The 288,358-nt window shown below is 40.1% G+C and overlaps 1 protein-coding gene across 1 annotated transcript; it reads left to right on the top strand.

Moving 5' to 3' along the window:
* Positions 1-19,394: 19,394 nt before the first annotated feature.
* Positions 19,395-225,866, top strand: NTRK2 (neurotrophic receptor tyrosine kinase 2; the record flags this gene model as incomplete). Its single annotated transcript, XM_080637065.1, has 18 exons — positions 19,395-19,603; positions 36,150-36,224; positions 36,486-36,557; positions 44,123-44,191; positions 47,958-48,112; positions 62,216-62,352; positions 65,305-65,437; positions 66,623-66,926; positions 71,791-71,819; positions 76,707-76,807; positions 78,407-78,506; positions 99,970-100,041; positions 136,881-137,069; positions 171,319-171,449; positions 177,710-177,882; positions 181,463-181,697; positions 224,675-224,833; positions 225,681-225,866. 18 exons carry the CDS (start codon positions 19,395-19,397, stop codon positions 225,864-225,866), a joined length of 2,529 nt encoding a protein of 842 aa, XP_080493191.1.
* Between the last annotated feature and the right edge of the window lie 62,492 nt (positions 225,867-288,358).

Consider the following 288,358-nt stretch of genomic DNA (forward strand, 5'->3'; position numbering starts at 1 on the left):
GAGATCACCCTAGATTACTGTATGTGGTTTGATCTGCAACCATTTGCAAAATCCACATATCAGCATTTTATTTTTATGAATTGAATTTGCTAGGGCCCTGCTTCTGTTTTCTAGCTTGTTACTCACTGATCTGAAGATCCTGGGATTGCTTCATTGTTGCCCTCTGAAAATATACAAATGTGAAACAAGGTATGCATAATACAGCTACTATTAAGTGTGAATAAGGTAGACACTGGAGTCCTTGTGATGCTCAGCATCCAGTCTTCCATAGCTCCTGTATTTCAAATACACAGCCCACAGGCTCACTCCAAGGTTTATCCATCATTCCTTGTAGACAGCATCAAGAAGTGAGTCTCCAAAGAAGCATCTGAGTCTGCCTCTGAGAACCGAAGTCACAAGACTTTTTGCTGTCTTTTATCCCATGGCTGGATCCTGGAGCTTGTCCTTCTTTCCAGCTCTGTGTTTTTATGTGGCTCTCAATACTGAGAGCCGATATTGAGATGAAGCCCATGCTGCAGCAGACACCAGAGCAGTGAGGGCTGGCTGCACTGAACGGCAAGGTGAGCCAGCAGTGGGACATGACAGCACAGCTGGCAGAGGTAGCCACTAAGGCTCAGTCTTATGTGCTGTGACTGCTTAACCCCAGGGCCGGTGTAAGTGGCTGTGACTATGTGAAATAAAGTGGAGAGGAAGGGTTTTTAGAACAATCTCTCCTTCCCTGGCTCTGTACAGTGTTTAGCCTGTGCAAATTAGACAGATTGTGCTGAAGCAGAAGATAAGGCTGTTATGGAAAGTCCACTGGACATAAAGTCTTCCTCTGATCTAGGAAAGATTAAGAGGTCCTAAACATACTTGAGGGGGAAGAGGTTTTTTTTTTGGTTTTTTAAGGAGGGTACTTGGCTCATGACTGAGCTTTGCATCTTTCTTCAGCTCATGCTTCTGCCGTAAACATGATATCAAATGTGAAAGCAAAGGAGGAGCCAATTTACGACTGGCTTCTAGTCTGAGTATTTTCACTGTAAAACATGGTCTGCCCTGGGTCAGCTGGAGACTGTCCAATAGTTTTAGGACTATGTGCTTAGTTCCTATTGCTCTTTAAAGCTATTACAAGGGAGGCAGGGTATAAATCTATGTTCATTAAGGCAGTATCTCTGTGTGTTACACTTCTATAGGCCTGAGGCGGTGTGTTACTACAAACATGATTAGTAATTTCACTTAAGCCCTGAAAAAAAATCTTGGTTGTAAGAGTTACCTGAAGACCTGAAAAGCATTCAACCGAAGGCTCATTTAATGTATACTTGCATCTATAACTTGAGAAGTAGGAACCTCTGTAACTTAAGAAGCAACTTAGATCTCCATGACTGAGATAGACGCAACCTCTTTTAGAAAGGAAAGTATTGATATTTTGGCTTTATTTCCTCTAATTGCTGAGGATAATTTTTTCCTTCAGCATGTGTAATAAGCTTTATAGGCATTTGAGTACAGAAGTCCTGTGCTTATGCTTGATAAACCTGTATTACTGGCAACAGCAAATAGAGCAAATAGGTCTGTAAAAATCTGAACAAAGCGCAGACATCTACAGATGTAATGATAGATATCATGTATGCTAAATTAATAATTTTTAAAAGTTAGGTGTCAGTTTCAGGTATACAAAAAGAAGAGCTATCAATAATGCCAGATTTTTTTTTTTAGAGTGGTCGTGCATTTGCTGATGATGCATCCTTACATGTACTCCTGAAGTAACACGTTCATGTGTGCTATTGGCAAGGCTGGGTGTTACAAGATTGGTAGTACAGGCACTGAAAATATGGAAATAGTCACTGTATCCTGTTCAAATCTAGTATAGGATTTTCATGAAGTTTTAATATCTTAGAGCACCTTTGCTATATGTAAGGAAGCTGGTAAGAAGAGGCATACAGGAGGTGTTCCTAAGTATTACTATTGGCTCTAAAGCTGTTTCTAAAAAAATCTTAGTTATATCCTGATTCTGGAGTAAATGCAGTTCTGTGGCTATGCCTGAGAATGCTACTGTTTGATGGGCTGTGCCAAGATGGCCCCACTGCATGTTGGTATTCAGATCCTGGACTACGAGGGATGAAGCCTCACTTTTGGAAACATTCTTGCTGCTAAAACTCTCAGGGATTGACAGTCACATCTTCTCTTTCCTCTGCCACAACTGTCTGATAGCAAAAACACTCTGACCAGCTCAGATGCTATTGTTTGATCCTCCATGGGTGGCTATTTCATACTTGCATCTCAATGTTCCTTAGAAATAAATTATGACCTGAATAACTGATTTCAGGAGTTAAATCAAAGACCAAAGTAACATCTGCTTCTCTAAAAAAAAAAAAAAAAAATAAAAAATTATCACATAAACAGGATACTCAAGCCTTGTTTTTTAGGGAAAAGTTAGAATCTTCCACCCAAAGCTCCACTCTTAAGCTTGACTGAAGCACACAAATTCTCAGCCAGGTCTGCTACATGGAAAGCAAAGTAGACTGAGATTGCCTGGATATTAAGCTTTCTTTAAAGCATCTAGTATATTATTAATATACTTTTAATACCATCTCTCCAGTTGTTTTACAGAATGACAAAAACAATAGTTAATGCTGAGACAATAAAAGCTTGCCTTTTAAATTTTTAACAAGAATAAAAATATACAGAGAGCACGGACTTTGCTGAATGATCTGGATCTGATATGAAAATAAGCTAATACTATTTCACACTTTGGTTTAAATATTTTATTGGAAGTCACAGATGCTTCTGATTTGTATTTTTGGGACTGCTGTTCCCTAAGTACTCTAAATACCAGTTAAGTAACATTTCAGAGGCTTCCAAAATACTGTGACCAACTTTTGACCTCAGCAAAAGATATTGGGAAAATGAAAGGTGGAAATTAGTTCATTTACATTGTAGTTAATCTCTCCCCTCCACCAAAAAAAAAAAAAAAAAAAAACCCAAACCAAAATCCAACAACAAACAACCCAAACCCGACAGCCAACTGATCAACCAAGCTTAACAAAAAACCACCCAAAACAAAATCACAAACCCCACAACAAACTGATAAAGAGAAATGGAAGTAGAAGACAGAAAAGCAAAATAGTCTGCATAGCTTGAAATACTGTCTTTCTTCCCTTGTATCTTGCAGAAAGCTGTAATGAACCAGCGGACTAAAAACTGTCAAGAAATTCTGATTGGATTATTAGCAGTTTGAGATCTCTTTGCATTTTTGACAACTCATCACCTGGCTGTGACTTCAATGCAGAAGTGGAAAGCTGGTTACCTGGTAGTGTGACTTTCAGCTGTTTTATACTGTGTACTGTGTGTTTTTTTTTCTCCTGTTTGAACTTTATCTGTTAAGTCCCACAGGTGCAAGGAATCTGGCATGCAGAGCAGTAACTTTGATTCTCAAGTCAACCACAGAGTCAAAGTCTGCTTTGAAAATGTTAATCTCGTAAAACATTGTACATGCCAGGTATACACTTTAGTTTATGAAACTTTCTTTTGCCAAGCTTCTGTCAAGTAAGTAGCAATGATTTTATATATTTTTCTGGGTGTTTTTAAGAAAATGATGCACAGCTTCTCTTTTCCCTTTTTGAGCAACTGTAGAACTCTAGAGCTTTAAGAATATGAGATCATGTTGGTAATGTCTGATCGTACCTTCCTTCCTTTTCAGGTCATTCTCCTCATCCTGAACTGATTCACACAACTGCAGGAGCTACAGGGGACCTCAGAAAATACAGAGAGGTCTAACATCACACGCTGGAAGGACTGGACTGCCTCTCAGGTGCCATTAGGATTTGAGCGAAAATGTTCTCTGTCACTCCAGATCTCATAGCTGAATCTGGAGGACCACAACTGCCCAGATTTGAGACTTTCTGGGATGAACTGCCTTAGGTTTCCTTTACAGACACCAGAACCACAAGGCAGGACAGGACATGGCTGGCACTCTCCAGTGAACTAGGAAGTGTGTCTCAAGTTCCTGACCTCAAGGTGATGGCTCAAGGGGTCAATTATTCCTGTAAAGGGGTGCACCAAAGACCATGTGTAAGTCATAGAAGCTTCTAATCAGCCAATATGTAATGCAGAAGTACTATTTATCCTTTTCTATACCACTGAAGAAAAGCTACAAATTTACCCATCTTTGACGTGCTCCTATACTCATATGACCCACTCTTATGATTACACATACAAGGCAGTGCTACACCTTACATGTTAACAAAATTATTGACTAGGGAAAGATGGTGAGCAAAACCTAAATATTCTGTGTTTTGACAACCAAATTTTTCTCTGCATGCTAAGTAGAACACAAGGTAGATCCAAGAAAATTAAACAAGTCATTTAATGAGCTGCTTTAGTTAGTTTATCCCCTAACAACTAACGAAATAGGTTTATTCCCTTCAGAAATTAGAATTTATATCCAGCTCAGGACATAGGATTATTTTCTTTGGAAAAATCCCCCGAACAACCAAACAACAAACAAACAGAAAATGAAGTATGGCAGAGAAATAATACTTCTGACTTGAAGTGAAAGCACACTTATTAATGGAAGTGAGCTTGCTTTTCTTTTCTTTCCTCTTTCCAGTCTGGCTGTTAGATGCAGTGTTCAGAGATCATGGGTTGTGTTACACTACTGATGAATCAAGCCAAAATAGGAGAGCTTCTGCGCTGGGACCAGCAGCAGCTTCCAAGTGTGAGTCACGGTCACTGGGGTGTTCATTCTCTGTATCGTCTGGGAATAAGAAAGTCAAGAAAGCTTGTCACAGACAACAGCCCTACCGGGAAGCCCTGATCTAAACCAAGAAATGACAGAGATCAGGGAATGATCAACCAACATGAGTGCAGACAGCTGCAAAAGTAACTGAGCTTGAGCTGTGAATACTGAGCTGAGAAGAGATTGCAAATATTGTTCACCCTTTTGCTATCACTGTTGAAAGAAATGGCTAGAAATGTAAAATAAAGGAATCAATAGGAACACGTCAACTGTGCTCAGCCTCATCCTGAGAAACAAATGAATGAATATATCATGTTACAGAAGAGTGGAGATATGAGAGGAGTGAGAATACTTTAGGGGACACACTAAAGGCTTTTTGCCTTCCTATTTCTGGTGAGGCATTAGTGGCAGCTACTACCTCTTACCTTAGTCTGGTGCAATCTGATGGAGTTTACACCTTGACACCAAGTACCCACTTACATAGCCTCTTACTTTTCATCCTTGAAGACTGAATAATTGTGGGCTTATTTGTTTGTTTTTTATACTACACTAGGAATCCCAATAGCATTCTTGCACTTTCCCTTAATGATGAGAGCTTGTGTCTGTGCCAAGCAATTTGTGATACCACTTGTAGGAGTGGATGCTATCCAGAATGTGCTACGCTAATGCCTCATTTCAAGTATTACAGTGACTTTCTTTCAATTAATTATGATGTCAGCTTCATGCAGGAGGCCAGCTCACAGCTTGTGAGCCAAACCTCTGGGTTTCTGATCCAGGAATGAGAATCACACCATGCACAGGCAAGCAGTATTTGATATAGTTATACACATTTCCATGGATTTGCTCTCTCGAAATAGAAACCTGATCAACACTTATGGGAACTTTATTTCTTACTATCACGAGAACTGGTCTGTGTAGGAAAATAGGAATGCTGTGCACACAAAGCATGGGAATGTGTCATTAGAAAACCCATTCTGGTGAATAACATTAAATTGTCACAAATTATAACTAAGTATTGAAGGTGAACAGAGTGTGGAGGATCGACAAAAAGTTTAACAAAGTGTTTGGAAATGGTGCTCATTTCTCATAGTTTAGGTGCATCCTGTAAAAAAGATCTAAAAAAATTTAGAAATAGAGCCCAAGACCCCACCTGAAATTTGCAGGAGAATCTCACCGGCTTTGTGCTGGTCCTGTGTGACTGAAGTTCAATTCTGATTTTGCAAAAGTTGATGAAAATTTCCTCACTGGTTTCCAAACAGTCAGAATTTCCTCAAGCATAATGAGTGATATTGATTCTGTGGCTTCATATGCTGCAAACCACACCACTCTTTAGTCTGCTGGGAGGACTTGAATGAATGTTTTTATTTGGATATAGAGGCTTCATTCATGGGACAAAATTATGCTTTTAAAAAATTCATTTATTTGCAAAATGGAGTAAAAATTAAACAAACAATCAAACAAGTGGCCAACAAACAAGCTCATGCATATGAGTACAGCAACCCAGCTGGGTCTGCGTTTGTTACCTGGCCTATTCTTTATTGGCAACTATTCTTTATTGGCAAGTTACTCTGCATTTCATTTTGGTGTCCTGATGACTACTTTGAATGTGGGAACTAGGTCCTCTGTGCCTCTGGGTTCCACTAGGGAATGCTTTCTCTGACAATTCATTCCAGCAGGATGAACCCCATGGGCCCCACCAGTTTTGCTCCAGACCCCCACCATTCAGCATCACAGCTAAAGGTTATACAGGTGAACCCTCCACAGTGCCTGGAACTTAGCACCTTAAGTAATGGCTTTTAATTGCAGAGCATGATAATCCCTACTGTATTTCTTCAATCTCACAGAAAATATAATTAAATGGCTAACACTTTAGCCTATTTTTTCCAATATCTGTGTCTGATTGTCATCTCAGAACTCCTCTCTGGTATGAGATAATACATACCCAGGGCCTTTCAGGTAAAAAATTGAACGATTTACGAAGTCTAGGGTTATTCCAGGGCATGTATTTTGTATTCACATTCATCCTTGCCTACAGGTCTTCAAATGGCATTTAGGCAAGCTCTTCTTTCAGCAATCCAGCAACAATACTTGTTCCCATTTTCAGATACAACTTTTCTTCAGAAATTGCCTCCATTTTATGACAGAAGTAAAAATTCTTCTGCCAGCATCACTTGCTTTCATACAGAATCTCCCTCAAATTACACCCTATCTTCTTTTGCTTGTATGCTAAGAAAAATATTTTGAAGACTGTGTGTATTGATGGTCCCTGATGACAACTGCCATGAAAACATCATTAAGATGGACAGGATATCATTCTGGTGGTTTGCTATATAACATTTATAATATAATGTAGTTTAGAAAATATATTATATGGAATATTTGGTGGTGTTCTATTTCAGCAAAATAAGGTGTTTTCGCTACACAAAACTGGCAAGCAGATATCTTTGCCTTGAGCTGAGGTAGATTAGCATCTCTTTTTCCCCAGCTACGTCTTATTGCCTGTGCTTGTTTTTAGAGGAGATACCATGACACAAAAGTAGGGTAATTCATTGTTGAGTCAGGCCCTTTGTCTTACTGCATCTATTGTGACAGCACGGTTTTTAGTGCCATTATTGCCAGACCAAGAGATATTGACACTGTCGATAAAGATAGCTTTGCAGGCTCAGCACAACCTGACTTTGGTGCCCCAGGCTTCTATTACAAATGCTCCAGTGTTACTCTTCTGTTTACAGCTGGCATACTACTGTTATAATTTGCTTTTTTTCCTTTAAGCATTGGCCGAAACGCTGCTGTATTTTCTTGTAATTTTGCATTTCTCAGTGTTGTCATACTCTGCAGTCAAAAAGCATGCAAAACCTCAAAAGAATCCACCTCCTTCCAAAAACTTCTTATTTAGCGAAAGGGCAAGCAACCCAGGAGCCAACTCTGTATTTATGTAAACATGGAAATGTCTTGAAAAAGAAGTGTTAGGTCACAGGTTTGGAAATTAGGACATCAGATATTATGATTTTGTGCACCAGTAGGGTACAAGATTAGGATATTAGCATGCCAGTGAAAGTCTGTTCCTTACAGTAGAGTTTCTAGTACTTTATTTAATGTGATTTTAAATGTGCCAAGTATTGTGCTTCCAGCAATTTTCCCCCGGGAGACCATCCTATAGCCTAATAATTATCACTCTGAGGCAAACGATCTCTTTGCTCCTCCCTCCTCTTGTGAGCTGAATGCTGTCTAGTAATGCACTTCAGCCAACCCTGTGTTCTGTGTCCAGGTCTCTTTGTAAGTCATCAGAGATGCTTTTAATTTTTTTTGTAGTCCTTTTGTGTTTAGGCTCAAGGAGGAGGCATTTCCAATACTTTTTTTTTTCTTTCCCCAGCATATGCTCTGTTCAACATTTTCCAAGTCTTCCTTAGTGGCAGTTGTACAGCCTGCTTACTTTAACTGAATCACCAGCAAGGATAATGCTCAGGATGTGCAGACGATTGTCTTAATGCACATGGTGATGCCACAAAACCATTGTACCTTAGGAAGTGGAAAAAATCCTATCCATTTTAATAAGAGACAGCCTGCTTTTTTCACTTTTGTGCATATTTTTAATCAAGACATTGTTCTTCATATTCCCCTGTGAAGTCTCAGGAATCATCCTGGATATTCAAGAACAGGAACTTAATTCAAAAGCAAGAACAGTCAAAAAACATTTTCATGGATGCTGCTTTGCTTGCAGAAGCGTATGATTTCTGTTTTGTCAACTGTAAAGCGTTTCAATTCTTGTGCTTGTGGTCTGCATTTCTAGGTTGACAGAAATAACACACTTCATGAGTTAATCTTAGATAATTTTTACAAAATACTGGCAGGACCAATGTCTGCTGGGATAGCGCTGCCATACTATTTATCTCTGTCATAAATCTATTATATAGGCTTCTTAGACTACAAAGATTTATATGCTTTATAAATTTATATATTTATAATCTAATGAGTATATCTCACGGTAAACAAATATTTTTTACATATTTATCATAACAATAATCTGTCAATAATTGAATCACAAACTCATTTTGTTATACCATCATTTATATATCATCTTTGCTACCACTGTTTACATTTACTTCTTACATCTCCTGCCTTTAAAATTAAATACCTTTTTTATACAACTGAGTAAGCAGGGCAAACAACTTCTCTTAACATCAGGTCAAAAAGAGAACCGCAAACATCAGGCAATCCTACAAGATTTTAAACACTTACGTGATTTGCTTATCACCTTAATGTTGATGTTAAGTATTGCCTATCATTTTACTGATTATACTCTCAGTATTTCCTTTCTTGCTTTTCAGAATGGTGACACTGTTTTGCACAAGTGGCTAAGTTTATTTTGTCTTGCCAAGTCAAATGAGCTCCTGAAGTAATAACGATTTTTTTTTTTTTGCATTCAGCTATGCCATACATCTTGTGCAAACTCAACACCAGATTTTCGTTAGTTCTCTCACCAGACTGAAAGTTACACTTGAAGCTGCAATGAACTTTCATGTGCCCTGATTTATCAAACCACAGTAATTACCACCCAAGTACTTCAGTTGTTTAGCCCGCACTCTGTGGTCAATTAATAAATTGACAATCTGTTAGGCTGTTTCACACTGGGATTGAGTAAGGATGACAAGGAGAAGGCCCTATATCAGTGGTTTCCTTTCAAAGTACACTTAAATACCATCAAATCCACAATCAATGGAAACGCACACACGTGTTTAACAAAGCTTTTAACCTTTTAACCATCAGGCCATCTGTCTTTCAAGAAATATTGCTCTCGGTTCAAACAGCAAAGCAAGGCATTCTATGTGTCCTACAGACTCTTATGACTGGAATATGTGTGTGAGTGAAGCCCTGGGAATCTCTTCAACTCTCTGTTCCATCTCAGGGAAAAAGAACCCAAACAACTGTAGGTACTAATCTGCAGAAGCCATTCTATGAAACATATCTAGTCAAGACATAATAAATAATAATGGCAAGGAAGACTAAACTGGATCTCAGTGACTTTTCCTGAGCCTCCCCAGAAGAGTTAATGTGGGTATATGCAACGCAAAATAGGACATGAGACCCTTTTCCTTAAAGATACAATGGAAAAAAATCACTGCTGTTTTTGAACATAAGCACCTTAGCCTCCAAACCTTGTTATATGAGCAGCAGTGACAAAGCCAGAGATATCTGTCCTGGACTTGGTGGAAGCCCTGTAGCTGCAGCAGGATCTAGACTGGCTCAGCAACTGGGGATGCCAAAAGTGAGAGTACATCCAAATGTGAGTAACCTGTATCTGCATTAAAAGGCAAAACCAGGACATAAACTAGCTCTGGCCATGTGTGAACCATGACTATAGAAAGTTATTGTTAGCTTCAAAATACTTGAGGAATCTCTGGCTGACGTGGCTGCACAAAATTCTAATGAGCCACAGTCGTGCTGGGAAGAAGAACGGTGTACACGAGGTGTCTCATCCTGACTATAGGTGCTATAACAAAATGCTGTACCACAAGAATTGTGGGATTTTTAACACTGGTCAGGACTGTGCATGAGAAGGAAGGATTATTACAGTAGGTAAATTAATCAAACAGGAGTGGGTGAGCTTTACATGATCCTAGACATGAATTTCAGAACTGGCTTTGCTTCTTGCGGGTATACAATGCCATTGCTTAGGAGAGGGTGAAGGATTTGAGTAGCTGAGATTCAGCAGGAAAAGTCCAATCAATTACCCTGATGATTACAAAATCATCAGAGCCCCCAGGGGCAGATCCCAAAGGCAAAACCTGGTCTGAATTAAAGGGGTGTGTATGTGTCTTGAACAGCTACACAGTGGGCAAAATAGTTCCACTACATGTAGACATACTGAAGAAACAATCATCTGCTTGAATAAAGATGAAAACCACGTATCACTGGGTATTAGTCAATGAAATTAACCGTGTAGATGTACAAGCTGTATTGGAATATGACAAACGTAAACTGAGGGGGATTTTGTTCACTGTTTTTCTGGAGAATGCTATTCCAAGCCTTTTGTACTTCACTGACAGAAATAAAAGATGGCCAAGGCATGTAATCAAGAAATATCTTTATGCAGGGCAGTATGACCGAGTCAAGGTAATTTTGTCTGTAGCACTTGTACTCTCCAAATATGTACAGGAACATCAGCAGATTTCCTCGATGGATCTTTCAAAGGCAGAAATCCCTCCAGGCTCAGTGTCCACTTAAATATACATATCTGGAATGAAAACTTCTACATCACCTTGAAGTCAGTGGAGAAACAGGGGCTTTCAGAACATGACCTATCCAAACTATTCTGATATTACTGTAGGACAATATATGTCAGGGATTGTCCATTTCTCCCTACTAAATGCAAAAGGAATATAAGAGTTATACTGTGAATGTCTGTATGTAATCAGATGAATCCTGCCCCTACAGCTTTTCTCTGTTGCTAAGGAAAATATATCTCATTCAGAAGATGATCATTCTCCAGGACAGGTCTTCAAAACCGATTAAAAGAGGCATAGTCTGGGATTGATATCAACAGGTTTATAACTTCTGGCTTGCTTTCAGCTTCTTTTCTAAGTGCAGGACCAAATTTCTAACAAAATCAGAGAATTCTTGACGCATAGGCAAGGCAAAGAGGAGCATCTAGTGGCACTTTCAGGTAATAAGTTAAATCTATGTAATGCAGAGTTAATCTCTTATGTGTGCATGCACAGTAGGTGTTCCCCCTTCCCTGTCACAGGGTGAGTTCATCTCCTGTTATTTCATCTGGTTGTTTCTTCAGTGGGGATAGACTGAAATCCCTGATAACTGGACAGATAAAATATTTGGTGAACACCTGAGAGATGCTGATGATGTGCCACTGGTGTTGGCCGTTGCTCCACCCATACATCTGTATTTACCTAAAAAGTTTAAGAGAAGTCCTATGAGTTGTGGGATATGACAATAGAGGCCCAGAAGAAAGAGAAGAGGTTTCATTCCATTTTTTCTGACAGGAACAAATCCCAACAAGCATTGCCTATGTAAATGACAAGTCAATGCACCAGAGTCAGAAGAGAGAAGTTACCCTTCAGGTAGCATGAGTAATGAAACTGCAAATGATGGAGCAAAACCAAATCTAAATGCTTTATATTGGTACGCTCAATAGAAGGACCTTAATTTCCTCTGCAATTTGCCACTTGTAGAAAGATTACTAAAATCTGCCTACTCCATTTGGAATGAGTGAAACATCCTAAGATGCAAGGATCCAGCCAAAGAGCTGGAGCAGCTGAGTCATTAAGTGGAAAGCAGTGCTTGGAAGGGCAACTGGGGCTGGCTCATGGCGGGGTCTCAGAAATCTGCCTAGTTAAATCTGCTAGTGAGCAGAGAAAGACTGAGCAATCACTCTTGGCTTATATGAAATTACATTCTAAGCCAAAGACCAATGGACTCAGGGACGCATTGATGGTGTACGGATGGACATCATGCCCTTACAAAAAAATAATGCAGCTAACTGGAATTCAGATTTTGGTTTTAGGTTTTGAAAGTGTTAGAAAAAAATACAGCAAAACCCTCAAACCTTAATCTTCAATTTGCATTGACAGAGGTGAGTAAGAAATAACCATCCCTTTCTTTCCCTCTCTCCTTTTCTGTGCTGTAATTCTTGCAAGAAATGTTCAAGTGAAAAATATATTTAGTGAAAGCTCAGGCATCAACATGCAATATGGAAAAAAATAAAAGCAACATGGGAAGAGCACATAATGAAGTATTTTGGGCATGAATGCAGCACATTAATGAGAATTTTCATACATCTGAAAACTCAAGGAAATTCCACTGAAAGTAGGTATAACTTTTGCTGCATTATCAGTTCAGGTTAACAGATGGAACATAGGGTCAAGGCAAAGAAGTACAACTCAAACAACATTTAACTGCCAAGGACTAAGCTGTGCAGGATAGATATGGTTCAGTTAAGGCAGTAGGAATCCTTCTTTCACTGACTTCAGCTTCAGAACCTAAGCTGTAAGGTGAATTCAATTTAAATGAATGTGAATACTGTTAACAGGCAGCAGACACTGCTTCCTGAGCTGAATTGCACGTAATGTCTGTTTGAGTGAGGCAGCTGGGCACTGCCTTAGAGGTTTGGCGAAGGTACCAAAAATACTGAGATTAGTTTATGCTAACATGTTGCAAACCCAAATGTTCTCAGACTGTGAACTTGTATGACATTCTTTGATCCAGATATCAAGCCGCAAAGCAAGTTGCTTGTTTGAACTTCAGAAAACTGACACCAAATGACATCTCTGACTTAGCTGGACATGACAATATGAAGAACCAATGTTATCTGAATCTTGTGACAAGGATTAGTAACTGATGATGATGGTAGAGCTTAAAATGTCTCCTGCTCCATGTGGTTGCTGTGGGAAACAGAGTGGAAGTATCATAGAAACCTACAGAATATTATATAAGAGAATCCCTCCTGCCCTGTAACCAAATCTGAGTGTTGTCAGGAGGAAAAGGCTCCAGAGGATATGGGGAAAAGATCACAATGTCTTGATGGCCAGCAAAGGCTGTGGGAGACACAGAAAATAATCATCAAGGGAGTGGTTTCATCCATAGTTGGGGGATGTGTGGTGTGTGAGTGAGAGAGCGAGCAAGCAGGGTGGAAAAAGTATTAATCAAAGGGATCTGCATAGCTCCCACTCAAGACTAAATCCTGAAATTAAACTTGAACAGAAAAGCCTCTGGATGACAGCAGAGTGGCTTAGCAGCAAACTTGTCAATCTGTTTTCTCAGTCAAGCCAGAGGGTGGCAAGGAATTTTGTCAGCGTCAAGAGATGATTCATAAACAGGGCAAAAGACAGACATTTTCTGAGACTGTTTTGTAAAGAAGTTTGCAGGCCTTCTGTAACAATTCTCCTGTTTTCCTCTTGCTCAATATAAAAATAGTTAATGTCATGTAATGTCTTCTGTTGTACAGCTGTCCAGATGCCTGTAGATTATCAGTAGACACACTCAGTCAAAAAAGAAAGAGAAATTGCTAACAAGTACTACATGTATATAGTATCATCTTTAGGAAAAAAAAAAAAGAAAAAGAAAAAAAGAATGCTCCAATATACATGACTTTCAAATAGGAGGAGATTAGACTTACCAATCAGACTTATTCACTGTATATTATATGTAAGATAAGTGGAAGAATTGCCTGTACTTACAGCCGCAGTACTGACCACCAGGATCTCCCAGTCCTAAATCGATCAGTCAGAAACAATTAAGTTATTACTTTTTAGGTCTCTACCAGTTTGACTTCTTATTTCTGCTCATGGCTGTTATGGTGGTAAATGGTAGTTGCAGAATCAACAACAGTCCTGTTTGGCTGGCTGCAGGGAGACTTAAAAGAGCTGTAGACTAAATAGACTGAAGTAGGGGTAGGAGGGTGCAGTGACACAGAGAGAAGGTGGAGGAAATCATCCTTTTCAAGTCTTTGTTCTAGTTTTAGTACCTTCAGGATGATGTTTGCTCTCATAATATTACCAGAAAGCTACTTACAGAGTCCTGACAGCTGGAAAAAAACCCAACAGTGCTGCTTTGGATTACAGCAAAAAAAAGGGAGATTTGTGCTCCTTACAATTATTACTTGTACCACTCCCACAAAAAATGCTACTTCTTTTTATAAAAAAGGAGGGTCCTTCCTTCCACACTATGATATGATTGCTTATTGATGAAAACAAGCAGCACTGCTCTCACAGAAAACAATTGTGACCAAGGGCTAACAGGAGCTTTGTGATTAATACTTCCAGCCATGAGACACAGGCTATGGAACCTACGCTGGGTGGGTATGTTGCCATCATTAGATCATGAGGGCAGCCACAGCTTTGAAACCCCGGGGGGATATGAAAAGTAATACTTTGTGATGTGAACAGTGCCCCTAGAAGAGAGGTTGACCTTCTGAAAATGTCCCAGGTAGCCATCTCAGGCAATATCAAATAGGACGCAATCATTAAACCCTCCGGCACTCACTTAATTCCTTATTTATTAGAAACATGGTAGTAACAGTTAACTTTTCTTCCCCTTTCCTTCTCCATCCCTCCTTCCCAAAATAAAAGGTGTGCTAATTTTCTTGAGCACAAGGTGGCAGGATTCAACTTCATTTTAAAGGAAGTTGACGCCGAACTGTGCTTGAAAAAGATGGGTAAAAATGCCTCTATTATTCAGGAGTGCAAAATCAGCTATGATCAAGTAGCTAGATAAATCTGCAAATAGGTGGAACACTGGAAATAGCAAAACTCAGGCTAGGACATTTGGAGAGTGCCTCGTGTTCAGAGAAAGGTAGGACATTCAGAGAGTGCTTTGTGTTCAGAGGGAGCTAGGACATTAGGAAAGTGCCCCATGTTTGAAGGAAGTTCAGAAAAGAACTGTGTGTAGGCTGCTTTTTGTCATTGACGGAAAAGTTGTGGATGCTCAGGGAAGAGAGGCAAGTACGTATTGGAATAGCTACGAGCCCAGCAGATGCTGGAGATTAGAATTCATATGCTTGCTGTAGGTCATGGTGCAGCCGTGTGGTCTCTGATCATAGCTCTAGCTTGAATGTCAGAAAATCTTAATGTGTAAAGTTTCATGGCAATCAGGATATTTCTCTGTAAAACAAAATGTTTCTGATAAAATCAGGAGTTCCCATGAGCTGTCCAAGCTCTCCCTTGCATAACAGCTAAAATTCCCCAAACTATAAGCAAAATGCAAGCAGTTTATTTCTATGCAGTTTTGGTAAGACTGCTTTGTCTGTATGCACTTATTTGGATAAGGATAACCTAGTACACATGCAAATGACATGGCTTTTATCTTTTCCCAGACCCTCCAGTATAATGTCTTATTCCTCCACCTAAATAACAGTACTCTCAAGGGATTCTTTAAGGCTTCCATCTCTTTTCCAGAAACCCACATGTGCATCTTTTCAGATATTTGCTACAATCCCTATGCTATAATATAAAGACACTTTATGTATAGTGTGTGAGTTAAAGTTTCAGAGATATCAAACTCAATTTCAGGACAGTAATTTCAAAAAAAACTAAGTATTTCAGCATCTTGAGGTTTTGTTTCTAATATATTCAGATGAATGTGCTTTCATAACTGCCCATCAGTGAAAAAGTTGGGCAAATGAATGTGTACTGCAAGGGAACAGAATCTCTGGGAGGTCATTAATTTGTTTCCACCTGCCTAAGGTAAATCAGACTCTATGTCACCTGCTCTACAGGCTCACCTCACCTGCTCTACGAAGGCTCTGTTGCTCAAGATTCCAGTAGTCTCCAAGGTGATATATTTGTCATGCTTAAGTGTCCTTTCCGTACAAAGGTTTTCATGATGTCAAACATGAATCTTCCTCGCTGTAAATCAAGAACATTATTTATTGTCCTATCCCACAGACAAGGAAAGAAATTATTACCTGTCCCTTTTCGTACCCTTTTACATATTTCAGGAGTGTTATTGTACTTCCTTGAAGTCCTTCATCCACTGAAGAAAGAGCGGCCTTTGAATCTTAAGATTGAATTCATATTTTCTAGCCCTCTCATCACACTCTATAGCTTAGTCATAGTTCCATCATTGTTCTAGTTGTACCATCTTTAGCATGATGACTGCTCTTACAGCATTACCAGAAAGCTACTTGTCTCCAGTGGTTTAGTTGTGGCTCTCTTTTAAGTAATGGTTCATAGGAAGTATTTGAGTATTTGAAGTTGTTTTCTACTTTTGTTAATCTGTGAGAAGTACCATAGAAGAATGTTGTTACATTTATAAATAAAACTTATCTATGTAGAAACGAAGTCACAACTTACGACAGCAATTCTTTGAACAGCTATCCTTTTGTAAACCTAGAATTAAAACACACAGAGCATCTAGCTGTGCCTATTGAAAGAGCTGCTGTTTCCCCCAGTAGGCCAGAAATGGTATTTCTTGGTGGACTATTCCCTAGCTTTCATTTTGTCAACTCTGGTGATCAGCATACTACGCTTTCAGTTTGTCATCCTCCTACATTCTCCACCCAATCTATATTGATAAAATGTTGATTTAGGACATTCAACAGAATTTGGTATTTTACAAACATGTTTTCATACCTGGTCATTTTTGCACTGTCACAGAAAACCCATGTGGGTAAGTCCTAGCCCTTCTAAGACCTGATTACTGTACAACTCAGCAACACTCTTGTGAGAAATATATTTGAGTAGCAGAAAATGTAAACAGACTTTTGCCACAACAAGTGGTGACACCCCTTTCTGAGTGTGTGCTCTAGCGCTATTTAACACTTAACCCTGCAGTCCTTACAAGTTCAAGGTCACATATACAGAACTTTACTCGTCCCACACTACTGAAATATCTGATTAACCAAGTTGATCCAAGTGCATGGTTTTATCTGAAACTTCTTTGACAACCTCTCAGTTACCCAGAATCATAGAAAATAAAGACATAAGATGTATCTGCCTATATCTGATCAGACATCTGTGAGCTCATTGTCATGAAATCACTGGTAGAATTATGATGAGTATTTGTTGCCTTAAAGAGCTGATGTCTTTGTGTTCATCAGGTGGAGAGAGGGAAAATTAAGCATATTTTTCTAAGTTGTAAGCAGATGTGGCTGGAGGACAGTCATACAGGATTTGCAGCAACTTAACAAGGTTTTGCACTTCTGTCCTGCATCAAGGACTTTCTCAAGGTTTTTTGAAAGCGGAATATTATTGCAGTTTATGCAATTAATTTTTCTGTCTTTTTCTTTTAAACACTTTCCTGTAGAAAGTCATTCCATGAATTTTTTTTTATCTTGTTATCCTTCTATGAGTATTTCTATTTTGAGAAATATTTTAAAGCTATTAATGCCCTTTTTACCAATTTTGTATTACGTCCAGACAAAATGCCTTTCACTTGAACAGTATTTTTTATGGTACTTCCATTTTTTTATTCTGCTTTGTTATTCGTTAGGACTTCCTTGATTTTCCTTGAGTTTTATTTAGAAAGGACGAAGTGCTGAACTTTGTAAGGATGATATATATTCTGTGTTGAAGAAATGTATCTATGTAACAATTTTACTTATGTTTCCACTAAATTTTGTCCATGTCTGACACCATGAATGACAATATTTTCAATTATGTCTCTTTATCTAGTCTTCACTCATTGCCTGATAGTGTTCCAGCTAGGTACAGCTATGAGTTTCTTTCTTAATTCACCATGATTTACTCATTTCGAAGTACTCAGCTTGAGTAATTAGATAAGAAAGGACCACCACCGACTTTGGGTATAGTGGTATAGTGGCAACTGAACACTCTGCAAACACAAAGTCAGGACTGCCTGTCATTTATCAGGACAGAAACGGCAAAGGATGAACACTGTCACTAGGTCCAGTTCCCCAGATCTGCTGCTATTTTGCATCTGGGAATATGTGATAAACATCTGTCAGTCACGCTAGCCACAGGCTCACCGCAGGGAAACGGTGACTTCTTGCTCCTTCTCCGAGCCTCGGAGCAGGGCACTGGTCCATAGGGTCACAGGGAGCGCGGTGCACGGCGGCGGCGGGACGCGCGGTGGCGCCTGCGGAGCGCCCATCGCCCGACTCTGCGGCAGGCTCCGCGCACCAGCCTTGCTGCGGAAAGCCCGCACCCCGGGGGTGGCGGAGGGAAAGGCAACGTCCTCGACTGCGGAGCCGTGCCAGGAAGGGCAAGGCGATTCGAGGGGGGCCTTTCAGGGTCCACCGCCTCCCGGGGCTCTCGCAACACCCTCGTTATCCCGCGATGGGGAGGTCTCGCCCTGGCGGAGACGCCTGGGGTCCCTCGGCGAGGCGTCCCGGCGGGACTCCCAGCCCGCATCGGCGGCGGGGTGCGCGCGCGCGTGAGCGTGTGTGAGAGCGTCTGAAGGCTCAGGCGCAGAGTGCCTATTGGTATCTGCTCTCCGTCACCCTCCCTTCGCTCCCCCTCCCTCCGCCCGTGTTGCTTTTGTCTTTTTTTTTTTTTTCCCCTTCTCTCTCTCTCTTTTTTTTTTTTTTTTTTTTTTTTTTCGGTTTTCAGGCTCATTTTGTGGAGTTTCTGCCCCTCTCTGCGTCAGCCTCACGTCACTTTGCCGGCAGCTCCCTAGCTTGGGCTGGAGCAGGAGCCGGGGCTGCTTTATTATCAACTGGAAGGAGGAGGCGACGGTGCGTAAAGAGGCGAGCACGGCTCTCCGAGCCCCGCCGACGCTGCCGAGGGCTGTGCCTCCCTCTTTCTCTCCTTCCCTCCCTCCGGCGGGCAGCGGCTGCCCGAGCCCCCGCAGGTAGCAGCGCAGCCTCCGCCACCTGCCCCCGCCGCTCCGTGGGTTTTGCAGCATCATCGGGAGCCGCCAAGAGGACCAAGGCGGTGCCGCTGTTCGCCCGCCAGCCCGCGGGGCCAGGGGCAGGTGCCGCTTCGCGCCAGCGGCTCCCTCTACCCTCTCAGCCTCAGACCCGCCGCAGCGTCCGGCCCCAGCTCCCGCCGCCTCCCGGAGTCCTCGGGGCGGGCAGCGCCGCGGGGCGGCTGTGGCTGCGGCAGTGGCTGCGGCGCGCCCATGTGAGCCCCAGTCGCGGGGTGCCCGCCTGAGCCGCGGAAGGCTGTGCACCCTGCGGGCGTGCGCTCCGGCAACAGCGGCGGCGGCGGCGGCTGCAGCGGGAGCAGGAGGAGGCCGTCGGGGCAGCGCTGGAGTGAGCGGGGTCAGCATGGTGTCCTGGCGGCGGAGGCCGGGACCCGGCCTGGCGCGGCTGTGGGGCTTGTGCTGCCTGGTGCTGGGCTGCTGGCGGGGCGCGCTAGGCTGCCCCGCGTCCTGCCGCTGCAGCTCCTGGCGGATCTGGTGCGCGGAGCCGGTGCCGGGTATCGCCTCCTTCCCCGTGCCGCAGGGGAGCGCCGACGGCGACAATGTCACCGAGATGTGAGTACGGTCCGGCCCGAGAGCAGGGGCTGGCGGGACGGGGCGTCTGGGGGACGCTGCGGGAGGGAGCGGCAGGGAACTCAACCGTGCCGAAAGGCACTTGCTCCGCGGGCAGATGGGGTGGCAGGAAGCCTGACGGCCGGGTGTGATTTAATTTGAACGAGACTTCAGAGAGATTCCGCTGCCAGCCCACTGAAGGTGATGAATCCTAATGGCCCGCGATGCGGTTCACGGGGAGCGGGACGGGCGGTGCGGCGGCAGATCGGCGCGGGGATCCCGCGGGGCAGCCGGGGATCGGGACGGCGAGCCGTGGTCTGGCACTGGCCGTGCGGAGCGCATCGCCCAGATCTCACTCTGCGGCCGCAGCTGATCTGGAAGGGGGTGTGTGTGTGTGTGTGTGTGTTATTTTATTAATTCCTGTACTTTATCGCCCTGTGTTTATTCCTGCGAACCGAGAGTTTTGGAGGGTGGCTCTCTCCCGCCCTCCCTCCCTATCTCTCCTGTACGCTTTTTCTGTTAAAAAAATCCTCACGGTCAACCAACCAAAAATAAAGGATAGAAAGGGAGATGATGCGGCAGATTCTGGTGGAAGGGACAGCAAACTATCTTCCCCATAGGCATGCGAGCCTGCTTTGCCCTTCTCAGTGAGATGGCTGGAAGGAGAAATACTAAGCCTGCAGAGGAATGAGCATTGTGCTGTCTCCAGCAAATGCTAGAGGATTAGGAAACCCTTATTAATAGTGAGGAAGCTGCAGAAAGTTGTTGTTTGTTTGTTTGTTTGTTTGTTTGTTTTTTAATTTCTGCCTTACCCATGTGTTGCTTCCATCCTCGTTTGCTTGCATATGATATTCGGTGAGAGAGTTCTGTAGCTTTGCTTCTTAAATCCTGCATCGTTTCACAGCTGTCTGCTCTGTGGCATCCACAGATGCTGCCAGAGAAAAGCTGCAAAGGCTCTTGAGCAAAAAATTTGGGCACTGGACCTGCATATGATAGATCTGGGGAAGAAAACCTTCTCAAGCTGTTACGTCTATCTCCATATTTTCCAAACCCTATGGTTTCTGGATTGTTTTCCGTGACACTTAATGAAAAAGATATCAGAATACTTCCCCCCAGCTCTATACAGATTTACATTTACTGTTTGCATTCTCCATCCTTCTTCTCCTTTCCAATTTCCTTTAGAAATAATATACTGTGAAATAATGAATGATTTTAGATTAAACCATACCCTTTGGGCTACCTTTCTGCAGTTTGCTGAAGTCAATTTGCTGCATTCCCCCATGTGTGTTTGGAGACAGGAATTTCTACTTCTCATACATGGCTTACCTTTGGTAGACTTTTAGGACTTGTGGTAAAGAAACAGACTTGCTGTTACAACAGTTACTGTTTTAGATGTGTGTTTAATATTTGGTGGATTGCTACACTAGGAAAAGAAAAAATTGCTTTCAGCTATGCATCTCTGCTTATCTTCGTAGGCTTTGCTGGTGCTATTTTCCAGTATGTTCAATTTGGAGGTAAAAGAGCAATCCCCCTCTAGAATTTAACTCTGTTTAAAAGGCCAGGGGAGGAAACACACATGCAAATATGTATTCCAGCCATGATCAACTTAAAGAATGTCTAGTAATTTTGCTCTGATGCTTTTGGTGTTCATTTTCCTGTGTTTTTTGAGCATCACTGTATTTGCATTTCTTTTGAATTTTTACTGTATCATTCTGTGACATTGCACGTTGTTGTGTTTGGTGATCTAAAAATAATTTTGAGTCATGGATTTCTCAGGAGATGCTGTTGCACGTATTTAGGATGGTTTTTTCATGCGTACTTTCAACATAAAACACAGAGACTCTTTAATTAGTTTACAGGCATAAATTAAGAATCGGACGGCACTAGCTGCCACTTTATTTCACTGTGGGAGCTCAGTAAACAGTAAATATGCAGAGAAGCACTTATAATATGTAGATACAGACTGTGGAAATATACTAGCTAAGAAACAAGTTTAAGAGACCAGAACACTGTATTTTACTTGGGAAGCTTCAGGACTGATTTTTCATTATGTGGGTTGTAGATAAGAGGAGCACAGTTCCATTGGTCTCTGGTAGAATCATTCTTGGTACAAGTAAGAGAAGAGGAAAAGACACTTAATTTCTAGTAATTTATTCCCATGTATTTCCTGCGTTCTATTGAAAGCAATCCTTCATTTGCTGCTCACAACCTGCTCCTGACAGGAGTGGATCCTGCAGTCCCAGGCAAAACACTGACAAGCAAGCAGGGCATGTGGGCTGACTCTAGATCCTCACTGAGGCCTCGTGTACTGGAGTGTTAGGATAACTGCATGGTTAGGGAAGGCATGTGAAACCCACGGTGGTGCAGAGGCTTGGCTGTGGGCCAAGTGGATGGCACACAGCTTGCAGGATGTAAGCGGGCAGCGAGGGTTTCCCCTTTCCTTCGAGAGGTGGGAGAGAAAGCTGGGGTGGTGCTGGTCGGAGTAACAGAGCTGTGGTCCCACACATCGGGTAGCCTCCACCACTAGATATCTGGTGCTTCAGCTCTGTTTTGACCTGTAGGTAAATTGCAGCGTAGAGCTGAATAAACACTCGTCTCCCAGTCCAGCTATTTCTTGATTCCTGGATGCATCCAGCACCCAAATCTACCAACAGCAGTGGAAAGACACCCTGAGCACTTCTGCATCAGCCCTGTGACGGCCAGCTGATGAAACTTGGTGTGGGAGGGCATAAAAGTATTTATGCCTAGTGCTTTTCTTAGTCATCTTCCTTACCTTTTCCCTAACTAGTTGTTCTTGTGTAGTTTTCTATTAAGACAAATAAAAGACAGATTTTGAAAATTCTGTTCTAACAAGATTTTAGGTTCATACAATTGGCTTTCCTTATCTGGAAAGCATGTGCCATTGCTAAAATCACTTATCATAACAGAGCTGAATGGTAGTAATTGTTTGGTAGTTTTGATATTATTAGAGATAAATTGAACTCCAGAATGAGATCCTGCATTAAAATCATGGTATCAGTCATTCGAGCTCACATTGCGCTTGCATTAAGAGCCAAGGACCAAGAGTGGTGAGAGCAAAGGGAGTATGTAAGTATTGTTAAATTCATGCCTTGTAGGCACAATAGCAAACAAGTAGTCCTGGGTGAGCAAAAATACTAATCAATAGTAAATGAATACTGTTTAAAGTCATCAGGACTTCCTTTAAAAGGATGGGCCAATACTTTCTTATTATGTAAAATGTACTGTTAGTATATCACTCTTCAAAGACTTTGATTTCAGAGTGTCTTTCTGCAATGCAAGCATATTCCAGGCCTAGTTTCACAGTTCTGATATCAAGTCATTAATATGTTGACTTATGAGTATTCAGGTGAATGGGATTTGAAATTAATTGGTGTATTTCAGGAGGACCTGGTTGCCCACAAAATAGTGGGTGACTTTTAAGCTCTTGCCTATTAAAGGAGAGGTGATTGTGTATTGCGTACATTTCAAAACCACAAAATAAATTTCTATTGGAGCTATCTAAAGCACTCTAGAATTGTTAATAAGTAAGACAGGATAAGTAATTTATAGAGTAAATTATTTAACAAGTCATGTGAGCTTGTGCTAAAAAAAAAAAAGGCATGTTTAAATTCATACGAAGCTCAGAGCTGTTGTTATTTTGGGTCTTTTTCATTTTAGATTTCTAGGCTGTTGTAGATTTAATATAATATAAAACTGTCTACAAGGCTCCTCCAGCCCCCAGCCCCTTCTTCCTCAAAACAGCTTTTGGCTGTGCAGCATCGCATGGTTTGGCTGGATTGAAAAGTTATTTCTGGTGACTTGGGATTGTGTAATAAAACACGAGGCATCAGGCTACAAATATAAAAGGGGTTTTGGACAGTGGTGATATAATTGCTGCTTTTAGGAATTCATCTTTTTTATCTTCCTTTAAAGATGTGGGTAATTGGCTAAGGTGAGCTGAATATACACTTTAAAAGAGTCAGTTTTGTAATTTCTAGGGTCTAAAAATACTCCAAATATCACAAAGCATTGAGTTTTGTGTATAGTGGCATTATTTTTTCTATTTTTTTTTTCTCCCAGAAACATGGCTTATTTCAGTTGTTGACATTCCAGTTGATGAGGACTGATGGAGCTCCTTGGAGTCTCCACTGTGACTGACTCCACCAGGCTGAGGCAAAACAGCTTATGCTGAAGGAGGGTAGCATCCTTCAGAAGGTGCTCATGGCTAGGCTATCAAAACACTGCCCTCTCCCTCTATGTCTATGTCTCTGTTCTCAAGAGTTTTGAGAGAGGTTTGGGATTTATATGCTAAAATGAAAACTATTTGTATGAATTTAAGAATATGGTCTTGAAGACATTGTTTTCAAGAAACTTCTACTTCTTTCCATACTAATGAGAAAACAGAGGGCCCAGCAGGCCAGCCTGAGATATCTTTAGGCTGGCATTTTCCAGATTTCTCAGGTTCTATTTTTTCTTCATTATTTTTATGCTGACAGTGTAAGGGAGAAAGTAGCTTAGCAAGATTTTAGATCCCATATAACTGTAAAGCAAAAACTTGTACATAACTAAACAAAGCCCTTATTTTGAATTTCATTTTAAAGTAAGAGGGACCTCCCTCACTGAATTGCAGTTCCCTTTCTTCCATGTTTGTTATCTGTCACTGCATGAGTGTCTAACAGTATATTAATGAAGGTGGACATCCAAATACCCTTGCCCAAGCTTGGTGATTGTAGCAGGTAATGAAGAACAATAAAAGCTGAAAAATGGAGCAGAGAAGTCTAAAACCGTCTCAATGTTTTATTTATGTTAAATGTATATTAAGCTTGTTACATATGAAAAAACCTCTCTTTGAAAGCCGTCCTTTAAAAAATGAAGCACTCGTTGTATAAATCCATTGATTTACATATATTTCAAATGGAGAAATAAATTTGTAGAGGTTTGAAAGCCTGCTCTGCCTGGAATGGGAATATGCTCTTTTACTGGACACTTCACGTTTGCCAAGATCTCTTCATCCAGATGTATATAGGCACATAGCTGCTGTTAAAATAAAATATAATTGGGGTGCACTTTAATTCCTGTTTGATTGTCACCTATATTGTCAGAAAATGCAAAAAGCAAACTGAACTACTCCCTTTCCTGAAATATGCATAGGGAGATGCTGCTTTTTACATAGGTACTATTAACCGTAACATTGCACAGTCATAATGGACTTACGGGAAAGGAGCCATGCCAAGGAAATTCTGTTGTGAATCTGCTTTTTTTTTTTTTTTCTGTAAAAAAATTACCTGCACTGAATTGGATCATCAACAGACATTATAGCAGAAACAAAAATATATTATTACCAATTCAGCTATTCCTGTTTCTGGCTTGTGTCGTCATCGGTAGGATATACTCTTGAAGATCACATTTCGGATCAGTGCTCTTTGGTTCCTAGACAAGGCTTGAAGAAGTGGATTTTGTTTTTTTGCAGAAGTAACAGAAAGTGGAACAAAGCAGGCTAAAGGCTCGAGGCACTTTCAGAGGCACTTAAAGAGATTGTAATCTCTGAATGGTGTGACTTGAACCAGCCTTTTGCTAAAGCAGCTGGTCCTGATCCAACAAGGTACTTATGTGCCTTTTATTTCAGGGGGAAGCCGAGGGTGAGATTCTGGCCTTGTTAAAGGCAGTGACAAAACTGGCTGGAATTAGCGTTTCACCAGGGTAGAGTAGTTTAGAGGATGTCTGTGAAGGATGAAAAGAAGTTGATTCAAGCATTGTCTTGTTTTAAATTTGGAAGAGAATGGGCCTGTTGCTCTATTATTTGATGTGTTTTTGACTTGCATCTTGGCCTGGCACTCAAGTGTTTTCCTACTGTGTGAAGACTGAATATGTTGAGGCAAGAGGAAGTTGAGATCAAGTATTTTAGAGGGCTCTTTTACAAGGCTTTAAATGGTTCTGTATTGAAATGAACCTACATCTCTGTGTACAAAAATGTAGAAGCTGCAGCCATTACAGAAGTTTGTGCTGGTCCAATGAGGATATAAGTCTCACTGTATATAGTTGTCAGATGTGGGTAAAACTGTAATTAAAGTTAGTCCATTGCTGAAACAGAAAAGCAATGAAATGGCAATGTTTCAGAGGTCCTAATGGGAGAGTCTGACAATGAGCTGTACTTCGGGCTGGGCAAGTCACCTATATTTCCTCTTGGTTTGACAGTTGGGCCAAAAGACTTCCAGTTTCAGATTTAGATGAAATTATTCTTACCTTTTTTTTTAATCCTAACCGTATATGTAACAATAATTAAGGCTGTATTCAGCAGATATCTTGTGAAGCACGCATGTCCCACATTGCACAGTCAGATGTGGTGTTTCATATGAAGGACGTGACTTTTCTCATTCTTCTGCAACAACTGCCTGATTTTCTGAATGCCAGACAGCACAGTGAGCATATGTGTAGAAATCATGTGCCCATACTGGGCATGTCAGGCTTACCGGTCATGGACTGGGGGACTTTTCACAGCATGTGCTGTGGGTGTCATGCGCTGGACTTGATAAATCATGTCTGGGACTGTCCCAGGCCTCAGCATTTAAAATCTGGCAACTTCTCATGAACTATGTAACAAAGGTACTTAACTCAGCTGGCTACTCTCCTGCCAGCAATGGAAAGCTCACTTCTTCCAGGAAGTGATTCAGGAGGCTAAATTAGGTTCCTACTGCAAATTACCCGATGGAGACATTCCCTTCTCTCTCCACTGAGTGTAAGGAAACCTAGGGGAGTTTGTCCACTGGGAGTGGAAAAAGCAAGACCTTTGTTTTAGTGAGGAGGATCAAGTTGTGGAGTTAAGAGGTTTTTGTGGTCTCAGATGGACCATTTCAGCAGCGCATGTGATGAGCTGCTCCACTTCAAGTAGACCATGGGTCTAAACAAAGGTCTTGCATGTCAAATCTCAGCTACTGTCCTGTACGGTGTACACGTTTGGCCTTTGCCTTGATTCTTCCCATCTGAGTTGCCTTACTTGGCATGGAGTATTTAAATGTGCAGAACAGTCTATTTAGCTAAGCAACTGTGGCACTTATTTGTGTAGCAGGACACCTGGGTCCTGCTTCTGCTCCACTGAGTGTTCAATTACAGCAAAAATTAGAACAGCATGAACAGGTAAAGTTGAGACTACCCTCTCTCAGGTTGCTTTATAGTATGGTATCTTCTGAGACATGAGATCGCATTCCCTTAGAGAGAGGAAGGAATTGAATCTGGTACCCCTGGATGACACTGGAGCATTTTTTCAGCATTTTTTTTTCCAAATCTGTGGTCTTCTACTTCACATGGACACTTTTTTTTTTTTTTTTTTTTTTTTTTTTTTTTTTAGCAGGTGAATCTGTTTGGTGAATATGGGTCAAGTTCAGGAAGATAAAATTCTGCCCCCCCCACAGGTGTGTGAATTGTCTATTACATATTCATCTCCCTCTCACTCCCTCCCTCCAGTCTTGCTTTTTCCTAATATTTAGAAACAGGGTTTGGGCACATTATGCATACTGTGATCCTAACCTGATAAACACATACACCGTACTCTTCTGCTAAGGGCAGTTATGTTAAGCTCATGGGACTAAGCATATGCTGGAGTGTTTACTGTTTAGAGTGGTAACAATATAAGTATCTTTTGAACACTGTGTATTACACACATACACAAAAGTTTAAACTTTTCAGGTTAGATTCAAAGCAATTTACAGACATTTTGAATTGGCACAAATCCACATGACATCAAGGTACCTAAATAGAAAAATACTGATGCTGGGTATTCCTTCTGCCATAGACATCACTGAAGATCCCAGACCATGTTTGTGTGCAGTGACTGTCTTGTTGCCTGGAGCCTGTGCCATCTGGGGGACCTAGGTGGCACAGCTGCAGAAATAGATACCACTTGTCCTGGAGGTGGGTGTGTGTGGAGGAAAGACTGTCGATCCTTCCTGCCCTGAACGTTTCTCCCAGCCCTCCAGTGGCATTCAGGTCTGCATGGAGACAGGGTAGTTTTTCTTCTGTTTTCTTGGTCTGGTTGTACGCACAGCTGTAGAGCACTTCTGCATATTCTCACAACTTTTAATGGACAGCTTACTTTGAAGCAGTTTTGTTCTTCACAGGGGTTATCTGAAGTGTAAGGTTTACTGCTGACAGTTGGAGGTTGGTTTGCTTGATCTTGTATAATTGCAAGTGGAATCTTCATTCACTGTGCACATCCTGGAGTGGGGAGAATGCTGCAAAGGTGTGTAGGTTGGAGGAGTGCTGGAAGAAGGTGTGTGCAGTGCTGTGGTGTGTTCATGAAAACCACAGGGAGAAACAGGCTGGTGGATGAGCAAAATAGTACTCTACTCATAAGCAGTGATGGGAACAGTAGCTGTAAAGGTAAACGGAGAACTCTGTGGAAGTATTGGTGGATAAGGAGAAGGCAGCTTTGCAGAAATACTGAAAAAGTTTAAAGACTACTGTAGCAAAAGATGTCACCTTATGAATAGGTACATGCAGAGTAAGAGTTTAGTTTGAAGGGGAAATGGTAGAGAAGATGATCTAAGGCTTGAAATGATATTAAATTGGAAAACTAATGCATACAAAAGAGTGTATTTTCCTTAAGTGTAACAATAAAGACAACCACAAGTAGGTTTTTAAATAAAGTTGATCTCACTCTAGAAGAAGCAATACGTCTATGTCAGGCAGCAGAGCAAACAGTGATACAAAAAGAAACCTGAAAGACAGATATAGGATGCTAGTCTGCATGTGCCACTGCAAGGGAGAGTTTTCCTAATATCAAACTGACTAAGAACAAGAACATGGAAAGTTATGGAAACAGTGGCAGCAATGTGGCAGTCAGCACTAGTATTAGAGATACTCTGGATACTAACAAATGTGCAGGAAGTGTAATAAACACATCATTATGCTAATATATGCAGTGCAAGTGAGAAACTACTTATATTAAGTGAAGAACAGGATTCCTCAAGTGAAAAGAAAGTGGTTTTTTTAGAAATGCTAATAGAAGAAGCTATAAATTCAAAAGATTGGCCAATTAAAATGAGAAATGGACTATACAGGGTGGAAACTAGAATGGAAATAAATGTGGTAAAAGAAAGTGAAATTGAGAGCTGTGAAGGGCAAATAAACGTGGAAAAGTGAAGTGCCTTTGAAAGGCTTCAACAAAAAAACAATGTAATGCTGTTGAAATGCTCTCTGAAAAATGCATGGGTTAAATATAAATAGTAAGATTGGTGTTGACATACAGAAAGCATCAGCCTGTTGTGGGCTTAGAAAATTGAGATAGATGTCAATAGTGGCAGTATCATGGAAAGTCAAAAATACAGCCCATAGCCTTTTTGGAATGCTTCAGTAACAATGTGAAGTTGTATTCATGATGTTTTCCATTAAAAGCAAGATACATTTTGAAGAAGACACAGATATGTGGTCAAGGCTACATGAGATGCTTCACAGTTCTTAGGAAAGAGAATAGGAAATCAGTTGTGAACCATGGCAGCAGATGGTATCATTTGAGGACCAGCAAAGCATCTACCAATTGGGTTCTCTGTGCAATAATTGCAGAGAAAAAAGGTAGAGATTATGACCATATGGAGACTCTCAAGACTTAAATAAAAACATAAGAAGGAAAATTTTTGCTGGCTTATGGAAAAATAATTATTCTTTGAGATGTCAGGAGTAAAATTATGCAGATAATTTAATGCATTGACAGGCTATAGGTGGATTTTCTTGAATAGATATCTTTAAGTTTTGCAGTTTCACCCTGTCATATGGAAGTATTACGTTCTGATCTATTTGTCATAGGGTGTACTGCATGCAGTGAACAGGACAGTGGATAGTGGAGCAGGTACGGATATATGTCTTGATGTTCCAGTGAGTATCAGAGCAGATTGAACAGAGTATTTGATGTTCCTAGAGCCAGTAATTTTAAACTGAATATAGCCAGGAATTAATGTCAAGCAGTGGAAAGAATACGTGTCAGGTGAAGGCCATCCTGAGAGAATTTCAGAGGGAATTTCTTACATTGAATCAAAGAATCACATAATACTCAATATGTCAAAACCTGGAGCTAGGAAAAAGATTTAAAATGCTGTGAAGCATAATGTCAACAAGTGCTTATCTAACTCTGAAGGATGTGTAACTCACTTAAGATATCCCTTCCACACAGTCACTGCCTGAGCATGGGTAATTGTAAAGAATGCAATTCAAAGGTTTTGACATCAACCAAGATGCTTTAATGTTTTGATTCACTGGGGGACCCAAAAAGATTCACATAAAGGATGGTTAGGAGCAGTCTTACTGATGTTTTGTCATTCTCATTTACATCAAGGCTAGTGACAGCTACAAAGGTAACGGATGCAACTGGTGAAAAAGAGTGGTTGTGTTACTGGTCTTTGAAGAATCACCACACTGAGTGATTCTGTAGGAGAAAGAGATGTCACATATATTTGTTTGTATTTATTTATTCGTTTGAGGTGCTCTTTCTTTCTTGAAAGCCAAATAATAATAAAAAAGATTGGTCTTATCTCTGCTTTCTGTCAAGAACTGATAAAAAGCCACATTTACTACTCTCCTTTTGTATGTTATGTGATTTTTAATGTATATATTATAAAAGGACTGTACAGGAGTTTAAGCCTCTTCCTAACAATCTGCAGGGACGATTTCATACATAGTGAATAAAATGTGTGTTGTAGGTAAGTATAAGGTCAGTAATTAAGACATACCTTTTTGAATAAATAGGTTATTGTCTGGCCACTTGATACTTCTTTCTGTCTATATCAAGGAGTATCAACATTTCCAAAATATCACTGCTAAGGAAACACTAGACTGTAGCTGTCAGTTGTCCTCTGGAAAAATGTCAAAAGTTGATGTCTTGGTGAAATATCAGATGTATGAACTTCATGAAGCTTAAGGAGGAGGACAGGTTTCCAAAAGGAAAAAATACTTAAATAAGCTTTACATGCATTTTTGAAAAGTAATTCTGAAGGTGGAGCTCATCAAGGGCATGGATATTAAATCTGGAAAGCTTCATGAAATGTCTTGAGAGTTTGCTTGATTTGGTCGTCTGCTATTTGGAGAGAGCAGAACAAACACCTTGAGGCCAAACCAGAAATGTAAGTAGGCCCAGGGGTGCACTATGTTTTGTTTTCCCTGACTCTAAATATAGTAACTCTTTCCTTAAACTCTGCATTGCAGACATATTTATTTATTTTTACTTTTGCCTTCATGTTTGCATACTGTAAAGAGGGAACTAAGGTTGTTGGCTGGCATATTGTCGGCTTTCCATTTCCCAGGGATTTGCAGTCATAAGCAAGAGTGTGGATCTGCTCCTACAGTACCAAAGCAGGACTGGGATATCCACTGAATTCCTGCTTTCTCCTGCTTCAAGCTGGTGGGTTGGCACTAATTTTTCAGGGTGATGGTGTTGGAGAAGCAATTCGCAATGGCAACTGTGTACTACTAATTGGATAATCATAGCATGTTGACATGGAGCAGAATGTCTGAGCCCCACAGTCTCTTGGCAGTTGATGGAGCCGCACATCAAGAACAGGGAATTCTTGAAGGTAACTGTGATTTGTGACCTTGACCATTAGATGAGTTCCAGATTGCTCTGAATAGTGCATTATCTGAATGTGTAGTAAAGGGTTTGCTCAAAAAAATGGGTGTGCCTGTGGCTGTAAAGAAAGATCCCAGATTTAATTATGTCAGCTGCAGAACTGCTGTACTGCACGTGGAGAGCTACCTCCTGTAGTCTTCTGTGACTCATGCTTAAATACTCTAAATAGGAGGAAGAAAATACCCTGAAGGATGACTTAAGGAGCCTGTGATAGTGGCAATCAGTTTTTCACTCTTTGTGAAATACAGAGTGATTCACAGTTTAAAAAAAAACAATACCACCACAGCACTTGCTCAGAATTTGGCAGGAGACACCAGACATCCAAGGAGTCAAGTACCTGTCTGTAAAATTGCTGAACAATAGGTAAGTCCAGGATGGACAAACTTGACACACTGCCTCTTTCCTGAGTTATGACATGCTCTTTTAGGAGTAGAAGTTCAGTTTCTTGAGGTTGGCTGTATGAAATCTGGCACTGATGGTACCAGATGGAGACAGCAAAACAGAACAAAGTAATTGGAGTAAGCCATATATCTGCAGAGAACTTGTCATTACTAGATGTCTGTATCATGCTCGCTGCTTGCTGTTAATTTCCTTCATAGGGGGAGCTTGATCTAATGTAGAAAAATTTGTTGGTTGACTAGAGATTATGTCATTGATCCCTACATCTGTCTGAAGCCTGGCATTCCTGATATGCATCATTGTGCAGCTCTATGCTTCATTTTCAAACTATGGGAGTTCACACCCCTTGAGTAGTATTTTAAATTTAATTTCAGAGAGGCTGCAAATGAAACCAATTGAATCTGCTAAGTTTCATCAAGTATTTTGTAAAGCTTACAAGTTTTGCATGATTTTGATGCATAACCATAAATCAGCCCAGGTGTTTTAGGTGCCCCTAAGTTTTAGCATACTTTTTGATGAACTTGGTCTGACATTTGACTTTGTAAGAAAATACAGTTCTAGAGAACTTTGCAGTGTTTAATTGTCAATGGTACCATACAGCTCTCACAGGAGTCTAGACTAGGGACATACGTGACCTGTCGTTAAATGGTAATTCATCTACTGACAGTTCAATGTCTGGAGTGTGCTGCGTTTTTCCCTAAAGATTTAGTGAAAAAATAACTTGGAGTATAGTTTTCCCAAAGTTCAAAAGTTTCACCAGGGAATGTTTATTAATTTTAAAAACTTTTTTTCCCAACTGTGTGAATCAGATCTGGACATATAATTGATTTATTTTTTTGGAGTGTTAAGAAAATATGCTTCCCATAAAGGGACTTTTCTGGCAACAGAAATCCTTCTGGAGCTGAATTACAGTGTTATTTGCTTGCATCTATGTTGTTAAGACTAGTGTGTGCCAGTTTTCCAGCCTGTCCCAATAGCTCCAAATGGAGTAGTGTACCTTAACATACATGAATCCGGAGAAGATAGAGTAAATCAAAATAGTAAGGAAGGCATGCTTCTGCTGAGCAGTTTTTTTTCAGGTTAAGAAAAAGATTTGAAAGTTAGAGTGAAATCTTTATTTAAGCTACTGAGGCACAAAGTTACCTAACCTCGTTAAAGAGCAGAACTTGCCTTCTCATGCTCTTGTGGTTCAGGGGTTGCTTCACTATATCTGTAGTCTTTCATATGTATAATGATCAGGAGTGAAGACCATCCTCTTAAAGGAGAACTTATTTGGAGGAGTTAACTCTTTTACGATAGGATTTTAAAATATCCTTTTGAGAATGTTGCAGAAGTGGTGAAATATAAATGTGTGACATTATTCAATAGCTGCTGAAGTGTACTGAGATGAATGTGTTATAGTAGGTTGCAATGTGCAGTCAGCAGGTCTCTGATTCTGAATGCCTTTATTAGAAGTAATCAGTGGTTTACAAAAGGGAGATGAAATTAAAGGCCTGAAAACAAATATTGTTTACTGATGATTCATGAAGGAGATGCAGAATGGTGGTACTGCAGGCAACCAATGGCTTGGTTTAGAGGCAGGGGTATTTGTGAGCTGATATGTGTGATCCGACTGGGTACTATACTGACAGGTTTTTGTGGCGCTGCGCTTTACTGTAATGTTCAGTGGGAGCTTCCAAGTTCTTCACGTGACTTCAGCCAGCAGTGAGTCAGGATGTTATTCTTCTGTGCTACAATAAAAATGTTCAGTTAAAGACTAGGGTGGATATTCTTAAGGGCAGGCAGGCAAATTACATTTCCCAGTGTCGCCCACTGCAAGTCAGAGCTTTTAGAGTATTAATGTTTGATGATAAGTAACATCAAGGTACAGTAGTTGTGAAGAAGGTAAAAATAGACTTCAGTTATGGAGAAGTTTTATTTCAAACCTCCCTCAATTAAACAGAAGAGCAACTTCCTCTTACAGCGCACAGCTACATGCTGAACTCCTTTCTTTCTTGCTGCTATGAAATAGCTGCAGAGGCTTAACTTAAAACAGACTTGTTAAGCAAGTGAGGAAGTGTAAGAGGACGTGACCTGCTTATGGTAAATTACATTTGCCTATTCTTTCTTCAAGGATTTCCAACTGTGTGAAATTTGCTTTCCTGTCATATTCTGTCCTACGAGTATTTCTACAAATGCATTGCAGACCAGCTATTGTTTTGAGTTGGTTGCACTTAGCCAGAATTTCTTCTGGGTCTCAACTTCCTTCAAGAGAAGGAAAAGGGAAAAAAAGATTGGAAATTCATGCCTCTTCTTCCCAAATATCATCCTTTTGGTTTGTTCTCTAATGGACTAACACTGATCTTTTTATATAGATTGTGTGCTCATACTCAAATCTTCTGATGTAAATTATGGTAGCTTCATTGACTTCAGAGCTGAGCTGTTTTACACTGGCTGAGGCTTACCACAGGATGTAATATGCTAATATATTTCTGTGTAGCACTGTAAGTTACATCAAGTTCTGGAGCTTCTCACAGTGGGAGGTTCTAGTTAAATGTTTTTTGATTAAAATTGTAATGTCAGATTTGGATGGGTGATAAGTGTGTTTAAGTGATGGATCTGTGTTCCGGCAGTGTTTGTTAGAGTGAGGTTTTTTGATGGCTTAATCTTCAGCTGGCAAAACCAGTCACTTAGTTTCTTTTATTTTACTCTTCCGAGTCTCTTCTCCCTGTTTCTCTGTCCATCTTCTTCAGTTCCTGCTCTTCTGTTTTTTCCCTGTCTCTCTCTAGTCTTAACAGGGTTCTTGCTGGTTGGACACTGAGAGCAGAATGAGGAAGGTATCTTTGGTACTCTTGCATAGCTTTATTTTAGCATGATGAAGTCCAAGTGACAGTGAAGGTGGTAATTAAATCATGAGTTCTTCTTCAGGCCAGGTTCAGAGGAAGTATGATCATTCACTTGCAATACTCTCAGATTGAAGAATTTGTAGTTTTTTATAAACTACTTAATTTCTTTTATTTGGCAAAATACGTAAATTTACCAACCAACAAACAAAAAAACAGATTAATAAACCAAAGAGAATAAATCAGATTGTCTTAAAAAATAAGAGGAAGGAAACAAAATAAGGAGGACTCTATTATCTTTTAATGGGTACACTGTGTTGATCTTCTCCTAAAATGTCCTGCAGAGCAGTAAGTGTTGTATGATCCTGTAGTAATGTGTGTTGTCTAGTGTCATGCATTGTCTTTTTACTGCTCTTCTTTTTCCCAAGAGACATTGAATCCATTAGGGGAAACTTTTTGCTTTTCATGGTTCTTGGCAGGAGTGTAGCCCAAATCAGCTTTGCAGCATTGAAGGACAGCCCAACCCAACTTTTGTGATTCTCAAGCTTCTGCTGGGATTTGGGCACACAGTGGGTTTCTCCAACACAGCAGCTGAGATAGATGGGTTGCCTTTGTGAAAGCAATGTAAGTTCTTTCCGGTTCACCAGAATTCCCTTTAAATAAAAACTAAGTATTAAAATTAAGACAAGTTTTATTATAGCAAAAAAAGACTCTGTCTTTTTAGGAAAACCTCCATCTTTGGTTAGTCCTTGATATGCATGAAAATACAAGCCAATCTGTAAGTTTTTCTGGGACTGGGTGGTCTTTTGAAATGCATGGACTCATTAGCAAGGTATCTCTTACATCAGGCTTACTTTTCTGCCCATAATGTCAGCTGAATTGCAGTTTCCACCAATTTCTTCTTCGTAGACTGAATGGTTTGCACTGTGAGACTTTTTTTCAGATTATATTCATCCCATGCATTATCTGCAAAACATTTTAATTTCCAGTCTGTGGGATGTCGCTGGTTATTCATAGATCTCACATGATGATATTATAAAGGACCAGCTCGCATGCCCACATCCTTTTGGGGTTCAGGAGATATTCATGTTATGTGAGTGTATTCAGTGCTTTGGTATACTATGATGTTTTTTTCTTAATTTCTGTTTGTACATGTCACATCATGATGTATAGCATCCCTTTTCTCAGTTTTCCTACAGCAACACCTTGTAAATAAATAGAACTGAAGCTAACTTTGTAGCAGGGAGTAAATCAGTTTAAGAAGCGATGATGTAAACAGCATGATAAAAAATGCTAGGGCAGTTTGATCCCCCCTCAGTAAGTGGGAGTAACTCCACTGCCACCATTAAAATTGGCCTTTTTGCTGTGATGACATCTGTGAGGTAGGGAAGTATGTCCTGGAATTTGGTAGCACTGTAATGAAGCTTTATTTACTGTGCCTTCAGGGTAATTTGCTTCCTTGGTGAGCAAGTTTTCATTTCCCCTGTGTAAAACTCAACTGTTTCTCCTCCAGCCCTGTCCCAGAAAGTGCCATTTAAATGATGGGGATATATTTTAGGAGCACTTTCACTCTGAAGGTGCTCTAACAAGATCTTAATGTTAATTGCGTAGGTCAGCAATCACTGCTGACTTTCAGACATCAGTGCTTGATCTCTGAACAGTCAAAAGCCATGGAAGGATTCACTTTCCTAATTTTTCTGTCTTGCTTTTTCAACAGTTTCATCGCAAACCAGGAAAAATTAGAAAGTATCAATGACAATGAAGTTGGATTTTATGTTGGACTTAAAAATCTGTGAGTATTTGGGATACATACTTAATAAATTTGGTTTTTCTTTATTTCTTTTATAGAACCATATACTGACCTCTTCAGAGAGCAGGCCTGACTTTGTGTGTAATAGAGGACAGTTGTAGATCTTGCAGTTCAGCCTTGTTGAGACATGATCCACACTCTTATTTCAACCATTATTATCAATATGCTTTCCATTACATTTTAAATGAAATACTAATTTCATTTAATACATAACGTACATAACTGTTTTATGTATTTTCACAGGACCGTGGTGGATTCAGGCTTAAGATTTGTGTCCCATCAGGCATTTGCGAAAAACATCAACCTACAATACATGTAAGTAGGAACAGTGTCTGCCTTCTAAGTCAAAACTGCCCAAGTCATGTTAATTAATTGTTAATTTATTTCTCTCTTTTACCATTTCCTGCATAAAAAATATTCCAACAAGGCAGACTTATAACGATTTTCTGTCATTAATTGACCCTAAGAAAGAGAAGTGTGGTGAGGAACTGGCAGAACTTTGGAAATATGTGGTAAGGAACCTGCAGATCATGAGAACATAATGTGGGATGGTAAGAAGACTGTTCAGTTCATTTTCCTGTCTCTAACAATGGACTTTGGCTGTGGTTTTAGTTGTAAGTAGTAGCAATGAGGGTGCCTCTCTCAGCTGCGTGAGTTGGTGCTGAAGTTACACATCACACTGGGCGGCATGAGTTTGACTAACTATAGTCCGGCTCAACGGGCTGAAGGTGTTTTAGTCGCTACACTGTAGCAGGTGCTTGTGTAGAGCATATTTAATATAATTTGATCAGTGTGCATGCCCAGAGACTGTAATGTGGCAGTCCTGAACTTAGGTCCTGAGATGATCAAAAAATTCACTTTGGAAGCTCATGCAAGATCTGAACTAGTACACCCAAAGAAGAATATAAGAATGAGGTTATTTTCACACCCAGATGCAGTGTGTGCTTCGTGAATTTCAGGAAGCAGAGTTGATGCTTGTACAGCCTTTTAAGTGTGTTACTTTAGATTTAGCAAAGGCTGAACTGATCAAAGCTCTTTATAAAAGAGCAAAGTTCTTTATAAAAGTACAGAGAAAAATGCTCAGCTAATTGAAAGACTTTGTTTCTGTTTAGAGTAAGTACATGACCTTGGTGGAACAGACATGGAGTAGCTCACTTTGCTACTTACATGGAAAACTGTAGATCTAGTCCTACAAAGCATTGGGATCATGTGAGGGACTCAGTTCCTCACAGGTACCCTCTTCTAGCCAAGTATTCAAGTGTGTATTTCAGTCCATCCATCTTTGTTAGATATACTTAGCTCTTAACCACTTGCTTTTGTCAAAGTCCTAATGAGCCTGAGAAACATAGGGCCAAGCCTTGGCCTTGTAAAATAACTTCCTTGTAATAGGGAAGAACTGTTGAAGAGAGCAAAGGGCTGATTACTTTGCTAATGAAATGGAATCACTTTCTGCACCTCTATTTTCCAAAGAAGGGAAATTAATTCATGTAAGGAGTGGATGTGAGTGACCGTATCTGCCTAAACCATAATTGCTGTCCTTAATGCGGAACTGTCACTGGAGGAGTGTAAACCACATCTTGGCAGCCTAAGAGACTTACATATTACTTTATACAGTCATTAATAAAGATAATGAGTTGATGATATAAGGGCAGTATCTTCTAAAGTAAATTTGTGTTTACCTGCGTAACGCTTGCTCAGTGAATTATGGTTAAAGATTAAAGTTATGGTGAAAGTTATTGTAAAAGTTATGGTAAAAGATGAAATTCCATAAAGCCAAGTGCATATGCACTGGCTGTGGAAAATGTGCAATAAGAGCCTACTGCCTGAGAGGCACATTTGCACAGAAAGGTTTAGTGGCTGTGCTGGGACAGAATCTCAGCTTATTGTGGCAGAACAAAGCAAATTCAGTCTGGGATCAAAAGGAATTTTGTGTTAGATTTTTACATCTTTTCCCCATTACCTTAGCTTCTTGGAAGGCATCTATTGGAATGCTGTATATAGATTAGGACACTGAATCTACACATCTTGAAAGATTACAGAGAAGAGCAACAGAGCTATAAGGAGTTTGTAAAGCAAATAATTTAAGGAGGCTCAGAGTCTGAATACATTCTATCCAATAAAGAGAAGACGGAAAAAGAACATCTTCTCTTTAAACAAGAATAATTATTATGAGGAAAGCAATCAGTTCTCTCCACAACCATGACTACAGTGTGAAAAATAATGAGTTTAGTAACTCAAGGTAAGTAGGTGTTTGGAGGATGTTCCCAGTTGTACAGGGCAAGTAGACTGCAAAAGGTAACTTAGATAAGGATCCTCTTGATAGGCTTTTTTTTTCCTGTTTCCTTGGGGAAATGGGTTTCATGCAGTCACAAAGTGTCTCTGGTTGCTTCTAACCAATTGTTGCTTCTAAACAAGTAAAGCAAGTTTTCTGAAAACTGACCATTGGTCAGAACAGGGAGACCCCATTAGAGATCCCACTTAAGGGAAAAGTATTATTATGCCTATATGACCTCCTAGGCACTCTAGAACCCAAGTGAGCAAGATGTCTTTAAAACCCTTTAGTCACAGGAAGAGTGTCAGCTGGAGCACACACTCAAATGTGAAATACATACCAATTGGTTAGCAAGCTTTACTAAGTCTGTAGTTCATGAAGTTCCTTGTTAGAAACGAATCAGGCTGACTGACATCTGTTTGGCTGATGTACATGGAATACTTACATTATGAAGCAGGAGCTTATTCAGTCTCTTACTGTGTTTTCTGTTATTGGGGATTTAGTAATGTTAGCAGACACAAGATAAGCCAAGATAAGATGGAAAATCTTAAATGGCACCACCTGCTCTATATGCACATGACAAAGCAGTAAGTATGGAGGCATTTTTTGCAGAGGCTGATCTATTATCCCTGCAAGGAATGCATTTGTTTGTTTTCTCTGACAAGTCTTGATGCACACTAAAATGTTTCTGAAAGCCCCAGTGAATCACTGCTTCTTGTCAGCAGCAATAAAACTCCTGTTGACTGCACTGGGAATGCGCTGCCCCTCTTGTGGCTGGGACAGTGAAAACTATTAAGAGCTGAAATCATTTCACTTTCCCAAGGTAACCTCTGAGTACAGGTCTTTGAAAAGTCTTGCATTTTATTTTGAAACAGCAGTTTGTTCCTATCCATAAAGAAAAAAATCTCCAGACTTTTTCTGAAGACTGATGTAACTGTGTAAGTTTTAATTTTGCTACTGATACTATTACAGTTTTCTTCTGTGAAAAGTCTTTGTTGTAGTTAAAGAGCTTTATTATATGAACATAGTATTTATTTCATGAATCATAGAAGAATTATCAACTAATAAGGAACTTATTAACACACATTTCCTTATGCCCTTATTTTCTTGGCCAAACTTCGGTAGCCCAAATATCTGTCTAGAGTTATGTAGGATGAGAAAATCTGAATACTAACATAAATAGCAGGAAAATAAATGTTCTAATAAATATTACGTAAGAGTCATTAATAGCCTTGCTCATCTAATTCTGCTGTTCTCATTGACCTTAGACTCAAATTAGTCAACAGTTGCATTTAACTGTTAACCAGTCCTAGTTTAATAGTGCTGTAATTTTATAAGCTTATCTGCTACTAGCAGTATTTTTAATGGACCTGTATAATACATGTGCTTGGCATACTGTCAATACCTTTAAACATAAAAATACTTTTCATAGCAAGTGTGTATTTCCAAAAATATTTTAAAATAGCTATTATATGCCAGGATGTGTACGACTGTATTGCTGAATTGTAGATTTGTGAGTATAGTATATATATACAGTTCTAGGTATTAAGATGCATTTGTATCTCTACACTGTTCAGGTTCAAGTAAGGCAGCAAAATGAAGCCACTTGAGACCTTGCAGCAGATTTCCCCTTGCTTGCACACAGCCTTGCCCCAGCCAGCTATAGGCAGAGCAAGGAGTTGCCTGTGGAGGGAGACTGAGCGTAGCGAAACTAGCCCTTCACCTTTTCTCCCCAGTTCTCCTTAGATGTGTTTCCTCCTCTTCCTTTTTGTTCCATCTTGCCAAGAGCACTACAGTCAGTAGAGTTGTGCTTGTCTTGCTAGCTGTGTGAATATTTATGCAGCTTCTCAGGCTGCTTTTGCACTCCTCACATGCCACAGGTTTGCTTTTTAGCTGAATTAAGACTAGCAAGTTAACAGTGAGCTTGATATTCACATGTAAAATAGGGGCATGCTTTTGACTGAATTTGGGTCCTGTCCTTAGGTGTAGCTTTGAGCTTTGGAGCCGAGCTTTGGATCCAAGCTTTGTACTCCCGACTTTTAGACTTTTTTAGGGAAAAAAAAAAAAAAAGGCTTTATAACCCCATATGGATCTCAGGGTTGCTTAATGTGGTCTTTTTATGTGCAGTTGAATTAGGAAACTAATTTATATTCTCTCTCAATGGAAGTGGAAGTGTAGTCCTCAACTACTCTGTAGTAAGTCTGGTAGTGATTTTTTCACTTAACATGAATTAAAGAGACTGTAGCAGGCATCTCTATAATCAATATAAAGTGCTCAGTTTATGAGAAATATATAGAATCATAGAATGGTTTGGCTTGGAAGGGACCTTAAACATTATGTAGTTCCAACCCCTCTGCCATGGGCAGGGACACCTTCCACTAGGCCAGGTTGCTCAAAGCCCCATCCAACCTGGCCTTGACCACTGCCAGGGATGGGGCAGCAACAAATTTTAAAGGCAACATATGCCAGTGTCTCACTACCATCATAGTGAAGAACTTCTTTGTAATACGTAATCTAAATCTCCCCTCTGTCAGATTAAAGCCATTCCTCCTGTCCTGTCCCTACATGCCCTCGTCAAAAGTCCTTCTCCAGATATCTTTAGCTCTCCTTTAGGAAGCTGCTCTAAGGTCTCCTCTTCTCCAGAACCTTCTTTTCTCCAGGCTGAACAAGCCCAACTCTCTCAGCCTGTCTTCATGAGCCGTGTGCTCCAGCCCCCCGTCGTCTTCATGGCCCTCCTGTGTTGGGGGCCCCAGAGCTGAATGCAGTACTCCAGGCGTAGCAGCAAGAAGCTGAGATGGGAACTTGCCATGCTCCAGGAAAGTCCAGAAAGCTCTAGGAATATAACATTAAAATTACCTTCAAAGTATCACTTAAGGTGATAAATCTGTAAGAGTGGTCTGAAAAATTTGTGTTGAATTACTTGTCAACTTGAAAAAGCTTGAATTGCTAAACTGCATGAGACAAAAGGCTACAGTCTAGAAAGCACTAAATGTTTCAATCTATGATCAAGAATATAGGCACAGGAGCTTTTAATTTTTAATTTTTCTTACTATTCTTGCTTCCCTTTCCTGGTGCATATCAAGCACAACCAGTAAAAATACGAAATGAGAAAGCTATCAAGGTGCTTTTGTTTTTTTTTTAAACTGGAGTTATTAAAAACAAAATAATGACTCTTTATTCTTTTGATGATTTTACAAATTAGCAGTCCCTTTTTTTTTTTTTTTTTTTTTTCCAGTGGCTCATTTGGAGTCATTAATACCTGCACCAAGGGTTCAGAAAGTAGCATATCTGGTGACATTTGGGTGATGACTCTGGCTCATGAGTCCAAATAAGTAAAGGCTGTTCTGTCTAAAGGTTTGCAATAATCCTCCAAAGCAACGACTGTCCTGAGGCTAAATGACAACAAGATACAGCCATGGCACTGCCTAATTCTCACAGTCTGTTGTTTGATAGAGGTCATAGCTCTGAAGGAGACAGAGGTGAGATGGGTTAGATGACTATTGAGTAAGTTGAGCAAGGAAACATGTAAGCAGCCAAGAGGAAATCTTTAGGAAACATGGGACTGCAGTCCTGCCCATGAAGTAGGTGAGCTGTTATGTCCAGATTATACTAGATTATACTAGATTATACTAGATGACAAACAGCAAACCCTCTCCCTCTCCTGTGTTTTTAAGATAGTCTTCAAAATTTTATTTTTAAGGTGTTATTTTCTTTAAAGAAAAAAGGCAGAAATGCTATCACAAAGGATGGCTGGGGCTGTTCTGCAAGATGTTTGTGGCCTATTTTCAGATCTGTATTGTGAAACTTCAGTATTTAGAAGGTGTTGGTGGGACAGAGTTTCAAATCCCCTTTGATTTGCCTTAGTATGGGATCAGAGTTTGAGCCTGGCTGTCCCATTGGGGCGCCAGGGAAGAGCACACAAAGTGAAATGGCTTCAGATGGATAGAGAATTCCCCGAGGAATCCATCTTCTGATGATTAGGGAGTTCTCATGATAGGGAAGAGCAGGATCCTCTGCTGTGTGGAAACCAGATGACCTGAAAGACGTTGTCTGCCACCAGAGCAGTGAGTGGCATGGCCATCTGTCTGCAGGATAGCCCATGGTATTATCTTTTGGGAAAGACAGGGTTTAGTTGCTATCCAGGTAAGAGAAGCAGCTGTGTGCCTTGTTTGGTAATACCAAACACGTGCATCTGCAAATGTTGTTTGGCAGTGTCAGAACTGGAGGGGTTTTGCTGCATGGTGAGTGGAAAGTTGCCTGTGGAGGGATGGGTATTGGTGTGCTTCACATTACGTTGGTACTGGAGACAAAAGCGCAAGTCTGTATGAAGATTCATCTTCCTTCTCCCCAGATATGGCTTATACAGATTGGGGAAAAAATCATAGTGTCAGCTTTTACTTAAATGCAACTTCTGTCTTACATGCAAATTGTACTTTAATTTTGATGTATCAGCTCAAAGTCCATGAGACATTTCCACCAGCATCTGCTACAGGGCAATCCAGTTCACATGACTAATGAAATAGTAGCTCATCTGTTTAGGTCTCACACATTAGGACTGGTCAATTTATAAGCTTCAGGATGTTGTTTGTCAGAAGGAGTCAACAAGGAGATACAGTAAATAAAGTCTCTTTAAGTTTTGATTCTAAACATTTGTAGAAGATCCAACTTGTAAATTGTCTCAAAATTATCTTGTACTAAGAGATTAAGGGCTGAAAGTCTGAGAAGTAAACACTGTATTCTTTAGTCAGGAAGAAAAAAAAAGAGGTTTAATCCCTGGTTTTAAATGCAATGCAACTTTAACTATGAAGCCCCTATGGGGGGCTTCATAAAACTTTTACCACATAAAACTTTTGGCATTTTGGCTCGTAACACTGATTCGCACTGTACTGTTGGCAGTTATACAGTTTACTGCTCTCACTATCTTTAATTGGTAGATTGATAAGACTGTAGAAACCCAGCATTATTTTGCTTTGGGGTAGAGAAAGTGATTTTGTAAGCCTGGGAGAGGAGGAGTATTTCTGATTCAGATGAACGTTTCTTTGCTCTGCATAATGGGAGAGGACCTTTCACTTAATTACCACTGGAAACCGTAAATGCTTAATTGACATAAAAAAGCCCAGTGTAGGCATTTTAAAGTTTTCCTTTTGATCTTCCATATGGGTGCATATTGTACATGCAATTTGAAAAGAATAACTAAAAGGCTGTGATACGGATGTGTGCTCGCATGTGAGGAGGGCTTATGTGAGTACAGAGCTTGATGCAGCATCAAAGAAAGAGATACACCCATTTCACTTATGAATAAATTGAGCATGTAATTAACACCTGGACTTTACAAAATACTTTTGAAAGACAATTAAATCTGCTGCTTTTCTGCAATAAACAGAAGTGCTAAAAGTGAAAATATTGATCCTTGCTGAGTTTGATTTTGAATGCATTTGACTTCAAACCATAAAACGAGACTGAACACAATTTCTGTACAACTGAAGTAAAAGGAATAAAGGATTTTTAGAGCTGGTTTGAGTCCTTAATTTTTTTAGGAAACACAAACTGTATTTTCAGTGTAAGAAGAAGCAATTCTAATTAATGCAATCTTTCTCTTTTCCCATAGCAATTTGTCCAGAAACAAGCTCTCAAGTTTGTCCAAGAAGTCTTTTCACCATCTGGGTTTGTCTGATCTGTAAGTTGTCATTTCTTAAAATAAAGTTTATTTTTGGCTGGAATGGAAGAAAAAGACTTTAAAGTTTGTTCTGTTGAAGCTAGAGGTCCATCAGTGATTAGGAATGAAATTCTGATCCAAAGAAAGCATCAATGCTGGACACTGAAATACAGAGAGGTTTTCATTCCAGTGCTTCAAGAAGGTCAGCTGAATCTTTTAAAACAACATAGAGTTCAAAATAGCTTCTTCTTTTCAGCTTTAAAATACTTTATTGTGAGATAACTTCACACAAAAATACTGTTTGTATTAAATACTTTAGCTACTAAAAATACAGCCTTCTTCAAATGAAGCCTCTCTATCATATTCTTATATTGGCCCCACAGCTGCTATGCTGATGGTTGGCTATTGAATCATTTTCTTATTTTCTCAAATTCTTTGAGTTACATCCTGCTTTATATAATCATTTGGTAATGGAAGCTCTGGTAAACATACATTTGTTGATCGTTTCAATATTACATTTTAATCCTCTCTTCCATCAAGCAGAATTTCTGTACTGGTATACATTCTAAAATCTTGTTCATCTTGCGCATTGTTTGCTAATATGTGGGACTGCAGAGAGCCTGCTGGAGCTTTGGGAGGGCTGGGGTTGCCAAGAAGTGGGAGATTGCTCTCCTGGAGTTCAGAGCAGAGTCAGCAGACTGCCAAAGTGCCAATCCAAGTACTGCCAACACCAGCCTTGCAGTCCTCGACCGCTTCTGGTGGACTTCACTATGTGAGAAATGAAATGAGTAAATCCCAGTGCCACAAAAAGAGGCTATGCCCCCTAGGTATGTTTTGTTAAGTTGGTATAATCACTTCCTTTATAGCCCAGGGAACATTGCTCACTGGACTTTTCTTTCATAACTTGGCTATTGCCAAGCACTCTAATGAAGTACTCACATTGCTGCATGCCCTGCATAGGTCTGTTGGTTCTGGAGTCCCTGTTTCTTCATATGCCATATCTAGTCCCTGCCAGAAAGCCATTGTTTGTACATGGCTGTAGCTTCTTTGTTTTGTAGTTGTGACCTCAAAAAAATAGATACAGGACTCAAACTAGTGCACAATGTGAAGCTTGGACTTTTTGTGATTTTTCTGAACAATTAGTGGAGAAATGGAGTCACCTTTGCCCATCTCCTTGGGTTTCAGAAATATAAGAGTGGGTATGCTTTAGCTTAAGAAGCATGCAGAAAATGGAATGACTGCAATTCTGAAAGCATACTTTGCTCCCATTTTTTGGGGTTTGCTGCCAGAACCAAGTTTATTCTGAAGCACAAATTAAGCCACTCTTGACTCTTTCCATCTCAGGTGAAAAGGTTCTTTTAGGCTGTGTGTGGATTGAGTGCTTATGAAAATTGGAAGGAGAATAATGTCAATGCTGCTTGTCATTCTGAAGAAGTTGGTCTGCACCTGGTCAGAAAGAAGTCAAAAAGGATTTGGGACAGAGTGAGAAAATCAAATGTTACAAATATGTGATGGGGATTATGGAAATAAAGTTTAATGAGTCAGGGAAATAACACTTAGATGCAAAACAACTGGCTAATGTGCATTAGGAGTGAATATATTTGTGTTGTTAATACCAGAGTTAAACCGTAGCCATTCAGTGTCATGGTAGTAGAGGCAAGGTACTGGATACTGGGATGTACTGGCAGTGAGCCAGACATGGGAAAAATGGATGGGGTGAAGTTAAACTGAGTAGTATTTGACGTGTGGAGCCAGTATATGATGAGGGACAGGTTGAAAGAGGGAAGGGCTACAAATCTGAGGGAGGGTGTTGAGGGCTTGGGAAAGAGTGGAGTGTAGGGATAGAAGAGCTAAAGTTTAGCAAACAGAGATTGCAATGAAGTGAGATAAACAGGTATTGGGCAAGTAAGGGAAAGAAAATAGCCAGGGAAAAGCATACCCTGAAGGGAGGAAAACCAGTGATAAAATTAGTATCAGCTGAACAATTCTGTTGATAAGTGGCTAATACATAGGTGAAAAATCGGAAAAAGGAGAGAAAGAAGAGTATTGGAAGGGAAATCTGGGAAGAAAATCATATTGTAAATAGCTTCTGAGGAGCTTTGTCTAATGATAGGCAGGTGTCCTGTTAGCACTTCTGTAGATCAAAACATAAAGGGATGAACAGTTCAGGATAGTAGGAGTAGTAGTGAAATAGGAGATATTCACCAGGTATTGTAGAAGATGCCACTTTTAAAGGCTTCTTCTTTTAGAACAAACTGTAGCTACAGCTGTAAAATTATAGCAAACAAGATAAAGACATATTGATGATCTTAAGGTCCTTTCCAACCCTAACCTTTCTATGATTCCATGATTCAATGTAATTTGCTTTTGCTAGGTCAGATTCTTTCTTTCACCCAAGTGTATGTGGAGGTTCATCATGCCCCTCTCCATCTTATGATATGCCTAACCCCTTCACGGGTTTAATACAAAACAAAAAGCAGAAAAACAGGACTGCTCAGCCACTGGTGAAGGGAAATTTTTCTGTAACAGGGAAGTTACATGATGAAGCAGAAAATGGGATGTAAATCTTGCTGTTTTGAAAATGCATATTGTAGATTTTGACTTAAGGGATCCTAATGGTCATGCGCTGTCTTGCATAAGCAATTCTTGTCCATGCTTGTGGTGGTGTTGAAGTCCAGCAAATGACTCCTGTGAATGCAAATTGCTCCTTCAGAGACTTGCAAGAATGATTTCTGCAGCTGTTAATCTCAAACAACTGCAGATGGCTTTTGGGGAAACAGGTTACAGCTCGGATAAGATGAGTTTTTCATTATTTGCAGACTTCATGTCCTTAGGAGACATTTGTGAACATAGATTCCATGAGCAGCTTGAGTTTTGTTTCTGTACATCTAAAATACCCAAGAGATTTTGTTACGAACGATTGTTCTCCTATAATGAGATGTCATAAACAGTAACTTGAACATGCTTTATTTGATCTCATGAAAAAAATAACAGTGGATCATTTCTTATGTAGACGTTGAGCTGTTTCTGTTGATATTTTACTTGGGCATTGTTGCATTACATTGCTGTGTGGTTTTATTAAATTTTAAGCCTAGAATTTGGTACATTTGCTAACCTGTGGTTTCAATTCCATGCAGCATATCATATAGCTGGTGATACATTTTTGTTTCGGGGACATTTTTTTTTCAGTTATTTTTCTTTATCACATTACCTAAGGTTTTACTATGAGATTTTTTAGACTGTTGTAGTGAATCAATTTTGAAGGTTAGGCAAAATTCTTTTGTATGATTAGTTTGTTGGAGTTTGTCTATAATCCATGACTGCTTGACTCAATAATGAATTTACAACCTCACAGCAGTAAACCATTTCTGCATGAACTTTCTCAGGTAGCCGAGCAGAGAGTCAAGTGTAAAAGAGGAACTCTTATCTCTTCTTGACTTTTACGAAACAAAATGGAGCTTGATGGAATGCCCAGTTCTCTATGTGCTTCTGATTTATACCAGTGAATTGGAGATGGTAGTCTAGACCCCTGTGTGATCTCTCTGATCTATGACAGTCTGGATTCTTGGTACTAGAGGAGCTTCATTCTCTGCATGGAAACCATTATTGGCTTGCAGCTTGTGTTGCATTGAGGTTACTAAAGTTGCATTGCTTATCCTTGTTAACTAAAGGGCTCAATTTCTCCTTTTACCCAGCTGAGTGCTTGGAGTCTCCCTGTCCCTCATTTTTTTTTCTGTGTGCATGACACATTCTACATTCTAAATAAATTGGGGTTTTTTTGCTCTAGGATATTGGTGGACAATCCATTCAAGTGTTCCTGTGAAATTATGTGGATCAAGAAATTTCAAGAGACCAAGTTTTATACAGAAACTCAGGATTTATACTGCATAGATGACAATGACAAGAGGACATCATTGATGGATATGAAGATCCCAAACTGCGGTAATACCCTTTTAACATAAATTTACTGCTAAAGTATTGCAAGAGAGAAAAAACAAACATGCTTTTTTACAAGGTGCATTCTCAGGATAACAACAGCACTATTAAAGGAAAAGGTTTCAGTGGAGATACTAACCACTCAGTGGTCTTTCATCCCACATGGAATAATTCTGGGAGCTTCACACAGAACTCTTTTATTTTCTCTTTATCCTTTATAATGTATCACTATTCAAGTGCAGGAAACCAGAACAATTATAGGTAACACACAATTATATAAAATGCATGTGCATTTGTTAAACTCAATAGTAGTGCTTCCAAGCTCAATAGACATGAAAATTTACCTCCTTGATTTTTTTTTAGGTGTTTATAGTTGATGAAGTCTTTGTTTTCCTTCATAAATACAAACTCTGGAGCTAGGACTATAGGAAGAAAAATAGGAAGAATAGCATGCCAATAGAGATAAATCAGCAATAGTTATGCTCTTCACCCAGATAAAACTCTACTGAGTTAATTTCTAAAAGCTATGCAAAAGATAAAATCTTAGGTCTGTAGAATGTTGCAGCATAGTGTTTCCTGTTAGCATATATGGACCTGGAGATAGTGGAAAAAACAGTATTACAATAAGGCCATCCCCTTACTTATTTTGTATACAACTTTGCTGAGTGTGCATGATCCTAGGGCAGCAGGTAAAGAGTTTCACACGCTTGTTGAAAGAAATTTGTTCTCTTGTGTGTATGAGAGGCAGAGGATGGGTGTTTCTGATACAGTGTGAGACCTGCTGGAATCTGTAATTTTCTTTGCAGTGAGCGAGGATGCCCAGCAGCAGGCAGGAAGGAAAGAAGTAGCGGTAGTCTCATGGAGGACTGATTTGTACTGGTAAAGCTATAGCTGAGGATGAATAGAAGAAGAAACACAAAAATTATAACCCTTTCTATTTACACCTCTGGCTATTGAGTGTCCTTTTCTCCATTGCCTATATGGAGAGTGTGACACACTCTGATAGCAGCTCTCAGCAAGGAACAGCCATGGAGAGGACCTGCTGCAGACCCAAGATGCGGTGTTTAATGTCAGTACTGTGTTTTATGACCATGTATCTTGCTGTTGCTCATGTCCAGCTTTCTGCTGGTGTGGTGGTATATTCATGACAAAAATGATGCTAGTGCCTGGTGCAATCAATAAAACCCAAACCTGTCACAGGGGGTCTTGTGACCTGCAGAATCTGATTTACCTCAAGTGGGAGATGATACCGAGCTGAGCTAAATGGAGCCAGCTTTCTTCTCCAGCCAGATGGTGAATAAATCTCCTGGATATAGAAAGGTATTCTGGTGGACTGAGATCAATTAGTACTAACCAGGAACTCCAGCATAGTCTTCTCTAACATTTTTGGCTGGCACATATAGGAGCCACCAAGTAACTAGGGTTTTCCTTTGAAAACTTTTGATGTTAAATACCCAGAATTAGACCTATGAGACATTACTCCTTTCTCCTGAGTTCTTAACCATCTGCAGTCACAACAGACTTGTTTCTGACCTGGTGCATGTATGTGTACGCATGAATGCATCCTGTTGGCATATCTTGACTAAAATACTTGCTATGGCAAGGAAAGGTTGTACTTCCAACTACAGGAAGAAGAGGAGGAGAAAAGAGGAGTATATACAACATTCAGATTGGAATTTGCAACATGTGGAATTTCATATGGGAAACTTGTGCTGAAGATCTGTATGGATGTCAGCACATGCCTGCAAATTATTTATGTTATTTTTCAGGGTTCAGGTATCACTAAACTTTACATAATTGGTGAGTTTTGTTTTATTTTGTTTTGTTTTGTTTTCTCTTATGTGGGTCTTTCCGCTTAATTTAACTTTTTCAGAATGAGCCAATGTAGCTTTTAATAAAGGTGACAATACAGATTTTGCCTTGGCACAGAATAGAGAAGCCCAGGTGAAAAGGAATGACCATCTTGGTGAACACGGGCTGTGTTCTGGAAGATACCTGAAAGACCCAATGCATGCCTCTTGCCTTCAGCAGATATTTTTCTGTGTTTAAAAGGGCAAGACAATGAAAAAAACCCCAAACCCTCACTGATGAAGCTGATTTACTTCATTTCCAGGTCTTTCTGAGAGGCTAATAGGTAGACCTGAAATAAACAAAAATTTAGCTTTTGACATACATGAGCTTTCGATGTCAAGAGAAATTCCTGCATGTGCTGGCCTTTGCATTGTGTTAATAAAACATTTTCTAACTTTTTCTGCTAATGAAATGGCTTTATCCCATCTCTGGTTTGTTATTTTTCTTTTTTCCAATTCAGAAATTAAGCAAACATGCTCTCTTCTTTGTGTGCAGGTATTATTAATTACTTAATAATATCATAGTAAGTGGCCTGTACAGTATGTGGTAAATGTCTTGGTAACAGGACATCTCGCTACTGTATGCTGTTAATAAATCTTGTGCTGGGAAGTTGGAAGAGGCTACTGTGGTTTCGGGATCATAAGGCTTTGGTTTGTAGTTAATTGGTGTGAAAATTAACAAAGTTCTGTGGTACTTATTGTTTACATCATATAAGCGTTCATTAATGTGCTGATTAAAGGCTGGTTGCAATTTAAATGCGATCAACTTTGTGATTTCTTTGCTCGGGGCTTAAAGTCAGGTATGCTCACTATCTGGAAGATCCTTTCCAGCTGCAATACTACAAATGTCAGTCAATTATTATGATGTTTGCAGATTTCTTCAGCTGTAGTTGAAATACATTTATGTGTGATGATAATTTTCAGATTGTTTTAAGCTTTAAATACACACTGAATTACTATGTCAAAGGTTTTTAAGTTGCATCTACCACAGTAATATTAGAACAGCCTTCAGTGTAGAGGAATAGTGTTTAGTTTTCAGAGTATTTGCTGGTGGTCTGTACAACATGGACAGCATCACAACCTATGTCATCCTTTTGGATTTCCACCTGATAAATATCATTAGAAAATCAAGAAAGACAACTAAATAAGTAAACACGTTGTTCTTATTTGTACCTCTGTAAGATCTGGCAGTAACTGCCACTGGTGTATTATTCTTGGAAGCGGGCATGTCCTATGCCTGGGGTAGGGTCACTCAAAAGACCATCAGTCTGCAGATCACCTGGACCTCACTGAACACCAAGGAGGCAAGACCATGTCTTTGGGGCTGGTTGTTAAGGTGTCGGTTGCTCCCTCTGGTAGCCATTCAGTTTCTCTGTTGCTATTATAGAATCATAGAATCATAGAATAGTTAGGGTTGGGAAGGACCTTAATATCATCTAGTTCCAACCCCCCTGCCGTGGGCAGGGACACCTCACAGTAAACCATGCTACCTAAGGCCTCATCCAACCTGGTCTCACCAGAGACTGAATGGGTCATCCATTTTTCCCTTCTTAAAAATGGGGGTTATATTTCCCTTTTTCCAGTCATTGGGAACTTCACCTGACTGCCATGATTTGTTGAACTCACTGATACTGAAAGAAGTCTCTTCCTCATGTGGTGTTTCTGGAAGAGTCCTGGCTTCTACATCTGTCTCTGCCGTCCCATGTGGATTATTTGTTGCTCTTTATCTCAGTCTGGTGATGGCATTTTGCCTTACCTGGCCAATTTAGTTAGTCAGATTGTTTTTTATATGCTGGTGTGGTACTTGATCTGGCTTTCAGTTTTACTTACTGTCCTAGATTTGTATGCTTATTTATCGTACATTGTTTCTGTAGATGTTTTCTGTCATTGGTCATGCTAACAAAGTCTACTGAACAAAGTGGCAAATTAGTTCCATGTACTAATTTGTTGTACATGTAACAAAGGTATGTTGAGACTGGCTATTGTTTACATCTGCAGCCAGTCAGTGGAAAGGTTGACTGGTCTGAGACCTACAGGGTTTTATGGGTCTATTTTTTTGTCTGTCTGTTCTTTTGCACATGAAGTAACTGTGGCGTTGCTCTTATAGGTGCTTCTTGTATATGACTGACAAGATTTTAGAAGTCATTGTAATGTAGCATTGCAATCTAAGGAGGCGGGTTGCCCATTTCTTGCTCATGTTGGGATGCCGTGAATTTTTACAGGCAGTTGTTCAGATGACTACAGATAGACTTGACTGGGTTGGGCTCCATTTCTGTCCTAGAGGTAAATAAGTAAATGGTCTGGAGGCAGGTGGTTATAAATTGTAAGAGAGGAAAAAGGCAAACTGAAGGATTGACACATTTATTTCTTTGAATTTACAAAAAGGATTTCTAGTATTAACGAGTCAATAAAATAAGCATGAGATCATAGGCAATCACAGTACAATGTAGTCTAAAACTACAAGCAAAGGCATAATCCAGTGGGTGTTGACGTTTTTTTCCATTATCACCCAGACTTTACAGATAAGACTATCAGAAGGAGAACATTACAGGCAGAATGAAGTGAGTTTAAAAAAAGCCTTAAACGTTCTCCATGTTTACCTTTCAGAATATTCATGGGCTCTCTAGCTTGTGTTGTTTATTTTGGCTCCAGAACTGGATGTTATGCATGATTTATGGTGGCAAACTGTTCTTATTTTCTGTTCAAGAGTTTTATCTGTGCTCATGGGATGTATAAAATTTTTTTAATGAGAGTTTTGACACTAATGGACTTTCACTGTTGCTCCAAAGTTGAGTTAGAATTTTCCAAACTTAATTAAAACAATTTTCATTACTCCAGCTTTTAAGTGAATGTAGCCAATAATTTATGGATGTTTGAAAAGGCAACAGGAATCTCATTTTCAAAGACACATGCATAACTTCCTTGTAAGCATACACTTTTATCTGTTCATGAAGCAACTAGTAACTTTTATACAGATGTCTAGACATACAATATGTAAATCAGGGATTGTGAATGATGATAGTTGAGTGTATGTGATGTATGTGAAAAAAGCAGAATTGTGTTTTATAATTCTTAATCAATTTTTGCTTTAACTGGAACAAAGCAGGTTTATAATACAAAGCATGTTAGAAATAGAAGTAAGGTACTATCTAAGCGAGAGAAACACATCATGATCACTCTGGTATTGTTCTGAACTCAATGCTTGGTGCACATTTGCAGAGGTATTCTCTATGTCTGACTTGACGCATCTGTGTAAGTGTGGAGCTCTGATCTGCAGAGGGAGAATGGCTGACTGCATTTACGATGTAACTAGGTGGAGACTAACAACTAGATAGCTGTATTCTGAAGTCTAAAGAAAATACTTTTTTCAGTTTAAAAGTGGAGATATTTCATGAAGACATCCCTTCAGCCGTATACTTGGTATGCAGTATACTTGATATCAAGAGTGAAACCCATCATTTTACTCATTTATGTAGTTCCCTGAACATCTTCCTGTTTTGGGATCATATGTTTATCATGTTGCAGTATTTGACAGGTTGGCATTATTTTCAGTATTTACTGGACACACATGAAGTTCCCCAGGTAAAGATACAGGAATTGCAACTGCATTACATGCGCTTAGTGAATAATAAGCCAGTTTTTAGAAGTTTACATAAGCTAGTTTAGGCCTTATCAAGTTACATTACAAAGGCTGTTTAGCTCTTGCTTCATCTGTTAAGCTTTTGGGTCCTGTGTTCAGCCCAACTGTCCTGAATATATTTGGGCTTCTTTTGAAAGTTGTGGGTGGTCTGAAGCTTAAATATCAATTAAGTATAATTTTTCCAGATGTAAGTTAATTTTCTTAAGCATTTGGGGAATTTGAGAGAAAACATGGCTGGGCACCTTCAGGAGACTGCTAGCAAGGGAATTGTTGATAAGTTTAATAGCCTCTATAGTCTCAAAATTCTTGCAAACTTGATACTAATACTGGGAAAGAGGTCAATTAAATGATTTAAGTGCTGCAAGATCCTTTACTTTTTAGCATCTTTCTACTAGAACCCAGGTCAGGAGGCCTAGGGACCTTAAGAGAAAGGTTCATGAGCAGAAGTTAATGAGCTGATGTAAACCTTGGAAATGTAAGCCCTTCATCTGGCTTGAAGTATCATCATCAGCCTTCAAAGCTTCTATGCAGGGTGACTGTGGAGGACAGCTTGCTGTCCAAGTGAATTTATTCTGGTGCATGGCTGTTGGTGGTTTTTGCCTGCATGGCATTCATGACACATTTGAAGCCCTGGATGGGATGGCAGTTCTGCAGATGTAGCATTTGTTGCTGTAGTCATGAAGATGAGTTAGCAAGTACTGTGGTCTTTACTGTGGCACACACTGGCTCTACTTAAGTTTGCTACTAGTGATAATTTCAGTTAAGCAGTGACTAATAGAGTGTTTAAAGGCAAAGTAAGGGTGTATTGGCTCTGGGAAAGCATAATTTAAAGACTTATCATCTTCTCGTAGAGGCTGTAGTAGTTTAATTATTTTCTGTAAAAATTCCCAGCTGAATGTGACAATCAGGTGTGACATGATTGGAGGCAGATTTCTTTTAGTATTTCAAAATATCTGGGTGTCTCAGTTGGTGCCATACTCTGCCTCCCATAAAAAAAGATGTTCTTCCATATACTAACAAGGTGGGTGCTTTTTGGTTTGGTTTTTGTTTTGTTTTGTTTTTCAGATTTAAAGAAAAGTGGCTACAGGAGGAGATTTTGTCATCTCTCTCCGGTTTCAGGTTCAGTTCAGGAATCTAACCTACCACTTTGAGGTTAATGTCCTCACCACCAACCTGTAGAGTGTTTGAGGCTATTCTAGCTTAACCCTGTCAGACTTGTGCAAAATTCCATGGTCATTACGGAAAACACCCATCAAGATTTGCTGTGCAACATGGCAAGCACATCTCTGTTAAGTGGTTCTTTAGTGCTCTATTCAATGACCGTATATTCTCCTAAAGAGTTGAAGAGACTTTGATCTAGGAGAGTTTTCTTTAATTTACAGGAACACTCAGTGGGCAGAGTATGGAAATAAGTTGGGGAAAAGGATCATAATCTAAGATTCCTTTTCCTCTTTCCCCCTTGCACCATTCAGAATGGTGCCTTTACTTTCATTTTTGTCCAAGAGAAAATTCACGTTCTGTTATCCATGATGCCAAAGTTGCAGTAGGGAAATGGAGAACAGTGCCTGGTGTAATGAAAAGTTCCAGGCTTCTCTTCCCTATAGCTGGAGAGGAAGGTGATCTGTGATCTTTGGACTCCAGAAAAATGAAGATATATGTGAAATGATAATTTTTTAAAATATCCCTAATTTCTGCTAATTCAGTATTTTCTTTCCAAATGGCTTTTTGGTCTTGATTTATTTTATTTTATTTTATTTTATTTTATTTTATTTTATTTTGTTGTATTTATTTTATTTTTTTTTAATTTTCATTGAATATGTTTGTGGTTGTCACCTTATAATAACTATATATATTGAGTATGTTGATTCTGTGATTGTCAAACAACAGGAAATGGAAACAGTGATTTATGTTTCTTTAATTCATGGTTTGCGAGTAAACTTTTGAGGTATCCTGTTTATAGTGCTCTAAAGATGAAGCCAGGCTGATTTTTGGCCCCAGTGTTCTGCAGTCTTTAGTAGAAACGTGCCCACTTATTTAACCTGTGGCTGAAATCTGGCTCAGAGCTTGTTGGCTGCAGACAGTTGCTGAGTGAAACACAGAAGGTGAATCACGTATCCATCAGCTCCTCCTCTTTTATAGCTAGAATTACTAGAAAGTTTTTTGCAGTGTTTTTTAAACCCAAAACTTCCCATAAGAAAAGACCTTTGGAATTTTTAAACATTCCTGTATTTTCAAAGAAGGCACAATTCTTGTAGAATAATTTAAGAAAGCTGTTTTTCTTACATCTTACATTAATACAGCCTGTTCGAAGCTAGTCAGACATCTGAAATTTGCAGATCCCTGTGCACAGTTCTTAACAAATTGCATTGTTAACCATCCTGTTTTCAGGCTCCAGACAGTACTAGTAGTGGGTGTTACCAAGCTGTACTGTAGTGCTGTAATTAGTTGTATGCTTCCTCCCTAGAGAGAAAAATCAAAACCAAGGGGAGCTAAGAGTCTTGGAAACCTTATGTGAGGCAAGCAGACTGGATTTGAGCCACTGTATCTTCCTAATTGCTGGGGTTATTTTATAAATCGGCAGTTCTGGTAATCTGCCTTTACATGTTTTAGTGTGATAGATGATTGCTGGCTTAGTATTAATTTAATCATTCTGGGTCTGATATATTTATTAAGATATGATTAAGGATGTCAGGTAAGGATTGAAATGACCTTATTAAAATTCAAATGCAGTTGGTAGTTTCCAGAAAAAAATTGTCAGTTTTTTCTTGGTAACTGCTTGTTCTTGTCACAGAACAGGTTGACCTACAAAAATGTGCAAAGCAAAAAAGAGATGTCATAGACACACTGAAACCCATTGAGTGACACTGCATCATGTCTAGACCCCAGAGTGTTTGTCGATAAACCACTGAAAATCAGGGGCTTAGAGTGCAAAGGATGGCATAAATGAATACAATATTGGATTTTTGGTATTCTCTCAGGTGCTCATTTCTTCATCATCTCATTTCTTAGGTATTAGTGAGGCTAACTGACCATATTGAGAGGATTTCTTGATGATGATTTTTGAGCAGCAGAACAAGTCCCAGAACTGAAGAGATAAAAGTTGAAGCTGAAAAAATCAATCTGGAAAAAATTTTGTAAAAATTTTTGTAACTGTTAAGATAGTTACCAGTGAAACCACATCTTGTGTGTGATGGTGGATTTGTTTTTTCTTGCTGACCATCTCTTTCTTCTAAAAGTTACTGTAGTATATTGGATAGAGTGCTAGCTTGGTGCTGAGAGTTGAGTTGCAGACTAGAGAGTTTGTATTAATACTTACTTTTCCTTTGAAATACGATCATGGTCTGGCCCTGCAAAGGCCAGTGTAAATTTCCTATAGGAAGTAGTACATAGCAGCATGAAGATTTTGAAAGCCCTCTAGGAATTTAGGTGCATTCTTTTTATTAATTTCAATTGACAGCTGGGTAGCCAAATGCTGTAGTAACCTTCACCCAAAGTGTTTAGTTTTGTGATTGCTGAGGGTCCAGCTGTGCACAGTAAAGATATGAGTCGTTCCCTAGTGGTGCTTGACGGTTCCACTGTCTCATGGCCTCAGGCCTTGACTGGCACTAATGATGGTTTGTGAAGGTAAATAGCAACCCCCCTCCTGAAAGGAGGGTTTTTTCCTTCTAAAGCATGAGATAGTATTTGGAGACAATCAGCTGACATAAACGAGTTCCTCCTACTAGTCTCTGTCATGTCCACTTATCCTGGAGCGAAGGAAGTGACTGCTTTTTCTAACCGAGAGTTGTCTATGCCTAAGAATAAAATGTTATCAATTTGAATATTAGATCAGATATTCTGTATGCGGTGAAATAACATAGTTGTTATATACCCATACATAATGAAAAAATGGTTTTTAGTGTACGCGTTCATCTATGAATTGCATAACTCTCTACATTGTAGTTTAAACTTCAGTAGTAGGTTGTGTCCTGCCATTTCTGTAGAGATTGAAAAGCTTTGGACAGATTATTGAGAAGAAAGAGGAGAAAACAAAATAAACCAGAATAGTCTTCAAATGATCATTCAGAAGCTCTCTTTTGTCTGTCCTGACTGAAAGGAGAGCACTTAATGAATTTAGATGTCACAGATATACTTAAGAACAAATAAAAGGGAATGGCTCTTGTGTACAGCATGGACAGCATGCCTGTGAAGCTTATTGCTGCAGAAGGATAAGAATGTAGCAAGAACATGGGCCAAGAACATAGGAAACGTAAAAAAGAAAATGTAAAAAAGAAATTGGGTGGTAGCAGGGTTATTACAGATATCCAGAATTATAATGATTAATGCTATCAAAGTCTGAAGAAATACTGTGTTTCAAACTTTGGGGCACAGGGTAATCTCTGTCTGACAGATATCAAGATGAGACTTGTGGAAAGATGATGTCATGTCTACCTTGTATGGACTTTTATGCTACAGTCTAAATTTACTATTCTGGCAGTGTAAAAAAGGTATTTGAACCTGTTGTCTGATTGCTTGTATCAATTATTGTATGCAAAGTCCTTTAAAATGTACATCTGTATCAACAGAAGTGATAGTCATCTAAAACACTGTGTTTAACTAAATAAAGTCAGGGGTAAATGCAGCATGGCTGATGTCTTTGTAATTGTGTAGGTGTCAAAGTGGTGCTGACTTGTATAAATGGTCTCACACTACACTGAGCATATATACTGAGCATACCTGTCTGTTAGGGCACTTTGTGTATTTTTAAATGCAGTTATTTTTCACTACAGGTTTTGCTCCTTAGTGTCATTGCTTCGTTGGTAAGTCCAGTGTATTACATTTTCTAGTCACAAGGTCTTACACAACTGTCTGCTTTTTCCGAAGAGTTGCTTCTCAATTAGTGTGCGTTCTGCTGTGGTGCAGTCTGGGTGCCATTGGAAGTAAAAGCCAAAATAACCTTACATTTAAAGTCCATTAACTCAAGATATCCAATCAGAAAAAAAAAAATATCCTAAGACAGTTCTTGTATGTTTCCCATTCACTTCTGAGTGGGAAAGGGAGTAAAAGAGAACACACAGTAATGTGACTGTTCTGTTCTTACTTTCTTTCTGCAGTGTTTTCAGCTGGGTCTTGCAGCTGTTTTTTTAGTGTAACTTCAGGAATCTATAAACTTATAAGCACTATTATTTTATAACCTTCTGGCAGGATACAAGCTTGATGTAGCTGTTTGCCTTAGAGACATAACACCAATGTGACATGTGCAGACTTTTGCAAAAATCCAAGACTAGATCTGGTTCAGAAGCAGTACCAGGTTTAATGCTGGTTAGTACCAGAGCAAATTCAGTTGCCTATCCTGTAAATAAACATGCTGCAGGAAGGAGTTGTCTTAGAACTTAACAGCTATTAACAGAGGGCTCTAAGGGGCCAAACTTGTTTTTATTTTTGCTTACATGAGAGATTTCATGTGAAACAATGTGTTAGTAGGATCTGTGCTCGCTTGCGTAGTGAGACACTAATCTGTCATGTAGACCTTGTCCAAAGTGCTAGGGCCAGGAAGAAGTGGGAAGCTTTAATCTCTTCACACATTCAGGTCTGGCAGGAGCAGTTCGAATGATTTTCAGAGGTGGTGTGGAAGTGTAACTTTATAAAGCTAATGATCTCATTACTTCTCTCCTTGTTCCCTAACCAGCATAATTAATATCCAAATGTTCCCTAAGATTAGTTTTATTTCTTGCTCAGCTAGTTGACAGACACTTCTGAGATTTGAATTCACAGCAGGCGAGAGCAGATGGCTACCTTCGCTAACAGATTACTGCATCAAGGCGTACAAACTGTCCAGCTCTGTCTCAATAAACTTCAACATATGATTTATAAAGTGAACATAATAGAAGAAATCCATGATGCCTGTAATGGGAATCATATTACAGCACTACTTAAAGCACTGGGAGAATTGCCTAAGCAGTTATTGTATACTTGTGCTGATCTTCAAATCTTATTAGGCAAGAAAGCACTTCCTGGAAAATTATTTGTCTTCTTTTCTGTAGTACTTCCTCTCATTTAATTTTTATTGAACTAATTAAACTTAAAGGGAGATTTCCAATACATGTAGCTTCTGTTGAGGTTCTAGGAGACATACTGTGTTCATACTGATTTGATGGTTGTTCGTGTAGGACTTTTTACATAAGCAAAAAAGTCTCTGCTGAACTTCTATACCTGCAAGTCCATGATGAAAGCTAAAACCAAAGCAAAACAAAAAACAAAACAAAAGAGAACTGTTGTTTCAGAAGAAGTCATTGGGAGATCATGCATTCATATCCAGCACAGCAGATAAACTCAGTTATTTAAGATGATAGACTGCAGGTAAAACTTGCCTGGAACAGTTGATGAGACATACCTCAAAAAGGACGCCAAGGCTTTTTACAGAGTGTAGCAGCTCCAAATGATAGCACAGTATCTTTTAAAAAAGATACGATATTTCTAGCATGTTGCATAATTAGTTGCTATGTAAATAAGCGAGGTCCTCTGTGCCTGAAGTCTGTTGATATTGTTGCCATTGTTTTTGAAGAGGGTCAGTCTATAATTCTTCATGTTTTTGTAAGCATTCAGCATATGAATATACCCATGATGTACAGGGGCAGAGCAGTTGACATCATCTACCTGGACTTGTGCAAAGCGTTTGACACTGTCCTGCGTGACATCCTTGTCTCTAAATTGGACAGATATCAATTTGATGGGGGGACCACTCGGTGGATAAAGAACTGGCTGGATGGCCGCATGCAAAGAGTTGTGGTCAATGGCTCAATGCCCAGCTGAAGACCAGTAACGAGTGGTGTCCCTCAGGGATCAGTGTTGGGAACGGTCTTGTTCAACATCTTTGTTGGTGACATGGACAGTGGGTTTGAGTGCGCCCTCAGCAAGTTTGCTGATGACACCAAGCTGTGTGGTTCGGTTGATACGCTGGAGGGAAGGGATGCCATCCAGAGGGACCTTGACACGCTTGTGAGGTGGGCTGATGCCAACCTTATGGAGTTTAACCATGACAAGTGCAAGGTCCTACACCTGGGTTGGAGCCATCCCAGGCACAGCTACAGGTTGGGAAGAGGAGAGATTCAGAGCAGTCCTGCAGAGAAGGACTTGGGGGTGTTGGTCGATGAGAAAATGACCATGAACCAGCTTCAGTGTGCGCTCGCAGCCCAGAAAGCCAAACGTATCTTGGGCTGCATCAAAAGGAGCGTGACCAGCAGGTCGAAGGAGGTGATCCTGCCCCTCTACTCTACTCTTGTGAAACCTCACTTGGAGTATTGTGTGCAGTTCTGGTGTCCTCAACATAAAAAGGACGTGGAACTGTTTGAAGAACTCCAGAGGAGGGCCACGAGGATGATCAGGGGACTGGAGCACCTATTGTATGAAGAGAGGCTGAGAAATTTGGGGCTGTTGAGCCTGGAGAAGAGAAGGCTGCGTGGAGACCTCATAGCAGCCTTCCAGTATCTGAAGGGGGCATATAAGGATGCTGGGGAGGGACAATTCATCAGGAACTGTAGTGACAGGACAAGGGGTAACGGGTTCAAACTTAAACAGGGGAAGTTTAGATTGGATGTAAGGAAGAAATTCTTTACTGTTAGGGTGGTGAGGCACTGGAATGGGTTGCCCAAGGAAGTTGTGAATGCTCCATCCCTGGCGGTGTTCAAGGCCAGGTTGGATGAAGCCTTGGGTGACATGTGAGATGTCCCTGCCCATGGCATGGGAATTGGAACTAGATGATCTCAAGGTCCTTTCCAACCCTAACTTTCTATGATTGTGTGATTCTATATGCTTACTTTTTTGGGAAGCTCTCATTATTTTGGTGCTGAAGAATGAGATACAGAGTGAGATGTGAGATGGAGGGTGAATCCTGATTTTTGCAGTATCTGGGTTTGTTTCCTGATGAGTGGCACCATTTCACTCACTGCTTTTCTGCTTTCCTAAGTGAAGTCTACTGAGGTGCCTTGGATAGCAGTTCTGTACAATTCTTCACCTTCTCTTCTGTCATTTCTTTCTTCTGGTTTGATCTGGTCAGTGCTCTGTCCCTCACTTTGTACATAAAATCTGGCTTTTGCCCTGCTCTCTGTGAGCTGTGTCTGTATGAGAGAAGGGGCTGCAGTCTCTTGTGTGATACTGGGAGCTAATGGGATTCCCCTGTTAGTATTGTGGAGAACAGTGGGAATACCACAGTGTCAGTTTGTGAAAAATAGAGGTTTCTTTGTAGCTGTTAGAAAGCAACAGATTAAATTTTCTTTAAAGTGTAAGAGAATGTTGATTTCTTTTTACTGAAGTTAAAAAATGAAGTTAGGATAACTTCTGTTTGCCCACCTGAAACATTTCCGTAGATAATTAGCTTTATGTATTTCCAGATGTAGTAATGTTTTCTTGGGAAGTGAAGCAGAGGAGCTGCAGAAGAATGTTACATACCAGCTTAAAAATTCACATATTTCTAAAGATGCTGATTGTGCTCTCTGACTGAACAGAAACTGAGCACAACAAATATGTGGTTTAGCAGTGTTTTTGCTTGCATTTATACAGCCTGCTTAGAATTGGGTGGTGTCTATTTCTATCAAATACAAATGCATGTGGATTTTTTTGTTGTTGTTGTTTCTACTGTAGACTTGCCCTCAGCAAACCTAAGCAATTACAACATCACCGTAGTGGAAGGAAGGAGCATCACATTGTACTGCGATACTACTGGAGGGCCACCTCCTAATGTGTCCTGGGTGCTCACTAATCTTGTTTCAAACCATGAGGTAAGTTTCATATTCATATACGTGACAATTCAGAGACAGAGGATACCTGCTGAAGGATGGAATGAAGTTTTATGTCCACCTTTAGTTAAGTTTTTAATAAAAAGATGAAATAGAAAATTAATGTTTGGATTACATTTATTTTCCAGTTACTTTCAATCCAGGGTGACTGCCACAGGGCTTGTGGATAGTGGCAGACATTTGCTCCTTGAGACTGTGATTTACACTTTGGTTTTCGGATGTCCACTTGTAAATAAGAATATTGTAAATTTTGCGGAGTCATGTGATGAGTTGGGATGCTGAAACACGAAGGCTTTCTTATTGTCACTGATACCTGCATGTAGAGAAAGTCTCATCTACCTAATCATAAAAAAAAAGCTTTGTGTCTCTAAATCTATTACATTTTCATGCCAAAAGCTTGCTGTATTGGAATTTGATTGTAAAAATTTTGTGGCTTAGTTTCCTTCAACAAACAAAGCAATAACAGGAACCTTCAGAAATTGAAGGTTTTACTAAAAAGAATGGATTTTTTAAAAAAAATTAAGTATGAAGATGTTTTCTCAATGAGATCATCCAGGCAGGGGGAATTTTATTTTCTGAGACCTTTGTATTCTGTCTCCCTACTTTAGATTGTGTGCACAATGTAGGTAAAATGATTGTTTTCTCTGATGGAAGTATTGATAAGGAGAGGCATATAAGCAAATCTTCAAAATGCAGCTTCTGCCTTCTTAAATTGCCATTATTCACACAGTGGGCAAGACCCGCGGTTATTTACAATTTTATGTCATTGGCTTTCCTACATTCATGAGGGTGCAGATTGCCTAAAGTTTCCTAGTCTGTACAAAGTGTGGGATGTGTACTTCCAAAATTGTTCCTGCAGTATGGAAGAGGCAGGATCTTTGGGGTCTTATGATCTTTGTACTTTCTTCCTTGAGGTCATTATGTCAGGACTGTATAGAATGTGACTAGCCTGTCTTTCAGCTCTCGTAAAGAAAGAGTTCTACAGAGCTCTAGTTTTATTTTTAAAAATTTCTCTAATCTGTAAAAGTATCCAAAGGCATCAGTCATCATCATGAACAAGAAATTAAAACAGTTTAAGGAACCCATGCCAAGTTCTGCTTTCTTTTCCTTTCTTCTTCTTCTTTTTTTTTTTTTTTTAAGTTATAAGCCAAAACAAATGTGGGATGCTGTTCAGAAAGTGAGATCACCTGATTTTTTAACCCTCCTATCTGTGAAATGCCATGGTCAGTTTGCTTCAGGCTTTCCAGATATATTCCATCCTGGCATAACTTAATCTTGAGATTTCAGAGGCGCTCATAATGTAGGCTAGCTAAAAGGCGTAGACATGGGACACAGTAGTCTTTTCAGTAGCAGAAGAATGAATGCCTGTTAAACCTCATTATCCATTCACAACTGTCCTTCCCTTTTCTGTGACTATTGTTTCTGTTTTGCTTTCTCTCACTTCCATATCTCAATTTCTGCATCCCTTTTCTTCACCTCCTATGGTGCTTCTGCCTGTTTCCTGTCTCTTTCCTGTTCTACAGAAGACAATAACAAAAGTTAAAACTGAACTCTAGTCCTACAAAGCTAACTGTGCGCTCTCAGTTTCTGTGCTAATTCATAGTACAATTGATGTTGGTTAAATTTGTCTTGCTCTATATTCAGCCCTGAGCTGCAATTGAGCCCCTCTGCTTTCAGTCCAGTTTTGAACATGGCTCACCTCTGAGATTTGTGTTGTGCATAGATAAATGTGTAATGGGGTGTTTGATTTTCCAGTCACCTCCCTTGGTGTCACACTGAAATCAAAGAGAAGTTTAACTTAAGTGGAGTTAAGCTGTTACCTTGAGGTTCAAAATTCTGACCGCACAGGGCTATATGCAGGAGTGTTCCCACTGACTGCCACTGAAACCACTGTGGTTTTACAGATACAGTGTGCCATTTGTTTGTGTTCTTTGCAGCACCAACGTGTATGTGTACAGTAAAAAAACTACTCAGAAGTAGTTTTGAAAAAAATACCCTAATTATTGGGTTTTCTTTAATGCATTTTATTTCTTTCTTATTTAAGAAAATAGTCTTGCATTTTATGAAAAATTCAAGTATAAAATAGCAATTATTTGGTGTTCATATGAAGGGCCTGCTTTAAAAAGCAGTTTTGCTATATTTTGCTGTCTTTTTCTTCTTTTTTTAGTTCAGCTTTATTCAGTGTTGCATAGCTGTGTATTCAGTATGGCATTTAAGGCTGTAAATGGGACTGAGTTTTCTAAGAATTGTAAGAATCAAGATTTCTAAGAATCATCATTCTTACCATAAGTAGCCTGTGCTTAAACACGTACAATATTTGGACAGTACCTTAGGTAGTGGAAAGCATGTAATTTATCATGGAAGGTTTCATGAGAAGAAGAAGCTTTCAAGATAAATTTGGCTAAAGAGGGGACAGAAGACACGTTGTAGTCAAGGTACAATAGAGCTCAGAAGGCAGCAGTGGAGAGACGTCAAGTGTTAAAGGAAAGAGACAAAAGGTAAAGCAAGGATTGAACACAATATAGGAGGAGAAAAAAATTCAAGGCAGAGCAGATAGACCATAGAAGTCAGTCATGAAATGGAAAAGAGGGATAAGCAAGGGTATGGGTAGAGAAAAAAATACTTTTGCAGAGTCAGAGAAGTATTAAGAAGGGCAGAAACTGAAAGTGACAGGACAGAATAATGGTTAAGTGCAGAGTTTGTAGCAGGACTTCCGGATCTCTGAATCCACTTGCAATGATGGCTACATTTGATTCTGTAGGTGTTTTGTATTTGTTTGGATAAGACACTGAAGTAAGCCTTTGATTAATTGTGGACTAATGCAGTTAAAAGAAATGGGAAATGAAAAATGCCATTCAGGTCTGGCCAATGATTTCCTCCCTCTCCGTTGTTCTTTATGCTGCAGTTGACACACGTTTTTCTGATCACTTGTAGAGTGACACAAGTAAGAACCCTGCCTCGCTAACCATAAAGAATGTTTCATCCATGGACAGTGGACTGTGGATTTCCTGTGTAGCAGAGAACATTGTGGGAGAGGACCAAGCCTCTGCTGAGCTCACCGTATTCTGTACGTACACAGGCCTCCATACAGCTCCTGAGGCCAGACTGCATTGGCAGCAACTGTTTTGGGTATAAATATTTTTGGGGCATGCAGGTTGTTGAAACAAAAGCTCTTAAGGCATGTGAACTATCTAGTGCAGTTAATGCTGGGAAGTAGCCCAACCAGCAGATGTTAAATTTGTCTTTTTCAGCCCTGCGTTTAGCAAAAAATCTATTTCTAAATGTTTTATCTTCCAGTTAGAATTATCCATAAGTAAAGGTCTGAAGTGCAAAATACTCAATGCCACGATCAGTGTGAGAAGGTTTGTAATGGTGTGTGTGTACATAAACACTGTCTTAGGAATTAAGAAGTGTGAATGCATGAAAAGGCTTATAGAATTAATTATGACACTACAAATGTTTAAGTTTTTATTATCTAAAGCAATGACTGCAAAAAATAGCACACTTGCAACAACATTTGTGCTGCCAGATGTAAATTTATTTGTCATAGCTTTGAATAATATACTTATTTGTCAGCACCGAGGAAGGGGGAAGGGACATGTAGCATAGAGGCTTTAGCTTCTTAGATCTAAGCTCCAGCTTGAATTCATTTTATGTGAACTAAACAGCATGTTTTCACAAGTTGCAACCTTCTGTTTAATTGAAGATGGGAATGGAACGCTTTGTAGATGGCAAACTTTGTTCAGCATGTGCTCATGACAGAGTAAACTAGAAAAGTCACTGTGGATGTAGGTTTGTAGGTTGAAATTGGATATGTAATAGCTATGGGAAGAAATATAAGCTAGAGATGTTTGAACAGTGTAAATGAGATTCTGAGCTTGGCACTGTTATGAGTAATAAAAGGGAGTATAACTAGATGAAATTGAATTCAGTTAAGAATAAATATCAAGGAAAATTTCCCAATAGTGAAATAATGGGCAAGGTATTGGAATAATCTCCTGAGGGAAAGAGAACAAGTCTGTAAACTTGAGGCATTTAACAGGTTTAAGCAAAGAATGAGAAAATGCATAGTAGAAAATTGTCTTTCCCTGACAGAAGAATCCAGAGAATTAAGTCATCTGTTCTGGCTTTGATTCTGTGAGGAAAATAATACGAAGTTTGGATTCCTAGCTGAATATATTTCCAGTACTAAATGCCCTTGGCCAACTTTTCAGAGTATTCTGATGTTCCTCACTCTTTTTTTCCAATACAGTTGCACCAAATATCACATTTATTGAATCTCCAACCCCAGACCACCACTGGTGTATTCCATTCACTGTGAAAGGGAACCCTAAGCCCACACTGCAGTGGTTCTATGAAGGGGCTATACTGAATGAGTCTGAATACATCTGTACTAAAATACATGTTATCAATCAAAGTGAATACCATGGCTGCCTTCAGCTGGACAATCCTACCCACCTGAATAATGGTGCTTATACCTTACTAGCAAAGAATGAGTATGGAGAGGATGAAAAACGGGTTGATGCTCATTTCATGTCAGTGCCTGGAGACGGTGAGTAAAATTTTTTTTCCATGTTATCAGCTGCAGATCGATGAGACTGTGGACATAGGGCTTCTGGCCAGTTTAGCTATTTTGGAGGAAGCTTTTTATATGCTTTTTTTTTCTCTTTTCTGAATGACTGTCTTAAAGATTAGCTGCAAAATAATGTTTTGCTTGAGCATTTTCTTCTTGTTTATTGCTTCTCAAGGGAGGCCATGCTAATGCTCTGTAAATCTTCCCTATGAGCAGCCATCCTCAGCGCTAGCTATGGCTAAGAAATTTTGCTGTTTCTGAAGTGTTTTCTCAGTCCTCAGTTCTGATCATGAAAAGCACCGAGTGCCAATTCAGCCACTCTATGTGTTTTCTGCACTGCCTATGAATGGAAGTAGGCAGTGTATCCAAGGACATGAGCGATGCCCAGTTAGTGCCTTGTTGCAAAATCAATACTGCAATCCGGTGAGTTCATGATAGTATGTTGTTTAGGACACCAGAGGGAGCTGGGGAGAAAACAAGTAGCGCAGAGGCAGGATGGACAAGGTCTCAGGTCCTCACAGGCATTGCAACGTCCAATTCCCATTCATTTCAATAGAGGTTGGGCACCCACATGCCTAGGAATATTTATGTTCAATATGGTTACTGGTAAATATATGCATCTTCAATTGCTCAAAAGGCTCTGCCTCATGCCTCCTAAATTCTCTGAGAGCAGGCTCAAGGTGGATTAACTCATTGAACTGCAGGGATTGCTGTAAGTGATTGATGTTCACTGTGGTTTGATCTTTTCCCACATCTTTAAAACCATATGTGAAGTGACTGTAAGAACAAGAAAACATACATGTAAGCATATTGCTGTATGTGGAAAAAACCTCTGAGTAGACCTTGCACAGCTGGAGTGGAAATAAAGGCATGTTTCTGCACAAGTAATTGCACAGTCATATCTGAAAATATGAGCATCTGTGTACCTTTGGCTTTTTAGCCATGAGATATAAATAGCTGCCTTCTTTTTTGAAACAGCAGTGTGCAGTGCTGATGTTATCTAGTAGGAAAAAAGAAGTGAATTTAAATTCTCTCTCACACATTGCAGGCTACAGACAGTAAAAATATGATCTGAGTTTAACATTTTTCCCTATCAGCTCAGTCTACTGTAGAGAGAGATGGCAGGTCTTTTGCTCTCTCACCCCTAGAAGGAGAAGGTGAAGAACTCATATAACCAGGCTTTATTTACTGCTGCTGCCGTTAGTGCTCCTCTCCTCTTTTTAACTCTGGAATTCTTCCTTAAATAGACCCATTACAGAAATGTGCCACGGTTTTATCTATGCTTTCATCTGTTGGCATCCTGTAATACTGCATTATACTGGTTCTGTAAAACATTTCACCTCATGCATGTTCTGTGTACAGTGGAAGTTCTCTTACACCCTGATTATTTAATATGAACTTAGCTTCATTTTCTTAACAGAATACCAGTTCCTATAATACATTCAGGTGAATTTATAATTTTTTGTCTTTGATCCAAATCCCTTCTCCCCTATATACGGAAAATTTCCCAGTTGTGACCTTTTAAATCAGTAAATAGAATTGTAGGTATCCTCTAAATTAGAAAGATAGCATTATTTATTTATTTGTTTGTTTGTTTGTTCCATCCTCTTTACAGATGGGAATGTAAATCTCCTAAAATAATCTCTCACAAAAATGCTATACATGAAATTGGACTATGTACAGACAGGATGTAACTGCACTAGAAATCAGTTCATGCATAATGGATGACACCAAACGAGTCTTAAAAATTAACAGGGGAAATTGTTTATCTACTTAGCCTCCTTAATATTGTTGTTATTTTTTTCCCTATGAGATCATGGCACTGAACTTCAGAAAACATCACAACTTTGTTGTCTCCTCCACTGAAGCTGGCATAAAAGCAAATGTTAAGAAACCAGAATCCTCTGTGCATCGTATTACAATTTTTGTTTTAAACTATTACTATTTAAAGCACCGTCAGGCTTTTTCAAACCCTTAAAAGGCTTTTTCAGTGCTGTCGTTACTGTGTAGTTTCTTCTTTTGGCCCGCATATTGTACAATGAAGCATAAAGATTAAGGCCCACACCCTGGTATTATGTTCATTTCCATGCTTTCCTGGCTGAATTAAATACCAACCCTGATGTTTCATGGGGTGGGGTATACTCACTGAGCTTTAAACTGATTCTCTGGTTATTGCATCACTTACGGGCAAATGCTTGAAGGTAAAAACAAAAGGAATAGAAAAAAAAACCCACCTCGCCTATAATCCATATGTCTATCTAGATTAAATACAAGTAAGACTGAAGCATTTTCTGTCATCAGCAGTGTAATACTCCACTTTCAAAGTTGCATGAAACATGATGACATGATTTGTGCGAAGATGCTCTTAACTTCCAACATGCTACTTGCAGAACATTTTTCACTGGTCCAAGGATGCAGGCATAAATGAGAGGAAACCATATACCACAGTGAAATTTAGATTGAGTTACTGATAACACAATTAATGTTGTAAATTAAGACTTTCATTTAGATATGAAGGCCTGGAAGAATAAATTTTATATCCTATTAGCTAGATTTTTAACTAGTTCTAGTCGCTAAACTTCTTGGATTCCTGTAAAGTTCTTCTTGCTGAGGATGACTTGATTATTTTAGATTACACTGCCGCAAACAGTAAGCAAGAAATTCTGGAGGCTGTTCTCATAGTTGATCCAAAACAGCTAATAAATTGTGGGAGAGTTTTTTACCAATACTAAGTATTTTTAGCTAAGCTTATTAATCTTCCAGCTCTGTACTCTAAAATTCAGCTGAAGGAATCCCAGTCACATACATCTTGTCAAATTAAAAGAATATATTAAATATTCCTTTGAAGTAGCATCTTGCTTGTGCAGCATAACAACACGGGGCTGTTCTGCAGAAGTATGTTTTTGGATTGACTCTTCTGCTGCTGCTTTATTTCGAACGGTTAACTTTATGAAGAAAGAAGCGAGCAAACCCACTGTAGTTGATATAGCTTATAAAGATGAGTGAATAGGATAAGTCTCTTTATTCTCTATTTATGCAACAACCTGTTCTACCAGAGACCAAAACAACAATGCTGTTCTTTGTTTGCCTTGAAAACAATTGTGTGTAAATGTGCAAAATGACTGTGGTGAAGTTTAATGTTAGAGTAGCTTCAACAGATGTTTTGTTAATTTGAGTAGATACATCTCTATGAATGGAATACTGAATAGAAATCTGGTGTTTTTCCAGCATCCTATTTTTTGCAAATTTATTTGAAGTGGAGTATTTAGTTATATAAAAGATACTTGAATGGAGTTTATGACTTTCTAGTTTATATCCCTGGCAGGAGTTAGAGGGTTAAACTAATCTGATTACTTTATTGCTATTCCAGTAAATAGTAACAAAAATGTTGCCACTAACTCAGGAGTAGATGCCTGAGAATATTCTTGTTGTTCTTTTTTCCCTTCAGATTACAGAAGGTAATCTGTCTTTCAGCAGATGGATGTTTATACTGGAAAAACTGGATTCATGAACTTTTATGGACAGAAAACCCTGGTCATATGTTGCTTGAGGACAGCTATTACAAATTTTCTTCACTTGTTATTTATTTCTGCAAATTTACATAACAGTTCTCTTGGGGTCTATTAACCTGTGTCTCTGGATACTAGAATATCTTCAAATGCATTTTAAAATATACCTAATTATCTGCTGCTCTTCTGCAAATAGGTTGCAACTCTGTTCCGTATTTTAAGTACAGATTCTCACAGTGTTGACAGAAGCAGAAATAATGGTGTTCTGGTCATACTTCACAGTGGCTTCATGGCAGTTTAATGCCTGGATTTGCTGCTATCGATTCACTGTATAGTACTATAAACAATTAGACTTCTGAAGTTTGGTTAATCTTTAGAGATTTTAGCTGTTAGTTTTATTTCTAAACCAACAAAGAGTAACAATATGAAAGAGTTGATTAGGAGCCTACCACATAAGCTGTGCTATAAATACATTATAGACCAGAATGAACTGGTATGTTGAAATACAACACAAGTATCTTTCAAAGTTCATGTAGTGTAACAATGCACTAATTTCAGTGGGCGTTGTGTGCATTATACTCACATATGTGCTCAGCCTTACATATGTGCAGTAATTAGAAAAAGCTGCCAACTGGAACTCGTAAAATTTAGAAAAGTGTTGACTAAATGGGTATCCAATTGCTTGTGTAAAGGCTAGCTTCTGAAACATCTGACTCTTTTGGTAAGAGTTCTGACCATGTATCAGCTGTGCAGCTGGCTTTCAGAAACATCCTTTTACAAAGCAAATGAAATTGTGCTGCTTAGGTCATTGCTACCTCTAGCTCTTAACTTGCCAGCTCACAGCTAAACCGGTTTGCTCCCACACTGACTTAATAGCAAAATTTTTGGACCGGGTAAAAGTCAGTGATTGTTAATGCTCACTGAAATCTGCTTCCACCTACAGTCAGGAAGAATTTTACCATTGGTTTTTCAACAGTTATTCAATAGTAATTGTTGCACTTACTCCAGACACATGTTACTAGCAGAAAGCAAAATTTTGCCCATTTGGGGAATACGTCTGCCTTTGCCAGAGCTAGTGCCAGCAGCTGTTTTACATGGAGCAAAATAATAACCTTTGGAATAGCTCTAACATTGCTGTAAATGTTATTTGGTAAACAGATAATGTGATACGTTGATGTTGCTTTGTGTTTGGGTGGGTATCATTGCTATTGCAAATAACATGTCAACTCTGAGAACAGTTCCTGAAGAAACTCTTACTCTTCAGCATTTGCAATCTATTTACAAAGATTTTTCTTTTTTTTTTTTTTTTTTTTTTTTCTCTTCTCCATGTACAGGTAGTGGCCCAATTGTGGATCCAGACGTTTATGGTATATATTTGCTTTCCTTTTTCTTTTCTTTAATGATTGAAGTGAAGGAACTGAAACCATAAAAGATTGACTGTCAGGCTCAGTTAAATTGAAATAGCACATATTATAACACAGTTATGAAAGGTACTTTGTATTTTTGGTTCTTCTCCTGCCTTGTATTATTTAAGATACATGAGTGCAATATGACATTTTACTTACTCTGCTGCTTTTGATTCACATTAGGAGAAGCATAAATCCACTGCTACTAATGGTTGCAGTTGATCCCATAGGATGACAGCTGTCTGATGTATCTCACAGAAATGAGATTTCATGAACCCTTTGGAGGCATTTCTTGGAGGAAAGAGAGTTGGTGGTTTCTCCTTATATAACTTAATTTTTTCAGGGATGATTCCATACTTGTTTTGCCTACAAAAATGTGCCCCTAAATCCCACTTAAAAATGAGGTCAGCACAAGTAAGTTTTCCTGTAGGCAATTTATTTTGCTCTGTCCACTCATTTGTACCTTCCCTTAATCTCTCTTGCATAAACAGACCATCAACTCAGTGATATCTGGGTGTGTGCCAGAAGATTTGATGACACACTCTTCACATTAGTTTTTTTAGTTAGGCAAAATGTTTTGGTCTGTACCTAGTGAAAGCCAGTGTGCACTAGATAGAGGCTGCAGATTGAAAAGCATAATACTTCTGGTATATTTCTGGTGAGTAAGAAGGTCTGAACCAACATACCCCAAAACACTCTTTAACTTCCAATAGAAGCTGGATTCTGTTTGGTGTACTTTTTACGTGGATGAAATGGCCCATGACTCAAGTTTCCTTAAGCTGATCTAAATGTTATTGCTTTGATTCCATTCCATGTCATTAAACTTTAGCAAATGTGCAATTGAAGCATCAGTTTGGTTTTAAGTGCTTAGAAATACTAAAGGATAGCTTCCCCTCCTCCTTTTTCCAAATTCTTTTTTTTTCTGGGGGGAATGGAGGTGAGAAGGTGGCGACGGTTTACACAGTTTCTTGCATGTGTTTATTATAAGCTCTATGCATGAAGATTTTGATTCTGAGCTCTTTTCCAAGGTCCTGATGCCTGTGTGTGGTTTAAACCATGTGAGTGCTGTGTTTCAATTGACTTGGGTAGGTTTCTGCTAAGATGTGTACTTTGAGTTGTGCTAGCAGATCATAGTCTGCAAGACCTAGTCCTGATGAAGGCAGCCTTCCTTTTTTGTCTTGGCTTTTCTTTCTGCTGTTTGAAACTGCAGTCTTTGATTTTTGTTTCAGTGACTCAGTGCTTGCTTTGAGAAACACTTCGTCTTCCAGAGTGTTTCCCTGATTACTCCATATTCAAAAGTCCAGTTAGTGAGCTGAATGAATGAGGCTGGCTGGAAAGTATAGGAACTACTGCACTTTGGAGAACCACTGCCTGCATGGCTGTCAGTGGGACCCCTGGGATATCCTCCCCCTCCAGAAACTGAGTGGTTTTCAGACCACTCTGTGCTAACCTGTTTACTCACAACTTGGATCATGTAGGAAGGGGGATTTAAAGCACGCACACGCCCTGACCCCACCTTCCTTCTAAAAGGCATTTTCAGAGCCCCATGCTAATCATGTTGTGAATGTGCCTAGTGTAAAGGGTAAAGGCAGCAGCGGAGGGCTTGATTCTGCTGGGCCCTGGGACTAACTGTGTATCTATCAGTCTGTTGGCTAACAGTAAAGTTAATGGGAGCTGCAAGGTACTTCCCTGCAAGTGCTGGGGTGCCACAGGGCCGGGGCTCCCCATGGGGGTCCGTCACAGCAGGGCCTGGCAGCTGGGGCTGTCCCACCACCGCAGCCAGGAGCAGGGCAGCCAGGAGACACCAGGGCAGCCCCAGCCCCAGCACTGGGACCTGCCCTGGGGTGGAGGCCAGGCCACGGGCCTGCAAGTGGGGCATAGCTGGGCAGGGCCGGGCTTGAGGAGATGGAGACAAAGGCGATGGAGGGCCAGGAACGCCAGGCTCGAGTACTTGTTTGTGTGAAGCAAAATTTCATTAGCTGTGTACGGTCTGTCCCTTGGGAATTGACCATCAGAGTCCTGTACTCCTTGTAAGGTGAGAGTCCTGGCTGCACAGGGCATTGCCTGCTGCGATGCCGAGCACTTGCTAGTGCCTCCAGCTCACCTCTGCGGCACCTCTTGGACTAGGCAGAGAGGGAAGGCTGTCTTGGCCCCATCTGGGAGGCAACAGAGAAATGAAGTAACTCACGTGGGGCTGAGCAGGAAATCAGGTGCAAAGTCGGCTTCTTTATGTCTGAGTTCACATCTTTGTGCCATGCTGCTTCTTCTAATGTGATAGTGAACATGAGCTCTCTCATGTTCACCACATGCCCCATATCAGCCATCCCCACGGAGTAACCCCCCAGTGCTGCTGTGACTCTGCGCTTGTCTGTACCCCAGCCACCATGTGCCTTTTTGTGAAATGGCTGCCAAATACTGCACAGCCTCAGCTGCAATTCCTCACTGTTGGTATAGCCACAGGTAGTTGCATGAGGTATGCAGCACTGGAGAACCTGCCCCTGAAGCAATACTAGTCCCACACAGCATGAGTCAAGAGGCGTGACTGTCTGTATCAGAGTGCTCAGTGTCTATGTCAGGATTTCATAGTGAAATGAACAGGCATTTGTTTAACCCAGAATCGCTGGTTTCAGCTGAATAGCTGTTGCATATGTTTTCCTTGCCTGGCTCGCCCATTTCAAGAGGCTTTGAAGATCTGGCACTAGTTCAAATGCGAGCACTTCACAGTTATACAAAGGGGAATGGCAATGCACCAGTGTACCAGCGTGGCCTACTTTAGCTCTTGCCCATTTTGATTAAAAGTGCATTCAGAGGATTCACAGACCAGACATGAACCACTCTGCTTAGTTCTCATTAGTCTATCAGGCGTGATTTCCAGTATTTTAGTACAGACATGAGCATAAACAGAGTTGCAAATAGCATCGGCTTTTGCCCACCACTATATTTATGGGTAAAATGAAGAGCAAAAAGTTTCACTCTTTAAAGTTTGTATTACAGAGCCAGAGCAGTAAAGGTTCTAAATACTTGTTTTCTATAGTGATCTTTTAAATACGATATTATTATAAATACTATATTTGTGAGGCTTATCCCAGCTAATTGTAAAGGAAGCCAAATCTTGTAGGCTGAGGTACTTGTTATAAAGCAGGCTCTCCCTGCGAATGAATGAAGTCACTGCTGGGGCACAGCCTGCAGTCAGAGTGGTGGATGGTCTGCACAGCACCTTGTTCAAATGTCCAGGCTACTTATGTTGGTGACCCATTCAGGATGGGTTTGTTCTGCCCAGACTAAGGAGTGCTGTACATTTGCCTCTTGCTACTGTTACAGCTTTGCTGCATAGGGTGATACAGGCATACAGATGCAGTGCTGAGTCAAAGAATTGAAATGGTAAAAGACCAGGAAATTAAACTTGGTTTCTCATGAAACTTTTGTATACTTAATATGTATTTTGGCTTGAAAGAGTCCTGTCCTTCAGCAGGCATGGTATAAGGCCAAAATAAACTACCTGACTGTACTGACTGGAGCCAAAGGTAGCTGTGTAGCTTCTTCGTATACCAAAAAATCTGCAGTCTGCCAAGTGCTTTGCAGAAAGCAAATGTGTTCATGCATGCATGAAGATCAAAAGCCCAGTGCAACTTACTGCTAGCAATGCCAGCTGAGCTGTCCAAACTGGCCTAGGGAGCTAAAGAAGGTAAGCCCTCTGAGGTGTAGGCTCTCCCTGCCCTTGCTTAGCAGCAGCTCTGTGGTCGGAATAGTTCCTGCCTCTGTAGCTAGTAAGAGCTGTGCCTCAGCCTTTTTAGATTCATAGTTAAAATTTAAACTGTAGGCTTATGGCACTGATTTTAATTGTAAAGTGTAAAGAAATATGCAGTTAATTGCAAATATAAACTACAGTGCTGGAGGTGCATTTTACCATAGATGCAGTTATAGCCCCTGTTTATTACTTTCACCTGCATGCATTACAGTCGTAAAACTGGACCATTATGTATTTTTCCAGATGTAATCATAAAATATATGATTTTTTAATATTATTTTAATGCATGTTTCTCTAAGTTCATAGTATACTATTCAATTCTTTTTATCTCATATGAATAATTTTCACAGTAAATCATGGACTGTAGATATGTGTGTTTCATTTTTAAATAATGATAAATAATTAAGCGGTGTTCATTCTTTTTATAGAATAGTTCTGGATTCAACCCTGCAGATCTATCAGTGGAATTATTCTGATAAATCAAGTTAATCAAATTTCTTCATACTATCTCACTTAACTTTTTAAATGTTTACTTGTATGACGGTTTATGGTGCTCCTGTAATCTCTGTGCACACAACAGTATTTTTTATTTTTTAAATGAAGAAAACCAGATATTTTACATTTGATGGTAATAAAAGTAGCTACAAACCCATCTGCCAAGTTCTTCACAGCTAAACAAAAGTGCCCAAGCTAATTTCTAAGACTGTCCTATATTTGGCTGAATACAAGGCTGGAGAAGTTCAGTGTAGAGGGCTGTCTTTCGTTTTTAATGCAAAGTCAGAAGCGCATAAAAATAGCATCCATAAAAATGGATGGAGTTCTTATTTAACTCTAGTTTTTCCAGTAGAGATACAAATTATGGCATAGATGGCTTCTCTTTTCAAGTCTGTCAGTCACAACACATTTGTTTAATTATCTATCTGCCACAGGGATTCCCCCCAGAATGTTCCAGCTACATTAGCAATTATGTATTTTTTCCAAAGAGCTTAGAGCCCTGAAAGTTGTTAGTGGCCTTACCATCTTAGAGAGCAGAAATAATAGACAAACCTTTCCCCTCTAAGGTTACAAAATTATGAAAGCAACCTTTTTTCCTTCCTAAGAGTATGAAACCACGCCTAATGATCTCGGAGACACCACAAATAACAGTAATCAAATAACTTCTACGGATGTTTCCAACAAAGACAATGAAGATAGCATCACTGTAAGTATATACATTGTTTCCTGATCTGTAATCTTGGCAGACTTTCTGGCTATACAATTCACAAAACTGCGGAGATTGTAATAGGATCCTGAGCTACCAGAACACCACAGCTATTACTGTTCTGTGACCGAAACTCAGGAAAAAAAGGCAAAAAGAAAATCAATGCTCCCGCTCTTGTCCTCCCCATGTTTTTTGGAAGGGTGGATCACTTTTCAGTACAAGTAAAACTGCTAGTTATTTTGTGTCCTGCTTTTCAAAACAACTAACTGTAATTTTTTAGCCTAAGACTTCGAATTTTAGCCAAAAAGAAAAACTTTTTATTTACAAAACAAAGACATCCAAGGTAAATTTTAAGATCGCTGTTTGAATTCCATCCTGGAGTCAGCTTCTCCTTATAGAGAGGATGTGCTGCAAGGCACTTTCAAATTATAATTGTATGCTTTAAAGATACGATTTCATGCTGCGTGGAGACCTCATAGCAGCCTTTCAATATCTGAAGGGGGCCTATAAGTTTGCTGGGAAGGGACTCTTCATTAGAAACTGTGGTGATAGGACAAGTGGTAACGGGTTAAAACTTAAAGAGGAGAAGTTTAGATTGGATATAAGGAAGAAATTCTTTACTGTTAGGGTGGTGAGGCACTGAAATGGATTTCCCAGGGAAGTTGTGAATGCTCCATCCTTGGTTGTGTTCAAGGCTGAGTTGGAGAGAGCCTTGGGTGGCATGATTTAGTGTGAGGTGTCCCTGCGAATGGCAGGGGGGTTAGAACTTGATGATCTTAAGGTACTTTCCAACCCTAACTATTCTATGATTCTATGTAGGTTTTTCATCTAATAATTTGCATTAGATTTTCGTATAGGTAGCTGATTTGGTGGGCCTCTTCTTTGCATCCTTGCCTGTCATGCTCTCCAATACTGAATTGTTGAAAACCAGTAATGGGTGGCTAGCCTGGCTGATACTGCAGCATTCCTGCATCAGTGACTCTGTAAAGCAGCAGGCAATGGAACATGTGTGCATTTGTGAACCAGAGAGCAGACTTTGAGTTAGGACACTGCTAAAACTTTGGGAGGATCCCAGGCAATCTTTTCTCCTTGGATAATAGAATCGTTGCATGTCTGAGGTTGGAATGACCTCTGGAAATCCTCTGGTCCAGTGCCTTCTGCTTAAAACAGGTCCAACATGGTTGCTCAGGGCTGTGTGCACTCTGGCTTTGATATCTCCAGGGATGGAGACTCCACAGCCACTGTGGGCTGTGCTGGTGTTCAGCCACCCTCACATTAAATTTATTTTTTTCCTCAAGTGCTTTTGTTACATGCCAGTATGCTGGAAGGGAAAGGGGTGATGTGCACTTCCTTCCACCTGCTTTGAATGTGTAAGATGTTGAAAAAGTTGTTCTCAGAGGTGTTTGAATCTGTGCTCTCTGCAGGGTAGAAGGAACCTCAACAAGTGGCTGTTTTCTGCACTTTTTGATCTAAGTGCGAATGTTTTCCAGTTGAAACAAATCTCTTTACCTAACTGGGTTAATCTGACTGCATGCTGAATGTCTTTGAAGGTCGATCATGAAAACAAAACAAGCCAAATCTGTTTGTGCCCTCTTTTAGGTGTATGTCGTGGTGGGAATTGCAGCACTGGTGTGCACGGGCTTAGTAATAATGCTCATTATTCTGAAGTTTGGAAGACACTCTAAGTTTGGGATGAAAGGTAAGCAAGGTTCTTTTTATACCTTCCAGAATTGTTATGGGTTGTATGGGCTGATATTATAGGTTTCTGCACTAGAGAGCAGTCAAAATAACTAGATATGTGCCATTGTATTTAGTGTTTATTCATCAGGTAAGTAAGGGCAGAGGCATATGTAAGGCAGAGTGTAGAATTTTGGATCAAACTCTTCTACTTTGCTTTTTTTTATTATGACAAATCCCATTTCTCTCCCTTCTGCTGTAAAGCCTCCTGGTACACTTCCTGCAGCAAAACATTACTTGAATCAGTGTAGGTATGTAGGAAGATAAGAAATTAAGTCTATACTGATACGAGTTTGATTACAATAGTTTGATGAGAATCTGTGCTGCATGTAAGAGGTACTTCAGACCATACTACCATGTCACGTTAAGATTATAGATTCAAGGGGAAACGATGGCAGGAGCAGAAGGTGCAGTTGCAGTGGATCCTGTCATACTGGTGCTTTCTGACAGATGCATTTTCTGGAGCTTCTGTTTGTATCTTGGGAACTAGCAGTTGGAGAGAGTGGCAAATGCTCATGTTCCTGTCGCAGGAAGAAAACTAAGCCCTCCCATTTATTAATTTATCTATTTTACAGCCAGATGGAGGTATGTGTAACACAGAGTTACCTGCAACAACTCCATTACTGAATTATTTTAATGGTATTGTCAGTCTGAGTCTGGCAATGTGGGTAAAATTGTATTAAAAAAAAAAAAAAAAAAGGAACACCCCCCCCACTTTCTGTCTTTGTGGGAGGACTAGAAGGTTCTTTGCTGTGTGCTCAATGAGATAAGCTTTTGTTCTTAAGATGTGTCTGTGGGGAGTATGGTAAGTAAGCTTTTGGTAGGCTCCTGTTAGTGGCATGTCCTTCCTCTCAGCTGTCCTGATGACATAGTACCACATGTATGAATATTTTGGTAACCCTTACTTGCTCTTGACAAGTACTCTTTTCAGAGATGTCTGTTGTATATTTTGTATATTTTGTGTTTCTGTATTCTATGAAGAGAATAGATCCTGGAACAAATGAGATTTGAGCAGAGCAGAAATGCAGTTGGTGCAGATTAGCTTGCTGGGATGGTAAGCTTTCCTCCCACCTCCTTCTGGTATGACACAGTCTCTTCTCCTTGGGGTGGCATTGGAAGAGGACATTCATTGTAAAATATCCTAAATAGTAAAATGGACCCAGCAGGATAGATCTGCAGAATTTTGGCCAAAGACTAGAAAAAACTTTCTGCTACTGAACAGAAGTTCAGTGTAAATTCTGTGTCTGAAGTTTCCTGAATTGCATTTAGAGAGCTGAAGTAGGTGGAAGCTACATGAGATCAATGTTGAGAAATATCTGATGTTAGCTCTTTAAAGCTGAATGCTTGTTAGGTTTTTAAAAATTTGCATTAAATATTTCAATACAACATTATTGAAGGAACTAGGAAACATACTCTACCCTGAGGGAGAACGCGCAAAGTTACATTTTGTGTGGTAACATGTGAAGTTACCTTCGAGAAAGCTCCTTACATGGTGATTGTTTTTTAGTATCTTCAGGTATAACTTTTTCGCAAAAGTAATGCCCTTGCCTGATCCAGGGTGTTCAGCCTAGAGAAGATAAGGCTTCATGGAGACTTCATAGCAGCCTTCCAGTATCTGAAGGGGGCCTATAAGGATGCTGAGGAGGGGCTCTTCATTAGGGACTGTAGTGATAGGACAAGTGGTAACGGGTTAAAACTTAAACAAAGGAAGTTTAGATTGGATATAAGGAAGAAGTTCTTTAAGGGTCATGAAGCACTAAATGGGTTTCCTAGGGAAGTTGTGAATGCTCCATCCCTGGCGGTGTTCAAGGCCAGGTTAGAGAGAGCCTTGGGTGACATGATGTAGTGTGAGGTACCCCTGCTCATGTCAGGGGGGTTGGAACTAGATGATCTTAAGGTCCTTTCCAACCCTGACTATTCTATTCTATCAGTAAATTTGACCTCAGTAATTTTTTGCTGCAGAATTATCCATGCAGCAAGGACTACATGAAATTATGAAAAGGCAACAACCTTGTATATGTTATTTATTTAATTCTTCATATTCGACCTGTGATGGTTAGAAAGATCAGTAAAATGAGTTAATATTTCAGGTACACTCCTTCAAAAACTAATCAAAGGCATAGTGTGTGTGATATGATGAAATGTCTCTGTGAGCTACAAATAACTCTTGAAAGGACAGACCCTCAGTTTTCCCTGAAGTGACCCTCAAACTTCTCCAAAGTTTGCATTCATATCTGAGCTTCACAGTTTGGATCTATCCCAGAAACAATCTCTCTGTTTATCATCGTCAATATTACTGAATTTATATTAAAGCACTATTTAAAAGCCAGTGATTAGAACACCAGATCGATATGTAATACCCAGATTAATAATAAAATATTACCTGCTCTGAAAAGCTTGCAGCATAACTGCATGTTGAGAATTCATAAATTAAAATAAAAAACCTAGGGTATTTGAGCATGAAGAAAATAAAGCAAAGATGAAGAGAAGTTATTTTGCAGTCAGCATAGATCAGTACAATACATTTAAAATGTGTATCTTGGAAATTCTGAATCAAAGGATCAAGCCAGCTACCTGTGAACTCCATGAGTTGTTTGCCATTGAATTCAGTGACAGCAAAATTAGTCCCAAGTAAGCACACAGGTATTGTGTCATAGTTGGTTTAATAAACAGTCTTAGTAGGGACGTGGGAAGGAGTAAAATATCTAGATTGCCATTGAAAATATTTATAAAACAAGATGAAAACAATTTTCTTTTCAAATCTTCTCCAAAATACTGATGAATATTTTTCATTCATAAGAAGCTTCCTGAGTTACATCAGGCAGAAATGCACAAAAGGCTGTGCTTCACTTTTTTGTTACCTTGTGGAAACACTGCGCAGTCACCTGAGATGCCCTGTCATTAAACATCTCCCCACCCTTCTTCAGTGAGCAGTTTTGAAAAAAACCAAAATAGTGACTTGGTAACTGGAGCAGTCAAACTGGCACTCGATGGTATTTTCCATGTAAATCTGTATGTTTACATGTTCCACTGAAAGTCAGAAAAATAAATGTTTAAATAGGCAATCTGCACTGTGTGTCCTGTAGGAAATGTCTTTATATAAGTTATGAAATTTTCACCCCATTTGGGTTTACAGTAGGCATCTGCAGCTTCTTGAAGACATTGTTTTATATCTCATAGTTTTAAATGTTGTCTTATCCCATCTTTTCCATGGGCATTATCTTCCCCTCTTAGACTGTGTCTTTGCTGAGCCATTCTGTACTTGAGGAGCTTGAACATGGTTGAAGTGTGGGACTAACTGTGATAGTGTCCCCAGAAAGAGATGTGGAGTTTGCGTTTGTGTCTGAGCTATGCTGTGTCACAGTTGCCTGTACCGAGAGGCACTGCACATGCTGAAGAGCCGCAGAGAGTATCACAGAGCTCACAGCCCCGATTGTCTTCTTTTCATTACTGTACTGGACAGAAAAGAGTCCCGTTTATGGGATAGGGAGCACAAGGTCTTCGGAAGCTTCAAGTACTCTGGCAATACCAGTCAGTCTCTTACCAAGATCTGTTGAAGAATTGTATAAAAATAGCTTACTCTGTCTTGTTTTGGCTTCTCATTTTATTTTGTATATCTAAAATAAGGGAACAACTTGGGAAATGTTAATTTCACTCAGTTACCTTTCCAGATTGTAGTAATAGAGTGGTTTTGCGGGTAAGGAGGACAAGCAAAACACTCCTTCACTACCAGTAACAAAAAGAATGCATTTTGTAATGTTCTGGATTCTGGTTGAAGTTGTGTTGCGCTGTATGAGGCAATTGTTTTAATTTTTGCCTTGCTTCTTTTCACTGTCTTCTAGAGCTAGGGGAATTGGGTTCTGATGATTAAACTCAGGAACAGTATTAGCACAAACCGGTCTGTGATCTGTGCTAGAAGAGATTTAAAATAGGTTTAGTAAAAAAAACCAAAACAATACTGTTCTTTCTACTCTGTGCATAAACTCTCATGTTGTGCTAGACTTCCAGACTTCCATTGCAAAATTCATCAGAGTAACTGACAAATACTTCTATTTCTCTGCTTGTGTACTTGTTAAACACGTTCTCATACAGGGTCTGTTGGTAACAGCTTTGTGTGAAAAGCTGCATTTGGTTGCTTGAATCTAGAGGTGAGGTTTTTAGACCCTTGCAAGATGCTGCAGCATAAATGGTGAAAGCTTTTTTTAAGTTAATCTCTTAAATGTATTCATTAAGATTTGTGGGTTGTTCTTACAAAACACCTTGGCTTGCTTGCTTCCTGGGGGTTGTGAAAGTGCTTATGGTAGAAATTCACTGGCGGCTGCCAAGACAGCTGTTACCATTTTGTGTGTATTTCTGACTCCATCCAACCAGTTTATGAAACTAAAAAATAAAAAGGGAACTGAAGTAGAGGGGAAGGCTTGTGAGGATTTCTGGAAGAATAGTTCTAGTCCTGTTTTATTCTATATACCATGTTGAAAATAAATGTAAATAAACAACTAGTTGCAGCATAACCAACCCAATACGTAGTTCGCCAACGTTGCTATGGCAGCATGCCACTAAGCATGAATGTAAATATGGGGGAAACTGACGGAACATAAATGAGTGGATAAAGCTTGAAATAGTGTAATTCAATTAAAAGGATGAAAACATTTTTGTTGATTTGAACGGTAGTAAATTTTAGCACAGGGCGTCCTCATTTCATCAACAAGGCAATATCCTTGGTTCTCTTTGCTTGCTAGGAAAGCTCGAAGTGGATGGTTACGAACAAGAGTTTTATCACAGCTGCCTTATGGTAGAGATAAATGAAGTTTCTGCAGGTTTTGCCAGAACCATAAGAGACAGAGAACCCACTCTTGCGCAAAGCAGCCTGTCCTGTCTTTTAGAAAGTTAACAAATAGAATCTGACAGAAGTAGGGAGAAACATATGTGTACTTACTCCCTTTGGGGCAAGACGGGTTTTTTTGAATGCTTATATGAAGTCTCTGTCAGTGCTTTGAGCTTGCAGTGCTTACAGTAGTGCAAAGGTAAGGGAAGAAACAGTCTGAAATTCCCATTGTACTTAGGCAGTGTCAGCTATCTTCTTGTGCCTCTGGGCTTTGGTGTCATGCTTTGAAAGATGCTTCTCCCTCCTTGACTGCTCTCAGAACTACCTACCAGATCTGAACATAAGTCCTGACTACGAATGCTTCACCCCTTTCTTGGTCTTTCAAGTCTATGCTGTTTAGGGTACAGAATCGTGTCTTTCTCTGATCAGGTAATGAGATCATATGGGTTGATTTAATAAAGAAAACTGTTCCTTTTAGGACGGACACCCAAAATACTACCTTTCCTTCAAGACTTGCTAGCTGCTTGTCATCATTATTGAGTGTAAGTTTAAAATTTGAACTACCAGTCAGGATGCTGTGTTCTTTCACCAAGCTGATTAAAAATATTATGAACACATCCCTGGATTTTGCCTGCCAAAGTCAAAACAGGGTATTTTCTCCTGCTTCTTGATAGCTTTATCTGTCAAGTGATTTCTGTAACTTTTGTGCTGGGCTATGAACTTCTTTGAAATCTTTCTATTAACAGCATTGATTATCCCAACAGGAGCACACTGATAGTTGAGGAGTACTTTTTGTTCTCTGTGTGTCATTCACTATATTGTTTTTGCTTGTAAACTCTTGTTACATTTTGAGCTTTGGTCCAAAAGACAGTACTGGAAAGGGCAGCTTGGAACTTGTTTTCAGTTGCAGCATATTTCTCAGTTGTCTTACTGTATTTTAGTTTGGGCATGAAATACTGTGCAACTGCATGATATGCAGCCTCCTTATGAAGGAATATTGTCATTCTGATACAGCGCATCTGTGATAACTATGATTCTATGATTCTATGATTTATTTACTGATTAAATACAGTGCTGTCCAGCTAAGAGTGGAGTGCTTTACCATTCCGCCTGAATGTGACCATTTACTGAGGCTTTTGCACACTCTTTTTGATGTAACTTTAGGGCCAGCAGGAAAAATCTTTTCTGTCTTACTTGTCTGTAAGCTTATAGCAAATGATCATTGTATTCTCTGCTTTAATGCATTTTATTTGACTCCATGTTGTTGTGGGAGATAGGGTGATTGCAAGAGACTTCAAAACAAACCCTACTTCATTCACATTGGTGATTGAAGAGTCTAGATTTTGGACAGTTTAGAAGACGCTAAGCAAATGATTTGAGAGCTGTTGTCTTTATTAATAACTCCTGTGTTATGACATGTCTTTCTTTAGCAATTGGGTTGCTTACAGACTAGGAGAAGAATGAAATGCAGTGAGAATAGAAGAGTTTAGAATAGAGAAGCTTTTATTCCTTTTAATTCTAAACAAAATACAAAATAAAAACTTTGCATCTTCAGCAAAGACTTGCAGTTTGACAAGTATGATCTAATTTTCAAATTGGTCTGCAATAAGCTTGCAGCAAGGGCCTCCTGGACAATTTTACCTTGTTTGCCAAATAATTAAGAAGATCAGTTTATAGCTTGGGAACGTACTCACTACTTGACTTTCATCAAGTCACTGAAATCGTGAACTTTTTGAGTTTCCATTTGTACCTGTAGAAGTGATTTTGTGCTCTGTTGCACCTACCCAAATGCCGATTCTGTAGGCGTCAATACTTTAATGTCTTTAGAACATTTCATTATTTAGTCAATGAGCAGAATATAAAAGAGGGATTAATTCATGTGAGTCAGTGTTGTAAGGTAAGATGTAGAAAAAACTGAACATGCTCAAATCCACAGTATTTTTAGTGAGTAGACATGTAAAGGCAATGATGATATTGCTCATCTGAATTACACTCAAGAAGCTATTTTTATTGTTTGACAATGGCATTCTGGTCCCTGGAGACATGGGCAGATCACACAAATTGACGGTCTGAAGTGCATCACTTGTATAATAGGGGCAGTAATATTTACTTACAACATGAACATTTGGAAAATAGAGTTTTAATGCTTCTGAGTACCTCAATATGAATTAAATTGCCGTAAGTTCTTTAAGAATGAAAGTTCTTTTGAACTGATCCGTGAAAGTAATTTTGTGTAAAGGATTTCACAAAGACCTTAAAATATTTATGCCACCATTCTCTTGTGTTCTAATAAAGAAAATAAATACCTCTTAAAGCATTGTTCTGGGACCATCTCACCCTATCCGAACATACTCTTAGGCATTGCTAGCTTTACTCTTCTCCACTTGCCCCAAAAAATAGATGTATACAAGGTTGGATAAAAGAGTGTACATGCATGTGGCATGTGTGAAGTGAGAAGAACTGGAGAACTAGGGCGATGCTGGGTAGAGGACAGCTTAGAGACAAAACAGAAACATACTAAAAAGAAATGAGACTGATAATGGATACAGTGGAATTGAGGAGAGCAGAAAATCATAGTTGCTACAGCTCTACCTTGATATGGGCCAAGGCTCACACGAGTAGCATAGCTCCTAAATCAAGGTAGTGTCAGAACAGAAGAGTCAGTCTAAAACGTCTAAACTGCAGACACTAACTCTGTGTTGAGTCTACATCCACATTTGCTTCACAAGTCTTTCTTGTACAAAGCCCAGTTTTTCTCTTTTAGTTTCTTATGTGCAAAGAGTGATTTAGCTCATAGAATTTTAGAGACTAATGAGACTGGACATAGTAGGAAATATGAGTACAAAAGAATGGAAAGTGGGAGAGAAGGTGAACATAGTAATTAAATGTTTACCTGTATTCAGAGTGAGATCTCGCACAAAGATAGGTTAGAAGTATTCTGATGTGTGGAGTGAATGGGAAGAAAGAAAAGGAACAAAGAATATCAAAGCCAGCCTGTGTGTCTGTCTGTCTGTCTGTCTATCTATCTATCTATCTATCTGGCCTCTATCCATCTATCTATCTATCTATCTATCTATCTGTCTATCCGTCTGTCTGTCTGTCTGTCTGTCTGTCTTTTTTATTTATTTTTTTTTGTGTGGGCCCAATTGCCGATGCTTTAAGCAGCATTTACTGCAAAGTGCTTGGCTGTGGTCACCATTTGAGGAAATGCTAAAGCTAGATGCTGCTAGAAAACAAGATGCTAAAAATCAAGCAGTTCTTAAACACTGTAGGTGGGAAATGAATAATAGATAAATAGATGGTATCCCTGGTAGAGGTGAAGTCCATTGTATGGGTCTTTTCCAGCCTAGTTGGTTTTATGATCCTATGACCTTCAGCTAGGAAAAAGGCCAGTATGGAAGTGGTTGCCAGCAGAGGCGCTGTTAGAGACTGCTCCTGAAGGCTGGTCCAGCTTTTTCTGGCTTGCCACAGAACAACAGAGGCTGGCAGATGCTGTGAGTGTCTAGTCTGACCCCCTGCCTAAAGCAGGGCAAGCTACTGCAGGTTGCCCAGGGCTATGGCCTGCTGGGATTTAATATCTCCAAGGATGGAGACTCCACAACCTCTCTGGGCAATGTGTGCCAGTGTTCAATCACCTTTACAGTACCGCTGTTTTTTTTTTTCTTTTTCCCTATACTTAAAGTTTCTTCGTTTTCAGTTTGTGCCCTTGCTTCTTGTCCTGTCTCTGGGCATGTTGACTCACACTGCAGAGGAGCAAAAAAGGGGTATGTGAAAGCGTCATGTGAATGCTGACACTTTCTGAGCTGTGTGGCTTTTGAATACTAGCTTAATTGTGAGGACAGCGAAATGCTGAAAGATTACAGGAGACTGCATGCTATTTATAGTACAGGGACATCTTTTTCAGAGAAATTATTTGGCTCAGGTATGTGAATCTCAGTTGAATAGGACCACTGTGGATTACAAGGATCTGCTGCTTAGGACTTTTCTCCACTCCTTTTACAATACTTGTTGGATTTTATGTGTTTCCTTCCATTTGATTTCTGTTAATGGCTCCTTTTTTTTAATTTTTTTTTTTTTTTTTCTCCCCCTGAATTTGGGACAAACCCTGTGCTTGCCCTGAATGGTAGATAATACAATCACTGTGCTTCATAAATTTCTGTTTTTAAATTCCTGGCCATATTAACTACTTACCAATTCCATTACCAGATGCTGAGATCTTAATACAGTTGGAGTGCCCTTTTTTGTTTCATTGCTCTAAAAGCATTCAGTATGGGAAGATTAACCATGGGCTCAGTGCATAGCTGATACAGAGCACTGTGCTGTAGCTCTCCTCATAGCTGTTGTTCTGCTTCCCGCAGCAGAGCTGTGTCTTTTAAAGTAGTATGAATGGAATTACAAAAAATGAAGGCTTGTTTAACTATGTTCCAGACAAATGTGTGCATCTAAAAAAGTTCCACAAACAAAAACTGCTTGGAAATCGAATATGATTTTTAGAATTTTCTGATGCTTATTTTAATTTTCCCCATATCAGGCAAACTGCTTGTTCTTTCTTGCCCAATTTTGCAAAACCACACAGGAGTAACTTTTTTTCACAGCTTCCTTTAATGCATCCTAAGATGCCATTGTTTTCTTTGTCCTGTCTCATGGCATTACACTCCTTGGATCTGAATATTTGGAAAAAGTCTCTGGATTTTTTTGCCAGGTTCATGGTGTTTCTTCTTTCAGGATAAGAACTGCTGTAAAGCCATTGTTGTAGGAATGCTGTTGCTGCTTAGGGAGAACTGAGGAAGTACAAAAGTTCACAGGAATTAAGAAAAATTGAGACAAAAGGTAGCCAAGCTGCTTGGAAAAAAAAGGAACACTTTTTTTTTAAGTGTTTTATTTAAAGGGTTTTATTTAAGTTCTGGGCAAAAGTTCAAATACGATTGTTTTATTGGAATGAATGGGTCTTTTTTATCTCTTTTTCACACCTCCCCCTCCCCATGTATATAATCTGCCTGGATGTCTGTAACCCGGAGAAGCTTTGTATATTAGCTGTTGATGAAGCCGCACCGCTGCAGCCTGTGAATTCCCCAAGTTTTCCTTTGTGGGTAACTGAGCACACCTTTTCCAAGTGACTCATCGCTGTTCTCAATTGTTGGCTTCCTGGAGATCCCTCTCAGTGCTTCCTTCCTGATGGTTATACATGTGCTTCTGCCTCACAGTGACCACCGTTTTAGCCTTTCACGCTTATTTACTTCAAACATTAGGGCTATAGTCAGTCCGTAGGCTGGATGATAATTCAGTGTAAGGATAAGGATAATGTATTATAAATAATAGCTTTTTTGCCCATAAATGAGCGATGAAGTGAAATGGGAATGGTCTTCTCTGTTTCAGAGTAGCATTTTGTGCTGCCCTCAGAGCTTATTTTCTCCTAAAACCTGCTCTGTATTCTACACAAAAATCAGAATCGCCTTTTTAAACAAGTCTCTCATTCTGTCTGTTTTGTCCTCTGTCATTTTGTCCCATTTAACACTGTTCTCTTTGCCAGTGCCAGAAATTAGGAAGAACTGATGGCACTTCTATTACGGAAATGGGAAATCAGATCTAGCAAAATGAGATCAGTCTTTATTTCTTGGAGTTTATTTTGTGGGGTTTGTTTGTTGGTTGGTTGGTTTTTTTGTTTGTTTGTTTTTTATTAAGGCAGGATTGAGGATCTGTATCTTCTGTTTGAATTTTTGGAACTTCGTAAAAAAGGTGGTAGGGTGGGAACAATGTAACAGGGGCCTTTCTAAGGAATTAAAAAGGACAAACGGTTTGATAACTAATATTTGTTCTAGGTTGGCTTTTTCCTTAGTGTTACAAGATTAATGCCACTGTTTCTTCATCTGCCCAGTGTAGCTGAATGCTCTGGAGCACAAAGTGGAGTAATGTAAACACGCAAGAAATATTTCCAAAAAGTGTTTCATGTGTCCCTGATAGAAGACAAAAGTATTTGTTATGAAGCTTCACTTCCTCCTGGCAGCTAGGCCAACCAGTCTAACTGTGGTATTGCTTTGTCTACGGCCCCTTTCCTTCTTGCCTGCTCTGAGTGTTGATGGTATGATAATACGGAGCTGGCATGTCTGAGACCTCAGACCTTCTCCCTCAGATCCATTTTGGATTTTAAATGTATCAATCTCATGAAATAATAGGAAGCAAGAAGATAGCCTGTGATTGTGGCAGAATCTCTGCGCTGCCACAAGTCCCCTGCAAAGAGGATATGGAAGCATCCGCAGCTGGAGGAGTTCATTTGTAACCCTTGTGGGGAGTGTCTGTGTTCATGGATTTGCCTCCACATTTGACAGGGCCAGCCTCAACAAGCAGACATGCCCTGTATGGCCCTGTAAAGCAGGAGAAGTTTTAACTTTGTTCCTGGTCGGAAGATGGTCTCTCAAACTTGGAGAGAAACTCTCCTTAAAAAGCAGTGAATTGAATAACACTAACCCTTTGCTTCACCTGTGCTCATGCACAGGAGCTGGTGTCCACAGCTGAAACATTTGTTACTGAAGGGATTCCACGTTTGTGGGCTTTCAGAAAGTTGCATTTCTGTGATTCGTAGGAATAGGCTACAGCAGAAATGTATCGCAGAGAAATGTTCCTTTTCCTACGATAGTTTCTGGAACAGAATTTCTTGATGTCTTGTAATTTTTTTGGAGACTGCCATTGTAATGTTCCCTCCGACTGCCTCAAGGGCTGCACTATTATCTGTCCTTTCGCTATGGCATGAAGGGGATATATACTAAGAACAGCCATGTTCTAGGTCTTCAGCTGGCTCTGTTGCAGTTGCTCATTTGTTAAATGTCTCTCACACTCTAGTTGCTCAAGGATGAAATTAAAACCAGCAGTCAAATTCTGTTTGTGGCTGCCACCCAGTTAAATATGCCTGCCCATTGCCATCCTCCTGGAGGTTTCCTGTGAGCTCTCAGAATCCTCAGTTACTTCGGAGAGCAGTAGATAATCTCTGCAGCTAAATTTCTCTTCTGTGCTTCTAAGGGCCAGCTTGCCAGCTAAGCAGGTTTTGTAACTGGTTCTCATGATGCCTGAAGCTTCTGCATTGCAGCTGCTCATACAATGGCCTCTCCCTGCATGCTCCAGTACTGCAGATTTTCCTGCTGCCACCAGAAGAAGTCATGCATCTTAGTGGTGGCACAGTAAACCTCAGGTGCCTTGTGGGTTCAGGCTGTGGGCCAGGTGAATGGCACAAGGCCTGTTCCCTGCTCAGAGGCTGTGAGTTTAAGCGATAGTTATTAACGCAGCATGAAGGCATTACCTGTCACACATGAAATCTGAGCAGCAAAGGTATTCTGGGTAAGTGTGACTATGTGCTTGCTTTGTGTTTGCATGATCCTTCAGGCAGATACTTTTGGCAGATACTTTTGACCTCTGTCAGAGGCAGGGCAATAGATCTTAATTTGGTTGGACTAACGTGGCTGTTGTTGCATTCTACGCCTGCTGCACACAGAAAGACTGGTAAGGGAAAGTTTCCTTCTGTCTGTCTCTGAAGCATGTTGTTGCTTTGGTAACAAAAAAGGTTTAAAATAAGTACACATAGCTTTATTTTAATAAAGTAGTACTTTGGAATTTCTTGTAGCTGATACAGGGTGCAATCCACCAGTTCACCAGGTGATCTAGCATGAGTGCAGAGAAACCAGAGGAAATATTTTTCCTTTCACTCCTTGGCAAGGCAGCCTGTGCCTGGGTCTTTCACACGGAATATGCTACAAGCCACGTGGCACACACAAGAGGAGTGTGGTAACAAACCAACAGAGAAAGTGAGGAGCACTTATGCTTCCAGGCTGTTGGACCATACTGTCCTGAGGCCACAAGGAAACTTGGAGTCCCTGCATTTCCCTTTAGTGTGTTTGGCCAGTTCCTGAGCTCAGGTCACTGTGTGTTCCTGCAGGGACTGTGTCTGTCCGGTTGCATAGTTCAGGCCCAAATGTGCCAAATTTGAACTGTGAGGAGGTGGTATTCCTGGGAGAAGAATGAGATTGCCTTATTCTGCCTTCGTGTACCTTCCTTCTATAGCAGCAGTCCAGTGCTGGTTTTGCCTTTGGCAGCTCTGGGCTGACAGTTGTGCCCTTGTGGTGCCAAAGAGTGCTAAGAGAGTTCCTACTGTGCATTTGCAGTCTTTATGCAACTGACTGTGGCCTGTGTACTTCGAAAAGTGTTCATGCCACAATAGACATTCACTATTAGTCACAATGATGTTGCCTAGCAATTAAGTCTTTAGGTGCTGCAGTGATGATAACTTTTGTAAATTTTAACTTGCTCCCAGCAGCCAGGATGACATTTTTCATAAGTAAAAGCTATGATTTTACAAACAAGTGCTTTGATTGCATAACGTGTGAAGCTGAGCACTGTTCTCACTGACCATGACCTGTACAAAAGAATGTTTGTGTGAACAGCTGTGTACACCGTGGCCTTGGAACAACGATCTCTTTGCACTGAGTTCCCATACTTTGTGCACACTAAATTAATTGCTGTCATGTATGACTTGCTTTTTATGTACAAGACATAGAGCTTCTGAGAGTTTCCCAAGTGCCTATTCCAGATGTCCTAACTCCCAAGTTTACTTGAATTTAAGTTAGATACTTCATAGTTAACTAGTTAGATATCTCATCTTTTTCCAACTCATTGCATTGCAGCTGACTACTGATAGCCTTTGTCCTCTCTTACAGTCCTTGAAAATGCATTCCGGACAGTGAGCAATGCTATGGAAATGCTTTAACTGAAATGATTTCTTTCAGTTCTACAATTTGGTCACCAGTTTGTTTTGCTTCAGTGTGAGGAAAAAAAGAAGAACCTCAGCTACAGTGTTGACTTCAGAATTCAGTGTTCATTCCTGTTACCTTGTCAAACAGCTGCATTAATGTTTAAAACTGAGGTAGTGTCCTTGCTAAGTAGGAGGGGTTTGGAAAGGAGAGGAGGAAGTGGCCAGCATAAAATGGATCATTGATATCTAAAGATGTTGGTATGCTGATGGCATCCTTCATTTAAAAAAAAAGGTCAGTGAGCCTGACTTTTTTTACACAATGGCCCCTTTATACTACCCTGCCAGTAAATGAGTGTAGATGGGAGTTAGAGTCATTCAGATTGATGGGGGTTAGCATTTCTTCGGGAAGTGCAGCATTCAGAGGTCCTGCGGTTGGCTGTGTCAGCTTCCATGTATATCTAGAAAAGTGTCTTTATAGTAACATGGGAAACTAAATCCTCGCAAAGAATAGGTGGAACTTAATCTTGGCCCTTCGCTCCTCTATTAACCTTCACACTGTAACACACTGAGCTCTGGATGACAGAGGCATCTTAAAGTGGTTCTTAAATAGCTTCTTTAATAGCGGATGAAATATCAGTGTTTGCTGGAATACTGCTTCCAGCCAACATGGCAGGATTTAAAAACAGGTCACTGGAAAGAGCCCCAGCTAGTAAGGTCTCTCCTGAACTTGCTCTTGACAAGATACGGACCAGAAGCAATTCTCTTAGGTGAGTCTTAGCTGCAAAAAGGTTATGAAAAAAGGGAATTTAAGGAACTGAAATTTCAGAGGGTTCCCTTAGCTGCATTTCAGATGCACCTGACTGCATTGGCTGGTGTGTGTGGAAAGCGTAAAAGGTACAGCAAGAAGTATTTTGCTGATGCCAGTAAGAAAACTGAACTTATCTAGTGACAGATATGAGCACTGGTTGTAGTCTGAACTGATGAATACTTTTTACACAGACTGAGGGGTTCATGTTACGTTCATATTTGTGCTCATGTATGCTTACACGTTCCTGGTTTGGTATATAGCCCATCAGCTGTAGGCAGATAAATATCTTCCTAAATGTGACTCAAACCAGTTTTCTGCTTTGTTTAACAGAACTCTATAGTGGTTGAATATTTTTATTTGTCCAGTATAGTCATAGTTCAGTCACTTGAAAAAACAAGTATGTCAACTCTTAAAATACTTCATGGCTTTGCTGCTATGATTCACCTTTTGAAATGTGATTGTAGCTCTGACACATTTCTGCTGTTCAATTTCACTAAAAGACACTGCTAATCATGCAAAATAGGTCTATAATTTTAAAGTTGGAAAAATAAGAGAAGTGAATTTTGTATGATCTTGCATGATTCCTTCAGTCAGACTGAACAAATTCAGTTTTGTTTTCCTTCAAAATAATGTTTTGTTGTTCTTTGTGTAGGTTTTTGTCTGTCTTTAGCAGTAGTACAGTTGGCTAGAGATTTTTTGTGGTAGCACCATCTTGACTGCTACTTTGTGAATAAAAGTGCAATTTATTTTCTTCTTTCTGAAGCTGACTGTAAAGAATTCAAGGATCATTTTGTAAAGAAGCGTTAGAGTGTGGCAGTTTGGACAGAACAAATACTCTGAATCATGAGTCATATAAAACTAAGCACAGAAGGCTAATGATATGTTATGTAGGATGTAAAGGTAATAGGAAATATAGTCATGGGTCAGGATGACATTGGATGAATGTCATTGGATGCAGACCAGAGAAATCATAGCCAGAGGGCTGATATTCCAAGAAAAAGACCCAGTAAATTTCTTGCATTTCATTCAGTGAGCTCAATGAGAAATACAGGTAATAGTTTGAGAGACGGATGCTGTAATTTATTTTTTTTTTAAGGCAAGATCGAAGTCTGCCTTTATTGTGGGAGAAGTTGAGCTAAGTGAGAAGTGATAGAGGAGAAGAAGGGAGTGGTGAGAAAAAGAAGTAAGGGAAAATGAGAGGGCAGATCTCTCAGTCTAAGTAAGAAGACTGGAAGAGGTAAGCAGGTAAGCAGGTAGGGAATTTCTTAAACTGTGGTGGCATGTCATGGTTTAAACCCAGCTGGTAACCCAGAACCACGCAGCCACTCACTCACTTCCGCTCAACCCTTACACACACACACCCACACACACCCAAGGGATGGGGAAGAGAATTGAAAGAATGTAAATCCCACGGGTTGAGATAAGAACAGTCCAGTAACTAAGGTATAACACAAAACCACTACTGCTACCACCCATAATAATAATGATAAGGGAAATAACAAGGGGAGAGAATATAAAACTAAAAGGGGGAAGGGGAAAAAAACAATAAATACAAGTGATGCACAATACAATTGCTCACCACCTGCCGACTTATACCCAGCTCAACCTGAACAGCTATCTGCCTTTTTTCATGCCTCCCCCCAGTTTATATACTGGGCGTGATGTGCTGTGGTATGGAATACCCCTTAGGCTAGTTTGGGTCAGGTGTCCTGTCTCTGCTTCCTCCTGATTTCTTGTGCCCCTCCTCACTGGCAGAGTATGAGAGACTGAGAAGTCCTTGATTGGGGTAAGCATTACTTAGCAACAACTAAAAACATCAGCGTGTTATCAGCATTTTTCTCAGACTAAAGTCGAAAACACAGCACTGCACCAGCTACTGAGAAGGAGAAAAAATAGCTGTTACTGCTGAACCCAGAACATGGGGAAGAAAAGGTTGTAATAAAGGAAAACATTGATATATAACTAAGGAAAAGCAAGCTGAAAAGGCAAAAAAACCCCCACCCCTTACCAGTTTTGTACTGAGTAGAAAGGGAAGAGCAGGAAGGGATTAAGATGGGAGGCCAAAGTTTTGAAGAAGTTGCTGTGATTGAAGATGCAATAGTTAGTTATGATGAGGAAGGTAGGTCTAACTTCTGTAAGTTGGAACAATGACAGAAACAGGGGTAATGTGATTTCTCATCTGTCTTGGGGAGGTTTCAAGCTGACTTTGAAAGGGTGTTTCATGTCATGGAGAGAAGAAAAAAATCAGTGGGAAAGTGAATGAAGAATGGAATGAGTTGGTAATCCTACCCAATGGAAGTCAGAGAAGAGGCAGTGGGAGGGGAGGATTGAGAACTGTGGAGATTATCAGCTCGGACAAACTGATAAAGTGAGGTGATGTGTCCCAGAACAACAGTTTGTTCTAGGTCAGGCCATTATTGGGAATGCATCCTTGACAGGTACCTTGCAAAGGTTGCCAGACCTAGTCTAGTCATCATAGGCAGGGCCAGGAGCTGCTCTGAGCTCTGTAAGAGCAGCATGAAAACTTGGGAAACTGACTTTTCTGTCCTAACTGTTGCCAACCAGAAATCAAGCTTTTGAAGTCTGTGGAATGGTATAGTTGTGGGGCTGGTTTGTTAGTGTGGAATTTCATACCAAGAGGTATATATGTTTCAAAATAATATCATGGGATCAGAGAAAGGAATACATGCTTCTGTTATGAGAGATATCCTGCTCCTTAGCTAAGAACAGTGTCCTGCAGTCAGCTGTCTTTTGTGCTGCCCCTCACTGAGCCCACATAGTCATGAATTCCAGCACACCTTTCTAAAAACAAAACAAAACAAAACAAATAATAATAATAATAGTAAAATATTAAACTTCAGCTTGGGATGAACCAAGCCTAGACCAGTGATACTGAAAATCAGACAGTCAGGACCAAGAAATGTGTTTCTTGTGCTATAGCCACTACAAGACCAAAAAAGGTAGGAGGATGAGAAAGATTATTTTGCAAAGACCTGTACAGTAGCATTCGGACTGTCCCCTAGTGAACATCTTGTTTTTACAAGAAAGATGTAATCCAATCCTGTGGTTATGGCATTTTGATATTGTCCAGTTCATTGCACTGAAATACCTCATTGTTCATTATCTGTATCTTATGGAACACACAATGGTAGAGAGAAAATATAAAACTGAACTATAACATGAATGATTCTTCTCTTCCTGTATGGCAATGTTTGAGCATTGTCCTTCATACGTAGACGGGAACTGTAACGCACAGCTCATCTCTTTCTCTCTTACTTAAATGAATGTCCTTAGCATTGCCCAGCCTGCTTGTTCCTTGCTTTTGATCTTTTAATCTTATTTTGATGTTTTTTTTCTAGCATGCAAAAATGTAAATTTCTATAATGAACAGAAGCGTTAAATTTCCATTTGTGTGTGATTTTGCAGTATGGAATTTTTAATGCCCAGTATGCTTTGTGTAACATAATGAATAGCATTTTATTTTATGGCATTAATTCAGTAATCGTTAAGAATAGAAAAAGCACTGTTACTCTAGTGTTTTTTTATATTGTATTTTATGTACTATAGAAGGTGCCTGAATTTGATTCCAGAAGTAGTGGTTCTCGTCTTTGTCAATGTGACCATATTGCCCTTGTATTTCTGAGGAAGATTCCTAGTCCTTAGAGAGTACAAATATTGGCAATTAAATAGGCAGTTTAATCACATGGACGTTTTGAAAATAGCCAACTTCCAACACATGTGAGGTTACTGACTTTGACAGCACTGAGTACTCCTTTGTGCAGATATAGCCTATAGATTTCTGCCAGTGCCCTGCTGTGCGCCAGTGGGGACTGAAGTTTTTCACATTATTCTTTCCTGTGTTGGATCATAAACAGAATTTTTTTTTTTTTTTTTGTATTTGCACATTGTTGGTAGTCTTTTATTTGCTGAGCAGCATCTGTCTGAGAGGAAATGTCCATAGTCAATGCCCATTTGATCTTTTGGTTTGATCACATTTAAAACAAATCTCAGCTAAATAATTCTCCAATCTTGTAACATGGTTGCTTTGTCTAATAAAGGCATTTTGAAATCAGAAAATCAATTCTATAAACTAAATTATGACTTCACTGAAGAAATGCATTAATAGTTAGAGAATAATTTGCTGGATGAGCCAAGACCAGCGAAGGAGGCTTTCCTTGTGTTGCAGTAACAGTTGCAATAAATCGCAGTTATGAATACTAATAGCTCCAACTACTAGCAGCTATTGGAGACAATTTGTAGGAAAGGAGACTTTACAAGAAAAACTGAAGAATGTATTGAGGAGGAAAAACTCACTAAACAGGACGATGTAGTGAAATGTAAGATGAATAAGGAGAAAATTATCATAACACCTTCCTATGTCTCATCTAATTCCTGGCTTCCTTATCTCCACTTATTAGCACTAAATGCTAATCAATACAAAACAGCAGTTATTTGGATTTTTCCTTCCACAAAATCATAACTTCACATAATTTTATTTCTTTCCATTCTATGAAGAGCTTTTATTTTTTCTAAAAAACCAAACATAAAAAACCCCACAAACAAAAAACCAAAACCCCAACAAAAAAAAATCCCACCAGAATTCTCCTTTTTTTTAGAGTCAAATGGATATTCCTAATAGAAAGTATGCTCAAAGAGCTGTCAGTCCTAGAAAAGAGCCACAAACTTGAAAATCATATTCTTCATCAGTGGGTACTAATGAAAACCTAGGTGGTGGCGTGGGCAATCAATAGCATCTTCTAGTTGCTCACAGTAATGAATGTAATATGTGTAAACACACACGTACATATGTATATTTAAACATACATATAACAGACGTTGTTCTCTTTTACATAGTCCTAAGTACACAGGAAGTGACACCTTTGAGTTGTTGCCTAGAGGCACTTCATGTTGTCTTGACTGAATTTGCAGTTCCTTTCATGAGTAGTTTGTAAATGTGCTGGTATTGTGGAAGCCTAAAGAATTTACTTGGATATGTAAAAACCTGGAGTTAGGAGCATGCTGTGAGAGCTCATTAATGATTCAGGATAGTTGGTTTCAGTTTCCCCTCCTTCGTTTCAGAAGGCAAAATCCGATCAATACGTTTCTTTCAAGGTCATAACTGCTCCTTGGCCTCTGTCCTTCTCACAACCCTTGCCCAACCGTAGGAGTGTTTTGGAGGATTTAATTACTTGTTTAATTGGGGTTGTCATTAGTAGCTCTTAGCATAGTCAGTGTTGGACAGAAAGCCATATTACTACAGGAGAGAGCTCTGCCCTGATCCAAGAACAGGGGTGCTGTGCTCGTGCATGGTTTTGTGTCAGTTATGACAGAGGCTTTTCCCTCCCTTCCTATCCCAAATAATCCTGTGGTTGTATTATGGACAGGAAAGCTGTGAAACAGTGGTATAGCATATCTTAGATACTTGATTTTGCAAGATTTGTAAAACAGATTTGAGTTTGAGAAAGTCAAGTTTCTGACTTCATGAGAGATATTTCCACTGCATGGACAATGATACTTCTTAATACGTTTGACAATTTGTTTTCCAGTACTGTAAACATTTAAAGAAATATTTATAGGGGTTTTGTGTATTTTTTGGTACATTTTTGGTACTTTTTTGCCTTTATTTAGAAATCACTTCAGTGTAGGCTAAGTAAACTTGTTATGTACTCAATAACTAATCTCACTTCCTGAAGTTATATTATCAATTCAAAGGGGAGTACCAGATTCAGTATTTTAATTGCAGGAAAGGAAGCAATGTTCCTTTAATGTCCCTGTAAAATAGCTTTCCTGTTTTGAGAAATATCATACGCAGTCACTCAAAAATGCAGAATATCTTACTGCCTTAGTATCTTTTGCTTAATCCTGTAAGAGTACTGTCTCAGTGAAGCATTTTTATTTTCTTTCTTCCTGAAAAGCCTGATAAAATACAGGTTTGATGCTTTATCAAGAGGCAAGCAAGGCTGCCTATCCATACTAACATGCACCTAGACATCATATTGCTGAACAGCGTCTGCTTTTTGAAATTTGAATTCTATAGTTTAAAAGTGACATTTAAGATCAGTTAACTTGAACAGAATGAGCTGGATGTATTTGCAGGAGCTAAAAAAGTTGGTCCGGTATAATTTTTATGTTGGCTTAAAAATAACAAATAAAATTTAGGGCATCATCTCTTCCTTACATGAAAACTCCGGACAGAGAGGCTTGAATTTGCAGATCTTTTATGTTCATTGTGAAGCCTCATGCTGAACTACCTTGGATTAGTTCAGGAGTTGTGGAAACCTGTTGTTTTGCTACATTGGTACCTCCTGTCTTACAGGAAGCAGCAAGGGAACACCAGGGTCTCTGGCACAACAGACAGCTACTTGCAGAAGCTTTATGCATTGCAAGTTGATTAGAGATTAATTTCAGTACTGGGAATAAGGAATAGGGTCAGGTGCTGAACAAGCTATTTTGATGTTAGGTCTTCTGAGGATTCTTTGATGCAATGAAGTGATGAGCTGGCTGTTAATGAATTGGGTTTTTTGTCTGTATATGATCCCCTGCAAGAGCAAAAGCTCCAGACAAAAAAAAAACATAAACCCTGAGCAAAAAAGTCCTGTATGTGATATGACTAAATATTGACCCTTAACTTCTGTTCTTTAAGTTCATCTTTGCAAACCAAGGATATACACTAAGAAAAACTTGACCAGTGACTGAAGAATATTTTCTCACTGCTTATCTTAAAGCATGATATTGCAATTTTTTCATCAAAATTTTTAAGCTGTGCATACTTCTGTAGCTCTAAACCACATGTATAAGCTGTGTGTGGTAAAGTCCAGTCCTAAAAATACCAGTTAATAGTTACAGCCCTCCTCGTGGTATAGATTGTTAAACTGTGAAAAATGTGAACTGGGAACAATCTAGGAGTATCACAATGGATGCTTTCTCTCCTGCAGAGTAGGGTGGAAAATAAAACAACTGGTGAAGAAATATAGATATACAAAAAAAAAAGTAGAATTGGCAGTTGCAAAACAAACCCTTGACAATTGCATTAATGGTAATGCATTCCATTCCAGTTCATGGTGAAGTAAAAGGAGTTGGTCTGGTAGATCAAATATGGCTTTCATTGCAAGACTACGACAATGAAGGTGAGATGATACAGCTATTCAGACTCCTAACCTATAAAGAACAAAAACTGTGTGGTTTTTAAATATGCCTGGTGAATTTACAGAATTATTTATTCTTAGAACAGATGTCATTGTGAAACACTAAGTTTGTTTTCAGTTATATTTTGGGAATGTATCTATCTTGTTATGTCCATGTATACATAAATTTTTGGTCAAAAAATATATATGCAGTCCAAATTGTGAATAATTAATGATGCACGTTAGGTTCCCCTATGAATGTGGGAAATTCTTTTTGTGTAAATGTCACGGCTTTGAACAGGACTTGAAAGGGATTTTATTCTATTGAAATAGATGATATATTTGGATGGACTAAATAACAGTGTGAGAATATAACTTGCTGTCTTGTTTTGCTCATTACAAATACCTTGTGAAGCAGTTGGTAAGAATCCATCTGGTATAAGCAAACACAGCTGTATATCTAGGGAAAAGTCCCAAATATCATGTTCAGACTGGTATCTTCAGATGGATGGAGGTTTTTATTTGTTTGTTGGGGGGGGGCTGTAGTTTGTTGGTTTTGGTTTGTTGGGTTTTTTGGGGTGTGTGTGTTGTGTTTTGGTTTTTGGGGTTTTTTTCAAAAATTTGCTGTCTTATTTTCAATCATTGTCTTATTTTCCAGTCCAAACAAGAGTAAAATTACAAGAACTCTCAAGAACCTGTTAATACTTTTTTCAGACAGAATGTCAAAAATTGCTTTCTGTTCCATCAATATTGATTCATGGCACCAAGCCTAAATAATTAGAAGCAGCCAAATACCAGGTTTTGTGTCCTACATTAACAAAATTAGTACAATTATTTGCAGAGGAATTTAACCAGTTGCAATACTAGTATGCGTTTCACATTAGAGTCACCTCTTTCATTCTAATATCAGAAATAATTAAATTCTGTATTATCTGTTATGTGGTCTCCCTGGAGAGTGGGCACAGTGTGTGGTTTGCATGTATTGTATAATTTCACTCAGTTCTGGGGCAAAGCACAGAAGTGTTTGAGGCTACCAATATGCCATCAAAGAAAATGGGGCTAGGATATATTCTATGACCCTTAGGGGCAGGCATTGATTGTGTGCATATATTTAAAACTTCTATTTCATCCCTCAAATAAGGTGGCCTCTTAGATACTGTGTATTGTAAATAGTTCGTGAGTCATGCTCTCTCCTTTGAACCATACTGGGACATTGTCTGGGAAAGAGCTATTTATCTTAGACCAAAATGGTATCTTAATTTAATATAGATTAAATAATTGTGGATAAAAAAGAAGGTATGCCCTTGCTCAAGCCTGGACTGTGGCCTTTTTTTTTACTGACACAAATGTGCCCTAAGCCTATTTGTCTTTGAAGTCTTTAGCTTAGTAGGTGGGCCTGGAAGCAGCTAGTCTTGCACATCCAATTTACATTGAAGCGTTTTTGGCTTGTTAACTACTGTTCATATCTTGTGTGTCTGTTTCCCATCTAAATACACAAGTTTGCTCTGGTGGGGTGGAGTCATTCAGGCTCTACTTTGCAGCAGCTTTGCTCTAAGTAAGTCTGAGTTTATTTTCTGGAGCGAGTTGGATGAGGCGGAAACCCCTTCTCGTGAAAGGAAAGCCGGTCTAAGCCCTATTGCCAATTGCCAATTGTTTCTGCAGTGGTAGTAGCAGAAGTGGAGAGCACCACCTTGGCCAATGCTGGCAGCATTGTGGCCAAAGCTTTGCCTGATTCCAGGGGCTCTTAACCTGCGACTGTTGCAGGATGGGACCTGTTTGGTTTCTGGAGCCCAAAGGTAGGCAGCCATTCTGTTAGCCTGACCAAAGGAGAGCCAGGCATATTCGCTTGGCTATATATTGACTGAAAAGGTAAGGAGATCCAAGGACCTTGGATTTCTTAAACAGTGCCATTAGGGGGAATTGTCACCAAGTAAACATCAATCTCTCTTCTTTCAAAAGAAGTATCTCTTATTTCAAATGCATTTAATGCATTTTGTTAATTCTCTCTGTAGAAAGAGAGACATTCAGAAGGCACACTTTGGCAATGCTACAGAAATAACTGAGCGATAGCACCATTCCTTTTCTGGTTCTGTCCCTAACAGATTTATATGGTAGTAATATGTTTGGGAGTGGTTTACTTTGGTTGGGTAAGAGATTGGGACTTTGTTCCACATGCACAGAGAGGGGAAGGATATTTCCATTGCTGTTCAGTCAGCTTGGTAATTTCTCTTCCTAATGCCTCAGTGGCAGCAGACAATCAGGATTCAAATAACATGTATAGTACACTGTGTGTCAGTAGCTCCAGTCGCAGGAATACAGTTTCAAGTAAGAGAAGTCTTACTTACTCGCTAATAACCTAACCTGGGAGTTAGGGGAATAAGTAAACATTGTATCAATTATAGGCTCATGTCTAATTTATTTCATGCTAATTAAGTTTATAATTACATGGTATCATTTAGTAAAATTGTTTGCTTTTACCCATAAAGTCACTGAGTCTTCAGATGGGGCTTTTTGGCTGTAATTTAGGTGCAAGTAACCTTTTAAATATAGTATTTCTTCTGTTGAAAGGTGCTGTAAGAGGTAGTGTTCAGAAAGACAAAGACTGGTATCTTTCATTTTTCCTTTGACCATTTTCCTTCTCCATTCCTTGGTGTATCCTGTAAAGGGTGATCCTTTGAATGGAGATGCATTTTGTTCCCATGTACAACTGAGAACTGAGTGAAGGAAACCAAGGCCAGACTGGAGTAAGTGCACATCGTTTTCACTTTAGCTCCAAGCAGCTGTGATATAGGAGGCTCAACCTGCTTCATTTAGTACTGTGTTGTGCAGTATTTTTCCTTTAAAATACTCTCTATCTTCTGTGTTTGGGAGGAATCAGAGGGACATTCGCAGCCAAGCAGCGTTTTTAATGTGATTCCATCTTACTGAGGTATCTAGGAGAAAGAAAAGTCCCTGGAGTCTTGGAAGAGGTGTAGAACCTGAATGTATATATTTCAAGCTGTCTGAAAACTGTGTGCCAGAATTTTAGATGGCTTTTTAGGAGTATAAATCCAGGCTGGGAGGTTCATGAGGAAACACACCATACCTCACCCTTCTTTGCTAGTTCTTGTCAAAAGGCCATATATTGAAAATGTGAAATATCTATTGATCCTTGAAATTATGCAAACTAACATGATGGTGGAGTTTTCTTCAATATTTAGATAGAGACAGAATGGTTTCGAAGTTGACAGTGATCCTGTTTTTCAAAAGGGTAAGACTAGATTATGCTGTGTCCTTCGTGTGCTCTGATCTTTTTTGTGGCTGTAAACTGACACTTGTCAAAAGTATCTGTGTAGTAGCATTTCTGTATTTTACATGCATACCAATGAGTGTATTAAACACAAATGCTAGAGATATCATAAGGTAAACAGCCTTTTTTCCTAATAGCTTCGACTTTTCAAGTAGCGGCTGAAAGATTTGAGAAAGTGTTTCTTGATAAGTTGATTGATCTCTAAGGCATACAGTGTTTCATGCAAATGAAGTGTAAAATAACCTGCAGACATCCATGTTTTAAAATGGGTATGCAAATGGTAATTGCTATGTCCTTTTCTGTGAACTGGATTTCTATTAATGTCTGTTTACTGGGGTTTGTGGGGAACTGCTGTTACTGCAGAGTTCTGTTTCATAGTCTGAACAGTTGCTTAGTCACACTCTCTGTTTTTCACTTTAACCTGTCCCTGAATTAGAAGTTGTGCAAGATATATGCACTGACTAGGTTTGAGCACTGGTGGTTTGAGCTTCAGCTTTTAATGCCCTTGATTCTCACTAATCAATAGCAAGCAAAACAACTACAGCATCAGCAGTAGTACTGTAAAATGAAACCTCTGGTGGATATCATGGTGGAAGACATGAAGGTAATGACTCTCCTTGAGAAAGCTGCAATATTCTCTCCTTAAGAGTGCTGAAAACAAATGTTTAATTTTCTACTGCCTGCTTGGGAAATGAGAACATCTTCCAATGTATCATACTGGGAAGTAAAATAAAAACTCCAAATCAAACTAAGGAAAAACAGATTAATGTATTAAGTGATCCTGTAGTCAGTGTACAGAACTGTTAGCCCAAAATATTTTTTGCATCTAAAATGATGAATAGACAGATCAAGTTCTACTTTCTTGGTTCTACCTTATTTCACACTGAAAACAGCTTTATAGGGTTATATACTGAAGTACATATAATTCTGTTTGGCCCCCTTTCTCATTTTACGAACTTGTAGATCAATGAAACAAACCATTAAATACATTGAATGCTGCCTGCAACACTAATATTAATGGCTCCAGTTTTATTAAGCCCATTTGGAAATCTCGTATAGGTGGCAGCATCCATAAAATGACAAACTATATTTCCTCATCTGTGGAGCATAAATTTAAACATTAGAGGAAAAGCTAGTGATAGTGGAAAAGAAATCTTTCTGAGATCCTGCAGAATTTTGAAGAACTGTAAAGGAGAACAAAAACTCTGAAGTTTCGAGTTGCTATAAATATTACTGAGGTTAATATGATATTGTACCATGTACTGCCTTCCTGTTGTTGTAGGCAACTGGAGCACGTAAGAGGGTTAAGACTTTTCGTCTTGATGTAGAACTTCATGGAATTGACTGTTTAATCTCTTCTGGTCCTAGTTCTTCCAATTACTAAGTAAATTCAGTTATTGGAAAATCTGATCTGAAAAGAAAGATTAATGTGAAATTCAGATCCAGAATTTTTTGGGGATCCTTGACCTCTAATTAAGAGTTAAGTTAAGAGTGTGTCCAGGTCTTTGTGGTTTTAGGTCTTTGATTTTCACTTGTTTGTCTTTTATCCAAGCTTTTATCTTTAAGTATGAAAAGTAGTATTTACATATGCCATTAGAGCTCTTGACGACATGAATGAAAAATACTGTCGTAGTGCCTCATGGGCTAAAAGTAGTGTTTAGAAAGAAAAAGTTGTATTAAATGTTTGCTACTGTGCTCTGAAACACAAGGCAGTAGTGAGCTTGCTGCATGCAACATCTGGAAAATCCTTAAAAAAAGGTATGGATTTTTTCAGATAACTCAATCTTCTGCTGCTGTGAGGCAAGACATTCTTCTCTGTGCCACAACCATTCTCCAGAAACCAGGACCCTCTTTTTGCTTTTCAATAAAAATGAGGTGACATTTGGTCCTCAACTGGCCACAGCATTAGCCAGCACTGCTCTTTGGAACAGTGGCTCAGATCCAAGAAGCAAAAAAAACTAGGAATGAATTATCTCATTTAATTTTCTACTTGAAACCAGAAATTGACGAATATGCTACAAATACCTTTTTAGGTAATACATCTTTTTGCTTTTCTCCCTTCCACTTAGCAGTTTGAGCTTTCTCCATATACATCATTGTTAATTTAAAAAGACCACAGATACATGTTGTATTGTGCTTGATTTCTCCAAGCTGGAGAAAGTGAAAATGTTAATTGATCTTCATTTCAAAATACTCTGTTTAGATCAAGGCCCCAGGTAACATTCTGCTTAGGGTAAACCATATGTACTTGGTGAAGAGAGAAAGTGTAATGAGACTTAACGTCACAGAAACTTTTTGTTGCTCTTTTGCTTGTGTTTTCCCTTGAGTGCTTGTGTTTACATACATAAACTCCAAATTTATGCAAGTCATATGTAGAGAGTGGGATGTGAGTATATGAAACAGTTTTAAATTCAGCTAAGTCATCATTATGGGAAAATTTTATTTACTCTGGTAGAGTTTAGGTCAGGTTTGTAATGACCAAGAAAGTTTGACTGCAGACCTCCAACTCGTCGGAATACAGTATTTCAAATTCTGTTTGGTTGAAAAGGATTTCAAGCAGCTAAAATGTATCACCTTGCTTTGTGAAAAAGTTCAGAAGATGACTATGTCATAACATTTTCCTTCCTGAATGATTTAGGTGAAGGCTCGTAGGGAGTATAGCCAGTGAGAAGGCACATGATTGAGATTGTTTGGAACAGGTAGAAATTGAGCCCATGGATGTGTGACTATCTCCGTAACAATGATGTTCTCAAATATGGCAGTGCATTAGATGTTATGAAGCCATTAACTGCTCAGTTCTGTGTTGCATGCTGGGTAAAGGAGAGAAAAATTGGGCTTCATTACATGCAAAAAGGACTCTGTTTACGAAAAGCTCTTTTTTCAGAATGGATTCAGTATGTTAAAACATAGGGGTTTACTATTATACTTTCCTTTTTATGCTTTCTTCTCTAATGACAGAAAAGCTAAAAACTATTAAAGGTCTTAAAGGCATTTTATCCAGTTCCCAACGAGAGTAAACTCATTGGAAGTTATGGGTCACCCAGTGTCTGAGACACAGATCTGAAACCCTCATGAGATACTTCCAGAAAGCCAATTGTAGACTAAAAACAATCCTCACTGTTGGCTCAACTGGATCTACATTTATAGCATAATTCAAATTGCACTTGCTGTAGCACATTCTCTTTGTGGGAGAGCATTTGGACTTAAATTTGTTGTCCCTGAAATAGTGTATTGCAAAATCATTATAATGTTTAAGACTAATAATGGATACAGTGTTCAGTTCAGAACTCTCTGAACGAAGAGCTAATATTGGAAATAAAGTATCAGCAGGTTACATTTTAAAATACTTATAATTTTCTTTATTGTCTTGGACACATTTGCATCTCAGAGAGACAGATACATAATGTTCCCTTAAAAGATGAATGAAGTACTGTCATTCCTTGTACAGGGAAGATGGATAGTTTTTTCTCTCTCTTTCACTTTTATTTTGAGTCTTTTATTTTTATTCTTTAGTGTACTTTCCTCTGTAAGTCTGAGTGGCAGCTTACATAACAGCAATGGTTTTTTTAAAACTATATATTAAACTCAGAATCCGGTGCCCTGGCAGTAACTCAAGCCAAAATCAGGCTTTGCCTCAACCTGTCTTACTGACTTCTTTTGAACTCTGAGAAGTCAGATGAGAAGCTGGCAGTTAGGACATGAGAAATCGTCTTCTAAATATCCAGTGCCCATTATTTTTTGCCTCTGTTACCTCAGAGACTCCAAGTAGTCAGAGATGTAGTGTACAGATTAGTCCAGATTGCCTGCTGCTTAATGGGTTTGCAGCTTTTTCTGCTTTCCCTGGAACCATTTTTTCAAAGCATTTCTATTCAGTTTCTGCATCTTTATATTTCAATCCTTTTTTCTTGCTCCATTTCACCTGTGTCCTGTCAGAACCTTTGTATCCCCTCCACCGTTGCTCTGTATTTCTATGTCCTTTCCTTCTCTACATACTTTACCTGATTGCTTTCCATGTTTCAGCAAAGGAAGTCAATAGACTTCTATTTATTGTCTTTAAAACTTATATTTATTGGGATTAATTCTTTGCCTTCGAGTCCTGGACTTGCAGGACTCCCTCATGGGCTTTTTGACACCTTTAGACTATTTAGGTCCTTGGTCTGAGGCTTCTTCCGTACTGGTTGCTTTAGACATCACTGTTGACTACTAGTGTTACCAATATACATGCAGATGCAGCTAAGAATATAAACAGATCTATTGCCTACCTGTGTCTTACACACTACTGTACACTAAAAAGTAGTTCATCAATTAACAACTTCTTAAATGAAAATTCAGAGGTGACTTTAAACACAGGAATGTGATTTCACTGTGATTGAAGGAGATTGGGTAAGGAACAAAATAAAAGGCCAGAAAGCTTTCATTTGCAGTAATTTGCTTTAGCGCTAAAGTGTGTAGATCTGTGTTTTTATGTAAATACATCTCTCTGTCCTTTGAGTTAGTCTCCAAGCAATTATGGAATCTCACAAACTTAGGAGAACAAAGTCCCACAGAGGAGGTCTGAACAGCCTAGGAAATTCAGAAGGAAGGTAGCAACCATGCAGTAGCTTTTAATTCTAGACTACCAAAACCCTGATGGTACTTCTCATTTTCTATCTAACCTGTAATGTCCAAATGTCCTCAGAAAGTAACTTGAGAAATAATTATCAACCACAGTGACTCAGTAAAAATGCTGAAGAAAGTCCTGGAAAAGCCTGCAGAAAAGGATCCTCAGTCTTCCTGAAGCTCTGTTTTATGGAGTTTGCACATGCGTATACTGTCACAAAGGTCAACATATTTTACAGCTGTACGTTTTCTTGACATTACAGTAGGCTTTTAGGGCTGTGATGTTAATATTGCTTGATGAACTGAATTTTCAAGGGTACAGTTTTGATTTTTAATTCTCTTAAGTATTTTCATGGTATGGCAAAACAATATTAATTCACTTCAAGATGTTTTATCTATGTGGAAGGACCCAAATGATGTCAGATTCAGTAAGAGCACAAATTCCAACAATAATGTTGTGTTCCTTACAAGTTCTTAAGATACTTATCACTACCTGTGGATATGTCCATAAGAAACTCATTTTCTAAATGTGAGTCTAGTCTACAACCTTCCTCTCTAGTCAAAACAGCCCCCTTGAAGCCTAGCTGTTCTGAAATGATGCTCACTTCAACTGATACTCTATTTTTTCTGTGAATTACCCAGTTCCCTTTGTTTTTTCTTAACACCTTACACTAAACCTTATCAGTTATTTCAGAGAAAAGGAATTTTGCCACACCCTTTCGGAAATGTGTGGCAGCTTAAAGCTAGCATGTTCAGCTTCTGAGTGTGCCATTATCTACTTCCTGGGTAGAAGTGCTAAGAGTGCCTCAAGGTTCGAACAAGCAAGAAAATGCAATGTAAATGAATTAGTCATAGTTACTTAATTACTAACAGTCAAATTCAGCTTCTCTTGAAACTCATAATTTAAATCCCATTCATTGAAACAAATAAAGATTTGGCTCTGAATTGTTGTTTAAAGTGCTCTGGAGTACAGGTAATTGTTCACTCTTTATAAACATTGAGAACTTACTAAAGCAAGGTAAAAAAATAACCAAAACCAAACAAATAAAAATACTACTGATTTTTTTGATACAATTCTCACTTTTTTTTTTTCAAATGTCATTAGAACAAGTAATGGTGACTGTCAACAGTGATGTACATAATAACTCAACTGCATCAGATACCAGCAGACTTGGTAAGACAATGCTATTCTAGGAAGTGTTTATGCCATAGTTAGTTGGATTTCACACAAGACCAAACAATAGCCTTCTTCACAGTTCTTAGCCTGAGACAGTTATGTAACATTTGGGGGATGGGTTTCCCCTTCATCTCAAAAATAATTCTTGGGGATTTTTACATGTGTTTCCAAGTGCCATCATCATATTTAGTTGTTGATTTTTAAATTCCTGTTGAAATTTAGAAACAGTAAATTTTAAGGTAGTTAACTATTTCCACCAGCTCCACTTTCTTCTGCCATTACAAAGTAATTTAGCAATGTTAAGAGCTGGAGCCTATTTGGAGCAGGCAGAAAGAATGATGTGCCCAGAGGTAAGCGTGAAACAAAGGTTACAGAGGAACCTGGTGTTGTGCTTCCATGTGGTGTAGCAGGGTTCCTTTCACTTTGTTTGTGGACCAGACCTAGGACAGAGAATTTCATTGTGCACCCAGGCTTTTTCACTGTAAGCCTTTGCACAAGGCAGGACACTGGACTGGGATTTTTCTGACTCATGCGTAGTACAGTCCCTTGTTGGAGAATTCTAGATTTATTTCATTACATCTAGATAGGAATATTTTGATATGTTAAAGATGAATGACATGCCTTATGCATTTTTAGTTAATGAATAAAATCGTTGGCCACAAGATAGAGCTAATGTTGTCATTTTCATAAAGTCATATAATTTTTATTTAACATTATGTATGCTTTAAATGCATTTTATGTTTATGTGTTTGATTGTCAAGTATTCATTTGTGTTTGGACATTCTTATTAATTTGTCTTTTTTTAAAAAAAGCATGATTTCTCACATTTTATTTTGTTTCTTTTAGGTTTTGTTTTATTTCATAAGATCCCACTGGATGGGTAAATGAAATAAGGAAAAGATGAGAGAGGGGCTGTTGAGCTTGTGGAAGCTGTATGCTGCACATTAGGGAGTGGACAGTGTTCTTGCCCTGTGAAGTGCCACCACCCTTGGACTTCTCTTTTAGACATTGTTTGTGTTTGGAGAACTGTAGAAGTACATTCAAATCAGTAGCTGGCTTTGCAAGAACAGGGTGAAGCCAAGGCCTGAGGCAGCTATAAAACTCAAGAAAGTCCAGATATAAGCTATCATACTCTTTTCTATTGCCTTGTCCCCACTGTGTCTTCCAAAATGACATTGAGATCAAATTATATTATACTGTTTCCTCTGTCAATTTTTTTGTGATGAACTTAACTGGAAAGATATCGTTTATAAATAATATTTATCAAAGGTGAACTGCAAAGTTGCTTTTATTTTTTATTGCATTAGTGGCTCTGCAAAACTTCGAATGCCTAATTTGAGTGTGTGCATAAACTCACTGATTTCAGTGGGAATGCTCACATCCTGGGAGTTAAGTTCTTTTCGGGGTGTGGCCTTTAATCCTGAAGCAGTAAACTGCAGAGCTGGCCCTGCAAATCTTATTTATGTATGTGGTTCCCCTGACTTTACCAGGAAGATGGACAGTATGAGCTGTATACAGAAAGGTGGCAATACTGTTTGTTAGTGCGTTTGGGTATTGAACCAGTGCCATCACTTACAGATGCAGTTAGGTAGTGCTTATTCAATATACCCCATAAGTTTGTGTGAGTGTACAAATCTTTAGCAGGCTGGAATGCTGATTCTGAGCCAAGAGCAAGAATAACAATGCTATATGCTGAGTCCTTCAGACTGTATACTTAACAGACCTATTTAACTGTTCATGTTTAACTGTGAAGTATACTTCAGAATATGTTTCAGCATACTGCAGAGGAGAGGCTGTTCTCTTCTGAGGAGAGTTATTGTAACAAGTAAAGCTAAGCTAAGACAATTTTGCAAGGAGAAGGGACTGTATTTAGATATAGTGCTAGACATTCACTTTCATGCTATTTAATTATCAAACCTTGAGTTTGTACTTTGATCTTTTCAGGTTAGGGAATCACTGTAAGAAAGATAAAGTTTCTAGTGTTTTAACTGAGAGTTAACTACAAAGATGAGCAGCAAAAAACTGGGATAGATGGTTACATTCTATGCATTTTGATTATATTTATGAGCTATGTTTTGATTTTAATTCCATACAATTACAGTTAGTAAAAAAGGAAAGAAGTTTTTTCTCTTCTGTATGTGCTTTTCATTGGTTTCGCTTTTTAATGTCATCCATTTTCACTCTTCCATTGAAACACTGTTGTCTTTTCTTTCACTGTAGTCTTGTACAGCATACACCATCCCTCTTTCAAGATAATACTGTGTTGACTCTTGCTCTATCTCTGTGTGCTTGCTTGCTTTATGCCTTTTAAGACACTTAGTGCTTCAGCTTTTTCCTTGAGTTTTTTTCAGTCTCTTGCACCCAAGTTTCTTATTCCTTCTGTGCTCAAGTTTTGGAAATATCCTTATTAGTCAAGAAATATGTCTGTATTTGCATTCTTCTAGGCCTGTGTAGTGAGCTATTTTCTTTCTCTTGCCACTGGCTAGGGAAGAGGAGTTGCAATTGCTAAAGTGCTTTCTTACCTTCTGCCAAATCTGTCCCAAAGATGTGTTCTTGTCCCTACATTAAAGAAGAGGATGGAACACGGAACTGAAAGTCTATTGATGACCTAGAAATCATGGTGTTGCCCTGCACATACTGTGGTGATTTGGGGAGGGATGGCAGCAATTAAGGCTGTCCATCATAATTACTGTTTGATGTTAGACATCAACAAGTGTTGCGCTGGTCCTCAGAAAAAGTATTAGGAATGTCTGCCTTTTGTCCTTCTTAATTCTATGTGGATATGGTCTTGTCTTATTTTAGAGAGATACTAACTTTTTCTTCCGATTACTGTTTCTCTTTTAACTTTCCTTTAATTATTTTCTTCACATACTTCTTGCTTACACATGCATCTTTCCTTCTATTAAAATAAAGTCTCGTAACACTAAGCAGATTGTAAATCAATTGATAATTGTTTAGGTCAGCAATATTTGAACTGAAGTCAGTGGAGTTACATTAAATGTCAGTTGGATCACGAGCAGAGCTTGACCCAGTAGCCCAGATTCTAGTCTTCACTTTTGTTAGGACAACGTCAGGATATTTGTCGTGTATTCACAATTTATTGCCAAATAGATGAGGTGAGAATTTGAACCTTTTTTTTTTTTTCAGAAGGGAAAAGGCAAACTTGCAGAGCTGGAATTTGGCAGTTAATTTTTGAAATATTTAATTTAAAAAGTTAGTTCTTTCTGATTCATAATATTTATATGCATAAATGTGCACAGTTATTGATTGGGGATTTTACATAATTTTTTTTTTGTAATTTATTGTATAGCACTTTGCAGTTCATCTTTATGATATAGAGTAGGTTTGACCTTCAAATATTTCAGCATGTACTGACACAGTATTTTGGATTTTATGTAATCATGGAGATAACTTTAATAAACTACAACTGATTTATGCACCAGTGAAATATATATATATTTATATATATATAGTAGAATATCCTTCTTACATATTTTGTACTGTATCTTATATATTAGCCTCTCAGTGCACTATTACTTGACGCAGATATTCACAGAACTGTATAGATTACAGCATGTGATTTGTTGCTAATAATGTCTTAACGCAGATGTTTAATGCTTGGTGGAAAAAGACTATGTGTTTCTAAAATGGTTTATTTTCAGTATGTGGACAGAGCTGCTTGAAGCTAACGGAGCTAAAGTTTTAACATGGCAATTATAGTGCCCACCAGCTCCTGTCTTTCAGCTTGATTGTAAGTGACATTGCTTGTAACAGTAGAGATTCTGATCTGCCCAAATGGTACTGGTTTGCAAAGGGCTTCATTAATTACGTATTCTTGACCTCCTTAAAATAAAATGAGACTGAAACTAAGAATAATGCAGGAACCATTAACATGGTAAAAGTTGCTGGACATCCAGGATTTGACATTAAAAAGCTTCTATATTGTTTCACTAAGCAATAAAAAAGGCTATGAAATGTCTAAAGCCAGAGTTGCTGTTTTTTTCACTGAAAAAAATAAATACATGAAACTAAACTAAAAGCATATTTCTAATGTTCTGCTAGAAAGGGTTTATTTATCCTGGAATTTACTTTAAATTGACATTTAATATACTCAGAGAAGTATTGAGATAAGCTGTTGAGCAGTTTGATGGGCAAATTACTTGGGGGACTGAAGAGAAAGCAGTGCTTATGGTTTTATGGTTATGGTGTGAGGCAACGTGTACCATCCAGTCTGTTAAATAAACCTGTTCATGTTGAATTCCGTGGAAGTTTGACCAGTGGCCAGGTTTATGTTGCAAACAAGCGTATTATTCTGAGGCAGAACCCAGGGTCTGTGTTGTGCTTGCTGCAGCTGCCTGCATGCCAAGCAAGCTGGGGGCCCTTGTGAAGGCTATTCCTGCAGAAGGATGTTTGGGAAAATGTCTTTTTTTGATTGGAGTTGTGAGAGCTCATTGCCAGGGCAGATGGAGGCTGCTGTGACACATTTGCATGGCAAAATGTGTGTGTCTGAGTACCCTAACCTGTGCAAGGCAGTCCCCAAGCTTTCCCCTGCCTTTGACTACCAGCTGCATCTCTCCCAGGCAGCAGTGAGGAAAACCGTTCATTTCAGTGGGATCAAGATCCTTGGGGGCAGCAGACAGTGCCAGGAAGACCTGTGGACAGCTAGTTGGAAATAATTCTGCTTCAAATAGTTCTCTCAGGAATTGCTCTTTCTTTTTTGACTGCCAGCAGAAGCACTAGAAATCTGGTTTTTTCCTAGGGTGCAGCCAATTCATAAGCACGGTTTTTCAAAGATAAAAGACTTCTGGAAGTTTGCCATGTAGGAATGACCATTAAACTTCCTACTGGCTCTTTATGCAACAGAATTCATGCAAATGTCCAGTTTCTCAGTTTCTTCATCTGGCCATCCATGATAAATCCAAAATTGAATCATCAGCAAGAAGACCAGCACTTTTTTTGCAGCTGTTTGAATGCTTAAAACCTGCAAATGATTTGTAAAGTTGGAAGCCATTACCAGACAAGTAAAAAAAAATGGATCCTTTCCGATATCTTCTTAATTCAGCCCTCTTTTTTTGGTTACATATTGAACATTTGAAATAACTGGAAATTATTTTTAGTATTTTTTTTTCTTCTTCATCTTCTTCCTTCTTATTCTCTCTGGCTTCTTCTTTTCCTTCCAATTTTCAGTGGTCCTGTCTTCTCTTCTGTTCAAGGGAGAGCTTCATATCTTCCTTTGTGAGCTGTGGTAAGCTTTCTTCTCCATAGGGTACAAATATGCAGGATCTTTGAAAATCCTTTCCATCATTATCTGATGGTGCGAAATATTCCAGATTTTACTGTAGGCCCATGTTGTGCCAGATTTTGTCATCTGACCTCCAAAGCAAGAGTTTGTGGGTGTATTTGGAAGTATTTAAAGTTATGAATACAGCGTTATAGGGAGCACAGTACATTGGTACTGTTTATTTTACATGTTTCACAGCCCATTTCATTGTCCCACTTCCATGGGAATGTGTATTCCCAAACTTTTGAAGCAAGCTTCCATTTGTTCTGGGTTTTTTTTATACATACAATTAAATCTTCTGCGAAAATAGAAAATTATGTATTAATTAGAAATAAATACAGCTGTTTAGTTATAAACAAACTTGTAGTTACACAAGCATGTAGACTGAGTGACCTTGTAGAAGATGTTACTGTCTTTTAACAAAACCTAAAGGTTAAGTGGCTAACTTATGTTCATCAAAAAAAGGTAGATCAAAAGAGATACAGACATGATACAGACATGCCATATTCTTGTAATTTTAATAGCATCCTTCCATTATTAGCTATACTTTTGCGGCCTCATGGAGCGTGGTGGATAAGCGTGTGTGCCCTGGCCTGAAGTAGAGTTGCAGTCAGTGTAGATCCAACCTAGTTTCATTTTGAACAAGGCAATTCCCCTACAGCCCCTGGAGTCAGCAATTCACAGCAGTGTTACTAAGCAGATTATGACTTAATATAGGAGGAAAATCCCCTCATCGCATACACATTTTCACTGTAACTTTGTTCCTTGGCTGGAATGACAAGAACAACTATATAGGATTTCAGGGAACTATCTGGTATTCAAGCAAGTAGAGGGTGAAGTCAAGGCTTTGTTGTGATGACTCTGATTTTTTGTTGATGGTAAACAGTGTAGGGCTCATGCCTCAGGCATGTCCACAACACTGGAAAAAAAATCCTGATTTTTTTCCTGATTTTTTTTGGTTTGCTTTGGTTTGCTTTGCTTTTTAACACATCTATTTTAACTGATATTACTGGCTTTACTAGTGTGAGAGCATAATTGGGCTGCTGTGCTACTGCACAAACCTGAGACCAGAGTCTTTGGCAGATACATTTGAAACGTATTCTCTGTGTTCCTTGTTCTTTCTTGGATATCAGGTTCAACTTAAAAACAGGAAGAGAGTCATTATGTTGGTTTCAAAGTATAAAACGTATGCACTTTTTACTAAAATTTATTTTTCACATGTTCAGAAAAGTAGTATTCTAAATGATAGAAATGCCTCCTACCGTAACATAATCTCATTAAAAAAAAGTTTGCTGTGAATCTTTTATTTCTCTCTTCTAATTCTTCATGTTGAATCAGTTTTATATTTCCTGTAAATAACAGACAGTCATTGTTTTTGTTCCCAGGTAATAGTTTAGGCAATCTATATTTAAAAAAATGTACTTGATTGGTAAACTTACTTTTAACAGGCCAACAAAGTTTTATAATTCATTATCACTGCATTGTGTCTTTCACTCTCTGTAAATCGATTACATCTAGTATTTCATTAGTTATTGTGCAGTGTATTGGAAGATACGTGAATCTTGGAGCTCGTCACCTGTTATCTGCTGATATAAGTGTACTTATTGTTGCTTTTGTTTTCTGATAAACAGTGAGATTCAACTCCTTAATTATTTTTCAGCGCACCTTGAATGGTTACCCTATTTAAAAAATACCTTCCCCCAACTGCTTATAATAGTTTTATTTCTATTTAATTTAATTTAAATATATGTGTTTAGCATATACATTCAATTTAGAATTTAGATCAGATGTATTTAGATCAAATGACTAGATATACGGCTGTTTGCCATAAGCAAAACCAGCAAGTTTTATATGACAGGGCATGCTTCATCTACTCAGAACTTAAAATAGAAAAAGTTGGTTGGTTGAATACTCAAGTAAGCTGTGCTGATTTTCCAAACTATTTTGAGGAAACATCAGTGCTGTGATTTGAAGGGTGTGTTTGCTTTGCGACTTCTGTTTGTTTGCCTGGACCATCTGGATTTCTTGACAGACCTAATGAAACACTGCACAAAAAATGTTGGAATGGTTATGTTGCAGTTTAATTGCAAGTTTTTTGGGTTTTTTTGCTTTTTAGTAAGGCATGTCATATTTTCCCATAAATTTGATTGCTGTATTTGGACTATGGCAGATGTGGATATTGCGTTACATGTTTATTTTCTTGCTTCTGAAATGTTTGGTCACATTTTTCTCTTCTGGAAACTCAGCACATTTCCAAGCATGTACAAATCTGCTTTGTACGCCCACAGGGAATTTTGAATTTTCCACCTATTAGCAGAATTGCCATGTTATGTAGTGTATTTTATATGTATGCTTTTTTATCATCATCCTATAAAATATGCGTTTGGAACCAATTTGATGTATCCTCACTATTTAGAAGAAAGATTCTCTTTTTCTAAGAGGAGCTTTCAGTAAGACTTGCTATTATAGTCAATTTGTGATATTCTGTAAACTGGTAGATACAGTTATTATAAAGGAAATATTCAAACAATATAAAATATTAGATTCATTAAAGTTTTTTGCCAAGTAGAACATTTTTAAATTGTGATGTATTGGATATTTTTTTGAGTGGTAGCAAGCTTGCCATTGAAATACTCTAGTAAGGATTTGCAGCCTCAGCAGAGCAAGAAGTTATCTAGGAAGAACAGTCAAAAAACCAAAGTTAAATAAAGGCAAAAATGAAAATAGCTGTGTACACTGCGCAGAAAATTATGAAGTCAACAGGATAAGACGCAACATAAATTCTTCATGTTCTTGATAGTTCAAATCAGCGTAAAAACGCAAACAGTGGTTCATTTTTTAATAAGCACAAATTGTAACTTAACAGTGTTCTTGTAGATATCTTTATTTGGTTCTTTTAAATGAGATAAAAAATACAAAGAGCATGTATTGAATTTTTGTAACTTGAGAAATTGTTATTTCCATCGAATTTCTCCATTAATATACTGCAAGAATAAAAAGTTGCTTTCATAGGTTAGTTTATATTTCCATTACCATTTTAAAAGTAAAATTAATTTAAAGATCACCTTTCAGGTTTAGTAATTGGTGTTTCTTCCTATATTATGTTAATAATCAGTCTCTAAAGCACAAATGCAGAGCACATAGTAAGTAGATCTTTGTATATTGCAATTTCATGACAATGGTTGTGAAAAGTCACAAAATTCTGGTTTCTGATATTTAGATAATTCTATCAAAAGACCTCTCGGGCAATGTGTTTATCTATAAAAAGCAAATGCAACGTGTGCGTTTATAAAGTGATCTCTAGCTATCTTGTTGAAGGTGACAGATACTTTAGATTTAAGTGGGCCTGTTTTGTTTTGCTTCTATGTTGCTATCCAGAGCTCTAGGACTTTCATCATCAGCTCAGAGTTAACAATAAAGGAGCCAGATGTCATTAAGGTCTGTAAACAGAGAATGTGGTTTCAACTAAAATAATCCCCTCAAAAATATAGAACTGCAGTTCACAGTGTGTGATTAAAAAAAAAAAAAAGTGGGTAAAGAGAACAGGAAGGTGCATTTGAAACAGAGCTGAAAATTTATTTATTAAAGTTCTAGTTTGGTGCACAAGTTGAAACTGTGTTTAACATGAATGGCCTGCTCTTGTAGTTGAAACCCAGTAATTTAAAAACCACTTGTTTTATTTATGCAATTTGCTTTTCCACTGTGGTTTCCAAATTCAGTTTATTCCCATTGTGCCATTATTATGATGCCATTACTGTGTCTTCATTTTTCATTGTAGTAAACTTCAGATACATGCCAACTGTAATCACTAAAATCTCAAATAGCGTTTCAGAAGGAATTAGAATATGAACGTGACAATGTCTTTCATAACCCCATTTACTCTTGCTGCATAGAAGTGCTGTGCTGTTTGCACATCCAGAAGAAACAGTGTATTCAACTGCTGTTCTAGCCATGACACCTTCCCAAGAGAGCTGATATGCAAAATGAAAATATGCGAGTTTGTGTTGGGAACACATATTGATGACACCACAGATCATATTTCCTCAATGACTCTTAATAGCTAATATTAGGTATGAGAAGTTACCAGAACAAACACTGATGAAATCCTTTGTGGCCTGATGGGCAACTGGTTGTGCAGTTTCTTAATGATTAATGTGATCCCACAGAAGAGTTACCGTGATTTTCCCTGGGAAGGCTTTAGCAAAATTTCAGTGTCTACAGCATTGAAATGGATGGTGCCTCAGAAATAGAGGTGTCATCTGTGGCCCAGAGAACATGATCCAAGTAAACAGCTAATTGTATATAAACCTTTGAGTAATGGATGGGTTGTGTTTCTTGTCACTCCAGAAGACATCCCCGCATAGATCTTGCTGCCTAAACCAGAATTCCCCTTTCTTTTTCTAAAGATGAATCCCATAAAACCAATTCTAATGCTTCCTCAAGAGACTTAGCATGTTTAAGTCAGAGCTTGTAAGTTAGGTCACACTTTTCTGCCCCAGATTGTGCAGAGGGAAGGAGAGTCAATAGGGCTAGCAATGTCAGAGATTCCTGGTGCACTTGTACCTAATCAATGCATAGTCATAAGTTGGTTCACCTCTGTTGAATATCTTCAAATTCCTAGGAAAAATCCAAGGGCTGTATATACCTGTACTATTAGAGCAAAATATAGAGTCTCAGTAAGTCTAAGCTTTGTGGAAGAAAACATTTCCGTAAGACTCTCATTTTCATTCAGATTCAAAACAATCTATATTGTCTTAAACATGAGAGACATGTTTATACATGTCAGTATATCGGTGTTGGCTTCCTCATGGTAAACCCATCTTGTTGATTTTTCTGCTGATATCAAGTGATTAGATGAGAGACTTAGGTAGTTAGTTTCTCTCTTTTATCTTTTATAAACAAGAGTAATTTTTTGGTGGTCTGAGGTACTACCTCTGTGTTGTAATATAGCTGTCTCCCTGTCTTGGTGAAGCCTTGTCTTCTGGGTACCGAGTAGCCCAGTGATAGATAGCTCAGCCCCTGGTGGGTCTTGTGGAGGCTTCCGCCAACCAAGCAGTAACTCTTTGTTGTTACTAATTGCTCAGCTGTTTCATTTTTCAGTACATGTAATGTTTTCTAAATATGACTTAAATAAGCAACTTTGCATTTGTTTACTATGACATATGAATCAAAATCAGGTAGGTTCACTGTGAGTGGCCTGAGCATTTCCTTTCTCCAGTAACAACCAGGCATTTGAGGTACTGTTTTTGAAGCAGAATGTGAAGACATCAGCTTTACACTTGCTGCGTGGTATAACAGGTTACCTTTTTCTGTATGTCAGCACTGGTTTTCTTTTGGAATTTGGCATAATCTCTTTCCAGGTAAAGAGTCACACTTTATCACCCTGCATCATTGTGTTAAAAAAAGTGTGAAGGGCAACGTACCTCTTCAAGAGGAAGGCAAAGATTTATAACTGCGTTTCCTTTCTAAAGAGGATGCCAAGTTTCCATTCCCTGCTGCAACTTCACATTTTGTTGGAATCCAAATGTATATATAATCCTGTTGCTGTTGAACTCCACTACCCTGGAACGCAGGTGAAATTGTTAACCTGTGGTTAGGAGGTGATGGCATTGCCTCTAGGGGCAGTTATTCCTAACTGTGGGGCTCTAACATTTTTTGCTTCTGGGTTCTGGACTGAACTTTTCCCATGGTGAGAGTGGCTATAACCACTGATGATTTGTAGATGGCCTACATGATTGCAGTTTGATCAGTGGTTGCCAAGGGAAAGATACTTATGCCAGGAAGGGGCAACCTTTGGCAGACGAAGCAGAGCAGCTGAGGACTGATGACGGGGAGACTGTGTTATCCTGTCATCAGTCTAATTACAAAGGGTTTGGTCATCTTTAGGAGGGGAATGGAAATTCCAAAAAACTTCTGGTATTTTTTTTTCTCCATTTAGAGACATGCATATCTTGTTTTGGGTGCCATAAATTGGGCTACTGTGAGATTTATTAAATACAGAATATAAATGTGATTTTAATTTGCTGTGTTGATAAGGAATTCCATATGCATGTTGCAAGATGCAAAGAGTCTGTGCAGATGCTTGCCTGGTTACGCTAGAGTCCTGGCTCTGACCTGTGACTAAACACAGCATTGTATTCCCCTACAGAATAAATCAGGAGCATTTATTCGTTTGAGATTTTTGTCACCACTGCAGTTATGGACATAAGAAAATGTGCATATATGCTTCAAATCACAACCTTCTCTTACAAAATAATTTTATCTGCTTCAGCATTCTAGGGAGGACTGTTAGTGTACAACATTAAATTGTCCGAGTGATGTGTAACTGCTTTTTTTAGTATTCTGAAACTTTTTGTCATTGTCACCTACACATCACAATTACAAGTGCACAGCTTGTGCAGCCTGATTCTCCCATCTTTCCTTGCATTGAGTTTATGTTTATGCTGTGTGACTGTAAAATACTAACAGATCAGTCTGTCCAGCAGTGAATAATTCTGCAGGGAATGCAAACCCACAAGCTACTCAAAATCAGTAGAGACTGAGAAAGGTAGGAGCCAGATCCTTTAACTAATTCACATCAACTAAGAGACCAAATTAAATATTTGCCATTTGTAAGTACTACTACTATGTAAGAATGGTAAATTTTAAAGCTGGAAATTCATTGTCTGTGAATATTTGTAGGTCTTGCCAAGCATTTAACATAAAAAGGAAATGCCAGCAAAATGACGCAATGCAATTTTAATTCCAAAACGGTAAGGTTTTTGTGGTGCTTAATCCATAATAACCAGACTCCGTGCAGGATCTGTATTTATCTGTAGTTTCATTTTTTTCTATAAAATGATCTTTCAGGAGATCATGTAGGTGTAAAATAATGCTATATATTACAGTTTTAGTCATGTGTTACTATCAGAATGAATAGTATTGAATTAGCAATATTGAATGAGTTTATGTATGCTATATACTTTGAAACTTGCTTCAGAACCCAGATCAGAGAGTTTAATTCAACAGGGCTAGCTTATTTTAAATTCAGGACCCCAGTGTCTTTATGCTGGTGTTTGAATTATTAGTACTGTATTGGTCTGTATTTTGCAAGTCATGGTGGTCCCTAAACATACATTTTTTCATTAAGCATTATAAGAAATATCCCTGAGTGTGAATATTAGTTATTTTTTTGGCAATAATTACTTGGCAGTTTGATATTAAATTGGTGCCAGATGGTATTGCTAGTGATAGAAAATGTCAGAAATCTGTTGTAATCATACTCTTGAAAATAAAATTTCATTAAAAAAAATTACAACTGTAGTGAGATTCTATGTTATTCTTGCTTTCTTATAAAAATTTAAATGGGTGAGTAGCTCAGGACTTAATTTTTGCTTAGTTTTGCAGGCTGGTTAGATAACTTAGCTGTTTCCAGTTGTAGTATCTTCATTCCCTGGGTTTTATCACCACGTCATGAAAATATGGAGAAATTGGCTGGAAAAGTAAGAAAAGTTGTTACTGTCTTAACAAACCAAATTCTAATGCCTCTGTATTGGAGAACACTGTTCCAACCACTCAGCAAATTGTGCACAGCCAGGTACCCCCCTTGGGATAATGGGCTTCCCTGGTTACTGATGTGGTTCACCTGCCCCTGGCAGAAGCCCTATGAAGCTGTTACATGTTGGCTGCTTCCTGCCATCTTTTTGGTGAGGTGTCTTATCTCTGTGGCAGAGAGCCCAGCTTAAAGCCTCCCGAAAGGGGGGTGTGCTCAGGCATGCTCCCATTATTGGAATAGCACAGATACTGTAGATGGCTTCAGTGCTGCTTGTTAAGGATACAGGTTTGCTTCTTTGCTCCTTTCCTGCTTCTTCTTGGGCCTTAAAGAGAAGGAGGGAAGGGAGATACTGCAGGAGGGATTCACTTCTGTTGGCTGCCAGCCCAGCGTTAAGCACTCTCCAGCAAACTGACTTGTCCGCCTCGCATCTATCCCTCCTCTGCCAGTCCACGTGACTGCGTGAGTGAAAGATAAAAGACCAAATTCTTGCTAATTTTAACACTCCGAGCAGCACCATAATGAAAACCTAACTCCGTAGCTTTTACATTTCTGGTAGCATGCAGCAAATTGTACTGTCTTTAATCCTCTCCCTGGCAAAACTCCCACTGACTGCAGTGGGAGTTTTGTCTGAACATGACCAGAGTTGGAATTTCAGGTTTTGGTCCTATATTAATTTCTCAGCAAGAAAGAGAAATGGATTTTATAGATTTTCAGTTAAACATTAGGAAGACATGAAACTGTCATTCTCTATAATGTAGTGGTACAAATATGGCAATTACCTTTTGGCATTGCCTCTTGAGAATAATACAGATCTATTACTTTAACCCATTCCTAACATAATTCATGTGCAGCCATATATTACAGATGCTGCCTTTCAGTGACACAACTAAGTGCCACAGCAGCATGAGACTTCATTTGCCAAAAAGGTTGTCATTATTCTTAATACAAAGACAGCAGTCCTGATTCCAGTGGCGTTAAAAGGGATTTTGAACCGTTGTCATTTTAATAAATTACTCTCAGTTGATATTAAGATGAAGGGCATTAGACTCTGTATTGCTATTTCACTTTTTCTGTTTATAGGGTTTTATGTTTCATGTTTGGTTTCACTCTTTCACCCTGTCCCCAGATTTGTTTTTCTCTACATTTTTGCCAACTAGGCAGTTGGAGCTTGGCACATTATTTTAGGAAAAAAAAAAAAAAAAATAAAATCTACTGTGAAAATACAAAACTTTCAGGTTACTGAAATTAACGTATAAATGTGAGGACTCCAAAGAATGAAATACTAAGTGATTATGTTCCAGCACCGAAGTCCAATTCTTGGTTATTTAGTATTGGTGTGCTTGAAGCGAGAGTGTGCATTTTTCATGCACATAGGAAGTGCACATGTCTGCCTTTTGAAGTCTGGTCCTTTGAGACCTATTTGTATGTGACCATTGTGGACTCCAGTTTTCAATTTAGCCCAGTGCAAGAGACTTGTGGCTGTGTGCAGTTTGGGGCTTTTTGCAATCTCTGAAGGCAAGATTATTTTTGCAAATCAGTTCAAAGATACACTAATTAAGACAGTTAATATCATCTTCTATTTCAGTTGGTGCTAATGTTATACACATGTTCATTACTGTCATACAGAATTATAAACCTGTGTTATTCTGTTTTGTAGTATTTCTTCTAATGGTGCTCAGGAATAAGGCTATTTTATTTGCTTCCTTTAGCAGTTCATTTTTGAGAGTATTTAATGTCTATGCAAATCTGTTCTGATAAATCTGTTGCTAAGAAACAGCTATGACTGAATTTTTGGTAAAAGAGGAAGTTACGCTGAGAATAAATGAGTGTCAGCCTATAATACTTAAGTTTAGTAAGTACTAATGGTATTTAATTCTAACATAGAAATTACATCACTGGAGGCCATGTGGACAAATGGAAACTGAATATTACAAGGCAATGAAAAGATAGTTAACAAATCTAGTGATATGTTAGAAAAAGAGAGGATAGGAGAGCCAGATGATCAAGAGAGAATCAGTTAAGAAGAGAGAGGCAAAACTCTTCATAAAGAAAGAAGTGGGTAAATAAGCAGAGGAAGCACATCAGAAAAACAGCAGGGGAGGATACTTGGTAAAGTATTCAGAAGTTGAAGAAGAAGCAAAAGTAATGTATGGAAATATTATGTGCAGCATCCTGAAAAAAAAAATAACTTTTTTTTTTATTTAAAGCCCTGCAGAATAGAAACAGTGATGCTTTAAATATTTTAGCAAAACTTCATTGTGAGTTCGTGACCATTGTGGGTTAGTGACCAGTTTCACAATTAATACATCCATTTTTAAATCCACTGCAGCAAAAGTGCCAGAGCTTGGTTTGTAGTGTGGCCACCTCTAGGGTGGCTGAGCTAGCTGGTACAGTGCAAAGAGCTTAGAGTGGGGGCATTTTCCTGCTTGCCATGGAAGCAGTTTCAAGGAAAGCTGTCAGAAGAAAGGTGACTGGAAGGAGTTTCCAGCAGTTGAGGCATCATGTGGCAGTGAGGAGGAGCTATCTGTAAATGGCAGTAGAGGATCAACATCTGAAGGCAAGACAGTCAATTCGTGCAGCTAATCCTATAGCTTGTGAGTGATGCTGCAGGGACAGAATTTTGTCATGTTGCCTTTCGATCTGTGAGTGTCATCTGCTTCACTGCAGTAATTTTTAGATCTGCATTTTGAGTGTGTAAGGCTTCACTGTCTTTGGAATCATGCTTAGGGAAAGAAGGGTGTTATTTGGGGATAATTCTGAGCCTTTGATTTGAAGGTGTATTGGCAGAGATATTCCTCCAAACCTTCTATTCAGCTTCCTCCCATCTCTGAAGGTGAACTGGTTTTTAAATAATGTCCAAAAGATCTAATTGAGCATATTTCAGAAGTCTATACCTGTGGAAATGGAAAGTGATTAATTGAAAGCAGTTGTTTTTGTTTTCTTTGTTTTCACACACAAAACCACCAGCTGCTAGAACGAGTCTGTTTCTAAGATTATTCCACTTTGAAGAATATGGCAGATGCTTCACCTGGGTATCAGAAGAATTTCTAGTGACACGTGTTTGCAGAGAAAGTTCTGGCCAGTCTCTTGCCAGCCAGCAAAGGTTGTTGAACTCTATCTGAAGGCTAGGGAATTGTACACTTGCCAATTGCTTTAGGGATGGGGGCTATAGAGAAAGCCACTGAAATGGTTGCTGTGGCAGAGACACAAAAGGAATCTGTTTGACTGTTGCTAAGTAATGTAATATAAATAGGAATAAAATGTCAGGTGGAAAAGTAAGCTCTCTCTTGCTTTGTGTTCACTGGGGGCCAGTTTTGGATTGTGTCTTCTGTGTTTAAGCCTTCTGCCCTTCCAGCAGCCCTCTTTCTTCCAAGACCAGCTACTGCCTTCAGAGCATGTGGAAAGTTTGGGCCATGAAGACCCGAAGCCCATCCAGCCAAGGAGAGAATGAATTACTTGACAAGAAAGAGATGATAGAGTGTTAGTTCACCATCTTCCCATGCCATCCTTTTCAGGTGTAGGTAGGCTTTTGAATTTTGTTTATAAAACCTATTTTCAAGGATAGGGAATGTTTGAAGATGAAGAAAAGTCAGTTCAAGTCAGTACAAGTCCAAGAAAGCATTAGCTGGGCTGCAAGATTAGCACAGTGAGAGCTGAGTAAACAGCAAAACCAGATTCTACAGATGTTGTTTATAATTTGAGCATGATGTTTGGGTTGATTGTGTGTAATCATTCAGTTTTGCTTCTTTGCAGATTGTCACGTTTAAGGTTAGCCAGTGCAGCTGTAAGTGAAAAATGAATTGGAAGCTGTTGTGCTGGAATGGTTGTTGAGAACAAATTGAGAGGTATATTTCAATCTAGGACAGTGTTGACTTCATAATTCATGCAATTTTGGAGGCCTGTAAGAATCTCCTAACAGAAAGTGAGAAATGATAGAAGAATTTGTGTTACAGTGTCACATAGTTAACACTTCCTCTGATGAAAACTGTTCAGAAAGAATTAAAATGAATTGTACATAAAGAATGCAATTACATAATATGTGTTCTGATAGAGTAACCCACTGTAGACTATGGATTGCTACATCACTGGTGTGCTTCTCACCCTACTAAATGTATATTGATTTTGCAGCCTGGAAAAGTAACTGCTAATGCTGGGCATTTGTTGAGCTACAGATCTTATACAGTTCTGAATAGACAAAAATTAATATTTGAAGAACCCAAAGTGATCTTCATAAGACCACTCGAGGTGGTAAACCTGTATCAACTACACCTCTATATTTTCCAGCAGATACTTTCCTGATGTGGCTTCAAAATCTCCAGAAACAGAGATTTCTGAGTGTTGTACGAGCAATTGCAGTGCCTGAGGATGTTCTCCTAACATTTTACCTTCAGTTTTTCTTGATGCACTTCTGTCGTGCAACTTTCATTGCTATCCGTTATAGGCATGAAATAAAGATTGTTCCCTTCCATTGGAAGGCTATCCTTGTGTACCTTCTCAGATCTCTGTTGAGAATAAAAAAAACCTCCAGTTCTTCAGATTTAAATAGCTCTCATGAGTACTTACAGATTTTTCCTTATCATGTTCTCAGCTGATTTGCTTGGATTGAAGAGGTCTGTAGATAATATCTCTGTGTTCCCAAGAAATAATCAGGGAAGATTTAAAGAAGGGAAATAGTTACTAACGTGTTGCAACATAATACAAATCTAGTATGAAGGAACATTTCCCCACAATCTAGTGTACTGCCATATCATCTAACCATGTCCAGCTAAACAGAATTTGGAAAATTATTGACACTGGCTATTCCAAATAGCTTTGTTGTTCTCTCAGGTAAAGACTGACTGCCAAAACAGCATGGGGAAACTTATGTTGCTTCTGTACACGTTGCATTAATCTTCTAGACAACAGAGGACATCGTTCCCAGCACTAGGAATGGGAATGCTAACATTTAGCTTATCTTGAGAAGTGTGCAGAGAAGTGATTGTTAATTAATTAGTTTTTAATTAAATTAAAGGCAACAAAGATTTAATTTTGGGTGAATTTTTCTTTTTTTACTTGATGCCAACAAGTATATGCCAGCTGATCTTTTTTTCTTACTCTGGTGATTTTTCACTGTAGTGTTTGTGAAGAACTGTAATTCCCCCCATTTTTCTGAGATATCCAAACCTGCAGGTGGCTATAATGAATGATCTTGGTGATCTATATTAAAAAAGATAAATAATTTCTTCTTTCTTTCACATGTTCTGCTGCCTTGTATCCTTACTTCTCTGGCTCACGTATTTGTATGGATTAATATACTACATCACTGCTAGATTTTTGTCTTAGGTCTGTGTTTCATTTAAATACCAATAATGAGAGGTCATAAATTCCATGTGAGCTGCAGGTACTGCAAACATCTCCATGAAGTGGTGGCAGCTGTATAGCTACTGTTTCTCCTATAGCTGAAGGAGGGCTGTAAGTTCTGAAGGGCATCGTGATTTGACAGTCAGGGCTGGTAGTCCTTTGCATGGTCATGAGCACCTGCAGTGCTGGGCAGACCAAAGAGCCTTTCAGAACTCCTTCTGTTGCCTCCAAATGGGGAATAATAGTAGCACATACCTCACAGAGTATGAACTGTGAGGATTTATTGGTAATGGTGCTTAAGAATTTGAAGATGCATACCAGATTGTGTTTCTGAGATCTATTACACAAATGACCCCCATTCTGGCTGAAAGGAGAAAGAAATTGGCAACCTTCTTTGTCTCTGTCTACTCTGCTGGAGGCAGTCCTGAAGAGCCCTGTACTCCTGAGACCTCAGATGAAGTCAGGTCACTGAGCAGTTTGCCTTAGTCGATGAGGAATGGGTTAGAGACCAGTTGAGCAATCTGGACATCCATAAATCCATGGGTCCAGATGGGATGCACCCGCGGGTGCTGAGGCAACTGGCGGAAGTCATTGCTAGACCACTCTCCATCATCTTTACCAAGTCTTGGGAAACGGGAGAGGTGCCTGAGGACTGGAGGAAAGCAAATGTCACTCCAGTCTTCAAAAAGGGCAAGAAGGAGGACCCGGGTAACTATAGACCGGTCAGCCTCACCTCCATCCCTGGGAAAGTGAAGGAACACCTTATCCTTGATGCCATCTTAAGGCATGTCAAGGATAAGAGGGTTATGAGGGGCAGTCAACATGGCTTTACCAAGGGGAAGTCATGCTTGACCAACCTCATAGCCTTTTATGAGGAAATAACACAGTGGATGGATGATGGCAGAGCGGTGGATGTGGTCTACCTTGACTTCAGCAAAGCATTTGACGCAGTCTCCCACAGCATCCTCATAGCTAAACTGAGGAAGTGTGGTCTGGATGATCAGGTGGTGAGGTGGACCGCGAACTGGCTGAAGGAGAGAAGCCAGAGAGTTGTAGTCTATGGGGCGGAGTCCAGTTGGAGGCCTGTATCTAGTGGAGTGCCTCAAGGGTCAGTATTGGGACCAGTATTATTTAATATATTCATCAATGATTTAGATGAGGGAATTGAGTGTACTGTCAGCAAGTTTGCTGATGACACTAAGCTGGGAGGAGTGGCTGACACGCCAGAAGGCTGTGCTGCCATCCAGCGGGACCTGGACAGGCTGGAGAGTTGGGGAGGGAGTAACTTGATGAAATATAACAAGGGAAAATGTAGAGTCCTGCATCTGAGCAGGAGCAACCCCAGGTTCCAGTATAGGTTGGGGAATGACCTTTTAGAGAGCAGTGTAGGGGAGAGGGACCTGAGGGTCCTAGTGGACAGCAGGATGACCATGAGCCAACACTGTGCCCTTGTGGCCAAGAAGGCCAATGGCATCCTGGGGTGTATTAGAAGGGGGGTGGTCAGTAGGTCGAGAGAGGTCCTCCTTCCCCTCTACTCTGCCCTGGTGAGACCGCATCTGGAATATTGTGTCCAGTTCTGGGCCCCTCAGTTCAAGAAGGACAGGGACCTGCTGGAGAGAGTCCAGCGCAGGGCAACTAAGATGATTCAGGGAGTGGAGCATCTCCCTTATGAGGAAAGGCTGAGGGAGCTGGGTCTCTATAGTTTGGAGAAGAGGAGACTGAGGGGTGACCTTATTAGTGTATATAAATATATAAAGGGGGAGTGTCACGAGGATGGAGCCAGGCTCTTCTCAGTGGCAAACAATGATAGGACAAGGGGTAATGGGTACAAACTGGAACACAAGAGGTTCCACTTAAACTTGAGAAGAAACTTCTTCTCAGTGAGGGTGACGGAACACTGGAACAGGCTGCCCAGGGCGGTTGTGGAGCCTCCTTCTCTGGAGACATTCAAAACCCGCCTGGACACATTCCTGTGTAACCTTATCTAGGTGTTCCTGCTCTGGCAGGGGGATTGGACTAGATGATCTTTTGAGGTCCCTTCCAATCTCTAACATACTGTGATACTGTGATACCTTTGTATCACAGGCTGAGGCTCTGGTGATGGCATCCCTGGAGAGAGGTAGCTCTGGAGTGAGGCAGGGGCAGAGGGGAGTCATGTGCCTTCTGGTCTGTCAGACAGTACTAGCAAATCCAGTATGTATTAGAGAACTCATCCTTTTTCCTACAGGCTTTTGCAGTGCTGCAAAGGAGATTTCTTGGTTGAACTGTTCTGCCAGTCTGTCCCAGCCCTAGACACTTGTGTCTTATTCCCTGTGACCTGCAGGTTGCATGGCTGTTGGGGAGTGACGTGTTATGAAGGGATCCCTTAAGTTATCTTAGGGAGTCCTCCCTGTTTGGAAAACCTCCCTTACAGAAAATGTGACCTCTGGAATGCTCTAGGCTTGTATGCAAAGGGATGTGTGAATGTGTGCATACAGGGTAGTATATATGAGGTTGTGAGAGGAAAGGCAGCTGAAAGGAGCTGACTGGGATTCTTCCACAATCATACTCCAGAATAAAACTGAAGCAAACAAATATGCAGCTGTGACTCTTAGATTCAAAGCCACAATAAAAAAGGCTTGATGAAATACTTGAGTGCCTAAAATCTGTGCTCAGTCATTGCAATGGAAATTACTCAGGTCACGTGTTTGTTGCTCTCTAGAGGAGTTAGGTATTTGAAATAAATTTTCCCAGGAAAAGGAACATGCATTTCAGGGGAAAGGCATTTTGACACCTAGCAACACTGAAAAGTTGGTACTGTAAAGCTGAATAACATACCTATTATTTCATTAGACTCAAGGGTATGCATTACTTAAATTATTCTATGTAGGAAAGAAAATAATCTGCCACTATAAATTACTTGTTCTATATGAAAGTGATACAGTGATAACAACACAATTTACTGTTCTTGTGAAGCTGCAACAAATGAGGAAAGACAAACCATTGTTTTTTCATATGAAAACAAAAGCAGACCACCTTGGATTCTTGGACCCAAACATTACGTCAGAGTGATGTGGTTTTGTCATTATTTTCAAACAAATGTCTCCACTTTGCTTTGCAATGGTTGTAAATTAACAGACTTCTAAGGGCAGCTCCTTGAGTTAAACCTTTATTTTCAGCCACTCACTGCTGCAAGAGACCTCCAAGGAGTCCCCTTCCTTCTGTTACTGAGAAATTGTTAGATGTGTATGTTGACAGAGAACAGAGGCATTCATCTGCTGGGTTCAGGGAAGTTCTCCAGCTTCTGCTCTCCTTCCCTTGACTTCCTGGGAGCATGCTCTTGGATGGGAACTGAGCTTCTTGGGCAGTGTCAGAAAGTTTTTCTTATCTCATGTATCAAGAAGCAGCAGAGTACAAGCTTAAACAAGCACTGGTGGGTGCAAATCAGTTAAACAGATTAATGATACCTGTCAAAAGATGTGAAATTATTTATCCTCTAAACACCCAAGCCTGGCAAGTCTTAGTTTTCTGAGTCACAGACTTAATGTCTACAATGTGGTTTTTGGCTCAGTGTGCTGCACTGGTATAGAAGGACATGCACTGTTTGAGCTGTGTGCTTCAGCAGGATGGACTGTGGTATCATGTCGCTTGGAGTGATCTTATTCTTATGTTTTCTGCACCACAAACAAAGGAGGATTAACCCCATAATAAATCATTTCACAACTGAGCATGACAGTGACTGTTGAGATGATTTCACTGACACTAACGGCTGTTTCCTTGGGAAATGGCAGGGATGGGGATATGAGACAAGAAGGCCCAGTGAGCAGATGGAGAGAGGCAAGAAATGCCATTGCTCTGCACAACTGAACCGCTGGGAAAGCATAGGAACACCTTGCCTTGAACTTTCTCTCATTAAAAGCATCAGCAGCTGCAGAGCAAAGACCGTCATTTTAATAAGCTCACTCTACGTTTGCAGAATAATCTGACTTTAGTTTGAATAGCTCCACCAAGCAGAGTGAAATGAAACTCGTTTCTCTTTGGGAAGCTTATTCAGCCAGCTTTGAATTTTTTTCCTCTTGTTCTATTTGTGTCTTATAATTCAATTCCCTGTATTTAGCATGCAGCATTTTAAGAGACTAATAATATAAAATAATGTTTCCATAATTGCATTACTTTCTATTATGCTGGACTCTCTTATCCAGTCTAATAGAATTGCATAAACATTATTTGATATTACAGTTGCATACATTTGTTGAACTTAAGAGGGCAAAGGAATATTCAAAATTAAAGTTTATAGAACCTTAATTAGAAAAAGTGTATCAAGCCGTGATTAGTGAGTTGTCTTCTAGAGGGAGTGAAAGATAAGACAGCAATTCAGGAGTTAGGCTAAAAAAGATGTCTGTTCTGGTAAGAAAGCTCCATCTTAGCTCAGTAACAGGAAAGATTGAATATCTGCTCTTGCTGAAGCATAAAACTTACCTTTTAGTTATGCAGAAAAAAAGAATCTACAGCAAATATGGGAGTCTCATGGGAAGAGAAATCTTCTGTAACTACTTTTATAGAACGAGGTATTTAACTAGTGAAAAAATATACCCCTCCCAAAAGGAAAAAGACACAAGATTTAGTGTCAGAGGTGATGCTGACTGTGAGACATGTCCTGCTTTTGACTTGCTATGCTATTACTATGTCCCAGCACAGACTGCTCCCTGTTCCAAGAGGAAGTAAGAAAAGCCAGTGCTAGTATAAGGTCAGTTGAGAAATCTTGCTAGCAGGCAACATAATTTTTCATGGAAGAAGCAATAGTTGGTAAAACATCACAGCACAAAATCATCTCTATAAACAACCCCTTTTAGCTGAGCTGCCTCACAAGACTTGACTAAGCAGATGCATTGCTGTACCTACACATCTCCAACACAAACCTTAAATCAGCTGTTTTTTCTTATTACTTTTGTTGTCTCCCACTGGGCCTGAGCCATTAGTAGTGACTTCAGGGGTAACTGGAGTGATGTGTGACAAATGGAAGTGTGTTGCAGGGAGGACACAGGATATTGTAGCTTCCAGAAGATCTTGGTAGAGCTTGGAGAGCAAACATTCAGAGTAGATTGCTTATATCTTTTACACTGTAGGTGGAGGGAGAAGTAGATGGACACAGTGCTTGTCTGCCACCATCTAAACTGAAGTCTGAATATGTGCTTGCAAGGCCAAGCCAGGTTCAAACAAAAGCAATACGTTCTTTCTGATTCTGGATTTGAGAGCCTCTCTTTATTTTTTGCCTGAGCCTACTTACCTGAGTCATGCCAGTATTCACTTTGGGACTTTTTCTGTACTTTGGTATACAGGGAGGTCATGTGGATTATTCCAGTGGCAGCTGATATGTGTGTTGCCACAGCCAACTACCCACATATTAGCAGAAGTGTGAAATCTGTGCATGTTAAAACTGCAGTAACTGCAATGGCAATACAAGCAGCAGGAAAGTCTGTGTTTTATAATCATGAAACTCCTTCTCCTGGCCAGAAAGAGCAGCACACCTTGAAAACAGTTAGTTTTATTAAATTTTGCTTCTAAACCTAAGGAAACTCACATTTATTGGAACCACTGAGGTAAAGGACAGTGCAGACATGCAATGTTGAAGTGGTAGCACAGAAGTGAGTTATGTTTCAGGGAGGGATGCTGGCACTAGTGAAGGCAAACCATGATGCACCCTCAGCAGTGTTTGATTGTCTCCGATTTTCTGTGGGATGTGCAGTAAGGGAAGTTTGCTGTTCTGGCTTTCCCATACCACATGCTGAAGATAATTCACAACCTAGGTGTGGGAGGTATTTTGGCTTTATTGTACCTTGTCAGTTTCACATATAATTTGTTTTCTTACATGTCACCACTTTTTCAGAGGGCTGCTGGGATTTATACACAGAAGGAATTTTTCTTGGGCCTATATAGTGCAGAATGACACCACCTAGATGGCGGTGGGACAGGCTTTTAGCTCAACATCAAAGAGAAGAGAAATTTAGCCCTGCAGTGTATAGCTCTGTTTTTTCTCCAGGGCTTCCATCTCTCATGTGGCTCTCAATTCTATCCTTCTAATATAAGAAAGACAGTCTAAAAATGAAATCAAGTGGAGATGCTGGGTAGCACATTTGAAGGTGGAAAAGATCTCTGGAGTTTTCTTGAAAGCTCAATCTGACTGTGAGTCAGATATTGGCAATAGCTAATGGCTGTTGACAACCCATGATTTTCACTTCCACAGAAGATGTTTGTCTAAAATTTTCAGATTTCAGGCATGAAACGAGCAGCAGATTTTATAAAAACCAGACTCAGTGATAAGTGACTGAGGGTAATTATCATACTCATTTTGCCTTTGACAAGTAATTCAGTGACCCCATTTCATGTGGATGAAACTGTACTTTAAGGTGCTTTAAGAAATTACCCTTCATTTTGACCTCAGAGCATATGCAGAAAAGGACAGCTCTAGCTTCTTGTCAGACCAGGTGATGGCCTCATCTTGCATCCCAAAAGATGGTTTTGTACTATGAGAAAATCAGTCGTAGCTAGCCGCAGTGCTGGCCTGTGACTGTGATGTGGCTTAATGCATTCAAAAAATTGGAAGTAACTTTATGTTAAGTGGACAGTCTGGCAAATAAGCAAGTCGGGAAACAGTTTATGTACCAGTTTGCTTATGTTGACAAAAAGATTCCCAGCAAAAGGGAAGTTTGAAAGGATGTGAGCTCAACACAAAAATTTCCATCTGTTGAGTTCTCATTGTCTTAATTAGAGAAGAAATATACAGGAAATAGTATTTTAGAACCCAAACAATTACTTCCAAAGATGATTGCATGGGCTGATTACTTGTTAATAAGTGAGAAGGATCACTAAGTGACACAGAACAAGGTTTCCAGAGTTGAATTTTTCCTAAACTGTTTCATAGTGCCAGGAATTGCTTTGGAAATCACCTCGTTTTCCAGGTTTTCCTCACCTACATCAGGGAGCTAAATATACTTAGAGCCTGCTTCATACCACATGGAAGACTAGTTTTCACAAGTTAGCCTAATTGTGTAAATAGATTTACAGAACAATTGTCTACTTTTCACCTACAGCACTTTGTTGTTTATACTGATTGAAAAAATAGTCCACTGTGCAAAAGTGGGTCTTGGAGTAGTGCAGAAATGATTTGATGAACAGAATGAGTTTCTATTCATTATCCCACTCTAACGCCTTGAAATGGTAATGGTCACTACCCTGCCATCACTGCATGTGTGGTGGAAGCAAACAATGACAAAAAAATCTTCCTTCTTTGCAGCAGAGTGCAGCAGGGCTAAAAAGGACATTCCTCTGTTAAATTACAGAGCCATTTGCTCTAAGATGAGGGATTTAACCCTCATACGAAACCTATAGTATTATAAAAAGACTTTATTTTTGCAAGAAAATGTGTATTTATCAGCCTGCTTTTTGTATCCATTAGCTTGACAATCAGAAAGTTTAGAGGCGTAAAAATGATGTCTGTCAAAATAGAATGGAGTTTTAAATGGGTTTGCACTCTAATGCCTCTGAACACAATTCTCATGCACCTGAAAAATGTGTTGTCACTTCATGTAAGTATCTTGTGTGCCATCTGAGGGACCCTTTCTCACAGTTTATTAGGCTCTGCACTTCATTAGAGAAATCACCACCACCAACTCTTAATTCTGGCAGCTTTCCTAGTAGAATCAGTCATTTGAGGATCTGGGTGATCACTAATGGCAAAACCAGCCCTGGTATTAGCATTTCACTTTATAAATTGCAGAGATCTAGCCTTCACTTACATTTGTCAACAGTGAGTTTCCACTGAAGTGCAAGGTATTTGAAAAATTACCTCTAATGTTTCAGTCCAGGGAGGGAAGTACTTTTTCAAATTATGAGAACATTTCCCTCATGCACCATTAAAACAACTGGAGAGAAAGGAAAGGAGTGGGTGTACACTTGAGTCTCTAAGGTTGGATAGCCACATGCCAAATTATTTAAGTTTTATTCCTGTGAGCCATGCCATGTGATGATAAAGTTGTTTTTTTTTAATGATACAGTGAGCCACAAAAGAGTAAGAGTTTCTTTTCTTTAAAGCTGCCTTTTCTTGGCTGCTGTGTCTGGGACTGTCCTAGTACTCATCTTCTTCCTCAACTCTGTGTGTGCTATGGTGGATCCTGCCTATCTTCTCACAGGTCCTCAATGCTGTGTGTACAGGACCTGCTGCTGTTCCCCATTCTCATTCTCTCTCCCCTTCCCACCCCACATCTCGCAGCAGACACAGATGCTATCTACATGGGGAGTTGCTCAGCTCTGTCTTGCCTCTGCACTGTTCCTTCTGTCCAACCTAAAACTCAGCATGGGGGCTCCAACATTTTGCAGTGGGGTGACTGGTGACCCAGAGTAAACACAGCTTTTAGCCATCCCTTCTTTGAGGGGCAGCTGTCACTGCTGCCCACAGGCTAAACACAGGTATCATCTGAGCATACCATTCCAGAATAGGCACTTCCAGAGGGTGAATTTTGCCATCTGTTTCCAGTATTGTCTTTGGTTGTTATAGTTAGAAGATATGAATGCTACCCCAAACCCCCTGCTTAACATGGATGGCAAACAAAGTGAAATGTGATGTGTGAGCTCTGTTGGCTCTTCAGTGGGGAGATTAAGCAAAGTGTTGTTGCTGCTAAATGATGATTCTGGTTTTCTTTGAATACTGGATGTAAACTGGAAGATGTAATGCGGAATTTAAATGGCAGGGTTAGTTGGCAAGAGTGCAGATGTCATTTGTGCTGATCTTCTTGTCAGATCAAAGGCCCCTGCAGCTCACAGAAGTGGGACACTGCTAAACAAAATTTTTTTAGGAGGTTATTTTCTCTGTGGCACTTTCATTAAAAATATAAAGTGCACAGTGAAAACAAAACAAAAACTAACACTGAATTACTGATAAAAATACACCTGTTTCTGGAAGGTGAATAGGCTGAGGTGTGGATGGGGGAGATGGTGGGATGCTCTCCTAGGCTGGAAGAGCCCCTCTGCAGTGACCCCAGATTTTGCAGTGGGGTGGGATATGCCTTTCCCACTACTCTTCTCAGCATCAGCTCTGCACCTTATGTTCAAATTGTCCCTTGGATTTTGACTGTGTTGACTTTCAGAAATCCAGCTTCCTGCATCAGGATGAGCCTATTTCCCCTGTGTCTTGTCTTGTTACAAGGCCACCTCAAAAGGAGGGCAGGCATTCCCCAGATTTCTGGCAATTATTGCTTTGTGATCCAAGCAGGGTATACGGTAAAAAGTTAATGTGTGTATTTCAAAGCTTATTTCTGAGAATGACAGAAAGATTTCAACAAGTTTAGAGATCATTCCCGGTAACACACACAATACAGATCCTGATGTATTTAGCCTCAGTGATCTACCAGTACAAAAATTTGCTTCACATTCCAATGCTTAATAGAAAAAACCCATGGTTCTCCATCTGCATGCAGACATAAAATCCCTGAGGTAAGGTCAACAAGGCACACAAGATTGCTGTTGACTATGGGGATGGAGGACAAACTGGTCCAAGAAAACCTCCCAAAAAAAACAAAACAAGAAATTATCTGAGGGAAAGGAACCATGTGCTGAGTTACAGGAAAATCTTTGTTTCTAACTCTAGGTCCTTCTTCAGTTATCAGCAATGATGATGATTCAGCCAGTCCCCTCCACCACATCTCAAATGGCAGTAACACTCCTTCTTCTTCTGAGGGGGGTCCTGACGCAGTCATCATCGGGATGACGAAGATTCCGGTCATTGAAAATCCTCAGTATTTTGGAATTACCAACAATCAGCTCAAGACAGACACCTGTAAGTACAAGTAACTGTATGTGTTTCACTCATTTTACCTGTGTAAGTGCTGGGGCTTCTTAACAGAGCTAACAGAACAAAATGCTCTAAATTCCTGGAGTGGAAGGGTGGGGTTAAAATGCATGTGGTTTGTTAAAGGTACATCAGATGAACCGCTTTACATCTGTCAAATCCAAATTCAGCCCTTGTCAATGAAGTCAATAAACTCAGCAGTGTTACACTCAAAGCCCAGTCCATATTCCATCAAAGTCACTGGTGGCCTTTCCATTGATTTCAGTGGTCTTTGGACAGTCCCGTGCACTGAGCATGTTTTTGGGAGAAAAAAAATCCTGGGTCAGAAGGAGAAGTCAGTATTGTCATATATGTGCTGCTTTTAAATTCATCTTATTGGCAATGAACATAACCTAACTTTGAAATATGAGTATTTGTAAAGGTATAAGAATGATAAAGTTTAAAAATTCAATTCTTTTAATTTCATTGTATAATTCAACCTCTACAGCTGGAAAACATGTTGAACATTTAAAAGTAAAGCAGAAGGTTGCAGGATGGACAATATATGTCACATACAAGTTGTTTCACCCTCAATTAGAAGTTCATAGTGAATTGTGAAAAAATATTGAGTTAATCATAATTAACCATGAATAATTAAAAAAGAGTATCCCTAACTTCAGATGCTACTCTTCAAACCTAGCGACAGTTTTAGAACTGCGCATATGAAATGTTGATTTTGGAACCAGTATTTAGCATTGGAGTAGGCAACTGAAAAAATACCTAAAGAATATTGTAATTAATAGTAACTGCATTCTTTACTGTTTTTCATCAGGACATGAAGGTCTTTACTTGTTTCAGAGAAGGTTGTTCCTATCTCTTTTTCCTTATTTTATTTGTGTGTGAATGTACAAATGTTTCTGAATTGTCACTGGAAGTCTGAGTTATTTCTCTGGGAAGTCACTCTAGAGATTCCCAGTATAACCGGTGAGCACTGGGCTTGCAGCTAAGGGATACTACATGCCATCTGTATCCTACCCTGAATGATACTGCTTCAAATTGTACTGTAGGGGCTTACTGACAGGGTCTGAAGCCATTGCCTCCAAACTTTGCAAAAAGCTTAAATGCCATAATAGGAATCTTTCTCGATCTGTGCATGAGGTTATGTATGCATATGTGTATGCATGACTTCCAATTTTGCAAAGACTGATGCTGAACTATATACATATCTTGTGAATATTAATGCTGATTTACATCTAGATTGTTGCATGAAACACAATCCACTGGAGTTCCGGAGTTCCTGCAACTCAGTAACTCAACAGAAGGTCTTTTCCTGCCCTTTTATTGTACATCCCTGATATAGCCTTTTTTTTGTGGCACTATTCTGGGATTAGAAATGCTCCATCACCTCTTCTACCAAAGGGTATTTGAACAATCTGGCCTAACATATGCAGTAGTATGCGTAAAGTAATAACTGAATTGTAGATATTTGACCAACATAAGGAAAATGTTGTACGGATACATTCTAATTAAAACATTAATTCTTGGGAAGAATAGAAGCTGCTATGGAATCAGAAATGGGCGACATGCCCACCAGAGCTCTCTAATGCTATATAGAAGGACATGCTTTTAAATATGAGGCTACTGTACCTCCATTCCCAGCTGCATTAGACAACACAATAATTGCTTAAATAAACATCAGTGCAGAGAATTTAACTTTCATCATTAATGTTGAAACAATATACACGCTGTTCTGGGAAAAACCCAAACTGTACCAAAACACAGAATTCTCTCACATTTTGTAAGCTGCACATTAAGTACAGACGCATTAAATCACGCCTGACTAGTGCTAAGTAGGTCCTGATCCTAAAAATACGTAAGTCTGTGTTTGATTTTGTGTGCTGCAATGAAACCCACATGTTGTCAGGGAAATTAATCACAGTACATGAAGTTCAGTTTGTTCATAAATGTTTGCAGGATGTGGCTCGATGCTTTGCTATGGTGCTCTGGGGAGGTTTGTGGGTCCGATCCTCTGCATTTTGCCATATTGCCATGGTGGTCCCAGTCTGTGTGTTTTTACTGCCTTAGGAAAGAGAATCAGGTAAACATGTTAGTATATAAACCAAGACAGATTTCTCCTACCACATTGAGCATCTGCCCAATAAAAAAACTTAATTAAATTGTCTCAGATGAAAGTGGGTCTTCCCAGAAATTTCGCATACATTCTCTTTCTGTTTTTCTCACTCAATTATTATTACAGAGTTGCACTTGTCCTTTCTTAAGCTGCCAGCCTCCTCCTGCTGTGTCTATCTGATATTTATAAACCTCTAAGCTAAGTAGCTTTCATACCTTTTTCCTGTTTACAATAATGCTAGCTCCAGATGTCATCTGGTTTCTCATCCCCAGCAAGATAATTAACATTTATTTTTATTTCCTATCTGGTATAAGTTCCATTGTCTGCTAGTATTAAACATGACAATCACTGACAGTCATGCTAGGAAAGATTCTTACATATTTAGCCTATGTTGGTCTGTAGAAGGAGGTGAGACTTTGAACTAGGTGAAACTGTATGCAAATTACATTGCAGTTTTCACAGAAGTTGAAGAAGTATGTCTGCTGTCAGTTGCAAGCAGTTTTTTTTGTTACTAACTTAAGCCATATTTTGATGTGCCTACAGATAACCATTTCTGAATACAGTGTATCAAGCTCCATTGTGAAGTCTTAGAAGTATATGCGTTGAAAAGAAAATTAAAAAGTTGACTGTGATCAATTTAGTTGGAAATTCCATCAGTGTATCAGTAAACTGGTACTCTCATCTCACTACTGCGTAACTAAATCCTGAAGAGTGATGGCTTCTAAAGAGTCTCAGGCTAAAAGTTATAGAACCTCCTTCTCTTGAGAGACAGCTTTCAAGGTGGGAAAAGCAAACTGATGAAGACTTGAGGGTTCAGATTCTAGTCATTGCTCTGAAGGAGTGAATTTCTGTCCCAGGTTCCAGCACAAATGCTCTGTATCTCTAATTGAGGTGATGGTAGAAAATTACTTTTCATCTTCCAACTGGGATTGGCTGATATTTCCCACTCCAACTGCTCATCATTTTAACTACCCATTTTCCTCGCCAGCAAACCCACTGATGCTTCTTCAGCATTTTGCCAGCAGTTGATGTCTGTCTGATGCCCTATCCCAACACTCCTGGCTTTTACTTTCCCTACCATGTACCCTTGACTGCTGCTGGCTGGTAGGTTCATCTGCCATTGTAGTACCTTGAATGTTTCCACCTAGAAGATGTACAGTCTGTGGTGCACAGACATGTTTCAGACATGTACCAGACTTCTTGGTTCCTTTTAGTGTGAAATCAAAAGGCATTTTCTTTTTGACATTACTTGTCTAACAGTGACAACTTTGATTTCAGATGTGTGAGAAAGAGACTGTAGGCTGGACATGGTGAAACATTTTTTGCACATAAGTCATTATAAACTCTGTTGTGTTTGAGCATCAGCCTGCAAACTTCATGCCTGGGAATTACCAGCACTGTTCAGTTGTTGCTGTTGAAAACTGGGGCATAACTTTGTAGTGAAGTAACATTGCCAGATGCAGAAAACTTGCGTGGATGTTGAACTTTGCAAAGATTTTTATCCCCTGAAATCAACTGGATGATGTAGTATCTTGAGGGCATAGATGCTAACTATTGCTAGATGGTTAGCTTCACTAATCTGTGAGCTCTCACAGCACCTAAGCTATATGGTATTTTCATTAATACAATGATATTTCAAAAACTAGTCTTCTATATTTCTGCACAGAAATTGTAGTTGATAAAGTTGCCAACCGAGCCAACCAGACCTGTTCAAACAGGATGGAAAAAACAAAATAATTTTCCCCATGAATGGCTATGGACTTTCTTCATCACTTAGTTTGCAGCCTAGTGCTTGGAATATATCTGCCCATTACTATTACATTTCCATGGTTAATGATGGAAATGCAGTCAGTAAATAACATTGCTGCATTGGTGGCAATGTGAAAAGCAAAATCTGGGGAGAGGGCATGCATAAAACATTAGTGGAAGTACTCAAGTTGAGACTCTCAGGGCAGAAACTGGATGAGAAACTGCTTGCAGTCAGTTTTGGGATTTTGAGAATAAATTGTTCCCTGAATCTCACCTCAGCAGCCCCCACCCCAGCCCCACAAAGTCACCGTGGTTGTTTGGGTGGAGCTGAAAGGAAGGCTGGAGTTTTGCTCTTTCCTGTAGGGTTTGCAAGCTCCAGCTTTCAGGTCACCCAGGGCAGATAAACAGCAACATCACTGACATCAGTTTGCACTTCCCAGATAATTCATACTTGCAACTCACTTGATTTGATCCCTAAAGGTATTACTAAGGATGAAAAACAGCATTCTGGGCAGGCTTGTTGATTAGTCAGTGGTTTGTTTAGTGGCGTGATGTTTTCAGTGGCTGGCCATGCATACAGCCATTGCGTTATAGATTGCGTTACAGGATTGTGACTTTCAGATGGGAAATTAGGGTATTTTCATGAAATAGTCTTCATATTTAATCTATATTTCTGCAGTTTGGAAGTGTGACTATGCAGTTTAGATAATGATTATTGTACTGACAGTTGGCCTCTGTTAGGGAAGTCTGCAGCTGTTTACGAGTTAGAAATAATGTTTATAAATAATTTTGATTTATTTTGCTGATCTGTAAAAATGATCAGTAAAAAAATTTGCAGTTCCACAGTAAAATTGCTAACTACAAATGTGATGCTGATTTTGAAGACAGAAGATTTGAGATCCCTCTTCTATCCCATTTTGAACACTAATCTTTTTGATGTATTATTAGGGATTTTCATTTACATTTTAGGGATTGTTGCACAATTTAGTTAAGGTTGATCTCAGACTTTTTCTGGCTTTCTTTGTTCTTTAACTATAGATATCTTTTAAATATATACATAGCTAGACTTCGGTTGTCCCCATTAGGTGGGAATGCTGCAGAAATTATCTGCTTCAGCCCGTCACCTTCTTGAATGACTTTTAAGGGAGAAGAGGAATAGGACTATTATTTTTATCATCACAACTCCCACAGTACTGGACTTTTCTCTTTAAAGCCATGGGTCTTGGGAGTCTGGTGATGATGTCAGATTTCATTTTAGAATGAGAAGAATGTGAAGAAAAGCTTGAGAATGTGAGCCAGACCCCAGAAGGCTGAGGAAACAGGAAAAAAAAATAAATCTGGATTTGTTTTTCCTGTTTATTACATTGTGATTCTTTTTAAACAGTTTCCTGATTTTGGAGCATTAAGCATGGCAGCAGCAGATAGGGTGTAGAGCTGTCCCTGCTTTGCCAGACTGGGGAGAAAGCCCTGGCAAGGCCACCACAGAGAGCAACAGGGAGTAGCCAGATACCAGAACCCACCAAGCTGAATTTTTTTCTCCCTGGTTGGTTGCGGAAAGGTGCAGCTTCTTGTAGTTCAATATGCAGTTGTTTCTGTGGCTCTGACTACTCATACCCTGCGAGGCAGTCTGGTTTTGCTTTGTTTTGGAGTAGGCTGACAGCCTTCTCCCCAGCCCTTGGATCACTAGCAACATGTAATTTAATAAGAAAAAAGGAAGTAGTTGTCTATATTTCTAGGGTAGGTTCAACAGAAGGAGGAGACGTGGTGACCCACGTTCTGCTTCTTGGGCATCCTTGCCCCAGGAGTCCTACAAGCAAGCCTGGCCCCAGTGCACATTTCCTTGGTGAGTACATGAGCTTTCACTGCAGAGCAGGGATATGAGAGCCTGGTGATGCAAAAGCTGCAGGCAAAAAGGAAAATTCATGGAGAGAGCCTCTGCACTGTAGGGATCTGTCAGGCCTCTGACCTGGAGCAGCAGATTTGTTCCACGTGCTCCTTATCCTGCATGCATGGTGTCCTGTAGACAACAGCAATGCACAAGAAGCAGACTACCTGCCCAGACAACCTCATTGCATAGCATGGCTTCATTTAGGTTGGAAAGGACCTTTAAGATCTTTGAGCCCAGCCACTGCAGCTGTGCACAGGAATCAGGCAGGCATGGCAATGGAGTGGCACAGAGGGAGTGTGAGCATACAGGGAAGGAAATAGGGGAAATATCTCCATTTGACTTCATTTCCCATGTAACAAATTATAGCATGTTGCTGGTTGTACCTGTCACCCTACAGTTTCCTACAGTTTTGAAGAAAAGGAGTAATTTTTGACACACATTGCAAGATAAAAAATATACTGAGTTGGTCTCTGAGTACAGTAGAAAGGTCGCCCAAGAGAAACACTCTGTCAGCATTTCCATCCCTTTTGAAAGGCTTTTATATCTGAGTGACCACGGAAGAAAGGCTGCTGTAGTGGTTTCTCAACCAGCTAAGCCCTAAGCCTGGAGATATTCCATCAATCCCCAAAGTTGACAGAGCTAATAATATATAAGCAGCTCATTTTCCTATAAAATACACATGACCTCAACAGCCAGAATGCAGAGAAGAAAAATTGTTCAATCTTAGTGAAATCCAGGCTGAGAGGGAAAACCTGGCTATCAAGAACTGCCAGTCTTGACATTCATTGATAGCCAGTATGCAGAGATTGGGAGGCTTAACAAGGCACTCACTTCAGGACCTTCAGATGCTGAAAACCAAAAAGCTTTAGGTGCTGAAAGCCAAATATGAAGGAGGTTGAGATTACAGTGAGGATATACATATTATATTTACTGGTTGTCCTGATCCCATGATGTGCTTTACTGTGGAGACATTTTATTGGCTAGGTAAATGTATGAAAGAGATATTGCCTGAATAAAGGTGAAAAGAAATATGAATGTATATTTTATCATCTTGGCTAAATACTTTTGTAGCTTGATTGCATGTTTTAATCCCTTATTGCTCTCACCATTAAAAATCTGTGTCTGTGTAATTGTTTATTGTCATATGTGTCAGAAACGTAAGCTATATATATTGGTAGTCTATTTCATTAGTTGCATTTGAGTTTTGTTAATAAGATGATGTGTCTCCCAGACCATAACACTTAGAGTCTCAGATATTTTTCTCAATACGTGGTTACATATTTCCTTTGCCAACAAATAAAATGTAATAGGGAAAAAGTTCATGAGAAATTAGATTTTTTTAAATCCTGCTCCTCATTCTGAGACTCAGGAGACCTGCTTTTTTGTTTTATTTTTTTTTCCAACCAGATGGAAGAAATTCTCCCAAAGGTAGAAGCCTTGATCTTGAAAAGTCTGGGTTTCTACCTCAAAAATTAAGAATTGGAAAGAAAGCAATTATTTTTGTATTTAGTGTAGAGGTGAACTTTTAAGATCACTTTTTGCCCCAGAAGTTACTTGTTTTGCTGTCTCAATCTGTCCACGAAGCCCATTTACATCTAATAAAAAAAGGCAAGAAATCGTGCTTCCAGCAAAATACTTGCATTTCATCATACAGAATTTTGTTCTGTGACCTGAATTATTTGGTATATTACTTGCTCTAAGCATCTAAATGCTGGAAATGCAACTGCGAGAAAGAGCAGCTTGGGCTCTGGTCTTTAAGTTAGGAATAGCATGAGTGTTTTATCACCTGGAAATACAACATGTGAAACATGCTTCTGGCTAAACAGTGGATGTTATAGGAGATCTGAAGAACAAAGATCCAAAGTATGCACTTCTACTATAGAGACAGAGTTACAAGGCAAGACAGCATGAAACATATACTCTCAGGGAAGAATTCGGTGTCAAAATTTAGTTAGAGTGTGCTCTCTTATGTAAATTTGTCAGGAATGCACTGTCAACATCAAGGCCAACCACGGGCTTCATCTGAAGATCACACTTAAGGGCTTATGAAAAATGAAATTAAATTAAACATATGCACAAATATTCTCTGCAGTTAGGAAATTAGTAAGGTAAAAAAAACCCAACATTGTGCTTTTTTAGTAGGTGTGATCTCAGTGGAATCACTACATTCAGTTTGTCATTTGACAATACATCTGTATCAGAAATACATAACACTATTTTGGCACTGAAATATGTAGCTATATCAGTAATACATAAGTGACAAATAGTGCCATTTATGTTGTAATGATTAAATTATGCCTTTTAAGCTCTGGGCTGCGTACTAAGTTCTATGGATGTTATTTTAAATACAGAAACCTGCACATGTGTGTGAAAGCAAAATGGGAAAATAACATGACAGAGGTTAAATAGGTAGTACTTGTATTTAAGCTGAATGGGGGGGGGGAAAGTAATCCACTATGAAAACCTCCTCATTATAAACCTAAGCATGGAAGCAGGATTGGGCCTTGGATTTATTCCTTTTGTATCAGTGGGTGTTTTGTCTAAATAAAAAATACAGATCCCAAGGAAGCAAGGTAGTATCAGAGTTATCAAGAGTAAAATGATAAATTTTATGTCTAATAAATACTAAAATATGAGAAAATCAGAAGTAAATCAAATAACATTTTAGCCAAAATTGTCTCATAAATCCTACCTCTAATTTCCTTGAGTTCATCACCAGGCAAGTGCATCATTATTAAAAAGCATGAGTGCATAAAATACAGTTAGGCCTGAGCATAGACTCACCCAAAGACGAATTTTTGAGAAAATTACCAGGAATACAGTTGTGCACGATAAGCATTGGTTAAGACGGAATAGTATTTATCACCGCTGCAGTATGAGCTATGTTGTTTTTCAGCTATGTGTAACATCTCACCTCTTGCTGTCAGCTGTCTCTGAGGAATTAAGGCTGACAGGCTTTTGAGACTGACTTTTGAGAGTGGTTTAGCAGTTTGTGTCCTGCAGGAGACCGTGCTTGGCTTTGCAAGTCTTCAGATCTGCTCAGTGCAGACAGGCTGTGGATAGCAATGGGTTATGTTATGCCTGAAGCCAGCATAATGGCAGCAAGGTAGGCCAGCAGCAAGTGGAACCTGACAGACATTAAAAATGTTGTCAGAGATAAAAGTAACACAGTTGGTAATATTCTGAAATATTCTGTAATATTCTTCAAATAATTTTTTTCAACTTTGACTTGTTAATTAACAGTTTTCCGATTTTCCACAGTAGCAGTTGAGGAAAAATGATGAGGCTTTTCTATTCTCACTGGAAGGTGTTTAATTGATATACCCATTTTAGTTTAGACATATATTCTGCATAACAAAATATCTAAGCTCAAGATTTTTTACTCATTTAAAAAATGTGATTACTCGGGTTGACAATTCCAGGAACACACTTCTATCATTAATTAACAGAAGTAAAAACCCGACTGCTGAAACATATTTCTATGATCATCTTTTAAAGTTCCTCACTTTTCTTTAAGATGTTTTCTTTTATTTTGTTGTACAGAAGCAAAAGCCCCTTGCAGTACCAGCTGCTCTTTCAGCCAATAACACCGAAAGGAACCTCTGCTTAGTGGGACTATGACTGAGAGGCACAAGGAGAGACAGGCAGTGTGTGAGCTCCATAGTTCCCGGGCTGTGAGAGCTGGTATGAAGTTTGCAGCCTGTGGTAGAGCAGGACATTCCACAGAATACAGGTTATTGCTCTTCAACGGCCAGTATGTGGATTAAGCCGTGAGGCATACAGATCTGGTATAAGGTGAACAGTCAAACTGGTCATATCTCTAGAACATCGATGGCCATAATAATTGAAAACTATTATTTGCAGATTGTTGGGGAATCACTGTGATTGAAGTACAAAACCCCTGCAGGGGTAGAAAGTGTCAAATAACCTAAGTCAAGACCCTGCAACGAGGTCTAAGATTGTTAAAGTTCTGCTGATGAAAAGTTGTGCACTACCTCTGACTAGCAACTTGCTCATTGGCTTTTGGGGCAATTAACACATTGGCTTTTGGGGCAATTAACATTTAAATGGAAAACATACTGCATGAGGGTATTGTTTGCATTTAGAAAAAATTTGTGGTGTATGCCTACCAATTATCACCTGTTTCTCTAAACTACAGCCTATGTATACCTAATAATCTCTCTAGGGATTTTTTTGTTTTGCTTTGTTTTGTTTTGTTTTAGTTTTTGCATTTGGGGAACCTAAATTCCATTCTCTGATGTCAGCTAGGCACATGAAAGGAGCATCTCAAAGGCATTCAGGTGCTAAATCAGCAACTAACTGGTTTTCTATAAAGCCCCTGAACAGCTAGGAAGTGTAAAGTCTGGTCAATAGAAATCAGTGTTAGTCAGCTTAGTACTTTGGACAATTCCAGTAAATGAGTGCTTTGCCTTTAGCTACTTAAATACCTTTGAGGACTGTTTGCTGGAAACTCTGTTGAAAGTCAGTAATTATACAGGTCTCAGGGTGAAGGAAAAGGCTTTCATTCTCTAAGAAGATCACTTGAGCAGCACTGACTTGTATTGTAGGGTTGAAGTCAGATTTAAGGGAATGAGAAGTGAAGCCATCATCACAGCAGCACTTCCTTTCCCTCTTGCCTCCTCCCACCTTGGTTTGTTTCCCACAACACTGGAAAGAAAGAATGGAAAATGAGGTGGTTGTCTCTATCATGTTGTTATTTGTTCCCGAGTTTGGATAGTGAGAACCCAAATCAAACTTCAGACAATCTTCTGTTTATATAATTTTGAGGGAAATACTGATTTGGCAGAATTTGCAGTTGCCATTGTGAATACTTCTTTGAGCTGCAGTTTTAGTTAGAAACTTTCTGAAGTGAAGCCGTTCCCACACAGCTCCTCTCATTTCTAAGTGTTGCTTACATTTGTTTATATTTGGTTTCTTAGGCTGTCTTTCAAGGATGTGCTCTCATTTTCTGGTGCCCACAGCTTGGAAGGCCTGTGGCTGCCTTCACAGCAAAAAAGAATAGCTGAAAACAGATACCCATCAAGGGGAATATGTCCCACACAAAGCAGGGAGGAACAGAAAAAGGGAGAAACAAATGGAAAAGAAACAAAAGAACCTCAGTCTCAGCCTTTGGCAAAGAAAGAACAATACATGACTGATTTACTCCAACTGCTTGTGCAGGAGGACATGATTTGTCTTGTCCCTGTTTTATTCTCATCAGAAGAAAAGCAACTGTTTTGCAGCATTTGCAGTCTCTGTTCAAGAGGCTGTTGAGACTGGAATAGCAATGGGATTGCCTCCAAACATAAATGCATTGACCAGCACTGTGTGGGAAAGCTTGAAAAGCTCCTTCTTGGGTGGTAAAGCACAAGCAAAAGCTTATGGGCTCGTTCTTCATCCTCTGATTTGGAAGTGCAAGTACCCTGTTACACAGGGTTGCTCTTTCCAGGACTGTCTGTGTTCTCATGTGCTTGTGATGCTTCAGTCCATGAAGTTCACTTGTGCAGTGGGGAGTGCACACAGGTGCTGTATCATCATGTGAGAGTAAAATGATTTGTGTTAACTATTGTCCAGCAATGCCATTCCTGTCTATGTTGGTGATAAATTCTTACGCTTATTTTGCGTACCAAATCTGCTCAGCTCAGGAATGGACAAATTGCTACAGTGGGTCTCAGAGTGTTTTCTCATACCTAGAAATGGCTGGTACTGTACCTGTTAGAAACTCTTCATCAAATAAGTATCTAATAAACCTTAAGAAGTATATTCCTTCCAAGTCTTCTAAGATATAGAGGTTGACTTACGCTCTGTGAGATAAAGATCCATGTCCTTTTTTAAATATTAACCCTGTCTAACAAACCAGCAGATACTCATTGTATGGTATGTAGCAGCTTCCCTGATATTAACAGCAACATATCTATATCCCCCTGCTCCAAAACCCCCGATCAGGAGAAGAGGGATAGGAATCAGCTAAAATGCCAGAGGCTCACCGGCACACCTAGACATTGCAGCAGAGAGCTGATGCTCCTCTGCCCTGGCAGGCAATGACACGAAACTGTTAGCATCATCAGAGGTGCGTTAGTATCCTGCATTCAATGTAGTGATGGGGATGAGCTTTTGGCAGTGCCTCAAGGACCCTGAATCACCATTGCATTCACAGTGTGCCTGGACAAGGGACTGTTGCCCACCCCTCTGCAGCAAAGGAAGGGCGGAGGGATGTTCACTCTCACAGCCTATGGCTGACTGCAGTTGTAAACTGCCTTTGCCTTCAGGTCGCATCAATTCTCTGGCCACCACTGGAGAGGTTGGATTGGTGAGCCAGACCTCTTCAGCTGCTGCGGCCAGCCTCAGCAGGCATCAGACATGAAGTCCAAAAGCTCTGTGCTCAACTCAACCTTGCAGGAAGGCTCCTTTCAGTCTTGTGCCTAACCCTGAGAGGAGACATAAGGTGGTTTCAGTGGGGTGTGCTTTCAGACATAGTAAATCACAGCTCTTATCCTGAAGATGTGGTATAGGAGCACAGACCTAAACCTCAAATTCACACAGTCCTTCTTGGATAATGGATTTCTTTTTTGGCTTAGCTTTTGCTTCTGGAGAGGAAGACACAAGCCTATTGCTTTTCTTGCAGATGTGTTTAGTCGTCCTAAAAGTTAATCTGAATTCAGCTGTTTGCAATAATCCTTATTTTATTGAAAGGACTATTTTATTGACTATTTCTCAACTCATTGAATTATTTTGCATTATGCATTCTGATGCAGCATGTTTCCTTTCTAGAACTGGTTTCACACATTTGTCACAATGCTGTATTGCACTTTAAGGTTACAATCTTTTGCCTCTTTTAATGGCAGCATTTTAGAGAACCCTGAAATTCTACCATACTAAGGAATAAACACAGTGCAAAATAAACTGTATCTTTCAGAAATATCTTTTCAGAGGAAGAAGAGAGAAGTTCCGACTTTATTTTGCAGTGATAGCTGCCAAGTTTGGAATTGATTTCCCATTTTAATCAACATGAGTCTTTCCAGCCTATTGATCGATGTGTCTTTTGAGTTTGGCCTCAAAATCTGACATAAGACTTTGCTAAATGGCAACATTTACAAACTGGTAAGAGATTTATCTTGGACTGGTAAATTTTCTTGACTGCAAGGTATGATGGTTTCGAGGTAAACAGGTGTACATTGCTGCCATGGATGACAGCTTTGACATCTCAACTTTGCAGCTTGTGTTTATTGACAGAATACGTACACAGAAATATGTAGAACACTTTACATGGGAAAAGCACAGAAAAGCACTGTGGTGTTTTTCTTTATAATGGAGAGAAAGTGTACAGAGAAATCTTTGAATTTCATGTTTTGGTCTAGCCTTTGGATAGACTTTCTGCCTGATCCCGTAGTATTTATTTTTTATTATATGTAAGAGGTTATGCCCATCCAGAGTGAGTTCTTGGCCTCATCTGACCAGGTCATCCCATTTACATGTCCATAAAATATTTTAAAAAACATTTTGTTACCCTTTCCGTAACCTTTCTTTGTGAGTATGCTGTATGCAAGCATATATGTTGAAATCCATGCTACTCATTAGCTAAACTATCTCAGGAGCGGTCTTCCAGAGACTTCATTTCTTCCATGACTATAGCTGAAGGCTGTGCTGGGAGACATTTAAATGTCTGAGAGACCAGTCTCTGCCCTATGATAAAGAAGTATGGCAGCAGACTGCAGAAAAGTTGTGTCAGAATTGTTCCCTGAATTTCTCTCTACTTACAGAGAGCTCAGAAAGAGACAAATTCAGAGAAGTGCTAAGAACAAACCTGTTGCAGAAACATATCTTGATGCAGGAGTTTTAAATTTTAAGGAAGAAAGGCAATTATGTAAGTGGAAATGCAGCCTAAGGAAAGATAGCAATCCTGAGTTTAAATCTTTCCTATATCTCTTTGCTCTTACAATAGGAAAAGGAAATACTAGTTTACAAGCTCAGATATAAACCCTCTGTGGTCACAAGCTGCCAATTAATTCAATGAGCTGCTTTCTGCCAGCGGATTCTGAGAAGCCGTGTAAGTGCTGAGCTGGACTTGGAGCTTTGCATGGCATGCTAACTATCTGGGTAATCAGGCTAAGAAGCCCATTTGAACACATTTGAGTGAAAAGCAGTGAGTGCTGTTTTCTTTGTTTCTTTGTTTTCTTTGTATCTCAGATTCTGTGAACAACCTTTATCTAACCTCACCTGTGACAAACCTCATTGTCTTTCACAAGAGTATATTTGGAATTAGCTTTTGGGTTGTTGCTTTTAAGTAAACTAATGAGCCGTTTAATACAGTGCAAGCTAATAATTTCTGCATCCTGTTACACTTGAATTTGAGACTTTAAATCAAATCACACTTTTGAGCAGCTGGTGCTCACTCTGATCCACAGAAGGTGATAGCTTGATTCACAGGAGACTGAAGTTTCTTCTCCCCTCCTCTTCAGCCCAGTGAAAGGTGGGCTTTCATCAGGGAAAAATAGCATAAAAGCTTATGAAATGCACACTGTACCCATGAATGCAAAAATATGAAATATATTAATATATTCAGTCTTTTAATGTGGTACTCTCTTATAGCTAGATTACGGAACAAAGGAAATGCAGTGCACCCTTTTTAACATTTTACTTGGTACCTTTAACAGGCAGCTGCTCTGTATGGACAGAATTCACTGTATGTCCTCAGGCTTAGCTTCAGAGAATACCTCCTGTGTTGCAAACATTGAGAATATAATTCTTATCTCTAGATGTTGTTTAAGCCAGTATGTTGTTAAGGATGACACTGGTCTACACATGACATCATAAATATAAACTCTGGGGCACAATTGCTAACAGAATTCATTAGAAAGGGCAAAATTGAACCAACATCACAGGGATGGAAAGGTAAATCATGCTCAGACAATAGGGAAACTGCAGGGGAAAATACAAAACCTGCAACTTGCATGCATATAAGCAGTACAAGCAATAGCCTGAGAGGGCTCCAGTAAGCAGTGGAACCCTGCAAGATAGTGATGTGTACAAATCTCCCTATTCCAGATAAAGAGAAGGAAGAAGAGGGTGAGGAAGGAAGAAGGAAATAAAAGATAAGAAACATAAAAGAGTAGGCTTGTTGGTTATTTACTCCAGTTGAGCTGGTATTTTGCGCTGTTTATACTGTTCCAAAGTTCAAGCAACTGAAGTCACCACCTAGGTTTTGGCTTCTCTGATTTCAGGATTTGGATCTGGGAGACAAAAGGATTTGGGCAAATAAGACTTAGATTTTGATACATTACCTGACCTGTTAAAAGCAGAAATGCTTGATTAAGGATCTTTTTAATTACATTTCACTAGGCTGATGTATTCATCGAGCTTTCTCTCCTTCTTGCATTTCATTCCGACAGCCAACTAATTCAGTATCTGGGTTGGGCTGGGAAGGGAATTGTATCCACACTCCTCTGGAGCCTCAGTGAAAATAGCAGGGGGTTGGCATAGCAGGGCCTTGTATCTGCAGATTTAACCATTTGTTGATTTGGTTTTATAGCTTTTAAACTGATGTCTATTGCTTCTCTAGATGTTCAGGAGAAAAATCCTCTTGAATCCCTGATTTGTTATGATCATAATTATAAGACATCTTGGAACACTGGGCAGTGTGAAAGGATCAATAGAGTATGAACAGCTGAAGAGCAAAAAGTTCTTCTGGGTCACCATTTATGTCAGTACCCACCTGTGTTCCCCACTTCCAGACCCTGTCTGCTGCTTTTGCTGCTGGAGACATGAGGAGAAAGGTTATTAGCGTGCTGGGATAAGGGAAATGTAACAGCAGTCCTTGTGATTATCAAAGGTACTGGATATTCAAGAGATATGATTTGCATTGGTTGCTGAAAAGCAGAGGAGCCATTACACTGATTTTCTTTGTATTGGGAATATTAATGTAAGACCGCCAACCTTACTGAAGATGGTGTGGCCCATCATAAACCAAATGCTAGGTTCTAGCACAAAAATACTGCTGTATGCAAAACTTCAGCTCTTCCAAAGGATTTGTGTATGACAAGGATTGTCAGTAGCATTGGCATTAAATTACAGAATCCTTCCCTAATGATTATAGTTTTGCTCAGCCTGGGAGAGATATTCTGGGTACTTAAAGCATTCAGATCAGGATGTAAAGTTTCTCAAAAATCAGTGGTATTCAAATCTTGGGTTTGATTCAAACTTCTGTAACTTCATTAGAACTTGCTTGCAACTTAGCTATGCTTGAAGATGAGTTTTAACTTCCATTATCTGCATCCTTTTCATTTGCACATGATTTTTAATGGATAGGGCATCCAGTTCTTCATCTGGTGATAGCCTTGAAGAACGTGATTCCTCCACCATAATGCAAAGTGAGAGAGGAAGGTCCTAGTGCCTTTGCCACTTTATACAACCAGAATAATTCAGCCTTTACTGAATTATTCCAACTTCAGTACAACTCCTCCCCCCTTCAGAGTTTCAGGGTAATAGCTGAGATTTTAAATGCACAGAAGTAAAGCTGTTAAAAAATAGAATTTTCCTCCTGTGGGAAATTTCAGCATTTCAAAATTACTTTCTGCTTTGAAATCAGAATGGAGGTTAAGGTAGAGGGAAGGCACTTTAGTCAATTTTGTCTCAAGTTTTGAATTGAAATATTGAAATGGAAAAATAAACATTTTCAAGAAAATTTTTAAATAATTTGGTATTTTAAAATGAAAACTTATTTAGACAAATATTTCAAAATTATGAGCAAGATTTTTTTTTTTTTGATTTGGGGTTTTTTTTGTGTGTGGAGGTAGGGTGGAAGAAGCTTTTCCACTTTGGAGTGTTGAATATAATTCTTTTTCTTAGAAAACCAAAAAAGTAACTGAAAATCAACATTTTCCTGCTGCCAAATATTTGAAAGTTTATTTTACACTATTAAATTTTTCAGTCAGATTTTCAGCTGGCTTTATGCTGAAACCAGTGCTGTGGGAATCAAAATTTTCAATGTCCTGACTTGTGTTCAATTAATATTTGGCACATTTTCTTGCATTCCTACACCCATTACCATTAATTTTCCTGTTGGACTATCTGGGAAGGAGAGGCACTCTAAAAGACAAAAGTGGTTGTAAGTAACTGCAAGTGATACCAAACAAAATCCAAACATTCTAGGATTAAAGGGTGAAACTCCACTGAAGTCAATGGGGCTTTAAATATTGGCACCCATAGAAAGTCTGTTCCATGGAGTGCAACTGCATTGTCACATCTTGAATGCTTTTCATTCTCATGATAGACATTACTAAAGCAGTCACTTTTCAAGCACTTACGCATTTATTATTTTCAAAACCCATTTCCACAGAGAGGTCAAAAGCTCTTCTCATCAATGTAGGGTGCGCATGGGAATTTCAGTATTTTGAAGTACAGCAGGTATCCAACTGCATTAAAATGTTAATGCACTCCTTCCTTCCTCCCTTCATCACTCTCTCCCCTCCCTCACTCCCTTCCTCCCTCCTTTCCTTCCTTCCTTCATCCCTCCCTCCCTCCCTTCCTTCCTCCCTTCCTTCCTCCCTCCCTCCCTCCTTCCCTCCCTCCCTCCCTCCCTCCTTCTCTCCCTCCCTCAATCCCTCCCTCCTTTCCTCCCTCCCTCCTTCCCTCCCTCCCTTCCTCCCTCCCTCCCTCCCTCCCCCCTTCCTCCCTCCCTTCCCTCCTTCCTTCCTCCCTTCCTTCCTCCCTTCCTTCCTTCCTTCCTCCCTCCCTCCCTCCCTTCCTCCGTTCCTCCCTTCCTCCCTTCCTCCCTTCCTTCGTTCCTCCCTTCCTCCCTTCCTCCCTTCCTTCCTCCCTTCCTCCCTTCCACCCTCCCTCCCTCCCTCTTTCCCACCCTACCTCCCTCCCTTCTTCCCTTCCTTCCTTCCTTCCTTCCTTCCTTCCTTCCTTCCTTCCTTCCTTCCTCCCTCCCTCCCTCCCTCCCTCCCTCCCTCCCCCCTTCCTCCCTCCCTTCCCTCCTTCCTTCCTCCCTTCCTTCCTTCCTTCCTCCCTTCCTTCCTCCCTTCCTTCCTTCCTTCCTCCCTCAATCCCTTCCTCCGTTCCTCCCTTCCTCCCTTCCTTCGTTCCTCCCTTCCTCCCTTCCTCCCTTCCTTCCTCCCTTCCTCCCTTCCACCCTCCCTCCCTCCCTCCTTCCCACCCTCTCTCCTTCTCTCCCTTCTTCCGTCCCACCCTCCCTCCCTCCCTCCCTTCTTCCGTCCATCCCTTCCTTCCTTCCTTCCTTCCTTCCTTCCTTCCTTCCTTCCTTCCTTCCTTCCTCCCTCCCTCCCTCCCTCCCTTCCTTCCTTGCTTCCTTCCTCCCTCCTCCCTCCCTTCCTCCCTCCCTCCCTTCCTTCCTTCCTTCCTTCCTTCCTTCCTTCCTTCCTTCCTTCCTTCCTTCCTTCCTTCCTTCCTTCCTTCCTTCCTTCCTTCCTGTCTCTTTCTTTCTCTTTCTTTCTTTCTTTCTTTCTTTCTTTCTTTCTTTCTTTCTTTCTTTCTTTCTTTCTTTCTTTCTTTCTTTCTTTCTTTCTTTCTTTCTTTCTTTCTTTCTTTCTTCCTTCCTTCCTTCCTTCCTTCCTTCCTTCCTTCCTTCCTTCCTTCCTTCCTTCCTTCCTTCCTTCCTTCCTTCCTTCCTTCTTTCCTTCCTTTTTCTTTCTTTCTTTCTCTTTCTTTCTCTCTTTCTTTCTTTCCTTCTCTCTTTCTTTTTCTTTCTCTCTTTCTCTTCTTTTTGTCTCTTTCTTTCTCTTTTTTTTTTCTTTTTCTCTATCTTTCTCTCTTTCTGTCTTCTGTCTCTCTTTCTCTTCTTTATTTTTTTAACCATGCTTTGGTTTTGTCATGAATCTAAAGTGGTGTAATCTAATTATCTTTTGATTAGAAGGAAAAACATTCCAGTAGGAAAAATGTCATATTGAAATCAGATTACCTCAAACTAATCCATAAAAAGAATTCCCGTAGTGAGAAGGCCCTGTCCCTGATTGCTTTGTATCACTATTGTGATGCCATAATACTATTATTTATGCAGAAAACAGATTGCAGATATCATCTAAAAGCAAATGCTTTTTCCTGTTTGGCTATACAGTAAAGCTAGCATTTTCCCTCCTTGGTTATGTTGATATTTTTCCTTAAAAGTGGAGAACAGTGTAATTATTTATTAAAACTTTTGAAAGTTACTGTACAGCCCCATGGTCCAAACAAGACTTCAAAGTGCAAAGCATTGTGGGATTTCTTCTGCAAATAACCTCTGCCTGAAGAGCCATTGGGGTATGGCTCTGCTCCTGTAACATGGAGCTGATTGGTTTGTCTATGAGTAGGTTACACACCTGGGGCTTCACGCACAGGGTGAAGAAGGGGGAAGGGTGTTTCATTGTCCTGCCTGCCTGAGAAGAGAATCCCGGGGATTAAATTCCTTGCTCCAGCTCATGCAGGAAGTCTGGGGCAGACCCTGAAATGAAGCCAGATCTCCTGCGTGGCCCTCTCAGCACCTGACCCATCCATTCTTCCTCCATGGTGTCATGTTGGCCTCCAGCGCAGAAACTTCTACCAGAGGAATTTTCCATTAAGTTCTGCTGCTGATGAGTTTCTTTCTCACCAATAGGTGGAAACTGACAGCCCGGTTTCTCAGGTGACACAAGGAACGGTTCTGCCATCCCAAATGAGGCAGGAAAAACATCACACAGAACAAGGAATTTTCCATAAGAAACTGTACCGTAGCAACTGAAAAAGACATTGAAGCATATTACACTTTCTCTGCTTGTTGCAACCTGTGCTTTGATGCAACAGGACATCAGAAAAGTGAAGACTTGGGTTTTCTGGTTTTCTTTTCCTCACTTATTTCTCTGGCCAGGAAAGTGATTGCTTTAACTGGTGCTGCTTGACATAATGAATTTATTGCAAAATTGTGTAACCATTTCACATCCGTCTCCGAAGTCCATGCCAGAGCCTACGTTCTGGCATGCATTGTCGTGCTATAGCTGGGGAGGGTGAGGGAACTACATCCACAAACTTCCATAAGAGATCACATGCTCTTGAAATTGTAGGACAGCTAACCCAGTGGGATGCAGACTTACTTCCAACAGGCTGGCAGCTGTGCAACGTGTGGCATCAAAATAAAGTTGAGTCAGTGAGAAGTAGTGATAAATAAGCTAGGAAGAGTTTCTGTCTTTCTTTCAAGCACGCCCCAAATATGGTTGTCTAGTTTAACAGAAAAAAAAACATCACCATGCAGAAACAAGTGGCTGTGATGCTGGTTTGGATATGGGGAAATTCTTGCTGTACTAGGAATAGTATTTAATTAACATGTTGTAAAAAATCTTTAAGGGAAGTCCTTGCAGGGCGTATGCCTAGCTTGTACTTGAGCAATGTTTAGCTTGTACCTGAGCAGCTGTAACAGGCTGTTCAGGATGAAGAACCCTAAATTAATAGGACCTAAAATGCCTAAATAAGGAAACAGGAGAAAATCTGATTACCACTACCAATTGACTGAGGTCTGGAGTTTAGTTTTCTTTTGAACTTGTGCAGGTTAGTCATCTTTCTTTTCCCTTTTTTTTAGGGTTCATACTACACCCTGCCCATATTTAATCTCTCCCTTATGCCCAAGCCCATCAGCAGTTCAGTCTTGAGCTTCTCACTGGAGACAATAAACTCTATGGGGTGGATCATCCTTCTCTCCTTTATATCTGCAGATATGAATTACTGGGTGGAAAGCTGCAGCGCATAGCACATTTGCTATGTGTGTACTATCTTTTCATTTCAAACTCACAACCTGTCCAACTTCTGAGGTATTTCTGAGGCATTTCTGAGGCAAGATATACCTCTTTTCTGTGAAACTGCATGTTTTAGGTTTCCCTTGATGTAAGTGACAAGCCTGATTCAGGAAAGTTGTATCAGATTCCTGCAATGTTGAGCTTGAACTAAAAACTCTGTAGTGGAGCAGGAATCATCATGGCTGTCCTTACCTGTGGCTTTCAGCAAGGTCTGTATGTTAAAGCACAGTACTTGTTGAGCAGTAAGAGGGATAATACAGATTCTCTACCACTTGCTCCTAGCTATTGTAGCTAGCTTTCGACTTGGTTAATTATGAGCAAAAATCCCTTTTAAAATAGTCTTGACAAGCGATTTTTCCCGATGATGTTTTTCGGCTACTTAGCTGGAATAAACCTCATTAGGATGCTATTTACCATTTCCCCCATTTCCACAACAACTGGCATTTCTAATGCCTGCTTGGCACAATATGAAGGAAAATTATTGCAGTGCCTCCTGTTCAGAAATCTGTATTTGTTTACATTTATGAAGGTGTGGAAAGGGAGCTACAGAAAGTAGTTTTGAAGTGCTGGTTGTGGTATAGAAATCCCTGAGGGCCTGTTTATTTTTATGCAGGATGTTACATAAAAGGCTGTAAACTAACAACATACAGACTGAAGTAAGAAAAGAATTAGGACACTTAGCTAGGCAGTAGACTGCACATTTTCTTTTGTTCACGGCAAGTCTTTTTTTCTCCTTTTATTTATTTATTTATTATTTTTTTCCTTAAATTAGAGGATGCTGTGGGTTTCTTAATTGCTTTCTTCACCAGCTTCTCTTTGTGACTGTTAATCTAGGACTCCAGTGATCTTCCCAGTTTACATTTTGTGAGTGAGAGCAGGGCTAGTCTCATGGCATATAAGATAACACTGAAGGAAACACAAAAGAAGCAGTAGTGTTGTAAAATTGTTTTTCAAAATGTATTTTTTTCTTCCCAGTTGCATTCATTTTTGACTGTGTTGTAATGCACTTAAACTTTAAGGAGGCCAGAATCCATAAAAATGAAAGAAAGTATTCATTGCAGCCAAATCCATATCTAAGATCACTTGAGATTTTGAAACTAAGGAAGTGATGACAGCGAGGAGCTTGGGGTGTTGTTTTCAAAATATCGTAATTAAGAACTTTGATGGACATAAAACTTACACCTTACAGCTTTGTGACAGTGTCCGAATAGAAATTAATGAGAATTTTTAAAACCCCAGCTATTATGAAACAGCTAGATAAGCGTTTCTGGTCCTATTTTCTAGGTGGGGGAAAGAACGATAAAGTCATTAACTCAGCAGAAGCCTTGTAAGTGTTGTTTGCCAAAGTGCTGATGACAAATACCTTTTCACCTCTATGTGTGTGTCTAGGTTTCAGAAGCAAGCAATGTTGCCTCCTTATCCGTAAGGAAAAATGCAAATCAGTAATGGCTATTTTTTGCTGTTAGAGCTTGTTACATTCTTGGAATGTGGCTGAATTACCATTTTCCTATCAAAGAAAATGTTACAACAAGGGAAGAATAAATGTGACAGAAGCAATGCTGAAAGCAGCATACTAGCCTGTAAGTTAGTTGGGAGTTGTACATGGAAAACCACTGGGAAAAGTACCCAGTAAATCTTGAAATTGGTTTATAAATAATTACGTTAGCTTCTGACCCTTTCTCTTCTTGAACTTCTGACCAGAAGGACGGCCTAGAAACACAGAGTAGAAATTGCTTGAGAACCGTTCTGTGAATGTTGGACCACCAAAAGGCAAATTAGCCCTCCAACTCTGAAGCAGGCTTTGAACTAGTTCCTCCTAAAAGCAAGTCTGCACTTGCCCTTGTACTTGTACTTGCTGGCGGTGGTCTTGCAGGAGGCAGCAGTTAATCAGCACTGCTTGTAAAGTGGTGTGTTAATGTAGTGTGGTGACATCTTGTCTGTAGGGCTAACAATAATGCTTAATAATAATGCTACAAAACCTTGGTGTTTTATTCAAGCACAGACGGTGTGTGTATCGACAGACAACACCCATTTCCTTAGCTGCAAGTACCAGTTCTGAGCAACTTGAGTAAAAAATCCAGCTGTTTCACTGGTAAAAATAAAAATTATGGTAATTTTTTAGTATTTCCTTTACTGTTAAGCATGTGGGGTATTGCAGTTCAACAAATGTAGCAGCCCTTTGTGTTGGTTACCGCTGCTCAAAATGTTTTCTGAGTCCATGAGTATATGGGCAGCTGGTATTTATTGCTCTGGGAGAGAACTTGAACCAAAGATGGAAGGAGAGAAAAAACCTACATTTTGCCTGGTTTTGTGCAGATTGCAGTTGCTGTAAATATCATGGTGTACAGTAGTTGGAACAAAACAGTTATGTTTTTTTAAAAGCAACAGTCATACAGACACTAGGGGGGAAGTGAATTTCTGTGGTCCGTGCATTTTTGGTTTCTTGCAGAGACTGCCAGAATTACATTTGCATTCATTTCAGTCTACAACAAGTATGACAGAAGATTCAACTGTAAGTACTTTCCAAATATAAAGAGTGCAGGGGAGAAAGGTGACATCTATTAAGCTTTTACAGAATATCACGTGTGTAGTAGCTATCACCGTAAAATTAACTGATAATAATTGGTCAGAGCTGCCAACTCAGTCTGCCTACGAGTGTAACACTCTTCTTTAGGTCATGTTCACTATACTGACATCGTATGCCAGATCCTGAATAAAGTTCATTCAGTCATTTCTGCCTTTATTCTTCTTGTTTGCCCTGCTATGTGTGTGTACTGCCATTACTCAAAGTTCACATCTTGCCAAAGACTGGCTCTGTATGCTCTGGGAAATACGTGTCTCAGGTATCTGCCCAGTGGCCAATTCTCCAGCAACAGCGGGGCTGTGGGAGGGCTTCCTTTGATTGAATCACTGGTGTTTTCCTCTTTCTTGGAGACTGACTGGAACAAAATGTTTAAACCTCTTTCTTCCTACCTTTCCTCTTTTTTCCCCTCCCTCTTTCTGTCTTTCACTTCCATGCCTCAAAAGGCTATAACTGTGTTCACTATTGCGTGGTAAGTCAGCAGTAAACTTCTATGTATTTTGCTTCATTTGGGCAGCTCATGTTTCTAAGTGACAGCTGCTTGTCTCAGCACACTGTGATTATCAACTCAAAACCAAGATGCTTTTAGGTGCTGAAAGCATATTGGCAGAGACCAAACATGTCCTCGACCTTGTCATGGGCCACAGCTTTAAAAGATCCTGTTTAGTGGTTGGTTGGTTGGTTGCGTTGTCGCTTTTGGTACTGGGGCTCTGACAGTTCATTATTACAGAGGGTGCTGTGAGAAGCTGTTGTTATCCTAAAGGAGTACAGGTCTTTGGTTTTTATTAGCTGCTGACATATCATATATTTAACTTGATTAATGTATGTGTTCATTCTTCTTCTCTAAAATAAAGTTTTATTGATATGTGGGAGGGGATTTATACATGCTAGTGAATATTTATGAAACCATTCTTTAAACAGATGTCTGAAGGGAACATTGCTGAGAAACTGACCTGTTGGATTTGTTGTCTGTAGCGGAACCTAGGCAGTCTCTGCTCATGCTTTAAGCCTAACTCCGTTTGACTTGCTATCTGAACAGAGGGACTACACACTGAATAACTGGTTCCTAGCTGGTTTATAACCACAGAGGCATACAGATAGTGGAATTGCCTCTGATCTGCTAAAGGGCAAGTGGGCCTGGGCTGTATGTTGTGCAGACTGATTGCAAGGGGCTGTATGTAGCTGAGACTTTTACTCCCTCACCAAACTTCTTTCGGCAAAGAAGGATGTCTCCACCTTTTTTATATTAAAAGTAGAGAAACATTAATTTCAACTGACAGGAGCACAGTCCAGAGTGAGTGGAAGGAGATTTCTCATATCCTCTGCTAGATCTTTCAGCTGGATGCATTAGTTTTCATGATACATGAAAATAACATGCAGATCCAAGAGGAGAGAAGAGAAAATACCTTTTTTTCCCCAAGAGAAATTATTTGGAAAAGCCATGCTGTTCCCATTGTCAAGCCACAGATTTGCTTTTCTGACTGTATCCATAGGCCAGGTTGTGTTTGCTGTCAGGACAATTAGAATAGGTACCTATCCTGCTGCTATTAAAAAAGGTTTGAAGAGTTCTCAAATCCTGCTGAGCTATAGTTTAGTGGAATTTACAGAGCAATTCCAAGTAGGAGCATCACTGTTTGCTTAAGTAAAGCTCAGTGCAGGGGGAATGTCAGTCTTATTGCTCTGTAGGATTCGGGGAGGTTGTCAGACCCTTGAGAATTATGAGAACCCAAGCTGGAGAAACCTCATGACCTTCACACATGGAATAATTTGTGTTGCATAAGCATATAGTTTATGGTCTTGGTTCTTTGGAGGGTGCAGGATAGAAGAGCCAGGTCAGCAGAGGTGATAATATGTGGTCTATGATAAGCAGATCTTTTAAAGCCTGAAAAACGAGGCATGTGCAATGTTCATATGGAATCAGGAAGAATTTTTTCCAATGCACATGCAACAAGACAACAGAAAAGTCACCTTTTCTTTGCAGTTGTTGAGGACCTGATCCTGAAAAACCCGCAGCATGTTCAGTCTTGTGAAATCCTTTGTGACTGATTAGTTGGGTGACCTATTAGTGAGAACTTGTAGGGCTCTTGTTTGAAGCTATTACAATGTAATAATCTTTTGACTGCATTGTGGCCTCATTAGGAGTGTCTGGCATGGCCCATCAGTAACGAGGAGTTTTCTGGGTGTACCTTGCATGCGTATGTTGCCAGTTACAATAGCACTGGGATTCTGAAACTGTAACAGGGGCCAAGGGGGAAATGCCTTACCGGGACATAAGCCTCTGTAGATGATGCGCCATAGTGAAGAGGTATGCTAGCCTGTCACTGAAACAAAAGCAGAGCAACAAACGCCTCAGCATGGAAGAGCGCAGCAATGCTGAAGGACAGCGTATCTGTGAAAGTGAAGAGCCTCTTTTCCAGGTCTGTTTACCTTTTATGATGGTTTTGCTCATCTCTCCTGTTAATGGGGCTTCGGGGCAGTATATGGTTAGTGCTCACCCCTTGTAGGTGCCCAGAGGATAGAGGACAAACTGCGGTTCTTTCCTTTTCACTGCGTAGGAAGACTCAAGACTTGTTTTCTTTCCTTCCTGCTGATTTTGTTTCTCAGTGAAACAGGGATCTGATCAAAAGGTGATTAAGGTTTCTTCCTTTCTTTTTTTCCAATGCCCAATATCTTCACGTGTCTTTTGTGGGTCCTCCTCAGAGATAACCAAACCTGTAACTTTTCTCTGTGTTTAAGGGACACTTACGGCCAAAACCAGGAAAGGAGGAGGTACACACAGAATCATAAGGCCGACTAACCACATAGCAACAAAGCCTTAACTGTGCAGTTAAGGAAGCAGAGATTGAACCTTCCTCTGGGGTGGGAGTTTACCTCAGTTATCCCAAATAAAATAAAAAATGGGCATGCATAAGATTCAGCTTTTTCTTATGGAAAGCCATGCAGTGTGCTGCAGCCTGTTAGAACTGTAAAAGTTGCTCTGAAACACAACAAAAATTATTAGGAAAAGGCTAAATAATATGCATAAAAGTGATGTATAAAAGACTGGGTTCTGTCATGTTCCTCCGATGTTTCCTCTATTGTTCCCTTTTCCTTCCATGCAGAATTATCTGCAACAGAACAGACCTACCCATCTAGCATAACAGATCAGATGCTATGCCATCTTTTAGTAAAATATTTCAGCAAAAGGTAAAGATTAAGTATGTGCTTAACTTTTATGTAAGGGAATAGAATTTGGGGCTGTGATCTAAGCATGTGGTTTATTCCTTCACAGGCTTGAAAGCTCCATTTACTTTTCATAATTCCTTTTGAAAGGCCACCAGCAAAACAAAAGGCCACCAGCAAAACCCTTCTGTCCTCCCTGATATTGAGTTACAAAAATTTTTTTTTTTTTTTTTTTTTTTTTTTTTTGAAATAAGAAGAGAAAAAAGGAAAGCAAGAAGCCTACATCAAAAATAGGGCAACCTCCTTTAAATTTCACCTTCATACCCACTTAGGCCAAGCTCAGTCTTTGAATGTAAGATGTTTCTTTCAGATCCTGCTTCTCAGACTGGCATGCTGGGATGCATTTCAGATTATGCCTGTATCTCTGAAAACAGAGATAGAAAAGAGTTAACACTTTGAAGACAGTATGTTTATTAGTCCTCCTCTCCTCCAAGAGTCTATTATATGAGATATGCTTCATGGTACTTTCCCATCGTTTGTTGAGCACTTCTCTTTCTGCAGCACAGAAGATCCCTGAAAATTAGTGTCATGCTCAGGGAAAGGGTTTCCTGGCCTGAGCCAAGAAAAGAGTGGTGGTGGTGAGGTCATTGTCTCCACTTAACTTAAACATGGAAGCTGGACCAGATTTACCACAATAAAATAACACTAGCAGGGGTTTTATACAGCAACTTATGTACAATACCCTTTAAGTTTTACTATCATTAATCTTTTGGAAGAAATGCATTGAGATTGGCATTTAAAAATTAATTGTATGCACATCTGCAAAGATAATCTTTGGTCAAAATTCCAGCAGTTTTTTGCTTAAAGCTGATTACCGTGCTGAAAAGCTATTAGCAGGCTGAAAGCAGCATAGAGAGAGAAATGCAGAGCAATTAATATGTGATATTTATTCTGAACATCGAGCACCAAATTTAGTTTTCATTCTGATGTATCCCAATTGTTTTAGCACATAACAGATCAAATCCACATTTAATACATATTTATAAATTAAATAAAAAACAGTTTCAGGTTGCTAAGGCTTGAAGGGCTTGTGTACCTTAGTTTTTGAATGCAGGGGCAAATTAATGCCTGGAAAAACTGTCAACTTCATTATTCTTGTTTTTCTGAAGTGTGAATTTAGCTCATAAGGCTCATGCATTTAAAACAATGATAGCATTATTATTGTAATTCATTATTAGGGAGTTCTTATTTGACTATAAGTATCTAATCAAGTATGCCAATATGCCTATCTGTAGGCAAACTAAGAGGATCTTGGCTAAGTAAAACAAATCAATTACTCTAACAAAATAGTAAGATAAAATGCCTCACCAGAAATCAAGGATCAACCCCAAAAGACAGCGAATACTTGAATCTGAGCCAGAGAAGGGCCATGCAAGCTACAGCAAAATGAGTCTATAGTGGGCAAGAGCTGTCATGCCCCTTCCGGTGCAGGCAAATGGGGGAGGACTGTCACCCCACCAGGACCTGCAGCCCTGTGTCAAAAAGGGAAGTCTCATTCTCAGCCAAGACAATAGAAACTCTGGGGTTTAGAATATAGATCCTGTGAAGATTTAAGTTGTAAATGAAGCAACTGAAATGTTAAGCTGCAGCAATCACGGATTTATTTGGTTTATCATCAGATGTAGCTCTTGACAGCTGGGAATTCCCTGAGAATTATGCCATTCGTGTGAGTATTCAAAGGTTTGCCTTTCAGATATGTCTCCAGTTCTTCCAGGAAGACCACTGGCTGTTCGGCTTGCCCTCTAAATGTCTCCCCAAGGTTCATTTGGGGTCTGATGCGTGTGAAAAATCTGGCAGATCACTTGGTGGCCACACAGGGATAACTTTTTTACAACTGTTGAATTAAACTGTTCTTTTTCAAAGAAACAAAACAAAATTTAAAGTGATTCAGAAGCCATATTTGTACAGGTAGTGTGACAAGACCCAAGTGTCTTTCTGACCTACTTCTTCTGTGTAGGTCTTTCTGACCTAGTTCTTCTGTGAGTCCTCCATACTCAGTTTTCTATAGCCTGTATCAGCACCTTTCATTTAGAGCATGGTACCTGAGGACCAGGTTTTCTGTCGGCCTATTTTCCTTCTGTTAAAGAGGTGTGATTTGGATATCTGCTGTGGACTATACATATGAGCACATGCTGCTTGTTTGTTTGTGCCTACAACAGCTGGGCACTAGTCTTGTGTGAGAATTTGTTGCTGCTGTGTGGTAAAAATTAAACAACAGCACTACACAAAAATGCATAGAAAATAACCAGCACTGAATGTTGTATTGGATAAATACATCAAATAATCAGAAATATACCCTCAGGACTCAGCTGGCCTATTTCTGCATCCAGGCAATGCTGAGAGGTTAAAAGTAAAAAAACTAAGGTTGCTATTGTTGCCTTTTATTGCCTTGTTAGAGAGTAGATATTTCAATGTGCCAAAATTTCTACTCTGGCAATAGAATGCAGAAATGTAGAGATGCTGCTACTGCACGTCTTTTCTGCAGCTGCTTTTTCCTTATGCAACTGCAACTATGTCTGTAATACTACCTTGCCTGGTTACCTGCCATCTTTAAGATCCTCATTCTCTTCTCAGGGTCATGGCACAACACATTTCATCAGGACTGGTCCAAATGTATACTGCGAGCAAAATTTTCAGCGGTATCCTAGAAAGCAGCCTCAGCAGATGATTTAATCAGATGTGCTGTGGGTATGCAGCACAACAGGATCTTCTAGCGTTAGTTCAGTGAGCAGTGATTATGGAGCCTGTCTGCTGCCTCTCAGGCAGTGAGTCCATGTTGCAGCCCCTATGTAAGGACAGATCTCTCTTCTGCTTTCCTGTTCTCATAAGGCACATGGGAACACATCTGAAACTTAACAGCACTTGTGATATTGTAATTGGGTGAGGTGTTCAAGATGAGACAAACACATGCTTGCCACATAACTGTGTAATTTTTGTGCTCTTTAGGAAACCCAGCCTCAAAAGGACCAGTGCGATCTTTGGATGTGCAGAGATAGAGGACTGATTAAATGTTTTTTTCACAACCTTGTGGAGTGTGATACAAGAATGTGGCTTCCAGCTGGGAAAAACAACTGGAAACCTCTTCTTTTAAAAGGTTGTTGAAAATTTTTCTAGAGAAGAGCTGTGAAAATCGGTGAACTGGAGAAGCTCCTGGGAGGAGCTTCCATCTGTTTGCCTTATCAAGAAGAGCAAGAAGCTTGTTGATATAGATATTTAATACTAGACTTTAAATGGCCACTCAAGGTATTAAAGAAAGCCTCCTAACACCAAGGGAGGGAAATGCAAGCCAGAGAAGCTAAAAATGAAGAGACAATAAGGCATGCATTTTTATTAGCAATGAAAGTGATTACACATTAGGACAAGTGAATGGTTCAGACTTTCAAATCGAGACTGGCATAGCTACTTTCAGGAGGCAGTCTCCTGCCAAGCACAAGTCTATGATTTAACTCAATAATAGGATCAAGTCTATGATTTAACTCAGTAATATACGTAGAAGGCCACCAGTCTAGGTGGTGTCATGGTCACATGTGGTGGTAAATTATTCAGACTTACTGTTTGTGACAAAGAGGAAAACACTTTCACTCTGTCAGAGCATTTCACTTCTTATTTATGTACAGAAATATTTTAATAATCTGTACTGAGTGTCCTGCTGTCAGTGGCTTGAATCAATCACATCCAATTCAATGAATTCAATATGGTGAGGTGATCCTGAGTTGCCTGTTTTGCTGGGACCCATTCCAAAATGTGGCGTGACCCTCTCTTTTCAGCCTCACCATCAAAGGTAGGTTACCTGTGGAGTGAAATCCCATGCCTGCAGATAGTGTTTGCAGAATGAGGCTTTGATGCATCACGTCCAGTACGATGTGCTGTTGTCAGTAAGTGAATAACCCACAAGTCCAGCTCTGTTGGTGGGATTTCTCTGAGACCTCGAGATGAGAAGAGAGCCCTCTTCTGCAGTTGTGTTCCTTGTTGCCAGCCAATTCTCTGCAGTCATCTGTGGGAGCCCTGTCTTTTATGGGCACAGCTGTGTGGTTATTATTTAACACCATGGCCTGTTTTCAGCGTTTACCCTTGTTTAATTTGCTCAGTCTCACTTTGTATTTTATGTTTCATTTTTCTCTTTAGTGTTTGAACTGAATTTAGCTTTTGGCTTATTATAATGTATTTTTTACAGTAATCAGACAAGATCTTTTAAACCAGGGAATGTATGTTCTTAAAAGTACAAATGGCAGCTCAAAGGCAATCACAATTTGAGTGAAAAGGAGGAAAATACATAGATGCCCTTAGAATGTTTGTGTATCTTTTGCCTGTTAGACAATGTTATGAGACCGCTTCTTTAGTAATTCAGTTATGCCACCTCTCTGGCCAAATTCTGTTTTGTTTCTTCAACGTAAATCCAGGATATTCTCCTGGACTTCAACAGAGATAATTTGCTTTATTCTTATATTAGTTGAAAGCAGATTTTGACCTGAATTTTTCAGTGTATCTTCTGCTGAAATCTCCTTTCACTGAAGATTGTATCATTATGGCTGGGTCCCTGAATGTGCTGAACAGATTTTTTTCCTCAGCTTATATTTCCATCACAATGTATGTATTTGATTTACTTACATTGTTCTTGTATTTAATCTCTCTGCCCATTTAGTCTCATTTACTGTCATTTTTTATTTGTTTAGTAACTCGGTGCAGCTCAGAAAGGTAACACAGATAGACAGAACGTGACAAGCTGCAAATATATTCTGCACAGATCTCTTCTGTGGCTTTCTGTGTTTTGGTTTTGACAGTTTCGTTTATCAGATGGGTTGTTTATTCAAATGCTTGTTTTATATAAGAGCATTTAGCAGCAATGTAAGTGTACTACAGAGAAGTATTTGATATGTTTCTTATTTATCTTCACCATATTGTTTGTGAACTCCTCCAGGAACTTCACAAAAAACCTTCATACTGTAAGGCCAACACCAGGGTTCAAAATGGAGAGGACCCACACAAAATTCATAAAAAATTTGACTGTGTTCATCACCAGGTCTTTGGCAGCTGTGGAGAGGACCAAGTGAAGAGCTGCCTCTGCTGTAGTTTTGCTGCTGACACCAGCAGGACAGGATCTCAGCCCTAATCCCTGTCTATGGGTTTCGTGGGCATTTTTTAAGATAGTGGCAATGGCAATGTTGAGCTGAGCTTCTCTCTCTAGGAAACGAACAGAAGAATCCTGGTGATGCTGGTCAAGCAGAGAGAAAGAGAAGAGTTCCCCAAGAGGCAGGGTTGAATGGGAAATTTGGCAGGGGATAAGGGTTGTACTAACTTCTTAGTAAGCATTTTTTAAAGCACAGGTCATGAGCTGTGACACACTCGTGCTGAAGTGGCATGCCGGGGCAGCAGTCCTCCTCACGTTTGCCTTTTGACCAGTATTAGCAGAAGCAACAGATACCGGTAAACCTGCATCCATAAGGAAAATGTGTGTTTTGGTTCAGGCTTGTCTTGTGCTGACTGCATTTTGTGCTTTACTTGAAAAGCCAGTGATGAGGAGGAGACAAAAATACTGACTGCAGGGGAGCTTCTTGGGTAGCTGGCCAAACAAAGCATGTCCATATAAATGTGTCACCATAGAATCATAGAATAGTTAGGGTTGGAAAGGACCTTAAGATCATCTAGTTCCAACCGCCCTGCCATGGGCAGGGACACCTCACACTAAACCATGTCACCCAAGGCTCTGTTCAACCTGGCCTTGAACACCGCCAGGGATGAAGCATTCACAGCTTCCCTGGGCAGCCCATTCCAGTGCCTCACCACCCTCACAGTAAAGAACTTCCTCCTTACATCCAGTCTAAACTTCCCCTGTTTAAGTTTGAACCCATTACCCCTTGTCCTGTCACTACAGTCCCTAGTGAAGAGTCCCTCCCCAGCATCCTTGTAGGCCCCCTTCAGATACTGGAAGGCTGCTGTGAGGTCTCCACGCAGCCTTCTCTTCTCCAGGCTGAACAGCCCCAACTTTCTCAGCCTGGGAAGCCATCTGAAGTCTTTCTTAACAAGGAAATGTCATTATACAAAAAAGTGACATATGTCACCTGGAAGAAATAGAAACTTTGTCTTGATTTTCCTGCAAGGTCATTGTGCAGTGCCTTCCTACATTTGCAGTACTTTCTTCATATCTAACAGCAATTATACTTATGCTAGACCAGACTTTGACAAGATTAAAAATCATTGGTACCTTGCAGTCTCATTTCATGAGTACTTGACATGTGGCAATGCCCCCCTGCCTGCAGCCGCCAGCTGCAGGAACAGGAGCAGACTCTGGAGGGTCTGGTATGACATGGGGAAAAGCCAGCTTTCCTTACTTTTCTTCCAGAGTGTCGTGGTCCTGCTTGCATTTCTGGCTTGGGTAGGCTTGGGTTTCTGGCAGGTGCCAGCTGCATCTGATGGGGGTCTGCTCCTCAGGTGCACTGGAAGCCAGGGAGACTCATGATGGACATGCTTGGGGACATCTCTCACTCTCCTGGCTTGCTCCAGCACTGGGCTCTTCTCACATGCAAGCACACAGATGCGAAGAGCATTTATACATCATGCTCTTGGGTTATGCTGCCATAAGCTCAGGGTGTGGAACGCACCTATTTTTCTCTCATAGGCTGTGGGCCCTTTCTCCAAATGCTGGTGACGGCAATGGAGACAGGCTGCGCCATTCCTTCCCACTGCTGTTACCAGAAGTAGTCGGTTTTCCATCTTTCAGTAATACAGGCAAGGTGGTTTCTTTGTAAGTGATCAGCCAGTTAGGAACAGGCATGTGGCCAATCATGAAGGCAGGACATGGTCTGCACCTGAATATATCCTGAATTATGGTAGGGTTCAGCCCTGATCTCTGCAGTTAAGCAGCCAAGATGAGATTAATGCCTCTGCAGAAGCCAGCCTGATGCCTGTGCACCACTATTTACATCACTGCATTCAATATTTAAGTTACAAATAGAATTTGTCTAGGCAGGGTTAACTTTCAGTGTTTATAAAAGCAGCTAAATGCACTGAGATTAAATTCATCAGGAGATGCTGTCTGGTTTGTACAATTTCAGCAACACAAGCTGTCAACCCTCTTGAGCTGACCAGTTAAACTGCCCTTGAAGCTGCTTTATTTAGCTTGAATGTTGTAAATTGACAATGTATTCTAAAAAATTTGGTACAGTCTTTTAAATATTAAATCTTTTAATGGAAGCTTGTGCTGAAAGGAAAATGTAAAATCAGTTGAACAAAAATGCTCAAGGACTTTAATGTCTGAATCAATTCTGGGCAGCAACTCAACTAAAGCTCTGTCCACTATGCTGACTAAAACCTTTGTCCATCTTTTATTTCTTTTAATTCAAAGCAATACTCTAAATCATGTCTGTGAGAACAAAGTTTTACCTTACTGTAACTAACTGTAGTATAGCATAGGGAGGGAAAGCAGTTGAACAAGTGGTAAGAGTACCAGAGAGTAAGATGGATGTAGTTGAAGGAGGGCACATTTTGTCTTCTTGGATTAGGTTAATTTTAAAACTTTTTGGCTTTGGAAGAGAAAGTTCAGCTGTTATTAGAGGTACAAAAATAGAAGTAGTGTAAAAAAGGTTTGGTTTGCTTTCTGATTCTTCACCTTGATGTTTTAAAAAAGCAGCAGTGGCTGTTACCTGTGCTCTGTAGTGGTCATCCTAACACAATGATAAATAGCCTTTTCCTCGGTGATTCTTAATTCCATGTCTTCTTTTGCAGCAAATGCTTTTGCAACAAATTCTATAGCAGCTCTACTCTCCAAATATAAATATCTTAACTCGGTCTTTTTGAACAAGGCACTAATGAATGACACGAGATTCCTTCCATGACACGTGCAACTCTCTTCATGTGGCTGCAACCATGGACCCTGTCCCATCCTGGCCTTGCAGCTCACTTATGACCTCTGTTTTGTCTTCTCTTCACAGTTGTGCAACACATCAAGCGCCATAATATTGTTCTCAAAAGAGAACTGGGAGAAGGAGCCTTCGGGAAAGTATTTCTGGCGGAATGCTATAACCTCAGTCCAGAGCAGGACAAGATCTTGGTGGCAGTGAAGGTAAAAGAGTCTAGGGTTTCCATCATTAATTCATGGTTGCAACTAAAGCTATTTTATTTGTAAATAATCATGCTTGCCTATTCCGTAGCCCAATGCAACTGCTCTGATATATGTAGAAAGACTCACAAGGCTAATGGAGCATTAAGAGAATGTGATATTTAATCTTGCAGTGGATTATAAAATAAGAGCTGGATTTCATAAGGGAAACAGGGGAAGCAGACTGTGTCACAGAGGGGCAAAATCTTTGCAAAATATAATTAGTGAAAAATAATGTATAGGTCATTAAAAAATACTTGTGACATATGCGTGTCTAGAAAAATGATCAATTACTAGCTAAGGGAATAGGTTATGTGTATAATTGCTAGTCAAAGCCGGCCTTTCTTTTTTAGGCTTGTGCCATTATTTTAGTCAGCCACTGAAACTATCTGTGAGTAATTGCCATTAAATATACCTGCCGGGAATGTTATAACAAACTTGTGTATAATATCGTCATCTGCTGTTAAACACTGGCTGTATGGAAATCCAGAAATTGTGGTATGTCAGACCTGAAGAAGTGGTTCTTCATTATACAGCTCCAGTCAATTCTCTTTAAATACAGCCCAGAGGAGGAAGAAACTACACGAAAATAGCTGTAACCTTGAAGTTTCAAGTATACAGAATAATTTTCACATTTCTGAGAGGAGGAGGGAGAAAAAAAACCCAACCAAAAAAAAAAAAAATTATGGTATTTTTTTGCTTTTCCAAAAAAGCACAGATACATGGTGTGCTGGGAATCTAGCAAGGAGCAAGATTCCCAGCTTGGTCTCAGAGCTTGGACGCCAAGCCTGCTTCACCATACCTAACCTCTTTGTCCCTCAAAACGAAAGGGCTGAGGTTGGGTGTTGTCCTCAGCTATGGATGTATGCTAGAAAACAGTATTGGTGAAACTCCACTCTTAAAAGTCTCCCTGGCAACAATTTCATTTCCATCTGCAGAGTTCTGCCAAAAGCTGAACAAGGTGTCCAGTGTTTGAAATATCTCATTAAATGCAGGGAAATGCACATTTAGAATTTGGACTGTGCCTAGAGATTGGAAAATAATTTTATCTGAACAGTCACAATTAGGCAACCGTGCAGACATTTTTAATCAAACCATACAGTAAGAGAAATCGAGTAGATCATCTTTCTGAATTTGAGAACAAGAAATAGAGTTTTGGATTTGGCAATGAAAGAACACGAAAGAAGGATGGACTTGTAGACTGCTTTCCTACTCCATCAAAAATAACAGGTTTTGAGGGTTTGCGGAGGTTGCAAGCTTTTGATACTTGGGAGTTGTTTGGTCAAGTTGACTGATAAGAAAAAATTAGATCCTGAAGAGTTATATCATAGACTGCAGAAAGCAAAAGGTAGGAGATGACAAAACTAGATCTGAATGAAGTTTCCACTGTATTTTGGTGAAGCTAGAGTAAAAACTGCTTTTCCTCTGTCACTTCAGAGAACTGCTTGAAAGCAGAATAAAAGTCTTCCCATTCACTTGCTCCCTTTGAAAGTCCTGACCAAATGGAGCCTAGCACTTCTGCTGTTAAATGCTGTGCCACACTTACTCTCTGCTGCTCTTTCTCAGCATAATTCATATGGAAGAGCATGCAGCCTTTAAAAGAAGATATATCTGCATGGATTTGTATGACAAATTTATCAGTTTTCTGGACCAGTTGTCATACCATTTCTTTTTTTTTTTTTTTTTTTTTTTTTTTTTTTTACCCAAATCCACTCTTTGTAGTGTCTTTAATAAGGATCTTGCAGGCAGCTGTGGGAAGAATGACCTCTGGGAGCAGATAATTCCCATTTAATGTTTCTCACATTGACTCTTGAAGATGTGACTCTGGCTGCCTTCAAAGAGTGAATCTTCTGGTGAACTGTACCATTGGATTGATCCACATATAACTAAGGAGTTAGTTGCCTGGCATTTCTCTTTTTCACTGTGGTACCAACAATAGCTCATAAATATCTTCCAGCCACAGTGTAGATCAAAGTGTGGCACCTCACCAGTGCCTAGCCAGAGAACTGTGTCCAGACCTCAATGCCGAGCACAGGGTTTGACAGTGAAAATGTGTGATTTTGGTTTTTTTTCATCTTAGAGGAGCAGACCTGGATGCGAACAGCAGAGGGGTAGCTCCTCCTGGCACACAGCAGGGGCTTTAGAGAGCTTCACCCTTATGGGAAAACCACAGCACACCTGTCTCCATGAAACAGATTTGGTGAGCCCAGTAGGAATATGCGCTTGGTGAGGAGTATGTCAGTGCCAGGGGGATTTTGGCAGCAAGGAGACATGGTGTCACCTGCATGGGGTAGATCAGGGTAGCTGGTGGTCCACGACAGCTGCCTGCACCTGCTGGTTACTGGGCTGCTGCACGGTTCGTGCCTGGCCCTGGGCGTCACATCGTTTGACTCAACATGCATCCTTCTTTTTGACCAGCTGGTATCCAAAATGCTGATGTTGCTGCAGCAGCAAATTATTTAGGCGCTAAGAAGCCAAGAAAAATCTGTGAAAAATATAAAATCAGACTTGGCATAAACAACCCAAAGTGCTTGAGCTTATGCTCCTTGGAAAGGGAGAAAGAAAATCTGTTTCAATTTGTTTCAATCATGAGGCTTTTTGGGGGAAGTACTGAGTGTAAAAGCTTTCTGTGAGTCACGCCCTGTGAGTACAGCCTAACCACAGGTTAATCTGGTTGCATGGGCACTGTACTAGCCTTCCTCCTGTGTGAGTTAGCGCATATCAGAACACCATTTGCTGCAGGCATTTTCAGAGAACAGAGGGTGGAAGAAGGGAAAGTTACAATTTCTTTCCAAGCCATTTTACCACGCCGCAGTGGCTCTTCAGGCCTGGATCGGTACTGTCTCCTCATAGGGTGGATCCCCAGGCATAGTCCTGCACTCGTTTAACCTGTCCAGAGCTGGAGGTGAGGATGACTGTCAGGACACAGGTTAGCAGCTGCCTCTGGCTCTCCTGGGAGGCTGGAGGTTGGGATTCACCCTGTGCTGTTCTAGGAATGTGCTCTGCTTGCAGGCTGCTATGTGCATGAGGTGAAAAACATTTCCACAGTACATGCAGAGTAAAAACAAAGATTTCCAAATCTTTGGGTCTTCAGTTTAGAGAAGGTTCAAAACCACCCCTTCATTTCTTGAGGAAATATATCACTTAGCTCTTGTATGGTGATGGGGAGCAGTAGTAAGGATTTCCTGGTGGGCTGAAACAGCATAAAGGACAGCTGTCGTGAGAGTTTCATTACCAAGTGACACTGATGTTGGTGAGAGCCATCTCCCCCTGCTATTTCTCTGACTTGCCCGTGTGGTGTCAGGGTGGACTAAGGAGCTGGTGGTTTGTACTCGATACAGAGCATAGGTCTGCAGACACCAGATGGTACACTGACATGTGTAAAAGGAGTCTGAAGGAGAAATAAGCGTGGGATGGTGGTTTAACTGTTACAGGGATGAACTCAGTAGATGTGGAGCTCCTGTAACAGCCAGGGTGTCCCTCTGTTGCCCAAGGGAGCTTGTCTCTTCTCCTTAGCTTTTGGGCTGAGTGGTTGGAAAGAACATGTGGTTGTATCTCTTGGGAAAAACTCCTATTGACTGGTGAGAGTGCTTTGTATGCAGAGCATGGATGTACTTGTCAGTAATGATAAGAATAATGAATATGTCTTTTTCTCTCTTTGTGCTCTTACGGATTTATTTTTGTTTTATTTTTTTGCTTGCACTGAGAACAAGCTAAATGCATTAGTCAATGTCATTTCTGTGTAAATTCCATGTACTTTTTTTTTTCTTCACTTTCCAGTCCCCTCCTTGCCTGTGTCAGATATCTCTCATGCATTGTGTCTATTCTGTGCACTGCATGAAATAATGAGAAAGGGGTTCTGCAATGGTGGATGACAGAAATTCAAGTCACCCCTTTATAGTAGAAACCATGCCCAAGTTTTACCTGGGTTTTAGACCCTTCTGCATTTTGGTGTTTGACAGAAAATGTGTAATTGCCATGGCAACTGCTCTGTCATATGATAATTTTGCTGTTTCTGTAAGATAAAAAGTGTCTTCTGAAATATACAATATGCCATCCTCACAGGGCAGAGCATTTTTACAGTCTTTCCAGGGAAAGAGCCTCCTGGAAAGAGATTCAGCCCATGCTTCTCCCTGTCATTTTTTTCCCAGGTTGCTATTATTTAAAAATGTTTTCTATATTAATTTTCTAATTCTGTTGCTGTTGAGAAGAATTACAGTCCAATTGCTTTACACATTAAGCCACTAGAGGAAACTCTAGTGACAATAGAATTATTCAGGATGATTTTATTCTATACCATAGATTGGACTGTGGGTTGGTGTCTGTATAATGTTAAAGCATCATGCCAGAGCCCAGAAGTGTTGGAAGATGTTTTTGTTCCAGTCCTCACTCAGTTCAGTTGTGAATGTGTGAGGACCATAGTGGAGAGTCCATTTGGTATCCACCTTAGATGGTACCTCTGTGTACTTGTTAAGCTTTGATGATGTAATATCCTGGTTGCATCGTTATTTGTAAAAGTTGTGGAAGAAGGGTTCTGGGCCTTCTTAACATGCGAGATGCATGAGTGGGTCCCTCAGGAAAGGGACATCTGTGGCATGAGTGATTTCTGTTGCCTCTAGGATCCATAGAGCCCAAAATCCACAGGGAAAAGCCCCTAAACTTGATAGATGGCTATGCAGTCTGCCCTGCTCCTTGTCTCCCTATCTGAACCTTTCTATGGTAGTTCTTCATTTTTCTAGACCTGTGGTTTCAGTTTCACAGGTAAAGTGTTTTTTCCAACAGTCATTTTTTAGTCCCTTCTTCACACACGCAAAAATACAATACTAGAAAAGTGGACAGTGTCCCTGTTAAAGAAAGAGCTTGAACAAACTATGACTAGTGCAGCTAAAATCTGAGTATGTTGGCAGAATGATTGCACAGTATCAGTGTGTTCTGTGTCTGTTCTGATGAATAAGCTTGGTCCCATACTCTGTATATGAATTCGAGGTGGAAAATAGAGTGACTAGATGGTCAGGAAAAAGCATATTTAGGTGAAACAATACCACTACTTTTGTGTCTTCTTTTTGTATTTTAACTACTATTTAAAATCTTTGGCTTTTAACTACACAGGTACAGGGCCCAGGCATCAGTTTCTGTGAATACTAAATTGTGAACATTAGTAGCCTGGTATCTTTCTCTAAGTGTTTTAAAAATATTGTTTGAATTAGCATAGTGTAACCACGTTGCCTTTTGAAGGTAGAGCCTAGCAGTGGTTTACTGTCAATTATAATTATTCCTCATATAATTGGTGTCAGAACTTTGTTTTGGTTTGGTTTGGTTTTTTGTGCATGAAAGTGTTCTCTTGCTCAGGAAGTACAGCTCTTAAGAAGAGATCTGAAACTGTCTATGCATGGCAGTTATATTAGCATTATTTCATTATACAACATTTAAGCCTCCTGTTTAATCCAGTGTTGATGTATTTCCTTCAAAATGAAAATATGCAAGAGTTTAGAGCTGTATAAACAAAAGAGTGTGAGAAAAATTCACCCACCAGAATTCTGATCTGCATGTACTTCCTCTCTGTCTATCAATTTAGGATCAATCCTTCAGTTACTCATGCATATGTGTAGTCTTAGGCATGTGACTAGGTTTACCAAATTTCAAAGGAGTTTCTGGCTGAAGTCTCAGGTTGTAAGTTCTGGTCCAGGGGCATACCGTTGTATAAATCTACTTTATGTATAGCACACCACAGGGGCAAACATCAGCAACAGCGACATTAGTAATACATAATGCATCTATGTTCCTCCTAAGTATTTCAAGCAATGAGAGTTTTATTTTAAATTACTTACAAGAAAGGTGAATATCAAAAAGATGCTAGGGTTTGCCTGAGTTAAATGTTATAGGACATGAATCAGCTGTTTAATAATATATTTTTTTTATAAGATCAGTTTATTTGTTCTGTGTTTGGAAAACACTTGGCACAGTAAGATCATGAATATTCCTCATCCTCTCATAAGGAAAATTCTTGTTTGGGATGATGTGTGGCAGAAGAATTAAAAGTGTACTGCCATAGTTTTTATTGCATTTAAAGATCACATCTGCATTTCTAAAAGAGTTATTAAGTAAGTACTTTTTCCATTCTTCATGCAGTAGAGTGTCCTTATCTTACCCTTACAGCACCATCCCCCATGTTCAGTACCTTCTGCAAATACAACACCTTCCTTAAATTTCATCTTCTCTGACAGACACTGAAGGATGCCAGCGACAATGCCCGCAAGGACTTCCACCGTGAGGCAGAGCTGCTAACTAACCTGCAACATGAGCACATTGTCAAGTTCTATGGTGTTTGTGTTGAGGGTGATCCACTCATCATGGTCTTTGAGTATATGAAGCACGGAGATCTTAACAAATTTCTCAGGTAAATGCATGAACACATACTGCGCTGCTGAGCTAGAACTGGGTAGAGAAGGTAGGTGTTATTGGTATTTAATGTCTAATTAACTTTCATCACTGGAAAATGCTGACAACAATCTATGCAACTCTCATCTTGTGTACTGGGATGTGGTGCTCATTGTTAATAGCCTATTTGAAAGTACCATGAAGTCAAGCCTTATGCTTTGCACGAAACAAATGGGAACCAAAGAAATATTGTTTTAAATATATTTTGTGTATTCTGAAATGTTTACTTATAAATCTTACAGTAGGAATAATTTTCTTGCAGGCTTTCTGGTAGCACTTGGGAAGATCCTACTCAACACCTATCGCTATGTGTAGGCATCTAAAAGCTTTTGAAATCTAACCTCTTTTCTCTTCCCTCATCTCAGTATTTTGGAAAGACTTCCATTAATCTGAAGCAGAAAAGCTGAGCCATGGAAACTTCAATGCAATGGAAAATGCTGCATCTTGGGGTCTGGATTAGGACTTTATTTCAAAAAGCTGTTCAGGAATGTGTATTGGAAATTGAAACTTTGCAGCAAAGCAGTCATAAATAAATAGATGATACCTAAGGTTCACAATACCAGGTAACTCAGGAACCAGGAAGTTATGAACAGTGGCTCTGTGTATGTGCCATTTCCACTAGCCTGCACCCGTTGACATAAAACCAAGCAGTTAAGAAACAGCTTTTGCTCCTACGTAAAAAGATATTTGCACAAGGGACTGTTCTTTCAGGGTCTTCTATGCCATTTTCATCAAAGGATATCACAAGGGCCTTTCAATGTACTGAGATTTCTCCTACTGAAGATAACTAAGGGTACCACCATTTTGGTAAGGTATCTCTGGCAAAGCTCTAAAACAATCAGAACTGATGTTTCTTTAAATGGGTTCAGATTTAATATCTGATTGAAATAGCTAGTGACTGCTAGTGTCACCATTTATGCATTTTTGATCGCGTATGTGAAATAAGTTTGCTGTCTTTCTAATGTCTGCTTATCAAATAGCCACACCAAAGCAGATGGCATCAGCTAGCATCCTCCCCTCTTGGCAGGGCTGCCAGGTTTGGCAGGGAGACCAGGGCCTGAACTGGGGATGCAGAGCAAATGCTGCTACTTTTCCCAGATTGCTTATCTCTTTGGCAGAGGGTGTACTGTCAGAGCCATGTTAGGGCATTAACATTTGCCTGCTTGGACTTCTGCTGTGGATCAGAAGAGTACTGCAATCTTCTAAGATGCCATTGCAGTACTTCTTCAGTGCACTGAATTTCCATTAAAAGAAGCCAGATTTGCAGCTGATAAGAAATAATTTCTGATTTTGTAATAAATACTTACTCTCTGATTCTTTTGGCTTGGCACTTTCTTACCTCATAACCCTTATTTTGTATTATTGTACAGAAAGATAGTTTAGCAGACAGTATATTTCCTACCTTAGGTCTTCTCTTTTATTTTTATTTTTTTTTTTTTTAATAATTAATCAGCCTTTGTCTTTAGAACATAAAATGATTGTGCTGGGACAAGCTGTTAAACTGAAGCTCCAATTTGTCATTCCTCTCGCATTTGCTGCAGCTTGTGCTGCACATCAGAGGTTACTTCTACAAGGCTTTAAAAGCCTGTATTTCTTACCCTGCAGCGCTATCAAAAGCTGTTAGGGAAAAATGAATCCAAAATTTAACCCAAATGAGCCTTGCTGTCTGCATGCTGCTAAAGGGTGTTTGAGATCTAGGACTAAAGCTTCAAAGTCTTGTCTGTACTGTGCTTTTTCTGACTAGTGGAGGCTGATGCGGATCCAAAGAAATTTCTGTCAATGTTCCTTGCTTTTGAAGACACTGAGGAGCACCTCATTTACAGCCAGCACCAAGAGGACAAGTGAAGTGGGTGGAGTGTTAAGAATAATCCGAAAGTTTCATTAGATACAGCCCATGTCCTCAAGAAAGCTAGAGAAAGTTGAAGAGTTCTCTAATTTGGTGACTCAGATCTTTATGTGCAAAAGCAGTCATTAAAAAATTCAGGCAACGAAAAAGCACAGTGCGTTTCAATAGGAATTTGCCTGTGAGTCTTGGCTGAAGATTTCATATCCTCCTGTTTATTCCCCCCAACCTACTTCAGTCAAATAGCTGCCTGTATGTACCCTGTAGCAGAGCTCCTTTGCCTGGTACCAGAAGTAGTCCCAGCAATGCTACACACCCTCCTTCATTTCTTTCTCACATATGTCATTTTGCTCATGAGGTTCTTCCCTTGGGGCAATTTTAATATCATATTTCTAATAAGTAGTGTCAGATTTGATCTCATAGGTTTTGATTAATTTGCAACTCTTTCCCCAACTCCTGTGCCCTTCCCCTAGGGACAAATCAAGGCCTCAGCTCTATTGATTAGAAAGGTGATTCTCTGAAACTCCTCTATGTAGGAAAGGAGGACTTCTGAGAAAAAATAAAAATAAGTTCTATTTTAAAAAAAAATTAAGGAGGGAAGAGGAGAAATGGTCTCTTAGAAGGAATAGTCTTCAGTAATGGAATAGAAAAGGCTTCTGAAAGTACAGAATAATGGAATGGATGGAAAAGAATATTCAGAATATTCTAAAGTGTATCAAATAAGGAATGATTACAGATGACCTCAAGAATTGGATAAGTGTTAGCTAATAATGCTTACTAACAAAGTGCTGTGGGGGGGAATGTTTATATCTATATCTTCAGGATCTTAGGATGTTACATGTGTATACCAAAGCTAACATAGTTAGGATGGGTGAAGCACATGTGTTCCAGTACATTGCTGGGCTTTCCAAATGCAAAACATCTCTTCTTCTGCTGGATTGTATAGAACTTCCTTATTAGTGAGCTGATAATTGCATCTTAAGGACTTGCTAGATCTTGAAAAGCTTGAATTTCTGAAGCTGTTTGGTTGTTCCAGGTAGTGTGTGTTCTGTGTCCTCTTCCCATTGTAAAGAATTGCCATCTCAGGAAGGACTTGGTAATAAAATAAACAAAAATGACTTCCTGCTGGGCATTTAGATAGGAAGGGTATTAGAAGCATAAATCTAAAATTGCTGCCCTTGTTTCTTAGGTAGTGTCTCAGAAGGAAGCTAGCTTTCTTCTTTAAGAAAAGATGGAAGGGTCAGTGGCCTCTCTCCCTTGAGAAATCAAGGAATGCTAGTCACAGGAAAAGTGATACTGTGCATGCCACTTCATTGCCTTTCACTCTTACTGAGTGATAAGGTTTTCCTCAGTTACCAAACAGCTATATTTTGCCAGCCTGTCTCCAGAAAAGATTACTAAAATGGAACAGGAGAAAACCTTTAGTTTTGGACAAAGCGAACACATGAGCCTTATTTCTGTAATATATCACCTGTTGTGTAATGCTCTTCACACCACTTGTCTTTCACACAGCAAAGGAAAACAGTAAATGAAAAAAGACAGGATATAAGTTTTCTCCTATTTCAACAATGAATTCATAGCCATTTTAGTTGTTAGATTTGAACGAGTCATTTGTGTGAGTTTAGGCTCATTAATATGCTTCACCTCTCCAGCTTACAAGTGGCCTATCACTTAATCAGTTTGCATTTTGGTGCAGGGCACATGGACCAGATGCAGTACTAATGGCAGAAGGCAACCGTCCTGCTGAGCTGACCCAGTCCCAGATGCTTCACATTGCCCAGCAAATTGCAGCTGGTATGGTTTACCTGGCGTCACAGCACTTCGTGCATCGGGATCTTGCTACTCGCAATTGTCTGGTTGGTGAGAACCTGCTGGTGAAGATTGGGGATTTTGGGATGTCTAGAGATGTGTACAGCACGGACTACTATAGGGTAAGTGAACTGCTGTAATGGATAGTAATATAGACCTTGTTCAGTCATCTTACTACATTCATATGACTGATTCTGCTATGACACCTGACCATCTGCCTGTCGGGTAATTTACACGCTGGTACATGGAGAATGTCATTATGAGTTACAAAGTTTTGGTAAATGTCAGGAAATCTAATCAGAGTAAGACTGGCATGTCTTGTTGTGTTGACTTTACATACTAATAATAATCGCAGAAAGGTCTTTTTCTCTGGGTAGAAATTTTGCATGTTTGCTTACCTTTAGTGAAGAAGCAGCAGCAGCAGATAAAAAGGAAGAGTGGGCAATCAAATTTGGCGCAGCACTTGTTCTTATATGTTCTTATATATTGCTAAGACAAATGGAAGTTGTAACATTCAGGTATTTTGTGTTTCAGTTTACTAGATGTGTTAAGTACTGGACAGCAGCACTGGACCAGTTATTTTAATAAGTAAGAGACTTAGTGAGAAATTACTATATTGTCAGCACCTGAAAGGCTTTCAGTAAGTTTTACTTGCCTTAAGCCAAGTCCTTAGTCCTACTGCGCATGGTTGCAGAATTGTTTTGTTGTGGGTATAAGTAGACCATTGCACTTCTTCATTCCGGCCCAGGCCATTTTTCCTGAACTTGGCTGCCCTAAAATAATGTATGAACTTTGCAAAGGGCTTCTAGGATTGCTAGGATGACAGGAATGCGTGTGTTAGTTACTGTTGTTGGTGTTGTCTTTGTATGATGCGGCAAGTCATGTAGTTGAGAGCATTTGTTGTTTGCTGCCACCTTTGTATTTTCATAATTGGAACTGAAGTTATCAGGTGTTTATGACTTGGGGAAGGTAATCCATGACCAAAGTGTTTATACACCCCAGGGTTTATCCTGTAAGATCTTGTCTTACACTTGACATCTTTATGCATATTTTCTGTATCTGCCTCTCATGTGACCTGTTGCCAGTGAATTCTTTATTGCTAAAATGAAGGCTTCTTCCTTAGCCCCCCCAGTTTGGGCTGCTGTGTGCATACAGGAGAGTGTCACTTTGGTGTCAGTACTTGTAGGATGCCTGGAGAGAGATTGTCCAGCTGAGGCTGGACAAGGCAGAGTAAGCTGTACTCAAGAGTTATTTTTGAATGTTATTTCACTTAACAGCTGAGAAGTAACTTTCTGCTGTTCTTTGTCTTTTCTTTCAAAAGGCAAACCTAGTATTTAATAAGCATATGAGCCAGGTTCCTCTGACATTTTGTTTCTTTGGAAACTTGGCACTTCAAGCTATTTGGTCAATGTAAATCAAGCATGACTGCACTTCAGAACTTGGAAAAATATACAGAATAGTAATCACTGCCTCCCCTGTTTGTCTTTGCAAGGACACCAGTGAGCATCAATGGCCGGGGTTTCTTGATTTTGCAACCGAAGTATGAGCAATACTTATTGGGGCAGGTGGCGTGTTTCTTTTCTGTACTTCATTGAGAATGGATTTGTTTATGATATTTGTCATTACACTAAAGAATGAATATCTGTGCATAACAGTAAGTGTTTGCAAAGGTCTTGCAGTCAGTAGCAGCATTTTTAAACAATAAATGCTCTGCTTATTTTTGCCAAAAATTAGTAACTCCCTGCTGCAGGAAAAACTACCTGCAAAATGGGATGAAGCTAAGAAATCATATGGTCTTCCTGGGGACGACAGAGGCATGGCACAGGCATATCACAGTATACTGCCTTTGGCATCATCTTACCTGCTCGTGTACCTCTGGGTTTAATCCCTGAGTCTTAACACATGAGCACTGAAGCAAAGCTTCTACCCAGTGAAGCACAGATCTAGAATAAGACCCATAATCTGGAGAAAGCAGGGGTGCACCAAAGAAAATTTTGCGTAACCTAAGTAGTCTTGGGTACTTCTCAAAGGATGTAATTCAAAGGGTACTCTGCATTTCTCACTGCCTCTTGCGCAGAATCACTCTCTTCTTTCCTTCTGCTCTCTATCTTTTTTTATTTTTTTTTTTTTTTTTTTTTTAAGGCCAGGATAGTATCTGTGGGTGTAACAAAGGAGAAGAAAGAGGAAGTAGTGTGAAAAGGGAGATGTGGGAACAAATAAGGCGGGAAGGGCAAGTTTAGAGAGGTGTTAGTAAAAGACAAGCCTGGATGAAGGTAGAAAGAGGTTGACAAGAGCAAGAAGGGATGAATGAACATGTAAAGTAGCATGGGTCCATCCAAAACGTTGGTGTAAGCTTGCAGCATGATGGATAGGTATAAAGTTGGGTAGTCACTTACCCTGCACAGTAAGAAAAAGATGAAGGACCGTTTCTCTGGCCTCTTATGTTCAGGCTGGCTTCTAGCCAGTGCAGAGGAGGGACAGGGCCACAGCCTACTGTGATACTGTATTTCACAGTGATAAAAGTTGGAAGTTAACAGTTGAGCCTGTGAGGTTTTGGCCTGCCTTGCTTGGGCCATATGTGAGCTGATGAGAAGCTGGTCATGAAACAGTCAAGGCTATGATGACTTTCCAGGCAGTTGCCTGGAGAATTATATTCATGGTAGGCCTAAGTAATGAAACTGTCAACAATGACACTGGGATGGCACTGACCTACCATATCTAATTGTTTATCGCAAGCTAAGTCTTTTTAACTGCTCAGGCTTAATCACATACATAGAAGCAATCCTTCTCCAGCCTTGACAGCTTTATCTGATGCTTCTTGGAAAGATTTCCAGCACACAGTTCCAAAAAGCTCTGCAAGAAATGGTTCAGCATTTGTGTTTATTAATACTCTGGAATCAGCTTTTTGGGATCCTACCACCCTATCAGGATGTTAGATTTGCCCAGTATGATTATTTATAGCTAGCTTCTGTAATATAACCATGATCCCCAGTACTTGTTCACTGTTAGATTGTTAATAACATTCTGCATTGAATCAGCTCAGTTGTTAAGTGATGCCTCAGGGAAGAGGGGGAGAGAAATAACCCTTGGACTGGGAATACATGTGTTGTGTGGCCCTGATTTCACAAGCTTTCCTTTTACTCCTCCGTTCTTTTTTCCTTTCTTTTTAATCAGGCAGGAATCTTGTGGGTGGGGGGAGCCCTGTTGTACTTGTTAGTATTCCGTATAACAGCAATAATTTTCACTAGTTGGACTAGATAAGCATAGAGACATGAAGAATCTGCATGGCTTTTCTTACCCACCACTTCTGTCCACCTGAGGCGAAAGTAAAACAACTGTTGAGGAATTAGTTTGATCTGTGTGCCAAACAGCTTCAGCAACACTGCAGTTCTTGTAGCACAGTGGCTCATTTCACAAAGTTATTTACTTGCAGAGCTTAGGTCTCAGGTTCATTAAGGGCTTTTATTTGTTTTGTTGATGTCTGTTTTGTGCTGTTTGGAATCCCAACCCGCACAGGTCAGGGTTTCCCATCTTTCCCTCTCATACTCAAGTAGTGTGACTCAGCAGCAGCTTTTAATGGATTAAAGTATTAACACTGAATCAGGGGAACCACTGCTTTGCTAACATTTGTTCTTGCACTCAGAGATAGTATATTAATCCCTTTTTAGGGTTCCAGTTCAGGTTTGCAAGTAGTTGCTTAGTGCATGAACTTAACATACTTTTCTGCATTACTTTATCGTAAGCAAAAAGCTTAAAAGGAGAAAAGGAAAAAGAAAACTAACAAACAACCCTCCCTCAAAAAAATGAAGGTTATCTTATCCAAGTACTTGGAAAAACTTTACAGGGATCTGCTTTAAATATCCAGCCTGATCAGCCAGACACAGGGTTTGGCCAAGATTTTGAATGAAACTCTCATCTCACTGGAGTAAGCAAGAGCTTTGCCATTAACTTCATTAGGACCAGAATTTCACCCTTTATATTTATCCAGTGCAAGATAGAGACTCTGTTTCTGATTTAGATTTATGGAGCTTAGTTGTGTAATCCCTATTTAGCTATTGTATAACTTACTTGCCTTTATGCAACAGTACAAGGAACAGTGGAGAGAATAAGGACTCCTTTCCTCTCCTTGTACAAACCGTGCAAGAAACTGTCAAAAGACTAGGGCTGTTCATTAGGTTTCTATCTTCCTTTAGGCCCAACTCACCACAAAGAGACAGATTCATGTCATAAATCACTTTCCTCCACTTCTGGCACAGGTGCAGCAGCAGACGAAGAGGATATGTTTCATTATAAAATCCAGTGACACAGCTTCTTTATAAAATTTTGTACCATGTACATTTTGTACCATGTTTTGCTATTAAAATAAAGCATAGCATGTAGGATTGGAAGAAGCAACATAGGTTACTAAGCCCAAGCTTTGCAGGATGCCACACAGTAGGTTAAGAGTGGGAGGAGCTACAAGAACCTCAGACCTCCTCAATCTACATGGAAACCCCCAACACTCTTAATACTTTAGCACCTTCTATATAAAGCACCAAACCCCATAAAAACTCCATTCTGCCAGGAAAAAAGAGATGTCCAGTGTATCAAGTGTCCTAAGCCTCTAAAGAGAAATCGTGTTTGACAAAAATTCCTGAGAGATCTTAGGAAGTTGGTCACACTTGACACACAACAGGAGGTGACAGAAATCCCCATCAGTCCATCTTGGTGCGAATTACCTTCTGAGCTGGCAAACTTTATAATGGTTTGAGTGATTGAGCCAGCCTGTGGTATTACTGGTGTTTGGTGATGCCCCTCAGAGCACCTTTGGCCTTGTAACCTGTCCTCAGTGCCTCAGAGCAGTGTGGAAACTGAAGCTGACCAGAGCCAAATCATACAGCAAGAGAGGAAACAAGAACACAGATGATCAATACAAATTCTGAAGAAAGACTTTAGTTAGATAAATTAATACAGAGCAGCCTGCAAAATGATGACAGGCTTCTTCTCAGATGTCTCTCAGGTGTGCCACCAAAATGGATAGCAGTCTTGTGCCTCTGAAGCTTGAATTTCTAACTCCTGGATCACTCCTATCCTACCACACAGCCCCTTTCATCAGAGTGAGTGTTGAAAACAAGTAGGATGCTGCTGCCAGAGCTCTCCTCAGAAGGCTGCTCCATAAACTTGCAGTCCTAATGGCTGCAAATTTTCTCTTTTATCTGCAATCTGAGTTAACTCACTGGCCAATGTACACCTACCTGATCACATTATTATCCTCCCTTCCCAGCTTCTACCTCTCAAGTGTATTTAGAAAAAGTACTCTTCTCCCCTTCCAACTGTTTTGGAGGGTTAAAAGACACACTGTCAGAAGGAAAGGTTCTTCATTTCTTTTCTCCTCAATGGTAGCCTTCTCCCAGGACTTTTAAGTGTGTGAAACAGCAGTTTCAGTGTCTTTCTGGTACAGACATCAGTAGGACTGTGAGCTGTGTTTTCCAAATGAGATTTTGCCCACTGCTGGATCAGAGGTACCTCCCAGCCTCTAATGAAACATTCTGCATGGTACATCCTAGACTCATACAGCCTGTCACTGGCACACAGTCACTGTATTGTCCAACAGTGCCCTGGGCCACTCTTATCTTCTACTCCTTCCAAATGAAGAACATCCCCTTTTTTCTTGAAGTTTTTGGTTTCAATCACTAAGAGAATTATTTTGCAGTTCATACTGGCACATTTTGTACCTCTAGTGGTTAAAAACCACGGTTGTTTCTCTTATTTTTAGCTTCTTTGGGGGCTGAATTTTTTATTTTTTTATTAAAATTCAGGACTTGTCTAGTTTAGTGGTGAGTAAAGAACTGAAGAAATAGAATCATGGTTCCAAAAAGTAAACAACTGAGGGGGTGAGAAAGATTTGCAAGGAAGTTTCCTAGATTTTTGTGGCTTTGTTTCTTACCGTTTTGTTTCTTGATCACTTCTTTAATGTTGCCACTAAGTGAGTATTTTGGGAAAAAATCTTTTTAAAACATAGAATTCCCATGCACTTTCAGTTAAGATGTGAGAAGTTATTACACTTCTTAGCCTCCCAGGAAGACTTCCAAAAAACCTGAGGATTACACAATTCGCTATTCCAGGCCAATTTTAAAAATACTCAGCTATCAGACCTTCTTGCTCCATAAAAAGGCCACAATACTGTTTAAGAAACCGTTTTTACGCTTGGGAGTATTACAGTCCTCAGCAAACAGTCCTAACTCTGATCTCCATTGTTGCTTAACAAAGTCAGAGTAGCAGTTTGAACACAGTGAAATAACATTGGTATTGGAGTACTGGAGTGGCATAGCAGCTTGCCCTCTAGGCATAGTCCTTCCTTCATGTGTGAGCCTAATACTGGAGCATGCTGTATTTCTGGCAACTGCATTAATACACTTTTCTGGTGACTTTCATTTGCTAAAAGATAGTGCTAGTAAAATAATCAACAGAGAGTGATCTTGCTTAAGCTATTTCCAGTACTGAATGCCTATTTGCAAAGGGAATTAATGCATGACAGCAAGGAGCTAAAAAAAGAAAAGGCTGGTTTATTATTATTTGGGCTGTAACTAGCTGGGCAAGCATAGCGAAACAAATGTTTACAGTGCTGGAACAAGTGTCTGTCTATTCCAAAAGGGCAATAGCAGCAAACACCTGCAGGTCTCAGCTGTCACTACAGAGATGAATACCTGTGTGTGGGAGTTTGGAGGAGGTTGCACTAAAGAAAACAAGAAAGAGTTACTGAGAAGTCAAGCAGCTTGTCAAGGCATCCTCGTAGGTGTGTGTATTGAATTGTCACAGTTTGAAGGCGCAGTTTGAAGGCTTTTTATTAGCAGCTATTTTTGCATCCATTGCTCAAAAGGAAGTTATCTGCTTCCCTACATGGACTTCTCGGCTTTCCTCCTTCGTCAGAGGCTCATTGCATCATGTGTAGTGCTGGGGAGGACAGAGGGCTCCAGCAGCCCTGGGGATGTGCACAGATGATTTCATGCAACTGGAAACAATATGGGAAATAATGGGCCAGCTAGAGAGATCTGAATTAGCTGCCTTGAAGTCAGTGCACTAACTCTGAATTGAAAGTAACATTATCACATGCAGAATTAGGCCTAATGATTCTAGAGGGCTTTTAGGAGCTTCCTAAAGGTCAGAACAGTGTCAGCATTTAAAAACTTGTAGGCACTGGGACATGACATTATCCTGATGATGAAGGATTACCAACATGGCTTGATGCCCATTACTATTTGCCCTTGCCAGAGTATATTCTGTTGTGTGCAGGAATCATGCTCTTTCCTCAGCTCTTACTTAACACATCCCTGACTGCTGGTGTTTTGTCTGAAACTGCAGTTTTCTGACCTGCTCAGTTCTGCACAGAGACCAAATTCAGCTTTGTCTCAAGCTTCTACACCCCATCATTTTTAGCATGGCTATAGATGTAGTCACTTCCCAAGTGAAGTTTTCTTATCATGGAATCATAGAATGGTTAGGGTTGGAAAGGCCCTTAAAACAGAGTAGAATCATAGAATCATAGGGTTGAAAAGGACCGTAAGATCATCTAGTTCCAGCCCCCCTTCCATGGGCAAAGATACCAACGTCACTGCTTTTACTTATAGTTCTGTTTCCATCTGTTTTCACTGACACAGATCCTGTGAATCCAGGGGAACTCCAGGGGAGTCCAGGAAGGTTTTCCATGTTGGTGCTAGGAGAAGGAACATCAGATGTCCAGCATATGTAGTGTGCTGCTTTTAAAAGTGAGTTCTTACTAAACTCCATCTTGCAGGATTAATGACAAGATGGTAATACAGAAAATGAGATTTTCAGCCCCGAGGTTGTGACATACTTTGTTTTGCCAGACTTAATCCCCTTCTCACATGAAATGTGCAAACGGGAAGCTAGCTCCATTGCTTCCGGAGCACATTCTCCTTCAGTTGGTGAGATCAAAGAGTGTAGAGAGGGCAGAAACATAAAAACATACTGACTAGGTTGAAAAATGGAGCTGATTAAAATGGCAAACTAAAGCAGAGTGACCTTGCTTCTGTGACCGGTTACTTGATTACCTGTTGAATTTGTGTGTCTAATTATTCCTTTGTAAATCCACCCCACAAGTGTGATTCTCATGCAGGATATCAAGAAGTAGGTTCATCTTGAGAAAATAAGTTCAGCCAGGAAGCAACACTCAGAAACATATGCCAGGAAATGCAGAAATTGTGTTGAACTCCCTATAGCTAAGAGCTCTGAATGTCAATCAAAGACTTCATCGAAGTGTCTTTGGGAAATTTTAAATGGAAATTTTCCCTATGTTTCCTTCTATTGAAAGCTTTGAGAATTTACTGTTTGGTCCCGTTTTGGTTATAAAACAGATTATTACAGTTTTCAAATGGATAAAAATTTTGAAGATTTTGGGTTTCCAACCCCATTTTTAAAGCATTTTAACAGAATTGTTTCAGAGGGGTTATTCCTGCTGTATGCAGTCAGTAAGATCCTTGGGATCCATATTTACGCCTATAGAATAGCAGGAAGTTTACACAGTCAGCATCACCGGTGGCTGACACAAGCTTTTCTGTTGAGGGGCTCTTAGCACAGATGTTCATTAACTTAAAAAGTCCTTTTAAAATTATATATACAAAACTGAATCATTCTCAAAAATAACCACACATATGGATATAAATTGCAGGAAAGCAATGATTCACACATTGTAATTAGCTTTACGAGCTGCAATTTGGAGCACTTTGCAGAACTCTGATCGAAAGCAGCTCATTCCATTGGGTAGCAGCACAGCCCTTCAAAGCCATTTTTGCAGGTGGTGAAATGATTTGACCGCTGTCTAGATGTTCAGCACGTAAGAGAGCCATGTCCTCAATCCCAGCACTTTTTGCAATTTGCTGGACTGGAGTTGCTATATTGGTGGAGGCTTTTTCTGTTGATTTTACTAGAGCAAATGTTTTGTTTGGGGCTTTAGAAAATTAAAAGTTTACGGCCAACATTTTCTAGAGACCAGGAACAGAACAGCAAGAGAAATGATGAAGTGATTTCTGGAGTTTTTATTCCTAGGCCAGGTCATTGTGTGGGCCGTTAATACCATTTCGTAATTGTGGGGAGGAACCATGTGTAACTATCTGGAGCTCCCTCTGCACAGTAGTGCTACAGATTGTCACTTTCAGCAGGAAATCTGCAAATCAAGTGACACAACTCCAAAGGTTAGCAGCTGAAGCTGCTGACTTTGTAATGTGTATGCACACGGTGTGAGGAAAAGATGATGTGGGAACAAAATGAGAAAAGGATCCCTGAGAGCTCTGTGAGCACAGTCAGAAATGGGAGTGGCAGCTCCTGGCTGCTGCAGAGCCCTGGTGCACCTTATGCGACTGCACCGTTGCCCCCACTGATGGTGGGGACAGCATGGAAAGGCCACCCAGAGGGAGCAGGACTAAACAGGAGTTCTCCTTTGGGGACTGGTCACAGAATCAGCTCTCAGCAGAGTATTTTTGCAGGCTTCCAGCTGGAAGGTTTCTTATGCAAATGGCTTCTCTCCTTGCAATAAGGAAAGCAGTTGCTAGGCAGTTTTCCTAAATATGCATATTCTTTTTCCTAGGCCCAAAGAACAATGGGCAGTCTTTTGGCCCACACAACTCAGGAAGCATGGAAAGGAACAACTAGGCAATTAGACTATGAAATGCTATGAGTAACAGCATGGATCAAGTTGATGAGAGGCCAGCATCAGCTAGTATAGAGCAGAGCCTAGAAAGCTGGCACAGTAGGTTGGTGCATGCATAGCAAAAAGCTAGTGATGGTGAGTGGAAATGGGAAACAAGAGAAGCATTGTGCAATAGTGCAGGTCATTTAGATCTTCATTGCTTTGTGGGTCCTTCAGCTGTCTGTTGGAGCACCTGGCCAGCCAGGCAGCTTGTATGTTTGCATTCTAGTATGGAGGGGAAAGGAAGTCATTAGCAAAGACTCAGGTCAATCCAAGCCTGTTGGTATCACTGACATAGAACATGGACGTGCTTTAGGTTACCTATGTAGTTGTAATGCATATGCCTTTGTGAAGCCTTTTCAATATCAGACATCATGAACAGCACTGAAGTTTTTGACAAGTTGTCACGAGCAGCTCTCCAAGCTTCCCAAAAGGCGAGGATCCCAGGCCTGAGGTGATTTTGCAGACTCAGGAACTTTGTAATTAAACTTCAGAGATATCTTGACTTTGCATTAATCTAGTCTTACAAAAAATGGAGCCAAAAACTTATAAAATGCTGTCATATTTCTATCCATGTCCTGACTTTAGGAAGAAACGAAGGGCTGATTTCAGGTGAGTGAGGGAACATGCATCTGATATCAAGGACAGATTTAAAAAAAAAAACAATAAAAGACTGTGGTGACTCAAATGCTTCTGTATCCATCAGGAAGATAAACAAATCTGCAGGAGAAAAGCCACATGAGTGGGAAGTAACTTCAGTCTTCCCAGTGTTCTAAAATGCTTTCAAGAAACATAACTAGCTAATAGCCTTGAATTTACTCTCAGAAATTACTATTTATTTGTTCCTTAACAGTACCCTTGCAAAGCTGCTGTCCCACCCTTGACTGCTTGAATGCATTGCATTTGATGTACATTCGGTTCCTACCTCTCTTCTCCAGGTCACCTCATCCAGGGCTTGATATTGCAATACTGATGTCTCATGTCTTTGGTTGGGGAGCAGAATCAGACCCATTGAAATGCTTAGATAGAGGTACCAACCATAAGAGGTGATGCAAATGAAGTTTCAGAACTATTCCTTTTTATCTTTGCGTTGTTCTCCAGTGAAACATACAAGTTATCTTGTCTCCTGTCAAGCTATTCTCCACACATATTTATGTTGGTTGAAAGTTTAGTACACTGAATAGATGAGCCTTAGTTTAAAACCTATGGAAACCTAACTTGCTCAAGTTACATCTTCTCTTTTTGCTGATCAACATAGTTTTTAATTTGTATTTTAACTTTTGACTGGCATAATCATTCTTTTAATTTACTATGGCATTCTTTTCCTTTGTGACAATTATGATTTCTGCTTTTGTTCTCAGAACTACATTCCTGTATGCATTTTGTGACCAGGAACCCTGCAAAATTGGTTGAAACCCATCCAGATTGGTAGCAAAACAAATGAAATCAGAATTCTTTTTGAGATTTTACTTCTGAGGAGTTTGTCTAAACCACCTTATTAAGAATTGACTCATGAAGAACAGTTATGTGGTAGGCCCCAGGTTAGGGAGGCAACTAGTGAATGGTTAGCAAGGATTTTAAGAAATCTACATCTTTGCCGATGTAGGTGAGACCATCCCATTCTCAGCAATGTTACAGAAAATACACGTGCTGCCATTTTTTTCCCACACCAGGAATGCTACAACATTGCTAGGTCTAGTTATTAAATCATTAGTTTAATCACTTCCCTATGCACCAACTCAGAACAGCTTTAATTCTTAAACAAACAGATCTTGGATTCTGTAAAATAATATAATGGGGCAAGATGTGTATAATCAGGAGGCTAGAGAGCTATTCAAGCAAAAGGTCATTACTATTTAAGAAACAAATGCGTGTGCACTGGCATGATTGAGAGTGTAACTGACAATTTTGTCAGAAGTAACTCTGGAAAAGTGGGAGCAGAGCAAATCACAAAGAATCCCAGCTACTTTCAAGGTAGAGATGGATACACTTGGGAAGCAGATTAAAATGATAGTCACCTGTGGTACTTGGGGTTCATCAAATTCTACTTTACTCCTCTACTCCACATAGCTGTATTCAGGCTTTTCTCTACAGCTGTGAGTCCTGGAAGTGAATTAATTTTTAAATTAATTTCATTTCAATTATTCACATAATCACAAGCTTAGAAGCCAGGACTTTAAGGAAGACCTGTAGTGCAAGACTTTTGATAGTAGAGTAAAAGTCTTCAAATCTACATCTACAAAAAATAACAACAAGCCTTTGTAATAAAAGAGTACTTAGTGAAAATAAAGTAGGTTAAAAGCCATTTAGAGATACAGGAACCCTGAGAATGTGTTACCTTAGAGCACAAAATACTGGGTTTTTGTCATGAATATGATCTAAGTAGTTAGTTTTGCAGCCTGTACATTTTTTAGAGAAGACATAAAGACACTGGTACATATTCTTGTCTAGCCTCCAGAGCCATGAGCAAATGGGCATTGACATCACTGGGAATAGGATTTTTACCTTTATCCTTATTAATTTCAAATTTTTAATGGCTTTACGTATGTTTTCACTTCCATGTTCTCTGCTATATCTAAAGTGTGAAAAAAACCCAAACACATCAGCCTGTGATCCAATCCTTGCATGCCACACCATGAAGGAAACAAATATTTTGCTGGAAATGTAAGTTGTTTTCTTTTCAACTGATACATAAAACGTAAGGCAGTCTAAGCCTCACTCAGAAGATTACTTTATAATGTGATTTAGTCCATTCCAAGGTGTGCATGTAAAGGGAGTCTTTCAAATTATTTTATGACTTGCAAGATTATGTTTTTATAAATCTGGATTTAATGGTGTACACAGAAATAGAAAAATCTTATCAGGACAAAGAAGTCAGTAATTTTCTTTTTCACTTTCATTTTCTTTCTTTTTTTTTTTTTTTGGTAATAGAATTTTCGGAAGATAAAGAACTGCTCATTAAATATATTGTCAGATATTCTTTGATAACATATCAGCATTGGGAATGTTTTACTGACAGTATAAATAGAAAGGAGAGGAAAAAAAAAAGGCAACATGAATGGCAGACACGACGATTGCAAATCATTTGTCCTAATGTTTTTGTCATCCACCTTCCACATACAGCCTGAGCCCAATCCTACAAAATAAAAATGCAGTGTTATCTGGAGAATCAAGACTCTTTCCAGATTGATTTACCCGATGCCTGTCACCACCAAGTCACTTTGAAAGGCTAGCTGATAAGCTGAGCTCTTTGCAAGTTACTGCTCTGCATGCAGTCCTTTTGCAGCTGATTTTGCTGCCAATGTTATTTTCCGATGGTGAGATTTAGTGCGGCGTAGCTGGCTGGCAGTATCCTTGTAGGAGATTTTCCTTGCTTGTGAGCTAAGCAAAGGGCAGGGTCCTGCATTCTTGGCAGCCTGTCATATGCATGAGCTGTTTGTTTTTTTGGATTCAGCAAGCAGAGTTTTAAATCATCTTTAGCAAAACAAGGCACAGGGGAAAAAAGGGAGATCAAAATAGAGCTGAATATTTCATGTCAGAATTTTGGCAGCATGTCTCATCTTGTCTTCTACATTGAAAGCACCAAAGAAAAAGGGAATTTTGCAGTTTTCAGTCCAGTGACTTTTCCATGCTCCTTGAGTATCCTCACATATTCTAGGACTGGTCTCTCATGCCATATCAGCCATTTTTTTTTAGACAAAAGAATCTAGTGTTGAGTACTTGTGTGGGAAAAGCATAACAGCATTAAAATAAAGCTCAATGCCAATACACAGTGAGTGGAATGTACCCCTCAGGAGGAAGCCAATAGATACTATTTGGATCTGCAAAACAAAGCTTAGATATTATTTAAAATACACAGGCCCAATACTACCATTTTTTGCAGAGGGGAGTTATGTTGAAAGTAACCGAAATATCTGTCTTACACAGCTCCTACCTGTTTGCACAGACACACACAGTTGTGATTTTTTTACATCAATCCTGCTTGGAGGAACATACAGTTTTGACCAACAAATGTTTCCATGACAGTTTGGAGAAGGACTAAATGCTGTGTTTGGAACTAAGCCAGCTTGTATCTGCCTACGTATGATGCAATATTAACCTTCTTGTTTTCTGTCCTAATCAGCTCAGTTAGATGAATTAAACACTAGATAGAAAAGGAGGAAACTGAAGGCTGTGCTCAACTGCAAGCAGTAAAAAGCCCTTCAAATACACTTTTAAGCACAGCTAAAATGGCATAAACTAGGAAATACAAAAAAGTTTCATGAAGAGGTTTATACAGACCCACTGTACAACGTGAGATTGAAGGTCTATCTAGTTTACAGGCACTGCCAGCTCTAAAATTGTGGCATGAGCTTGATGCAGACTGCAAAGGTATTCAGAAGCAGAGTGAATGCTGCTTTTCTGGAGTGTACACTTCTTTCTCTGTGCTACTCACAAAGTCCAAGCCAGTTGCTTTAAAGGTAGCTTGTATTTATATGTTCTCCATCAGTTACGGAAAACAGCATTATGTTAACACAATCAGAAAAAATGCTTCTTTCCTAGTTATTCCTTTTAGTCTTACAGTATTTTACAACATCTTGGTAGATTTCTTTAAGATAAAAGCCAGCAAAAACACAAAACAAAAAAGGAGTAGATCTGGATCTGCTTAGCCTTCGAGTTACATCAAGTAGGCAATTACTCTGCACCTGTAGTTGCGTGATTTTCTACTGTAAGTAAGGCTTACAGGGATAGTGATGGACTTTAAAACAGCCTGGGATTCTCAGAACTCCTGGGTTTAGAATAATTGTGACCTCAAAATTTTGGGGAGTACCTGTTTCCTCACTGTCCTTCTACAGTTGTTTCAGAAGGTCAACTCTGAGAACTTAAAGAAACTAGTCATTAGGATCAGTGGAAAGGTGGATTTTATTTAAATAAGGCTGTAGAAAGTAGATGGAAATTATGCCCCTAAATCGCAGGAGAAGATGAGGGGCAAAAGGTTGCAGAACTATCTGTGATTTCACCTCATAAGTACTGGAAGTAAGCAAAAACACACAAGAGAGAAAGGCTAATGGAGAAAGAGGGATATAGTGAAAAGCGAAAAGCAAACCCAACATTTGAGATTGACTTTTAAAAGAATTTTGAAATAAACAAGAGACAGTCCATTGACTTTTTAAATGTAAAGAGAATGAGGAGGAAAGTGTTGCCACTACAGACATGATGGTGTGGGAAAGAGAGCTAGTTTGACATGGAAGCAAAATCAGTTTTTGACCTCAGATCTTGAAAGGACAGTGCTGAATATTAAGTTATAGGTAAATTAGTTAATAGAACTGGGAACATGAAGGCTAAACCTGGAACAGGGATAGAGGAGAGATCCTTGAACAACATGGGATATGGACAGCCTGTTTGATGATAGCAGACATTGAATGAACTCTTCAAGCAGATTAAGACATCCCTGCTGCCCAAAGAGAAGGTCCTGCTCTCTTGCTATCTCAACAACTAATTCCCATGTCATTCACTTTTCTGCACCAGCACAGGTGTTTCTGCAGCCACTGAACAAACTGTATTGATGAAACAATCAGACTGAAACCCAAGCATTTTTTTCCTGGTTACGAGGAGAACAGAATACTTCTCCAAACTGAAGTACAGTACCAGGGCATTCCTGCTTAAAATCTTTTGTTGAAGGAGAGTCTAAAAGAACTATATATGAGTGTGAGAAAAAGTTCTATTTAAACTAAAGGACGATGCTTGCATAAGAACAAATAAGTATAAGCCATCTGCGAAAGAATTTAAACAAGATACTAAAAAGGGGTTTCTAACCATCAGAGGAATGAGATTCTTTCACAGCCTGTGAACTGGGAAGAGAACTGTCTCATTTTAAGGTGTTATTGTGCAATTTATGAAGAGAATGATGTGATGCCGGCAAACTATGTGGTAGGGGTTCAGCAGATTGTCAACATGAGTAGCAGTTTTGAAGCACAGATACTTCCATTTTGTCTGGATCTGTTCATTCCATCTTTAGTTTGCACAGAATATTCCAAGAAGAGTTACTAGTATTTGTGAAAGGCAGCTGAAAGTGGCTGATTTTTCATGGCAAGGAAAGATTTTTGAAGATAAAAAGTTTCTTTTTTGTGAAAATACTTGCCTGTAGCTCTGCAAATTTTGCTTATAACTTCTTGGCTTCTCACTTAACTTCTCACAACAGAAAATCAGGCCTGACTTTGTATCCTATTTGTGACATTGGGGAAATCTGTTTTTTAATTCTATATGCAGTCTTCCCTCCCTTGACTTTGATTAGGTTTAATTAGGCTTTAACCCTCCACATTCAAGGCAGGTTCAGTTTTAGTTTTACAGATGCTTCTGTTTGACCATAGGCAGAGCGAATATTGCTTTGACCTTGTTTCCCAGTTTCCTCCCTGTGTTGTTAGGTAAAGTCAGAAGATTTTAAAGGTTAAAAACATGCAAGCAGTTTTTCTTCTGCTCCACCTATATCTCCTTTCTATTTTCTTCCCATTCTCATTTTTTTCAAGAGGGGTGACAATTTGAAATTATCTTTTCAGCCCCTGCCCATCTAAAAAGCATGAGTGGCTTTTATTTGTGACAAGGTTATTGCAATCCTTGCTGGTTACCCTTTCAGTTACTCCTTGCAGGAAATTGCCCCTTAGGTCAAAAAGCTACAGTGGTAGCAAAGTGGTAAAACCACAGGGGCCTCCATGATGGATTACGCCAGGTTCTCGACTTATAATGTGTAGCAGATTCTTTACATTAATTATTAGATATTATATGCCTAGCTCCAAATTTCTTTCACAGGGAGCATGAACCATTACCACCTTAGTCACTGTCTAGAGGTTTCAAGTTCCGGAGAGCTGTTCAAGTGCCCTGATATGATGATGAAGGGAGCAGCAGTCCAACATTGATCTGACAAACAGGACACCCATATGACACTGTTCCTGAGCCTTTCATGGTGGAAACGGGAAATGGACAAAGGCTAATTTTCCTGTTAGATATAATAGTAGATGTAGTAAAGCAAACCTATGCCTGTTATTCTCAAAAAGATGAGTTTTGTCTCACTACACCTTTCCCTACAACACCTAGAAAAAAAGAGAATTCTGTCAGAAAGGGACCAGTGAAAGTTGCCTAAAAGTTCACTTAATGGTTCATCATTTCTTCTCTTGATTAAGGTGGTACAAGGTTGAAGAGCACCAAGATCAGTTGCTTGATTTCCAGCAGGTATCTGGGTGCATTGTGCTGGTCTTGCTCTTCACTGCAAGCACTGAGAGCCTTGGGTAGCAGGAAGCACAAGTTCCAAGGTGGCAGTGGAGCTTTTGCTTCATATTGAAATCCATGAGAGTATCTGTCTGCAGCTGTAATTTTAATTATATAGGATGATCCTCTGCCTTTTGCAGAGCAACTACTCAGAATTTAAAAGGAGTCTGGAGACTTCAGTGGACAGGCAGGTTAAATTATAGTTATTACCAGGCAGCTATTTCAAGATTGCTACCCTCTGAATAGCAAATCCCCCACCCCCTTGAAACACAAACAAAACAAAAAGTTTATTTGTCCTTCCAGAATTGTTCTGTCATTCAGCTCACAACTTGCAATTTCCAGCCCTTCACCTCAACACTTTCTTTTGCTTTGGTGAAAGAATAATTATGGGGGTGGGTTGCTAAACAATTCCTAACATAAAAGGTCCTCATAGCCTTCTCTACTGCACAGTGTAAGGTTGTACTTGCATGACCACCCAAGCCACACCAGCACACTGCTGAGAAGGCCTTGGCTCCTGCATGAGTATCTGGAGAAACATGGGCTATGTCCTTCCTGCCACAGCTCTCCCATTGTACTCTGCCAGGCAGTGTATTCTTCTCCTGGGCATCCCAGAACTGGGAAGAGCATCTGTCCTTCTGAAAGTCAGCAAAGAGACAACAGGCTTGCTGTAACCACTGTGCTTGAGCTTGGTTCAGGTGCTGACCTATTTAATATAGCAGTTCAGAGACATTGTAGTTAGTCAGGTAGATCAGCAGGTGCGTCTGCTGCAATTTGAACCTTGCATGGTTAAAGCCCACTACTGACACATTTCGAGAGACTGTTCCATTTGCATAAAGTTGGATGTGGAAGGAGTTAGGCATCACTGACTGATGGGATTAAGAAGAAATATTTAACAGTTCCCTCATTTGCTGAGCACAGTCTAGCAAATGTGCAGAATTAAACAGGATTTTGTGGAAAAACATTATTAGATCCTGTAATTAAAATTGTTTTCCATAATGCATATTTAGATTGCTAGTGGAGCTGGAATCTTTCACTCCAGGACAACAACAACAAAAACAAAAAGAAAAAAAAAAACAAAAACAACAAACCAAAATGAAACAGATGCAAGGATGTGATCAGTTGCATTGATGAAGTACATTCACAAATCCCTCTGTCTTTATCTACTACCCACAAGCATGGTTGTCTGCTCAGAAACCCAACCCTCCAGGACTTGTGAAATGCTAAACATCTAACATTTCATTACATTTTAATTCAACATGCAAGGGAGATTTTTCATTTCCTTCCAAAATGGAAGGTTTAGACCAGCCCTCCTGCTGTCAAATGTATGTGATACATAACAATAAGCAGTAAAGTGAGGTGCAAACTGGTCCAGTCTTCAAAATTAGACATCTTGTAGATGCATGGCGCGCAGCATTCTGGCCTAATTCACTTTGACAAGGCAGATCACTACCCTGTCTGTCCTGACCTGCCCAAGTAAGATCAATATGCATGTGACTCTCCAGCCTTTGTAAGAAATGACTGAGCCTGTTCTTAAGTTTAAATCACTTTTGCTTGTAAGCTATCTGCTCTATCTCTGACCATTTCTTGTGGGCGTTTTCTTACGCTGTTCTGGAATTCAGAATCTATGGACGAGGTATGTTAGGATGCATTCCTGCCAGTTCACATTACTATCTGTTTATGAACCAGTTATTCATGGATTTGTCTAATCCTTGTTTGCACCTTCTGATACATATCTTCATATCTATCTTCATTCCCTCTTCATAACTGGCTGCAAATTCTAGAAGTTTAATACCCATTATGTAAAAAAATACTTATTGAACTTATTTCCTGCTAATTTCACTGAGTCTTCTCTTGCTACAGTATTTCAGACTTTGCTAATAACAGTTCTGCAGTTGTTGCTGGTTGACCTTACTTTATCCAGCACTTTAATGGTTTTCTAAGCCTCAACTTTAGCATTTTAGTTCTCCTTTTCTGTGCCTCCCCAATTACATTATATCCTCTTTGAGCTGAGAAGACCAGAATTGCAGAAAGCACTAAAGGCATGTAGGGGGCCCATGGCTGTGTAAAGTGGCAGAATTATGCCCTGTGACGTGTTCTTAGTACCTGTGCTAGTGATTCTCTATGTCCTGAGTTTTTCTGACAGCTGCTGCTCACTGAGCTGTTCATGTCAGAGATGGCTTCAAAACCTTCTTCCTGAGTTGTAGCTGCCAACGCTGGGTATAATCGTAGTGCTAGGTATAGAACTAGTAGGCTATTACACCTATTTGTCACACATGTAATTAATCACATTGAACATTGTCTGCTGCCGGCTCTCTTTGTTTTGTGAGATCCCACTCTCTAAAGCCTCTCCAAGAACTCAGTATTACTCCCACGCTTTGAGGAATTGGCAATGACCTCCAATCTCCAAGTTCGTAATGAAGATGTTGGATGTAGCTGGTCCTGACACTGACCTCTGGGAACTCTATTACTGTCTCCTTTCTATCCTGAGAAGTGATCTTGATGTCCTGCTTGCTGCTTCTTGTCCTTTAACGAGCCCTCAGTCCATAAAAAGGCTTTTCCTAAACCTTGCAGCAGCTTAGTGTTTTTAATAACCTTTGATTGGAGCAGATTCTCCTGGAAGGCATGCTAAGGCACATGAAAACAAGGGGGTGGTTGGTGACAGCCAGCATGGCTTCACTAAGGGGAATCCTGCCTGACCAATTTGGTGGCCTTCTATGATGGGGCTGCGGAACTGATGGACAGGGGCAGAGCAGTTGACGTCATCTACCTGCACTTGTGCAAAGCCTTAAACACTGTCCCACACAACATCCTTGTCTCTAAATTGGAGAGGCATCAATTTGATGGGTGGACCACTCCGTGGATAAAGAACTGGCTGGCTGACTGCATGCAAAGAGTTGTGGTCAATGGCTCGATGTCTGGCTGGAGACCGGTAACGAGTGGTGTCCCTCAGGGATCGGTATTGGGAACAGTCTTGTTCAACATCTTTGTCGGTGACATGGACAGTGGGATTGAGTGCGCCCTCAGCAAGTTTGCTGATGACACCAAGCTGTGTGGTTCGGTTGATACGCTGGAGGGAAGGGATGCCATCCAGAGGGACCTTGACACACTTGTGAGGTGGGCTGATGCCAACCTGATGAAGTTTAACCATGCCAAGTGCAAGGTCCTACACCTGGGTTGGAGCCATCCCAGGCACAGCTACAGGTTGGGAAGAGGAGAGATTCAGAGCAGCCCTGTGGAGAAGGACTTGGGAGTGTTGGTCAATGAGAAAATGAGCATGAGCCGGCTGCAGTGTGCGCTTGCAGCCCAGAAAGCCAACCATATCCTGGGCTGCATCAAGAGGAGCGTGACCAGCAGGTCAAAGGAGGTGATTCTGCCCCTCTACTCTGTTCTTGTGAGACCTCACTTGGAGTATTGTGTGCAGTTCTGGTGTCCTCAACATAAAAAGGACATGGAACTGTTGGAAGAAGTCCAGAGGAGGGCCATGAGAATGATCAGGGGACTGGAGCACTTCCCGTATGAAAATAGGGTGAGAAAGTTGGGTCTGTTCAGCCTGGGGAAGAGAAGGCTGCATGGAGACCTCATAGCCTCATGCCTTCCAGTATCTGAAGGGGGACTATAAGGATGCTGGGGAGGGACTCTTCATTAGGGACTGTAGTGATAGGACAAGGGGTAACGGGTTCAAACTTAAACAGGAGAAGTTTAGACTGGATGTAAGGAAGAAATTCTTTACTGTGAGGGTGGGGAGGCACTGGAATGGTTTGCCCAGGGAAGCTGTGAATGCTCCATCCCTGACAGTGTTCAAGGTCGGGTTGGACAGAGCCTTGGGTGGCACGGTTTAGCGTGAGGTGTCCCTGCCCATGGCAGGGGGGTTGGAACTAGATGATCTTAAGGTCCTTTCCAACCCTAATTATTCTATGATTCTATGACGTATAGCCTTAAAGATGTTTTGAAAATTCACATATGCTTTGCCTGCTAGATCATCTTTGTTCACATTCATCCCAACTCCCTGTGGGACACCACTGAACTGGTAGAGTGGGATCACTTCTTACAGAAGCTTTTGTTTCCCACTCTGCTCAGAAAGATTCAGACAGCCTGGTTTTGTCCGTGTTTTATCAGCTTTCTGGCATAGTTGCTCTTTTTAACGATAGTGATACACCTGTATGCCTTCAGACTTAGGTGAATGCCATTCCTAGTAACATGAACAACCTACTTCTATATGTGTGCTTTTTCCCTTCCTGGAATCCTCTAACATTTTCTGTTTCAAACTTCATTTCTAATTTAATAAAATCCCTCTCAGTTTTGTGAGAATGGAGGCTTACACAAATGCTGCAAACCCTGTAAACCAGATTTCTCTCTTAGGTTTGGCATTCTTGTAAGTGGCTTGCAAACACTCCTTCTGCGCTTCACCTTTTATGCACCAATTTGTGCTGTAGTAGCAGCTCATGTGACAGACCTAGTGCACTGAGGTTTATAATGGGGCATTCCTCTTCAAGTCAGTGGGAAATGTGCAAGAGCACATAAAGTCCCCAATAGAAAAAATCCAAGCAAACTTCAGCTTGTTCTCCAAAGTTTCCCTTTTTTAGCCAAACAGGAGTATCTCTGTCCTTAGTTGTTATGCTTAAGACCTGTCTAACGGCACTCCCCAGCCTGTGCTGCAGTAGACTCACCTGCCCCACAGGAATACCAATCAGGGCCTTTGCTGGGTGTCTTAGGTGCTTCTACTCCAAAACCTTGTACCACTTCATGGCACAGAGCACTCCGACTTGGATCTGAAGTAAAATTTCCAGCTTTAAGCTGGTAGTTCAAGTGGCTGGGACAGGTATGAGAATTGAAACATCTGGCACATCTCTTGTGTGAGAGAGTCTGCCTGGGACATAACCAGCTCCATTTAGTCTTCAGGTAAGTGCTGATCCAGTGGGTTTTTTTCATCCTTGCTTTGTTTGTTTGTGTATTTTTGTAAGCACGCCAGTTTTAATGACTTTCTGAGGGCTCCCTGCATGAATAAATCATGTCATTGAGAACTTTGCTTAGAAAAAAGACACCAAAGGAGATTCTCCATTACTGGCCTGAAAGCTTTCAAGGAGACTGGGTGTGAGTGATGGTGTCTGACAGTGAAATTTGGGTGCTCGCGCAGATTTAAGTGTATACTCACCCTCATTATATGCCCAGAAATCCCCAGGAGGCAGAACTGAGGGCAAAAGTGGAGTTCTCGTTTCTACACAGCCTGAAGCAGGGTCCAGAATATTTTTGAACACAGAGCTGGAGTTGGATAAGGTGCCTGCCCAAAAAAGGTATCAGAGCACACAGACAGTGCCACAAAGGCTACGTTTTCATGTGACTGCAGTCCTGGGAAAGGGAGGCAGGAATGAAAGGCTGGGCATGGGATCACAGCCTTATTGTCTAGGCAGGGGCTTGTCCTCTGCCAGCTTATGCTGTGAAGGGCCTGGGGCCCCCTTGAACCTTTTGCTCACCATAATCAGCACTTTTTCTGGCTACAAATAGTCCTTCTGGTGTGTGATTCATATTTGGGATTGTCAAAACCCCTTTGGTGAGATGGCCTGTGCATGCATTAGGGGTATTTGATCTAGATTGTAAGTGGGCGGGGGGGGGAGGGGGGGGCCGTTTAGAAGCGTTTGAAACATTTGGGAGAAAAATGCAGGTAATAGAAGGTTAATCCGGTTTTTCCCTTAATGTCTGCTTTGTTATGCCTAGTATATGCTCAGCTAGTGCAGTGCCTTGGCAGAACAGCCCAGATCCACTCAACCACAGTCAGCATTATCCCTTCCTACACCTCCTCCTTTACATACCCTCGGGCGTCCCCTTTTTTGAGCTTCACTACCAGAATCTTCTCCACAGGTTGGCAGGGCAGGTTCAGGGTGTTGGGAGGCTTTGTTTCCATGGCAGCGGGGCTTCTCTGCTCCCAGACTGCAGCTCAGGAGGAGACAGGAGGGGAGAGCAGGAGAAAGTCATTAAATGTGCCAATTAGTATGCAGGGCCATGTCTGCTGTGGCAGGCAGTGCTTGCAAAGACAGGCAGCAGTAGGGGTGCCCCTGCTGCACAGCGCACCAGGGGAAGATGGAGTTGCAGGCATTCGCCTACAGCAGGCAGGAGCTGAAGGGCAGATGCCCTTGGCTGGGGCTGAAAGGAGGCTACCACACCTGCCACATGCCTGCTGTCTTACAGATGAGCTCTCTGGCATCATTCGCACCCTGCAAGCTAAATGCCACAGAAATAGGGAAGTCCCTAATTTCCTATTGGGCATAAACAAGGGCAAGAGTTACATACACATTCTGTGCATATGAAACCAGTCAGATGCCATTCATCAGGAGAACTGTAGAGAAGGGAAAGAGAATGGGAACTTAACTCAGATGAAGATATGGTATTTTCTCTGCTACGACTTAACTTGTAGTGGGTGCCAGGACGGGACTTTTAGAAAAGATTCAGCTTGAAGACCAGGGTGCGTTTTTATGGGAACAGATGAAAGGGCTCTCCTAGATTCCGGTTGTGATGCCGAGAAACATGCTGCCCCCTCCTGTAGAGCATTTAGTTGCTGTTGGACAGTCTTTTTCTTCATTTCTAGGCCTAATCTTTTTTTGGCGTTTGGTGGGGCTTTTTTGCCTTTCTGTTTTCTTTGGTTGGTTGATTTTTTGGGGTTGGGTTTCTGGGGTATTTTTTGGTGGGTTTTTTTTTTGTGTGTGTGTGTTTTTTTTTTTTTTTTTTTTTTTTCTTTGTTTGTGTTTATTTATTTATTTATTTATCTGTTCTGTTAAATGGTTGCAATACTTTATCTTGGGCATCTTGCACAAACACCTGTGCATTCTCTGTAACGTGCCTTCTGTCAGTGCAGATCTTGAGTATCTAAGTTATACATGGAGCTGTTTTGAGCAGGGGAAGAATTCGTCCAGGAATTACTCCTGGAAGTGATAATTGAAATAATTTAGACAGTAGTGGTATTGCATTGAGCTGCTCATCATGGCCCTGCCAACCTGTCAGTGTGCCAAAGCACCCAGCGCCTGAAACACACTGGGAATCCCCTGAATGTTAGGCTTCCTCATACTCAAGGAGATGCCCCTGTCTGCAGCAAGTTGCCCTCTAAATGCATAATATTCCCTCCAGCCCTCCAGCAGCAGACACTGCTGAGATTTTTCTTAAGAGACCTCTGAAGATCTTTGTTTCACCTCAGAACCAGTTTGGAGAATGTGTAATACCAATAACCATGCTGTAGAATATGTGACCTAAATTGAGTCACAGTCACATTTTATTTTTAATTATCTGAGTACATTTTGGCCTAAGTTTCCATTCAAGCTTAAATCTTTTGGGAGCATCTGGCTGTTTTGTTTTGCTGGAAAACACCAATATTTTTCGTTTCGCAATTTCTTTCTCAAAACTGCTCCAAATATTTAATTCTGTGAAAATGTTCAGTACTTTTGCCTGATACAGAATCAAAAGCATTTCAAAATATCAATAATTGTCACAAAGAGCAGAACTGCCTTTTGACCACTGTTATTTTGTTGAATAGACTAACAAGGCTACTGTAGGTAGCCTAGGGAGATGTTCGCATAAATCAGTTTGGATTTCTTGGGTAAGAGAAGTTTAAAGGGAGGTGTTCTCAGGCCAGAAGTAAAACATGAACTTTTCTCCTGCCTTGTTGAGTTTTATTCTGTTTATCTCATCCTCACATTCTTCTGCTTCTGATACATCTGAATCACAATGTATTAACATGATAAAAAAGTCAAAAGTTATTGTGATTCTTCTATCAGTCTTTAGACTAAATACAACCATCTCTTCCTTTACAGAGATAATTATTCTCTCTTCTTTATATTGGCAATACAGAACAAAAAAATCTAGGGCTCAGTTCCATATGGACTACTTCTGGCTAGTATTGCACAATGTAATATTATCCATTTCTTTCAAATAGTACAAAACGGTTGAATTCTAGAACCTGCATTCCAGCTCATGCTTACAGATGCAGCTTTAGCTGTAATTTAAGTTAGTGCATTTTTCACTTTCTTGATTATTCTTATAATTAATGTTAATAGTAGTAGTATTTTATAGTATCATCATAGTATGTTATATATATTTTATAGTATTATCATAGTGATAGTATATTATAGTATGCATCAAATATTGCATTTTAATATCTTTAAATAATAAAAATAGGATAATATTAATGATAACAAGATTTTTTCCATTATTATATCATGCTAAAATTAGTTATGCTGGAGGTGAATTTGTGGCAAATACGTTATAGTGATTGGCATCCATCCCAGTGCTAATAATCAGCAGAAAGTGTATAGAAGGTCCTCCCTTGCCCTCCAGCTGAGAGCATCATGAGCAACTTCTACAGCATGACCTTGGCATGGCCCCACGGAGATTAATTTCACCCTTATGCTAAAGCATAATCATGGAATATAAGCCTTGAACAAAAATAATAAAGATATTTACAGGTGCTGAACTTGCCAGTTGTGTATTTCAATTTAGGCTTCTCACAGGACAAGGACTTGGACAGGAATGGTAAAGAATTGTTGGCCCAGTGTTAGAGGTTGAAGAAGAAATGTCTGGTGCAAATGCAGGATAACCAAAACCTGTACTCTCTTGCAAGACAGAACACAAATGCATCAACTGTTTTGGAGGGAACTCCTTGTGGTGGCAGACATAATCCCAAGGCCCCTTGAAATCTGGGGTCAGTCTGCATGCTGTAGGTCTTTCTCCAAACCTCTGCCTGAGTTTCACCTAAGGAGAGTCCGCAGGCTTGCCCAGAGAGACTGTGCTCCCTACCTCCAGGGAAAGCCCTATTTCTAGTGGTGACAGATGAAAAGCACAGTTTCATCAGGGCTTTCTGACAGCTGCTTACAACTTGTGAAATCCCCAGGAGTCAGTAGAAGTTGCCTTGTCTCCTACCAGTAAGGGCCTGTGGGGTCCTTCAGGGCAGCAGAAATTTGTCTCTCTGTTTTCTTAGAGAAGGTTCCATTTCTGCCTTACTCTTTCATTCCCTACCCATCTCTTACGGAGGAAAACCAAATCAGAAGGATGCAGCAGTTTTTGTGTCCTACATGCTGGAAAGGTGAAATAATGTTTATTATCTGAATATTCTGTTATTTTCAACAGTGTCATTTTGAATATTTCATTCTTTCCCTGAAGCAGGAAAGGGTTGAGATTGCTCATAACTTGGCAGTGTTTTGACCATAAGTCCCTTTATGCAGGAGATTGTTAATGTTACTGGGTATTTACCAAAATAACTGAAAGGCACATGAAAGACGGGCTGAAAGAGTCTTCTCAGGCTTCAGCCAGTCCATAAGGGGACTGAGTGCAGTAAGTAAGAGGGTTATGTAGGACATGTGCTCACATGGCTGCTCGTGTGCTTGCTTATTGGAGACTCAATAGATAGGAGGCTGACTGGTCATACGTTCCTGCATGCCCTGGTCTATGCTTGTGACTATTTTGATTTTCCTCAGCTCCTGTTCACTTTCTGTGCTCCTCCCAACCCCTCACCCTCTTTTCTCTTCTGTTGGTATTTGATTCCTTTCCCCATGTCACGGGGCTACACTGTTGTGTTGTTTTGTTTAGTAAATGCTTCTTCATTAAAGTGCTGCTGCTGGGCCTAAAGAGGTCCTTATTTGAATAATTGTCCATCAGGTGAAGTAACCCATATTCAGTTTGTTTAACAGGGAAAGTTTTCCCCTACTTTGTTTAAGGCCAAGACAGTCTTGGAGGCAATAACTTTCTTCTGCCATTATTGTGTCACACCTGTCACAGAGGACATGGATGTTGGGTAGCTGTCTGACCTTAAAGAGTGAGAAGTTGGATTGAATTTTTTTCAGGAATTGTCAGACTTAATTTCTGTCTGGTATAAGCATGAGCTCACATACAATATTCATAGTTACCTTTTCAAAACAGGCAGAGAAAGTAGATGTGGCATTATTTTTGGGTTTCAGATGACTGACTCCCATTTGACCATTTCCTTAGCTCAACAATTCTCACAGAAAACTGGAGGCACTTCTTGCTTTCCAGCCAAGGTATCATACTGGCCGTAACAGTGAGATCTCAGTACAACTTAAATAGAATCATAGAATAGTTAGGGTTGGAAAGGACCTTAAGATCATCTAGTTCCAAACCCCTGCCATGGGCAGGGACACCACACACTAGGGCATTTACTATCATGCTATAAATATTATTCTGTGTGACTAATGTAAGCAACATGTCAAAATTAAGTGGCACACATTTTGTGACAGTCTTCATGATCTTCTTTTAATCCTGTTTCTTCACTACCTAGTTTATGGTTCTCAGCAGTAGAATACCAAATCACTCGTACAGGGATAACTGTGCAAAGCCTTCAAAAGAATTGAAAAGCAAATTAAAGTGATCAAATACACTGTTCAGCAACATAGGGAACGTTAATTTAAAATGTCAGGATTCATATGGAATTGTCATGCCAGCAAGGCACTCTCTTTTGACAGTGTTAGCTAGCCATTCATAAGCCAACTGGTAAAATGAACATAAGACTTGTATAAACACTCACTTAAGACATTATGGAAGGCTGGGGCATTCACTGAGAATGGGTCTGTTGACCCATGTTGAATCATTGAGAATTAAGTGGTTTCTAAACTCAAAATCGTTATGGCAGGATGAAGTTCCTTTCAGGAGAAAACAGTCATGCATCTGGTTTTTGTTAACAAAAGCCTCTTAGCGAGGTTGATGACTGAAGTGTCTTGGAAGGGAACTCCTATCTAGTAGAGAGGAAAGGAAAATAAAATGGGACTGCAGCCTAAGTATAGGGTCAAAGCTAATGGGAAGGCAAGAACCACCCCCTTCCTGTGGGCCACGATGAACCATAAAATGAAACTATCCTAATGGATACAAGATCCAGGGATGTTTTCAATGTAAATAACCACGAAGGCCAGGATACAGGGTTAGGTGAAAGTGACAGCTTAATACACAGAAAGAATAATAGATTTGTCTGGCAAGAAAACAAAGATAACTGTATATTAAGGCCTGAAACACATAACATTTTAATAACAACATCAAGTGCATTTGAGAATACTCTGTGTGGATCACCCTGAACATGTCCAAAAGGTTTTGTAAACTGGCATAACTTTAAAAGGAAATGCAGACTTTATGGAACAATATTTCAAAAGTTTTCACCTGAAGCAGGTGGAAAACACTCTGAAATACAGAACAGTATTAGGGCTATAGAAACCCACTGTCATATAACCAAGGTAAAACGCATCTGTTATGATAAGCCCATTTGTAATTTCTTTCAAGTGGCTAAGAAAAACATTATTATTATGTATATATACTGCAAGGGTGTGTAGGAGCCTTGTGTAGATCAGGACTTCATTCACATAGGCATTATAGAAGCATAGGTCAAAAATCTACTGCCAGTCTAATTTATATGTGACTTGGTTTAGTACCAGATTTTCACAGAAATTGATGTGGACTCCTAGCCTGAAATATTCCTGAACTGTTCAAAACATCGGGCCTGTCAAAACCTCAGAACAAAACCCCCCCCAAAAAAAAAAAAGAAATATGTTGTCTTAACAATACAAGACATTAATTTCCCACTTGGCTTATTTTGGATGTCTCCAGGACCTCCTTGCATCTAGGCAACTTGGGAGTCTGGAAGTGCTGCATGTAAGATTTATATTGACAATCATACAGTTGACCTGTACTTTTGACAATAAGAGATCTCAAAAAAAAAATTACTGGCCTAACTTCTTGATGTAAATTTTCAACCTGCTTAAAAAACAAACGAAAAAAGGAGCATCTAACCTTTGAGTTCTCATTTTGTTGCAGATCCTGCTTTTGTTTGAGCAGTGAAACTAGAATTACCTTCATGCATTGATTTTGAGTTAATTATAGTGTTACAGCAGTGCAGCAAGTAGAGAATTCAATGTTCCATAGGTTTTTTATTCATCAAGACAAGAAGGTGAGCACGCAAGAGAAAGGAAGTACCTCAGAGCTGCATGGTTACAGTAAGGAGTAGCTTCATCCTAGGAGGAGGTAGAAGATGTTCCAGAATGCTCCCTTGGGGCACTGGAAAATATGTGCTAGAAATGCAGGGAGAGTAGGTGTAGTTGTGGGTTTCTTTCCCAGTTACCTCTTCTCCTTTGTCCACACACCACTAGCATTTGGTGAAGGATGTGAGGAGGATCTTGCACAGTCCATGGTGTGATATGGGAATCTGTATCTATTAAATCTTTGGAGACCCTTACCTGAAATGCAGCAGTGCTGATTCAGAATCCTAAATCCTTTCAAAGATTGCTGTGCTCTTCCTCTGTTCCCCCGGATCGCTCAGTAATGAGCATGTTCCACAGGCTTTATGTCAGAAAGCCAAACCACTACTCTGATGACATGCCATCAGGGAATAGATCCACCCAGGAAAATTTTAGGGGGCATTTCTTACTCGACTGACACTTTCTGTAAATGCTTGCATGTCAAGAGATTATCTGGCCTCATTTTAGAGGCAGAAGGAAAGATGCCTCAGCATCACAGGCATAATTTACAGCTCAGTGTTGGTATTAAACAAACGCAGTCGTGAATTCCAGGAACTCTAGCATACACAACACAGTGTAATGCTTCCAAATGGAAAATGACAGTGCTAAGGGGTAGAGACAGGCACTGAAAAGAAAGAAGAAAAAAACCCCAATATAAAACCTAAAACCAAATTTGTGGTTCCAAGCCCTCTGCTGGTGTAAATTCTCCCTTTACAACAGTGATGAAATTCAGCCAAGAGCTACACAATGATTTCATCATGGCTTGGGCCATACTTTGACTCTTGTGTCCAAGAACAATACGTTAATCATAGCTTCTTATCAAATTCTACATATGAATTTGATAAGAACAATTTAGTTTTTGCAAGCTGCAGGAATGGGTAATTTTTTTAATTTTTTCTTTCTGTGGCAATAGCAGTTACTGATATTTTTAATGATCATATTGTGTGTTGCTTGATGGTGCCACATTTCAAAACAAATACCTGTTTCAGCTCACAGAATGATGTCATGGTACAAGTAAGGAGACAGAACTAGAATTCATGGAAGTAAAACAACAGATTTTTTTTTCTGTTCTATTTTAGTGATTTTTTTCTCATGTTTTCTAGCTTATGTAAACAAATTACGGCCCAGAAAAAGTGAGAAGCAGAAAACATCACCAAGACTGCAGAAAAGAAGAAAATAAGCAAAGGACCTTGCCATTGCCTTGTTTATTGGCATCTGGGGGAGAAGGGGAGAGGCTATCTAACAAAATTCAAAGAACTGGAATATCTGAGACATTTCAACTAAAAATTGTGGTACTTACATGCCGTGTACTTTATAGATAAACTTTTGTGGCTCATAAGGGAGAAGTAAACCTACAAGCCTCTGTTGCTCCCCTCTCCTCCTGTGATATAATTTGACATGACCAATAGAGCCAGACATGCTATGTTAACCTACAGTAAATCTGAAAAAAAATGTGGTTTTCAGTAAAATATGGGAAAAGGTTGTGATCTCTAGTAATTGAGAAACACCTTCAGACTTGACATCAGGAGTAGAGATTTCCCAGTGAACACAAACTGGTTTATATAGTATGATACTTGGCTTTCAGAGTCTGCACTCGAGTAACTGCTCCTTGTACGTACTGAATGTGCAGTTCAGCTAGCATATCACCACACCACACATCAAACCCCCTATCTAAAAAAGTAATCAGAAGTTAGGATTTCAACTATGATGTAGACTTGCAGAGGCCAGTTTCCCACTGCATATCAAAGGGTTTTTTTAAAAACCTCCTTGGCCCTGGTAGCCCAGGCTACTCGGGATTAATATAAAAGTGGAATTCAATATTTTGCAAACTGTTTGCCTTGAAAATCAAAAAGGAGGTAGCTATAGTTCCTTTAATATAGCTTTGCAAAATTGTTTTGCTGTTGACTTGGACACAGTAGATGATCATCCCAGAGCCTGTGAAGATTTTAACATGAGTTGTTCCCGCTGCCTGTGTGCTGGTATCTGATGCCTCTTTTCATCCACTGGTACAACCAGCAGACAGATACTCAGATATGGAAATAGTGGTAGGGTATAAGTGATACAGTGATAACTTTTTGTAAAGCAAAATCCAGGACTTCACATGAGCTCAATATTCTGAGTTGCAAGTTTTGCTGGTGGATTGATCAGTAACTGTATGCTATGGCATAACTTGATATGACACATTAGGAGAATAAAAGGTGTTTTAGAAAGGGGAAGCCATCTGTTTGAATGTGCCAAGTCTGCTGTGGCTTACAGTAATCCCATCTCCCTGCTTTTTCACCAGCGTCCTGAATTCTCACCTTCAGAAACAGATCTAAATGTCCCATGAATTAATTGAAATCCACTGTTGAAGTTGTCTTCCTTTTCACTTTATACAGTATACCTCCCATTCTTTTCACTTAGATTATCATTTATTGCTTAACATTAGAAATTTTTCTCATTTTGAAGTAAAACAAATTGCATTGTAAAGGAACAGACTTCTTTTTATCATTCATACAAACTTCATCCTAGGACACTGAAGAGCTGTAATCTACTACTTTTCAGTGCTGCAGATTTCTACTCAGTTAGCTTTCCTTCTGCCCCTGTGATAGGAGACATTTATTTTAATCAGAGATGTGAATCTTATCTCCTTCTTCATAGCACTTATCTGATCTTACCTCCAGGGCACTTCATCTTCCTTTCATGGAAGAGTAAGCGCTCTGTAATGCAGTAACTACTACAGTTTATTAATTATCCTGTACATGTGGCTGACTCAATATGATACTATGTTGTGTAAAAAACAACAATAGACACAGTTTCTATATCCTTTCAACTTAGCATTCAAAAAGACCTTTGGAAGATGCTGAATTGTAAGATACATTAGCTCCTTCACCTATTTTAATTTCATGTGATACCTCTCCTTCATTCCACCCTTTTGACAGAATTGTGTCTAGATCTCCATAAGCATTGCTGGTAAGTTTGGCAAGAACTGCATATTGCAATGTGTGTCCCATCTATATAGGAAAGTAGAAATAACTTCTCCAAAGGCCCTTCTAGTCCAGGATCCTGTCATCAGTGAGAAACCAGTGCCTACAGAATAGTATGAAAACAGGTTAAGCATATAAAGCATATATTAATATTTCCCTCATGTACTTTCTTAGCCTCCAGCACCCTGGAGCTCAGTTGCTTCCTGGAACAGAGATGGTATCTTTGTTTTTGATAGTCCTTGTCAGGTTTTATCCTCCATGAGTGTGTTTAATCACTTTCTGATCTCAGGTAACCCTTAGAGTTTAGCAGTATCTTGTGGCAATGAGTTCCACAAACAATTGTATGTTATGTGACATGGTTACTCTGTTTGTTATGAACCTGTCATTTGCAAATTCCTTATGTTGTCTTCTGGTTCTCGTGTTATGTGAAACTCTGAGTAATTGGTGTTTCTTGATCTCCACACTGCTCATGCTTTCATAGAAACTAATAAGAAAAATTTTATCTCCAGTGACACAAAGCTGACACACAATATTGAACTGATGTTGCACAAGTAAAGAGAAAGTTTAAAGTGGAATAGATGTTGTTCTAGATATTGTTTCAATTTTCTGACAAGACCACTGATGGAATTAATTAAGAACTCTAGACATAAGCCCCTTTTGAATAGAGATGAACTAAAACAGGGTTAAAAGTGAAAATGAAAGGACACATCTTTAGCTATTGGCTAATAATCTGCCTTATTCATAATTCAGTAATCTCGTGCTAGAGTGGTATGGTTTGTTGTGACTGTGAAAGTGATGTATTGCTTTTCAGCAAGTGGACATGGCAGGACTGATGATATTTTAAGAGGAGACATTGACTTTGTCTGCAAGGCCAGGGCATTGAAGAAATGAAAATAACAATTATTGATTTTTTTCTTGTGCTGAGAAGAGTATTTGCCATCATTTTATGATGGGGAAAGAGCAGATGTTCACCAAGACAGGAGACGTTTTCAGTTTTAGCAATAAGACATGATAATTTTTGCAGAGAACATTTCTTTGCAGTTATATCATCCTGAGATGGGAAAACAAGTCAGAAGACCAAAACATAAATAGCAAAAACTACCCTGAAATGCTGTAACACTGCAGGTATACAGGATGCTCTTTTAGGAGAGGGTGAACAAATGAATCAAAAGCTATAGCTTCATTCCAGTTTGACAAATGAATCCAAAGCTATAGCTTCATTCCAGTTTGACAAACTAAGATCCAGATGTGTTAAAGAGACTGAGTATATACTTGTCACAAAACAGTTAATTTAAGCATATGCTGAACTGGATTGCTGCTTCCAAGACTGCCACTCTGAACTGCAAAAAGTCTGAGATTAGCAGGGCTCTGGAGAGATGCAGCAGTCAAGCCAGCCATGCCATTGGGCAAGATCAAGGCTGGAACCCATGGGTTAGTCATTCGGGTTCACTGGGCTTGCAAAGTAAAAAGATTACTTTTATCCTGTTGGCAGAAAAAGTATCACTAGTCTTTAGAGAACATACAAAGCGCTGTGACACATTACTGCAATGTCACTGTAGGAATCGTGGGAACCTGGGAACGCTGAACATAAATGAGGAACTCTCTTTTCCAAGGATGTGCAGTTTGCTGCTGTGCTTTTTACTACATGAATTAAGAGCAATCAACTACTTAAAGACAGAAATCTAAAAAGAAAGGGGGGAAATGGTTATGTAATGCAATGCCTGCAAAGGCTGGGGGTTGGATTTGACATCCTCTTCAGGAGTGCTGGAGCATCTCCAAACATGGCCACCAGCATTTAGCAGGAACAGACTCCCTGTTCCAGCTAGTCCCTGTCCCATCCATGCAGCATCCTATGGTGTGGCTCTGGAGCCCCAAAGCCCTGTTCATATTCTTGTGGTTTAGCACCCTCCAGCAACTAAGCCCCACAGAGCCACTCCCTCCATCTCCAGTGGGATGGGGGAAAGAATCACAAGCGTAAAAGTGAGAAAACTCGTGGGTTGAGATGAAGACAGCTTAACAGGTAAAGCAAAAGCTGTGCACACAAGCAGAACAAAATAAGGGATTCATTTACCACTTCCCATCAGCAGGCAGGTGTTCAGACATCTGCAGGACAGCAGGGCTCCATCTCACATGATGGTGACTTGGGAAAACAAACACCATCACTTCAATGTCCCACCTTCTTCTTCTTCCCCCGCTTTTATTGCTGAGCATGACATTGTGTGGGATATTCCATGGGTCTGTTGGGGTCAGATAGCCTGGCTGTGTCCCCTCCCAACTCCCTGTGCATTCCCAGCCTACTTGCTGGTGGTTTGGAGTGAGGAGCAGAAAAGCCCTTGATGTTGTGCAAGTACTGCTCAGCAGTAACTAAAACATCCTTGAGTTATCAGCACTGTTTCCAGCACAAATCCTAAGGATAGCCTCATACTAGGTACTATGAAGAACATTAACTCTATCCCAGCCAAAACCAGCACATTGTCCACCCCCTATTATGTACTATTTACATTAAGCTCAGGTCCTCTACTGTCTAATAGATTCTCATTACCTACAACTCCCCTTTACATCCTTAGGTATATTACACAGGTATCATTCCCATTCCTATGGACCACCCCTGTAAAATGTCTGCAAAATGTCCACATGCATCCACAAATTGTCCACTGAGTATTTAGTCAATTACTTTGGGCTCCATCTGTTATAGTGGTATATCAAGACAGAAGAGATTTTGTTGTATGGAGTTACTGGGTACCAAAGCCAGCTCTTGTGAGTTCACTATTGCATTTTCACTGCTTCTCATAAGGTTAATCTTCCATTGATTCACGTGGTTTCTGCTATAGTAATTCATCTAGTATGCAACTGAAATCATGGGTTACAATAATTTAAAGGTATATCTGTTACATTCTCCACCTTTGGGCCCTTTAGTCCAGATTATTTGGTTTAACGTTGCAATGATCAGTAGCAAGTGGTACCTGCCATAGGAATTCGTATAACATGCAACTCCAATCCTGTGTTACAACAGTTTAAAGGTAGTTCCATTACAATCTACATCTCTGGTCCCTTTGGACCAGACCATTGTATTTAACATTGCAATGAACTCCTCCCCTTGCCTGTGTTCTTATCCACAGACTGAAGTTCCTTAGGAGTGTGTCTGTTCCAAGTGGAGCCTTATCTATGAGCCACAGTCTCTTCAGCGGTATATAGGCTGCAGCATAGACTTGCCAACAGCCACAGTTGCTTTGGGTTGCATCTGTTCCAGTGTGCCCTTTTCCATGGGCCACAATGTTTTTAGCAACACACCTGCTCCATCATGGCCTCATGCACAGCCACTGATGCTTCAAGGTGTATCTGCTGCAACATGGACTTATGCTTGGGTCATGACCCCTTCAGAGCTAGACCTGCTCTGGTAGAGACATAACCATGACCACAGATGATTCAGGGTGTTATGCTCCTGTATAGATTCATCCATGGGTCATAGTTCCTTTGACTGAAGTTTCAGCCTGTCCAGTACAGCAGCACAGAAATAGCAGCAATGTCCTGGCCATCTGCCAGCCCAGGCATATGGCCATTGCTGTTAGCAAAAAAAAAATGTTCCTAGGCTCAACAGAGTAAGATGATAAGCAGTACAGCACTACAAAAAGGGGAAAAATTAAAACCAGCCACTAATAAGCACGAGATTTGTACAAAGTAAGGTAAGCAAGTCCCATGGCAAGCACAGGAGCCCACCAATTAATAGCTGAACGGCAATAATAGCTATAAATTTGATGTAGCACATTGCAATCAAATCTGGTTTTAACTTGAACCCTTTGAGCCCCCTGTTGGGCACCAGAATGGACTGTCATGGTTTAACCCCTGCCAGCAGCTAAGCCCCACACAGCCCTTCCCCTGCCAGTGGAATGGGAAAGAGAATCGCAAGGGTAAAAGGGAGAGAATTCATGGTTTGAGATAAAGACAGTTTAACAGGTAAAGCAAAATCTGCATATACAAGCAAAGCAAAACAAGGAATTTATTCACCACTTCCCATCAGCAGGCAGGTGTTCAGCATCTCCAGGACAGCAGAGCTTCATCTTAAGTAGTGGTTACTTGGGAAAATAAGCACCATCGTACCTTCCTTCTTCTTCCCACAGTTTTTATTGCTGAACATGATGTCATATGGTATGGGATATCCTTTGGGTCAGTTGGGGTCAGTGGTCCTGGCTGTGGCCCCTCTCAACTCCTCATGCACCCCCAGTCTGCTCACTGGTGGGGTGAGAGGCAGAAAAGGCCTTGACTCTGCATAAATATCTGCTGAGCAGTAATTAAAATATCCCTGAGTTATCAACACTGTTGTCAGCATAAATCCAAAACATAGCCTTATACTAGGTACTATGAAAAACATTAACTCTATCTCAGTCAAAGTTAGCACACATACCCTCAGCACCACAGTGTTGCTATGGTGAGAGCGAGTTGCAGCTCACAAAAGTGTGGCCAATCAATTCAGCCCTCCCTCTTCAATCGTATAAAAAAGTAAGGCATAAACCTGTTGTGAATTGATTCAATGGTCATCTAACATTATTTCTTGTGCTCTTCCCAGACCTTCACTTGTGACTTATCTGTGTAGCCCCACATGCAGCCTGTTTCTTCATAACTCTGTAGGTTAGCTTCCCTCAGCTCCACCCACAGCCTCCTGTTCCTAGCTGGCGCACAAGGCTTCATTTGATGAATGTAAGACAGGTTTGAGAGAGCATACCCATTTGATCACAAACATTGGGCAACAGGGCTTTGTGTTTGCATGTCATCTGGGCAGTAGAAGTTGAAACAGTGATCAGGGCAGGGTACTGACAGATGCATTTTTAATTGACATAGGGAAATTGCAATGTTTGTGTACCTTGAGCTTGATGGCAATCAGCTGAAGGCTCTTCTCTGTAGCAGTAATACTAACGTGCAAGAAAGCTGGGTTTATATTGAGATGGATGCATGGATGGATGGATGGATGGATGGATGGATGGATGGGTGGATGGATGGATGGATGGATGGAGTGAGTGTGCTGACTCCGGGCCAACAATCATCACTTTTTACACCTGAGTCAAAACAATCCCAGGCACAGCTACAGGGTGGGCAGAGAAGAGATTCTGAGCAGCCCTGTGGAGAAGGACTTGGGGGTGTTGATCAATGAGAAAATGAACATGAGCAGGCAATGTGTGCTCGCAGCCCAGAAAGCCAACCATATCCTGGGCTGCATCAAGAGGAGCGTGACCAGCAGGTCAGAGGAGGTGATCCTGCCCCTCTACTCTGCTCTCGTGAGACCTCACTTGGAGTATTGTGTACAGTTCTGGTGTCCTCAACATAAGAAGGACATAGAACTGTTGGAAGAAGTCCAGAGGAGGGCCATGAGAATGATCAGGGGACTGGAGCACCTCCTGTATGAAGAGAGGCTGAGAAAGTTGGGGCTGTTGAGCCTGGAGAAGAGAAGGGTGCATGGAGACCTCATAGCAGCCTTCCAGTATCTGAAGGGGGCCTACAAGGATGCTGGGGATGGACTATTCATCAGGGACTGTAGTGACAGGACAAGGGGTAATGGGTTCAAACTTAAACAGGGGAAGTTTAGATTGGATATAAGGAGGAAGTTCTTTACTGTGAGGGTGGTGAGGCACTGGAATGGGTTGCGCAGGGAAGTTGTGAATGCTCCATCCCTGATGGTGTTCAAGGCCAGGCAGGACAGAGCCTTGGGTGACAGGGTTTAGCGTGAGGTGTCCCTGCCCATGGCAGGGGGTTTGGAACTAGATGATCTTAAGGTCCTTTCCAACCCTAACTATTCTATGATTCTGCAGAATTTTGTACTACTGGCCTGGTTTCTTTCTTAAAATGGAAATTTATGCATTTGACAAACTTCAGCATTTTCTAGTGCCTATGAAGCAAGGTATGGAACATACGAAGCAAGAAGTTGAACAAAGGCTAAGACATGGTGCTTCTACAGTCCTTGAAGCTTGATGTTTGCAAATAGATGTTCAGGGTCAGCTTATCTGGCACCTTTCAGAGTGCTAAATTCATTTAAAGATGAGTGCTGAAAGTGGTGACAAGTGGAATGACATTGTACTTTTGAAAGTGCAACATTTCGTACATGGAACAGGAGTGGCGGCTTCCCCTTGCAAGTGCTTCTTTGGAGAACATCATAGTTGACTGATCTGACATAGCAGCCTCCTCCCTGTTGATAGTCAGCACGATGCAGAAGCTAATTCACCAGGCTTTCTGGTTTGTTTTCTAGCCCAATATTGACTGTAAAAGCAACTAGTGAACATAATAAAAGGCTATGGCTGAGATAGGGAGTGCTTGCTTTCGTAAACTGACATTTGGAAGCAAGTACTTAAGTCCCAGAAAGGATCTGTAGAAGTGTAATGCTAAATAAAAATGAACCATTATAATGCAGCTGCTTTCAGGAAATATACTCTAATTTCATTCCATAAAATCATCATTTTTGCAGCATTTTTACTACACTATGGATTTTGAAGTGATAGCATATTAAGTGAAAACTGTAATGCTTTTAAACCTGTCATAACCTTACCTAGATGGAATATGAAAGTGTTATTTACCTGCAACTGTAGTCTGCTTAGCACATAACCTTTTAAAACGATGTGTGTCAAGCAGCACTGCAATTACAGTGTGCATAGCAGGAACTTTATCGTGCAGAGTGCTAATGATATCTGAGAGCTGTGTAATACTTGCATTTATTAAAGCATATGCAGAAGGCATTGCTTTGAAGCTCCCAGCACCGTCAAAGTTTGCTCAGTGTAGTCCTGTTTTCCTTCTTGGAAAACACCCGTTAGCCTTGCAGAGAGTTTGGCAAGACCAAAAAGGCAGAAAGCCACTGCACCTCTCTTCATTTCTATTGTGGCCCAACTTTGGGTGCTGGGACTCAACAGTCCAATAAAGATTGAACGGAACTCACAACTGACTTTCAGTTTGTTTCAGGCATCTTCGTAAACAGTGATGTAAAGTCTTAAGCTTCAGTTTAAGAAAGCTCTGAAGCATGTGCTTCATTTTCAGCATACCTGGCACAGCCCTTAATGTTTTCTAAGTTGAGTGAGTGTTGATTTAGTAACCAGTGATCATTAATAGAGAAGGAAATATGCATTTAGAAATGTGCCTTGGCCAGGTCCTGACCTGTGCTTTTGATGTAGTTGAACTGAAATCTAAATCTAAATCCAAACTGAAGATGCTCTTGAACCACAGGTAGATGCTCAGCCTGCCACAGGTGATGCTGAGTGTTGCACGTATATCCTCTCTTTGTTGCAATGCCATCTGGCAAGAAGAGTAGCCCTTAAGATACTTGACTTTGTACTTTGTAAGGCATTAAATACTGTCTTCACAAGGATGCTGAGCCATTGGAAGTAACTTTGATTGATATTGCCAATGATAGAATTGGAGAAACCTCAGGACTTCTCAGTCCTGGATTAGTACTCTGCCCAGTGAAGTCTTCAGCCTTCAGGGACAGAAATGGACACTGCTCCAGGCAAGATGATGTGGGAAGAACATCAAAGAGCCCTGTGGCTTGTGCCTGTCTGTACATCGAATTCTTGGTGTCAGTACTGGTGAATCAGTCTTGCTATGACTGCAAGGAACTAAGTCTGATATTGTAAATCAGTTAGTTGCAGGGCTATCATTTGATGGCAATTTATCATAACCACTGCAGGGTTGTGTTCTTCATATTTACTGAATGACATTGGAAACTCAGCACAGAGTCCTACCACAAATACTCAGTGGTTGTGTAGCAAGGAACCATGGAAAAAGCAGCTTTGGAGAGTGTTTGGGGTTTTTTTTCTAATTGCTTTTTAAGAATCTCTTAATGTAAGATGTGACAAATAATGAAAAACAGAGACAGATGTTTTATTGTTTTCAGCTTTCATTAATTCTTAAGGAATGAGCCAAAGAAATTGTCAAATAGAACCAGTAGCAGAGGCTATATGACGAGCAGACCTTAGAGCTGGTTTAATATTTGCTGAGACCAAAACTTCTCATCACCAACCATCTTTTAATGGCACTTGCTCTTTCTCTGGGTGTATTTGGCTGCATGTTTCTAAAGGACTATCTTTTCTTACTTTCTAATGAAATATCTCTCAAGATGCAAGTGTGGATTTGTTTGGTGGCCATGTCAGTTTAGGTTATGGAAAGGGTAAAGTTATAAGATGGGAAACTTAAACTTTTTTTGCATCTCAGTGTGTTTCTGTGTTACTTCAAACTCTTCATGTCATTGATTTCTCTGCCAAAGATGGTTAAAAAACACAGAATCATAGAATGGTTTGGGTTGGAAGGGACCTTAAAGATCACTTAGTTCCAGCCCCCTGCCACGGGCAGGAACAGCTTCCACCAGACCAGTTCCAACCTGGCCTGGGACACTGCCAGGGATGGGGCAGCCACAGCTTCTCCGGGAAGCCTGTGCTAGTGCCTCACCACCCTCACAGTAAAGAACTTCTGTCTAATATCTAATCTAAATCTCCGCTCTTTCAGTTTAAAGCCATTCCTCTTTGCCCTATCACTACTTACATTTATAAAAAGTCCATCTCCATATTTCTCGTAGGCCCCCTTTAGGTGTTGGAAGACTGTTATAAGGTCCCTTCTGAGCCATCCGTTCTCTGGGCTTGAATAAGCTCAATTCTCTCAGCCCGTCTCTGTAGCAGAGGTGTTCCAGCCCTCTGAGCATCTTCATGGCCTCCTCTGGCCTCGACCCAACAGGTCCATATACCTCCTGTGTTGGGAGCCCCAGAGCTGAACACAGTATTGCAGGTGAGGTCTCACAAGAGTGGAGTAGAGAGGCAGGATCACTTCTCTCAACCTGCTGATCACTCTCATTTTAATGCAGCCCAGCATACAGTTGGCTTTCTGGGCTGTGAGACCACACTGCTGGCTCTTTTTTTGTTTCTTGTCAGTCAACACACCCAAATCCTTTTCCTCAGGGCTGCTCTCAATCCATTCTCTGCCCAGCCTGTAGCTGTGACTGGGATTGCCCTGATCCAGGTGCAGAACCTTGCACTTGGCCTTGTTGAACTTCATGAGGCTGGTATTGGCCCACCTCTCAAGCATGTCAAGGTCCCTCTGAATGGCATCCCTTCCCTCCCACCTGCTGACCGCACCACACAGCTTGGTGTAATCATCAAACTTGCTGAGGGCACACTCCATCCCACTGTCCATGTTGGCAACAAAGATGTTGAACAGCACTTGTCCCAATACCAGCCCCTGGGGAACACCACTTGTCACCGCTCTCCACTTGAACATCGAGCCATTGACCACAACTCTCTAAGTGTGACCATCCAGCCAATTCCTGACCCACAGAGTGATCCATCTGTCAAATCCATGCCTCTCCAATTTAAAGACATATCCTTCAGGTCTTTCTTGTGTTGGGGGCCCCAGAGCTGAACTCCCACAGTACTCCAGGTGGGATCTCACAAGAGTGATATATAAAATACTGATGCACAGAGCCTTACAGCCTGCCAGAGGGTTAAACTGTAACACAGAGATGAATGGGCCAAAACATTTAAAAATGTGTATGCATTCTCTGTCAGCAGAGTGCTCACATGTATGTTTTTAGTTTAGATGGAAAGTCACGGGAATTGAGTCCCTTGTTGAAAGGCTCTAAAACCTGTGCACAGCAACCTGCACTGAGTCAGAAACAAGTCTGCATTGTAGCCTGGAACTGAAATTGGGGCCCTTCATTCAGCATCCTGACAAAAACATTCCTCCATCACCCACATGACACCTCATGCAGGGGGTGGAGAATAAAAGCCAAGTAACAGACCAAGTCTATGAAAGTTTTAGCAATGACTTTCTGCTTTTTATGGAGTCAGTAGCAAGCGTTGGCTTGTGGCGATGCACAGAACAGGGTTGAGCTCTCACAGCCGCAGCTGTGGTTTTGTTGTGTTGAGCTAACGCTGAATGACTGACAAATAGCTGGAAATGGATGTTCTGTGTGATTTAGAAATAATGTGAACTGACTGAACTTCTGTTGTGTTTTCCTTCCGTTTGCTTTTTCAACATGAGAACAAGGAGGGCGTTGTTTATAACAACATATGTAAAGTCCCACAAGGAGAAATGATATTTTGAATTGACAGGGTCTTGAAAGTACAAATGTGGTTTCATAATTAAATACATTTTCAGACAGGAAAATGAGAGTTGATCAAAAGTTAGATGTCCTTGAAAGATCTTTCCTTTCTTTTTTTTTTTTTTTTTTTTCTCCTAACTTCCTTGGAAACATTTGCAGCTGTCTTGATGCAAAAATAATCAGAATATCTAAATATCTGTATTACAGTAACTCAGAATCACACTATTTTAAAAGCACTTGAGTAGATTTCTGTATTGTTGTGATTCAGTCAGAATGGGACGTATCAGGAACAATAAATTATTTAGAAAATGGGAATAAGATTTTTTTTTAAATTTAAGTTAAGGTTAGGAAACCTAATTTTAAGGAAGTATAGCATCCTGGGGAAAATGAAAAATGTGCTAAGAGACTTCTAGAAAGGCATTAATTCAGTGAAAGATCCTATTCAACTTGAGTTAATTTGTAATAGGTGTCCATGTCTTACAAGTTTGTATATTATCAAGGAAATATATCGAAAGAACTGATTTTTTTTTTTTTTAAATTTGTGAAGGACTGGGTAGTTAATGTGAAACAAAATAATTTGATGCATTGACTTTGGAAATTATTAACAGAAAATAGCATTGCTTTAACTCACTCAGAATAGGATATTATACTATACAGATCCTGATTCTGCCTCGTCATGCGGTCAGACTATGGTATCTTCATGGATTTCAGCTGATATTGCTGAGTTTCCAGGAGAATCATAAGGGTAGAATAGATTACATTTCATGAATCTTCTTTATTTTCCTGAGCATTAAAATGGAGAGTAAAACTGACCTAATTTAAACTGGGTTGGTAAGCTACAATAGTTAATAATTTTATAAAGCTTTCTGTTCCTTGGGTAGAGTGTGCCAAGTAAATGTTAAAGATGAGGTTGTACTTCAGGAACAATGTCTTTGGAGATTCTGTTGAGAAACCTATAATAGTAGTAATTGTTGTTGGGGGAAGAGAAGTTTGATCCATGAATCTCTAGTTCTTAAAAGGTCATTGAAGTGAGCGGTTTCAAATGGGAAAAAAAAGAGGAAACCATGGATTCTTCTTATTTAACATCTTGATACTCTCCTCGTAAGGGTCTTGAGGAATTATTTCTGACTCTTTCATTTGTTTTTCTCAGGTTGGGGGTCACACCATGCTGCCAATTCGCTGGATGCCTCCAGAGAGTATCATGTACAGGAAGTTCACCACAGAGAGTGATGTCTGGAGCCTGGGGGTTGTATTATGGGAAATCTTTACATATGGCAAACAGCCATGGTATCAGCTCTCAAACAACGAGGTGTGTGTAATACATTCTCAAACTGCATTGGGAAGGCTGGCACGTTAACTGTATAGCTTCTCTGGAGAAGGGACAGCAACAAATTTATTCAGTAAAGGCAGGATCCCTGGTATCAGGTATTCATGGTATTGTCATGAACTTTGGGATTGGATTTCTTTGTTTTCACCCTTTTCTCCCTGGAAATGATGGAAGTTGTCCAAACAGAACTATACCAGTTGGAATTTAGTTTTTTCCTTTGTGTAGGATAAAGTCTGCTCTGGCTATTGAGACAGACAAGGCAATGAAAAGGAGCTTAGCTATCTCCTGAATGGGTTTTGGGTGGTTTCAATTCCATACCATACATTTCATTGTTGTGGGGTGGTTGTTCAAAACCATTCTTCAACAGATTGAAGTAATCTGGTGATCTTTTGATTTCCAGGCAGCCATAAGTCACCCCTTTCCAGGGATTAGCTACAGTGATACAGTTTAAGGAGGGAGGGAGGGAGAGTCATTGATGCTCTTTGTGAACAGGTTGAAAACTTAGACTCCTTCTGAATTAAGGTACGGTTGACAGATGAGTAGAGAGACGGATTACTTCCTGGCTATCATTCCCTCATCAGTAAAAGGGGCAATGTGGGCAAACTTAACATCATGAAAGTTATTGCTTCTTGACAACTTAAATTACAGTGATTTTTCCAGATTGCATCATGCTGCTCATGAGTCTACCTAGAAACGCAGCCCTTGGCAGAGTTGGCTGGGTGACTGCCACCTGTGAGGCTGGTGTGGCAATTAGCTGTTAACTCTTCCATGGATGACCCTAATGTACTTGGCACAGCTGTGTTGATCCTTTCCTTGTGGTTTCTTGTAGGTGATTGAGTGCATCACTCAGGGCCGAGTCCTGCAGCGACCTCGCACATGCCCCAAGGAAGTGTATGACTTGATGCTGGGCTGTTGGCAACGGGAGCCTCACATGAGGCTCAACATCAAAGAAATCCATTTACTCCTCCAGAATTTGGCCAAGGCATCTCCAGTCTACTTGGATATTTTAGGCTAAAGTCTAGCATTTCTTTTTATGGGCTGCAGGAGTTAATGTGTTCAACTGCCCCTGAACTCTATTAAAATGTGTTCTTAACTTTGACAGTATTAATGACAAAGTTGCGGAGAAGCTTTCAAAGGGCAAGCAATGTGCACTTCTCCATCTGTAGACACAGTATTGACTTTTTAGACATTACTGAGATGTATCTCCTCTCTCTCTCTCTCTCTCTCTTTCAGTTTCTATCATTTTTTCCTTTTCTCTTGTCTTTCTAATCAATTTGGCTTCTGCATTATTATAACTCTGCATAGACAAAGGCCTTAAAAACCTGATTTGTTATATCAGCAGACTCTTCAGTTTGCCCACCACAACTAACAATGCCTTGTTGTATTCATGCCTTTGATGTGGATGAAAAAAAGGGAAAAATATATTTGACTCGAACTTTGTGATTTCTGCTCTACCGCTACTGGGAGTTTCTATGGATTCACCTCAATTTTTTTTGCTTCAGCATGTGGGTGGAAAAAGAAGACTGGTTTTCTCTACATGAAGCATGTTCCTTGCGGAGATAAAGCCAGATGGAAAGAAGACAGTCTTGTGTGATACACTATCTGGAGGAACTAGGAGATCAGATGGCATCCAAACCCACAAAAAAAACCACTGAAAAGATCTGATGAAAGGCAAGAGGGGGTTTAGCACTTTCCCTGAAGAGTCTTTCTGAGGACTAAAAGGATTGTTCAAGGAGGTGCTTTGCCAGCACCTTTCATTGCCAGATATTAGTAAAAGGGAAAAAGATGCTGCCTGCATTGAACACAATGACATTACAACGTGATAAACTAAACACACTCCCTTATTTTGTCTTCTGGAAGGATATTGTCATGCCACTGGTATAAAAATGTTCTCCAGCTAGTATTTTTTAATAAAGGCTGAAGCTAGGGTTATTAATGTACAGTGTTAATTTCAGGCTCACATGTTGAAACTAAGGATTTTGATAAAATAGGACAAGCTGTAGATGCTGGGGAAGGTGTATCTTATACTCTGCTTGTCCAGCAGCATATTCCTTCGTTCCTCAATAGTTTTTCTTTTTTTCCTCTTTTTTTTTTCAATTGAACCGTACAAGCAAACCTGTGTATGGTCTTTGTTGATTAATACCCTTTGTGCAGAAACTATCATTCATCTTGTAGTACACCCTAGTAGGCATAGCAAACTCATAACAGTATAGCATATATTTCATTAGAAGAGGCTAATGGAGGACATTAGCCATGTTAAAATGCCTTTACAATGTTACAGATACAATAGGCTGATATAACATTACTAATTTAAAGCATGGAGATCACTGGTTATGTTTGACACATGACAGGGGATAGAGATCTCTAGAGAAAAAATACTACTCTGAGTTTATGGCTTACTATTCAGAGTGTAAAGACTCTGAGCTCAGCACCATGTTTGTATTGGTACTAGTGCTGTCATTACCAACATCCACTTTTTCTTAAATAATTTATTTTTGATTGGATTGGTATTGTATGTGTACAACATTTGCATGGCCACTGTGTTGATGACAGCTTCATGGGCATACCTGTTATTTTTCAAATCAAAAGTTTGAGGATTTCAAATTTAGAGTTAGGATTATTTTTAATATGAATTCTTACAAATGAAAACCTACCTTACTTATTCCTCAAGACTTCTGCCTCCCTCTGTGAGGGAGCGTTACTGCAAAAAAAGTGATCTTTCTTCAGTTTTCTCTTTTTTGTTATTTTTATGGATATGAGCTAGATCAAAATAGTCCTTCATCTTTGTGTTGGGGATATTTATTTAATAAATTAAGCATTTTATTTTTGTAAGTGTTCCCATAGCACATTTAATATATAATTTGCTTGCATATATTATTTATTAAGCACTTTAGTTTTTTTCTTCAGAAGCTTTGAGAGCTAGCTCATGAAGATTCTGAACATTTTCAAAAGAGAACAGTTCACTGGACACTGATGAAGTTTTACCCTTCTCAATGTCATTGAAAAGGCAGCATTACAAATAAACATGACAGTGTAACTATAAAGCCATACTCAGTATTTCTTTAATAAGCTAGATGTTATTTCTTAATCGCTACTGAACTGGAAACACACAAAAAGCCAGAAGAAGATTCCTACAAAATGGGCCTTAAGATTTTATCTAGACTGTCTTGGAAGTTCACAGAAAGCTAGATAAAGACTGAGCATCCAGTGAAACCCATTCTCTTGAGAATGTGAATGTTGTGTTTTAAAGGGATTTGAAGTTGATTTTCAAAATAGTGTTGGAAAAGAAAGGTGTCAAGAGTCTGCTCTTACTGTGCAGTGGGAGGAGGCTGCAGGTGGTGGAGGGGATGCTAAGCTTCTACCTGCTGTATTTTGCGTTAGTTTCTTATGAGCTGAAGAAAAAGGCATCTGAGATGCTGCTTCTGTTGGAAAGCAGGCTCCAGCCTGAAAGCAAACAGGTGGGTTTTGCAAGCACTGAAAGAATGTATACCAAAAATAACCACAAAACCCTGAAAATGTACTTAGTGGCATCTTCTTTTTGATTTACTAGTGAGACTATTAGAGTCATTTCAGAGAATAAATAGTATTACAATGCATTGTGCAATAACATAGCAGTATCTTAAACTTCTAAAGGACCAAATGTTCTACAGAGCCACCAGTATGGATAACTTTGACCTATATCATTAATGTTCTTGATAGTGCATAAAATATATAATCACAGTAGACAAGCTATAAACTGTAGCTATACATAGTTTGTGTTTGTTCATGAGAAAGTGAGTAAGTGTAGCAGAATGAGCAGAGAAGAGGAAGAAATGTGTTCAAATCACAATGAAGGGTGAGTATATGTGCATATTCATCACGCACTGTCAGCTAAATTGTCTACACTGAGTAAATATGACAATCAGGCTCATTTAAAAAGTCTTTCTGGACTATGAAGTGATCATATATATAATATATATTACATATGTGTGTTTGCATATGGCATATATATATATACACACATAGCATATACATGTATGCCTATGTCTGTTGTATTTTATTTATATATGTGCAGACATGCATGCACGTTATGTACGGGCTGTGTGTATATGTATAAATTTACATACATTTATGTTATGACAAATTATGATTAGTGCTAATAATAAATTGATAAAGTCTGCTGAGTAACAAAAATACCTTTTTTTCTTTTGAAATTTGTTTTTCTGTGTTTGTAAGATTCAATTTTTTAACTAACTGGTGTGCAGCAGAGGCAGTGCTAGAATGCCAGAGATATAACAACAAGCACTTTTCTTCCCCAGATGATTGCATAAAATCATTTCTTCCATTCCCATCTCACTTGCTGATTTCTCACAACAAAATGAACAGACAAGCTTCTAAGCTTGAAAGACAGAGATTGTTTTACTGCCATTTCTGGGTTTGTGCTATGGTTGTTTTGTTGTCCTAGAATAACAGTGCAGCTTTATTAGCATTTGATACTCGTCTGCAGTAACGAAATAAGAATGAGCTGGACTATTCAGACTGCAACACGACTCGCAGGACAATGAGAATGCCAAAATTCAGCAGTAATAATGTCAGCATTCGCCACACTCTGTCTGTCACTCTCAATAGATCTGCAGAACTCAAAACTGGCCATGCTTGTAAAGCAACAGCACCCCTTGATGCATGATGGAGTGTACCCTTTTTAAAAAGGACTTCATTCATTTTTATTTGGAAAACAATATATCTATATAATGTCTACAGTTTAATATGTAACTGCCTATTTTTTCTCTTTTTCTTTCTTGCTCTTTGCTTATTTTGTTCCTTCTTTCTTTTTTCCTTTCTTTCCTTTTCTCATTTCCTTTTCCTTTCTCTCTTCCTTCTCTTTCTTTCTCTCTCTGTAACCTCCCACCCCACCTTTCTGAGCATTTGTTTCTGTTGTGGTTGATGTAGACACACAAAACACTTCAAAAAGAATTAACCCAATAAAATGATTAGGTCACTGGATGACTAAGGTACAATGCATATGTGTTAGAACAAGTCTGTGTCTGGGTTGTTGCAGCCTGTAACTGCATTTCAAATACTGCTATAAAATGTGTGGGTGGGAGGTTGGGAGGGGCTGGGGAAGAGACCGGGGTTTCTAATTGAATATGATGGTTTTGATAGCACAGGAAGTTGTAGTTTCTTGTGAGGGCTGGGATGAACCACTGCTGCTTTGAATCAAGAGGTCCTTTAGAGCCTTAGTTAAGACACCTTTGTTTGGGGGGGCTGGGGGGGATATGCTACATTCATCACAAATGTGAAGCAAAAAACTTTAAAAAAAAAAAAGTCTACATGTTGCAGGGAAAACACTGTGAATTTCACAATAGCAACCAAGTGACTATTTTGCCATCTTTTAAACATACATCTCAGGAGAAGAAATGGGAAATGATGGATGTGTTATTTTTCCGTCTATGCATTCAAGACCAGGTCTGTAGGGTTTTTTTGTTTGCTTGTAGAAGGTTCTGAGTGATGACCAGCTGGTATTTTATAAACACTGAATACTTCAGGCAAGGATAATAGAAGCTGCTAGTAATGAGGCCATTACATTTGATTGAACATGTGAGAAAATAGAGATCAAATTGAATTTTTCCAGAGGCCTGTATCTTGCAGCTTATATGTATCTTTCAGTAACTTAAAGAAAAGCAGCTAAGAATGTTTTATATACAAGTAATTTAATTTGACATTAATGTTTAACTGAATCACCAATAGAGAGAGAATCAATTAATTATGAAACGTTTGTCCCAGCCCTGCCCTCCACCTATACTTTATGTATATATATTTCTAGATATCTCTCTCTTTCTAACTTTGGTAAAGAGGAAGATATCTACATATAAATATAAACCTCTATATTGTCACCAAACTGTGACCTAGTGCGTAGAGCTATCTTTCTCCTTTCTATTTTCTTTTTATTTTCTTTTTAACCCCTAACGTGGTGTCTATGTGGAACTATTTAGTGGTTCTTGTTTTGCAGTTTGTTATAACAAGTCATTGCTTTAAAACTTTCATTGCATCTTGGCTGATTTCAAAGTGATGCCTAAGTACCAGTGTTAAAAGTTTTGTTTGTGAATCATGTGACCAGCTTCTCTCGACATGACATGGAAAGTCTCTTGTATTACAGTGTATTTAATAAAAATTATGTCTTACAATAAACAATGTCATCCAAAAGAAAGATAAAATTATTACTTTGAAAGCCCTAAAAATTTCATGAAGTCTTGTGTGCTATTTTCTTTTATTTGAATGTCCTTGTTTACCTCCATTTCTTCAGAAAAGCATGAAAATAAGGAACTGTTTGGTATGCATACACACATTAGATATTTGCATTCGAAAGCTCTGAATAAAAAACAGGTCACTGAACTTACAGTTGATGAAAGAGGAGACACATAGTAACAGGGCAGAGGAATACCCAATTTGAATGTGATGACAGAGTCTTTTTTTATTCTTCATTTTCCAAATTAGAGATCCTATTTGAATACTTTTTCATTTGGGGATACGGGTTAGCAAATACCATGTTATCTTCTAGCAGAAACAGGCCTTTATATATTTTCTGCCTTTTGCTAAAAGTGTCCCTCAAACCACAGCCCCAGTAAAACTGTAGTTTGTCCTTTGTAACTCCTGTGAGTCTACAATGAATATATTGTGAACAAATACGGCATTAAATTGAAATCCTTGAAGAACATAATTAAGATTCAGAATGTGGAGTGCTTAGACATCCAAAGGAAAGTTCAGCAACTTGATTAAAGATTTCTCCACAAGCTATTGATCTAAACCAAGCCCTTCAAGGTTAGAATGAAACAATATCAGAGCCACTTTATGGCTATGTCTGCTTCCCTCTGCCATGAGACCCCTCTGAGAATAGATGAGCTGGCTACAGGCATTCAGAAGGTCAAAGGAAAATAATCCTCTGAGAAGAAGCCTCAGGATAAAGTTTGGCCAAAGCTGTGAAAATATCCTTGAACCACACTAAAAAGATTTGTAGGCTGTTGATGTTCATCAAGTAACTTGGAACTGCCGTACCTGCTTTCATGGTAAAATCAGATTCCTGCCAGACTTGGTGTTGCGATCCCAAAATGAAACGCCTCGCTGCAGACAACTGGTTGCAATGAAGCCTGTTTGGCAGCCCTGAGAGCTGCAGAAACTGCCATCGCTGAGCCTGTGTTAGCATCACACTGCAGTGCCTGTTGCATGGGCAGGACAGGAGACACACCTGCCCCACTCTTCCCTTTTATCAGGGATTCTCTAAGGCTGAGTGTATGTAGCAGCAGCAGGGACTGGATATTACTTCTCCTCATAATTGCTCTGCATCATGAGGCCAGATGAGCCAGCTAAGCCTGTGGACAGCCTCAGCAATACACTATTTTTTCAGCATGGTAGGTTAGTTTTTCCTCTCCTGTGTAGCCCAGACCCACCAAGACTACAGCGTGAGCTTTCTTTCCCCGTCAGCCCCCATGCCTATCCACAGTGTCCCATGGCTGCTCTCCAGCTCATCCCAGCCCTCCCAGATGGTCCCTCAGGCAGGCAGGAGGTGTTGATACACTGACACCTGGTTGCGGGAGGAAGAGTTCTATGTGCTTTCCTGTCTTTCTCGCCCAGGCATGTGTGACTGCAGCATGCACCAGGTCACAGGGCAAAGCCCAGCCTCAACACAGTGGCTGCTGCCAATTTTATTGCCTTTTGTTCACTGCAACTAGAAGGATAAAGGCATTATTTCAGGCTGCAGAAGGGGCTTGCAGAAGACCCATTAATGAGGCTGAGAAGCTTCCTGATGCTTCAAAACATGTCAGACTTGGTAGCTTGTTTAAGGTCACTCTGCCACAAGGTGCAAAACCAGTCACACAAGTGAAAACCTTTCACTTGCTGCTCAGCCACAGCCTTACACATCCTCGCAGCAGCCAAAGACCCATTAGCTCATACTGCACCCGCCTTCTGCCTAAAACCCACAGGGAGTTGTGAAATAGCAGGAGGGAATATGCAATACGAGTCCTGAGCCTGCTTCTGCTAAGGCTCAACAAACTTCCACAACTGATTTTATGACAAAGAAGGCTTTGTGATAAATACTTCATACAGTAATCAATCATCTTGATCACTGTATTATTTTAAAAGTGATTCACAGTGCCTTTGATTACTCCCATTAGTATTTTTTAATGACTTCAATAACTTATTTTTAAATCAATGAGAAATTTTACATTACAAAGAAGAAGGACAACCCTAGAAAAGACAAAAAGAAATCTTGGATGTCATGAGGACAAGGTCAGGCATACTTTACTAAACCAGCTCATAGGTTAGCTTACCAAAGCAGCTCACTAATAGTTGTTGTAAACCATAGGTTCTGACAGGCAAGACTTCATGCAAGAAAGAATAATACTTGATGTAATCACCCAAAGAGTCACTCAACTCATTTCTAAGTGAGGAGTCCTGTGCTTTGACTTCTTGAGGGTGGATGGTTTGATCTGCATAACACATTGTCGTGGTTTAAGCCCCGGCTGTAAATTAGAACCACGCAGTCTACTTCCTCCCCACCCCCCCAGAGGGATGGGGTGGAGAATCGAAAGAATGTAACTCCCACGGGTTGAGATAAAAACAGTCCAGTAACTAAGGTATAACACAAATCACTGCTGCTACCACCAATAATAATAATGATAAGAGAAATAACAAGGGAAGAGAATACGATACCGCCCGCCGGAAAAGAGCCCGACAGAAAAGAGGACGTGCCCTTCTGGGTAGCTCCCAGTTACATCCCCCGGCATGACGTGCTGTGGTATGGAATACCTCTTTGGCTAGTTTGGGTCAGGCGTCCTGTTCTTGCTTCCTCCCGGCTTCCCCTCCTCCCTGGCAGAGCATGAGACTCACAAAGTCCTTGGTCAGTCTAAACATCGGTGTTATCAGCTCCGTTCCCAGGCCGAAAGTCAAAAACACAGTGCTGCAACAGCTACTAAGAAGAAGAAAAACTGACTGCTGCTGCTGAACCCAGGACAGACATTCAGGGTTCCTTCAGCATCAACTGCCTTTTGAGAGTTAAAGATTTTAGGGTTTGGATCTGTTTCTGTCACTGATGCAATGAAGACTACTAATAAAAAATACTAAAAAGAAAGATTATAAGCAGAACAAGAGATGTGTGGAAAAACAAATGCTTTAGTTTCTTGAGCTGATAGTCACATTATGCAAAATATGTACTATCACAATTTATCACAATTTGAGCTAAAACTCAGACTAGACCAATATTAAGAAGGATGCTGAGAAATGAAGAGCTTGTGCTCTTTGTGGCTGGGGTCTGTATTAAATAGTATACAAGGACAGAAAAGACAGATGAGACAAGATGACCCAGCAGTGTGCACTTGCAGCCCAGAAAGCCAACCATGTGCTGGGCTGCATCAAAAGAAATGTGACCAGCAGGTTGAAGGAGGTGATCCTGCTCTGCTACTCTGATCTCATGAGACCCGATTTGAAGTATTGTGAGCAGTTCTGGTGTCCTCAGCATAAGAAGGACATGGAACTGTTGGAACAAGTCCAGAGGAGGTCACAATGATGATTGATAAGGGGGTTTGAGCACCTCCTGTACGAAGACAGGCTGAGAAAACTGGGGCTGTTCAGCCTGGAGCAGGCTGCGTGGAGACCTCATAGCAACCTTTCAGTATCTGAAGGGGGGCTATAGGGATGCTGGGGAGAGACTATTCATCAGGGACTGTAGTGATAGGACAAGGGGTAATGGGTGTAATCTAAAACAGAGAAAATTCAGGTTAGATATAAGGAAGAAGTTCTTTACTGTCAGGGTGGTAAGGCACTGGAATGGGTTGCCCAAGGGAGTTGTGAATGCTCCATCCCTGGCAGTGTTCAAGGACAGGTTGGACAGGGTTTTGAGCAACCTGGTCTAGTGTGAGGTGTCCCTGCCCAGGGCAGGGGGGTTGGAACTGGATGATCTTGAAATCCTTTCTGACCCAAACCATTCCATGATTCTAAGATCAGAGGGTGAGTAAACCCTTGTTTAAAATGTGACGTAAATATTATCCATGTAGTTTTGCTGTCCCACTGTCTAACCTTTAAGACAAATAGAACAGACACTAGACAAATTATTTCCATACATCTTGAGTACTTCCAATATAGAATATGTTTCTAAGCCAGAAGCAGATTGTTATGATACAGTGACTGCCAGACTCATAGAAGGTCCAGGTGTGCCACTCTATCATCCTGATTTTTATTTTGTTTTTCCCTGAAACAGTTTGTTTAAATATGAAAAACTGATAGTGCTGTTCAGTGTGTCACAGCATGGGCAGAGCTGGAGCAGCATTAATTAATCTGATTTTGCCAGCTAGCCCAGTTAGAAACTGTTGGGAATGAATACATAATTTATTGATGATTAGCAGAAAATGGGAATATTGACACAAGTAAATCCCAGGGCAGGCTTTTGCTTAGGGTAACCCAAGTCCTTCCCTGGAAGGCTGGGGATGCAACAGGAATGACAAGGCATTTAGCGTGTTCTCATTCACAGTATGAAACCAATTTACATCGGGTTTTGTGATGGCTAATCAAAGCAAAAAAAAAAATCTCTTCTCCAGAGAACCTTTCTGTGTGCCCTTCTAGAAAGTGCCACCAGACCTGGTCCTGGCAGCACTCTCTTTAAACTGGAACTTTCTTCTTTCCTGGCATGCATTACCAGCGCAGAGCCTTCAAATCTGGCAGAGGCTATCAACTTCAGACTGTTCCATGCCAGTTGGTTTTCACACCTGTAAATGTCCTTTAATTTCTGTGCCCTGATACTGCAGAGATAGCAGATGCTCTCAGTACTTGTGACGGTAGGTGAACAGTATTTATAGTCCATGCAATAGAGAGGAGAAAAACCATGTGTGGGAGCCAGTCAGCCTGCAAAGCTGACAAAAGATGAACTTGTGATCTACAGCCCCTAAGTAGCACTGAAAGGCTGTGGTATCTACCAAGGAACAACATGGGAGGATCTCTTCTCAGCATGCTCATATCTTACAGGCCCAACACAAATATTCCCCTCTCCCCTCAGACCTGGCAGTATAGGAATATAGACCAGCCACAGCATGGGTGCTCCTGCAAGGGAGAGCACAGCCCTCAGGGTCATGTGGCTTTTGGGGAGAGGCCTGGCAAACAAGTGTCCCAAATCCCTGTACCCAAGTAGCTGCACTGATTGGGCTTCTGGGTGTCCACATCCTGATAGAGATGATGGGCATGATACCTCTTTGCTGTCAAACGCTGGGCCCACTGTTGGCAACAAGCCTCCTGCCCATCACAAGGCAACACAGACCCAAGTGATGCTGTGGAGGTGGCTGGATGTATCTCCAGACTGAGCAGGGTGTGTGTGGCTGTGGGCAGCCTGAAACCTGTAATCCTCCCCGACTCTTTTCTGCAGCCTCTGGAACATTGTAGGGCCGACTTTGGAGGAGGAGGAAGGGAGCACAATTTCACTGAGGCAGGCAAAGGTCTGAGCATGCAGTGGTCTTGGTCTTGGGTTAATGGGAAAAAGTGTTAATCACTGTGCAGCGAATCACCTATCATCACATCCACCACAAACACTCTGCACACAGCTGCTCACACTCCCATCTTCATGCTGCTATGGCACCAGAGCTACCAAGTGGGGTGACCGCAAAGCATGGGCTACTATTAGAGGCTGTGGCACAACTCCTTAGGGGTACCCTCTGTTTTGGGTGGACTTGCTGACTGGGGAATGCCCCTCATTGCCACTGAGGCAGCCCCATATTGTATGCTATGCAGAGAACTGGTGACCGGGCTTGGCCTTGTGTCTTCTTCTCGGCCATTTTTTGGGTGCCTTGTGCAGCTTTTTGCCTTGCCCGCAGCTGTGGGTCTTGTAGAATAGAACTGGCTGGGTCCCAGCCCTGCTCCAGGACGGGACCAGCTCCCTGACCCCTGCCATTCCCATTATCTCCATGAGGCATCATCCCAGCTTCTCCCTGACACAGCAGTTGATAAGTCACTGAGTGGCATAGCTTTGTAGCTTTAATGGGCTCAAGATTCAAACAGTGAAATATCTATTCTGCTTTTATTGCACCAATTAAATCTGCTCACAAAGGGAGAGCCAATATAGCTTTTGCCAGTGTCTTCAGAGGCACACGCAGTCACACGACTTCTCACTCATGTGTTCCCATCAAGTGACTCCCTGGATGGCACCAGCAGTACTTGTGGATGTGTGCCTCCCCACTGCTGGCTCTGGGCACACCCTCCTCAGCCCCACACATTCCTGCCACTCCTGCTGAGGTCGGTTTAGGAAGCTGGTACACTGGTACATGGACAAACCCACTGTGAAGTGTCCTGGTCAGTGCAGTGTAGGGTCGGCAGAGGGGCAGTCCTGCTCTCCTCACGCAAGCCAGTGGTTCATTTTCCTACTGCTGTAGCTGATCACTCTTTCTAAAACTGGCTTTTTATTCACTGGGTGTTTTTTTCTTTAGTCTACTGAGAGCAGTGCTGACATCCCCAGCTCCTATAATTAACGTTTCAAGAAAAATCACAGCTGGGAACAGCAAGTCTTTAGGAGGAAAAATCAGATAAACATATGAATTTCATATCCCCTGCTCCCCTTTCCCCCCACCATGCTCAAACATGGGGGCTTTGGCAGTCTATCTTCCAGTTCCTACAAGCTGTTACACAAGAAAAAATGTCTCTACAAAACAACCCATTGTAGACTTGGGTCATCTCTTTCTGCTGATTTTTTTCTTTTTTTTTTGCAGTTTTATGATTTGGGGGATTATATTAACAAATGTCATTAGCACCAGCCTTTTTTAGCAATCCAGAATCTAAAGAGGCTTGGATGAGAGAAAGCAGATGGAGAGTATACATGATGCCTTCGATATCACAGAGGCCACTGAATAAATATGCGCTTCACTTGGTTAAAATAACACCTGTTGGCAGTAAATGGTTTTTTTTTTACCAGTGGGGGACTAATCCTGCTAGCAAGAGCTAGGTTCTCTACAAACTGTTCCAGTGCTCTTTTAGCTCACTTTGTGTTGTACAACCACACCGACTTCCATGCTAGGCACCTGGGTAGGGATCAGTGAAGTCTGCAGGTCATGCTGTTTTCCCAAGACGTGCAAAATCCTATTGCACCATCATCTGTGTTGCTTAGCAGTAATTTTCAGCCTAGATTTGCTGCTGAACACCTTCCTGTGAATGTGAGTCAGGGCAGGGTTCAGAGATGGCTTTCCCAAATCAGAATGGTACACGAGGTAAATTTGTCTGCAGGCTCTTTCTGAGCAAAGTCAATGTGTTTTTTAGAAATCCAGAAATACAACCAATGGACTCAAATATTATTGATTTCAAGTCTGTGGCATCATGCTCAACCTGGGTTTCACCGTGATTAGCAGCATAAAACTAATAGAGCTGGTGGCAGTGGGGGCCATAAAACCCAAACCAGCAGAGAGTATCGGCTGTGGCATGAGTAACGGTGATATCTTCTGGGGCCCTAAGGAAGGATCAGACCCTGGTTTTTTGCCTTTCAGAGGTCAAAAACCTGCAGTGCTCAGGGGAGCGGGTGTGATGACAGAGGGTTTGGGAGAGGATTAGATAATCCATGTCAGAATAAGAAAGCAAGCCAGGGCCAGACCCCCAAAACATAAAACTGACACTCTGTAGAGGTACCTTGAAATGGTAGCAAAGCAGTTATTATATGTAAAGTGAGAACAACAATAGTAGTGAAAGGCAGCAAAGTGGTCCTGGCATTACATCTTTCAGGTTGTTTGGTTCCCTGCCGTATTACTAATGGCAGTGAATAACACTGTCAGATCAAGGCAACCCTTCCATGCTGTTATTTTTTCATTAAAATATGCCAGTGACCAAATCTATGTGGGCAGCTGGCATCCTGGAAACTAATGCAGCACAGAGTTATTGCTTCTTACCATAAGAAGACACTGCCAGCTGCTGCCTTGACTCTGTCTTGCGCCACAGTTGGTGATTTCCTGGGGTGTGCGACACTTGATCGGAGACGGACAAACTGGCGCATTTTCTAGCGGTGCTTTGGTGAGGTGAATGATGGGCAGCCTTCATCTCATTGGCTACTCGAAGTTCAGTTTCTGCATCTTCCATTTCTGCTCTGACACAAAACCTTTGTCAAAAGAAACAAGTTACCACAGCAGTGCCTCTAAAACAGAATGAATCCAACACACATCAATACCTGTATAATAATTACAATAGAGTACTACTTATAATGCATGCATTATTATGCATTCATTGGGTAGTAATTTGTGCAGAGGGCTGCAACTAACTCTTTTTCACTTAATTATGGGAAAACAATTCTTCAAATTGGAAATGTTCCGTGCTTGGGAAGCAACAGAGCAGAACCACCAAGTGATTAAAAAACCAGATCTTTGATTTCTAAACTAGAGCCACTAACAAGGTTGGTTGTCATGGAGAGGCTGATCTATCTCTCCCTGACCATACTGGGGGCTGCATTAAGCTCTCTGAGAAGTGCAGGCTTTTAAGGGGTTTTATTTTGCAGGAGCTCGTGGTTGGTATTCCTGGTCACAGGATGGGGCAAAGACTTTGGCAGGTCAGAAAAACATGGCTGTAAGTCAGGCTCCAAGAGGGAGCTCAGCCAGGTTCCCTTCCCTGAGACAAGGAGGCATTGCAATCAAAGGCAACTAGAAAACCAGCTATATTTACACAGGTGTGAGATACAGGCTGTGATGTGATGCATTTCCCACCGACACTTGGGTCTTCTTGATTTGGGCGGTACATTGCACAGCTGTGCCAGGAAAGCTCACAGGAAAAGGCCGTCTTTGCATATCTCCTAGAGCAATAGAGCAACTGTTCTGAAAGAGTGCCTCAGACCAGACCATGTGATGCTGTGCAGGGCCTTGTTAATCCATGCTGGGAAACCCTTGCATCCCACCCAATTGCCTCTTGACACTTCCACATTAGGAGTGTTCTTCACAAGCCAGTCCAGACCAAGCTGTTATACTGCTTTGCTTAGCTGAGTATTACAACTTATTTATTTATGTATTTTAAGGACGGCTTTATGTGTGTCATGCTCTGGCACTTTTGGAAATCCTGATAAACTGGTTTTCTGGTCCAGTGGTTTACTGCTTTGTTTGCCTGTGAGATATGGAAGGATCTGTAATGAATATCTATGGGGAAATATTTTCCATCCCTCCAGAAGTAAGTGGTGAAACTTTCTTGATGCAATAGGCGAGACTTGCAAGAGGTGAATTTATGTTCAGACGCTCCAATGTCACTCTGAAAGATTTGGTGGAATGAGCAGTGGGGTGTTCAACAAATTTTCAATTCATTTCCTCATTCCTTATGCAAGAAACTGTTATACTGATGCTAACACACCCATATAAACTTGTTATCCTGAAGACAGGGCAATTTACCTGGTAGTACTTTTGAACCTGATTCTGTTATGTTCACAGTGAATATCGTTTACTGTTGCATATGGTGCCACCACAATATGGTGCCACTGCAAGCCAGTACCATAATGACTTCTGCTTCTTGCATCTTTATTGATACCTGCCATAGCAGTATGCTCTGGGAAAGATTGTCTTCTCCTGTGCTTATTCCTTCCAATACTATAATAGTTCATGCAGTTAGGACTGGATATCGGTAGCTACATCTTTTAATTGGTGCAACATAGTCATAATATTCAGTAAAAAATGATAATGAGGATTTAAAATACACTACTATGTGAAAAAAAAAATCAATGGTGCTTTGGTTTAGTTGCATCTCAACATCAAGACAATAGTTGTTGGTGTCAGAAAATACATTATTTCAGAAAAAAAAAAAAAAGTTACTTAGATGCAGTTGTATAATATAGCAAAAAACCAGCAGCTATATGAAACATAGAAAAATACAGGCATACCCTAGGAACAACCAAAACAAGGTTCAACAAAACACAAGTGAATTGTTTCAACTACATGCACCAAAAAAGTGGAGATAGATAGAAAAATCTGTGTTACCTTTGTAACATTTCATAACATGATTTGAACTTACCGGTGACAGAGTCTTTCTCGTTCTTTATTTCAGGGTGTACAGCTCCTAAAGGTAATTTTTTTTTTATTTTTTTCTTTTTAACAAGCAAAATGTGTTTCTGGTAAAAGTCCTCACACAAGAAACCAGTCATAGTCCAGAAGCAAAGCTGTCTAGCTGTTTGTTAACATTCCTCTGTTGAGATAGAGATTTTCTTCAGAACCAATATTTCTAAAACGTGTATATATCTACAAGAAATGTCTTTTCAAAGTTAGTTATTTTAATTTCTTTGTCTTTCTGTATATATTGATATATATACAATACTTTTTTTTTAGTCACCTCTTTCATCTTCTTTTCTGTACTTTTTCTAATCTTCCTGCATTCTGGAAAAGCTCTGATAGTAGAGATGGGAAGGGCATGGGAGGAAGTTCCAAGTAGTGGACTTCTAGGGACTTGGGATGAGTGAACATTGTGAGGTGTGCAGTTGAACCTGCAGGGGTTGCCATCCAGCGCAAAATAAAAACAAACAAGGCCAGTGAAATACAAGAGGGAGAAAAAGGGAAGTGGAAAGGTGGAATACATGGAGAAATACATCTTTGTGTGAAATCTTTACACTTTCAGATTAAAAAAAAAAAAAGTTTTTGAGGTATGATGGTCATAAAAGAGGAAAACCAATGTGGATATGACTTGCTTTTCCCCTCTACTTTGGCCATTGGCTTGATGAAGACAATACAGAATGGGAGAGAACTTGGTATTCGAGATGAAAAACTGCCTTCATAGATAGAATCATAGAATAGTTAGGGTTGGAAAGGACCTTAAGATCATCTAGTTCCAACCCCCCTGCCATGGGCAGGGACACTTCACACCAAACCATGCCACTTCATCCAACCTGGCCTTGAACACCGCCAAGGATGGAGCATTCACAACCTCCCTGGGCAACCCATTCCAGTGCCTCACCACCCTCACAGTAAAGAATTTCTTCCTTATATCCAATCTAAACTTCCCCTCTTTAAGTTTGAACCCATTACCCCTTGTCCTGTCACTACAGTCTCTGATGAAGAGTCCATCCCCAGCATCCTTGTAGGCCCCCTTCAGATACTGGAAGGCTGCTATGAGGTCTCCACGCAGCCTTCTCTTCTCCAGGCTGAACAGCCCCAACTTTCTCAGCCTGTCTCCATACCAGAGGTGCTCCAGTCCCCTGATCATCCTCGTGGCCCTCCTCTGGACTTGTTCCAACAGTTCCATGTCCTTTTTATGTTGAGGACACCAGAACTGCACACAATACTCCAAGCGAAGTCCCACAAGAGCAGAGTAGAGGGGCAGGATCACCTCCTTCAACCTGCTGGTCATGCTTCTTTGATGCAGCCCAGGATGCGGTTGGCTTTCTGGGCTGCGAGCTGTGGAATAGCCGCTTTTATTCTAACAGTGATAGTGTACAGTGTGTGCTAAGTCTTCAAGAAAAGCAAACATCCAAGAAATGTTTCAGTAGAATCTTAAATACAGTTCTGAGTCTTCACACTTAAGGAGGTTACAATAAAGAATTGATAAATCCTGAGTAGTATGGTAAAGATGAGTATGGCATCATGCTTTTTTTTCAGGTGCAGGTGCTGAGAGCCATCAAAAAGAAATATGAGAATGTTTTGGAGGCAACAAGAGAAGATAATCCCTTCACATCTGCAATTTAGGAAAATACAGAGAATGACTGTATTCAAGCAAACTCATTCTTAAAATAAATGTCCTCCGTTAGAACGGAGTCCATGTTTTTACTTCTTTCTCTTGCTCACGAACATTCTTTGCATTTTTTATTATTATTATGTAACTGCTTTCCTATTTTCTACTTGTTTTTTCTAATGTGAGAGGACCTTAGAAGTAATTGGAATCTTCAGTGAAAGTGACTGTCGCAATATGCAAATTACTAACAAGTGTACACAAAGGAAGAAAGTGATGGAAGAGAAAAATTAGTGCTCACACTTTTAAGTTACCATCTTGTCACTTTCCCTGAGATTACCCAGATGCTCAACTCTTATCTCCTAAGTGGCTTAACAAAATATCTTGGATGGGTGTTTGTTGTACCAATGACAGGTTGAAGTCCTCAGATGGAAGTGACATTAATTGAATGGTTCCCTTGTTAAAAGTCAGGTGAAAAAAAAGCTGTACATTGTATATTTCTGTTCAGATTCCTGTGCTGCTGAACTGCAGTTCCCCAAACCTCCCAGGCTGTAGGGAGCAGGAAACGATCTCTGCTCAGGGTGGTATTGTTAGTATCACCCCAGACTTCTCATACAGTGATCTGATCCCACCCCAAAGCTTTCAAAACTATAGATTAAATGTGGGGAGCTGCTTGCCAATATACTGCATATGGCTTTATAAATACCTGTCTCCATAGTATGCAAAATGGGAAAACAATGACATTCTTTGAAGCCATGAGCAGGACGGTTCACAGTTGTCTTCACTTCAAACATTTTAACTGGAATTAAGGCTTCTTTTAAACTTTTACATATTTATTCATGTGTTTTGTATGCCACTGTCTTTTCCTGAAAGCTGTTAAGTCTGGGATAGAAAGAACTATAGAAAACAATAATTCCAAAGGAAGATCATTTTCCAAATTAATAAGTACATTAATGATTTAGAGGAATAAGAAAGGAAAAGAGCAAAATCTAAAAAAAACCCACCAAACCAAAACCAAGAAACTTGCTACTGTTTCTTGGCTGAATACATGTACTTGCTATGCAGTACAAATCACAGTCAGTAAGCAGAATACTCATAATTATCTTTAAAAATTAAAATAAAACTAAAAAAGTGCACCAAGTAATAAATAAGAGCCACTTCACTCTTCACTGTTGTATCTGAAGATGTGCTTTGGCTGAGGGCTTCAAACAGAGGTTTACATTGAGGATGGCTCCTCCTCTGGTAGGGATGATGTTTGTCTATCTCAATGCATCAGGCAGAAACAAACAAAATTTATAGGGGGATAAAGATTTTAGTCTGTAGTGGATCCTAGACTGCTTATTGGGGAAAATGTAATTAATAAATTGCAAGCCTTATGCCAACAGATAACATTTCAAAATCACCTATCTACCAGAATTCGTCTAAAGAATTGCGTTGACACAAAAAATTTGTAAATTCCACTAGTTCTGTCTGCAAAATGTGTCATTTGTTTGTAAGGAAGATGGAATCTGCTATTTCTTTCTCTTCAGAAACACAGTTGAGCAAGACCATTACTTACTTTTGGTGCTTTTGTGGACTTCTGTTCTTCTAAAATGCCCTTTTTTTTCTCTGTCAGCTTGTGTTTAGCTTTCAGATTGGGGAGGTAAACAAAAAAAAAAGCATTTGTAAGAGTGCATGAAGAATTAGAAGAACTGGAGGATACAGATGCAGAGGACTGCAGATAGAATCATAGAATAGTTAGGGTTGGAAAGGACCTTAAGATCATCTAGTTCCAACCCCCCTGCCATGGGCAGGGACACTTCACACCAAACCATGTCACCCAAGGCCTCATCCAGCCAGGCCTTGAACACTGTCAGGGATGGAGCATTCACAACCTCCCTGGGCAACCCATTCCAGTGCCTCACCACCCTCTCAGTAAAGAATTTCTTCCTTATATCCAGTCTAAACTTCCCCTGTTTAAGTTTGAACCCGTTACCCCTTGTCCTGTCACTACAGTCCCTGATGAAGAGCCCATCCCCAGCACCCTTGTAGGCCCCTTCAGATACTGGAAGGCATGAGGCTATGAGGTCTCCACGCAGCCTTCTCTTCTCCAGGCTGAACAGCCCCAACTTTCCCAGCCTCTCTTCATACAGGAGGTGCTCCAGTCCCCTGATCATTCTCGTGGCCCTCCTCTGGACTTCTTCCAACAGTTCCATGTCCTTCTTATGTTGAGGACACCAGAACTGCACACAGTACCCCAAGTGAGGTCTCACAAGAACAGAGGGGCAGGATCACCTCCTTCGACCTGCTGGTCACGCTCCTCTTGATGCAGCCCAGGATACGGTTGGCTTTCTGGGCTGCGAGCGCACACTGCAGCCGGCTCATGTTCATCTTCTCATCGACCAACACCCCCAAGTCCTTCTCTGCAGGGCTGCTCTGAATCTCTTCTCTGCCCACCCTGTAGCTGTGCCTGGGATTGCTCTGACCCAGGTGTAGGACCTTGCACTTGGCATGGTTAAACTTCATCAGGTTGGCATCAGCCCACCTCACAAGTGTGTCGAGGTCCCTCTGGATGGCATTCCTTTCCTCCAGTGTATCAACCGAACCACACAGCTTGGTGTCATCAGCAAACTTGCTGAGGGCGCACTCAATCCCACTGTCCGTGTCACCGACAAAGATGTTGAACAAGACTGTTCCCAATACCGATCCCTGAGGGACACCACTCATTACTGGTCTCCAGCCGGACACTGAGCCATTGACCACAACTCTTTGCATGCGATCAGCCAGCCAGTTCTTTATCCACGGAGTGGTTCACCCATCAAATTGATGCCTCTCCAATTTAGAGACAAGGATGTCGTGTGGGACAGTGTTTAAGGCTTTGCACAAGTGCAGGTAGATGACGTCAACTGCTCTGCCCCTGTCCATCAGTTCCGCAGCCCCATCATAGAAGGCCACCAAATTGGTCAGGCAGGATTTCCCCTTAGTGAAGCCATGCTGGCTGCCACCAACCACCTCCTTGTTTTTCATGTGCCTTAGCATGCCTTCCAGGAGAATCTGCTCCAAGATTTTGCCAGGCACAGAGGTGAGACTGACTGCTCTGTAGTTCCCTGGGTCATCCATTTTCCCCTTCTTGAAAATGGGGGTTATATTTCCTTTACAGTCATCAGGAACCACCTGACTGCCATGATTTTTCAGATATAATGGCCCATGGCTTAGCAACTTCATTTGCTAGCTCCTTCAGGACCCGCAGATGGATTTCATCAGGTTCCATGGACTTGTGCACGTTCAGGTTCTTAAGATGGTCTTGAACCAGATGGGGTAGTCCATCTTGCAGGATTTACAGGGTGAGAAAGGCATTTACCAGCAATGTCAGAAATTAGGTATCTGCTAAGAGGCATTTGATTGTCTTAAGTGACTGGGAAGTTGCAGGATGTTTCACACTGCACTGGTATGAAACGAGCATTTGTAGACAGCACTAACAGCCAATCTGACAGAGGCATAAGACAGCCAGCTTTTATGTTCTCTGTTTTAAGAAGCCACCATTCACCTTGTTAAGATATTTATACAGTGATAATGCTCTGAATAGGGAGGTAATTGTGCTAACAGTTTCCTTATGCTGTGCACTACACATACATTACGTGCCAGGTACATTTTATGAAACAGGCAACTAATTCATTCCCACTTGAAGTTGGGGAGCTGTAACTCATCCCAAGCACCTGAGCATTGACTCCTCTTCCCATAAGCAGAGATCTATGCAGAAATGATGCAGGAAGGAATATTGGCCATAACAATCACCAACAGGTAACCACCCTATAATCTTCAGAGGCCACTTTGATACAGGCACTGTGCAGGTACAGTGCAATGATACTACAGTTCAGGACTGCACTGCCATTACAAATTGAAGCATATCCAGATTCCTTTCTCATTCATACTAAGAGTCTTGTTTACTAGATTGGAAAGGTGCTAAAGCAAAATTACTTAATAACTTGAATTAACAGCCTTTCTAAATGCCTGTGTGCACAGTACCTGAAACAGAAAAATGTGGTGACATGCCTCTGAAGCTATAAGCAGGACAGGTCATCATTAACCTCACATTTGACACAGTAATTTAAATTAATGCTTCCTTTAAACCCATATATATTTATTCCTGTGTTTTGTATGTTATAATTTGTTCTGTTTTATGTATTGATTCATATCTCCTGTCACCAGAAAATAAGGATGGATTGATGTAGAAACAGAATGAAACCAGTAGGAGCAGGAAAACAGGAATATCATGCACAGCTGCATACCCTTTCTTAGAAAGCAATACAATACAGTAATTTGGAACCAGTTAGCATGCTGGCTCCCAAATTATACTGCATCTTTTGGAGCATCTTTTGTCAAAATAATAACAAAACTGTCTACAACCTTTCCTCCCAGTTTTAGCTTTTGCCCAGCCCAGAAGTGGCCTAGGGTGTCAAACACTGCTTTGCACAAATAAATAGGGAGAAGGGAGGTGAAAGGCAAGTGAAAAAAAAAACACTAAGTGTATTTTAAAATGTTGTAGTACTAATTAATTTTTCATAGATGTCGTTCAGCTGTCATCAAAATAGTAGTTTAAAACATTACTGGAAACAGTGGCAAAGGAAATGAAAACTGAAGAGAAAATATTAGATGTATCTGCAAGAAGTGAAAATTTCTTACTGAAAAACTGTTACACTGAGAAAAACATGCTTTTCCCAAAGTAGTAACTGTATTTTAATCTTTACCTGCTAGGTCCCTATAATTAACAAGAAGTCTGTAACAGCCTGTGAAACCACTTTCAAGAGGACAGTGGCCCTCATTAAAATCTCAATTATTTTTTTCACAGAATCTGAAATAGTCTCACCAAAAAAACAAAGGCTAATACTAGATTAGCAGAAGCAGCAAGGTTTGATTGGTAATCTTGAGTGGTCTTCACTAGACACGTTACATGAATTCTTGCCTAAGAGCTTAACTTGGTTTGGGCAGTTTGAAATCTATTTCTATTTTGTTTTTGCCTTTTGTTTTTGTTTGCTCCTAGGGACATAGGAACAGCCTGCTGAGTTCCCTTGCTTTATGTCAGTCAGAAACGTCTCTGTAACAAAGCACAGGGAACATTGCTAATGGAAAATACTGATTTAAGAAAAACAGCAAAATTACACTGAGCATATAGCAATTCCTTCTCAATATTTACAAATTATTAAAACCACTGAAAAGAAACTGTTTAAAAGAGTAATTAAATACATAAAACAGGCCAAAATTAATTTCCAGTTGCTTTTGTATATTTCACTTAAAAAAGGCTTAGTAACAAATTTTCCAGATATGCATAAATTTTCCAGAAGAATAATTCACAATCAAACATTTTTATTCCTTGCTTAGATTTTCCCAAAATATTTCAGCTTGACTGAAAGAAGAAGGTTTAGTAATGGTTATTCAATTAGTTTCATCCACTGTTGCTCAAGAGCAAGATCCATACATGTGGATCCAAGAGCAGGACTATGATTTTCCCCCATAGCTTCTGAAATGTTTTGCATTTCTGTGACTAGATTTTTAAAAACTGTACCCTGTGGATGGCAAAGGATACATTTCAGGAAGATTCTTTGCCTTCTAGTGAAAAGCTTGTGTCCTGGGTTCAGCGGTGGCAGTCATTTTTCTCCTTCTTGTTAGCTGGTGCAGTGCTGTGGTTTTGGCTTTCAGCCTGGGAGCAGAGCTGATAACACCAATGTTTTTAGTTGCTGCTCAGTAATGTTTACTCTGACCAAGGACTTTCTGAGTCTCATGCTCTGCCAGGGAGGAGGAGAAGCCGGGAGGAAGCAGAGACAGGACACCTGACCCAAACTAGCCAAAGAGGTACTCCATACCACAGCACATCGTGCCCACTATATATACTGAGGGGAGTTACCCAAAAGGGTTAGATCACTGCTCAGGTTGGGCTGAGTATCAGTCGGCAGGCGGTGAGGGGTTGTATTCTCTTCCCTTGTTATTTCCCTTATCATTATTATTATTGGTGGTAGCAATAGTGGTTTTGTGTTATACCTTAGTTACTGGACTGTTCTTATCTCAACCCATGGGAGTTACATTTTTTTGATTCTCCTCCCATCCGTCCGGGAGCTGGGGGGAGGAAGTGGGGGGGAGTGAGCGAGCGGCTGTGTGGTTCTGAGTTACAGGCTGGGCTTAAACCATGACAGCTTGTTAACATTTTAGGGTGCATTTCAATTGTTACTGAACACTACTAACATACCCCAAAAAACTTAGAGACAGCTAACAGAGCTCCACTTTCCTTCATATATGCCTTTGTACTGTAGAGAGAAGGAAGCAGAAAAAACCTAGACTTAAGTCTGTTGTCTCACACCGTTATGGTGCAAAGTGTGTGCCAAAACCCAAGACCTTTCTTTCTTGTATTGAAGTGTGTTAATTTGTCCAAAGCCAAGCGAAGTCCCCAGGAGTATTTGCAATTAGCTGACTGGACTGAAGTCAAGCCTCAAATCAAATGAGACATTAGTAATCAAAAAGGTATTTAAGGATGGTTTTGTGATTATATTTTATGCATATAAGTATTTTGGAACTGTGGCATGTCACATAAATACAGAACTTAATATTTTGCTAGTTTTTTCTGAAAGAAAACCATTATTTTCTTTTGATCCATTTTAATACTTTAATTTTTAATTACAATAAATTTTGGCAGTTGAAAAAAACCACATGCATTTTATACTAGCACAGAAAACCACATATATACACGTGCATGTATGTGTTTTATTTAAAGTGCTGTGAACACTGTTTAAATTTTTCTGCTCCTTGTTGCATTCAGCATGTATTTACTGTAATGGCATGAAAAGGGTAACGTGCCCAGTTAATCTTTTTTTTAAGTGAAAGATAATTTTTCAACTATATTATATGAGCAAATAAGTCTGCATGTATTTATTTCTACACATATAAATAAACCAATAACCTAGCAGTGACTTTTGTTGTCAGCAAACTGCTTCAGATTGTGATTTTGAATATAACTAAGTCACCTACTTATTTGCATGGAGGGCAAGATGGGATAACTGTGTTAAATAATTAACAGGATGAAAGTCTAACAAAGATATCTGAACAACAGGGCAGAATTTCAAGGTCTCATCTGGAAATAAACTGTACTAGTGCTTTTGTTGATTGCATTTAGATGTAATTTCCAATACATCAGAGAATTTACTATCCCTTTCCAGAGCTGGGAAAGCATCAATTCTAGGCACTTGGTTTTGAAAGTATTTTAAATATTACCAGGGATATAATTTTCTTCTTGTCTGATGATGTCCTTTAGGCTCCAGTATCAAAATCATTACATGTTTTTGTAACCATAAAGCCGTATCAGAATGCATCATCCTTCACAAATGCAAGTTAAAATTCACTTGTAATTGAATTTGAATGAAAGGAGATCTCTAATTTCTAACAAACTTGATGGACGCCTGTCTTTGTTGTGATGCCTACAGAAATTGAATTGCTTAACAAGTCAATCACTACACAGAAATGCTAATACATGGGAGAGCTTGGCAGGATGAATAAGAAAAGCATAGTCTTCATTGCACAAAGCCTCTAAAACAAGGAGTAGCCAACTGATGAATGAAATGATGAGATTGTTTTTCAAATGAGACACACAGCCTTCGGGCAGAGCATCCTTCTACCTAAAATACCTGGTTTTAGGGTATTGTTCCAAAGAGGTTCAACAAGGATTTGTGGTCCATTCATCATTGAGCTGGAGCAACGCCACACTCAGGTACATGTGTGGCCACATTGACGCAGGTTCCATTTCACAGGCTTTACTAACAATGAGTGCAAATAAAGATCATTTGACAGATGCACTTTTTAGAGGACAAGCTTGCCAGGACACTGAATTTCAAAGACCAGATCCAGCAACAAACAAATGAAATGTCTGAAAGACAAGCCCGATGCACCACTGCATTGTGCCGCTCGTGACATGTGTCATGCCAGGTATGAACCTCTTCCCAACCACTTGCAGTGCTTCTGGCCCTGAAATTGTCAAGTATTCTGCCACCACAGTGAAACTGGAGTGAGAAACTTAGAGCCAGATTTGGTCCAAAAGGGGAGCTAGCTCATTAGGACTGCTTGTGAGAAATGATTTATGAAGTTGAAGGCCCAAAGGGATCATTAGATCATCTAGTCTGACCTTGTGTACACCACAGGCCATTACATTTCATCTAGTTATGGCTGTATTGTGCTCCATTAACTTTGTTTATTTACGTGTGCTTTCCGGTAAGGCAGCTAAACTTAAAGTCAGGAAAGGGAGAGGTGAACACTCACCACTTCCCTCAGAAATGTGTCTAACGCCTGGTCCCTCTTGGATCAAGTAAGGAATGGTGTGTTGGTTTTCATCTAAGTATATCTCTCTTTTTCCACATGCTGAATTTTTTCTGCCTTTCTGAACTAAATTAAAGATCCTGTGAGCACTGCCTTATTTTCTTTCCATCATCAGATTAATTCTTGTTTATTTGCTTAAGATGTGTTCTGATAAGAGAGGACAAATTTATTATGTTTCTGTCTGGAAGATGTTCTACTTGTTTCAGTTCTAGTATCAGTTCTGTGTTTTTTCGGGTTTTTTTTTCAGTGTTACTTTACAATTGTGCAGAGTTCTCCTAGAAGTCAGCTTTGTACTTTGTAGAGATAAAATTACCTTAATCTCCTCTCCTATTCACTTATTCCTTGTTCATACACTCAATGCCCTTATTAACTTTGTTATCATTTCCCATGATATCAATTCCCATTCTCTTGTTGAATTGCTTTTTGCGTTGTGTCCTCTAATGCCCTTTCAGGGCCATTGAGCCCAAGGATATGTTTCCACATACTCTCAGGACAGCCTGCCTTCTTTGCTCCTAAGCATACAATTTAGCACTTATCATACATTTTGTTTAATAGCCCCAGGGCCCTGCTATGTGGCCTTTTATTTGTTTTTATCACTTCACCCTTTTCCGTGATGAGGAAACTATCAAAATCTATAGGACCCTCATATAACTGGTATCTCTCAGCCTCATGTCACCTTATGATCACATTAGAAATGAAAGTGCTAATGCACTACAAAGTAACTTTGAGATCTTTGAGTTAAAGGCTTATTTGTGTGCTTGGCCTTGGCAACCTCAAACACTTGCCACTCAAAAGCTTAGGAGTACACACAAAAATTAAGACCTTCTATGTTATTACCATTCTTAGTTTTGAATCCTCCAGAACTGTGAGATCACATCTTCCACATTATTTCCATTAAGACTGAAAACGTGCAAAGAAGAAGACGACAACAATTGCTTATTTAAATCAGAATGTAAGGTCTTAAAGTACTACCCTATTGAAATGGAGACCCTGATGGACTTACAGAAGTCAACAGAAGTGCAAAACATTACTGAGATGCTTTCTGTTAAAAGCTACAGTTTCTCAAGTAAATATAGCAACATGTTAAACAAACAGTTAACTGGAGATAAACACCATGGGATTTCTTTGTTCATGCCAGATTTTTTCATCCTGAGCATAAGGTCAATGCCATGATCCTCCTTTTCTAAGACTACAGCACTCCTCTGTGAAAACAGCAGTATGGTTTGCATTTATATTGGTCACAAAGTATAATTAGCAAAAGGTCAACATCAAGTTCCATTGCTATAAAGTTTAGTTTATTTAAATGCATTTCTGCATACACCTTCGTTTCACAAAGGTGCACTTCAGCTTTTGAGTGCATTGCTGGAAAACAAGACAATGTGCACTGAAGCTGGAAAACCCCATGCTTCATAAATCAAGGGGACAACCTGGCCTTCATTATGGAAAACTGAGGGTGAAATCCTGGCACCTTTGGAGTCAGTGGAAAAGCTCCCATTGTGATAAAGGTCATGGGTTTGCTTTGCATTCCAATGTGAGTGTTGGAGAGATTAGTCTACACCTGGCATGTTTTCCCAGGTTGTAGGCTCACCAGCCTCTAGTCTGCAAAGCAACAAATTAATTGAGATGCATTGATATAATTTTTGTCTTCTTTCAATCCTTGGTGTTTCCCTTAGGGCTAGTTGAAAGCTTGTCCTGCGTTCAGCTGTAACAGATATTTTTTTTCTCCTTCCTAGTAGCTGGTGCAGTGCTGTATTTTGGCTTTAGTCTGAGAACATTGCTGGTAGCACACCAATGTTTTAGTTGTTGCTTTGTAGTTCTTGCCCTGGTCAAGTACTTTTCAGTCTCGTGCTCTGCCAGTGAGGAGGGGCACAAGAAGCTGGGAGGAAGCAGAGGCTGGACACCTGACCCAAACTAGCCAAAGGGGTATTCCATACCACAGCATGTCATGCCCAGTATATAAACTGGGGGGAGCTACCTGGACAGGCTGGCTCAAGCTGGGCTGGATATTGGTTGACAGGTGGTGAGCAATTGTGTTGTGCATTAATTGTGTTTCTTGGGGTTTTTTATTTCCTCTTTTTAGTCTTATATTCTCTCCTCTTGTTATTTCCCTTATCATTATTATTATTATAAGTGTCAGTAGTAGTTTTGTGCTATACCTTAGCTACTGGACAGTTCTTATTTCAGCCTGTGGGGTTTACATTCTTTCAATTCTCCTCCCCATCCTGCCAGAGGTGGGGGGAAGAAGGGAGAAGTGAGCGAGCGGCTGTGTGGTGCTGAGTTACCAGCTGGGCTTAAACTACGATGAAGCTGCACTCCCATGCTTGGTAATAAACCCTGACATTTAGCTAACAGACCAGAGGGAAGCATTTCCTGAACTCTTTCACTTTTTCTGAGGAGAAATATATTTTCTTCACTCCCACCAAGTTTGTCTTTCATGTCTCTAAGTGACGGGCCTGGGATGGAGAATGCAGGTACAGGAACAGCCTGCTTTCTTCCCCAGCCTGAAAGGCCTTTACGAAGCAGCAGTGGCAGAACAGCTTTGCTCCTGTGATGGATGGATGGATGCTTTCCTCAGTGTATTGCTCCCAGGACACATCACCAGAGAAAGTCATGATGCCAGAAGAAGGCATGGAGTATGAGTGATTGATGCATGTGCTGTCAATTGAGCAGATGTACCCATGTGCTTTGGGTTAAAAACCAAGCTACTAATGCTTGTTACTCTGAATAACCTGTGGTTATTCACACCTATTGCAGACAGGCTGTTCTCTCAAAGTTTTGTCACCCCAAAACCTGCAAATATCTTTCTGTGTGCAAGAAGCAAACCTCTTCCCCCCATCCCTCCCCCCCCCCAAACCCCCCATAAACAAAGATATATTTGGTGAACAACTTAAATAAAGTGCATGACAGGGAACCACATCGGGACAGTATACATGAGATCTAACACTGTCTGATCTCCTGACACAGAGACGTAATGGGAAGAGTAGGGGAGCAGGATGCAAGGGAGCCATGTCGCCTTTGGTCCTTCTACCTGTTCCCTGCAGCCTTTCACCATGTTTGTTCCTTAGCAGATAGTTCTTGCACCTCCTGGTGCCTTCCTATATTTTTAAGTGAAATGCCACCCGAATAATTAATTACCCTTCTGGATCATCCTGCCTGTTCTCTTTGATTTATCAAAAAAATCCAACCCCAAAAGCAAAACATAAAAAGCGCACAGGAAAGTCCTGTCAGCTGGCACAAAAGGACATGTCTCTTGTGTTTTCAGCTGTTACTCGAAGAGATAGTAAGGAGAAAGTGCTCATGGTCTCCTGCTGAAGCAGGGATTAAGTAGCATGCTTGAACATAGGAGACCTGGCCTGAAGTCCTGTCTCATCAACATTCAGAGCTTGGATAAGAGACAAGCACAAAATTCTCACTGTATGCAGACTCTGCATATTCTTCTCATTTTTAAGTCCAAACCCAAAACAAAGGATTTTTGTGCTGCCAGATATGTTTCTTGATTTTCTTTTTCTTTAGCCAGCACCACTCAACAAAATAGACCTAACTTCACAAGTCACTTTGGTTGATCCAAAAAGTTAATTTGTGCAGTGCTATGTGAAGCAGACCAGTGGCAAGATTTCCAGCTGGTATCAATCACACTGATCCATGTAATTGAATTGCCAGTAGGGGTAGACATCAGCTTTACAGAATCATAGAATCATAGAATAGTTAGGGTTGGAAAGGACCTTAAGATCATCTAGTTCCAACCCCCCTGCCATGGGCAGGGACACCTCACACCAAACCATGTCACCCAAGGCCTCATCCAGCCAGGCCTTGAACACTGTCAGGGATGGAGCATTCACAGCTTCCCTGGGCAACCCATTCCAGTGCCTCACCACCCTCACAGTAAAGAATTTCTTCCTTATATCCAATCTAAACTTCCCCTGTTTAAGTTTGAACCCGTTACCCCTTGTCCTGTCACTACAGTCCCTGATGAATAGTCCATCCCCAGCACCCTTGTAGGCCCCTTCAGATACTGGAAGGCATGAGGCTATGAGGTCTCCACGCAGCCTTCTCTTCTCCAGGCTGAACAGCCCCAACTTTCCCAGCCTCTCTTCATACAGGAGGTGCTCCAGTCCCCTGATCATTCTCGTGGCCCTCCTCTGGACTTCTTCCAACAGTTCCATGTCCTTCTTATGTTGAGGACACCAGAACTGCACACAGTACCCCAAGTGAGGTCTCACAAGAACAGAGGGGCAGGATCACCTCCTTCGACCTGCTGGTCACGCTCCTCTTGATGCAGCCCAGGATACGGTTGGCTTTCTGGGCTGCGAGCGCACACTGCAGCCGGCTCATGTTCATCTTCTCATCGACCAACACCCCCAAGTCCTTCTCTGCAGGGCTGCTCTGAATCTCTTCTCTGCCCACCCTGTAGCTGTGCCTGGGATTGCTCTGACCCAGGTGTAGGACCTTGCACTTGGCATGGTTAAACTTCATAAGGTTGGCATCAGCCCACCTCACAAGTGTGTCGAGGTCCCTCTGGATGGCATTCCTTTCCTCCAGTGTATCAACCGAACCACACAGCTTGGTGTCATCAGCAAACTTGCTGAGGGCGCACTCAATCCCACTGTCCATGTCACCGACAAAGATGTTGAACAAGACTGTTCCCAATACCGATCCCTGAGGGACACCACTCATTACTGGTCTCCAGCCGGACACTGAGCCATTGACCACAACTCTTTGCATGCGGTCAGCCAGCCAGTTCTTTATCCACGGAGTGGTTCACCCATCAAATTGATGCCTCTCCAATTTAGAGACAAGGATGTCGTGTGGGACAGTGTTTAAGGCTTTGCACAAGTGCAGGTAGACGACGTCAGCTGCTCTGCCCCTGTCCATCAGTTCCGTAGCCCCATCATAGAAGGCCACCAAATTGGTCAGGCAGGACTTCCCCTTAGTGAAGCCATGCTGGCTGTCACCAACCACCTCCTTGTTTTTCATGTGCCTTAGCATGTCTTCCAGGAGAATCTGCTCCAAGATTTTGCCAGGCACAGAGGTGAGACTGACTGCTCTGTAGTTCCCTGGGTCATCCATTTTCCCCTTCTTGAAAATGGGGGTTATATTTCCTTTACAGTCATCAGGAACCACCTGACTGCCATGATTTTTCAGATATAATGGCCCATGGCTTAGCAACTTCATTTGCCAGCTCCTTCAGGACCCGCGGATGGATTTCATCAGGTTCCATGGACTTGTGCATGTTCAGGTTCTTAAGATGGTCTCGAACCAGATTCTCTCCTACAGTGGGCCTAATGTCTTCACTCTCACAGTCTCTGTGTCTGTCTTCCAAGACTTGGGTGGTGTGGTTCCTGCTCTTTCCTTGGTCCTATTTGCACATGACAAGTGGGTACCAAAAAGTAAAGCAAACATGGACCCACTCAATTTTCTGTGTGTAGTAGCCGTCCAAAGGAAAAAGACTCATCACATCAGAAGAGTATGTCAGCCCAATTTGCTCCCCACATTACAGACAGTGCAATGAAGAAAAGGTAATGGTTGATAGTAGTAGATGAGTCTCTTCTGAGAGGTAGAGAGCCACCCATTTGCAGACCCAGCACACTCTCTAGTGGGTTGGGCTGCTTACCAGGATGCTGTATCAGGGATGTCACTGACAGACTATCAAGACTTGTACTGCCCCCAGGCTATTATCCACTGCTGTTGTTTAATGTGGGTACCAGTGATACATCCAGGAGCAGTCTGAGGAGTATCAGGAAGCACTACAAAGCTGTGGGAGCAGTGCTAAGGGACTCAGCAGAGCAGGTAGCTTTTTATCAATCTTCCTGGTCAAAAGAAAGGGCCTGGAAAAGGCTAGTAGAATCTGGCAAATCAGCTAATGGTTACACGACTGGTTCCACAGCCAGGGGTTTGGCTACTTTGACTATGGGACTCACTGTGAGAAACCTGGTCTACTGGGGGCTGGAGGTGTCCATATAACAGAGAAGGGGAAGACCATTTTCGGTCATGAGCTTGCCAAGCTGGTGAAGAGGATTTTAAACTAAAGTTGTTGGGAAAGAGAAACCTTAATCCATCCTACTCTACAGTTTGCCAGTGCCAGCAAGAGGTGCCCAGACCCTGGGATGAGATCATAGATCAGCAAGGAGAGCCCCTGAAGAACAGCTCAAATGAGTTGCAGCCACTCTAGCCAGTAAGTTGGCTTCAGCGGGGGCTCAACTTAGATGCCAGTATGAAAACATAGGTACCACAAGGAATAAAAAAGAAGAGTTTATTTTAAATATTATTCACTGATAATGTTGAAGCATCATGTGGTCATTTGGCAGCTGCCTGGGAAAGCTGTAATTAGCATATGACATCACTAAGATGATGGTTTTCTTATCTTATCTGAGCAAGACTCTGTCCTCAGGTAGCTTGACTTTCCCTTACCATTGCACCACCTCCAGCAGAGCAAAACCACCTGCTTCTAGTCCTAGCCCGAAGGCAGTAAATGAGGAACTGTGAATAATGTAAAGTAGACAAAATCTCACAATCCAACAAGTTGAAAATATTGGTGACTTCCTCTAGTTTCAGCAGGAGTCAAAAGCTGAGCTTTCGACAGTCTTTCTTTGCACTGCAGGACGTCTTCTCTCTCATAGCTTTGTCTTTGACAGTGGGAGAGGTCACATAGATTGACCTTCACCAGTATTCGAAGTATTGAAGGATGGGTATTTTCATAGGGTCAGGAGGAAATCAGAAGTCAGTGATTTTTGCTTGCTTCACTCTCTGAATATTTGCCCACTGGTGGTATTTATTTCAGCTCCATGTGAAGTAGGATGGGCTCCTGCTTGTTGAATCTATATACCTTCCTAAAGCAGTGTTTATGTCTTCAGGATCACGGTACACAGGACATGAACATCATAGTAATGATGTAGCTGCACCTTGAAATGCACCAGAAGGGAGCTGCATGTGACTGGTAAGCTAGGGGTGCACTGATTAACAGGGACAGCAAAACCTGTCCTAAAATCAAGGTGAACACTCAGACTGTAGCATGTACTCATCTCCATCTTACTCGTGTCAGAAAGTTTTCTGGACAATCCAAGCAAGAGAAATGAGGTTTCTGCAGAACCATTGAGGTTTCAGACATAACAATCTAAGTACTGCTCAAAAGAAATAAAACTGGCTCTAAATGAAAAGTGTGGGTGTCACTGATTTGAAGATAGCAACCATCTCCTGTTTGCTTAAACTGTCATGTGTACACAAGCCCACAGGTACACTTCAGCTGATTAAAATCCTATCTTTCTGCTGAGTGAAAAGACTACACACACACAGAGGTAACAAACTAATTATCCAGACTACTGGTATCCAAGATAGAACCTATGAAGATTAATGTTTGCATTTTCCCTTTGAGTGAGTGATAGTGGCCTTAGATAAATTGCCCTGAATTGCAGTAATGGACAATGAGAATAAATCAGCTTCCTATTTTATTTCCAGCCTTATTATGTAATCTCCAGCTGGTCTGAGGTGATTTCCACAGCTGGCAGAATATGATGACTACTCCGGCTATGTATTGTGATTGTTAATGTCTTCAACACAGCGGTAAAGACTACTCCAACAGCAGCGGCTTTTGGTCTCTAAATTTTTGCCCTCCCTGTCCCCAGCACCAGCAGTTGTGGGAGCTAAAGCAGCAGTACTTGAAGAGGTCCATCTCTCTTTCCCATGCCCTTTTTTGATGGCCAGAGAAAATGTGTTTGCTCTGGTTGTGGACAATGGGAGCTGCAAGAGAAGCACTGAGACAGAGGGAGGGTTCCCTTGGGAACACGGTCCACGTGCAGGCTGCCTCATCCCAACTAATTCTAACCTGCTCCCAGCTGAGAGGGTCACACTCATGGAATCTGACATCAGTGTAAGGCGGCAAAATCACTATGTCCCTGAGGGCGAATCAGCAAGAAAGAAATTCCTTGTTACTGATGGTAACTGTCTGATAGCAGTCTTCCTAGTGTTTGAAGTTGTGCTGGCGAATGATGAAGGTGGCAGTAAGGTCTAAGAGTGGCAGAGAAGTAAGTTAAAATATAAAGAGAAAAAGAAGGGAAGGGAAGGGAAGGGAAGGGAAGGGAAGGGAAGGGAAGGGAAGGGAAGGGAAGGGAAGGGAAGGGAAGGGAAGGGAAGGGAAGGGAAGGGAAGGGAAGGGAAGGGAAGGGAAGGGAAGGGAAGGGAAGGGAAGGGAAGGGAATTAAGGCTGCTCTTGCTGTGACAAATAGTCATAAAAATAAATAGGAGCTGTATTTTCAAAAATGTCTTTATAAACAAAGACCCCCACTCTCATTCAGTTTTATGGTTTGGGTTTTGTTGTTGCTCTTGTCCACACAAATAATATATGACTATATCCTAACTGCCCTAATGCTAAGAATTTCCCAGCTGCTGAAAAGCTGGTAAAGGTACCTCTTAGCACAGGCTCCTTGGCAGCCAGGTAGGATGGTGCGCTGAGCAGCACAGAGCTTCCCCATCATACCAAGCTGGCAATGATCTGGAGAATCATGGATTACACATGTGGGGAACCTGATCTTAGGGCAGGGAATGCAAAAGACATGACCTGTGTCATGCACATTTCAGCTGAGGCTAGGTCAAAGATATCAGGACACACTATTGTAACACTGAAATCCAGTGCCAAAGTGGGAATAAGGCAATGTTTGCATATAATTGCATCTACAGAGTGCAGCCTGAAATTAAATAGCTTTGAAATGCAGGTCCTTTTTGGAAAAGTACTCTAACAGTCTGCTTTCAAATTGGAAATTGCATCTAGCACATTTTCTATGGTTATTGGCCATGTTAGTGTTGCCCCAGAGGTTGCCTGAACGTATGGGACTGGGAGAGTTGATGTTAACAGTAATTAATAGATGTATTTTTGCCAGTCTGGAGAGAAAAAAAGCTTTATGAGTGGCACATTGGGAATGAAACTAGGGCCATGCCACGGTTGTATTTTAGTTTAAATAGTTTTGGAAATAGTGTCTGTGGTTTGGCTTGGGTTTTTTTTCTTGGTGTAGTGGTGTTGGAGGGGGTAGGTATCTTTGGTTTGGTTTGTTTAATCTTATAAATGGGAAGATGATTATTTATGGTTCTTTGTTGTTTCTTGACTTGAATGTTTTATGTGCTGTTGCCTTCCTGAGGAAAATCATAAACAAGCCAAGTGATATCAATAGCAGTGACCCTTAGCAGAGCCTCAAACATAATGTTTCAGGATGCTGCAGAGATGATCAGAGCTTCAGGACAAGCAGTGTGTTGCAGCCCTGGGTCAAAAATCTATTCTTCTTGAACACACCTTGAAAAAAATACCTGTAACACTGATGCAGAACATCACTACCTTTCTGTGCTTGCATCTTATTTCACATAGGCACTATACATTTAATTCTTTGGTTTGGGGCTTTTAAATGAGTGTGTGGAAATGCAACTGTGTGTGTATTTATGTATACACACATTCTCACATACAGAGAGCTGTTTGCCCTATTTTGCAGGCACACAGTGTCTGGCTTATCAGCTGTCACGGGCACTTGTTGATTTTACAAACACAGCCAGCCAAGTTAAAATTAAAATCCAATCTGATGTCTTCCATGCAGATCCATCACTCTATCATATGACAGAGAAGATTTTTGTGTTGGAATATTTATTGAACTTCGACCTCTGAAAACCCTACATGTTGTGTAAAAATCATGAAAAAGGATGAATAATAGATGTTTTGTCAGGTAGTTACATACACCAATTGGCATCTATTATTGCTTGACTTCAGGGCTAATTTGGTGGTACTAGTTTGCAATACAATAAGCAACATTTTCATTTTGCCAGACAAATTTGTAACTGTTTGCAAGCTGTAAAAATAATCAAAATAACAAAACCTCATTCAGTCAGTATGTATTTTAGGTTCTTTACAGAAGTAACTTTAGGCCATAATATCAAGATAGTTAAGAAATTAACTATTCTGGTGGGTACTAAAAGCATTTCTGACAACTCCACTGGATGCCATTTTAGAATCTATCCGTGTGTCTTCTTTTGTGTTTACAAAGTATCTATCCCTAAGGACAGAAAAGGTAATCTTGACATAAAATTATTATAATATCAGATTCCACACTCATTACTGAAGGGCTCCCTCAAAAAATCTGAAATAGTTCTAATATAGACAGAAGTATATGAAATTTAGCTAGATTATATTTCTCTAAGAATATATCAAAAATTTTTGCGTAGCAGTACCCTTTCAGACTTCTGATTTAGGCAGCATGAGGTAAGCTTTAAAAGTCTATAATTCTCTCTCTCTTTTTTTATTTTCCTTTCCCTCTTCATTTTTATGAAGAATTATGGAAATAATGTTCAGCATAAATAAAGTAAAATAATTGCTGCTTGGTTTTCTTTTACTCCTAACCAAATATCTAGACTTTTAACCATCAACTAACTTGAAAGCTGCTGCTGCAAAAGCTTTGTGAGCCTCAAATCAATCACTTCCCTTGAAAGTTGGTGAATAAATGTCTCATGGATTCATAGGAAGAAAGGGCTTTTTTCGGTGCATTGTCTAGTTTAGGTGAGCAAACAAGGTTTCTAATGTCGTACAAAGAGCACTCAACAGCCCATGATCAACTTCTTAGAAATGTTGCAAAGACTGTCTTAAAAATTCCAGATATAGAATAATCCAAGGGTACACTGTTTCACTGGTAACCACCCTTGGTGTTAAAAACATAACTTTCTTTTTTCTCTTCAGGTTCCACAACTGGATTTAGATCTCATTCTTTCTTACCAGTAGGGTCATGAGGACTGCCTTACAGGAATGTGTAAGACACAGTGGTGTGCTTGAACTAAGAAAGTGGAAAACACCAGTAGTGGTGTATGTTTCTTGTGTGAGTTAGTATGTCTCCCAGTCTGTCCTCAATACAATATAATTATAACTTTATGCAATTTATTAATTCTCATCTTCCCCTTAATTTACAAAAAATAGGAGTTCCCTGCTCAGCTGAAATAGTAATTCCTCTTATTAAAAGCAAAAAGCTGGCTTTGATCTTCTACTGCTTAGGCATAATTGAATCTAGACAAACTTCCAACTAGCTTGTCCAGTTTATAAATGAACAAAGAAGGAACATGCTAACTGTTTTTAAAGATAAATAGACCAATATTTTAAAAGCACTAAGAGCCTTTCACTCAATATGTTCCCAGAACATTGTACTATTTCCAATTATCCTGCTTTTCTTCAAACCTAGAAACAACAAATGAATAACAGATGTCAACTTCTATTGAAGGCTACTTACTGAATGCTAGCTGTTCTTGCTTATTGGAAACCCTTCTAGAATGATTTCCCTTTTTTTTCTGTTGCCATGACAATATTTGGCCTAATCCCATGGTTGGGGTTTTTTTTTATTCACATCTAAGAACACTGTGTAGGCAAGTGGAATTATCATTAAAATGAATCTTACTCACAACTGATAATGAATGTCTTAACTATTCACTTGTTTGTAAGTGCAACATTCTTAATATGATTCCTTCAGGAAAGATAGTATGGAAAATACAAATCTTTAACTTCCTTTGATTATTAACAGTTGTTGTTCCCTGGCTGTAGTAGTAAGTATTGCTATGTTGCTATGAAAATACACCGTCATGTTGCTATGAAAATACACTCTTGTTGCATTGAGAATGTTCTGCTGTCCTACAATAAGACAAAGTTACCCTGTTACATTTACTTTCTTCATGAATGTGTAACGATCAGCTTCCAAATTTATCCAGATATCAAAAAAATCTATCCAACCTATCTCATGCTTAAAAAAAAAAAAAAAAAAAATTCTTTTTTAAACACTTCTAATATGGAAACTTCATTAATTTATAAATTTAAATGCTAGCACAGACATCTTTAGCTATTCTACACATACACCCCCTCCACTTCTCATCCCCAAATACCTGTGGGCAAAACTGTAGTCCATTAAGAATATGCTTCTTAAAACCTTATGCAATAGAGCAAGCAATGTGGGGAACAGGTACATTATGTGAGTGGAATGATATTTGAGGGAATAAATTTTTCTGTTTTCCTTTTGTCTACTAGCAAAAAATCAGTTAGGTTATTCAGGGTCATCTATACATGTGTAAATCACTGGTGTGGGTATCCAGAGTAGGGGCTTGTAATACAATCAACATAGGCTTATTTTAAAAAAATATGTGTAAAACTAGTTTGATATCTTTCCTGCTGGGGTTACAGGTTTGTCTGTTAAAGGTCACAGTGTTAATGTAATGCATTAGACCTCTGTAAAACATTTGGTCTGATACCGCATGACATTTTGATTAAGAAATCAGAACAATACAAAATCAACATGGTCTCCAATAAATGGATTAAAAGCTTGCTATACTGTTTATTAATGACTTGGAGGAAAAATGAAAAACTTTACCAACAGAGACAGCAGATGGCACAAATATTGGGAAGAGCTAAATAGTGTAGAAAACAAATCACTGAGAGAGGGAGTAACCTCAATCACTTCATAAACTTATCCATTCAAATAAATGTACTTTAACAGATCCAAATTCATAGTCATAGTACCAAAACTTGGCCTATGCCCATAAATGGAGGCAGATCAAGGTAAGTGTGTGGATGTGGAAAGGTTTCAGCAGCTGCAGTAGACAAATGGTTCAGCCTTTGCGTTTGACTCCCATAAAGTCACTTCTGAAATACTATGGCTAGCTCTGGAAAGGATCAGAGATGTGATCAAAGGTGTGATCAAAGAGGAGAAACATGCTTTGCAAAAATACCTTGAGCACTGTTGTCTATTCACTGGATTGAAAAGAAGGTTAAGGATTGGTGTGCTACAAAACCTGTGATTGCCTACATGAGGAAAGTACATTTGATGTGTTTGGTTTCTTGGAGAAAAGTGTGTGTCTCAATGCATGGAAGCTAGAACTGGCCAACCCAATGTTAAAAATTAAAAGGAAAATTAGAGCACTGAATGTTATTGACAGCATTGAAAGAATCTGTGAAAAGCTACAGTAAATTCTTCATTGCTGGTAAGTTAAATTAGTTTTGAGATTAATTTCTAGAAGTTAATGGTGGTCCAAGTAAAGGCTGGTATAGGGTAGTCCTCTGAGCTATGAAACACAGGGAAGAATAATAAGAAATTTCAGGTTTGGCTACTTATATAAAAGCAAATCTATGAAATTTGGCTTTATTACCAGCAGTAAAACAAATAAAGAAACAAAAATTTCTCTTAATGTGAACTTGGGTCATGGTACCTGTGCCTGTTCTTAGGATCGTGTGGCACCTGGAAGAATGACAGACCCCAGCTTTTCCCTGTACTCCAAACATTACGTAGAATCATAGAATAGTTAGGGTTGGAAAGGACCTTAAGATCATCTAGTTCCAACCTCCCTGCCATGGGCAGGGACACGCCACACTCAACCATGTCACCCAAGGCCTCATCCAATCTGGCCTTGAACACCTCCAAGGATGAAGGTGTCTAACATAAAGTAGATCTCCTTCACTTAGGAGTGGGAACTGGAGGCCAGACAAAATTCCCACAGGCATCTCAGATGGCATTCAGCACCTGTTCTTAGGCTCTGGAATGGGTCCAGGTATCTAAATCTCTTAAAAATGCTGAGATTCAGGCCTTCCCCACAGATTTAGGGCTTTTCAGCAGAGGATACAGAGTAGTAGAGTTTGTTGTCAGACAATCCATCTACTGCCTTTTCTTTTTGCACGTGACACATGGTGAATTGTTGAGAGACTCCTTGCTAAGTGCTTTTCATTTTCTGTGAAAATGTAACAAACCGGATACATTCAGATCATTCAGGTTTGTTCAGTACAATTCCTACTTCTGTTAATAAATTATATATGTTGTACCGATTTGAGAGTTTGATGGTTTCAAAGAATCTTTCAAGCAGCACATTAACACTCAGTTAATTATTTTAGCTTAAAGAGAAATATTCCTGGGAACTTCCTCATTTATATATCTCTTTCCATGTTATAAAGATGGAATTTTTGTGATGAAGATGTACTTTCAATTTCAAGTGCTTTCTTATGTTATTTGTTTACCTGAGACAAATATTGTAACTTACCAGTTAAGAAAGGGCCATTTCAGGATCATTTTGGTGAGTGATGTACTGGAACTTTCATATCTAGTTTTTGTGCTAATTCATTAGCTAGTTCATTACCTTTTTCTATATGTTTAATATCAAAGTTATGAGCCCCAGAGGAACACTTTGTCTTAACATACGTATGCATGTGTCTGTGTGCAAATGTATACAAAAATGTTCAAATATGTTTCAGAAATATCGTCATCTTCAGGGAAACAGTAAGAGGCAGGCATCTTTAGAACGTGAAATGCCCACTGATAAGTTCCCCTAAGTCGTTATTCTTTTTAGTGAATGAGCAAAAGCCCTGGTTCTGCAGTCACTGGGGTCCAGACAGCCTCCTGCAGTCCCTTCCAGCAGATTTGTTCCATGGGTTGGTGAATCTAAAAACTCCTTTGGAGGGAGACTGTTTCATGATAATTTCATGCAGGTCGACACTTCAAGAGCTATTTAACTTTGAGTACTTGACACCTCTTGGTGACTCAACTGTTTTGTTTTCATCAATAGAGAAGCAGCTCACCCTCAGACTGTGATGCCACTCATTTTAAGTCCCAATTTGTTGTGTTTCTGTCGAGTATGGAAACTAAACATGGCCATTTTTTGTATAAGTTTATAATATCCTAGCTTAGATGATCCTCAGAAAAGCCTGGTAGTTCTCTTTGGAACTAAAGAGTGAGCTGGGCTGCCTAGATACCCAAAATATCCTAAGCGTAAACTGTAGTAAATAATTTTATTACGTATTTATAGACACACATACATACACACACACATATGTAATCCACTAGAAAGAACACATGTATGTGATCCTAGTGAGTTTCTGATAATTCTTAAACTAGTTCAAATCCATTGGGTTTTTTTTGGGGGGGGGGGTTTGGGGGTGTGTTTTTTTGTTTTTTTTTTCTCTTCGATTAAAAATTTGAAAACAGATTTTCTACCAGAGATTTTCCATTTCAGGAAAACAAATGAGCTTCATGTTAAAACCTGAATATAACAGTGAATGCTCATGTTTTCAGGGTATCCTGTTGTTGCTGTTACACAGCTGATCACAGTGTCGAAGAACATAGCAATCTAGCATCTGCCTCTAATACTGTAGTACTAAAGCAATTTTAAATAATAGCATGGGAGGAAGACGGCCTCGCTGAAAATGTGAATGAGTAGTCGGTAAATAATGTTCCTAAATAAAGCAAGGACATTGTGGCAAGAGACCTTCCTTCTCACTTTGCTTTATTCAAAAAGCACTCCATGAAATTGCATGAAGGAATGCATTTTGTCTTCAAAAAATGTGTCTTTCAACTACACTCAGACCCATACTTGGAATGTATTAAGTAAATGGATGAAAATGGAAGGAAAGAATTCAGTTTAATTTCAGTCTTGATATAACCTGCTCTATTCAATATATTTCTAGGAATAGAGGTATATAATATTTTGAAGTAAGAACTAAAACCATCTGTTTTCTTCCAGAATACAGCTATCAACCGGATCTTGAAAATAAATTTTGAAAACAATACGTGAGTATTACAGGGCTTCCCTAAAACTGCCAGCTGTCTTGCTCTGACATGAAGCCTAGATTACAGAACTGGTTAGCAAAGAACTCTCTTAGAGTGGTACATGGCTGTATTCAGTTGCCTGACACAAAATATGCTTGCAGTGGCCCAAGACACTACACTGAGTTACATTCTCACTTGTGATATGTGAGCACTCCCACGATTTCAGTGAGGCTACTCATGTTCAGAGTCTGACCAATGATTAACTACATTTGCTGCATCAGGACCCACTGTGGCTTCTTAAAAAGGGTTTGCATACAGACTGGGGTCTGAAGCTAGGGAAAATGGGATTTTCATGTTTTCTTGTAATGGGAGGAGGAAAATGTGCCAGGATCAGAGAAACTTACCATAAAGAATATTCTGGGTGACTGCTTTTTGATTGGTCTTGAGCTACAGAAGAAGTGGCTGATATCTGAAAAATCATCCAGGTACTACGGAAGAACAAAACACTAATAAGTCATTTCACTTTTACTTCACTATGTATCTATGAAATTAGCTTTAAAGCCTTCAACCATAGAAATAGAGTGAAGTAGATACATTCCAACGGTACTGTTGAGTATGATTTCAAACATGTAAAAGCACAAACGTTTATGCATGTGTGTTGTGAACTTATATAAGTGTATGTAACTGCATTGACTACTTGCCTGTAAGTAAATATCTTCAATGGTTTGCACAGGAGACTTCTTAAAAAGCTGTTGTTTCTTCAGGAGAATTACCAGTAACGCATCAAGTAAAACTATTTCAAAAGTCCCAGCTTTTGAAATTCACCAACTCTAAACTTCGTGTCCTGAAAGGAAAGCAATGGCTTTTCTCAGATTAGGAATAATGAACAGAAGATGATGCCAAGTTTCTGTTCCAAAACAAAAAGATATAGAGGGAGTTTCTTCACTCTCTGTGAAGCATGAAGGCTAAATGCAATCTGTGTCTCCTGGATGCAATATATACATCTAGAATAGCATCAGTGCATGTATTTTTCATTTCCTATTTCCATATGATTCTATGATCCTATTAGATATTATCAGTTTAATATATGGTAACTTTACACTTAAATCATGTCAACTACGAATAAGCAACAACTAAGGCATGCAGGTTTTTCCCAAAAAACAAACCAAACCAGACCACTTTTTAAACTAATCCAAGAATTAAATTTCTAAGAAATAGCTTTTATAGCTTCTGTGGCATTAAGGGACCTCAAAACCAAGATCAGTGCAATATTTTGCGTTTATTAAATCAGTTTTATATGTCAGAAGAAAGCAAATCACATGTGCAAGGATCACTGTAATCATCATCCACAGCTGCTGGACTCACACAAGGTTTAGGAGTAGATGTAGCTCCTGAGGCAGGTTGCAGCTGGTAGACATCTTGCAAATCTGCAAGACCAGCATAGCAACCTATCTCTGGTTTTTGTGCAATTCTCTCTATTTTACTGTTGGAGAATTTTACAAGTTTTTATTTACCCACCTGCAAAAAAAAATCCTTGTAAATTGAGACCTACTATTGCTGTAATTTAATTCATAGAAACAGCTACCAGAAAAGACTCTGGGCTGTAATAACTTCTCTCTGGCCAAAATGGAAGTCTATAAAGGAGCAGAAAGTTACAACTGGGTCTTTATGAATCTCAGTTAAGATCTGAGCTTCCGGGCTGCGTTTTTTTTCTGCATGTTTCACCCTCCAAAGATTTGTCTGAGTTAACTTCTATGCCCATCAGTTCCAATGGTCTTGGTGAACTGCAAAATCAAGCACATGTATAAGCCTTCACTTCTCCCACTTTAGAAGAGGAATAATTTTTAAAGAAATACATGAATTCTAGAATGCAAGATTTTGACATCAGTTTTCTAGAAGCCTGAAACCTGTGACTAACAAGAACTCGTACCTGGAAGTAGCAAACCTTTGGTATTTCATAGATTATTATAGCAAACCAATTCTCGAAATAGTCATTAAGAATACATGTCTTCAGGGTCCTTCTTATGGCTTCTAGAAAGTTAATTACTTGTGAACTGTACTTTTCTCCTGAAAAGATTAAACCAGATGCGTTAGACTTTGTGGGTTCTTTGCTGTATCTTCTGTCTTGTACACACAGAGTGGTGATTAGTTTGTGCTGCTGGATGCATCCTCAGGAAACTGCAGCGCTGTGAACAAGTGTGAAAAGTGTCTGCTGCCCACACCAGTGCTGGAGCTGCCAGTTGACTGCTGCATCCAAAAATACTGCCAGGGAATAAGCTGTTTGGTGCTGTTTCATGGGGGAGTTTGTTCCTTTTCAGAGAAACACACATGTGCTTCCCCTTGGTGAGGAAAACAAAAGATTTAGGATCAGAACTTTTATTTCCAGCACTTTTTACTGAGCCCTATTTAGAAGAAGAATGCTCTTCCCTTATAGTATTGGCAAGAGCTATGTAATCTAATTGTTGAAGACATGAAGCAATTTCCAGCCAAGTACACGATTTGACACTCAAATTACATTATCGTATATTCTTTCACTTGTCCAATGAGGAAAAAAAAATTGAAAAAAATTTTAAGTATGTCTGCTGGCACCAGAAAAGCCTTTCCAGAACTCTGAGGGGCACTCAGGGGAGCTCACAGCTTGTAAACTCAAATGCTTATCCTGCTGTCTCTGGTTATATGAAATATTAGGGTTGGAATTAGGTCTGCCAAAAAAATAATGTTGGGACTGTCCAAAATTGTTCTTGATTTTATGTCTAGTTCCTAAAGTAGCTCAAGCTGAAAGGAAAGAGATTTTTTCTGGGACAGAGTGTTTTGACATTTTCAAAGTGAGATGTTTCAATTTTTCATTCTAGAACAACATTTTGTTTCAAAACTTATCTAGCAACAATACTTGAAAAGTATTCAAATATCCAGAATTGAGCTAAACTTTTTGTTTTGGGTCAAGAAAAACTCCTTGTTCAATTCACAGTCCCTTTTTCTTAAAGTATCAGTTATTTCCATGATGTTACTCCAGCCGGCAATGTGTCAGCTGGTCACCTGGCAATCAGAGAGGTATGCAGCTGGGTAAATTGTCATTGCCTGAAGGAAATGCTGGAGCTTTTGTGGCAGTAACTTAGAAGTGTGTATGGAGAGAGAGAACTGCAGGAAATTTTATGACAAATCCTTAACATTATGGTTTTACATTGGGATGATCCAATGCCTCTGTGAACAGTGATGAGGCTGGGAAGAAATTTGCAAATCTGGCCTAAGAAACAGAAATGTTTTTTATCCTCATTTCTTCTGGAAGAACCTTTATCCACATAAGGAACGAATAACCAAACTTTTCCTTTTCAGCTGCCACTGACACAGGAAACATTCAAGGTCAGGCTGGGTGGAGATCTGAATGCCATGGTTTAAACCCAGCTGGTAACTGAGCATCACACAGCTCATATTCACTCTTTCCAACTCTGGGCAGGATGGGGAGGAGAACCAACAGAATGTAAACCCCACGGGTTGAGATAAGAACAGTTTAATAACCAAAGTACAGTATAGGACTAAATAGTAATGATAAGGGAAATAGTAAGGGGAGAGAATATAAAACTAAAAGGGAAAACATTAAAAAAACCCTGTTGTATCTCAAATCAGGACACTGAGCAACCTGTTCTAGTTGAAGATGCGCCTGCTCTTTGCAGGCAGTTTGGACTAAATGACCTTTAAGGTGCCTTTCAATCCAAACAGTTCTATGCTTCTATGATTTTTTGCTAGTGTTATGCCACAATATATTGAACTACTTAATGCAGCATCATGTGTGAATGAGCTACAGTGAAACAAATAAACAAGCAAATGAAACTTGAACATTTCAGATTGCATATTTAGGTTGAAATTAAACTTTCAGATCAACTGTCTGTTCTTGCCTTGATCTTTGTTTAAAACAGGCTGGTTTCTGAAGCCAAACTTCTTATATTTCACATGATGGTTACCAAAACACAAAAACACGTAGGACAATAGGAGCACAAAACACCTCATGTTGGCTAAAATCAAGGACTTTAGAAAAACATGTTACCTGATATACCCCATACCTCACCTTCAAGGGAAATCTGGAACAAATTTCTTTTTTTTTTAACTATATAATATCCTGCATTTCTACCCCATATAATGTCCTATATTTATACACTATATAATACTCTATATCATGCTATATAATACTCCTTCAGAGACCCACTTACTGTGTGACTATAGCATGTCATTTGTGGCAAATTTGCCGTTGTGATAATTTATATTCTCTGTAGAGAGAACATGTTTTAAAGAGTGGTTAGTTTCTTATAACAAATGTCCCTGATTTGCTATTTGGTCACATCCGAAGAAAATGGATTTACACTGTTGATCTGAATAGCTGTGTGAAGTGCTATATGGCTTTTGCTTTTCTTTTATGAAACATCATTGGTTCAAAATTTAGGTTCAGCTTTGCTGCTTGTATAGGCTGACAAAGCTATATAGAATGAGACCAGATGCTAGGCAGTTTTTACTGCCCAATATTTCTGAATCTTTCAGGTTTTGTATATCTTCCTTCCTTTGGGCTTTCATGATTAGAGAATACAGCTTATTCCATGAGATGTTTTTTTGGATGTGACTGAGCCTTTAATGAAACTAAGCTACCCCTCCAGATTTGCTTCACTTATAAATCCCAGCTGTGTTTATCAAAGTTGCCCTCAAAGGATTTAATCTGCTTACTCCCATCCATATCATCATCCTCTAGGCGGTAGCACTAACTATACTGGCACTTGAACCACATTGTATACGGGAAATAGAAATACTGGAATTGCATGTGAAGCAAAGTAGATCTCTCTAGTGCTGGAAGGTCAGTCAGCCAAATGATATTTCAAAGCAAGTAACAGAAGAACCCCAATGGCTTCTTTGAGTGCACTTTGTTGCCAACCCCGGGCTTATTCCCGCATGATGTTCATTAGGACCCTGGACCCAGGAGATGTAGGGGAAATCCAGAAAGGGCCTCTGACTTCACCAGAGATCAGACATGGGTAGGAAAAAATGGTGGATTAAAACCAGACATGAATAATAGAGCTTGCTGTCATCTTTCATTATAGACTAGTCAACCCAATGCTAAAATTTCATGAGAATTTCCCCCACACGCTCTTTGCGTTTACAGCTGTCCAAAGGACGGGAGCTTGCTGTACCAAGAACTTTGCAAAGCTGTGGGAAATAAATGCTGTCGTGTAAAGGAGGGATGGTTGCAATCCACTGTGTGCAAATTGTTTCTGCTTATAAGTATGTATGCAAAATTTTCATTTTCATTTTCACTTCTTCCCTCATTGGTGGTCTCTTCACTGATGTCAGTGACAGATAAGGACAGCCACGAAGGAGGTGAGCTAAGGGACCACTTAGTGATGAAACCGTGCTGCATGGCGGTCACCACAGCAGAGAGGGCTAAGGGTCCTTCAGGTGACAAAGTAGGGATGTAAGCTCTGGGGTGGGAAAGGACTTTGGCAGGCACAAGACCTCAGAAAGGGCAGAGTCATGAAGGGCTTTAGACAGGAGGAGGAAACTTGCTGTAAGAGATACCCAGCTTGGTTTAATTTCCAAATGCATTATCAGTAAAGCATGTATACTGCCTCAAAGACATTTTTAATTCTCCTCAAGCTACATTGAAGACCCACTGTTCTGATCGTAATATTCATATTTGAAGTATTTGTTGCTGTCTCAGGTAATTCCAAAAGCAAACAAAAACTCAAAAAGAAGGTTGTTCAGTTTCTAAACCACCAAAGGCTGAGATCCGACATGGGATAATCCACACTATATAAAAATGATACGTGAGATCGAAGCAGTTCACCAGGAAGTGGGAAGTAAAAATGTGTAAGAATGGGGCCAGTGGGTTTGTGCTTTTTCTGACGATGTTCTAATTCTAGGACATAAAGATATCTTGTAAGTCACACATTTCAAACTGACAGAAAAGGTATGTGCATTCTTGTTTCAGTGGTATTAAAATCTAACTGCGCAGTAAAGCAAAAGAGTCCAGCTGCTTCAGATAACTTCAGCGCTTGCCACTCACAAAAAGATATGTAAAGTCCTAAGCCAGATCTGTAAGGAAGAAAACACATTTCCAGGTGAAATGTTCACATAACAAGAATTTACTGACACCCGTTATCCATAGCCCCAGGGGGTAATTATCTGGTTTGACGAAAATGTCTGTCTGTCCCTGAAGTGGCTGACTGTTACAAGTCTGAGGCCAAGCAGTCCCGTTGAGTGTTTGAAAGCATCTCATTGATAATCCATAGCATCTCTTTCTCTGTGTAGCTGACATATAACAGTTGTTAATGGTGCATTATAGCATATAAAGCACTTACCCATGATATTTCATTGTTTTAGGCATTATTTCATTGTCAGAGATGTCTTATTAAAGCTTATCCTTACATGCTTGACATTATTTTAATAGCTTTGGCAACAACATATATAAATAAATCAAAGACATACAGCAAGGTGTGAGCTGCTTTTTATGTCATTTCCTGACTTAATTCAAAGCTACCTTTCCCTGAAATTATCAAAATGTTTACACAATATATAAGAACCAGCCCTTCTTACCATTTATTTTCACTGTCTGTGTATGCAGGTGGAGACGTCTCTTTCAAGTTAAGTTACACAGCTAGCCCAAGACCTTAAACCAGCAGAAACTGAAGACTTTTTATTTTCATAAAGGATGGTGTTATCAAAACAGGAAGAATTTGTCTGAAAGAACACTGTGCCTTTTATATTCCTGACCCTCCTAGTTCCCATTGAACTGATAAAATGTTCCAGGAACTCCATCTCTCTGGGTGGACATGAAAATACACTACGAAGATTTCTTTGCAGAATACTACCATGTGGTTTGAGATCAACAATTTGATTTTGTTTTAGGAAGAGATGAGTGTGAGAAAAAATGCTTTGAATGGGAATTCTCCCTCTCCGTCTCTATCTTCTTTGAAGGGATGGTAAAGTTCTGGCTCTAAAGATCAGAATATCATTAGGTTCATTTGCATGAGCTATGGTATTCTAAGAAAATTAGATTTTCTCTGAATCAGGAAAAAGAAAACCATAAACAATGCCTGCTCATTAATCACAACAAATAAAAATAACATGAATAGGGATGGTGGTGCTTGCTTAGTTTCACCCAGGTGGAATGGTGAAGCAGATTACATACAGCATGCAGGAGCCTTCCCCAATTAATTTAAATTGAGAAATATACTCTAGTCTAGACGAGTCTAGTCTGCTCTGTTATGTTCTGTCCTCGTTTATCCTATCCTATCCTATCCTATCCTATCCTATCCTATCCTATCCTATCCTATCCTATCCTATCCTATCCTATCCTTTTCTACTCTAGTCTAGTCTAGTCCAGTCTAGTTTAGTCTCATTTATATCAAAAAACACGAGCTGGGCTTGTAAGAGCATTTGTTAACACATTAATTCTCACCTTCATTTGATCCTGTACTTTGACAACTCCTGAATTTCAGCCCAAGATGCTTAGGCTGATTTAGAAAATTACTCTATTCCAACTGTACTATATGGTTGATTGAAACCAATTTTCCCTAGTCTACTTGTCTTTCATTCAGAGCCAGTCAAAAGATTAAAGTGGCATTTTTGTTTCTGGCATGAAAAAGAAAATTCCAGTTAAAATTGGAGTTGAAAGTAATTATTTCTATATATTCTCAGTCAAATAGTGTAATTTTATCTACGTTATGATTTTTAAAATATATTGTTATTTCTATTATAAAAGGAATAATGACTTTGTTATTTTTTATTAACAAAATCTATAAACCAAATAATAATCACCAAAACATCTCAAAAGTGAGAAGCAGATTAAAAAGCTGAACTATATTAAGTAGTTCAGTAACTCTTAATTATTTTGGTGCAGATCAAAGTAAGTTATACCGAAGTAATCATTAATATATAAAATATATTAATATGATATATAGAATGATCTAAAATATGTCAAGGCTTTCCACCTTATTTTTCTAAAATGAATAATGCCTCAAGAATGACTGAAGGAAGAACTCGGTAATCTCAAGTAGCTTAAATCGTCTCAAGCTGCTTCATGTGTCTACTCCGGAAGAAGCAAAGGATTATTTACCCTATCATTTTACTCCTCTATTCACAGACACCTATTTAATTGCACTGTGGTCACCAGGCGGGCAATGTGCATGCTAATATTAATAAAATTGTTTGACAGAGAGAGTCTGGATGACTCTTGTTTTAATATACATTGTGCAGGTGCAAGTCATTGCTTACCTCCCTACCTTCTCCCAAAGCACTGCATAGAGAGCACCATTGAATTGCTGTCTCGTCCAAAATCTGTAGTCCAGATCATAAATGCCTCTTTCACACAGAAGAGGCACATATGATTCCTGTTTATATATATCTGCCTATATTCATCGTGCCGAAAAAGGAGTCTTCATCTTGACAATAGGCAACCTTGCCAAGAAACTGAGTCATCCCCATAGGTCACTTGCTCTCATTCGCACTCTTTATTTTCTAAACCAAAGTTTTCTTCCCTCCTCCCAAGGCATATTTGTCTCTTCACGTTTCCTCCTGAGGTTGGTTTTCTACCTAGAAATAAGGCAACCAGTGAAGAAGATAACCAGGGAAATATTGGAAGAGCTAAAAGAGCACCAGCATTGCATGGTATTAAGTAAAAGGTTTACTTTAGGTGTTAATGGAACAAATTCCTGTGTACAAAGCAAACTATGGGGATAGCTAAATTATAACATCCTGCATTTAGGATGCTGAATTGATAAATATTTTTAAGTTCCATGCCAAAACAACTACAACTTTTATCTTCTGCTATAACTTTTTTCTCTCCTGTAACAGAAAGAAATGCAGTTGCATGTCCACAAGGTGCGGAAGGCTGGAAACCTGATGTTGGTAGAGGTTGTTACGAAGGATCAATGTAGTGAAGGATCTCAAGCTGTAAAACCCAGTTCTGTTTCTGCTCCAACTGACATCAGCAAGAAGAGAGGAAAAGACCTTTTCTGTGACTAAGAAAAATGTTTGAAGTGACAACCAGCTAAGCACAACAGCATTTTGCCTTTTATTGTCTCAGAGTGCTTTCAGATAATCTATGCTAAATTGAGCCAAGGTATGCTGGCAGTTAAGCAGTAGACAGTAGTAACCACAGGCTCCTTAGCACTGAAGTTCACAGCCTGAAGTATTAATTTCAGGTGCCTCAAGTTTTGTTTTCTGTATGTGATGCCAGATGGATGCCTTGTGGGAGAGACCGATCCATGTGCTTTCAGGAAGGTCAATGAAACTCAGTGAAAAGCAGATAGGAAGCACATACACCATCTCATCCTACACCTATCAGCTACTGAGTGGTTTGTATTTCTGAAATACTGATTTTCTGACACCTTTTTTCCCCCCTTTTGTGTTACTATTATATAGCTTATTATACAAAGAACACATTCTCCTTTTTTTTTTTTTTTTTTTTTTTAACTTTAACTTTGAACTACTTTCTTGGCCAGTAGGGCAATCAGAGGTAATCACTTCCACGGTCTAATTATGTTTTGTATAGGATAATATTCCCTTTTATCAGGTCTGAATTTCTCACCTTTTGATTTCTTTGAATGTTTCATTGTCACACATGCTATGAGACAGGAAGAATAGAGGTTTCTAATCAGCCTTCTCTATCACATTAATTATTTCATATGCTTTTATCATGTCTTCTCTTATTCACAGCCTTTCACAAATAAGCAATCCCAAGCTTTTTAATCTATCTTCCTAAACTTCCTGCCCCTCTACTCTGCTCTCGTGAGACCTCACTTGGAGTATTGTGTGCAGTTCTGGTGTCCTCAACATAAAAAGGACATGGAACTGTTGGAACAAGTCCAGAGGAGGGCCACGAGGATGATCAGGGGACTGGAGCACCTCCTGTATGAAGAGAGGCTGAGAAAGTTGGGGCTGTTCAGCCTGGAGAAGCTGCATGGAGACCTCATAGCAGCCTTCCAGTATCTAAAAGGGGGCCTACAAGGATGCTGGGGATGGACTATTCATTAGGAACTGTAGTGATAGGACAAAGGGGTAACAGATTCAAACTTAAACAGGGGAAGTTTAGATTGGACACAAGGAAGAAGTTTTTCACTGTCAGGGTGGTGAGGCACTGGAATGGGTTGCCCAGGGAAGTTGTGAATGCTCCATCCCTGGCTTTGTTCAAGTTCAGGTTAGACAGAGCCTTGGGTGGCATGGTTTAGTGTGGGGTGTCCCTGCCCATGGCAGTGGGGTTGGAACTGGATATCTTAAGGTCCTTTCCAACCCCCACTATTCTATGATTCTATGATCCTATGATAAATAGTTTTCTCATGTGCTCAATAATTTTCAGTGCCATGCTCTGGCCCTGTCTAATTCTGCAATATCCTTTGTGTGAAGGGGTGCTGGATGCAGTAGTTGAATTCTAGGTAAGGTCCTGCCATCTGTGAGTGCTCCCTGCTGTAACACAAAAAGTAGAATTTAATCTGTTCTGTTACAGAAATTTCAAAAAAAAAAAAGCCCAACTTTTCATAATATTCTAGGCAGGAATAATATTTGGCTTATATTCTATTTACAAAAGAAATCTTAAATATTACTTTATTTTGTGCAGCATTCCAGATGACAGCTGTACCTGGAAATGTTTTATGGAATAAATATCAAAACAAAAGGATTCTATAGTAAATAATGGCAGTGAAAAGCAGCAACTAGGAATAGATCTGGAAGAGCAGATAGACATCATACCGCCTTTGCCTGCTTAGCCACCGTAAGGGTAAGTGTCAGCACACCTAGGCTCAATTTATCATGGTTTATCTGGATGCACTCTGAGACAATGCAAGGCAAAACCCATATAGTTCAAGAGAAAACTTTGGTTGCTGTATGTTGCTAAATGAGTCTATATTCTCATAACACTTCAGGTAGGGTGTGTGCTTTGAAGTGAGTTTCCTGTTTACTCCATTTACTGCAGTTTGGTTCTCATGGCAGGGCACTCTTATCAAGCAAATGGAGCAAGAAGAAGATGCGTCTCAGCTACTAGTCGGTGTCCAGCCCACAGCTCCATATTACAGCTAAAATGAAATAAAGCACCTGTAATATATGTAGTGTGAACATCAGGTCCTCTGCAATCCATGGATTGCTCTGCAGACCCAGTCCTATGGTGCTGTACACCTTGCCACTGCCATCTGGCCAGTGCATTCAAGTGCATTCAAGTAGCTGAGCCAAAGGTCCAAAACATTCCAAAAATTACAATTATAGTCAACTTTACTCACCTGAGTAAATCTCCCAACACTGTCTCTACTAACTAGTAAGTAACTGTGTTGTCATTGAGATAGTTTGCATCAGGAGATCTTCCAGAGCTCAGCTTTTACTGTGCTGAAGGAGAACAGATACCTGGAAATGAGGGTTTAATCTGAGCTTGCTTAAAAACAAACTTGGGATTTCTGCTCACCAAGCATCAGTGCAGGGCAGTGCTGGGGGTGGTTTGGGGGATCACATGGAGGCACAGGGACAGTTATTGATACAGGGAGCACTGAACCACCAAACACCACGTGCAGTGAGTGCATGTGCATCCTAAAGGGGTGGTGGTTGTACTGACCTCCAAAATACTGAGACAGGCTCTCCCACACTCCCTCAGCCACGGATCTGCCTTTCTGGAGGTCAGGCAGGAGTTAATGCCATATGGCACCTGTGGCTTATTCACAAGGTCTTGCCCAGAGCTTTCCTGCAGCAGCATGCATTGGTAAAAGGCAGTGCCAAAAAGGTGACGAAAAAACAGCAAAATGGGGTCATACCTTTTGTGCACCTTTGCAAGTTCTTGTTAATTCATCACACTGAGAAGCTGAAAGGAATACCCAGAGAGACTTAAGATTAGAGCAGAAGAGTGGAGATAAAGTACAAATGCCAAGTGAAAAAACCTAGGAATGGTAGTAATGAGGACAAGGTAGGAAAGGGATCAGCCTGATTGCCTACAAACCTGATTGATTTGCAACACAGAAAAAAATTCCTTAGTGCTGTATCTTTTTCTCCAGACGCAGAGGGCAATGGAAATACAATCTTCTGTTTGCAAAGCAAAAGCATCAGCGATAGGTCACATATGGAACATCTGCTCTTCCTGAAAGATAAGCATACAATAGGATGGGAGCTACAACAGAATCCCAGGCATCAGTTTACCAGTCACATAGCAGGGAGGAACTAGAATTAAAAGCATCAAAATGAAGGGAAAGAGGCTGTAGTTAAAAATAGCTATGAAATTGAGTGTGCAACTTCTTGTAATAATGCAGAAGTCCCTGCTCCTTCATTACTTGTTGTATGTAATATTATAAGCAAATACTTCTGCCAGTTCTAGTAATCCTTACTGCCAATGGTCAAAACTGGAGCAATACCAAGTGTTTACAAGTTGAGCAGATCTAAATGGATGAGAATAAAGAAAAATCTTGCACATAGCAAAAAACATGTTTAAGAAAATGTCAGGTTATATAAATGCATAGAATAAAGGCATATTGGATAAACAGAAATATTTGTGGTATATAAATGTATAGGTACAGTGTATCATAGACATAAAAGATATAGCTACAGGTGTATTGATATTTCTAGTCCAACCACTGATACTCTTGTGGCTCCACTCAGAAAAGAAGGGTTTTGTGATTAGGTGCCAGCCAATGTTGGTAAGGGATCAAGTGTCCTTTTAAAGAGTTTGGGTTTTTTTCTGTAAATCTTCTATAACTGCATTGCTTTAAGTGTGTACATCGACACATGCTGTATAGAAAATACGGGTTGAATATATGAGAGGAAAAATTGGAAAACAAAGTGTGATTGTGATAATAGGCAAACTACTAGCATATCAAAGTATAAACCTAGTTAGCATGGGGGTGGTAGATAATTAAGCCACAGGAAAATCCCTAAGATTTGTGATAGGAGAGAACTTATTTATGTTTGAGTTTTCTTAGCAAATGGAGGTCTATTTCAAAATGATACAAGACGTTTAAGACATCTATTAAGATTGTTTGATTTTCTGTATGTACACAAGTTCTTGAGGCACACTTTCTCTCTTTCTCTCTCTCCTTGATATGCCATTACTATGTACACAAGGCCCCATGCAAAATAGATATTGGTTTATTATATTTGGAAAATTATTTGATCCTCTGAATAAAAAGACATAGACTTGTGAAAAGCAATATTATTAGTGGCAGAAGATTTTAGTTTAAATTAACACTATCTTTTTATTTTAGGTAAAAGCCGTACAACAACATTCACTTTCTAAATTTGATAACAAGGGACAGATACCTTCCAGTTTAGATCTGATGGACTTAAGCAAAAATAAGCACAAATGAACAAACACACATACTCTCTATATGTATATGCAGCAATTTTCAGGACTGGAGCCAAAAAATGAAGCACACTATCAAATGTTAATTCAAAGAGTAGCTGGAGGATGCTGTTTGCTGTGCTCAGCTGCTATATGCATTGCTCTTGCAAAACCCCCAAATGATGCCAACTTTTATCAAATGCCATCTATTGGTTCCTTCCTTATTTGCATATATATAGGTACGGCATATGTTTGTAATCATTCACTTGTAGGATTGAGAGATAAAGGACATTGATAAAGGGCTTTCAAAATGTTTTTGCTAATTCTTGTCATATATTATTACTGTTCTGAGGGGATTGTACACCAAATGACAACTGTGGCATCAAAATGAACTAAGTTTGGTTATGTTAAAGTGACATTCATGTCCTTATTTAATGAGCTATGATATTTTTGCAATTTAAAGTTTGCCTTTTGATCGAGAAAATAGTCTCAAAATTACTCCCCTGATGATAATGTAATTGTGAAAAACCTATACAGATGACATTAGAGCACAGTTATCAGCCTCTTGTTCATATTGTTCCAAAGAGTAATGGGATCCTTTGCAGCGATTTATCCTCAAATGTTCTTTCACGGTCAGAAATGCCAGTGTCTCTACAGAATATAATGAGAGGACTTCTCATACGCAATTATCACTTAAGGACTTCACACAACCAAGTGGGGTGAAATTGAACTTACATAATTGCATCATGTAGGCTGGAGAGATCTCTCAAACTTTCTTAAGAGTGATAACTTCCCTGGGTTCTGCTTGTAGACAAGGTATGGTTTGACGGCTTACGTTGTCTTCTCCCTCAACCAAGCTGGTCAAAGAGAGTCTGTGGGAATCAGGATTTTTCTTTTTTTTCCTAAAAATCATGTGTCTGTAACTAAAAATATTTTAAACCCAAAATGCTTGCTCACTTACATGCACTCAGGCAGAATATATCTGTTGCCTGGGGCTGATGGACTAACTTGAGAAGTTAATTCAATAGATGAGAAGTATCAGATTTTATGCTGCTGACTTCCAAGATTCATTTATTTGTATAGTTTAATTTTGATTTAACTTTGAAGGGACAGAAAAGGGTATAAGGAGTCCAGCATTTAAGCTGTCATTGACATGCCTTCATGGCTTTCATAAAAATTCACAAACAGCATCTGAAGTTGCTCAGAAACAGATTATTGTTGCTCTTGCATAGTTGGTAACTTTTCACCACTGTTACTCCATTATACAGATATTAATGCAGCTAAACCAGAGTTACGACAGTTGAACTTTCAAACACATAAGATATTTTGCTTTATGGATCACACAAAGCAAAACTTTCTAGTAAGCCATGTGACAGTGTTAAAGGTAGATGAAGTTTAGCCCAGGACACTGAAAGCTTTAAAAAGCATGGGAGCACTTATCCCTACTTCCAACTACTAGGAGCGCAGCTAACAGTATCTTTTAGAGAGAAAACAGCTCATTTTCTCTCCCTGTCTCTTGTTCCTTGCTCCACAAATTTCATTGCAGCTGTAAGTTAGAGCAGTTACAAAAGCCTGAAAAATATGAAATTTAATTATTGTACCTGGGCAACCGCAGTGATGAGTGGCATGAGGGTTTAACTGAAAACAGAATAAAGAACAGGATGACTGTAATCCATCAAAGGAGTAACCAGGGCTAGACAAAACTTGTGATATTGCAGGGGAGCACACAAACTAAGGTGTCAGCAAGAACTGGAGACCTAATCCTGATAAGAGCTGACATTATAATGTGAGCTTAGGATAGGGATAAAGTAGCTAATCAGTTTAGAAGTTCATGAAAGATGCCTAAGGTGAAATTATAAGTAATATGAGAATGTGAAATGCTGTATCTGAGGAACCATTTAAGGGAGAGTGCAGTTTGGACTCCCTGTTTGCAGGCTGTTGGGAGAGTGGATGGCATTGTCACTGGTATGCACCTGAAACTGTGCTGGCACCCTGGATAAAGAAACCTGTGTAACAAACCTGTGCTGCATATTTCTGAATACCTGACACCAGCTGAGAGGGTCCAGTTCTCAAATGGTGGGCTTGGAAACAGACTCTGGAACTGTCAGCTGTGACCAAGAGGACAGCACTTGTCCCCTGGGGGACAGCAGTCCCAGCAGTCACAGTGATGCTTTTGGAGTAGGGTGTTGGTTATGACATACTTCAAGGAAGAGCATCCAAGAGCAACATTTTGGTTTTTAAAGGAGAATAAGGAAATCCAGGTCAGGGAAAATGATATTGCAATTATCTCCATATGGCTTATGCTCCTTTCTTGGAGATTGCTATGAAAATGTTTGGGATTCATGTATGCAAATCAACTAAATTGTGCTGAATTGTGTTAGGACCCACCAGGACAAATCCTCAGTAACCATGGAAGAACTCATTAATGTACTTTTTGGAGAGACACTGATCTGCCAAAAGTAATTCATACACAGGGATGATTCAAAGAACTGTATTCTACCTATGAATGTGTACTATTGTGTACTATGTATAGCGTGTACTATTGCTGTCTGTGATGTACCACCTAGAGGGAGAGATTCTGAAACTATAGGTTTCAAATCTAAATCATATTCTTTCCTATGTATTCTGAGAATATGATCTCTTGGCTTGATTACACAGTTTTCTAGGATCCTTCGTAAAGGTTTAGGACTTTTCCAGAGCACATGGATGTACAACAGCCTGGTCTGCATTTGAGGCATGATAAGCTTTTCTTCAAAAATGACTTCACTAAATGTTTACATGTGAAGCACACAAAAAAACTATACATGTTTAATGATGTTTTCAGTATTATGCTACATATAGTGAGGAAGAATGTTTTTGATGGACTGACCTGAGATGAAAGGGAATGGGGAAAATCTCCCAAACCTTTAAGAAGAGCAGACTTGTGACAGGCATTTGTAACAAAAGCTAAAATGATTCTTTAGGCTTAGATTTACTTCTATACGACCACATCTCTGTTTCACATTCAGGCATAAAGAAAATAGCCAACAAAGCTCATGCTTTACAATCTGGATTGAATTCTGGGTTTCATATTTTCAAGCATGAGGATAAAAAAAGTATGTATCTTTGGTCTCCTATCATCCTGGGCTATCTGGACTGATAGGAGGTTTTAAGTTGAGCTTCCCAAAGTGTCTCCAACTGTGCAGACTTCTTATGGGGCTGCCTGGAAAGTACAGTGTGACTTGCACAGTCAGGGAGCACGGACAGAAGGATGGGCAGTCAGTGACATTATATTTTGACAAGATACCATTGGGAAACTGAACATTTTCTTGCCTTGTAGTAACCTTTTCTGTCTGACTAAGGCTCTGATTCTGTTAAAGCTAAATTGCTCTGATTATCCCACCATTATTTCTGTCCCTTTTGGTTCATTATGAAATTGTGTAATCCACCTTTAGTCACAACACAACAGGAAGAGAAAGAAGTCTACATTGACCTCTAAGGCATTTCATCTATGTTGCCTCATAATGCCCTAATGAATGTAAGCTATGTGCTTATCTAAAAGTCAAAACCAGATTCCCTCTTCACTGGAATATCCTGCAGTCTAAGAAACTGCAGAAATTTGTTTCAAGACTTTCCAGTGGATGAACTGCAGCCCCAATGGGCCTGAGTGAGAAGCCAGACCTCCCAGGAGAAATGTGGGGGCTTTGACAATGTGAGGCAAGTGGCTTGGATGAGCCAACAGCAAAATAGGAGAGGAAAGTAGTATTACTTGCATGCCTTACCTCTGGATGGATCCATTTCATGCTAGTCTAAAATCCAGTTTTACCTCTGAAATTTCAAAGGAATAAAGAAGCCATACATATGTGCTGTACAACAGATTGATCTTGTCCTTCTCTGCATCAGCACATCTGGATTTACGTAAAACTTGGAGAGAAAGCAATGAGGATTTGGTTAATGTTCCACACAGGATGAATTTCCCTCACTAAAACCTAAATAATAGGCTTTTACAGAATGGATTGTAGGTGTCAAAGTGTGAGGCTGTAGTGCTCTCTCTTCTAGTGCAGATGCTTCCAACCCAGAGCTTGACAGGCAAGAGCTAGAGATAGTCTGTATTCACAAGAGCTTGGGTACTTCAGGTGGAATGGGTGGTAATGATCCCATCTGGCCTGAAATATGCATTGAAGACCCTTTGTCTTGATTTGTTCTAAGAGCTGACAATGAAAAAGTGTTTGTTTTTTCCTTTATGTGTAGAAGTAGCTGAGATCAAGCTTCAGCTTTTATCTTCGTTAAGGACAGAGGACAGTCTGCAGACACCTATGCTGTACAGTGGGTTATTGCATGAGAGTCACTGGCAGGTGTTCTGGCCTTTCCTACTCAGAAGAGCATATTTAGCCTACAGCTATTTTCTGACCTGGAAGAAAGACTAAAATAAAACCAGAGCTCCTGATCTTTTTGGGAATAGCTGGCTATACCACTGCTGCGTTTGCTTCCAGCCATTTTTCTGGGATGAAGCTCTAAGCCAAATGCAACATAAATCTGAGTTCTGGCATAACTACCAGGAGGGCAGAGCACTGTGCATGTTTCCTCATCTAGGCACTTGGCTCCTGAAAGTAGCAGTGGTGATTTTTACTGTTTCTTTGTTTACTCATGCAAGCTTCACACTTGCTCTCCAGTCTTTGTTGCTTCCATACACAGATACATACACATAGGAACGAAAGAACAAACTCCCATTATACATTCATTAAAATCCTGTAATTTAGCTTCAATTGCATTTATTGGGGGCACACAAAAAAGTCAATGCTGGGAGACAACCGCTGCAGGGCTAAATAATAAAAGGTCTTTGGGAGGTGAAACAGTCAGAATCTGCCCAGAGCGGTCCCAAGAGCACCCTTTGCATGGCAGAAATGATTTCTGTAGCTACCAAACACTGAAAATTGAGAAACAGAATGAAAACAAATGCCCCACCTTTGTAAATGTAGCACCCATCACACATGTGGCCTTCTGTTAACAATTGCTTTGCCTATGTATACAGGCTGTGGTGGATGGACAGCATAAGGGCTCACAGAAAATACAATCTCTTTCTAAAACACAGACTGGAGTGAATGAGACATGCGAAAAGCACGTTACCGGAGGGGACTGAGGGATAGCTGATGAATCCGGTAAAGGAAATCTGGAAAAGGGGGATCTTTTCAAAATTTCTAGGCATTTTAGGAATCTCCTCAGTGCAGGGGATGGCTAGCTCATTTTTGGTGTAAGTACCTGCAGAGCTGCTATGGATTTGGAGGGGACTTCTGCTCCATACCACTGTAGAGAGCAAGCTGGTGACCTGCAATTTGACTATCTCACTCTCTTTTTCTAGTCTTGACATACGGTTACCCTGTGATTCAAGAGTACCTTTGCAGTACATGTAGGCAAGCACAGGTCTGAGCAATTGTTCATTTCCGCTGGCTTAGGCTTTGGACAATACACTGTGGCCTGAGAAGATGTACCAGGGACCCTGGTAAATGGAGTTACATTTTGGGATTGCCTTAACTTTCAAGACATGCTCCCTCTTGCCCCACTCTCATGCCTGGAGTTGGTTGGTTCCCTCATGAGAAAAGCAGAAAACCTGTGGAAAACAGGCAAACAAGGAGCCATGTAGAAGCTACTGAGGAGATTTAGCTGGAGATAGGGAACCAGCAGAAGTCAGATGAGGAAGTTAGAATCTACAGGATTTCCTGTTGAAATTTACTAAGAGGTACAGTTTCAGATGGTAGAGATTTGCATCTGAACGAGAGCGGTCACGTTTAGCCTGAAGAGTTGTATAGCTCAGCACAGTCTGTGGACCTTGATAGCTTACGTCTGCGGACCTTGATAGCTTACGTCTGCTCACACATGACAGATTTCTTCCTGTGGATGGAAATGCAGCTTGGGCATCCCCTGTAGGATAAGGACCTCACCAAAGCCTGAAGGAGCCAGGCAGCAAGCAACTCTGAACCAATGGAGCACTGACATTCCTTACTGACACATTAATATCTTTGGTGCAAAATAGATACAGTGCAAAGCTCATAATTTTGCATGCAGTAGAAACATTGATTCAGAAACTATTGACAAGAACAATGACCTATGAAACATAACATAACATGAACACTGACATCAACTCAAGCTAGTGGAAGAATATATATATCCTAAACGACTATAAACATTTCCAACCTAGTGTTAGCAAGAACAATATTAATAGCAACAGTGACATAATGGAAGGGTACACACTGCACATCCTTCATTAGGAAACTATAAGGGTAAATGAAGACATGTTCTTGTATTTATGAGCCAGAAACCCCAAACGCCATTAATTTGCTTGTGGATTTCTGTCACAGACTAGACTGTCTAAAGCTCTTCTCACAGAAATGAAGGCAATGATGTCTATAAAGGCTTGTTAAGGACATCAGTTATATCTTGCATTCCACCCTGGATCATGTCAAAAAAACATCTTTTACATAGTACAGCCTTGGCTTCACTGAGCACACTTAAGTAGGTCATCTGAAAAAATAATTTATTTTAATTAAGTTGTGCAGCTCTAACAAAATCATAGCAAAGACAGAGAATAGTTTAAATAACATAAGGTGGTCTGGTGACCCCTCCAGTAAGCAGAGGCTTCAAAAGCCACAAGTAAACGGTGAGATATTGTGCAAACAAAAGCCTACCTTGTCATATCTTAGTCCACTATGGCCATTATCCTGGAGGTAAGGATGACATGAGGCATGGCTTCCTCAATAGCAAATTCACTTTCACTATGTTCATATCAGAAGGAAAAGGACCCAGAAGAGGTATCAGTCTTTTCAAAGGGGAAAGAATGGGGCAGGGTGAACACAGCAAGGAAAATAGAGCTGTACTGTGCAGCTTTGCAGTCTGAGTGCTGCCCTTTCCCTTTTGGTGGTCTTGCTACCTTAAAGAGGGTAGCAGAAACACAAAGGATCTGGTTCATCCCTGTGCTATGGTCTCTTCATGATACTTGGCTCCAAACAATCCTCTGATCTGAAGACAAACCAATCACAGACGTGGCAGGCTCTGAAAAGAAGCAGCACTGGAGCATTTCTTCACCCTTGCTCCCCACTACCTTTAGCAAGGCTGGGAAAACTCATGTGCCTACAGGGAACAATGAAATGGCTGTGGGGTAGACATTACAAGAGCTTTCTGAAAGTAAGGAAGAAAAACAGCAGATGAAGTAGAGGAGTATGCGAAAGTGAAATGAGAATGCGAAAGTGAAATAGATTGGTGGAGCCATACCTTAAGGCAAGGGCAGAGGGAAGTGCTTGAACAAGTGATAGATCCCCTTCCCTCCAACCATCAGATAGAAGGAGTGAACTTAAGAGACAAGAAGGTATGGAGGGAGGTCTCTCCTCGGAGAGGTAAGCGAAAACCCTCGCAATCCCTTCCTCCCTCCCAGTTGCCCTTGAATAACAGGTATGAGGTCTTGGAACTACAGGGCCAGGTAAATGGAAATGGAAGGGTAGATCTATCTAGTGACTCACCTAGGGCTTGTCACTCACCCCCATGCCTTACAACTTCCTCAACCAAGAAGAAAAGAAGAGTAATTGTGGTGGCTGACTCCCTTCTGTGGGGAACAGAAGGGCCCATTTGTTGACCAGATCCATCTCACAGGGAAGTCTGCTGCCTACCTGGGGCTCAGATTAGAGATGTTAAAAGGAAACTCTCTGATCTGGTGCAGCCCTCTGACTACTATCCGCTGCTGGTTTTTCAGGTTGGCAGTGATGAAATTATTACAAGGAGGTCAAGGGCAATGAAGAGAGACTTCAGGGCTCTGGGATGGCTGGTTAGAGGGTCTGGAGCGCAAGTGGTGTTTGCCTCCATACCTGTTACAAGCAAGGGTGAAGAGATAAATAGGAAGAGTCTGCAGATTAATGTATGGCTACGTGACTGGTGACAAAGGCAGGGTTTTGGGTTTTTCAATCATGGGCTGCTATATGAGACACCTGGTTTGCTGGTGGCAGGTGGGATACACCAGTCCCAGAGGGGGAAAAGGTTTTTTGGGGCAGGAGTTAGCAGGGCTCATTGACAGGGCTTTAAACTAGATATGAAGGGAGAAGGGGAGATAACTGGGCTTGTTAGGGACAAGCCCAAGAGAAACATGCTAGGGCTTGAAGGATGGTGGACTAGGGAGGACTCTTGATCTATTGTTTCATTTGAGGGAAAGGATAGTTGTTTAGACCCTGTCCCACAGGGGAAAAAGGGTACTAGGGCAAGAGTTAGCAGAGCTCACTCACAGAACTTTAGGTTAGATTCAAAGTGTGAGGTGGTTGTAGCTGGGTTTGAACTAGTGGGGCATTGTTCTAGTATTAATGAAGACCAGAAGGCCTCCCGCCTCCCAAGGGTGCCATTAGCGTGCTCTGCTCGCTCCCTGAAATGCCTGTACACCAATGCACGCAGCATGGGGAATAAACAGGAGGAGTTAGAAGTCTGTGTGTGGTCTAAAGGTTATGATCTGGTGGCAATTACAGAGATGTGGTGGGACAGCTCACATGACTGGAATGTGGTCATGGATGGCTATGTCCTTTTTAGGAAAGATAGGTCAGCAAAGCGACATAGTGGAGTTGCCCTTTATGTGAGAGAGCAACTAGAATGTATTGAGTTCTGTCCAGGGGCAGATGAGGGGCAAGTGGAAAGTCTGTGGGTACGAATTAAGGGACAGGCTGGTATGGGTGATACAGTTGTGGGGGTCTATTATAGACCTCCTGATCAGGACAAAGGAGTTGATGAGGCTTTCTA

Source organism: Psittacula echo (assembly GCF_963264785.1).
Source record: "Psittacula echo genome assembly, chromosome: Z".
Taxonomy (NCBI): Eukaryota; Metazoa; Chordata; class Aves; order Psittaciformes; family Psittacidae; genus Psittacula; species Psittacula echo.